General features: G+C 46.4%; 3 protein-coding genes across 11 annotated transcripts; all 3 read left to right on the forward strand.

Moving 5' to 3' along the window:
• Positions 1–4,078: 4,078 nt before the first annotated feature.
• Positions 4,079–86,027, forward strand: LOC102461494 (ABC-type organic anion transporter ABCA8). Of its 5 annotated transcripts, none has more exons than XM_089771867.1 (40): positions 4,427–4,832; positions 12,694–12,850; positions 19,331–19,440; positions 20,312–20,522; positions 23,545–23,703; positions 25,263–25,363; positions 29,336–29,562; positions 32,245–32,383; positions 35,905–36,090; positions 37,504–37,651; positions 41,017–41,188; positions 42,875–42,933; positions 43,611–43,721; positions 43,831–44,006; positions 46,566–46,685; positions 47,716–47,854; positions 48,444–48,534; positions 49,876–50,015; positions 51,294–51,413; positions 53,612–53,813; positions 55,871–56,034; positions 58,653–58,780; positions 58,986–59,123; positions 60,245–60,358; positions 61,811–61,981; positions 64,470–64,583; positions 66,669–66,797; positions 67,530–67,598; positions 71,422–71,513; positions 72,315–72,438; positions 74,164–74,281; positions 74,519–74,610; positions 76,431–76,609; positions 77,905–77,980; positions 81,283–81,377; positions 82,507–82,626; positions 83,199–83,339; positions 84,127–84,206; positions 84,305–84,360; positions 85,814–86,027. In XM_089771867.1, the coding sequence occupies exons 3-40, from the start codon at positions 19,339–19,341 to the stop codon at positions 85,910–85,912; spliced, it is 4,902 nt and encodes a 1,633-aa protein (XP_089627993.1). In that variant the 5' UTR covers positions 4,427–4,832; positions 12,694–12,850; positions 19,331–19,338; the 3' UTR covers positions 85,913–86,027. The 5 variants fall into 5 exon arrangements, with proteins under 5 accessions (XP_089627995.1, XP_089627993.1, XP_089627994.1 ...); XM_089771868.1 differs by lacking the exon at positions 4,427–4,832 and adding an exon at positions 12,264–12,388; XM_089771869.1 differs by lacking the exon at positions 12,694–12,850 and having other exon boundaries at positions 4,079–4,832.
• Positions 86,028–89,012: 2,985 nt separating this feature from the next.
• On the forward strand, positions 89,013–171,482 carry LOC102462448 (ABC-type organic anion transporter ABCA8-like). Of its 4 annotated transcripts, none has more exons than XM_075903994.2 (40): positions 89,024–89,297; positions 91,748–91,887; positions 93,279–93,385; positions 96,402–96,606; positions 99,064–99,231; positions 101,546–101,655; positions 107,583–107,809; positions 112,240–112,381; positions 114,065–114,250; positions 116,017–116,164; positions 117,444–117,618; positions 117,900–117,958; positions 119,470–119,580; positions 120,884–121,059; positions 125,696–125,815; positions 127,203–127,341; positions 128,239–128,329; positions 130,457–130,596; positions 131,979–132,098; positions 134,243–134,444; positions 138,440–138,609; positions 140,184–140,311; positions 140,918–141,055; positions 144,888–144,998; positions 145,467–145,640; positions 146,290–146,403; positions 150,285–150,401; positions 151,753–151,830; positions 153,170–153,261; positions 153,379–153,505; positions 155,457–155,574; positions 156,387–156,478; positions 158,783–158,943; positions 159,971–160,046; positions 161,934–162,028; positions 162,704–162,823; positions 163,934–164,074; positions 165,299–165,378; positions 168,286–168,341; positions 169,526–171,482. In XM_075903994.2, the coding sequence occupies exons 3-40, from the start codon at positions 93,281–93,283 to the stop codon at positions 169,622–169,624; spliced, it is 4,911 nt and encodes a 1,636-aa protein (XP_075760109.2). In that variant the 5' UTR covers positions 89,024–89,297; positions 91,748–91,887; positions 93,279–93,280; the 3' UTR covers positions 169,625–171,482. The 4 variants fall into 4 exon arrangements, with proteins under 4 accessions (XP_075760111.2, XP_075760109.2, XP_075760108.2 ...); XM_075903993.2 differs by having other exon boundaries at positions 91,814–91,887; XM_075903995.2 differs by lacking the exon at positions 91,748–91,887.
• Positions 171,483–198,043: 26,561 nt separating this feature from the next.
• On the forward strand, positions 198,044–282,083 carry LOC102463174 (cilia- and flagella-associated protein 337-like). Of its 2 annotated transcripts, XM_075903989.2 has the most exons (20): positions 198,044–198,699; positions 203,797–204,064; positions 205,794–205,937; positions 206,820–206,942; positions 208,286–208,457; positions 210,175–210,221; positions 211,287–211,424; positions 213,661–213,849; positions 218,382–218,573; positions 221,167–221,427; positions 229,639–229,803; positions 230,908–231,057; positions 231,299–231,483; positions 236,035–236,174; positions 244,028–244,173; positions 249,771–249,988; positions 261,466–261,650; positions 274,796–274,929; positions 278,301–278,453; positions 281,154–282,083. In XM_075903989.2, the coding sequence occupies exons 1-20, from the start codon at positions 198,578–198,580 to the stop codon at positions 281,433–281,435; spliced, it is 3,414 nt and encodes a 1,137-aa protein (XP_075760104.2). In that variant the 5' UTR covers positions 198,044–198,577; the 3' UTR covers positions 281,436–282,083. The 2 variants fall into 2 exon arrangements, with proteins under 2 accessions (XP_075760104.2, XP_075760105.2); XM_075903990.2 differs by lacking the exon at positions 211,287–211,424.
• The last annotated feature ends 6,275 nt before the right edge of the window (positions 282,084–288,358 follow it).

A 288,358-nucleotide genomic window follows, 5' to 3' on the forward strand; every position in this document is an offset into this window, starting at 1 on the left:
GAGCTAAACTCAGTTACTCGACTTGTGCTATGCTAATTGCGTAGCTTATTTCTAGCTTATTTATAACTTATTTCGACTTTTGGCGCTATCTACTCCGCAGTTATTTTGAGATAGGGAAGCCAGAGGAAACGTGCGCTTACTCCTCATACAGTGAGGGTTACAGGCGTTGAAGAAAGAAGCCCATTATCTCAAATTTATTTCGAAATAACAGGCTTGCTGTGTAGACACGCACTACATTATTTCGGAATAACTGACGTTATTAGCTGACGTTATTCCAAAGTAATGCTGCTGTGTAGACATAGCCATACATTAAAGGCAGCAGCAACTCAAGTTGCTCCATATTGTCTGGCTAGTGATCTGAAATGTTAAAGGATCACCTCCGGGAGAGAGACTGCATGACTTGGGCAAGTAGAAAGGCTGTAGGGTATGTACTAGACCAGGAGTTCTTAACCTTTTTACCTTCACACCTCCCCTGAAAGTGAACCTCATGTTCACACACCCCTGGGAGCCATTTTGTGCACAGCCTAGCCCCGCCCCCTCACCTGACAGGAAGCTAAGGGGTGTGGCTAGGGCTATAAGAACTCTGCTAGGAAGCTCAGTCGGGGCCCAGCCTCTGAGGGAGACAGGCCCGCCCAGAGCTCCTGGCTGACAAGGCTGAGACCTGGCCTGGGCCTCCCACAGCTATCAGAGGTTGTTGCCCAAAGTTGTGTGGTGATATGAAACCTGATTCTCCCCTGCCTTGCACTTCATGCAGTTATTACATCTTTTAAGGTGGATGTTTTACACGCCCTGTAAGTCAGGACGTGAGTGGAATTACATCCGTGTAAAACTGGATTAAATGAGAGAAGAATTAGGCTTTTGTTCAATCGCTTTTCCCACAGGAAGAGGATGAGTAAAGGGTTCTGTAGCAGGCTTAAAAATGCAAACCTAAATAAACTGAACTAGCATTATCAGTAAATGCATAGCTACACATGTGTGTCCTGAGTTTTACTTCAGGAGTTAAGAGCCAACCAATAGCAGTTGGATTTTTTCTCCTGAGTGGGAGAAGGAAAACTGAATGCATTAAAATAATCCAAAGTACATTTTCAACTACTAAGGTGGTAATGGTTGTGAATTTTAAAGAAGTCCTTTTAAACCGGTGGTCTCCAACCTTTTTACACACATGGGCTATGTCTACACTGGCCCCTTTTCCGAAAGGGGCATGCTAATTTTGCAGGTCGTAATAGGGAAATCCGCGGGGGATTTAAATATCCCCCGTGGCATTTAAATAAAAATGTCCGCCGCTTTTTTCCGGCTTTTAGAAAAGCCGGAAAAGAGCGTCTACACTGGCCCCGATCCTCTGGGAAAAAAGCCCTTTTCCAGAGGATCTCTTATTCCTACTTCAAAGTAGGCTTTTTTCCGGAGGATCGGGGCCAGTGTAGACGCTCTTTTCCGGCTTTTCTAAAAGCCGGAAAAAAGCGGCGGACATTTTTATTTAAATGCCGCGGGGGATATTTAAATCCCCCGCGGATTTCCCTATTACGACCTGTAAAATTAGCATGCCCCTTTCGGAAAAGGGGCCAGTGTAGACATAGCCACCGTCACTTTTTGGATTTAAGATTAACCCAGAATCTACCAGCACAATTGAGGTAATGGATTTCAGGAAGGCAGATTTTGATAAGCTCAGAGAACTTGTAGGTAAGGTCCCATGGGAAGCAAGACTGAAGGGAAAAACAACTGAGGAGAGTTGGAAGTAGTTCAAAGGGACGTTGTTAAGGGCCCAAAAGCAAACAATTCCGCTGTGTAGGAAAGATAGAAAATATGGCAAAAGACCAGCTTGGCTTAACAAGGAGATCTTGCATGATCTCAAAATAAAAAAGGAGACATATAAAAAATGGAAACTAGGACAAATAACAAAGGATGAATATAGGCAAGCAACACGGGAATGCAGGGGCAAGATTAGAAAGGCAAAGGCACAAAATGAGATCAAACTAGCTACAGGCATAAAGGGAAACAAGAAGACCTTTTATAAATACATTAAAAGGAAGAGGAAGACCAAGGACAGGGTAGGCCCACTGCTTAGTGAGGAGGGAGAAGCAGTAACAGGGAACTTGGAAATGGCGGAGATGCTCAATGACTTCTTTGTTTCGGTCTTCACCGAGAAGTCTGGAGGTGTGCCTAACGTAGTGAATACAAGCAGAGAGAGGGTAAGTTTAGAAGATAGGATACACAAAGAACAAGTTAAAAATCACTTAGGAAAGTTAGATGTCAGCAAGTCACCAGGTCCTGATGAAATGCATCCCAGGATACTCAAGGAGCTGATAGAGGAGGTATCTGAGCCTTTAGCTATGATTTTTGAAAAATCATGGCAGACGGGAGATTCCAGAAGACTGGAAAAGGGCAAATATTGTGCCCATCTATAAAAAGGGGAATAAGAACAACCCAGGAAACTACAGACCGGTCAGTTTAACGTCTGTCCCAGGGAAGATAATGGAGCAGGTAATTAAGGAAATCATATGCAAACACTTGGAAGGTAATAAAGTGATAGGGAATAGCCAGCATGGGTTTGTGAAGAACAAGTCATGCCAACCTAATCTGATAGCTTTCTTTGATAAGATAACGAGCCTTGTGGATAAGGGAGAAGCGGTGGATGTCATATACCTAGACTTTAGTAAGGCATTTGATACGGTCTCACATGATATTCTTATTGATAAACTAGGCAAATATAACTTAGATAGGGCCACGATAAGGTGGGTGCATAATTGGCTGGATAACCGTAGTCAGAGAGTTGTTGTTAACGGTGCTAAATCCTGCTGGAAAGGGATAACAAGTGGAGTTCCGCAAGGGTCTGTTTTGGGACCCGTACTGTTCAATATCTTCATCAATGATGTAGATATTGGGATAGAGAGTATGCTTATTAAGTTTGCAGATGATACCAAACTGGGTGGGGTTGCAACTTCTTTGGAGGATAGGGACATAATTCAAAATGACCTTAGCAAGTTAGAGAAATGGTCAGAGGTAAACAGGATGAGGTTTAATAAAGAGAAATGCAAAGTGCTCCACTTAGGAAGGAACAATCAGTTCCATACATACAAGATGGGAAGCGACTGTCTAGGAAGGAGCATGGCGGAAAGGGATCTAGGGGTCATAGTGGACCACAAGTTGAATATGAGTCAACAGTGTGATGCTGTTGCAAAAAAAGCAAATATGATTCTAGGTTGTATCAACAGGTGTGTTGTAAGCAAAACTCGTGAAGTCATTCTGCCGCTCTACTCTGCACTAGTTAGGCCTCAGCTGGAGTACTGTGTCCAGTTCTGGGCGCCACATTTCAAGAAAGATGTGGAGAAATTGGAAAGGGTACAGAGAAGAGCGACAAGAATGATTAAAGGTCTAGAGAACATGACCTATGAAGCCAGGCTTCATGAACTGGGCTTGTTTAGTTTGGAAAAAAGAAGATTAAGGGGGGACATGATAGCGGTTTTCAAATATCTAAAAGGGTGTCACAAAGAGGAAGGAGAAAATTTGTTCCTCTTGGTTTCTGAGGACAGGACAAGGAGTAATGGGTTTAAAGTGCAGCAGGGGAGGTTTAGATTGGACATTAGGAAAAAATTCCTAACTGTCAGGGTGGTCAAATATTGGAATAAATTGCCAAGGGAGGTGGTGGAATCTCCCTCTCTGGAGATATTTAAGAACAGGTTAGATAGACATCTGTCAGGGATGGTGTAGACGGAGCTTGGTCCTGCCTTGAGGGCGGGGGGCTGGACTCGATGACCTCTTGAGGTCCCTTCCAGTCCTATTATTCTATGATTCTATGATTCTACCCTGCCCCTTCCCTGAGGCCCTGACCTAGTCACTCAATCCCCCCCCCCCTCACACTTCCATCACGCTGGGGCCAAAGGGTCTGGAGTGTGGGAGGGGGGCTACAAGCTGAGACTGGGGCAGAGGGCTGTAGTTCAGGTGGGGGCGAAGGAGTTTAGGTGCAGGAAGGGGTTCTAGGCTGAGGCCGGGGATGACGGTGTGTGGGAGGAGGTGACGGGGCAGGCTCTGGGAGGGAGTCTTGGTGTGAGCTGTGGCTGGGGGTTGCAGTCTAAGGGAGCAGGTGAGGTTCAGGCTCTGGCTGGGAATGGCTTACTACAAGTGATTCCTGGTTGGTGACACAGCTGGGCTAAGGTAGGCTGCCTGCCTGCCCTGGCCCTGTGGGCATATTCCTGCCTCAGGCCATGGGGGCAGGGGGAATGGGTCTCTATGTACTGCCACATGCACTACCCCTAGTGGACCCAACCATCTCTGTGGTCCTCCAGGCTGTGAAAGGAAGGTATTGAGGCCTACCCAGAATATGTCAAATGAGCACCAGTTTAATTGTAAGTGTAAAGGAAAGGCAGCGTTGTGAGATACAGGAGATAAAAATAAAGACAAAATTTGATTGAATGACCAACAATAACCCCGCTTTTAGGGAAGTAAGTAACTCAGACAGCAGTGTGCAACAAAGTGCTGATTACCCCAAATGGAGCAGACGAAAGTTTTTGTAAGGGCAGAATGAGACTACAAAAATCTAACGTCAGCAATTGTCAGGCGAGTGGAGGAGTACCAAAATACCGAAACAGGGTATATAAGGTTGGCTAAAACAGACCAAGAGCGGACGGGTTGCGAATCCAAAAAGCCAGGTCTGATCAACCAGAGCTCCCTCCCCGGCGCTGAATCTCGCTGCCGCACATAAGCTCCAAAAGGGGAACAAATAAACTCTGAAAGGGGAACAACACTGGTCACAAGTGGCAACGAAAAATCCAAAGAAAGGAAAAACATAAAGAAAAGAATATCTCCTGAATCGAAGCAATGCTTCTGTCTTTCTTAACGTGAGTATTATATATTTGTTAACTCCATAAATTGTTTAAAGGTAAATCAGGAGAGTATATCTGTAGGAGAAGTTATTATTTCTTGTTTTTTTTTTAATCTGTACTGTTTTTCTACTTTTTCTTTGACTATTCTATTGTCTTAAAAGAATCAAAAATAGTGAATTGATTTCAATGGAAAATTAATTATAAAGTAAATAGAAAAAATAAAAAATCTTTGTTTGACCCTAAAAAAAAGTATTCCTCTGTTTGTGGTTTCAAATCCTTTAAAGAACCAAATCCTGTTACCGAAACAGGCAAGGGGAGGGAAGGCGCCCAACTCTGCCCTCCTAAAAGGGATGGGGTCATGTGCAGACAGGACCAGACTGAGGGCAGGCAGCCAGTGCAGCGCCCTGCCCCGCCATTCCCCCCCACCCTTAGCACTGCCTAGAAGATGTGGCACGGGGCCCTGACAGAAATTTAAAGAGCCCAAGGCTCTGGCTGCTGCCACTGTTACTTCACCCATGGGAGGTAACCGGACACGTCTGGATCACCAGACCTTGGGGCAATTGCCCTCCTTGGGTGCCCTCACAACTCCCATTGGCTGCCGTTCCCAGCCATTGGGAGCTGCAGAGTCAGCGTTAGGGGCAGTGTGCAAAGCCCTCGCCCTCTTTGGGGCCACACAGACATGCTAGCTGCTTCCGAGAGAGGTGTGGGGCCGGACAGGGAGTCGACCAACCTTAGCCCCGCTGCGCTGCTGGACTTTTAGTGACCGGAGATCACAGTCACCGGCAGAGGTTCCAGGATCCTTTCTTCACCCTCTACCAGTTGGTGACAATCGTTTTAAACCAATGAAAGGCAAATGGCCACAGGATGGCAGTACAGTGCAAAAAATGAAAATTCTACCCCATGGGTTCGGACAACTAAGGACAGCACTCAAGGTGCAAAAACCTTTTGCAGCTGTGACTGAGGTAGCTAGATTTGAAAAATGTCGAGTTCATGTAGACAACAGCAACAGCAACAAAAATCAGTGAAACAAAGACCAAAAATGTCAACATAAATTAGTATCACTTGATATAATTCGCATATGAGTATGTTAGACTAACATTTAAGTATCACAGCGTTCTTCCATAGCTTCATGGGGAGGATTTTGTGCAGAGTTGTTGACTAGAGACCCACGACTTGAACTCGAGTCTGACTTAAGTTGCCTAGGTGGCTCAACTTGAGACTCAACTTGGTTTCATTGTTTGTGACTTGAGACTCAACTTGAGACTTGCTAATTTTGTTAAATCGACTTGGTGAAAAAATTGTCCGAAAATGCCGATATTGATGGCTTGTACAAAAATGACTTGACATTTTTAAAATTAAGACTTGAGACTCGACTTTGACTTGACAATGACGACTCGAAGACAACACTGGTTCTGTGTGTAAGTTTTCCTAAATTTGAACTAAGTTTCCATCATCTGTCTTCAAAAGTTGAAGGATCACACCATGTTGTGCAGAGTCCATTTGAGGTGTAGGGTGTATCCTGTACAATTAGTAACACACTCCTTATGAAAGCATTGTGATGAGATGCCTCACATGTTGATCAACTGAATTATGTCACAATAGCTGTTAATGCATTTGAAAATAAACACTACATGTTGATACATTGTATGTCATCCTGCTGCCATGGAAATCAACATGAAAGGTCCCATTCAGTTAGACGCAAAATCAAGTGGTTTTTTAAATGGGAAAATCTTATAATTTATTTTTAATTAAAGTTTTTTTTAATCTTTAAGGTTTGATCCCTGCTGGTTTTTCAATATGTAATTGTAACAGAGCTGTACGTTTCCACATATGTTGGCTTAAAATGTTGATGCTAGAAGAGGATCCTCATTCTACATAAAATCTTCTAAGGTCGGGAAATTGAAAATAAATGTGAATGCAGGATGTTTTCCCAAACTACTTCGCGTCATTTGCAGTCTGACGTTTAGTTACACATAGGGTGGTTACTGAAAAACTTGGCAGAGAAGTTATAATTGCTGTTATTGATTTGGTACTAAGGGGTTGGAAGGAGAGAATTTCAAAATAATAATCAGATGACAGTGCTGTTATCCCAAGGAGATGTCTTATATCCACAATTGTATGGAAAGTTGTGCAAATTCCAGATACTGTCCTGGGATTGAAATTTTATGAATGATGCAGTCTAATGATGATGGGCTTCATTATTTCTCTGGCTGTGGGGTCCATAATATCTCTTGGTAAAGTAAGAGAAAAACAAGAAAACATTTCTAGGGACAGGTGTTTGTTGCAGGATTACACAAAATCCGAACAACAGACTGTTTGTGCAGGTGCTGATGAAGGGAAAATATGCAGCTGCCTCTAACCCAGAGAACAAAACTGATTTCCTGAGCCACTGACCTCGAGAGAGTCCTCTATCTGGTCAAACCTTACTGTGTGAGAACATCTGGAGATTTGTGCTGCTGGGGAAGGGGTGAGGGAAGAGGAAGCTGCCGCTGCAATGAATCGGTACAAAGACAAAACAACACCAGTTAGAGTTGCGTATTTCAGAAGAGAGAGGGAGCGAGAAAGCAAAACTTCACTGAAAACCAGGTGCTGCCTCTTCACTGAGCTCTCCTGAATGACTCTAAATCCCTCAATGGGGGCCAACTTCCCCCACAAACACTGGGAGGTAAATGGAAACTGCTCCTTCCATTGTCCTGTCTCATGGGACAAGATGTGCCCATTATCAAACCATGAAATGTTCCTTTTATGATTTCTTTCCCCCTCTGCAATCAATTAGGAAAGTGCCAAAGCTTCAGGAGTGTTTTAAAAAAGCAGTTGGCAAATTATTGGCTGGGATAACGCAATACGGGTTCTTCTGTAGAACATTGGGCCAAATTGTGCTCCCGTTCACGCCAGTGCTGTGTCTGAAGTAACTCCCCTCAAACCTGTGGAATTGCTCTGGCATGAAAGGGGAACAGAGTATGGCCTTTCATGCACTAACGTGATTTTTCATTTCAGCCATGGTGAAATCTCTATTTTAGAGCAAAACTTCAAGTTGCATCTTGTGAATTATCTTCAGGAAAGTATTATGACAAGCTTCACAGAATCTGTGAAGGGTTAAGTTAGGCCTTTGTGTATACTTACATGGAGATCCGCACTCCAGTGATCAATCTTCTGGGATTCGATTTAGTGGGTCTAGTAAGGGCCTGCTAAATCAAACACTGATAGCACCCCTGTTGATGCTGGTACTCCATGAGGTCGAGTGGAGTAAGGGAAGTTGATGGGAGAGTTTCTCCCATTGACCTCCTGCAGAGAGGAAGCCAGAGAAATTTGATTTAAGATAGGTTCACAACAGCTACGCAATTCTCGTAGCTGGAGTTGCATATTTTAAATCGAATTTCTCATGTAGTGTAGATTTGGCCTTGGTCAGAACAGAAGACAGAATTTGACGCCCAGTGGTTTTCCTCCAATTTATTTGTGTTTTGTACTGAGTGTGTTGGGTAATCTACTCTACTCTTGGATGAAGCATCAGTGGGAATGGATGCTAAAAGACCAATGCCGTATATGGTGAGTAATGCTTTTAACTGGAGACCTAAATCAATTCAATATCTAAGAAGATTAGAGTTTTAGGCCACCCACAGAACTGGCCATGCTCTTGTTAGTGCAATAATCACTACACAGCCAAACAGCCTACCCCCTAGAGAGCAATACATCAGTATTTTGCCTCCTGCCAGATGGTTGGGTAGGAAGAAAGGATCGTTGTGTCTACTCCTTAAACTTTACTCACCCATGCAAGGACATTACTACTTAACCCTTGGAATTAGAGCTAATGAATCATAGAACTGGAAGGGACCTCAAGAGGTCAAGTCCTGTGCCCTGCCCTAAGCTTCATTGAAAATTCTGAGGAAGACTCTTCTGCAAACCAGTCAGAACCTGCAATAGAGAGTCGGGCTCAGATTTTGCTCTTATTTTTTTTCTGAACTGGTTAACTTGTTGTTCATACGTGGCTCCCATTACTTGACCACTGAAACGATGCTGTTCTGATGCCGGCAAGGCAAATTTAAACTCGTGTCCACTATTGTTGAGGCAAAGGAAACAATTAAAAACTGCCTGGTCTAATGAAGCCAGCCTATAAAATTGTATAGAGAATGGATTTCAGTCATGGATGGAAATGTTCTTGGTTTCATAGAATCATACAGCTGGAAGAGACCTCAGAAGGACATCAGGCCCATCCCCTTGCTCTAGGCAGGACCAATCCCAACTAAATCAACCCAGCCCAGGGCTTTGTGAAGCCGAGACTTAAACACCTCTAGGAATGGAGACTCCACTACTTCCCTAGGTAACCCATTCCAGTGCTTCACCACCCTCCTAGTGAAATAGTTTTTCCTAATATCCAACCTGGACCTCTCCCACCGCAACTTGAGACCATTGCTCCTTGTTCTGCCGTCTGTCACTACTGAGAACAGCCTCTCTCCATCCTCTTTGGAACCTTCCTTCAGGAAGTTGAGGGCTGCTATCAAATCCCCCGTCACTCAATTGGGAATTGAAGTAAAAATTCTCAACTTCCTGTTTGTCTTTTACTTCTCTAGAGGGAAGTGACTACACGCTGGTCCATGCCAACATTTGGAATTCAGCCTTTAAAGTTCATCTATATTTTGTGTCAATTTAATAAAAACAGGAGTCTGCATTCAGATATGGCCATTTAACAGATCCTGTTTGTTTCATTACTGTCTTAATGGATGTCTAGACTGCAGAGCTTTTCAGAATACCAGAAGTGTCCTAGAAAAGCTCTGCCGTGTCCAAGGAATGCGTCTGCTTTTCCAAAGTTTTTTTCAGAAAAGCAGACCTTTTTTTGGCCTCCCTGTAAACTGCGTTCTACAAGGAAGAAGGGATGTTCCAAAAGAGGCTTTCTCCCCCCACCCCCGAAGTTTGGCCCAGTGTAGATGGGCCAATTGTCGGAAAAGCCTCTTTTGGAAGAAAAGCGGGAAAAGATACACAAATTGCCAGTGGAGTCATGAGACTGTGTTTAGCTTCCCTAAGAAACTACTCTGGGGTTTTAACTACATTATCACTGCTAATTAATATGTCTGAGCTAGTTTCAGGTAAACAGAATTGCCTTACTCTGTTCATTTCCTGGTCTAATAGAATAATTAGGGATTTCAGTGCTGATGGAGATGGCATGCACCTTACATATGCAACTCAGTCTGGATTTTGAGCTGACCCTTGTCCTGCAAACTGATTGCTCCTATCTGCAGGTGTCCAGCTGCAGAAACCCTGCCTCAGTTTCCCTAGCATCATCTTTGGCCTACGTCAGGTCATAAGAGTGACCTGCCCCCCGCAGCGACCTTTCACAGAGTCCATCGCAACTTCAGTAGCTACTCCATCCTCAGCAGGTGCATTTCAGCCACTCAAGTCTGTCGTCCTCACCCTAATCTACTGTGCCTCCATCAACCTACCGGCCCTGGGGGTAGCACATTCCGTACTCGGGGGTCAGCCAGGCTGCAGTTTGTCAGAGCCCTCGTCTCTCATCAAACTTGCCACTTGCCCCTGGATGAGCCTGTCTGTTCTCCTTCTCTTCCACCTTTTCAGGTCCTGTGCCTGGCGTAAGAGGCAGGGCAGGTGTATGCTGGGATAGGCTCCCTGGCTGAAAGTTAATATAAGAACGGCCACACTGGGTCAGACCAAAGATCCAGCTAGCCTAGTATCCATCTGCCAGCATTGGCCAGTGCCAGATGCCCCAGAAGGGAGGGATCACAACAGGTAATCCTCACATGATCCCAGCAGCAGATATAGGGCAGGGCGAGTGGGGCAGCTGCCCCGGGCCCCGTGCTGCAATAGGCCCCACGCCGAGCATGTGGCTCAAATGGCCACTGAGTTCTGCGCCGCTCAGCCGGGCTGCTCCCGCGGGAGCAAGCTGCGCAAACAGCCATTTGGGCTCCGCAAGTGAGAGGACTAAGGAAAAGGGAAAGAGAGAGTGAGGCAGAAGGGGGGGGGGGAGAAGAGAGAGAGTGAGGGGGAGGAGAAGAGAAAGAGAGAGTCAGGCAAGAGGGGGAGGAGACTTAAATACAAATGAAAATTTTTAATTAACGCAGAATTTTGTTTAAGACTGACTTACAATATAATTAAAATAAAAATTATCCAACTAAATTAAGTTTCTATCAAATTTACCCAATTCACATGTAATGTGAAAATAGCCTTCAATTTGCACATTTGATGCCTTTTTTCTATTTTTTTCTCCAAAGGGGGGCCCCACAAAATTGTGCTGCCCTGGGCCCCGCAAAACTCTCATCTGCCCCTGAATGATCCCTCTCCTGTCACCCACCTCCAGAGAAACAGGCTAGGGATACAATTCTTACCCATCCTGGCTAATATCCATTGATGAGCCTAACCTCCATGAATCTATCTAGCTCTTTTTTTAACCCTGTTAAAGTTCTAGCCTTCACCACATCCTCTGGCAAGGAGTTCCACAGGTTGACTTTGCGCTGAGTGAAAAAAACTTCCTTTTGTTTGTTTTAAACCTGCTGCCTATTAATTTCAGTTGGTGACCCCCTAGTTCTTATATTGTGGGGATTAAGTAAATAACTTTTCCATGTTCACTTTTTTGACGCCCGTCATGATTTTATAGACTTCTATCATATCCCCGCCCTTAGTCTCCTCTTTTCTAAGCTGAAAAGTCCAAGTCTTTTAATCTCTCTTCCTATGGGACCCATTCCAAGCCCCTAATAATTTTTGTTGCCCTTTTCTGAATCTTTTCCAATGCCAGCTAAGAGACATTTATATACCTTGTTGTAAGCCCCAGTCTTATTTGGCTATTATGCACTTAGATAAGAATACACTTCTATCTATGACCATGGCATTTTTTTCCACCATGAAAAACAGCCAAGACCCTCTCCCTACTGTTGAGTGCCATGCTGCTCACATTACCCAGAGTACAGGATACTGCTGCTTTTCACGAGCGACACAGTGCATAAATCTTGCTGCAGATGGCTGCGACAAACCTCTTCTGTGCATTAGTGCCCCGTAGGCTGACGGCCACTGACCTCGCTGAGTCCACCCTCCAAAACAGCCTTCCTTTCAGAACATTTCTGTTTGTTTTGTCACAGGTCATTCTGAACACTCGGTGTTCCCTGTAAGCTGAATCTCTCTTAGGAGAGATTCAAATGTCCCCCAGCTGATTAGCAGGGCACCCGCAGCCGGCAGCATGTGTGTCTCCTGGTGGTGCACATCCACCCATTCCTCTGTGCACATAAAATTTATTCCACACACAAGTGCGGCACGTTGCTTTTGACAATGGGGTTTCCGCCATTGCTCTCGGGGAACTTACTTAGAAAGCAGTGTACGCATCCCTAGTTTTCTCGATTGAATATGTGCCATAGAAATCTGATCTAGTGCAACTTTATAGCTAAGCCTTTGTGCTATAGACGAAATGAGACGATCCCCTTGTAAAATATAGTTTTGGGGAAATTCATGTTTTTTGATGCCTCTTGTTTCCACTTGATAAGGGGGGAGGGATTTTCCCAGGCAGTGAGACTTACTTCACAGAAGCTCTGCTATATACAGTATTGTTCAAATAAAATTGTTGATCTGCTGAGGTAAGTAACCTTTTGCCCTTCAACCTACATCAAGGCATCATTGCGCCACTGGTAAAAACAGCTCCCACTCTTGCAGGAAGGAAAAGAGTGTACAACACACAGCCTGGTTTTAATTACTGCATTCAGAGTTTCAAGAGTTCCCTAAACCTAACTTTTGAAAGGAGTTTTCCTTCCACAATTGGGCAGCGATATGGTCCGTTAGCTCTCTAGAAAAGAGAGAAGTCTGGAGAGCTGCCAAAGAGGGCAGAAAGGGGGCAGCTAGAGAAATAACCGAAATAGTCGTATAAGCTATGTCTTCTTGGCAGGATTCTTGAAGGGTGGGGGGAGTCACGAAGAAGTACTGAATGTCATTACAGCGATTTAAAAAGTAACTGCAGGGAAAAGACGACAACTGCATTGTGTCCAGATCCATCAGAGGAGCAAATATTCTGAATTCTTCTCAAAACTTTCCCTCCCTGCAAGGTAAGCTTTCTGATTTTTTTAAGATTCTGTTTGACTCGGAATGCATGAAAATATCTGGGTCGTGAAAGACTCGTAACGCAATGCTGCTCCCGGGTGCCCAGCTGTTTTGTTTACTACACGCTTGTTTGAACGGCATAATTAGTAGATTTAGAATGTTTCTAATGTATGAAATTTAAATTCTTTCTCCTGAAGTTTATTACCATTTAAAGATCCAACAACAAAAACTGGCCTTTTTTGTTTGCATGCATCCGGGGTCCAATAACAACTCACACATTTTCAGCCTTTCACTGCACATGTTTTCCTGCAGCGTGTAGTCTGGTTTTAAAAGGAGGCAATCAGATTAGATGTAGCACATTTTAAAATATATATTTAAACTATAATGTGTAAAGAGATGTGTTTCTTTGATGTATTTTTAAACAAGTCCGGGGGTGGGGGTATAATTTTTTGGGGGAAAGCAGTTGAAAATTCCTCCACACTGTCTTCCACCATCTTCTGTAGCATTGTGCTCATGAATGTATGTCTACACTATGCAGACTGTATCAGCATAGATGTATTGGCATAGACCTGTAGTATAGTCGCAGACTACACCGGTATAAGGGGTTCTTTTTTCTGTCACTGTGGGGACCCCAAATCCAACTGACAGCTGGGTCTGCATTTGGAAGTTCTATTGGCATGGTTATGTAGATCAGGGAGTGGAAAAACCCCACCCTACTGACTGAGCCATGCCAACATAACCAGGGTGTAGACAACTACAACAATGGGAAGGTGCATCCGTTGAGTGAGCTAATGTCATTCAGAAAGGTGCTATTCTTACTTGGACAGTTGGGCTATGGTGGCATAGCAATATCGGTATAGTCTGTATAGCATAGACACATCTTACATGGGACTGAAGCACCCTTTTGTTGACTAAACCGCATTGATGCTCGAAAGTGGGTTGACATAGCTCTGTGGGTCAGGTGTGTGGATTTATACAGTGCTGAGCTAGGCATACGCAGGTGAAACAATTATTCAGGGTCCCAGGCAACTCAAGGAATGGAAAGATCTGGGTAGATTCTTCTGGGCAGACCTATACTACTGGTTCACTTCATCCAACGCAGCCCGCCCAGCGGTGTGAAAAAGCTCCCTGCTCTGAGCAAAACAAGTTTTTCACGGTCTACACCAGTGTTATTGTGGCAGGAGAGGGTCTCCCACTGACATAGCTTCTGCATCTCGCCAAGATGGAGCGATTACACCAATGGACAGCCACTTCTTCACCAATACGTGTCATAGGGGAATTTCTAAAAATAGTATTGCTTCATGCCTCCAATGGGCTAGTACCACTTTTGGCATTGACCAATGTAGCTATGTGGATACACATTTTGGCTACGTCTACACTACAAGTTTTCTCTGCAAAATCTGCAAATGAGGGACTCATTTGCATGAGTCGCAATCTCATTTGCATATTTTCTGCCAGTCTGTTATTGTGCTGAGGTTTTTGTGCAAAAACAAGCAGTGTGGACATTTTCTTTTTGCACAAAAAACCCTTTTTCCGCAAGATCCTTGTGCCCCAAAAAAGGAGGTATACCGATTTCGCAGAAAAAGGGTTTTTTGCACAAAAAGAAAATGTCCACACTGCTTGTTTTTGCACAAAAGCCCCAGTGCAAAAATGGATTGGTAGAAAATATGCAAATGAGATCAAAACTCATGCAAATGAGTCCCTCATTTGCATATTTTTTGCCTAGAAAACTCATAGAGTAGATGTAGCCTTTGAGTATAGACCAAGTATTGTCCTTCAGTGAGTTGCTGCTCCTAGACTGGTGGAAAATCTCTTCTACCTCTATACAGTACTAGGAAGCTATACAAGAGTAGGTTCAATAATCTTTGAGGTGTTCTGTGGAGAAAGCCAGTTGAGGTGGTATCAGTACCTGGTGCTGTGTTGTTTTAGCAATTCCCACACACACAGTTTATCATAGGCATGCACCAGTGTTTCAAGTGTATATTATCTTTCAAGAACACTGGACTTTTAAAAATAAAACAAAATTAAAAACCCAGAAAATATGCCATAGACATTTCCTTGTAGGAGTGAAAAAAATAAAATAAATGGGCTCCGGTGAAGTTTAATCTCTGTTAGGATGGGAAAGAACCAGGGAATTGAAAGGTAAAATTGCATGTCAACAGTTACATGCAAATCATCGCTTGTTGACTAACTCTGCCCCAGACAAATTGCTATAATGTGGTACACTCAGACTCGTTTAGAAAGCACTCCATGATGTTTTTGCAGTTTTGTGTTTGGTTAACTCACTTGTTTCTTGTCCAGGCGAGGAATGGTGAAACGGTTGATGTAATTGTGCCGTTCTCCTCGTGACGCTTTAGTTGGGGAGCGAATATGCAATTGTTTCTTGTTGGCACATCTGCTGTGCTTTGGAGATGTGGTTTTCCCTATGTGCAGAGCAATGGAATGCCTGCCTGGAAGTGTGTAAATCAGCTGCTGAATGAATTTTGGAGTGAGTTTATTACAGCTATTCTGCAGGGAGCTCAATTCCAGCTGTACACAGAGACTATTTTTTGTCCTCGCCAAGTACAAATGTTGACTTTTGCTATCTCTTGGAGCTGAGTTTGGAGTGTGGTGGTGATGTTTCTGTGGCTTGCTGTGGAGGTTAACTCTGTATTGCCTGGGTTTCTGAAAGATAATTTTACACACATTCAGAGCCGTGTGCAACCTAAACATTTCCACACCCCAGTGCTTGATGGGGAAACATCTTGAATTGAAAAAAAAATCACTCCCTTCATGAAAAGGACCCTGTCCTTGCAGATGCTGAGATCCCTTACTCACTCATCCTGATGTGCTCCCCAAATCTCCAGCGCTGTGATACACCCCCATCTCTTATGCTCCAAATCCGTCTCGTCCTACCCATTGGGGTCAATGAGCATTTTGCCATTGGCTCAGTAGGATCAGGATCAGAACTTTGCAGTCCATTCTTGAGCAAATCACTTCACTTCTGTGTCTGTTCCTCTGTGTATAAAATGGGGATAGGACACACCCATGTGAGAGAGAGGCTAAAGGTTAGTTCATCTTGGTACCGGACATTTGAGGATGCCAAGTGCTTTATAGTGCATATTTGTTTATGAGACTGGGATCGTGGAGGAGGAGGCTTGAAATGTGGAATTTAAACAAAACAAAACAACTGTCTTGTAACCTTAGTTTCTGAATTTCCCAGGCATAACTCGTGGATTTACCTGGTGTTGCTCGGGTCCTTGACTCAATTCATTTTTCTTTGTACATTTTCGTTTTATGTTCTATACTTTGTTGAACTCGTTGCTCTGGGGTGGGGCAGAGGAGGAGGGATTCAGCAGGCAGGTTGCCCTGGGGAGAGAGGACAACGCCAGCCCTCTCTCATCACAGCTTGGGGCCACGCTTCTGCATGCCCGCTGCAGCTCCACCGGGCACAGCTGGGGGCGGGGAGCATGTCCCCTGCTTGGAGCAGGTCAAAGTTCATCTGCCCCTTACACTCCCCAGCCATAGTGAGGAATGCAGGGAATGTCAGGGAGTAAGGGGAACAGCCAGCAATGTCCCCCTTTGAATTGGGAGTGGAGAATATCAGCCCCTCCCCACCTTCTTTCAAGGGTGCATGGAAAGGGGAAGGGGGGGGAGAGGGGATGTGGCAATCCCAGAAGCAGGGGGGGGGGGCATCCCCAGACAGCCCCTTCCCCATTTTCCTGGTACAACTAAACCCCTTCCCTGCTTAGTTATGATCAGAGGAAGCTGAAACCGAATATGGTGGTTCTAGTTCTTCCCGTTTAGGAAGAGTTCTTGAATAGACAGACACACAGGCAAACTCTCTCAAATATATAGTAGATTAGTAGCAGCAAGTTGTTCTATCAAGTAACTAAGGGGTAGTTTGGGGTCTCAAATGAGAGTTGTGCTCCATAATGTGATGGCTGGTGTAATTTCGCATTTCTCATAGTCCTGCTCTTTCTGTTAGAGTGGCATTTCTTTTGGCTTTAGGAGTAGATAGTGGTTTGTTCGTAGTGGTGGTGATGATGGTAATAATAATAATGTGGTAGATATATTTTGGTTTCTGTCACATTTTTGCTACTCCAGAATAGCACATTGCATCAGCGAGATGCGATGGTGTAGCCATGTGCACATTTATCATTTCTCCTTCTGCTTTTTGTGCTATTTGTCATCCAATTCCAAGTCTGAAGGGAAAAATACTCCACAAGCAACTATGTCATGCCAAGTGATCTCAAATCCCATTGAAATCCATGACAGCGGAGGATGCACAAGTATGTTCCAGGATAGGTCCTTGGTTAGCACTGAAAAAGTAATTAATTAGCTATCGGAACCCACAGCAGCTGGAGCATGTAAGTGTTTTACTCCTCCTCCTCCACAAAAAGAAGACACCATATGCAACAACAACATTAAGGGGAAACTAAGCCATGGAAGTGCATTTGGCATCATTTAGAAATAAACTACAGCTGTCCAGACAGCAACATCTGGATGCAAAGTCCGAAGGGAAAACAATGAAAAATATCCATTTTCAGCTACAGGGATCAGAGGCAAAGCTGTCTTATCCTGAGCTGTGTGTGTGGTGTCACGGCTGTGTTGTTCGCCGGATATTAGAGAGATGAGTTGGGTGAGGTAATAACTTTTATTGGCCCAATTTGTGTTGGGGAGAGTGACTGAAGAAGTGGTCTTTATGGCTCGAAAGCTTGTCTCTCTAGGCAGCAGAAGCTGGTTCAATAAAAAATATTGTCTTACCTTATCTCTGTAACTAAGCTCTTGTTCTTGGAAGGACAGGACATCTGTTTGTATGAGAGCATAGTTTAGCCAGGAATGCATAATAAGTATGCCGGATTTCTGTTTTTCAGATTACAAATATCAGTTAGTTTGAGGTCCTTTTTAGGGAAAAAAAACACTTTCCAAGTAAAAATAGCAGGATGCTTACATGCTTTTTCTGAAGGTGTCAATATAATGAAAAATGAAATAATATTGTCCAATTTCTAGTAAGACTAAAACACCCAACAGAGAAAAAGTTAAGAAAATCCTTCATCTCTAACAGGAAAGTTTTCATTAGCCTTGTAGTTTCTCCCTACCCGTAACCTATTGAGCAAAGGAGAGCATGTAAAGGGAGATATTTAATTTCACGGCCCAGAAGAGACAATTTCTTGCAATGAGGTTTAACAGGTAGTTTGATTTAGGGGCTTTATTTCACTGCCCAGAAGAGACAATTTCCTGCAATGAGGTTTAATAGGTAGTTCAATTTAGGGCCTTTATTTCGAATGCCCATTTCCCTGCCACGTGTAGACGCGGGCAGTTAGTCTGAGCTTGTAAATTTCAAAAAATGGCGACCGGCTGAGAACATGCAAATCAAGTGCGGGATATTTAAATCCCAGGCTTGATTTGCAATTTTGAATGCCTACATTAGCCTCCCCAGTTCGAACTAGGGGGCTAGTGTAGACATACCCTGAGGGAGTTGGGTCTGTTTAGTCTGTTTAGTCTGCAGAAGAGAAGATTGAGGGGGGATTTGACAGCAGCCTTCAACTTCCTGAAGGGAGGTTCCAAAGAGGATGGCGAGAGGCTGTTCTCAGTAGTGAGGGATGGCAGAACAAGGAGCAATGGTCTCAAGTTACAGCGGGAGAGGTCTAGGTTGGATATTAGGAAAAACTATTTCACTAAGAGGGTGGTGAAGCTCTGGGATGGGTTCCCTAGGGAGGTGGTGGAATCTCCATCCCTAGAGGTGTTTAAGTCTCGGCTTGACAAAGCCCTGGCTGGGTTGATTTAGTTGGGTTTGGTCCTGCCTTGGGCAGGGGGCGGAACATGATGACCTCCTGAGGTCTCTTCCAGCCCTAGGATTCTATGATGAAGCAATTCTCTGCCTTAGTATCCAAATCTGTAAAATGGAAATGTTGTTTAGCTTGGCAGAGCAAGACATTGTACGAATACAACCATTTTTTCTTAGATGTGTTTTGCACCCAGAGCCTCATGCTTTGGGGGGCCCCGCGGAGGCTGCCTCAACCGTCCTGTGTATGGGGCTGGCACGGGGCAGCACCAGGGGTTATCTCCTCACCGCTCCTCACCACAGAGGTGGGAACTGGGGCCACCAGCAGCCTCTCCCTCCCCTCCCCCCACACACTGTCCTCTCCTGGCTCACTGTGTGCCGCTTCTCCGCCACAGCAGGAAGCAGAGTACCCTGGCTCCCGGGCCCACCGCTTCCTGCCACCAGAGAAGCAGGACGCAGTGGGGTGGAAGGGTGGGGTGGCAGTGCAGAGCAGGGCAGGCTGCCAGGCTACTCTGTCTTCCGCTGCCACAGGGGCAGGAAGTGGTGTGGTGGGGCCAGAGCAAGGGTGGGGCTTGGAGCAGGATGGAGCAGAGGCAGATGGGACCTGCGTGGGGGGGGGGGGTTACCCCACACCGAGGTGACTGGAGGGTTTTCCCCAAGCCCTATACCCCCCCCCAAGGGACAGCCCTGTTTACATCTTTTTTCTTTCTCTCTCTAGAACCAGAAATGCAGAGGTTTCAGAGAAATACAAGTGTCTGTCAGCAAACCAAAGCCCTCTTATGCAAAAATCTACTTATCAAATGGAGAATGAAAATGCAGACCTTTCAGGCAAGTACGAAAAGACAGTTTGGAAAGAAAACAAAAAAAAGTGGGACATATGAGAGGGTTATTTTAGTCCTCCCTCCCCTCCTAATAAAATTGCTTTGTATTTGAGAGAGCAGTGAAAGTGAGAAGCTACTTGAAAAGACCCATTACGGAAGTTTTTTGCAAGGCTTTTTCATCCACCGTAGTTTTCTTCTTGCTGCAACAGACAATAGCAGAAACTCTTTCTGCTGTAGATTGTTATAGAAATTATCGCACACCCCTCACTTTTAATAGCTCACCGTGGTTTTGTGATGACACAGAGAACAGTGTTCATATTATATGCGCCACTGCAAAATCAGTAAACTTTTTACGAAGAGTGCACATCTGTGTTTCCTGGATTTTTGAGGCTACCGGACTACTCTTCGTATTTTCCCTCCTGCGGCATGGATGTTCAAGCATTAACTGATGTGAAAGCTCAAAAATCTGAATGATGTTACAGTGACGTGTTTTTGGGACCCGGTTTAGATTTTGCTGAAATTGTGTTTTCTGAAGGAAAACTGTTCCATCTAACATGTACTAATGTGCTATATTTAGGGATGTAAAATCCGATTTAATATTTGGTTACACTCGATGTTGAACGGACCAGCCGCATTGCAATGTGGGCAGGGGGCCACTAGGGTAGCCACACACCCGTGGCATCGTGGACTAGGCTGGTCAGGGCTGCTGTAATGTGGGCTGCTGCAGCCAGGTTGGACTCCGGATGATGCTTATCGAGTAACCGGTTAACTGGTTTACATCCATAGCTTTATTGCTTATCTGACCATCAGGAACGGAACATTCACTCTCAAATTGTTGTGTCATTATCTCCGCTCATTTACTCTTTTCCATTACCCAGGAATGGATCCTGTCACTACTATTTATCTTTCTGATCTACTTGATATCAACGACCACCTACTATCCCCCAGATCCTGAAATACCGCATGCTTTCCTGGGACGATTGGATGACCCTGCCTATAATGCAACGGGAATTACAGTTGCGTATACACCCGTGACGAGCCGCACAAGACACATAATGAAAAAAGTGGCTTCAGAGTCTGTAATGATGGGTATGCTATGCCCATTAAATATTTAGATTTGTTGGGAATTACAGCTTTAATTACTGTACCTATACTGGGTCTCAACATGTTTTAAAACATATTCTGTTGTTCTACAGTATTCATTAAAATATCAGAACAGCCACACTGGAGCTGATGAACCATTCATCTAGGCTAGTATCCTGTCTTCTGATAGTGGCCAGTGCCAGATTCTTTGGAGAAATAAACAGGATGAGGAAATACAAAGTCCTGCAATCCCAACTTCTGCAGTTAGAGATTTAGGGTCACCCAATGCAATGTGGTTGCATCTTCTGTGAATAGATTGAATCCTTTTTTTTAATCCACTGGTTACATTTGGCTGTCGTTCATTGCCACAGATAGTTGTATATTCATTATCCAGTACCTCTAATTTTCTCTGAACGCTTATGAACTTTGTATTAAAGCAAATGCTAACAGGAAATTATAGTTACCAAGTTTCCGTTGCTGATGGATCATATTAACAAATGTTCACAATGCAGTACAAGAGCATCAAGAGAAACATATGTTTTATTCCCTGGCAGAATACTCCGTAAATTCACGTTCGTTAAAATAGTTAGCAGTCTGAGCCTCAAACAACGTTCTTGGCTGAATTTTAATGGTTCTTTCATTATGTTAAAAACTTCATTAACTGCACCTTAGAGTCCAGCAGTGATAGAAGGAGCTTCAGAAAGGAAGACAGCAGAGTTAACAGCAATGTATGCTTTCAGATGGAATACCCAATTATAAATTAAATTGATTTGATGCTAGCTGCCATCGCAGGGGACAAAAAATAGAGAACTCAGATCAGACACGTCCCCTAGAATGACAACATGTCCCCGATTGTTGACTGGGAAGCAATGCATGCATCGTCGGAAGTTTTTTCCTTAGCAGTACTCCCGTTGGGTAAGTAGGGGAGCCCCCTGGAGGGGCGCCGCTATATCAGCTAATATATACCCCTGCTGGGCCTCCGCCCCCTCAGTTCCTTCTTGCTACTTGTGAGGGTCGTTGGTGCCTTGCTCTCACCAGTTCTCACCTCATGTTTTGTAGAATAGTGTTTTCTGGTTAGTTCTCTTACCTTCTGTAAATAGTCTTAGTGTGAGTAGGTGGTTTCAGTGCCGAGAGACAGAAGGGGCTTGCTTTGTGTCCCCGGAGCTTGCTGCAGGGCATGCCTACGCTCCAAGACTTTACGTTATGCCCTGTGGGGGCCCTCATGAAGCCTGCCTGAAGTGCCTTGGGCAAGCCCATCTGTACGAGTCCTGCAAGAACTGCAAGGGATTCAAGGCACGTACCAAGTGGGAAAGGGCGTCCCTCCTGAAGAGTCTCCTCATGGAGGTGGCGCTCCGTCCGGCTCCAGTGTCAGACCCAGCGCCGGTGACCTCGAGCACACTGGCTTCGGTGTGTGAGGCACCTAGCCACTTGTGCGCCTCTCCGTTGCCGTGGAGACCTTGGTACCGGTATCAAGACCCAGTACCTCAGAAGAAACGGAGGTCTCCATTGAGGCACATGCTGGCAGTGGACCATCAGGTATAGCACCCCATCCTGGACAGTTGTAGGGCTGCCACACGGTCTTTGGTCCATACCTTTGCCCACCTTTCTGTACTGGATCACCAGGCTATGGAGAATGCAGCTATCGGTGGGGCTGGTCTTTGCTCAGTGAAAGGTTAGAACTCCGACCTTGCCTCCTGGGGTTTGTGCTCTGGAGTCACCTATGTAGAATGGACATGAGCAATCTCTCTCAAAGAAAAAATGGTTACTTACCTCTCATAACTGTTGTTCGTCAAGAAGTGTTGCTTGTGTCCATTCCAAATCCCATCAGCCTCCCCTTCTTCAAAGTAGTCCAGTAAAAAGGAACAAAGGGGGTGGAGGGCCTGCAGGTGTATATATTAGCTAATATAGCGGTGTCGCTCTAGGGGGCTCCCCTGCTGGCCCAACGGTTACTGTTAAGGGAAAAACTTCCAACGATGCGTGCATGCAGCGCATGTGCACCTAAATGGAATGGACACAAGCAACACATCTTGTAGAGCAACCTTTACGAAAAGTAGGTAACCGTTTTTTAACCTCTCTCCCTCATTTTGTACGATGCTCTCCCTGTATTTGAGACTCTTAGACAATGTGAGTCACCCAGTTTCTGAGGAGCATCTCTTTGGCTGATCTTCAGAAGACTCTTTCAGGACTCCAGAAGGTAGCCTTTTTCATCTGCAGAAAACGTCTTTTTCTTTTTCCCACCATGTTGATGAACTCTCACATAAATGGCACCACTTGTTTTTTTAACACAGGGATTATACTTTATGCATCCTATCTGACAAAAAATGTGAGGGATGATTAAATTCAAAACAGTTTTATTGGCTTATTACATGTCATTTCACTTGATTGAGTATCATATTACATGCAATGCCCATGACTAGTCCCGGTGGTTTTCACAACTGTAGGCAAACTGGTACTCAAATCAATAATTCTGATTTGATAAATTCATGGAGGTTAGGTCCATAAAAGGCTATTAGCCAGGGGATAAAATGGTGTCCTTGGCCTCTGTTTGTCAGAGGCTGGAGAGGGATGGCAGGAGACAAATCGCTTGATCATTGTCTTCGGTCCACCCTCTCTGGGATACCTGGTGCTGGCCACTGTCGGTAGACAGGATACTGGGCTAGATGGACCTTTGGTCTGACCCAGTACGGCCGTACTTATGTTCTTATGTTCTTATGATACATACAGTGCACTGTATTAGAACCTAGGCTTCCAGGTAACACATTATTCAGATAAGGACCAGCTCTGAAGTTCAATTGTGTATCTACATATGGATTCCATGGTGTGTCCAGCAGAAATTTGTGGGTGTTGGGATACTAGATTCTTTTCAGTAGTTATCTCTAGATAAGTACTATATAAAATGTCATCTGTGGAGTAAAATTCATAGAGGAAAGCCACAAACCCGGTAAATAGGTGGATATGTAAAATTCCTGTACTCACATTTTTAGTGTTGTGTTGCTAATGATCATAATGTTTTTCATATAAACCACAGGTATAACAATAGAAGAGATGGCAGATGAAAAAGCGCTCGAGGCAGCATGGATTTTGAATGATGAAATGATAGGGGTTGTATTTAAAGATGACTTTACCTATCAACTCAGATTTTCTCCCTCGAATGTGATTGCTCCAAATGAGCATTTTGGACATATAGGTAATTAACAATACATAAATATGGCCTGATCATCAGTTTGTGGAAATTAATATCACTTACTAAAGTGGATTTAGCCCTTAATCTACATGTGATTTTTCTGACCTAGAAAGAACCACAGTGTGTAACTCCTGTGTTTCAGCAAATTCTCTGGTTTGGCATCGATGGAACCCCGCTAGTGTCGGACTAGAGAGGTTCAACCTGTAACAAAATAATAAAACCCAACAATGTCAACTTTCTTTCAGATATATAGACAGTAGAAAAAATTAGAATTTAGGTGTAATTCTCTCTTTTACGTTACATAGTACATTCCATTTCAGTCTAGTCCCAGGTCTCATCAAGTAGACAGATCAGCCTTGTGGGGTACATTAATATGCATTTTATAGTCTATTTTTGTCCTGTCATCTATTTTACACATCCAGATATACAATATGCTCCATATAAATAATGACCAGAAATTAGAAACCAATGGCCGATCCAGTCTAAACTAGTGTTCTCAGTCTTGTGCTCATTGAGAGGCTACAAAGTGAAGTGAAAAATTGGTCCAGCTTGGAGACTCTGTCTTAACTTTTCACCTTGAACAGCATAATTATTGAATAGCAATTATTCAGGCTAGGAACGAAGCACTTTGGTGCAGCCAGGAATATAAAGACCTACCACACTACAGACTGAGTTGATCCTGTGCCAATGAAGTAAATAAGTGATTTGGCATTACACATGCACATATGGCATAGGCACTGATTTTCCGTATAGCTAGAGAGGGGTGTATTCAACGCAGTCCATGTCCCCTTCCACCTCTTTCCCCAAGCTCCTGCCTCTGCCCCACCTCTTCTCTGACTCCCAAGCATGCCCCATCTCAGTTCCTCCCTCTCCCTACTTGAGCTTCCTGAAGGCCACAAATCAGTTGTTTGCGGCATTCCAGAAGTGCAACGAACACAGGGGAGCAGTTGATCATTGGGACCACCAATGATCGAGAGAGGCAGAGGGGGGGTTTTGGCTGCTGGTGGAAGCTCAGCATCCACTCACTTTTCTCCATAGGTGCTCCTGCCCCGGACCCACCATGGAGTCCATGACAGAAGGTGCTAAAATGGGGAGCAGCAAGCAAAGAGAGACACTGTCAGGTGTATCCACTGCAGTGGGGATCCTGACCTCATTAGGGATGTTAATAATCGTGTATTCATGTAAACAGATAACTGCTGAAGTTTTTAGTGGTTACATGTTTACATGCAGGGGGGCAGGTGGGAGCTGGTGCTTATGAGGGTTTGGGCTTGTGTGTGTGTGGGGGGGGGCTTCTACCTCTCCCCCCCCCCCCATCCCCGTGCAACATCAGCTATCAGGGGGCTCCATGGGATCCAGAATGCACAGGGAGCTGGCTTGACAGCCGGCTTCCTGCTGTACCAGCTCCCACTTTGTCCTTCCCTACCCCCCATGCTGCTAGCTCTGTGGAAGCTACTTGCCAAGTTGTTTTGGATTTCTTGATTTCTGTGGGGTTAACCTGGTTAGTGCATTAAAATGATTATTGCCTATAACTAAGTAAAATACTTTCCCTTTTATCTTTGCAGATTCTTGTTATAATTTTTCAGAAGTTTATTGTAATAGTCCAAGGTATTGGTACAAAGGATTTCTGTCTCTGCAATCAAGCATTGATGCTGCCATTATAGAAGTAAGCAGAATTCTTGCATTGAAATTATTTCCTGTTTGTTCCGGCCTGATCAGGAAACGTTACCCAACATCAGTCCTTCTGTACTCCTGGGTTTTCAGTGCATGGAATTGTTAAAACGTAAAAAGAGCGATGGATCCTCTTGAACTGAGAACTCCTACTGAAGCACAACCCGTGAAACAACCCAGAGTCCTGACTGGTTTGTAAAAGCAGATTGCCTTTGTTTCATCTAGCGCATGTGCACTCATCAGAATCTCTATGCAAATACACCATCTCGTTTAAAAGTTGCAAAGTAGAAATGGTAAAACTTACAAAAGTTACCGGCATACAGAGCTTCCCAAATCACAAGCACAATGCAACTCCTGCAAGCCCAGCAGTGTGTGTGGCCCTAATCGAACTGGGATGTCTAGATTGTGGCTGGAAGAGTGTCTTTCAGAAGTATCCAAAAGCATTTTTTATCATTTCCACCTGGCTAGGGAGTGGCAATTGTTCTTTCCAGTATGATCCACTGGATCTCACAACTGTAATTACTTCCTTTGCCGTGTTGAGACTCCAGCTCTACTTGCAGGGCCGGCTCTAGGTTTTTTGTCTCCCCAAGCAAAATTTTTTTGGCATCCCCCCTCCCCCCCCTTGGCCCACTGCTGCAGGATAGGCACTGAGGAGGAAAGCGCCCCTTTCACCTTGCTGCTCTCTGATTCCCACCACACCCTCCGGCCAAATCCAGCCTACATCCTGTCTCCCCCCGCCACTGCTCACCGAACCCAGTTTCCACCTTCTCTCCCCTCCCAGGCAAACCTGACCGGACCCAGTCCACCCTCCTTCTCTCCCCCACCTAATCCACCCTGCACCCTCTCTTCCCTCCCAGCCAAGCCCGATCCCCCCCTCACTGGATCCAGTCCGCTGCCCTCTCCCACCTCCCTGCACTGACCAAACTCCGTGTCCCTTCCCCCTCCCTGCCAAACCCTCATGTCCCCTCCCCACAGCCATGCGTGGAAACATGGGAGCTTCCTGGGGGAGGGGTGAAAGTCCCCCTCCTTCCCTTGCTCTGCAGCTGTAAACACCGTTCCCCAGTGTGAAGGGGGGCACCGCGGGCTCCCCTCCCCTGCAGAAGGAGAGAGGAGCCGCCAGGCCAGGGCTTGCCTGCAGCTGCCATGAGAGATTCCGTGGCCAGCGGCTCCCAGGGGTGCTGCGGAAGTGCTGAAGGGCCGGTGCAATGACAGAAAAACCACGTGTGGCGGAAACTGCAACTAGGAGCAAAAAAGGAGGGGTTCATTTTTTGTCTTTACATCGTTGGGCTATGTCTACACTCGCAGCTTCTTGCGCTAGAAGTCTTGTGCAAGAAAACGTCCACACTGCCATGTGCTTTTGCGCAAGAGCACCCATGGCAGTGAGGACACTTTCTTGCACAAGAAAGCTCTGGGGGCCATTTTAGCCATAGGGGTTTCTTGCGCAAGAAATCCCTGCCGACCATCCACACTGCCCTCTTGCGCAAGAGCTCTTGCACAAGAGAGCTTACACCTGTCAAAAAAGAGCATTGCTTGATTTGCTGCTGCCTAGAGCCGGCCCTGTCTACTTGGGACTTCATTTAAAGTCCACTGAGAAGCAAAAACCAGTGTGGAAAACTTTGGCCCGGTTGGTAATTGGAGTATTTGGTGGCTAGCCATGGTCTGCGTTGGCTAGCTGAATTTTGGGGGCAGAGTTGAAATAGTTGGTATTAACCTCCACAGCCCTAAATGGCTTCAGACCTTTCCAAACTGAGAGACTGCCTCTCTTCCTGTACTATGCAGCTGTACTTAAGATCTGCAAATATACCCGCACCCAGCCCTAGGGAGGGGATTTTGGAAGGGTGTTCTCTGTGCAGGTATTGAAGTGTGCCCCTCATCCTTGGTCAACAGGGACACAGATGAGTTAAACTTCAGCACATGCATGTTTGATAAAGAAACCTGTTGAATAAGCAAATAGTGTTAGGTATGGTGTTGTCCAGACAGTGGAGAGTTGAATTTATTATTGTGTGGGGTGTTGTGGAGTCGCGCTGTGTTTTGATTACATTTTGATCCTGAAATATTTGGCAGGGGAGCCCAAAGTACTCTGAGTGGTGCCTTGAAAAGCTACAAAACATGAGAATTGCTCATCGTACCCACCAAGAGAGTGTAGATCGAGGACCCCCAGTAGCATGTTCTGAGGGCTAAAATACTTAGGCTTTCTCACTTCAGACTAGGGTGTTGATCTCAAATTTAGAATCTCACCTCTGAGGAGTCTCTGCTGCCATCCCCAACAGACCAAGTATGGGAAATGTTGGCAAGAATGCACAACCTGGTCTCCTCTATTCGAATGCTAAAGAAGAGAGGGGGCTAGCCTACTCCACCATGGGCTGTCAATCTAAGTTATACAATTACAGCCATGTGAAGAACGTAGTTGAAGTCGAAATACTTAGATCTAATTACTGCAATGTCTTCACCACAGTAAGTTAACAGCTGATGCTCTTCCATTGACTCCACCTGTGCATTTCATTCTGGTGCAGCACTGGAGTCAACAGGAAAGCACTTAGTGGTTGATTTATCAGGGCTATACTAGACCTGATAAATCAATCCCCGCTAGATCAAACTCTGTCCATTGATGTAGTAGGTAGTAAAGACTATGCCCCAAGGTAACCTGGTCTCAAACCTTAAGTGGGTGATACAAGATAAAAGCAGCAGTTAGGCACCAAACTCCCAATTGTACCTTCAGAAGCCTCCTCTGGATTCAAATTTTGTGAAGGCTCAGGTAAGAGCCAGCGTGCTATGACTGTTTCCATCTCACAAGAATATTTATAGGAAAGTCCCCGACAAACCAGGACTCGAGGCCTGTGTCATTTCCATTTCTCACCACTTGAAGGCTTTGGGGGTGGTTTTTGCTATAATACGTTGTGGAAACCATTGTAATTTCTAGCATCACTGTAGGTTCCAGAGCCAGAAGGGACCACTGTGATTGAGCTTGGGCTCCTGTATAAGACGTGGTGTTCAAAGTGTAGGGTGGTTGTTGGTGGTGTTAGTGTATGCTTTGATTTTGCCTGTTGTTTTTAAATGTTTTGTTCATAAATCTCTGGTTTTTTGCTGCTATGTTCAAGCTCTTGTTTGGCCCTTGTCTCTGTTGTGGGTCTTAGTGTTGGATTTTGTTCTGTGCAATGTTCTAAACACAGCAAGGAATGTTTTCAGCTGAGAAATTTAGTCTTGTCAGTGCCAGTATTATTTCTAATGATTTTATGATGTAGTTGGGTTGAATTGTGGAAGTGCTTGGAGGCCTCTGGAACAAGACCCCATTGTGCTAGGCACTGTCTACGTACATCATAAAAAGACAGTCTCTGCCCCCAAAGAGCTTACAAACTATGAACTTTGCTCTCAAATGAACCAAAACCTACAGTGGGGAGAGAAGAGACCCAGACAACGCTGAAATGATTATTAGCAGCATTCTCAACACATCAGCACCCTCTTGAGTGTTTCATGGTAGCTGTGAGTTTTCAGGAGGGAATGGAAGGAGGACAGGGTCGTAGCTTTGCAGATCTACCATGGAGACATGAGAGAAAGAGTGAAGATACTTGAGAGGGAATTGAGCTAGTGGCTCGTGAAGGCTGCCGTTGCTGGGAGACCTGGTGGTGGTAGGTGACCCTGGCTTGATGTGAGAATGACAGGCTGGGAAAAGGCAAGCTCTGGAATGGCAGGGTAAGAGAGAACAACTGTAGGGAGGCAGAGAAGTGGTGATACAATTACAGCAACATACCAGGAAGACAATTGAAGTGTCAGTATTTTGAATTGTCACCTGCAAAGGGAAATCTACATTTCTCAAGGTCAGAAAGTAGAAGGTTGCTATCATCCGAAATACAGGCTCCATTTCTATTACCACTGTTTATAATATAACTGTTTATAACTCTGTACTCTGACCTTATTTCATTCAACACAACTCAATTCAATGTGAACTTGGCTATTTTTTTTTTTTTAGATGACGACCAATCACTCTGTCTGGGAAGAAATGAAGTCGATTAGTGGTGTCCGTATGGAATCACCAGGCATCATACCCTTGGTTTCTCTGGAATACAGTTTTATCAGTTTTGCCATTGCAATATGTTTCACTCCATTTATGCACTTCCTGTCGAGCAATCTGACAAGAGAAAAAAGGAAGCTCAAGGAGCTGATGAAGATGATGGGGTTACAGGATGCTGCTTTCTGGTGAGTAACACAAGCAGGGGCGGCCCGTGAACATAGACAGACTCAGCAGTTGCCAAGGACACCACCTTCAACGAGGCGCCCGGTGATGACATCACTGGGTGCCCGGGGCACCCGATGATTATGTCACGGCCATTGACGGCCGTGCAGGCGGGGGCGCCAATTGCGCGTTCTGCCTGGGGCGCCAGCTGCCGCAACCCACCACAGGCTGCTCCTGAACAGAAGTAGAGTAGGTTTGCGGCCTTCAGTTATTACATAGCAGAATACATAGACTCTTCGGTATTTGTAAAATGAATGGACAGTTTCTCTCAAGCAGGACAGTTTTTTCATGGGCAGGAGGCACTCACAGCCAGACTCAATTAGATTGGCCAAGGACTTGAGTAGGCATTACCTTGTTACAATTAGAGATTTTCCATTCTGAATATGATCAAAGATGTATTTTTGGGGGGGGGGGCAGTGAATGGAATCTTGCTCTGCATGGAAGCTTCCTTCATGCTGGGGGTATCTGGCATTGGCCACTGTCAGAAGACAAGATACTGGGCTAGATGGACCTTTGGCTGTTCTTATGTTCTTCAAAACAAACAAACAAAACCCCAGAACAACAAGGAATAGTCTAGCAGCACCTTAAAGACTAACATAACATGTAGATGGTATCATGAGCTTTTGTGGGTACAACCCACTACTTCAGATGAGTGGAGTATTAAAAGTCCGGATCCAAGAATAAATAGGGAAAGGGAGGAGAGGCAGGAAGGGGGAATAAAACTGAATTAGAGTGTTCAAGTTACAAGAGGCGGATAAGAACAATTTGCATCTTCTCTAAGTACCCATTGTTTAGTTGGTAAAGTCATTAGGATGTGGAAGGTAGTGTGCTAGACAGGTAACTTTATTCATAGCTTTTTGATGGCTCCCAAACTTGTAAATGACATTAAGTTCCAATGCATCCCTGTGTATTTGGCTTGTGAGATTGGCCTGAAACAACTTGGTGACTTTAAGACCCATTAATGAGTGCCCGGGCAGGTTAAAGTGTTCTCTAACAGGTTTTTGTGTGTTGCTTTTTCAGGTATCTGATCCGTATCCATTAATTCTTTCCCGTACAGACTGTCCAGTTTGGCCAGTATACATGGCAGAGGGGCATTGCTGCCATTTGATGGCATAGATTCTTCAGTTTTGCTAGGATGATATCTTAACATTAGCTCCCCTGGAAAGCTTAATTAATAAATGTAACTATTTGGACTTGTGAACCTCTATTTAACGAAGGAGGGTGACCTAAAAAAGTTACCCAATTTTGTTAGAGTTTGTGTGCCTAGCATACATTTAATTAACATGCCTATTAACAGGGAATAGAAAAGTGGTAAGGGGGATAAAAGTAGAATGAAAAGAAATAAACATTAGGAAACTAAGCAGAAGTTAGAGAGCTGATGGTGTCATTGATTTTTGGGAGCTGAAGAGAAGCAATGTCACGAGACCTGTAACAAGACATTACCTATGGAAGCCAGTGATGACTCTAGTGTGTTTTCTTAAAAACATCCCTGGGACCCAATTGTATTCTGCGTAGAGCTTCCTTTCTCAAAGGAATGAGCCACTCAGCTGCTTCCAAAGCAACTTTCCTTCCTTGTCTCTAGACTCTGTGCGTAAGGACTGAATAGATCAGGGGTTATGAACTTCATCTTTCACTGGGCTTACGGAAATGAGGATGACAATATAATATACAGAGATTCTTGTATCTCTGGCATATACCTGCCAGGTATAGGAGTCCTGGCAGCATGGTCATAGCTGGCATGGAGAGCCCTAGCTGATATGGATGAGTGGTGCTTCCTAGCAGATGGTGTTGCAAATCATTGGTCTCCAGATATCTGCTGGATTTGGGGACAGCCTGTTCTCTGCCAAGGGTTGGGTGGGGTGTGAATAGGACAAAAGCAGGAGCGGCCTGAGGCGGGCTGCGGCAGCTGGCACCCCAGGTGGAACACGCGATCCGTCTGCAGGGCTGTCAGTGGACTGACGTCATCATCGGGTGCCCCAGGCACCCCCGTGATGTCATCATCAGGCACCCTGTTGAAGGCGGCAGCCTAGGCGGTGGCCGAGTCCACCTATAGTCACAGGCCTCCCCTGGACAAATGATGCCTTCATTGGTGGAAAGATTGAAGGTGAAAAAATCTAAGTGATACCTTGCAGAAGTCTCCTCCCCCTTCAGCCTTTTTGCTCATTTCCCATGGAAAGGAGAGATGAGTTTTCAAGTTCACTGTCTGACAAACTCCTTTCCGTAACGCCTTACTAACGTCAGTCACATTGACCACTGTATGTGGAATGTCGCAATAGACTTTTCCAGGCATATCCAGAGTAGGGATGTTAAATATCGGTTAATGGAATAGTTGATTAGCCTCATGAATTCTTATCGGTTAGCCGACTGTTCTGTAGTCCCCACGCAGTCTCTGTCTGAGGACGGAGATTGATCTGGCTGCTGGCCTGCCTGCTAAAAAAATTTACTGGTAAGGGGCGGGTGGGAAATGCGTGTAGTCTATAGTATCAACTTATAAGTTTTTGCTTATCGGTTAATTGGTTAATCAACTATACTATTAAATCCCTAATTCAGAGTATTTGAACTCACAATGGGATTTGCCATAGGGCAGAAATCATGACAACCGTCTTTGATTACCCAGAAATATAACAGTATATTTTCATTTTTAGGTTATCCTGGAGTTTGCTGTATATGGTCTATGTTTTGATTATGTCCAGTGGGCTGGCGGCGATCACCATTTCTGAATTTTTCTACACAAGCAGCTACTTTCTGATATTACTTCTGTTTTTCTTTTATGGCGTAGCATCTGTAAGTTGGGATTTTAAAGTGAAATTTCTCCACTTTCTATATTTAAAGTGTCTGTAAGTCATATTCTCTTAGTCAAAAGGCAGATTGAAGAGTAGCCTAACTCTATAGTTTCTGTGTAGGTGCACTAGTTGAACAAGTCGAAGGGATCACCATGTTAGTCTGTAACTTTAAAAACAATGAGTCGTCCTGTGGCACTTTGTAGACTACCAAAATATATATAGCATCATGAGATTTCAAATGTGGGTTTTGCCCACCAAAGTTCATAATACTTTATATATATTTGTTAGTCTCTAAGGGTATGTCTGCACTTGCTCCCTAGTTCGAGCTAGGGATGCAAATGTAGGTGACCAAAATTGCTAATGAAGCGGAGATTTAAATATCCCATGCTTCATTAGCATTCTCATCCAAGCGTTACTCCACTCAACAGCTGATTTGAACCAGGAAGTGCGCTCCTGGATGTGTTAGTTCGAACCAAACCCCTTGGTTTGAATTAACGTTACTCCTCATTTTTTGAGGGTTTGGTTCAAACTAACACGTCCAGGAACACACTTCCTGGTTCGAATCAGCTGTTGAGCAGAGTAACGTGCGGGCGGATCATGCTAATGAAGCGCAGGATATTTAAATTCCCGCTTCATTAGCAATTTTGGTCGCCTACACTTGCATCCCTAGCTTGAACTACAGAGCAAGTGTAGATGTACTCAGAGGTGCCACAGGACCACTTGTAATTGAACATGCTGAGTGATCTCTCTAAATCTCATTTGAAACTCATACTTGGACATTATTTGAAGTACCAGCTGAAGAATTTACTGACACGAGACTCAGTGGGCTATGGACAAATGTGAATGTAATCTCAAATCCATTCACAAAGTCTGATTTTCTTTACGGAACTTTGAGGGAGGGAACATGCCCATGGAACTCTGTAGTGGCCAGTAAATAATGAAATAATTTCCGGACTGCATGTCCCTTTAATTTTATGAAGTAAAATCATCCAAATATAACTTCTTGAATTTCCTCCCTTCTTCCTCACTTTACTAGGTAGGCTCTTAAACAGCAGTTATCATGCTGTTGATCAAGATTTCTCACATGAACATTTCTTGGGGAATGAGTCAACGTGCCTATTACAGGTGGCCCCTGACTTGCGACACAATTGGTTCTTGGGGAAGCATTGCAAGTTGGGGGCATCGTAACTCCAACCCTCATTTATGATAGGCGCTATGCACCATCGTAAATGTGGCCAAAGATATAAGCTGGGGGGTTTCAGCCCCTTCCACACTTACAGAAATGGTTGTGTGTGTTGGGGGGAGGGGTCATAACCCAAGCAGTTGGAAGTCAGGGGTTTCCTGTATAAGGGGAAATTGTGCTTCGCCAGTCTACTAGAATTCTTTGAAAGGATCAACAAACATGTAGGCAAAGGGATTCCTGTGAATATAGTGTGCTTGGACTTTAAGAAACCTTTGACCAATTTCTTCACCAAACTCTTTTAAGCAAAGTAACCGGTCTTGGGGTAAGAGGGAAAGTCCTTTCATGAGTCAGTAACTGGTTAAGACAGGAAAAAAAGTACAGGAAGGCATAGTCAATTTTCAGAATGGAGAGAGGTGAAAAATGTGCTGTGCATATTCAACATATTCAAAAATGATTGGAAAAAGGGCTAAACAGTGAAGTGGCAACATCTGCAGATGATGCAGTCTGCTTCAGACTTCGCTTCTATCCTGTGTAATTTTGCAAGGTGCTACAAAGGGACCCTGCAGAAAGCTGGATGACTGGGCAACACAATGAAATTCAGCGTTGACAAATGCAAGATAAGGCCCACTGGAAAACATCAGTCCAACTGCACAGACAAAATGATGGATCTAAATTAGCTGTTATCACTCAAGAAAGTGATCTTGTGACTGGTTCTTTGAAAACAAGTGATTACAGGTCTAGAAAACATGACCAGCAAGGGAACACTGAAAGAACTGGGTTTGTTTAGTTTGGAAAAGAGAAGACTAAGAGGGGATATGAGAGCAGTTTTCAAGTATCTAAAAGGGTGTTGCAAGGAGGAGGGAGAAAAATTGTTCTCCTTGGCTTCTGAGGATAGGGCAAGAAACAATGGGCTTAAATTGCAGCAAGAGAGGTTTACATTGGACATTAGGGAAAACTTCCTAACTGTCAGAGTGGTGAAACTCTGGAATAACTTGCCTTGGGGGTTGTGGAATCCCCATCATCTTAAGAGCAGGTTGGAATAGACATCTATCAGGGATGATCTTGATGGTGCTTGGTCCTGCCATGAGGGCAGGGGACTGGTCTTGATGACCTCTTGAGGTCCCTTCCAGTTCTGGTTCTCTGATTCTTTGTGCTGCAGCAATCAGAAAAGGAAGCAATGACAGGAACCATTAGAAAAATTGATAGACAATAAGAGAGTCTATATTATAATGCTGCTACATATAAATCCATGGTACGCTCACGCCTTGAATATGGTCTGCAGGCAAGCTGACCGCCATGCTGCACCCCAGGGCAAGATGTGGGGGAAGGGTGGCTCCACACTCCCAGAAGGGGTGGGGCCCTTAGTGCCATCCGGACTGCACACATCCCTCACAGGAGCATCCAGAGCGTACTATCCCAGGCTCCAGTGGCAATTTTAAACACCTGGGATTCTGGCCACAGTCACAGTGACCGTGGGTATCAGCTGGGATTCCCAGGCCCCTTTGAATCACCAGGGCCTGAGGCAGGTGCACCCTTCGCCCCTCCTCCCCCCTCCTCAGCATCCCTGACTGTCAGACATTCTGCCTCGCCTACTTCAAAAACATGTGTTAGCATTGGAAAAGCTGCAGAGAACAGCAACAAAGAGGGTGGACACAGCTTAAGCTTTAGTCTTAAGTGGTGAGACCCCAGTTTAAGCCCTGCTTGGCAAGACTTTGGCTTTATGCCCTGGGCCTCGTTGAGTCTAGGGGGCTCCTCTTAGTGGCCCCCTAACATCTGCTTGCCACTGCCCAAGGAGCTCCAGACCTCTGGTTGGGCACTGCTGCCCTTGAGATCCAGAATATGGATTTAATGTCAGCTTAAAGTGTTTAAAACCAGGCAAGTCATGAGCTTTTGCTGATGGGCCAAGTCTTATGGTGTTGCACAGGTGCAGCTCCTACCGAGGCCACGTATTCACTATGCTGCAATCGATCTTACGGAGTTCTGTTTAGCGGGTCTTGTAAAGACCCACTAAATTGAACTCAGAGAATGCCCCTGTTAGCACCAGTACTCCTGCTGCTTGTGGGGAGTAAGGGAGGTCAACAGGTGCATTTGCTCCTGTCGACCTCCCACTGCAGGGACCATGTGGAAACACGAATTAGGGCAAGTCAACTCCAACTAGAGTTGCATATCTGAATTTGACCTTCCTCTGTAGTGTAGAGCTGGCCACACTTTAGTCTCTCCAGTTTGTCTTCTAAAGGCCAAACCCTAACTCATGACTCTCTCTAGTGTATCCAACCCAATACTGATGATGCACTCTAATGGAATTGTGTTCTACTAACTAGAAGATTCCTTATCTGCAGATCCACTTCTGTTTCATGCTCAGCGCCCTCTTAAAGAAGCCTAAACTCACCAGCTCCATTGGATTCCTCCTCACTTTTTTCTCTGCGAGTCTGAGCTTAATTACATTGGTGGAAAGACTTCCTGCACCCTTGGAATGGGCATTGGGTCTCCTCTGTCCCTTTGCCTTTACTACTGGAATCTCAAAGGTATGGTGAATTCTTTGGAATGCATATGCAGTAAAACTGTAACATGTTGCTAACTGGCTGTGTATGCTTGTCCATTGACAAGGTAGGATCCTACTTACTGTGTATTGCAGTAGCATTGAGGGACCCCATTGTGCTAGGTGCTGTACAGACACTGCCCCCCGAAATTTGTGGCTCTCACGTTTTCATATGTCCAAACAGCACAGTTTTCATGCATGTCTACAGAATCCCCTGCCCCAGGTAACACCCCCAACCCAGATGCTGTACCCCCTGCTACACCCTTCCTCCAGGTCACAACCCCTTCCCAGACCCTGCACCCCAGTCCCCTATATCCAGTCACAACCCAGATCACAGCTCTCCCTCCTGTACCCAGCCCCCTCCAGATCCAGCTCACTACCCAAATCACTACACACCCTATCTGTTGGCTACAGTTCCCCCATATGAAGAATGTAATCCCGATTAAGGCTATGATTTCGACACGGGTATTTTTAGTAACAGTCATGGACAGGTTATGCAGAATAAACAAAAATTCATGGCCCATGACAGGTCCATGTCTTTTGCTATATAATTATCTCTGACTTCAACTTAGCAACTCCTAAAGCCTTGGGGTGCACTGTTCCAGGGGGAGCCCCAGGACACCGCTGCTTTGGGGGCCTGATGGCAAGTCCCTGTGTGGGGGTGTCAGGGGCTGACTACGCTTTGCTACCTGGGCTGGATCACTGCTGCTCCCCAAGGCCGGTGGAATCAGTCACTGCTTGTGTGGCCCCAGGCACAGCTGTCTGGGGTCCCTCCCCTGCAGTGGCTGCTGTAGCTGGCCCCAGGACTGGCCCCCGGACTGTTGCTTGGCTGCTCCCCAGGGCAAGCTGCACTGGCTGCTGTCCACATGCATCCTGCTCCGACAGCTGCACAGGGCTGTCTGAACAGCAGCCTGTGTGGCTGGCCCTGGGAATACTCAAGCCTCAGCCTGGACGGCTTGGCCAGAAGGGTGGCCCTGGGGTCAGCCGCGGCAGCTGCGGAAGTCAGAGGTGGTGGATTCTGTGAGCTCTGTGACCTATCGCAGCCTTAGCCATGATATGTGAAAGTCACTTTGTTTGTGCTGGGCTGTGCTGCCCCTGATAGGAGAGTCTGGTGGTGTCATGAGGTTGCACGTCACTGGTGGAGTGAAGCGATTTCTCTTTGTAAATTATGTATCTGCTTTTTGGAGCATTTTTGAATGAAGCCATGCACCCGCCCCATCATTAGTAGACGTGTATTCCTTGTGAGGCAAAAAACAGGTGTGCAGGGAGGGGGGGAGGGGATGTAGTGCTAGACTTCCCAAAGCATCTCTGGGTACCAGAGTTGTATGCAATTCTGACCTTCTGGGCCTGGGTTTTTCAGCTGAAGGTTCTTTGTCTTTGTTTTTGTTTTTTCTTTCAGATTTTACATTTAGAAAAATATGGAGTGGGTTTCTATTTTTCTAACCTTATGGATGAATCCTATGCCGTATTTACAGCCTATATCCTACTCATTTTTGACAGTGTTTTATACATGCTATTGGCTCTCTATTTCGATAAAGTTTTGCCTGGTAGGTATATTGACAATTCAAATACTGTATATATTTCTATAGATCCACTTACTCCTACAAATCTCTCTTTCTCCCCGCCCCCAGAGTAGTGTTGCCAGATGGTTTCAACAAAAATACTGAACACCCACCACCCCAACTCCCCCAAAAAACACTGGGGAAAAAATTCTGTTGATGGGAGGAAAGGGAGGGAGAAACCAAAGTTGTTGAGCAAAAAATAAATAAATAAAAACAGCATTAAAACAGTATGGCCCCTTTAATTGCATGCAGAGTCAGAATAGGGATAGGGATAGGAAAAGGAGAGGTTGAGCACTAAGACCCAGGGGGCCATCTGGGTTTTTTTGTTGAACCAGAAGGGAGCTTCCCTGCGGAACCAGGGAAACAGGGGGGCGGAGGTCCGGGGGATGTCTAGGGGCTAGGCCCAGTTGCTGAGTGTGTCGTAGGGTTGCCAGGTGTCCAGTATTTTCACCTCCTGGCCGGGAAAAAAACAGAAAATACCGGACATTTCAGGTGTCTGGTATTTTCTGCATTTTTTTTACCAGACAGGAGGCGAAAATACTGGACTGTCCAGGTCAATACCAGACACCTGGCAACCCTACTCCAGACCCTCCCCCCTGTTTACTTCAAAGGAGTATAAATGATGATAGAATAATGCTGAACAAAGTAAAATATCAAATTAGAATTTACCAGGGGTCACCTAATGTCTTTCAACTGGAATGGGTGTTAAACAGCATTTCAAGACAACAGGCTATCGACTGGGTGTGGATTCCTAAATGACCCCTCTATCTCCTAAGGAGCCAATTGTCCTGTTCAACCCAGAATCAGCTCTCATCTCACACTCTTGGTAGCCTCCGCCTTTAAATGACACTCTAATGAACAGAGACAAGCCATTAGCTTGTTGTTCAGAGCTGACTCATGTTCACAACTGTGGGAATACAAACAATCGTATGAAATTTGGATCCTTGACTATGAAAATATTATCCAAAGCCAGGGGAGCTGACAGCCTTGCCGGGCCCCTTGGCAAGATCTGTGGGGAATTCCACGCTCCCCGCCCAGAAGGGGTGGAGTCTCAGGTAGAAGGGGCAGGGTGGGGCAGCCAGCCATGGCATGCCCCCCCTCACCATTGGTTCTTAGGGTTACCAGGTGTCCGGGATTCAACCGGACAGTCTGTTTTTTGCGCCCTCTGTCCAGTAAAAAAATTCAGAAAAAAAGCAGACATGTGCAATGTCCGGTATTTTCTGCTTTTCTGGCTGGGCACCTGACGGAAGCCTGGCGGGGGGGCGGGGGAGTGGCTGAGGAGGCGGGGCCACAAACGGCGCGGGGAGCCTTCAGCTCAGCTGGTTGCATGCGGAAGCCTGGCGGGGGGAGTGGGTAAGGGAGCGAAGAGGCGTTCGGCGCTGGGAGATTGATGTAGCCAAAATATATGATGCAAACTGTTGATTGCTTATAATGAAGTTCCTATTCAAGTGTTAAGCTTAGTGGGGGGGGGGGGTGTTTTTTTTTTTTTTTGCTTGACAAATTTTTAGCACGTGTGTTTGGTATTTTGGGGGAAATCATTGGACAACCCTATTGGTGCTCACTAGAGAGCACCCTGCCGTGCCCCCACCTCTCCAGGCAGCCCTAAATGTAAAATCTGAAAGAAAACAAAACAAAGACAAAGAACCTTCAGCTGAAAAACCAGCCCAGAAGGTCAGAGCTTCAAAGGGCCTTGGGCTCTTGGTGCCACTACTACCACAGTAGTCGGGGTGACCACTGGGAGTTACAGGCCTTTTCGAATCACCAGGCTCCAGGGTAACGGCTCCTCTTACCTCCATGCATCCATGGGCCTGTCCAAATCTGAATGTCCCACTGCTCTGGGACATGCTCTCTGGCAACATAAACTATATATAGCAAAGTGGAGGCAACCCAGAGTCCCCTGTGCCCCACTTGCAGTGTGAGCTGCGTTCTCCACCCCTTGCTGCCCCCACCAGCAGATGCCCCATTCCCTCGGGGCAGTAGCAAATAAGGGCGCACACAAAACGTATCCCTGCAGCCAGGGTGTTTCTGCTTGCAGGGGGCCCTCTGCATTCTTGCCTCCTGTGCCGCACGTTGGGGGCGGGAGCCCTCAGAGCAGTGGGTCTTGGTGCGAACACCCCAACGCCTCACACCTCTAGGCTCAGGAGACCTTTCTGAGGATGGTTTCCTTCGGGCCACGTTCTCAGCATTTCCTTTGCCATGATGAGAGCTCAGAACAGAGGCTTTTAAATGGGGTTCGGAAGTCATTAAATGATGCCAGAGGCCTACGGAGCCTGTGCCTTAACCCCGCCCTGGGATGAGGGCCGACAAAGCTAGGGGAGCTAGAGAAACACCAACGCCATGTTCTCAGCACTGAGGCCGTTGGTGTCAGCCTGGTAAACTGGCCGAAATTATTCAGCCATTTTGGGAAAACTGATTTTTTCCCCCCTTCCCTGGTCCCACCCCCATTTTGAATGTGTCGTTTTCTTTTCTCAGGGTGAATCCTGACCCTAGCACCTGGCTCTCACAGCCAGGACAGGCGTTTGAGAGTTTAACCAGGGGCCTGACCCTGTGGCTGAAGCTGCAGGGCAGGGACTGCTTTAGCCTAATGACGAAGCAGATCTTTAATCAGTAGGTCTTCATCTGACCCTTCAGTGCTGAGGGAGGGATGGAAATATCTGCGCAGCAGATGGAGTCCAGCCTATCTCTTATGCGCTGTTTTGCCCAGGGCTGGATTCTGTAACAAGTGTGTGATTCACCACACTTAGCCCTCCTAGTGTGCTTAGGGACTCCCCCAGTTCTTCTAACAATGGGTCTTTTGTAGCCAAAGAGGAGTAGGAGGGATTTGCCCAGCACTGAATAAAGTCAATAAAGAGTCGCATGTGTAAAGCTACAGCATTTGGGTGCCTCAAGATGCCAATACTCTGCAATTTTCCTATGGCTCCAAAGGCAATAATTGCAGAATTACCCCTGACCACGCTATGCACCAAACGGGATTTTTAAAGGCGTTAAGGGCCTAAGCAAATTTGAAAATCCCGCAAGGTGCCAATCTGCACCTATAGGCCTCTTGAGGAATGTTGACCTAAAAGTGTTGGTTTTGGTCTATGCCTTGATAAGCTAAAGCAGTGGTTCTGAAAGTGTTCCATTGGCTCGCTCTGGGAAAGCCGCTAGTGGGCCCATGCTGCTTTGTTTACCTAAAGGCCCCATCGCCACGGAGCCTCGCAGCTCCCATTAGCTGGAAACGGTGAACTGGTAGCTACAGACCCTGTAGGTCAACAGAGCAGTGCAGGCCTGCTAGCGGCTCTCCCAAAGCAGGCCCCCGGAACGCTGTGAGAAACAGAGTGCTAAAGATTTGCCTTCTTTGTCCCCATTAGACAAATACGATAGGAAATATCACCCTTTGTTCTGCTTCAAGCCATCATACTGGTGCCAAAGCAGGAGAAGTTCAGTGGGGGAGAGACCTGAAATGGAAGAAAACCATGAATGTATCTTCAATGACAGTATGGAGACAGTGCCCCCTGCATTGGATGGGAAAGAAGCCATCAGGTAAGAAACTACAGCGTATAAGAAGTAATCTGTGGGAAGGGGTAATTTATTGTATTGGAGGATTACCACCGAGACACCTGCAGCTCTTGCTATGCCCGATGCTCCAAGATCAGTTTTGCTTTACTTCAACCTACTTAGCTTCCCCAGACATGGGATGTTGGTAAGAATCCATTCTTCCACAAAGGCTGTGTCTAGACTACATGCCTCTGTCGGCAGAGGCATGTAGATTAGGGTTGTAGGCAAAGGTAAATGAAGCCGCGATTTAAATGATCGCGGCTTCATTTACATTTACATGGCTGCCGCGCTGAGCCGACAAACAGCTGATCAGCTGTTTGTCGGCTCGCCGCTAGTCTGGACGTTCCCCCTGTCGACATCAAAGCCCTTTGTCTGCAGCTCCGTTATTCCTCGTGGGATGAGGTTTACCGGGGCTGCCGACAAAGGGCTTTGATGTCGACAGGGGGAACGTCCAGACTAGCGGCGAGCCGACAAACAGCTGATCAGCTGTTTGTCGGCTCAGCGCGGCAGCCATGTAAATGTAAATGAAGCCGCGATCATTTAAATAGCGGCTTCATTTACCTTTGCTGAATAAACAAATCTACATGCCTCTGCCGACAGAGGCATGTAGTGTAGACGTACCCTTTAAAGAGTGTAGAGTTAGGTCACACGCTGTTACAATGCAGAGGAGATTAGGAACCAAATCAGGCCACTCATACATGAATTGAGCCAACTTGTGGATTGGTTTTGTGATGCTAATTTTGTCCATAAATAACTATGGTAAGGAGAAACTCACCGCAGCCTAGTTCAGATTTGACTTCAAAGGTGAAAGGACAATCTGATGGAACACATTCAACCTCTATACATGAAGGGACTGATCTTCCACACTATGTAGACATGGACACTGCTACCAGACCAGGAATGCGCTACTTTGCATAGGGATAAGTGACCAGAGAGGCAGTATGAGCTAGTGGAGGGAGCACTGGGCTGTGGGACTCCAAAGATCTGACTTCTAATCTCAGTGCTGTTGTTTGTCGACTGAGCTTATGCCTCCCTGTGCCTCCATTTCCCCATCTGTACAATGGGGATAATGTTACTGACCTTGGTAATACACTTTGAGATCTCCTGATGCAAAACATCATATATGAGCAAGGTGGTATTATTTTATTAAGATGCAAGGCAATGGTGAGTCAGTTCCCTAAGGCTGTGTCTAGACTTGCAAGTTTTTCCGGAAAATCAGCCGCTTTTCTGGAAAAACTTGCCAGCTGTCTACACTGGCCTCTTGAATTTCCGGAAAAGCACTAACGATCTCATGTAAGATTGTCAGTGCTTTCCCGGAAATACTATGCTGCTCCCGTTCGGGCAAAAATCTTTTTCCGAAAGACTTTTGCGCAAAAGGGCCAGTGTAGACAGCACAGTACTGTTTTCCACAAAAAAGCCCCGATCGCGAAAATGGCGATTGGGGCTTTTTTGCAGAAAAGCGCGTCTAGCTTGGCCATGGACGCTTTTCCACAAAAAGTGCTTTTGCGGAAAAGCATCCTGCCAATCTAGACGCGCTTTTCCGAAAATGCTTTTAACGGAAAACGTTTCCGTTAAAAGCATTTTCGGAAAATCATGCCAGTCTAGATGTAGCCTAAGTGTTTACCCAATATTTGGAATCCAAGTGCTAACGATAACTTGCTTACTCTTTAGGCTCAACAATATTAAAAAAACATATAAAACAAAGGACAAGGAAATAGAAGCTTTGAAAGGTATGAAAAGTTTCTTTAATCTTTTCGTTTGGATTTTAACTAAAAATGAACCCAATCAAATCTGAAGTTGTAGGCTGCTCTTTTCTTATTCTGAGAAGATATAGTCATTCTGCTCATTCATAGTTTAAATGGCTTATAAAAATGTAAGTCTTAGGGACATTGCAAATGTCTTCGCAACATTTCACCCCTGTTAAATAAGAAACAAAAATAATAGCCGTAAAAAAATTTTGAAATCAAAAGGTGGAAGAAGTAAGGAAGCAAAATTTTATATCCACCATGACTGCTTGAAAGACTATCCAAAAACCTAATTCATGCAACTGCTGATTATCATGTCACTATATTTCTGTCATTACTAAGAATAGAGAGGAATGACCACTGTAGAAGTACAGTAAAGCAATTTAAGACATTTTAAAATGTTATTACATCAGTTCCTCTTTACCCCTTGTAACCTCTCTACTAATGTAATGAAAAACTTTTTGCAAGTCTAAAGATGGTTACTGAAGATATAACACACATTATGGGTTATGTGTTTTTGACTTTGCTTATCTCTGCTTAGATAGAAGCCATATTTCTTTAATTATCATGTTTCACACCTGGATGGGCCCATAGAGAGGAACAGGTCGGATTTAATTCACTCCACTACTTGAATCCTAACATAATTCTTTTTTTTATATTAGGTTTGTTCTTAAATATTTATGAAGGCCAGATCACTGCCTTGCTTGGTCATAGCGGAGCTGGAAAAACAACATTACTGAACATCCTGAGTGGACTTTCCCAGCCTTCTTATGGTACGTCGGTACATTTCTAAACTGAAAGAAAGAACATGTTTGATAGCAAGTGTGCTTGGGTGAAAGAACAAAGAACTCGTTATCAATTTTCCTTTGTTCATGTGCTCAGGTTCTGCAACTATATACAAATACAAGTTATCAGACCTGAGGGATATGGAGGAAGCTAGAGCATTATTAGGGGTCTGTCCACAATTCAACGTTCAGTTTGAAACTTTAACGTTGAAAGAAAACTTGCGCGTTTTTGCTGAAATCAAAGGGATCCGCGCCACTGAGGTAGAGTACGAGGTAAGTGCGGGATCTCTGGAAGAACGTCTACTTTCACCACCTCACGTCATTTTTCTCACGCCGTTTGTGTTGTAGCCAATGTGTTTGAGAAGTTGACCTTGAGCATCCATGGAGGATCCTCTGTAGACGTAAATTCAGTCTCCACTGACAGAGGATCTAGCCCGTTATACACAAGAAAATCTATGAAAATGGGAGGATCTGCAAAACCCCAGGCAGACGAGACCATACTCAATATTGTTTGTTTCACAATCGCTTCTAGCAGCCCTAGTGATGGACAGGGTCCCACTGCACTAGGAGCTGTACAAACAGCAAACCAATGGCCCTGTCCCAAAGAGGCATAGCCAGATTTTTAAAGGGATTTAGGCACCATCAGATGCAGGTAGGTGCTTGGGTGCTTTTGACAATCCCAATGGGGCCTGTTTGCTTTTTCTGAGGCATAGGCAGTGAGTGAAGGCCTAGCTTGGGGAAAGCAAGCCCCAGCCCCTCTGCTTCCATGCCCCCCAAAGCCCAGCCCAGGCCCCATTGTGGTCTCTGGTCCCCCGCCCTGCACTCCAATCCCCTCCATTATGGCTGCTTCCTCCCACTCCCGCCCAAAGCTAGGAGATTCCCCCAGAAGCAGGCAGATGCACAACATTAGCTGCCCCCCGGTGCAACGGAACTCCAGGCAACCCTAGCTTTCCCCTGCCTTGGGAGCAGCTGGGCAGTACCCACAGCCCCAATGCCGGGTGACTGGGCAGCCCAGGCCCAGTTCCAACCCCGGACCCAGGAGCAACTGCGCAGCCATGTAGCCCCAGTCTTCGCATCTGTCCAGAGCATAGTGGATGGGGCTCCCCTGGTCTTCTGTGCAAGGCAATACCTATCCTTGAGTCTATGAGCCATTCCCCATGTCCGGAGGGTACATCGACATGGCAAAAAATACCGGTAGCAGCAAGTCTCGGAGCCCTGGTCAAAAGAGCAGCGCCAACACTCAGGCTCAAGATGGAGCTTGGGTTTCAAGATCCTCCCTTCTCATCGAGCGCCAGCCCCTAGGCACCAGGATAGGCCAAATGCCTCCACGCTTATTTTTAACCCCACAGCACAAGCCTAAGTCAGGGGACCAAGGCACTGCACTGGCTGCACAAGGCTTGTTTTGCATTGCAGATGTTCCCTAAACATCTGTGTACCCTTTATAGCGTTCCCACACCAGCGAGGCAACCTCCCCCCCCCTTTTTTTTTACTGCACTCCATGGTGGCACCCTGGTAGCGATCGAGAGCGTAGAGATTATTTCCAATGACAGCTGAGCTATCCCTCTGCTTCTGGGTGGGTCGACAGCTGTGAAAGAGGCAGGGTTTAATCCCGAGGGCATGTTCTCTTGTATGACATCTGAACCCACCTGGTCTCTGCAGCAGGAGTGGAACTGTAGGCTTCAGGGGTGATCTAGTTGAATGTGACAGCTGGATCTTGTGAATACAAACCTGGCCCGGCTGCTATTAGACAAACACAGGTCTCTCGGCATGTAGTGCTGGCTTGTGTGCTGGCTTCAACAAGAGCTTACTACACGTCTTCTTGCTCCTGCTGCATCACTGTTGTCTAACAGATTACTGAGCAGTGCCGCCTGAGAGGCACACGTGGTTAAATCAGATGAAGTTCAGTAAGGACAAATGCAAAGTACTCCACTTAAAGAGGAACAATCCATTTCACACCTATGGAAAGGTCAGTGACTGTCTAGGAAGGAGTCCTGCAGAAAGGGATCTAGGGGTCATAGTGGCCCACAAGCTACATATAAGTCAACAGTGTGACACTGTTGCAAAAAAAGGCAAACATGATTCTTGGACTCAGAGGGGTAGCCAGTTAGTCTGTAACTGGAAAAACTTAAAAAACAACAAACAGTCTAGTAGCACCTTAAAGACTTTAAGGTGCAGCTACACTATTCGTTGTTTTTTAAGTTTTTCCATGATTTTACTAGGCATTTAACAGAAGTGTTGGGAGCAAGACACGAGAGGTCATTTTTCCACTCTACTCTGCACTGATTAGGCCTCAACTGGAGTATTGTGACCAGTTCTGGGCACCGCGTTTCAAGAAAGATGTGGAAAAATTGGAGAGAGTCCACAGAAGAGCAACAAAAATGATTAAAGATCTAAAAAAACATGACCTCTGAGGGAAGACTGAAAGAACTGGATTTGTTTAGTTTGGAAAAGAGAAGACTGAGAGGGGACATGATAGCAGTTTTTAAATACCTAAAAGGGTATTATGGGGAGGAAGGAGAAAAATTTTTCTCTTTGGTCTCTGATGATAGGACAAGAAGCAATGGGCTTAAATTGCACCAAGGTAAGTTTAGGTTGGACATTAGGAAAACTTCCTAACTGTCAGGATGGTTAAACACTGGAATAAACTGCCTAGGGAAGCTGTAGAATCTCCATCATGGGAGATATTTAAGAGCAGGTTAACTAAACATCTATATAGGACAGTCTAGGTGATGCTTTGTCCTGCTGTGAAGGCAGGGTCTTGATGACCTCTCAAGATCCCTTCTAGTTCTAGTATTCTATGATTCTATGCTTTATTTTTCTATCATTTTCCAGGTGCAGAAAGTTTTGAAACTCTTGGATATTATCAACATTCAAGACACGCAAGCTAATAAACTAAGTGGTGGACAAAAAAGAAAGCTGTCTCTTGGGATAGCCATATTAGGAGATCCACAGGTAAAAAAGAATGGTCATACACATCGCGTGCACGTATTGAATATGTATTTGAAAACTCAGTCACTGAACCTGCAAAAACTTGAACACATACTTTTTAAGAATTTGAAGTGGATTAGTCAAACCATATTCAATCTCTGTGTGGATGCTGTCATTCAAAATTTAATTGGCTTTAATTCAGTTTAGTTTACTTCCGAAGTGATTTAAAGCCACTTTAATTCTGAGTAACATGGACTACACAGGCATTTAACGTAATTTAACAAAGCCACTTCAAATCTGTATGTTTAGTTAATTCATCTTAACTTTCCTTAATGTCCCCATGAAAACAAGACTGTGGCGTTGCATTCTGCTTTTAACATCCTCTGAAAAGAAAACTAAGGGCATTTCTACACTTGCACCCTCTTTCTAGAGAGGGATGCAAATGAAGACATTCAAAATTGCAAATGAAGCCGGGATTTAAATATCCCGCGCTTCACTTGCATATTTGCAGATTGGCGCTATTTCAAACTAACATACGCTGTTAAGACATGGTTATTTCAAGAGAAAACTGTTCTCGAGAAATAACTGGTGAACCTCATTGTATGAGGAATAAGGGTTATTTCGAGAGAAGGGTTTTCTCTCGAAATAATGTGTCTACACAGCGTGATTTATTTTGAAATAGCGCTATTTCAAAATAGCGCCAGTCCACGAATATGCAAATAAAGTGCGGGATATTTAAATCCTGACTTCATTTGCAGTTTCAAATGTCTTCATTTGCTTCCCTCTCTTGAAAAAGGGTGCAAGTTCAGACATACCCTAAGAGGTTAAAACCGCTCATCTGTACATGTACCAAAAAGTATTCCTTATAACTGGGTCTGAATGCAATATTACCAGCTCTCGGGGTTTGGCAATCCTCAGTTAGGTCCCCAAACCCAAGAATTTAATGTAAAAATCATGAGATTAAATAAAATGGAGGGGTTCTGTTTATTTACTTGCTGGTTTGGGGGGCAGTCAGGTGCACTCTGGTCATGTTTTCCTGCATTCCTGTTGACAGGTTTTGTTATTAGATGAGCCAACTGCTGGATTGGATCCCCGTTCCAGACACTATGTGTGGAACCTACTGAAAGAACGTAGAGCTGGTCGAGTGACATTGTTCAGTACTCAGTTCATGGATGAAGCTGATATCCTTGCTGGTGAGACCAGATCATCTCATTAGATAAGAAGACTTGACAAGTAGATGGAATAAGATTTTATTAGCTGAATTTTCTTGTAGAATGGACCTTGCTCTGGCTCACTTCCTAGGATGAACTCGTGATACCGTTAAATCAATGGCAAAATTTCCATTGCCTTTAGTGGTACCAGGATTTCATCCTCATTGTCTTTAATAGAAGTTTTGACTCACTAAGAACTGTAAGACTGGCCCTCCCAGGAGAAGAAAAACTAACTGAACTACATGGAAGCAATTCAGGACTCTGCTTCACTGATAAGTTCCATCATCATATTGCTCCTTCTCTTGCAAGAGTTTCCCCACGTTTTTCATGTACCCTCTCTGCCTTAATTCCTCTTTAAAAAAACCCCTTTCTACTAGTAAATTATTCACTTCATTTCTAACCTCCGCATGCCCATTTTTTTCTTGAATTATCATTCCGTCTTGTAATTAGTTATTAAACCAGCATTCTATTAGAAGTTGCACTTTAGGTTTTTAATGTTATAAATGACTAAAGAAGAATTCATTCTAGCAAGATCCATTATATAAATTATTTTATTTTTCTCTCTCCTTAGACCGGAAAGCATTTATCTCACATGGGAGAATTAAGTGTGTTGGATCGTCTCTGTTTTTGAAGAAAAAATGGGGGATTGGTTATCACTTAAGGTATTTTATTTATAACTGTTCCTCGTATTGCTAAGTTTGTATCCCAGACTTTATTTGATTCCTAGCAAGTAACGACTCTACTTCTTAATATAGATTAAATGAAATGAGTATAAAAGGAGTGCAAATAAGTATAAAAACTTCACATGCATTGAGGAGACTATATCAATCTATTTCCCCAACTTGGCACATGCAATATCTGTGGTTCAAGTGATGAAAATAAATATATTTTTGCAGTTAATTTTATTTTTAAGGGACTACGATCTGAGATCACCTCTCATCTGATGTGATGCCTCAGGTGTTCAGACGCAGTTTACGGCTGATTATTTTCTCTCTCTTTATTGTGCTGAATTTCTCGAACCCTAGTAATGAAAGGTTCCATGAAGCGAATAAGATTCAGTTCTTCAGGTTCAGCAGCTGTTGTCTTAGAAGACGCTCCATCCTAAAAGCCATCTTTCTTTTGGACCTCATCCTCAGATTCTGGGCATCTTTTTTGTAAGGTGCTCAGCACCTTCAACACTTTTCAGTAGACACTGAGTTTACTAAGCACCTTGCAGGATTGGGCCTGATACAGGATTGCTGATGGGAGGGGGCAACTGCCTCGGGGCCCAGCAATTCAAAAGGACCTGGGGCTCATGGCTGCCTTTGCTGTTTATGCAGCAGCAGCTGCTGCCAGACCCTGGACCCTTTAAATCACTGCTAGAGCCCTGTGTGATGCACTTCTGGCTGCCTGGGGTAGGCACAGCACACTCCAGATGGTATGAGGACTACCTGAGTGAGGCTAGCCCCGCCCCTTCCAGTCCAGCTCCGCCCCTTCCACTCCAACACCACCCCTTCCACAACACAGAGCCAGCCCCCTGCCTTGACTTGCCCAATACAGGTAGATGGTATCACGAGCTTTTGTGGGCACAGCCCACTTCTTCAGATGACCGGAGTTTTGAGTTTAGGATGTGCAGACCCAAAATAAATAAGGGGAAGGGGGAAAAAAGGAAGGGAATGGGAAACAAGGAGCAGAGGGTATGAAAATATCGGATCATAGGATAGCAATTAGATAGGAAGGGTACTAACGCAAGAATCTACTCAGAAAAAGAGCCGTTGGCACCTTGTTTTAGTACATTAGCAAATCCATGAGGTTGGTACAAACAAGGAGTTGGTAACAAATTCCTCAGTCCTTACTTAGACAAACTTTCCATTGAAGTTTTGTCCAAATAAGATCTGCTGCAGGGATTGAATGTTGTTCCAGAATAAAGACAATGGGAGCTGGCTTTCTTGGTATGTGACATCATAATGAAAACCACATTGTTCCTGTTAAAATGCAAGTGTTTGCCTTTTTAATATGCACAGGATGCATGTCAATGAGGGTTGTGACTCCGGGAGCATGATATCCCTGATCAGACAATACATTCCTGAGGCCACGTTCACCGGGAAGAGTGAAAATGAACTGAGTTATGCACTGCCCTTAGAAAATGTGGATAAATTTCCAGGTAATTGTATATTTATGTAATCCAGAATCCACCATGCATGCAACTATTTCTCTTTTTTCGATGAATGTTGAGATAAATTGTATCCGATGCTTAAATTCCACCAGGAATGTAACCTACAGATGTGGAACTACTGCATAAGGATTTTTTTCCCCAGGATTTTAGTCGTTGTATTTATTTAAGATCCAAATATGTGGTCGTCTTCCATTCATGATGAAGTACATTCAGATATTGAACTTGGGGTGTTTTTTTTCTGCCAAAAGCAGGGTGGTGATGAAGGAGACTGAAAGGAGACTGAAGGTAAAACACTGGGTTCAAACATAAACTTTAGTTTCAGTTTAGTTGCTTTAATTTAGATTTTTTTCTTAGAGTCTGCAAAGGGTCAAAATTTAGAGTACATGCTTCTTCATAAGAGTTCTACTATTAAAATATGTGTTTCCAACTGGACTGGAAATTCTGTAAATGTAGTCTTACTCATCGCATTTTGTCATGTTCAGATCCAGCTGTACCCAGCGCCTAAACATGCACAAAAGGTTGAAAGTTGAAAAATAATGGTAGGTTGGTTAAACAAACAAATGATGTGAATGTTAGAAAATAATGAAAATTACCAGATAGTGGGCCCATGAATCAGCTGTCTAAATCTTGCTAGGTTGTTTGTAAACATCCAGGTAGCTAAGAGCCCTAAGAAAGAGGACAGTGAGTTGCTTTCACAGATAATTGCCAAGAATTTATCCCATGCAAAAAAAAGGAGCATGGAAGAATGTTCAAAGGTGTTTGAAATTTTTAAAAGTGGACAATCAACATTGGTACCTGCCAACTTTTTGACGGAGCAAAATTTAACTCTAGCCCAGCCCTGCTCGCTCCATCCCCCCTCCCTCCTTCATTGATTATCCCCCACACTTATGGGGCTGGGAAAGTCTAGGGATGGTCCCTTTTTGACAAGGTGCTCTGGTGAAAACTGGCAACCAAAGCACCTGGTATTTTTAGACTCATGAGCATGTGAGTTCCAATACAAATTCCGTTTTAAACTTTAAAAAAATCGGCAGCATTTTATCCCACACCAAAGACTGATTAAAATAGAGACCTGGAGATTTCTGTAAATTCATAGTTGTAATGGTTTCCCTAGGATTGGAAATCAGGGTTATATTCTGCTTTTAGGTGCACAAGCACATGCCAGGAGTTACCTAGGATTTACATTTGTATAGTAAGAGTACAATTTAGCGCAGACAAATTTTAATTTTCTTATGCCTTCAAGATGCGTGTGTTCCTTCTGTCACACAGATCTGTTCTGCGAGCTAGACAATCACTCTCGCCAGGGGATTGTTAATTATGGTGTTAGCATGACAACCCTGGAAGATGTCTTCCTGAAGCTGGAAGGTGAAGAAACAGTTGATCAAGAAGGTAAAACACTGGGTTCTAACATACAGTTTTCAGCCAGGGAAATTGTTCTTAAAATTAATCTTACATTATTTTTCTGCTAAGCATGAATCATTACCTTTTTGGTCATCTTCAGAGATAAATTGACTAGCTAAAATTGCTTTGAATAGTTAACTATATTTTTTTTAAAACAATTGGAAATCCAAACTTGTTAGAACACAGAAAGAGATCTTTATTTTATTTCTGTCTTGCTATCAAATATTAAGTGGATGATGAGTTCTTGGAAAAGGGCAACAAAAATGGTTAGGGGTATGAACAGCTGTCATATGAGGAGAGACTAATCAGACTTGAACTTTTCAGCTTGGAAAAGGAGAGAGAAAAGGGAAGACTAGACTAAGGAGGAATATGATAGAGGTCTATAAAATCATGACTGTTGTGGAGAAAGTAAATAACACAAAGTAAACAACGTAATATTTGCACAAGTAAATAATATAACTAACACAAGAACTAGGGGTCACCAAATGAAATTAATAGGTAGTGGGTTATAAACAAACAAAAGGAAGTCTTTCTTCACACAATGCACAATCAACCTGTGGAACTCCTTGCCAGAGGATGTTGTGAAGGCCAGGACTTTAACAGGGTTCAAAAAAGAGCTAGATAACTTCATGGAGGATAGGTCTATCAATGGCTATTAGCCAGGATGGGCAGGAATGGTGTCCCTAGTCTCTGTTTATCAGACATTGGGAATGGTCAACAGTGGATGGATCTCTTGATGATTACCTGTTCTATTAATTCCCTCTGGGGGCACCTGGCATTAGCCACTATCTGAAGACAGAACACTGGGGTAGATGAATCTTGGGTCTGATCCAGTATTGCCGTTCTTATGGGCTTAGATATGTGCTTATATAATTATTTCACAAGCTACAACAACAAAGAGGCAGGCATTAAAATTTTAGGAACAGCTGTAACAGAGACTTCATTCTGTAACTTATTTTGCAAAGTCCTCCTGAATTGTCCAGGGAAAAATGTGTGCGAGTGTTCCAATTTTTATTTAAGAATGATAGATGGGAGGAGATTTCTTAAAACACAGAACCTTAAAAGCAGAGACAAAGCAAACATTTTCTACGACACAGAGGCACAACTTTTCAGCTTAATTTGCTCTAGTCTGGTTCTTTGCAGACTCCCTGCTGAGACGCCAGAATACACAGTTCTCTGCAGAGCCCTTGGCCAGCAAACTGAACCAAGAAATCCTTAGAATGTGAAGTGGTAACTTTGGATTCTCACAGAGATTTCAATATACATGGGATGGGAGTGGGGGTTCTGTTTTAAAGTGATTTCTGCTAAGGATGAAATCCCAAACCTGGGATTTTGTTTCAGTTCATAGAACAAAGGCCTGCATCACTCACTGTTTCTTTTTAAACTTCAGAAAATGGATTGATTGTTTTCTGCCTTTCACTCAAGAAAAGTTTATTCTTCTTATACTTCAATGTGTCTACATTGGCCCCTATTCCGTAGTAGGGATGCAAATGTAGCACTTTGGAATAGGCAAATCCGCAGGGGATTTAAATATCCCCCACGGCATTTGCATTAACATGGCTGCCGCTTTTTTCCGGCTTGTAGATAAGCCTGAGAAAAGCGCCAGCCTGGATGCGATCCTCCGGAAAATAAGCTCTTTTCTGGAGGATCTCTTATTCCTACTTGAAAGTGAAGGCCAGGACTTGAAAATAGGAATAAGAGATCCTCCAGAAAAGAGCTTATTTCAATCTAATTTCAAAAGAACACGGTTGCAGTCTAGACGCAGGTGAAGTTTTTTCGAAAAAACCCCTGAGTCTGGACACAGCCTGATTGTTCATTCCTAAGTGGAGCACTTTTCATTTGTCCTTATTGAACTTCATCCTGTTTACCTCAGACCATTTCTCCAATTTGTCCAGATCATTTTGAATTATGACCCTGTCCTCCAAAGCAGAATATATCTGAGGTGTGATGTGTGACTGCTGGAAGGGATTTGCTTCAAGTTGGGGGCTGTCTGTAGGCGAGGGTTGGCCTGTCTCCCAAGGCCTGTGAGAGTGAGGGATCGTGTTCCAACATAGGTTGTAGGTTATCAATGGCGTGCTGGCGGGATTTAAGCTAAATGGGTGATACCATAGTCTGCTTTTCTTACATATAAAAAAAACCTTTCCAAGGGGTTACATTGAACTCTGAACTTTGAAAACTCTTTGTAGATTATGGTGTCTTCAGCGAGGAGCAGGCAGAAGAGGAAAGAGACTCCTTTCCCGCTGATGAAATGGAACAGGGTCTCCTGTCTCTCTCAGACATAGGAAAGGCGACTGTAAGTGGCATCGCCCTCTGGAGACAACAAGTCTGTGCCGTGGCAAGAATTCGCTTTTTAAAGCTAAAGCATGAGTATAAAGCCCTTCGGTCCATGTAAGTGCCAGCATTTCTGACTGGTTTAGGTGACTCTATTCCTAGCACAGCTGTCTGTGCCATGGGCTGGGATGGAAATAATTCACTCACAAAGGTGTTGGTTCCTAAATCCCATGATTTCTCTGAAGGATTTGTGACCTCACACACTGACCTGGCAGTGTTGTGGGAAAGTCCTGCCTTGCCAAAGCTACACCAAATTGTGCATCCCCTTCCCATTATTAATTCACCAGAAGATTTATCTAGCATTGCCGGTCCTTAATTCTATTAATTCTTATTTGCCTTCATTGAAATCCTTGCTCTGGGATGTGGCTGGGAAGATGCGGTTCAGGATGCAGGCTGCACTGGGTCGGGGGAGGAGAGTCTCAGCCCTCTCTCACTGTAGCAGCTTGGGGCTAGGTGAGAAGCGCCTGTCCATGCCTGCTGCTGTTACAGCTGAGGGATAGAAAAAACTCTCTGAAATATATAGTCAATAGCTATTCCTTTCTCCACCCCACCCCCTGCTGGCCCAATAAGGTTATAGCTGTCCCAGTCCTCATCTCTGGCCCCTTGCTGCCCCCCTGTGGAGATTCTGCAGTATCATTCCCTTCAGCCAGACCCCTCCCTTTTCATTTTATAAGAAACAATCGAATTCCATGCACATCCCATTATCCTGGCACAACCAAGCCATGACCTCGCTTTGGTGTCCCTAGCTCTTACCATTCAGGAGGAGTTCTTGAACAGGCTCATGGATGGACAGACACATTTCTAAAATATAAGTAAGATTACCAGGAGTTTCTTGTTCTGCATGAGGTACACAATTCAATGATTGATATTATTATTGACACTGTTGGAAGCCCATGTTCTTTCTTTAGAAAATCATTTTGAAATCTCTTGATGGGAGGGACATCACAATGAAAAAAATCAAATTTTTCATTTTATCTTGGTATTTAAAAGAAAGAAAATGTCTAAAAATATTAATGTTTTTGTTTGTTTTTCATATATTTCCCTTTTCTATTAGTCAGTCACTGCAAGAATGAATTATGTCTGTTTGTTCTTTAGATTTTTTTTACTTTTTTCCTTTGTTTCTTCTAATCTCTCCATTTTCAAAATTTTTCCAGTGTTCCACTGTTTTAAGAAAGCTGTGAAAAGTCAGAATTTAAAACAAGAAAAAAGGAGAAAGAAGACCTAGATATTGATTCTATTGCATGTGATACTAAAAATGAGTGGGGGAGGGGGGGACAAGAAAAAAGGAAAAATCAAAATTTAGACTCTTTTGACTTTCAAAAAAGGAAACTAAATAAAATATTATAATTGTGTGTAGCTATGCCCTAGAAAAGTGGAAAAAATAAACAAAATTTCTCTGGAAAGAAAATTCTTTTCTATTAAGTTCTGTTTTCTAGCAGAAAATCTTATTGTAAAAAAAAATCAACTAATTCCTTGGTTATTACAATTAGATCTCATTAGAAGTGTCCATTGGCTCTCTAACCCTTCTTCTCCCGACCAAGCCAGGAGATCATCTTCCATCTGGTGTCTTCTGAGGATGGAATGGACCACTGGGGATATGCTTTTGTGCCTGGGGTTTGGGGGGGTCACAGGAATTTCAGATTTCTTCCCAACACTCCCTATAGGAGATGGCTGCTTCTAAGGTTCCGATTGCGGCGTATGCTGCTGCTGCTTTAGCAGTGGTGTTGACCTGGCAGTAGATTAGTGTGTTTGTGTTTGGCTGTTATTTTTTGCATACCACCATCATTTTCCTGAGCCATATACGCAATAGAATGGAAATTCTGATTTACAAAAGTTTATAACTCAGCCAAACCCGCATGCAATTTGGTGGGGGTCAAAGAAAAGGCACTTATCTACCCCTAGACTAGAGCTTTTTTCCTACCGAATTTTAAAGGCCTGGCATATGCAATGGAGGTGGGACAGCTTTTTAAAATAAAGTGGCAAGAATCCTGATTTCTTAAAACAAGGTATTAGTCAACCTAAATACGTGGGTTACTACCAGTGCCCCCGAGTAATAAGGCAACTAACAAAACATCTTGTTTCCAAACTCATTTGCGATCTGTTCTTCCATCTAGATTATTGCTGTGTGGATTTTTTATGATACCTATAGCTATCCAGTTTATCATGGTTGGCTTATGGGAGCATTTAAATTCTTGGGAGCTGTCATCTGGTCTGTACTTTTCTCCTGGACAGCAATCTCACAAGGAAGTCACGAGCCTCCTAGTCCTCAACAACACAGGTGAGGGGGGCAAAACGGCGCAGCAAGGTTGGGTTTTTTAGCCTTGCAGGGAAATTTGGCAAAGGGGAAAATCCCCCGGCAGAACAGGTGTCCTACAGGTTGGTCATCACACACAGCTACCTGGAGGTGGTGGGAAGAAGCTTCTGTTGGTGCTAAGGCTGAATGAGAAGCTGAGGTAGGATCTGAAGAAAAGAATGGCATTGTCAGCTCGCCTGGAAGGCTTTTGAGGTTTCATATTGTAATGACTGGATGAGGGCAGGATGTGTGTCTGGGTTACCTGAGAGAAAGATGTTGCAAGCAGGCCAACCCTACTGCAACAGAAATGAGCATTCAGAAATTCAGCTTAGAAAAGAGGAGACTAAGGGGAGATATTATAGAGGCCTATGGAATCATGACTGGTATGGAAAAAGTGAACAAGGAAAAGTTATTTACTAATTCCCATAATGAAAGAACTAGAGATCACCAAATGAAATTCATAGGCAGTGGGTTTAAAACAAACCAAAGGAAGTTTGTCTTCATTCAGCACACAGTCAACCTGTGGAACTCCTTGCCAGAGGATGCAGGGAAGGCAAGAACTTTAAAAGGCTTTAAAAAAGAGCTAGATAGATTCATGGAGGTTAGGTCCATCGATGGGTATTAGCCAGGATGGGTAGGAATGGTGTTCCTAGCCTCTGTTTGTCTGGAGGTGGGTGACAGGAGAGGGATTACCTGTTGTGATCCCTCCCTCTGGGGCATCTAGTGTTGGCCACTGTTGGCAGACAGGAATACTGGGTTAGATGGACTTTTGGTCTGACCCACTATGGCCGTTTTTATGAGGAAATCATGAGCCAGATCTCAAAAATTTATAAAACTAACCTAAAAATCATGGGGGTTTTTTTTGCTTAAAATATTATTAAATTATTTGCCTTTCAGGTCCATTGCTTAATCTTTCTAAGTTCTTCATGGCAAATGTGAGGGCTAGATTTTTTTTTTTTTTAAAATTAAAGCTGAGTTGTTTACGCAGCCTGATTCTGGAGGCTGAGGCTAAAATAGCTACCAATATTGTGCAAGTAGCAATACAATTGTGAGAGGCGGCCGCCCATCTATTACAGTGTTTGAAGATATAACGAGCCCCTGAATGAGAGAGGACAGGGCTGGTGACCCACATTGCCGGGCCCTGAGTAGGGGGATCATATTTCCCTTTGTGCAATACAGGACACCAAGGGGGACCAGCACTTGGGGCTCTAGTGGAAAGTGGGGGGAAGCTGCTGATGCTCGGGCTTCAGCCCTGTGAGGGGCAGGGGGGAGAGGCGGGGATGAGCTGCGGGTGCTCAGGGCTTCTGCCCCAGGGATGGGGAGGGGAGCCACCACTGCTCAGGGCTTCATCCCCATAGTTATGGGGGGGGGGAAGAAGGGGGAAGCTGCCAGGATTCAGGGCTTCAGCCATGCAGGGGCGGGGGAGGATCCTCTAGCGCTCAGGGCTTCCATGGCTGAAGCACCGAGTGCCAGCAGCTCTCCGCCCATAGCATGCGGGGGAGGGAGGGGGGGAATGGGAGCCGCTGGTGCTTGGGGCTTTAGCGTCTGAAGCCCTGAACAGCTCCTCCCCCAGCCCTGTGCAGGGGAAATATGGGACAATCTGCCAGGAGGAGGCTTTAAATAGGGGACCGTCCTGGTAAAAATGGGACGGATGGTCACCCTAGCCCTGGGCAATATGCGGGGGAGGACTCAGCCCCGAGTTCCCAGAAGGAGCAGGCCTCAGGCAGAAGAGGTGGGGCGAAGGGCAGCCTGCCCTCAGCGCAGCCCAAACCACACCACCCGAGGCTGTGGTGGGCTCAGGACGTCGGCTGCCTCTGTGGTTTTGAATTGCCGGGACGAGGGCAACAGCCCCCAGTGCCCCTCCCAAACAGGAGCAGAAAAATTGTAATAAAATCAGTCCCGTTGAGTTCATACACCATTTGTGTAACCATTCACGGCCCATTTTTCATAATCGACACCACATTTTGGTGTCCCGAATTGACTCAATACTCCGCTGATTCTTTGCACATTTAATTAGTCGACTGACCTGATTCTCTTTTATTTCCGCTTTTTTTACTACTTGTATTACTTTCTGCTGCCTTGCTATCATGCCTATGATACTTCTCTTTTACTACCTTGTCTATGTGTTCCCCCCCCCCAACACCTTCTCTCCCATCAGTGCTTTATTTCTTCCTTCCCACTTCCTTACTTTCATTGCCACGGTGCTCACAAGCCCCCACTTTGTCTCAAACTCCCGGTGCCCCTTGGCTCCTTCCCCTCACAGCATAAGCACACTTTCCTCAGCCCACAAAACAACTATCTGTCTGTGGATCCTTCCTTTCCAGCTGCCATCCCATTTCATTCCTGCCCTCCATCCAAGGCACAGTCCACAGTTCATGCATTGACTCCTCCTCTAATTTATACCCCTTCCAATCTGTTTCTTCTCCCTCCTGCTCCACTTGGGCGCCTATTCAGCTTTCCCTTGACAAATCTCAGGGTTTCTTTTCCTCTCTCAGGGCTGACAATGGGCAGCAGGTGGGGACTTGGCCAAAGACCCTAGGAGAATTTTTATTGTTCAATAAGCTTCAAGACTTGTGATTTCTCTGCTGTTGCCTCCATACCAGGTTCAAGCATTCAGGACTTCGTCCACTCTCTGGAGACTCAGAACATAATGTTGGAAATAGCAACAGGGAAAAATATCACTAAGAGGCTAATACATAATGGGGCTATACAAGTATCCTGGGAGAACCAGGTAGCGTGTCTCTTTTTTCCTTTAATAATAATAATGTGTGGATTGTGTGTCAATGAATAAGCACCTGATGAATTAAGAACAACAAGTGGCCCATTTGCATATGCTATTTTTTATATTTGCATAAGTCATTTGCGTATGTTCTTGCTCAAGAAAGTGCAATGTAGACGTAGCCTTCGAGTTTTTGTTTTCTCTTGCTTTTGATCAGAGCTACAGATTTACCGTTATGTGCAGCATAGAAACAATCAACTGCTTTCCAGTGCTTGTGAACATCATTAGCAATGCACTGCTGTGCACCCACAATTCCACTGCACACATTCGAATCTGGAATCATCCATTTTTTAATGTAAGTGGCTTCACGTCGTTGGCAGAAATGCATGGGAAAGAGGTTTCAAAGGGCTCGATATATGATCAAGGTTTTCTTTTAGTAGAAAGTGGTTTTGTTTTACCTTTTGATATGTATGGGTATATCTAGACTACATGGCTCTGTCGACGGAGCCATTTAGATGAGTTTACTAGACATAGGAAAATGTCTAGTAAATGTCTTCATTTACATAAAAATGGCCGCCGTACTGTGCCGATCAGCTGTTTGGCGGCACAGTGGGGCAGTCTGGACATGCCACGGTCAACAAAGGAAGCCTTTGTCGACCACTCCGGTACGCCTCGTGAAATGGAGTATTTCACGGTATGCCTCGTCGACGGAGCCATGTAGTCTAGACATACCCTATTGGTCCAAATTCATTACTAGTATAAACACTGGGCCTGTGTGTACCAGTGGCAACTTTGGCTAATAACTTTTTGCTGTAAATAAGCTAACCAACAAATTCTGCACCATAGCCAGTGAATAAGAACCTTTGGAGGCTCATTGGCCCTTCCTTGTCAAGTGTTATGTTCCACTTCCCTTCTGGCAGTCTCCCTTAATCATTGGGCCTCTGGTGTTGGATAAGTTAGGGGCAGGAAGAGGAGTATGGGACAGAAGAGGCTATGGAAGGGGGCATGAGTACATGGAGGACCCCTGGTAGCCTGTTGTTTCAGACATCCACCTGGGAGGTTGGTGAGCCAAGCTTAAATCCCTGTCCAACATCAGGCAGAAGGGGGAAATCAAATCAACTTTCCCATATCTCAAAGGAGTGCCACAATCACTGTACAAAAAGTGACTCCTTCTCATGTTCCTTCTCCAAGATTGTGTGATTCTAGACGTTTAAAAATGCCTGGGTGGGAGGGAAAAAAACCCATGCCAAGTGGAATGAAATGTGTCCTTCAACCTAAAACCAATTTGTTCGAAGTGTTTCCAAATTTTCAGATTTGATTTGAACCGAACCAATTTTATTTCCAAATATTGCTGAACTGCCAGCAAACAAACAAGAAAATCCCAAAGCTGTTTGCTCTGCTTGAGTTGTGATACCTAAACTAATACAATGCAAATGTTTTCTTCAGATTTATTGTTCCTTTTTTTTTCACCCACAGAGTCATCGTCCAGGAATGTGGAATTATTTTATTATGATCTATCTAATGACCGCGGTATTTTTAGTTCCTGGTTTCCCACCTCACTTAGCAATGAACAGCATACAAGATTATAAGGTAAAATAACTGGATTTTGGCAGACATTATGTCAGTGGAGGGAGAGAAACCAAAATACTGAAAGGTTTGGAAATGGACTATGATGAGAAACACCTCAAAGACCAAGACATGTTCAATCTAGAGAAATGAAGCAGAGAGCAGAGGCAGAGTGATAGCTATGCAGGGTTAATAAAAGAGAGATTAGATATGTCAAATTGCAATAAGAAGAAGAATTGGGGCAATGGAGTGAGTTTCAAATAAATGTTTTGGAACTGCCTTCAGAGAGAATAATCAGGGCTAGAAAAGACAGCATCTGATTAGTCAGGGATGATTTGTGGATAGCGAAATCCACCTTGACTCATTGCAGGTGGATGGGCTAGATAACTGGCTTTGGGATTGTCCAGGAAACATGACCTCTGAGAGAAGATTGAAAGAATTGGTTGTGTTTAGTCTCAAAAAGAAAAGATTGAGAGGGGACATGATAACAACTTTCAAGTATCTAAAAGTGTGTTACAAAGAGGAGGGAGATTTAATTATTCTCCTTAACCTCTGATGGTAGGACAAGAAGCAATGGGCTTAAATTACAAGAAGGGGAGTTTAGGTTGGACGTTAGGAAAAAAGCCATCGGGGCGGTTAAGTGTAATGCCAACAGGTAGAACCAAATGTGGGACATCTGGAGCTTAGTGCATGAGCTAGAAGCCAGCTGGCTATTAGCTAAGGTTATAGATCAAACTCATTATTTTCTCTGTAAGTGTTCTTGGTGTCACTAGATGGGATAGTGCACCACACCTAGAAGGTGTGTGGGTTACATAATCAGTGGAATAAATCACCTAGGGAGATTGTGGAATCTCCACTATTACAGATATTTAAGAGCAAGTTAGACAAACACCTGTCAGAGATCGTCTAGATGATGCTTGGTCCTGCCATGAGTGCAGGGGCCTGGACCTGATGACTTCTCAAGATCCCTTCCATTATTCTATTATTCTATTTGCTCCATATGAGAGTCATCCCTGGATTTGCTGGAATGAAGGTCCATGCTCCTATCAAGACTCTTTGTTCGGGATCTACCTTGTTAACATTTTTAGGCACTGGATAATGAAGAATAAAAACCAAAGCCTGGTAATCCAGGGTCCACCACTCAGTCATTTCCACTGCCATCGGGACAAGAAGCAAGGAGACAGTGAAAAGAAGCAGCTAACGAAGGAAAGAAGAAACAAACGGGGTGAGAGTGACAGCAACGGGTAAACTGAAGGTGGACACTGAAGAGAAGAAGAAAAAGAGGGTCAATAGCTAGAGAGAATGAGAAAGAGGAAAGGCCTAAGATAACTGAAAATACAGAGAGAGAAGAAATGGAGATTTGTTTGCACCTTTATTTCCCTAAACCAATTCTGACCATGAAGCTAACTATTTGGAAGGGCTGTCATTGTTCCTAAAAATGATAATAAGGCCTCTCTTTTTCCTTTCCTTTCCTAGCTAAAAGCTCGTTCCCTGTTGCGGATCTCCGGGCTCTTCCCTTCAGCCTACTGGTGTGGGCAGGCTCTGGTGGACATCCCCCTCTACTTGGTTCTCCTCTGCACCATCTTTGGAATTATCTCAACATTGAGTTCCAGAAATTGGATGGCTGCCAGTGGAGTTTTTGCCCTGGTAAATCGGGTTATTTTAGATCACGGAAAAATAATTCACCTGAGAAAGCAAGAGAGGCAGAAGATTTACCTCACTCTGTCCCCCGGGGAGGGGAGCGATCAAACCAGTCAACTCCTGGCTTCTGGGAGATCTTTTTTTGGGGGGGGGGAGGGGCACTAAGCCACTGAAAAATCAGTCAGGGGGCACCTACAAGAGAGAAGCAAAAAAAGCCCCCAAGGAGGCAAAAAATCCCTCATAGTTGTGGGGCCCCCCCAACTGAGGGAAAAGACATGCCCCTTGATCTCCAGCCCCAAGGGGTGGGTGGCTCAGGACTTACCCCTGGGGCCATATTAACTCTTCTGGGGACCTGAGACCAATAGATTTTGAGCCCTCCCTCCCCCCCCCCAGGCTCTGGAGTAGGACAAAAATAAGGAATTCCGTGTGTGGGAGGGAGCTGCTGGAGAGTGGGCAGCTGTGAGGGTCTGGGTAGGAGGGGGCAGGGGATGAGGGCACACATCTGGTGCAGGTCCTGGGGTGGGGACTCAGATGGCTCCACATGGCACCACCCCTGCTGCTCCCATTGGCCACGATTCCCCGCCAATGGGAGCAACAAGGCTGGAGCCTGCAAGTGAGCCCAGGAACAGAGCTTCCCAGCACTGCTGTGCTGAGCCACTTCCTCCCCTGTGCCAGGCAGAGCCATGGACCGCAGAGTTGCCATCCCTCGTTTAAATTGTAATTTGCCCTAGTTGGTTCTTCCAGTGTCTTCCCCCGTAGGTCAGGGCGAGGCACTGGGACTGTGTCTTGCTGGGCATCCCACTGCAAAGTTTAACATCTGAACCATAGCAAACCTTTTGCCATTTCTGCTGGTAAAAATTCTGAATCTGCCCAAGAGGCAAGACACAGATTTCTCACAGTGAAATGAGAGACCCTGTTTGTGAAAAGGTCCTTGTGTGTGTCCCCTTGCTCTCTCTATCACCCTGAGGGTACGTCTAGACTACAGGCTTTTGTCTACAGAAGTTTTGTCTACAGATACTGTCGACAAAGCTTCCGTCAACAAAGAGCATCTAGACTACATCCAGTTCTGTCAACAAAGCAAGCTGCTTTGTCAACATGACCGTGTAGATTCAAAGGACAGTATAGATGCAATAACGCCTTCTGTCGACAGAACTCTGTCGACAAAAGGTGTTATTCCTTGTAGAAGGAGGTTTACCGCTGTCGACAAAACTGCTGAGTTCTGTCGACGTTCTGTCGACAGAACTCAGCAGCAGTGCAGACACAGGTATAGTTTTGTTGACAAAAGTCCACTTTTGTCGACAAAACCCTGTAGTCTAGACACACCCTGAGTGAAAAAGAAAAAAATCAAGATGAGCTTAGAAGGTATTTACCAACAAGTCCCTAAGAGGTACGCGTGTTCCTAGAGCAGATACCTCTGGGAGTTGTAGTTAGCATTTCAATTTTGCTGTCCGGGAAAGGGCGCCTAATTCTGTTTTCGTTACACCAGAGTAAGCGTACTCTGATGTCAAGGATGAAACTCTGAAGACACCCAAGTCTGAGAGCCAGGGCTGCAAATGTAGCAGGGGAGAAGGGAGATACTGCCCCAAGGCCCAGCAATTTAAAGGAGCCCAGGGTGCCGGCCTGCTGCTAGTGCAGCAGCAGCAGTGGCTGGAACCTTGGGCCCTTTTAAAATGCTGGTGGTGGTCCATGCAGTGTGGTCCAAGCAGCACTGAGAACAGGCTACGATCGGCGTGGCGCTGTCCCAGTGGCATAAGGGGCTGGTTGTCCCTAGCCCTGCTCTCTCCACCTGAGGCCCCGCCCCTTCTGGGGATCTGGAACCATGTCTTCCCACCATTGTCTTGCTGAGAGCAGAACTGTATCCAGGACGACAGGTTTTTTCCCTAACAATAACCATCAAAGCAAGAACACCCCCCACATGTAAACAGTCACAGGTTGCTTCTTAAGTTGCCGCACAACCCACTGCTCAGAGGGTGCTATCGCATTCGTAGGCAATAACTCTTTGTGCTGTTTGACAGCAAAGATGGTCTAATGGGTGAGGGCCTTGGACTTGAAGATGAGAAACCTGCCCTGCCATGTATGTCCTTGTGATCTTGGGCAAGTCACTAAAAATTGCTCTGTGCCTCAGTGTCCCATCTGTACTCTGGAGATGAGTGCACTGCCCTGCATCAGCAGGGTGTGGTGAGGTTAAATACATTGCAGATCATGACGTACTTTGAGTTCTGCTGATGAAAAGAGCTATAGAAGAGTTAGGTTTTATTCTTATTTCTTGCTCTATTTTCTCCTCTTCAGCACTTCATGTCAGAGTTTCCCCTTCTGTAAAATAGAGATAATAACTCTTAACCTCCTTATAGAAGTATTTTTCATTTAATTGGAGGGTTTTTATATCCCTTGATTTCAGTATTATTTGTATTTAAAGTGAATTAGAGTGCTGCAGATGGGTTTTATTTGTTCATAAATTTTTACTTATCCCTAATAAGAGTTTTCCTCTTTCTAGTTTGCTGGTATCATTAGCTATGGAGCGTCGATGATCCTGTTCGTTTATGTAATTGCTTTCGTATTTCGGAAGCGATGCAACAGCTGTGATTTTTGGTCTTTTATCCTCATAGTGGTAAGCAAATAGCTAGAATATGTACACTATGCTATAAAGTGTATGAAACTATTCTTCAGATTCTAAATCAACCACTGTCATGGCAACTTTCCCACTCTGGCACGATAAATGCAGAAGTGGGGGCCAGCAAAAATACCCCAAAACTTTATCTTTCCAGGCTTTGGTATAAAACTTCCCCCAAAAATCTTAACAACCTAGATTTTGAGAATAAAATCTCCGCTGCCACCACCCAAATATTGATACAAAAATCAGGGGAAAGATCTCGGGAAATCTCACCCCTAAAGTACAAACCAGGACACAACCATTAACCATTACCAGATTAATAAAAAGGAAAGAGAAAGAACTTTTATCATCACCACAATATTCCTGTTGCAAGCATAATGGCTAGATGGAAAAGTAACAAAATAATATACTTGTGGAGAAGAAATCTACCATGGGCCAGGAACTTAGTTACAAAGGAGAGCAGATCGCATTTCCCAAACCATAAAACAATAAAACGGATTTATCTAAACGTTATCCTACTTACAGACTGTGAAGAGTCTTAGAGGGAGACATGTCCCCTTCAATAGCTGGAGAGAAAACTTCCCAAACAAAGGAGGGAAAAATCCCAAAATTCCTTTGTCCCACTTTGAAATTCTTACCTGCATTCCTATTGGATGAATCCACCTGGTTAAGTAAGGGACATAGTTAACCCCTTAGTCCCCAGGCTGCTGACTAACCCTCATGATCTTGACAACCACTTTCCCCCAATCCATAAAACTTGTTGCCTGTCAAAAGAAAGCTCTCATGTTGGTTTGGCATGATAGAAATCATGCTGTGCTGTTACTTATTGCCTTATTACAGGGCTACTCAACATGCAGCACGCGGGCCACATGCAGCCTGTGGCCCGTTTGTTTGCCGCCCACGGTGCAGTTTAGGTTTATAGTGCGGTTTGGATTGATATGTGTTTTAGTAGTTAAATTCCTGGACTACTGAGAAGCCAAAACTAAAAAGTAGTCAATATAATGGTCTTCTGTTGAGATGCGTTTTAGTAGTTAAATTCCTGGACTGTCATTGCTCATTAAAAGTGCTGTCATATCGGTGGAAATCGGGTAACTGTTGCATTTTATTAATATCAGCTGAACTGACTTAAATGGGGCCTGTGTGTTGTGTTGTCTTGCCTTAATCTTTGTATTCATGCCGGTCAGCGTGAAAGAAGCTATTTGCATATATTTGCATGTATATTTGCACCTGGCATCTTAAATTAGCTAATATACCCGGCACAGTTTGAAAGAAAAGTCTTGTATACCCTGCGGGTTATACTCGTGCGCGGGGTATACAAGAGTTTTTTTACTCAATTCGGAAAAACCACAGGGTATATTCGGGTATGGGGTATACTCAGGTGCAGGGTATATTCGCTAAAATATGGTAGTCCTGCCTTATTATCTTCTACATGTTTACAAATGGATTCCTCCTGATCTGTCTCTAATCCCCCACCAGGTTGTCCTTATTTTCCTTTTTATGGATGGGCACTATATTTGCCCATGTCCAGTCTTCTGGAATCTCTCCCATCTGCCGTGCCTTTTCAAAGAGAATTGCTCATGGCTCAGATATCTCCTCAATGACTTCCTTGAGAATCTTCTTGTAATTAAAAATAAATGTGCAACCTTCATGGTTATGAAGAAAAGATTGAAAAGTGACACCCCCCCAAAAGAAAATCCCTCACATGCCACAAGGCAAATAAGAAGAATTCAACTTTAAAAAATTATTTAAAAAAAAATTTTTTTTGTGGGCCTGACTCACAATTTCGGAACACTTTGGATTGGCAGCCCTGCTTCTGACACTTAATAGGTATTGGAGGTAAAAACCAAGGAAGGCAGGTGAATGACAGAAATATGTCTTTCTTCCAAACACCCACTCCAACCCCTTGGCCTCATTTCCTTCCCATCAAACTTTCTCATATTTGTGTTTTGTGTTCAACATTCACCATCTAATAAGTAAGTTCTGTGGTATTCATCTTATAACCCAAAATGTAGTGTTATCCAATTCTTAGCAATAATGAACAAACATTACTTTTTTACTTAGTACTTTCTTGTTTCTTTTTAGACAGCTCTGGTGAGCACCATTATTAGTTTCATCACCATGGTGGTTATCTCAGAAAGCCTTTCCCATTACATCTTTTCCATTCTGATTCCTATGTATCCATTAATAGGCGTTGTGATCAAGTCTATGAAGGTAAACTCTTGTACTATGTCACGCAGAAACTAGTTGCATAACTGGCTTAAGTTTTTTAGAAAAGCAAACCGAACCTCGTGGCTTCTCTGTGGGAAATTGGCAGTAACACATTGAGGAGGGTCTTTTGGTTCCTCTAAGGAGTTGGATTTTCAAAGTTGCCTTGTGCAGTTCCCCTAGATCTCCCCAGAGGTGCTAAAATCCGTGCATCTGACCGAGCTATTAGAAGGGCCTGATGATACTTGTATTCAGGGGTGTAACTATTTCCTGTGTTGGTCCTTTGCCACTGAGGATTTTCAGTAAAATGACAAACAGGCCTGCTGATGGGGATGAGGGGCAAAAGGGGAGAATTGCCCTGCGCCTAGCCATTCAAAGGGACATGGGGCTCTGGCTGCCACTGTTACAGCACCAGATGACCATAGTTAGCTCCTAGGGCTGCCTGGGGGCATTGCACAATGACCTCCCAGGTGCACTGGGAGACAGCCACAATCCAGGGAGCACTCAGGGCCACCTTTCCTTGGCTCCGCCTCCTCCACCTGAGGCCACACCCCTTCCGGGAACATGGAGCCATCCACCTTGTCAAGGGGGCTGATGTGGCTGTTGTCTCCCCTGACCAGAAATGTTCACGTAGTTCTGAAATATTTGCTGACCTGTATTTCACTCTTCTAAAACTACATTGCATTATATTCAAACTTTGCAGGATTTCTACTGAATGTATTTTTTTCCCTCCCACAGTTTTTTATGGAAGATGAGTATTTTATTGATTTTGGCCACTGGAGCGATATATTCATATCCATCTTTTCAGTAAGAAACCATTTGAATAGCATGCTGTTATTTTGCAGAGGACACATGTTCTGATGCAGTGATTCTGTATTGCATTTGTATTGGTTGCTGGCAGCTAGCAAAATAGAGTATGACATGTTTCACATCTGCTGGCCTGAGATGGAGAGTTTTCCATTGTAGCCTAATACTCATTGGCAGGAGAAGTTAGTCCATAAACCAAGAACTTGTCCGTTGCCTTACTAAAGACTGCTGGCCAGTTTGAGGCCTTCACCTATGAGAAAGTGGGAGAAGAATATCCGACTCATTCTATACAGAGTAGAACTTAGAATGAATTTACAGACTTGAAAGACTTCTGGCCAGCACCTGATTACACAGAAATAATAATGCTGCTTGTCTGAAACGGTAGGCAAAACAAAATTAGCCCTGGATCATGCAGTGAGTTCAGCCTTATCTTTTGCCATTGGGCTTATACATTAAAATAAGATTTTTCTCTCTCTATTAGTGCAATTTGTTGTCATTTATGCATTAGTTAATACAAATATGAACTCTTTATTCAATTTTGCATACTGTAAACTCCAGCAGCATTGATACAATTTATCCCTCAGGTCTTAAAGACTAATTCGCAATGATCAAGAAATAGTACTTCCATTTATTGCACTTTTCTTCATATGTTTTGCCCCATTATTACCACCAGTAGTGACCCAGGTAGAGATGCCAGTGATCACTAACATATTACTTCCATCTTATCTAGGCCTGCTCTGAATTGGGTTTCATGACTTGGAGGCTAAAACACTGGCAATTGACCTCTGCCATTTACCCATAGACTCATAGGCTGTGTCTAGACTGGCAAGTTTTTCCGCAAAATCAAATGATTTTGCGGAAAAACTTGTCAGCTGTCTACACTGGCCGTTTGAATTTCCTCGAGAACACTGATGATCTCATGTAAGATCGTCAGTGTTCTTGCGAAAATACTGTGCTGCTCCCGTTCGAGCAAAAGCCCTCTTGCACAAATCATTTGCACAAGAGGGCCACTGTAAACAGCACAGTACTGTTTTCCGCAAAAAAGCTCCGATTGTGAAAATGGCGATCGGGGCTTTTTTGTCGAAAACCGTATCTAGATTGGCCACGGACGCTTTTCCGCAAAAAGTGCTTTTGCGGAAAAGCGTCCTGCCAATCTAGACGCAATTTTTCCGAAAATGCTTTTAACGGAAAACTTTTCCGTTAAAAGCATTTCCGGAAAATCATGCCAGTGTAGACGTAGCCATGGACTCATAGACTTTAAGGTCAGAAGGGACCATTATGATCATCTAGTCTGACCCCCTGCACAGTGCAGGCCACAGAATCTCACCCACCCCTCTTAGAATAATCCTCTCACCTATACCTCAGATATTGAAGCCTTCAAATACTTTGAAGACCCCAAGATGCAGAGAATCCTCCAGCTGTGATCTGTATCCTATGCTACAGAGGAAGGCGAAAAACCTCCAGGGTTTCTACCACCATTGCTACCAGTAGTGGGACGCATTAGAGGGAAAAACCTAGGATACACACAACCGGATAATAGGGAAATAGCATTACAATATGGACAATTAATGTCAACGGTAGCCTTATAATTGAGGCCACTGCCAGCCCACGAACCAGAGGGTACTATTTTGGCATTTATATATGAAATACATTAAGATTTAGAGATGGTCGAATACTCTGCAAGTGGGGCTAGAGATGATGGGTGGGTGCACAAAGGGGCTAAAGAGGTGAATCAGAGCAGGATGCCGGAGTGATCAGTATGAGATAAATACCCGTCTAGAGGAGATGAGACAGACACAGAGAGAGCTGAGTTAAACTCTTCTTTCATCCCTCATGTTAGAACCCTAATAAAATGATACTCATCCTTAAAGTGAACATCCCATTAAGTTAAATTTATGCCATCAAGAGCCAGCAATGCCCCTCTGCCATGTATATTGGTCAAACCAGACAGTCTCTATGGGTACGTCTAGACTACCGGGTTTTGTCGACAGAAGTTTTGTCGACAGTATCTGTCGACAAAACTTCTGTCGACAAAGAGCGTCCAGACAGATTGAGTTCTGTCGACAAAGCAAGCTGCTTTGTCGACAGAACCCTGTAGTCTAGACGCAACCCTACAGGCAATAACACCTTCTGTCGACAGAACTCTGTCGACAGAAGGTGTTATGCCTCGTAAAATGAGGTATACCAGCGTTGACAAAACTGCTGAGTTCTGTCGACGTTCTGTCGACAGAACTCAACGGTAGTGTAGACGCTGGTATAGTTTTGTCGACAAAAGTCCACTTTTGTCAACAAAACTCAGTAGTCTAGACACACCTTATGACAAAGGACAAGGCCGACTTTAGGAAGTGCAAGACCCAATTCGAACCATTTCGATGGGGTCCTGGCAGCCGGGATTTTTTTGTTGACCCCCAAAAAAAACCACACACAAATTTTGGTTGACCCCCGCCCCCCACCCAAAAAACCCCCCAGCACACCAACAAACAACTCACAGCCTTTAAATTCCCAGCTACAGGGCAGAGTCCCGCCTTCCAGCCAAACCCAGGGGCTGACACTCCCTCACGCAGTGCACCCGGCACGTGAGCACACTTTCGGGTTTAGTGTGCGGGGCCCCTCTGACTTTAGGGCGCGGGGCCCTTTTAGGCATAGGACCCAATTCGGGGGAATCGGGCGAATCAGCCTAAAGCCGGCTCTTTCAAAAGGTACTTCGAAGCAAATCAGACATCAGAAATGGTAACACACATAAACTTGTAGGGGAACATTTTAATCTACCTAAGCGACAAGGAGTCCTGTAGCACCTTATAGACTAACAGATGTATTGGAGCATAAGCTTTCGTGGGCAAAGACCCACTTCGTCAGAAGCATGTAGTGGAAATATCCAGAGGCAGGTATAAATATGCAGGCCAGAATCAGGCTAGAGATAATGAGGTTAATTCAATCAGGGAGGATGAGGCCCACTTCCAGCAGCTGATCTGGAGGTGTGAATACCAAGAGAGAAGCTGCTTTTGTAATTAGGGAGCCATTCACAGTCTTTGTTTAATCCTGAGCTGATGGTGTCAAACTTGCAGAAGAACTGTAGCTCAGCAAGTATCAGACATGCATCTGAAGAGTGGGTGTTTGCCCACGAAAGCTTATGCTCCAATACATCTGTTAGTCTATAAGGTGCTACAGGACTCCTTGTTGCTTTTGCAGATCCAGACTAACACGGCCACCCCTCTGATACTTTTAACCTACCTAGTCACTCAATCATGGATTTAAAAGCCGCCATTCTTTTACAAACCAATTAGAGAGAGTCTGCAGAATTGGAATTTAGCTACAGATTTGACTCCGTTACCCCAGGCCTAAACAAAAACATTACTTGGCTGGCGCATAACAAAGCCTATTTCTCTTGCCATTAACATCTGCATTTCCATATCAAAAGCTGTGTATGGGACTTACATAATTACTTAGTACATAAATGCAGAAATACTTAATTACTTAGTACATAAACACTAAGTACATAAATACTTAATTAGCCACATCATCATGGGCCCTATAATTGACAGGTACTTCTGCTGTTATTTATATCTCTTGGTTTCTTTTAATTCCACTCCAATTCATCTGATGAAGTGGGTTTTGACCACAAAAGCAAAAATATATATTCCATATATTTTGGTTAGTTTCTAAGATGCCACTTGTCATTAAATTGCCAATTAGCAGCTCAGGTAACTAGGAGATGCCAGTTCCCATTTTAAGTAATGACAGGCACTTTACCTAAACTGTAATTAAAATAGAAAAGTTATAGTGTTGCCGTTTCCATTCATGCCCCATTGAATATTTTTTTCAGCCTTACCTCCACTGTGCTGTTTTCATTTTTCTTCTTCGATGGCTGGAGATGAAATACGGAAAAGCGGTTATGAGAGAGGATCCAATCTTTAGGTTTGTGCCAACACATGCCCTTCTTCATGCTCTCACAGAGAACCCACCCCTTGGCCTTTTCTTGGAAATACAGACAAAGTTTGTTTATTTTTAATTTTCCACAAAACATTTGCCAACATGCATTGATTGTGTAGGCTTCCACATGGTACATTCTGCCCTCCTAAGTTTTTTTGTTTAAAAAAAGGGGGGTGGAATTACATCCAAAACACAATGTTATTAATTTGTATTGTCATGCCTACAAGTCACAGTCCTCGAGCATGTCCCCATTGTGCTAGGCACAATGCAAACACAGCACAAAAAGATAGCTTCTGCACCAAGGAAAATGGTGTTAAATTTGCAAAGCTACATGTTCAAAGGCTAGGAAAATCCAGTAAATAGTTTGCAGGTGCACTTTGATACTATCTTTATCTACAAGATCATGTACTGTTTGTTCTTAACAAACCCAGCCTCCTTCAGAGCACAGAGTAGATGAAACAAAGGTCTGTAAGAAGAGATAGGCCAGTCTCTTGTATTTCAGCCATTGCTCTGGGACACCTGAGTTCTATTCCCAGCTCCTCCACAGATATTCAGTGACTGATGTTGGGGAAGGCTACCATAACACATATGCAACAAGAGGAATTAATTAAGTTTATATGGGAAAGCTTAATTCTGGCATTTTTCTGAACTTCTTGGGTACTTGACTTTCCAAATAGCAAAGAATAAAAAAAGTAAAAGGTCTAGCCATTTGGTCTAGCACTAGTCACACCAATTGTGATCTTGGACAAAGGATAAAATGCCTTGTTTGATTCCTTTGGTCGGCAGAATCCCCCTAAGGAATGAGATCAACCATCCAAATCCTGAAGAGCCAGAAGAAGAAGAAGATGAAGATGTGCAAGCTGAACGGGCAAGAGTAAGGGGAACCATAGCTTCTGAAAATCAGCAAGAGGTAAAAAACTTCAAGTTGTCCTTTTCTGTCTCTTTACTCTTCCTATTTGTAAGTTACCCACTGGGGGAAAAATAGTAAACATCCACGTGGAAATCCAATGATGATTTTTCCCTTATATTTCTCCACTGCATGTTGAAATTGGCTTTCCAAGTGGAATTAGCAGATATCAGCAGAACTGAGAAGGCAACTTTTAAATAGAACGTAATTCGCTTTTATTCTAGTGCAATCTGAAGTGAATGATCTTTGGAATAAGATCTCTTTCAATGTCAAGCATGTTTTTATGAAGTTTGATATTTAGCAATGTAGCCTGCATAAGAGCTAAATTATATAGGCAAGAAAGATAGTTCAGTGGACAGAGCATTGACCCAGGACACAGAAATCAGCTTCCTGCTGTGACACAGAATTATTCTGTGACCATAACCAAGTCACTTAATCTCCTTGGCCACAGCTTCATAACTGTAAAATGGAGATGATAGTACTTAGTAAAGAGATGTTGTGTGTAGAATGAGAGGCACAAAGATAATATGTTAATGGGAGCTATATATTCTCTAAATTAGCAAAAAAGCTATAGGCAGTCCCTGAGTTACGCGGATCCGACTTATGTCGGATCCGCACTTACGAACGGGGCTTTCTCGCCCCGGAGCTCGCAGGCAGCAGGACCACCCAGAGCGCAGTGGTCCCGCCACCTCGACCTCCGGGGCGAGAAAAGCTGCCCCGGGTGCCCCTGGTCTGCTGGGGACCGTCTCCAGCAGACCAGGGACACCCGGAGCAAAGCCGGGGAGGCGGAGGGGTCCATCACCTCTGAGGCTTTGCTGTGGCAAAGCCGGGGAGGTGCAGGACTCCGCCGCCGCTGCCGCTTTGCTCCCGGTGCCTCTGGTCTGCTGGGGACCATCTCCAGCAGACCAGGGACACCTGGAGCAAAGCTGGGAGGTGGAGGGGTCCCGCGCCTCTGAGGCTTTGCCAGAGCAAAGCCTCAGAGACGCGGCACCCCGCCGCCGCTGCGGCTTTGCTCACCGTGTCCCTGGTCTGCTGGGGGGGGTGCAGCTAGTGGCGCCCCCCCCCCCCAGCAGACCAGGGAGACATGGAGCAAAGCCCCGGGCCTGTGGTAGAGCAGGTGGGGCGGTTCCAGTTGGTCCCGCAGCACCGCTCCTTAGCGCTACTGGACCAACCCAGCAGCACCCCAGCTGCTCTGCCCCAGGCGTCCCCAAGTCAGCCGCTGCTGAAACTGACCAGTGGCTGACTACAGGAAGCCCCTGCCCCGGGCTTCCTGGAATCAGCCGCTGATCAGTTTCAGCAGCAGCTGACTTGGGGATGCCTGGGGTTCTTAAGTTGAATCTGTATGTAAGTCAGAACTGGCGTCCAGATTCAGCCGCTGTTGAAACTGATCAGTTTCAGCAGCGGCTGAATCTGGACGCCAGTTCCGACTTACATACAGATTCAACTTAAGAACAAACCTACAGTCCCTATCTTGTACGTAACCCGGGGACTGCCTGTATATGGGATTGACATAACTCTCTAGTAGATTTGACCACAGTAGAACATCTATCTCATCCCTTCACTGTGAAAATTCAGGCATTTCAGTGGCAACAAATTATTCACAGAAAGTGTTCTGAATAAAACCTATGTACAGCAACCTCACACACCAGTGAGAATGACTGGACTGCCTAGGGTTGTGGCAGAGATTTCTTCTTAATAAATTCTCTCTCCTTTCCTTCCTTTCCCCAGAAACCCATTATCATTGTCAACAATCTGCGCAAGGAATATAAAGACAAGAAAGCCAGTTCGGTATTTAAAAAAAGGAAGAAAGTGGCCACCAAAAATGTCTCTTTTTGTGTTAAAAAAGGTTAGTACCCAGGAATGTGTAACTACAATGATTTTGAGGATTGTCTGATTGGAAGATGATATATGTAGACCACTCATGTGCTAGAACATCTCCGTTATAGACCATCCTTATTGCATTTTTAATGACTGTTGTTTGAGCAAAGAGTTTCTCTTTTGGTTTTTTTCTTGTTTAGGAAATGTGGCAAACATTCTGTCAGCACAGGCAAGTCTTACTAAAAATGATCCATATTTGTTCTAGGAGAGGTGTTTGGACTATTAGGGCCCAATGGGGCTGGCAAAAGCACAACTATCAATATGATTGCTGGAGAGACAGCACTGACTGCTGGGCAGGTAGGTGAAACAGGATAGACTCTGAAATAAAAGGCTGAGCCCATGTCTTCACAAAATACAAGATCAGCGCTGCCATGATTGATCTTCCGGTGTTTGATTTAGAGGGTCTAGCTAAGACTTACTAAATAAAACCCAGAGGGCACCCATAGTCGGCAGCCGGTACTCCTGCTTCCACAAGGAGTAAAGGAAGCTGGTAGGAGCGTTTGCTCCCATTGGCCTTCTGCTGTGAGGAAAGTGGGGATACGTGAAACAAGCGGGGAAACTCTAGCTTCATAATTAACATAGCGGGAGTTGCATATCTTAATTCAACCTTCCCTTTTAGTGTAGACCTGGCCTGAATGACAAACCCACTGCTAACTGTAAACAGTACATTAAGGAAAACCAAGAACTAGGGGTCATCAAATGAAATTAATAAGTACGAGGTTAGCAACAAACAAAAGGAAACATTTCTTCACACAATGGACTATTAACCTGTGGAACTCCTTGCCAGGACTTTAATAGGACTCAAAAATGAACTAGATAAATTCATAGAGGGCAGATCCATCAATGGCTATTAGCTGGGAATGGGTGACAGGGCATGGATCACTTGATGATTATCTGTTCTGTTCATTCTCTCTGGGGCACCTGGCATTGGCCACTGTCAGAAAACAGGATATTGGGCTAGGGAAAACTTTGGTCTGACCCAGCATGGCTGTTCTTAGGTTCAGTCATCAAGTGGTCCCACCTCTGTTACCCATTCCCAGCCTCCGACAAACAGAGGCTAGGGACACAATTCCAACCTATCCTGGCTAATAGCCACTGATGGACAAAAAGGATGTGGCTGCATTGGAAAGAGTCCAGTGGAAGGCAATAAAAATGTTTAGGGGGCTGGAGCACATGACTTACGAGGAGAGGCTGAGGGCTTATTTAGTCTGCAGAAGAGAAGAGTGAAGGGGGATTTGGTAGCAGCCTTTAACTACCTAAAGGGGGGTTCCAAAGAGAATGGCGCTAGGCTGTTCTCAGTGATGACGGAACGAGAAGCAATGGTCTCAGGTTAAAGTGAGGGAGGTCTAGTTTGGATATGAAGAAAAGCTATTTCACTAGGGGTGCATCTACATTGCACCGTAACTCAAAATAAGATACTCAATTTGAGCTACACAAATTGCGTATCTTATTCCAATGATGTTCTGAAATAGCTTATTTCATCATATGGCGCTGCCTACACAGTGCCAGATTTTGAAATAAAGCACTGTCCCAAAATGTCCCTTATTCCTTGTAGAATTACAGGGACATCAGAATATCAAGCCTGAAATAACGGGCTTGCTGTGAAGACGCGGGATAGCTATTTCAGGATACTCCGATATCCTGAAATAGCATTGCAGTGTAGACATAGCCTAGGAGGATGGTGAAGCACTGGAATGGGTTACCTTGGGAGGTGGTGGAATCTCCATCCCCGGAGGTTTTGAAGTCCTGGCTTGACAAAGCCCTGGCTGGGATGATTTAGTTGGGGTTGGGCCTGCTTTGGTCAGGGAGCTGGACTCGATGACCTTCTAAGGCAGTGTTTCTTAAACTTTTCAAGACCGAGGAACACGAAGGCTTTTTTTTTTTTTTTAAGGAAAACAAAGGATTTTTTGTTGAGGGAAAAAAAGGGGGGAGGGAGGAGTTGAGGGAAAAAAGGTTGACAAAACAAAGTCACCTGCCCCTTTAAGGGCAGCCATTTTGAATTCTGTTCTCCACGGCACACTCTGACTGCCTTTAAGAAACACTGTTCTAAGGGCTCTTCCAACTCTAGGATTCTATGATTATGATTCTATGAGCAGAATAACAGATTGTTTGTTCAGGTGCTGGTGAAAGGGAAAGGTGCCGCTGAAGCTCAACTGGAAGAGAGCACAACTGGCTTTCTAGGCCACTGCCCCCAAGAGAACCCTCTCTGGCCAAACCTGACTGTGCAGCAACATCTGGAGGTGTATGCAGCTGTGAAAGGGATGAGGAAAGAAGATGCGATGCTTACCATCAGGCGGTACATAGTAAAACAAATCAAGTTTTTGGCTTTTATTTCATATTTTGGAACGATAGAACAGAGAGAGAATGAAATTTTACTGAAAGCCAGACACTTCATCTAAAGCAATAAGATTCAGCAGAACTGCCTCAATGTCTTCCTTTGGTTGATGTAGCCAAGCATATAAGCCACACCGAATTTCTCATTTAGAACGAGTTAGATTTGCAGCTGGTGGTGCTAGCTGTATCTGTGTCTAAACTGTAGGTTGTGAAGTCTGGTGCTAAGAAGTGAAATTAGGGGTTATAATCGATCAGTGAAGTACTGTCCACTCTAGACAAGATGGAGAGGATTTATAACAGACTAGCAGATTTCCCCAGCATTGCCTGGGTCTGTAATACAGGAATTTCATCAAATGTACTTTATTTCTTCAGCCCTACACACTCTTATCATTTGCTGGGTTTTAATCAAAAACGGGATAGCCAATTTGGTTTTCCAAAAGCATTTTCTTCTAGTTTTCAAACCATTGATGTAACTCTGCCAAAGCAGAGCCCTTCTCCAAATTTCTCTGTTTGATCTCTTTTCTGTAAGCAGTCCTATAAGAAGGAGTCTTCAGATCATGACAAGACTTCAGACAACATGCACTTTGGAAAGATTTGCACCCCTCCATGGGTCAGCTTCAGGAGGGTGTCCTTGCGTGAAAATATACAGTGAGATTAGTTTATGGGCACCTCAGAAATCTGAAATGCAGTAATGTCTGCGTCCATTTTTTCTCATAATCCACAAGAATTCTGCAAAGAGGAGGAAGTGAGCATTTTCTGGCATTAGACATGCCTTTTCCTTAGGAGAAAAGAATAGATGCCCCCCCCCCCAAAAAGTCATTTTGCAGAAAGAAAGCAACGCTCCTCCAAGCAATCCTCTTTGGTTGGTGCCATCAGAAAAAGAACTAGGAATGTTAAAACAGAGTGGCCAAAGATTCACCACTAGTGATGGAGAAAGGGTACACCTCTTGTACCAGTGGGGGCATGGTGTTGTGTCACCCAGAAGAGCTGACAGGAAAGGGCAGACCTCTTGGGGTTCCACTGCAAAGCCCCAAAAATAGAATTGTGCTGGTTGTGGAGGAGCATGAGTTCCCAAAGCAAAGTCCACCAGGAGCCTCTACTCTCAGAAACCCTCCACTCTCCATAAGACCTTCTACCAGGACCCAGCTGTCCCTACAAGAGGAACTGCGCCCACTCTTTCCATTGTGCTGCCAAGCTGTTGAATGGTGGGGAAAATCAAATGTTCATTTTACTTTCTTTCTTTCTCCTTCTGCACAGGATAGCAAAGGCTCTGGAGCTTCAGGATCATTTAAAGAAAGCGATCAGGAAATTATCTGCTGGAGTAACTAGAAAGGTGGGTTTTTCTTAATTAAGTGTAAACCTATAATAAGAAAAGCCAAAAAGGAGTTTGAAGAACAGCTAGCAAAATGTTTTTAAGTACATCATTAGCAGAAAGCCTGCTAAGCAACCAGAGGGGCCCTTGGATGATCGAAATGCTAAAGGAACACTCAAAGATGATAAATTCATCACAGAGAAACTAAATGGATTCTTTGCTCCAGTCTTCATGGCTGAGGATGTGAGGTTGATTCCCAAACTTGAGCCATTCTTTTTAGGTGACAAATCTGAGGAATTGTCCCAAATTGAGGTGTCATTAGAGGAGGTTTTAAGCAAATGGGTAAACTTAACAGTAACAAGTCACCGGGACCAGGTGGCATTCACCCAAGAGTTCTGAAAGGACTCAAATGTGAAATTGCGGAACTATTAACTGTGGTTTGTAACCTATCCTTTAAATCAGCTTCTGTACCTAATGACTGGAAGATAGTTTACATGATGCCATTATTTAAAAAGGGCTCTAGAAGTGATCCTAGCAATTACAGATCAGTAAGTCTAACGTCAGTACCGGGCAAATTAGTTGAAACTATAGTAAAGAATAAAATTGTCAGACACATAGATGAACATAATACATTGGGGGAAAGTCAACGTGATTTTTGTAAAGGGAAATCCTGCCTTACTAATCTACTAGCGTTCTTTGAGGGGGTCAACAAACAATTGGACAACGGGGATCCAGTAGATATAGCTTTCCAGAAAGCCTTTGACAAAGTTCCTCACTAGAGGTTCTTAAATAAAGTAAGTTGTCATGGGATAAGAGGAAAGGTCCTTTCATGGATTGGTAACTGGTTAAAAGAATGGAAACAAAGAGTAGAATAAATGGCAAGTTTTCATAATGAAGAGAGGTAACTAGTGGTGTCCCCCAAGGGTCTGTCCTGGGATCAGTCCTATTCAACTTATTTATAAATGATCTGGAGAAAAGGGGAAACAGTGAGGTGGCAAAATTTAAGATAGTTAATACCAAAGCAGACTGTGAAGAGCTTCAAAAAGATCTTGCCAAACGAAGTGATTAAGCAAAAAAATTGCAAATTAAATTTAAAGTTGATAAATGTAAAGTAATTCACATTGGAAAAAATAATCCCAACTATACATACAATATGATGGGGATTAATTTAGCTACAACTACTCAAGAGAGAGATCTACAAGGCATTGAGGTTTGTTCTCTGAAAACATCCATGCAGTGTGCAGCAGCAGTCAAAAAAGCAAACACAATGTTAGGAATCATTAAAAAAGGAATAGAAAATAAGACAGAGAATATCTTATTGCCTCTGTATAAAACTTTGGTATGCCCACATCTTGAATACCACATACAGATATGGTCACCTCCTCTCAAAAAAGATATATTGGCATTGGAAAAGGTTCAGAGAAGGGCAACAAAAGTGATTAGGGGTTTGGAATGGGTCCAATATGAAGAGAGATTAAAAAGACTTGGACATTTCCTCTTAGAAAAGAGGAGACTAAGGGGGGATATGATAGAGGTCTATAAAACCATGACTGGTATGGAAAAAGTGTATAAGGAAACGTTATTTACTTGTTCCCACAATGTAAGAACTAGGGGTCACCAAATGAAATTAATTGGTAGCAGGTTTAAAACAAACAAAAGAAAGTTTTTCTTCATGCAGAGCACAGTCAACCTGTGGAACAACTTGCCAAAGGATTTTATGAAGACTAGGACTTCAACAGGATTAAAAAAGAGCTAGATAAATTCATGGAGGTTAGGTCCATCAATGGCTATTAGCCAGGATGGGTAGGAATGTTGTCCTTAGCCTCCGTTTCTCTGGAAATGGATGACAGGAGAAGGATCATGTGATTAGGGGGCTGGAGCACATGACCTTTGAGGAGAGGCTGAGGGAGTTGGGTCTGTTTAGTCTGCAGAAGCGAAGAATGGGGGGGATTTGATAGCAGCCTTCAACTTCCTGAAGGGAGCTTCCAAAAAGGATGGAGAAAGGCTGTTCTCAGTAGTGACAGATGGCAGAACAAGGAGTAGTGGTCTCAAGTTGTGGTGGGAGAGGTCCAGGTTGGATATTAGGAATCACTATTTCACTAGGAGAGTGGTGAAGCACTGGAATGGGTTACCTCGGGAAGTAGTGGAGTCTCCATCGCTAGAGGTGTTTAAGTCTCAGCTTGACAAAGCCCTGGCTGGGTTGATTTAGTTGGGATTGGTCTTGGCTAGAGCAGGGGGCTGGACTTGATGACCTTCTGAGGTCTTTTCCAGCTCTATGATTCTATGATAATTACCTGTTGTGATCCCTCCCTCTGGGACATCTGGCATGGACCACTGTCCGCAGACAGAATACTGACCTAGATGGACCTTTGGTCTGACCCAGTATGGCCATTTTTTTGTTCTAATGTTCTTCGGAGATTCTCAGGGCAGCTAACCCCTCCTGCCGCTTGCACTGCAGCAGCTACATCTCTATTTTGAGCAAACTGCCTTGATCAGAACTAGCATGCATATAACCGCTTGAGCTGCCAGCCCTCTTGCTGCAGTCCAGACATAGCTTGTTAAGTCAGTGCGAGCGATGGGTGCTCAGCACTTTTGGAAATTAGGCCACTGATTAAATGTTGCAAATGTTGCTCCCTGCTCTGCCAGAGTGGAATAACTCCACTAAGCTAGTGCAAAGTCCTTGTGCATTGGCACTGGTGTAAATGAAAGCAGAACCCAACCTTTCCTGTTCTGTTTGTTGCAAGTATACACTAGTAACATCTCTGTTTGGGAATTAACCTATTGCTTTGGGCAGGGGGTTAGACTCCATGACCTCTTGCGGTGTCTTCCAATCCTATGATACTATGATTCTATGTGATGGCTGGTAAATTATCTCCAGGAAATAACTTGCGTGTTTCTGAAACATCCATAATGTGAACGAAAAATTCCATTGATCCAGAGGGAGCCTCCTTCTAATACCAGCTGCATGGATGAGACTTTTCACGAAATGGTGAGGCCCAGGCAGGCATTTTGTGCTGCATCACTTTGAGGGACGTTACATCCATGTAATCTAGTACAGAACATTGCACCGTTTAGATTGTTCAGCTTCCTTACATTGCAAGCATGTATATGGATGTGGAGGAAACGAAGTGCAAGCACTGGTCTCTTGAAGGTTGACATGTTTTTTGCTTGCTCTAAATTAGAAAATTTCCAAGTCCTGCACAGAAATGAATCACAGGCATCATTTTTTCCAAAGAAAATGTGTTAATTGCTCTCACATAAAGGCATCCCCACAGACTTCAGGAAGACAGAACATGGCTCCCAATGTCTATTCCTTGTTTTAGGTGTGTTTTGCACTGAGCATGTTGGGGAAACCCACAGTTCTGCTTCTGGACGAACCATCCACTGGACTGGACCCGAAAGGGCAAAGTCATGTGTGGTGAGTCATGCCCGAATCAATGAGTAAGCATGTTTTTAACATCTGAGCTAAATCACCAGCACATAATGAAAAGTTGAGGGCCGAGACTTTCGGGGCTTGGCGGGGGTCAAGCTTCTAAATCCACAATGGAGCTCTTATCAAATGGCCTGTTTCTGGGCATGTTTACGCTGGCGATGGAAGGTGTAAATTCCAGCTGTAATGGACATGTCCGCGGATTGAGCGAGCGTGCTAAAAATAGAACTGTAGCCAGGGAGGCATAAGCCAGCGGTATGGGCTAACTGCCCGAGAATATGCCTAAAATCTCAGATAGAAGCACACTCAGGGTAGCTAACCCATCCTGACATTTTAGCTCGAGCTGTAGAGAACTTGAGCTTGAAGCTCTGGAAGTCCTCTTTGGTATCCCTGAAGTCAACCAACCAGTCAGTTGTCATCAGGCTTAGAAATGGCACCCTCTACTGGCCAAGGTCCTTCTAGTGCAAGAAGCATTGGACCTCCAGGTAAATTAGTACCCCCCGATGATTCAGATTCCTTCCCAGTGGCATAGGAGAGTGAGGTAGGGAGTTACACACCCTATACTATCTCTTCCATCCAATAGTAGTGCAGGGACAGCTGCAACTTGGATTCTAGAATTAGTAGTACCATGTTTTAGCATCATTGAGAACTCTGGAGGGAGTTCGCATCCCAACCATTCATGATCCGAAGAAAAAAAAATCTGTGAAGACTCTGTTTCAGTTCATGGGAGGGAGCAAAATGTAGTATTTATTTTCCTAAGTCAGTTCCTCCCATCCCTTCTGAGCAGCATTGTCTCGTTGAGAGTTGTTTTCTCTTGAAATGACACAATCCTGATTCTTCGTGGGCACAGCATTTCAGCTACAGTGGGTCCAAAAAAGAAGTACTGAACCGCTCCGTCCCACTAACTCAGCACTGTGGCAAATCTTATTTCAGAGCAATCCCTCAGTGGATTTGGGTCATAGCATTTCCAACATTATTTCAAAGTACTTTGAAGTAGACACCAGTTGAAGTTGTCATTAGGTTTCAAGTACATTCCTGTTGTCATTGGGAGGGGAAAATACAATCGAAACATTTGGTGAGCACATCTTCTGAATTAATGTTGGTTCTTTCTTTTTAGGAAAGCAATTCGGGCTGCCCTGAAGAACAAGCAGCAAGGAGCCATCTTGACCACCCACCACATGGAGGAGGCTGAAGCACTGTGTGATCGAGTGGCCATCATGGTGTGTGGAAAGCTCCGGTAAGATACAACATAGATCAGTGGACTAGCAAGATGAATGCTATGGAAGTTCTCAGAGAACAGGCAGATTTTAGGGAACCAGCCTCATTTGTTACGCCTACCAGGGCTTAAATTCTCATAGAGCATTTCCTGAACCCGCTACACTGTTCCTGTTTTCTCCCCTGCCCCCACAACATGCTATAAAGACAATGAGAGGAATGGAAATATTTACTGGAGCTCTGCTGTGGACAGCTCTGGCTGAATATAAGTCTTGATAGCCACTGCCCTAAGGCCTTGTCTACACTAAAATGAAGATTGCCACTGCCACAATCAATCTTTCAGAGTTTGATTTAGTGAGTCTAGTTAAGACTCGCTAAATCAAACTCAGAGGGCACCCCTGCTGGTGGCTGGTACTCCTTCTTGGCTTAAGGTAAGATGACTTTAGCTACATATTCTACATAACTGGAGTTGTGTACCTTAAGTCGAGCTGCTGGGTCTAGGGTACACCTGGCCTTAAGAGGAGAGGGACATGAAAGTAAGATTTTTGGTCCATTAATAAGTATTGGCCACTGTGTTGCTTTCTTTGTCTCCAGGTGCATTGGGGCTGTTCAATACCTGAAAAGCAAGTTTGGTAAAGGTTACTTACTGGAAATTAAAGTAAAAGATCCAGCACAAGTTGATTGCCTCCATATGGAGATTATGAGGATCTTTCCACATGCAGATCGTCAGGAACGGTAAATGCAATACATATCAGGGTCATGAATAATGTTCCCTCTAATCTTTTTCCTCCATGTGTACATTTTTATCTGTGTGTGGAATAATTTTATGTGCACAAGGCATGTGTAAATGTGCACCACCAATAGAGACAAAAACCTAGCTGTGGATGCTCTGCTAATCAGCAGGGTGACATTTGACTCTCTCCTGAGTGGCTACACAAGCACCCAGCTTACAAGGTACACTGGTCCTGAATGTCTACAGAGTTGCTTAGGCCTTGTCGATACTTCCAGAAAGATTGATGCTCTGGAGGTTGATCTTCTGGGGTTCAACTTAGTGGGTCTTGTAAGGACCCACTAAATCAAATGCTGAGGTCACCCTAATGGACTTTGGTTCTCCTCACAGTCATGAGGAGTAAGGGAAATTGATGGGAGAGTTTCTCCTGTTGATCTCCATGGTGGGCTTAGCCCAGAAATTCGGTTTAAGATACATTGACTCTAACAACGCAGTTCTCGTAGCTGGAGTTGTGTATCATAAGTCGAATTTCTGACATAGTGCAAACCCACCCTTAATGTGTCATTCCTGCTACTGGGCGGCAAACATAACAGCCTGATCCAAGATATCTCCTTGGGAAAGACCAGTGGGTTACAGTTTCTAGCTAGCAAGTTGATTAGAGACTGTGATTGTGCCTGGGCCATGCAATTAGATATGGGAGCTTTTTATACCTTCTCCTTCACCTCTGGACAATGGACAGTTTAATTAGTGGCTTGATTTTCAAAATGGACACCTTTTTCTTTTCTCTCTCAGGGTTTCCTCTTTGCTGGTGTACAAGGTACCAATGCACAATGCATTGCCTTTATCCCAGACTTTCTCCAAGCTAGAGACAGGTAAGAAAGAAACTACCAGGGCAAGGCTAAGGTCCGTTGAAAAGGACTTGGTAAAGGTGAAACGTATTTTTGTAACCTGTATCTTCCTTTCCCCACAGCCAAACGCACCTTCGGCCTCGAGGAGTACAGCTTTTCTTTGAACACTTTGGAACAGGCATGGGATTTCAGCATTCTCCCTACCTATTGGGAAGGACGATGTGGGGACGGTTTGCATGGGCTGCAGACCTGCCGGGGGAGCAAAGCACAAGGATTGAATTTTGGGAGGAGGAAAAACAGATGCTTATGGGAGACAGATTCATGCTCATGATTCTACAGGGAATAGTTACAGCAGGGACTGTCAGAGGGAGGTCCAGCCTGCCCAGTCAGGAAAGGGAGTAACAGGACAGACGTTGCCTGACTATTCCCCTGCGATTCTATCCCAGATTGTGAGGAGCTGCATAGTGAGCCAAGCAGCCTTTTCAAGTCGCTGCTCCCCAAGGCTCCGCTTCTCTTATGAGCTGGGCAGCAGAGCCTTGTTGGTGCACGAAGAGATGTGCATGGGTGATGGGAGAATCTAGGGCTGGGGGAGGCCTCACCCCTTTTCCCCCAAACCCCACCCATGACCCCCAGGGAGCCAGGCCCCGCACTGTACCATGGGCAGCCCGCAGCTTCAGCCTTCCCTCAGCCACCCATGGAGTAGGGTGGTTGCTGCCTTCCCCAGGTTCCCGCAAGCATTGGTGGCCCGTGGTTCCCTTCCACCCTGCATTGGGTTGTCCACAGCCTCCCCGTCTCCCGCACGTGCATCCTGGCCACTCCAGAGTATGGGCAGCCCTTGCATTCCCCACCCTCCCGAAGATGGGAGGGCTCCTGTCTCTCTGGCCCCGAAGGAGAACTGACAGTGTACGGCCCCAGCCTTAGCACGGCTGAAGCCCAGAGAGCCCCAGGAGACCAGGGGGAGCCATGCTGAATGGGGGAAGAGGGTTGGAGGCAGAGGGTGGGTGGGGCCAGCTTGTCAGTTTGGGAAGGCTGTGCCTTCCCCTGCCTCCTATACCCGCCGCCCAGGGAGATGTACATCAGCCTCCTGCAGCAGGGAGAAATGAGCAGACAAACCACGACTGAGTCACAGTCGGTTGTGTGAGTGGCTCGTGGCTGCAATGCCTGGCCTGATGTGCCAGGCATGAGGCTAGGCCATAACTCCCCCACCCCCATCCTGTGTGCATAAATTCTACGGTCAGACACTGCTCTGTGCAATGTTGCCATGCCGTTTCAGTCGGGCATCGTGGTCTGAATAGCCCCCGTAAAGCGCCTTTGCTCCATTCCAGCTTCACTTGAAATCTGTCGGGTGACGCATGCGTAGAAGTGAATGAAAATAAAACTCCAGTTTTAGACAGGACAATGGCTTTGTTCCAGTGTTGCTAGTGACCTTTGGGGACATGGTGAACAGGAAACCAGACTGAACTTGGCTGCTTTGAAGAGAGCTGTATCAGCAGAAAACCTGTCCTCTGTGATGATCCTATTTGGGCAACCGCAAACCTTTATGTTGCCTTCATAAAAATGGTAACAGATGTTTCATGTGTTGGTTTATTAGTCCCAGGAAATAACCAGAGCTTTGTTGCTGTCCATTTCAGGTGTTCTTAGAACTCTCCCGTGAGCAAGAAATGAATAATTTTGACACAGCTTTGGAAGGTACTTTTGAATGGAAAAGACTTCACCAGGAAGACCTTTAAAAATACCAACCTGTTCCATTATATTTTATTCAGCATTCATGTGTATGATTTAATAATGCACATATTTACTATTATTACCACACACTTATCAGCATAATAAACATTGTGGCATGTAGCTTTGAGGCTGCTGTTCTTTGGACTCAGAAGTACTTTTTGCTAAATTAGCCTCCATGGTGAGAAAGGAAGATTTGTAAAGGTGAAGGCAGTGGGGTAACTCAAGGTAAATTGCTCTGCTTACAATAGGTGTTGGAGAAGTTCAGGCCTGGAACTGTGAAACAAGTCCATGAACTTGACAGATGGGTGTGGACTGTTGATATGGATGGGGAAGCATGCTTTGAAGTGAACAATTAACTACATACAGATGTACCTTGTTAGCATCGTCATCAGTCACCACCATCTAATTGAGATTCAGTCCAATCTTCAGCTCATGCACAACCACACAGAATAATCAATGGAGTGAGAACAATGAGATTCTGTTTTCCACTGGTACAGATAATCTACAAACCATGTTGCAAGTGCATAATCCTTGCACATTCATGGTGATCTCAAGCTTCCCCTTTAGTCTGAAGAGAGCAGAGTAAGAATGAGGGTAAAAGCCTCACAAAACCCCTAAGAGATAAATATTAACCGGAGGGAGGTTAATGAAGCAAAGAAGGGCTAAGTGACTTGACCATAGTCACAAGATGAGTGAGTGGCAGAGTAACTGGAACACAAACATTTCCTGTTCCCATTTCTGTGCATTTCCCTCTGTGGGGAAGTGAATAACTGATAAATGCCATCATCTAATGCACAGAAGGAAGTCAGTTTATATACTGCTCATCATTCTTTCTAACTGAAATTTTATAATTAAAGGCATTTTATATGGTCATGTCCTTTATTATGTTTGTCTCAATGGAGGAGTGATCTGCATGAAGCTGACCCTTCAGTTCTTATGCTTATAAGAAGCACTTGGGATCTTTTTTTGGGGAAAAAGAAATACACTACCTTTACTGAAAATACAATACATGCATTGTCTCTCTGTCTTTCTCTCTCACCCACCTATACCCCCCTGCAGATGAGCTAGTCTAATGGACTTTTACACTGAACATGAGTGAAGAGGTAGGCTCTGTCAGTCTTGTACCAATGCTTCAAGGCTCTGCAGGATTGAACCCAGAATTCTGCGGCAAAACCCCCCATCCTCATACCTGTAAATTCCCATTTGAGCCTGAATTTTGCAATGCCACTCAGCAATCCTTGATTCTTACATGGTGTTAATCTCGGAGCTTTCCACGGTTATCCCTGGGTGGTTATTGTCCGGCTCTTCATCATTATGTCTTGTTGGTCATCTCACCTTTCAGGGGTCTCTGCCTGTCTCCAAGGTTGTCAATTTTGCTAACTCCTTTAGCATCGGGCACAATGGATGATTTCATATCATCTCATAAGAACATAAGAATGGCCTTTGGTCAGACCAAAGGTCCATCTAGCCCAGTGTCCTGTCTGCTGATAGTGGCCAATACCAGATGCCCCAGAGGGAGGGATCACAACAGGTAATTATCACATGATCCTTCTCCTGTCACCCATTTCCAGACAAACAGAGGCTAAGGACAACATTCCTACTCATCCTGGCTAATAGCCATTGACGGACCTACCCTCCCTGAACCTATCTAGCTCTTTTTTGTATCCTGTTGAAGTCCTAGTCTTCACAACATCCTCTGGCAAGGAGTTCCACAGGTTGACTGTGGCTAGGGAACAGGGAGTGACTGCTGCCTCTTGCCTTCAGCTCCTTTGCCACAAACTTCTCGGCTTCATAATCACCACCCAACCCCTCCTCAATTGGCCTTCATGCAATGAAGCCTGGCTTTCTCTCCCTGTCAGGCATTGTCAGCAGTGTTTCCTCCTGTAAGCTGAGCATTTAGGTGACCACCCAGGAGAAATTCAAATGCTGCCCAGTGGATTAGAAGAGTGCCCACAAGCTCTGGCTAAAGGTATGGAAGAATAGCTGCAAAAATCCTATGGAACCAGCTCTGCTTGTCCCTGAGGGAACAGCTGTGATGCTGAGGAGATATGGGGCAAGATGGTTGCATTCGTTTTCTGAGTAGAAGCTCATGTTAGTACAGCCACAGACACCATGAGCCGATGTGCCCTGTGGGGGCTACCTTACCTCAGGAGAGAGAGGCGCCAACGCCGAGAATCGGTTGAGTACCACAGAAACCGTTCTCTCTCCCCGCAGGCAGTACCGCAGGAGGTAGAATAAGGATCAGAGCGAGCAGCGGTAGCCTCAGAAAAAGGGAGACGCCCTTGTTGGGGCACACTGGAGGAGGTAGGGGGCATGGCTGGGCCTTCCTATAGCCCAGAATATTTCTAGATGCCACAACAATTTATTGAGGCAGTTGCTAACTCAGTGCCAGCGAGGACGGTTTTCCAGACTGCTCCAGGGATGGGTACAGCTCTCGGTTTGGAGCAGGACCAAAGGTGTCCCCAAGATACTTCTTCACATGCACCCCCTTCTGTTTTTTTTACTGAGCTCTGCTCGGGCCCTGGGATGAATTCAGTGGTCCAGGAACATTTTTAAGGGAGGGGGGTGCTGACATCCTCCGCCTCCCCCACACCTGTCCTCTCCCATCCGAGCTGAGGCCAGGAGCAACACCCTGGCACAGGGCTGGCTACAAAGTCTCCCTCTCTGGTGCACGGGGCTGGCTGCTGGGACCCCTGGCTCGGAGCCAGCAGCAGAATCCTCAGCGCATAGGGCAGCAGGTGGGCACAGAGTTGACAGAGGAAGCAGCTGGCATCCTGGTTGCGGGGCTTCAGCACCCTTGTGCCGATAGGTGAATTCAACCCTCAATATTCCTATCACCCATCCAACAAGGTTTTCCACTTGCATAGGGCCCAATCCTGCAAGCTTCTGACTTCCCTCAAGCACCACTGAATTTGGTGGAAGCTGAGGTCACTAAGTACCCCCAAGGAAGCGCTTAGCATCTCGCAGGATCAAACTCTTATTTACTCGCTGCTTTGTCGCACCAGATTTCTGGGCTGTGACCTTTAGCCATCCTTCCTGTCAGCTCCAGAGTTCAGAGGCGATTTTCTAAGGCACTTTTGGCTGTAACTTTCCTCAGCGTGCTCTCCCTGGCTACGTTTGTTTACAGTATTCAGCGCTCATCCCAGGGCCTTCCACTGCAGCACTGCTAGCTAGGAGAACTGGTAGCCAGGGAAGGGGAGGAGAAATTTGAGAACCATTCACATGCACGGAACCATTTGGCAGCAGGGCAGAGGATAGGACGCTGTTTCCTTTCAGGGACTGTTCTGGTCTCAAAACAACAGTGCAGAGAAACGGAGGGAGCGTGTTCACTGTTTTCTCAGACTTGTCCCAGTGTCTCTGTTTCCTTCCTCAACGCCGGCTGTTGTGAAGGTGAGTTTTTTTCTGCCTCCGTGTTTCTGGACTGTCTGAGCCCTGTCCCCTCTGTTAATGCTTTTCACTCTCTGAAGCTGGGCTGTTAAACCAGTTCTGCTATAGCGAACTAGCCACATTATTCTGAAAGTGCAAATAATTCTGTGAGCCCACTAGCCGCACTCAACCTGACAGATCGGCACATGTGGCTGGTGGCTAGCATGTTGGCCACCATGGCTAAAGTCTTTGGGATTTACTGTTGCCGCAAATGGTTTTGCACTGGTGTGTGGGTGGGTGGGTGGGTGGGAAATTTTTGACCCATTGTTTTTTCCCTCAAAAAATGCCCATTTGTTGCCACTGGAAACTTTTCAGGAGAATGGATCAGTTTTGACGAAAACGTTTGTTGGGAAAAGGGCTGCTCACCAGACCAGCCAATAGCCAGGTGGTTAAGGACTCACAGGGGATGGGGGCAGCTCTAGCCCTGATGAATATTTAAATGAAGTAGAATAAATTCAACAGGACAGTTTAAGCGAGACCCAACTCGGAATGGCCACTGTCCTGAGGGCCAGGATAGTCACTTGGGGTGAGAGGGAGTAATAAAGTAAGTAGCTGAACCTGCATCTCTGCCTTATTGGGGAGGGTCCTACCTATTGGTTACAGTGGGCTAGGTGGTCCCTCTTTTTCCATGAAAATCTTTGGAAAGTCTCTGTTTCTTCCTGAGGCAAAACCAGGAAAAACAAATTAAAATTCTGAAAATTCAGTGGGACGAGCACTGTGAACCCAAGTCTAGCTGGAAATTCTGCTGGAAGCCTGCCATTGGCAGATTCTGCTGCTCTCAGGAGTCATTCTCCAGGCACAGTTTCCCCCATTAGTTGCATGTTCTGCAATGTGCCGAGGGAGGCTGAGGCGAAACGAGAATTTGATGGGAAATTAGACTTCCAACTAAATAATGTTCTCATAAAAACTTCACAGATGGCCATCTGCAGAAAAGGTCAGCTTCGTGTGTAAAAACCCAGTCACTCAAATACCTAAATGATAAATGTTGGCTATGCCACTGCGGTGCCTTGTGGGAGTTGACGTTTAGGTACCTCGTGTCCCCGGTTTCCTCTCCCGAGTGTGTTCGCCAGCAGGGCTAACATCTCCCATGGTGCACTAGGGCCAGGAACTCCCACAGAGCACCATCCTGGCTCATCACAAGGAGGCCCGGGGGACATGAAGCATGACGGAGCCTGGCCCACAGAGGAGACTGAATCCGTGAGGCACCTACATAAAAACTCCCACAAGGCATTGCAGTAGCATTTCCAAATGGAAATGTTCGGTCTTTTGCGGATGTGGATGTTGCATTGCAAACTAGAAGATTTTTTTAGAGGGGGTGGTACTGCAAAATTTCCTGCCGGTTCTAGTGCTGAGTGCCTCCTGGGGTCAGCTGACATCAGAGGAGGTGAAAAGTTCTTCGTGTGCTCCTCGTAATAAATAGAGAGAAGCTAGCCTGTTAATGGGGGCAATTGTCCATGGGCCCAGGTGATTTAAAAGGTCCTGGGGGTGGGGGGGGGGGGGTTGGCGGCTGCTGCTACCAGCATCGCAGTGGGTCTAAAGCATGCTTCCTGCCCGCACTCACTCTGCACTGCTCCTAGAAGTGCACGTACCATCCCTGGGAGGGAATGGGGAAACTTTGCACGCTGGCCCCGCCCTGAGCACTGACTCCACAGCTACCATTGGCTGGGAACTGCAGCCAATCGGAGTCATGAGGGGCGGTGCCTATAGCAGTGGCATATGAAGACTGCTCTAGCCTCCCTACTTAAGAACCGCTGCCTGAGGAGTGTGCCGGTCTCCCTCCAAGGTAAGTACTGCACCCCTCGCCCCTTCCTGCCCCCCAATTCCCAGGCCCTGCCCCAGCCCAGAGCCAGCGTCCAAACTCTCCCCCAAAACCTGTGCCCAAGAGCCCCCCCGTTCCTGCACCCAACCTCCCTCCCAGAGCCAGCACCCTGCACCCCCTCTTATCCCCAGATCCCCTCTCAGAGCCCACACCCCACGTCCTCTCTCGAGCCCCAAACCTCTGCCTCCACCGTGTGAGGGTGGGGGAGCGTATCCAGTATGCCACGGGGGGGGGGGGAAGGGATGGTGCAAGCGGGGGGGGGGTGTCTCAGAGAAGAGGCAGGACGTGGCCTTAGAAGGGGTGAGGCAGGGGCAGGGCGAGGGACTTTGGGTTTGCACGGTTAGATAGTTGTCAGGCCATGTGGAAGTCCTGGCTGTGCTAGGACACAAGCCAGGGCATGTGCAGCACCGCCCAAATGTCATGCAGACTCTGTCTACATGGTCACGGCTTGTGCCTGCCTGCGGGCCCACCGGCTGTTCTGACCTGGGGCCTAGAATTGCAGTCAGCCACATCCCCTGCTCATCTGTAGCTGATCGGTACAAACCTCCTGCTCCCCAAAAACCAGACCCTCTCAGGGAGACGTTTCCTTGGCCAGGTTGCTTTTTCACCGAGAACCCGAGAGGAGAGGCCCTGTTTTCTGAGGATGGTTTCCTCTTTCCAGGACAGTCTACTGAAATTCCTCAGAACCACATTCCAAGACCACACCTGACCTAACTGAAGCGAGATTGGAGTAAGGTGCGTGTACACACGCGAGAAATTCATATTAAAAGCAAACTAAAGTTGTTTATAAGTTGTAGCTAGCCTACAAGTTCACAACACTCCCCTTAGCTAGGTCCACTTCAGCTGCTGTTATAAGGTTAAAAAAAGGAAGATGGTACATTTCACAGCGTTCGTTTTTTTCCTCTGATCTTGACATTTGGTCTCTCTCTCTCTCTGTTTTATGTGTATTGTGTGTATTACAATTATTCATTTTTATGTCCTGGATCCTAATCACTTATATTGTGCAAATGTTTACAGCCACCCATCATAGTAGACTTTCATCTCAATGTGTACATCTTCCATCTGGTCTGGGTGTTTGCCTTAAAGTAGCTGAGGAGAGGGGGAGAAGATGTGGCATCCAACTTGCCTGGGTCCGACCCCCAAGGCTGGGGAGCATGTGCTGGTGTTCCCGCTCCCCTGCAACTCACCCGCAGGGCTGGACCACACAGAATCTGTTAGCCTGGGCACCCCTAAACTCTAGTGTGTGAGGGGAATGTGGGGAGTGTCTTTTTGCTTCTCAGTCCGGGGCTTCTCGCTTGTATGCAGCCCCCTGACTGATTTTTTTCTGTGGGTCAGTGACCCCCGACCCAAAAAAGGTTTCCCACCTCTGCCTTAGAGGAAGATGCTGGGGATTCTATAGCAGTGTTTCTCAACCAGTGGTACAAATACACTTAGAGGTTCTTGAGAGAAGTCTGGAGGGTACATCGACATTACTGAAATTTGGAAACAACTGAAAACTGAATTTTTGTGTTAAGTTTTACAGCACTTTATTATGTTTGTACTTTTTATGATTAAGTTGTTTAAACAAATGTGTTGCAACGGTAGAAAAAAACCTGTGTGTCTGAAAACTGTAGGTACTGGTGGTACTTATAGATTTTTTTAAAGGGGTACTTTATTTAAAAAAAAGGTTGAGAAACACTGTTCTAAAGCATTCATGTCATATAAAAGAGATGAAGGGTGTTTTCCCTTGATTCTTTTATTGTAAATTTTACTCTGTACTAAATATAAATTATGGGCACACTCCCAACAATATGTCTCAAATCCTTGACAGCAAATAGTGGATTAATGTACTGACTTTCCTGTACAGCCATTAAAAAAAAAAAAAAGACAGTCTACTACATAGTCCAGTTTCCTATAAGCATTTGGCCTTGCGGATGGACATAAGAGGAGCTATTTATGTCCCTGTGAGAAAGGGGTTATGAGTTTTGCTTTGAGAGACAGGCAGATGACAGAGCCATGAAATGAACCCAGCTGCTCCAAGAGACCTATCCCAGACCACTTGTACCCTCCCTCACGCCACACAAAGGGATCCATAGTGCTGTAGCAATCGAAAAAACCTTCTCTCTCTCTCTCTCACTCCATTCCAGGAATGCTCCCTGAACATCAGCGAGAGAGCCGCGTGTGTCAACAAACGGGAGCCCTGCTGTTGAAGCACATACTGGTGAAATGGAGGAAGAAAAAGCAGAGTTTACAGGCAAGTCGGAAGAGCTGGGGTTTCCCTAACGCTCCACTGGGGAATTGGTACATCAGGCAGCTGTCACAGAGCCAGACCGCACCTCCTAGAGCAGGGATGGGCAATAACATGGCAGCAGTCGCTGGCAAGCCACCGCTGTATTTACCTGCATGACGGCAGGTACCCGCGATCGCAGCTCCCATTGGCCATGGATCATTATTCCGGCCAAAGGGAGCAGAGGGCAGTAGCACGGAATGGGACACCACTTCCAGCAGCTCCCGTTGGTGGGAAGGGTGATCCACAGCCAGCAGGAGCTGCAATTGCCAGTACCTATGGCTTTGCAGGTAAATATAGTGCTGGGGGCCCATCAGGAGCTAACACTAGCAGATCAGCCCACCCCTGTCCTAGAGAGGGCAGGTCAGAGGCAAAATTAAGTCCTGCCCACTCTTCCGCAGCAAGCCATAAGGGCAGAACATCCTGATGCATGACACAATGGCCAAGGTACAGCTGCATGCTGGGAAGGTCTTAGAAATTTTATGTTCCCATTCCCACACAGAGGCCAAGATGACCAAAGGTATTGATATATCTGGCTTGCACTGTTCTGTGGGACTCAGGTGCCTAAATGCCTTTAGTGACTTAGGTCTGAGATTCTGCATGTGGAACGCCGACAGGTGGGATCGAACCTGCGACCTCTGGGACTTAGTACCGGAGCCTCTACCGCATGAGCTAAAAGGCAGCTGGCTGCAGAGCAGTCTTCTTACAGGTTGGACCTCCCTGGTCCAGCACCCTCAGGACCTGACTGTTCCTGAATGAAGGGATTTTCCAGATCAGGGGAGGTCCCTTCCCTTATGGCCCCTCCTGAACTCTGCCCCCTGGCTAGAGCTCCAGCCCAACTTCACTGCTGCCTGGCCAGCTGTGGCTCCTCAGGCCAGAGATCTCTAGCCGCCACTGGCCCCACTGCTGCTGGGGCCAGAGGTACCTGGCTGTCACCGGGGCTGGAACTCCCCAGCCCCCTATTACTGCCCAGCTGCTGGGGCCAGAACTCGCCACTGTGCCACATCCCCCCCAGACACAGAGCTCCCAGCTGAGTCCCCCACCTCCACCCCTGCCCTACAGCCAGACCTCCCTACACCTGTGGTCCAGGAGCATCTGTGGTCTTGCTGGACCTTGGATGTTGCCAGACCAGAGAGTCTCTGTTAAGGGAAGTACAACCTGTATTCTCTCTGTACGTGATCTCGGTGCCACTGGACGGTACACTCTCCCCAGAAGGTGTGCGGTTCACACGTGGCCTACAAGATGACCCAATGCCATGAAGACAAAGGGCAGCTCTCGCTCTTCAGTTGCTAGTGACCACTCTCAGGGCTCTTTGTCTTTCATTGGCTGTTGTGATTGTCCCGTTACCAGGCTCTCATCGGCTTTAAAAAAAAAAGTCGGTGAACGTGACACTTGTAGGAGACTGAAAGAACCAGAAAGGCGCCCTCAAGCCGAGAGGACGCATTTGACCAAGTCATTTGACCTCCCATCATCTCCTGGTGGAGGCTCGGCTCGGGAGGTCATTTTGACTCTAAGGATAGAAAAATCAGTGGCATTGTGTGGTCAGTGGGGCTCCTGGGGCCCAAGAGGGTTCTGCGTGTGGCCCGTGAGACACGTTGTTTACTGTTCCCCATCCACTGGGTTGCCAGATTCTGCAGGTTTCAGTCCACGTGGGGCGTTCCCCCTCCGGATATTATTAAAGTGACATGCATACGGAGCAAGGGCATAGGAAGCATGGGGGAGGTCTAGGGTGGATATTAGGAAAAACTGTTTCCCTAGGAGGGTGGTGAAGCACTGGGATGGGTTCCCTAGGGAGGGGTTGAATCTCCATCCCTAGAGGTGTTTAAGTCCCGGCTTGACAAAGCCCTGGCTGGGATGATTTCATTGGGGTTGGTCCTGCTCTGGGCAGGGGGCTGGACTCGCTGACTCCTGAAGTCTCTTCCAGCCCTGGGATTCTATGATTCTAAGCCAGGTGCATGCTGAATGCATACAACATTGTGAGAGCCATGCGCTCCCTCTGCAGCCAATCACGGTGCTGCTAAGGGTGAATTCCCCTCCCCCAAATTTTAGGTGCACAAATGCCCAGGAGGCCGTCTGGGTGAGGACAATTTTGCCACCCACCAAGATGGAGGACGGCCACTCCTGCAGCCCGCTCACTAGCCTAGCTTGCCCCTCACTCTATAATATCCTTGGCCTTATGGGAATGGGGGTGGCTAATGGGGGTGGTGACTGTGAGGGAATCCGCTGGGACGGCCTGGTCACTCGTCAACGGTTCCCAAAGTACCTGAGAAGAGTCAGAAATGGCCATTCTAGATGCTGTGACTTTTCGACAGGAGGGAGGCCCCTGAGCCGTGGCGGCAGGCTCCATCACATGGCCACAGTGTGGCGTTTGCCTAGAGAATGGGCATGTAGGGAAGGACAGAGTCAGGGCCTGCTGTGACGCTGAGGGGATTTTATTCACCTTTGTTATGCTGCATGTGATTTCTACTCTCCTCTAGTCACCTCAGTTTCTCGGGGCACTGCACCAGTACCTAGATGGGGGTGGGAATTTCAGATGTGACAACCTCCCACCTTTACACAGTGGCTGATGCCCTTTATAACTGGAGCCCAGAAGGGGGTATGTGACCAGGTGACACCTTTTGCCCAGGAAGCAGGACAAAGGCCGGAGAGGGGGCCTGGAACTGGGTGGGTTTGGGGCGCAAGAGGGGAGCGAGGGTCCTAGCTTGGGGGGCCCTCTCCCCAATATGGATTGTACTGGCTGCTTCTGGTTACTGCGCTGGTAAGTTAGTTCTATGCTGTGTCCCTGTCGACTAATAGACCTGTTCTACCTGCTGGCTGACAGTTGCATCTGGCTGTGGATGGGGGTGCAGTGACGCCCCCACACCTGCTCTCCCAAAGTGCATGGCAAAACTCAGTCATGGAATAAGCCCCTCCTACAGGCTGGTCAGTTGATTTGCACGGGTTCATAATTTGCTTCAATCTTTTTTGTTTGTTTGCTCCCTAGGAATTGGTCCTCTCGTTAGTGATACCCCTCTTATTGTATCTGAATATAACGAGTGGTTGGTACATGCCACAGTTTTCAGTACCTTCCCACGACTTTGGGCGTGTCGATAAGATTCATGCTTCCAGCTATGGACTTCAGTATACTCCAGTGACACACACGACCAGACAAATAATGCAGCATGTGGCTTCGGATTCTTTTATGAAGGGTGCGTTCTTGCTTCACTTTATTATGCTGTTGTGTATTTTACATCTTGTGACGGGGTGAGGTTACAGGAGACCCTTTGGGGTGCCCCCTGGAGGTCTGACAAAGCCACTGCCACTCCCCTTCTTGTTCTCTGGGGCTACTCACCACCTGGGCCTGCTGAGCCAGCTTCCTGGTCTCTCCCAGCCAAGGCACAGAGCTGAGATGAATGCTCCCCTTACAAGCAGTGCAGACACTAAAATACTTCAGGTCCAAGGAAAATGAATTATTTAAGTAAGCCCCCTTTGACAATGAAAGGAGGAATGTACACACCAATTGCTCCCCAGCTAATAATTATTTACATTGGATCGGATAGAAAATAAAAGTGATTTTTATTAAGTACAAGCAGTAGGATTTAAGTGGCAATAAGTGAAAACAGGCTGAGCATAGTAGGTTACAAATTCAAAATAACAGAATGCACTTAGCTAACTCACTGAAACCTCAGCGTACAAACTCATTACAAACTCCCCCCAAAACTGTTTCCTTTCCAGCAAAGCCTTCAAAACTAGGGCTGTCCCTCCCCCTAGGGTCTTGGTTTCCCTCCCTTGGATGTGCCAGCCAAAGACCAAAACACTCCTACTTTCCTATTGTTTTTAAAGATTCCCTTATTGCATGGGGAGTCACCGGGCCTGTCCCTACCAACCAGTACAGCCGGTCCCCAAGTTACGAATGGGTTACGGACCAAACACTTGGCCGTAACTCAAAATGTTCGTAAGTCGGACCCCATTGAGTTACATTGTGACTGTGCTGTTCGTAAGCGTGGGTCGCGTTCGTAACTCAGAGACCGCCTTTACGACCGCTTAATGGGAGGTTTGGTCATAAATGCGAACGGTTGTAAATCGACCGTTCGTAACTCGGGGACCGGCTGTACTAAGTCTTGAGGACAAAAGGCTATTTGCATAGGATTGCCTAGAGCAGTGATTCCCAACCTTTTTCCCCATGGAGGAAGCCCAAAAATAATTTTTCATATTCCGAGGAACCCTTGCCTATGAAAACATTTGCTTGGCCAGAAAAAGAAAGTTGACAACGGGGAGCGCAACTCAATTACTGCTAAATTATTGTCAAGAAAATTTATGTGTAAAGAGCTGTTTTATTTGTGTGTGTGTGTGTGTGTGTGTGTGTGTGTGTGTGTGTGTGTGTGAGCTTATATTATAAGAAAAACAAATTTTATTTATTTAGTCCACGATTTCTAGCAGAACCCCTGGCGATGGTCTGTGGAACCCCAGAGTTCCGCGGAATCCCGGTTGGGAAACACAGGCATAGACACTGCGGCTGCCTTCATTAACATATTTAAAACACATAAAATATTCCCTACTCTACATATCTAGTGTTACACACAAGAATGCTACATACACCGAAATAAGATAAACAGATCCAGCGGATTAAGGCATGAAGATTGATAGGTTACATGAAGTAATTTGCTCAAAGCACCTTTGAGTTATGTATATTTATATCCATAAGTCAATTTCATGAAGCATGGGGGAGGGGTGAACCGTCACACATCTCCTATGTGTCGTGAGACTTTTTTAAATTTGTATTTTTGCTTGCACTCGAATACAGAATGAACCTTTCTAGTCCATCACCCTCAGGACCTGTCCAGTTCCAAACCTGAGAATTTTCTGGACCACGGGAAGTCCATATTGTCTAGCAGCATTACCAACACTTCCCCTGCTTACTGGTCTGTTAGACGACAGTTAGGAGTAAATTAGAACTAAATAGCAGCACAGAACCCTGAAAGCCAGGACTGGTGGCTGTAAACAAACTATGTGGGACTGTAGGAAACTTGGCCACACCCATGAAAAGTGGACATCCAGCTAACTAACATCATTCTGGACGATGGATGTTTCCAGACGTGAAAGTTCTGGACTAGAGAGGTTTGACCTGCATTCGTTAGATATGAATCTCTAATGCTGGAAGATGCCACGGACAGTCCACCTGGGTGGTGCTAATGAATAGCAGGGGCCAGATTCTCGCTTGTGGCCATGCTTCACTCAGTGCAGAAGAGAGTATGTGGGAGTACCAGTTATGGTGCTCCAGTTCTGATGGCCAGTCTGCGTTGCTATTGACCTGGTGTTTTGTTGTGTGTTTTTTTAGAGAGCAGCCTTAGGGTTGCTCTTTCTTACTGCACTGGTGTAAGGCTGTCTATATTCATTTTTCGTAATATGTTGCCCCCCCACCCTGGCTTTCTCTTCTTCTGTTTTTAATCAGTTGCTCTATATTTTTCACTTCTCTCTTGGATGAAATGCTGTCTCAAAGTTCCAAACGCATACTTTTGACATGCACTTGACATTAGAAAAAAGTGTATCTGTGCTTCCCCAGTTTTATTGGTTTATGTTGCTCACCCTAAAAGTGATAAAGTCATGTGATGCTTTGGTAGACGGGAGTGATACACACATGCATTTATTTTTCTTAAAAATAACAGGTATACGTATTTTTGAAAAGACTGAAGAATCATCAGAGCTGGAAATAAATTATACGACATTTTTTAATCTTATAGAAGTTAACTTTAAGGATGATTTCTCTTATGAGTTATCTTCCCCGGATGATTCTACATTCCATTTACAAACGGACAACATGAACCATCATTCAGGTGATTTTTCCCATTTCACAGAAATAGCTGTGGATGTCAATATTTTTAATCTTTCAATCTAATCACAAAGTATATAGGTATAAGTGAAATTAAAATGTGTCTAGGTATAAAATTAGTGTTCAACCAACCAACTATTTTCTGATACTGATTCAAGTGTATGAGTAATCTATCTATTAGGAACAAATGGTTGGGTGACTTTGACCACCAGCATTTACAGAAGTAGACAACTTGGTCAAAGTTCCAACAGCCACTCAGAATACACAGGAATCGGTGGAGTCAACAGCCACTGCAGGTCCCGGGGCAAAATGGTGGGGGAGTCGCTCCACACCAACAAAAGGGGTGAGGCCGAGAGTGGAAGGGGTGGGGCCCCTTAGTGGTGCCCAGAATCACTGTGACCTGGTGCAGCAGGCCTCTTTGGTCCCCATCCCACCTGACCTCACCTCCCACCCCCATCTAGCAGGAACAGAGCTGTCTGGGACTCTGAATTTGGTCCCGTGAGAAATTCTGATATTGAAAGAAAATAAATACATAAATGCTGAAATTCCAACATTTCTCACAAAACAGAATTTGGGGGAGGAATTGTCTTGGCTCATTTGAAATGTTTTGTTTCCATTTAAACTTTCAAGAATTCTTTTCAGTTATTTCTTTTTGCAATGAATTTTTATTTTTAATTTAGAATAGAAAATAATTGGTGTTAAGACTTGATAAGTCCCCTTTTGCCTGGTCGTTGGCTTGCTCATTGATAATTTATGTTCTGACCAGGTTTGCGTCTGGGTTTAGCAATCCTGAATATCGTGACTGGTATAATATCAAATAGAAATAAAGTGACAAAAATATTTAGAGAGAAAGTCACTTCAATATGAAACCTCAAAATGTTCTTTCCACCTTATTGAAGCACTTTTCCACCCCCTCAATGATATTTTCTCAAAAAGGACACGTTTTCCCTGCAATGTTTTAAGTTGAACAAATAGATATTTTCTGCCTGAAAAAAAAATCACTTGGAAATTTTTTGACCAGTTCTACATAGGAACTGCCTCACAAGCCCAGTGTTCTGTAAGCCCTCTGGCAAGGGCAGCTGGTTGCACAATCTCTGCTCCTTTTACTCCTGATTGGCTTGGAGGTAGGTGAGCAGCATGACTTTTGCATGCCAGATCAACCTGCTTGATGGGCCAGATCCGGCCCGCAGAGAACCTTTTATCTGCCCCTGGGTTAGGGATACCATTCCGGCCTGTCTTGGCTAATAGCCATTGATGGATCTCTCCTCCATGAACTTATCTAGCTCTTTTTTGAACCCTGTTAAAGTTCTGAACTTTACAACATCCTCTGGCAAGGAGTTCCACAGGTTGACTGTGCATTGTGTGAAGAAATACTTCCTTCTGTTTGTTTTAAACCTGCTAACTATTAATTTCATTTGATGACACCTAGTTCTTGTGGTATGGGAAGGAGTAAATTACTCTTTTTTATTCGCTTTCTCCATACCACTCATGGTTTTTAGAGACCTCTATCATATCCCATCAGTCCACAACAAGGGAAAAGCTTTTTCACTATATGTACTCCACCTCCCCAACCAAAGGAAGTTCGGTTGCCAGAAGCATTCTTCCACTGACCGAGCGGTTTCTGTATCAAGGGTTAGGTCAGCATAACTACAGTTCTCAGCAGTGTGGGGGTTTTTGGGCTGCCATGCCATAGTGTAGACGTGGTCTGGGACCTGCCAGTGTTGGGTATTGAAAGAGTACGGTGCTATCTTTACAACCTGGTCATACCTGAATGGATAGCTCCTAGCTTCACCCTGTCTTTTCCTGTTGTTACAGTGTTTCTCTGCCCATTGTAAGGGTGCTTTAGTAGGGTGTGTTGGCACCCTGACCTCCTAGCTTCACCCTGTATTTTCCTGTTGTTACAGTGTTTTCCTGCCCATTGTGAGGGTGCTTTGGTAGTGTCTCTTAGTACCCTGTCCTCCTAGCTTCACTCTGTTGTTACAGTGTTTCCCTGCTTGTTGGAAGGGTGCTTTGGTAGAGTGTGTTCACACCAGCTGTTGCACTAGCACTCTTCCCAACCAAGGCATAATGTGCCCTGAAAAATCCATGAGATGGGAATGACACTCAGTCAAGTGGTGAAGTCCACTGAAGTCAATCGGGGTTTTTTGGCATTCGCTTCAGCAGGGTCAGGATTTCAGCCACAGAGTACAGTTTAACTGGGGGGAGGGAGGGACAGCAGGTGAAGGAATCCACATCCCACAGCTAAGCCTCTGTGTCACATATTCCCACGACCACCCCTCAACATGCTATTCTGCTTTCTTTTTTAACCTTTCCTAAAGAAAGCTGCTCTGACGCCATGGAGGAGGATTACGTCACTTGTGCCGTTATGACTGCGTTGGATTCAGGATTTGTTGCCCTGCAAGCAAACATCGACGCGGCCATCATTCAAGTAAGTAGTGCGGGGAGCTTGAAAGGCCGTTCCTGCGAGTGAGATTATCAGCCCCCTCAGCAAAGCAAATCAGTGGTGAAATTCTTGACGTGTAGATTGAGCTCTTAGAGACGTGAGATGTAGTCATGTCTGTAGAACGGGATGAAATTCATTCTAAGGAATAGCTGAGGGGTGGGCAAATACCGGCCGCAGGCCAGAACTGGTCCACCAGGGTTAGCCCCTGGTGAGCCTTGCACCTCCGTAGTTATAGGGACCACAGCTCCCATTGGCTATAGGTTGCCGTTTCCAGCCAATAGGAGCTGCAATTGCACCTGTACCTACGATGGCACAGATAAATATAGTGGCACACCAAGGGCTAATAATAGTGATCCACCACTGTTGTATTGTATTGGCATTGGAAAAGGTTCAGAGGAAGGCAACAAAAAAGATTAGGGGTTTGGAACGGGTCCCATACGAAGAGAGATAAAAAAGGCTTGGACTTTTCAGCTTAGAAAAGAGGACAAAGGAGGAATATGACGGAGGTCTATAAAATCATGACCGATGTGGGAAAAGTGAATAAGGAAAAGTTATCTATTTATTCCCACAATATGGCTATGTCTACACTGCGAGTTTTTGTGGCAGAGAATATGCTAATGAGGGGCTCATTAGCATGAGTTGCGATGTCATTAGCATATTTTCTGCCGTTTCTTTTTGCAGAAGGGGTTTTTGTGCAAAAGGAAACAGTGTAGCCACTTCTGTTTTGTGCAAACCCCCTGTTTTGCATGAGATCCTTACGCCTGTCCTGGAGAGACTTAAGGATCTTGTGGAAAAAGGGAGGTTTGCACAAAACAGAAGTGGCTACACTGCTTCTTTTCATGCAAAACCCCCTTGCTCAAAAAGAAACGGCAGAAAATATGCTAATGACATCGCTACTCATGCTAATGAGTCCCTCATTAGCATATTTTCTGCCGCGAAAACTTGCAGTGTCGACAAAGCCTATAAGAACTAGGGGTTACCAGATGAAATTAATAGGCAGCAGGTTTAAAAAAAACCAAAAGGACGTTTTTCTTCACTCAGTGCATAGTCAACCTGTGGAACTCCTTGCCAGATGATGTTGTGAAGACCAGGACTTGAACAGGGTTCAAAAAAGAGCTAGATAGATTCATGGAGATTAGGTCCATCAGTGGCCATTAGCCATTATCTCTCTTCGTATGGGTAGGAATGGTGTCCCTAGCCTCTGTTTGTCTGGAAATGGATGACAGGAGAGGGATCATGTGATGATTACCTGTTGTGTTCCCTCCCTCTGGGGCATCTGGTATTGGCCACTGTTAGCAGACAGGATACTGGTGTAAATGGATCTTTGGTCTGACCCAGTATGGCCATTTTTATGTTCATCCCTCAACTAGCTGAAGCAATCTCAGAACCGCTAGCAATTATCATTGAGAATTTGAGGAGGGCAGATATGGGTCCAGAGCAGTGGTTCCTCTTATTTTTCCATCTATGCAAATAATAAATGTTGTGATGCACACCACCACCAAATTTTGTGGTGCACCACCCATAGAAACACATGCTGCCAGCTGTGGGTGTTGTACTATTCAGCTGGGCAGCGTTTGAATCGCTGCCCAGGTGGATTGAGAAGGGCAAATATTATAGCTGTCTTTAAAAAGTGGAACAGGGTGGAACCAGGCAATTATAAGACCAGTCAGTCTCATTTGGATGCCTGGAACAAATAATGAAACAGACAGTTTGTAAGCTCCTAGAGGACACTAGGGAAAGAAGTAATAGCCCACATCGATTGTCAGGAACAAATCACATCACACCACCCTGTTTCCGTTCTTTGACGGTATTATAGACTTCATGGATGGGGGAATTGGGGGGAGGCGGGAAGCACTAGATGATATATCTTGATTTTAACAAGATTTTTGACACAGTGTCAATTGACATTTACCTAAAACAACCCTCGTGAAATATGGGCCTAGAGGAAATTACTCTTAGGGGGTGTAAATAACCGGATGAAAAAAATGCAGCAAATTAAGTTTTAAGTTAGATAACAGGAAAACCTTTCTCACTACAAGGATCACCACGCACTGGAAAAGGTTACTGAGAGTGGAGATGAACGCTCCATCACTGGTGTTTTTTAGAAACAGGGTAGATTAAGGGTACGTCTACACTACATGGCTCCGTCGACGGAGCCATGTAGATTTGTTTATTGGGCAAAGGGAAATGAACCCGTGATTTAAATAATCGCCGCTTCATTTAAATTTACATGGCTGCCACGCTGAGCCGACAAACAGCTAATCAGCTGTTTGTCGGCTCAGCGCACTACTCTGGACACTCCCCTGCCGACATCAAAGCCCTTTGTCGGCAGCCCCAGTAAACCTCATCCCACGAGGAATAACAGGGCTGCCGACAAAGGGCTTTGATGTCGGCAGGGGAGCGTCCAGACTAGCGCGCTGAGCCATGTAAATTTAAATGAAGCCGCGATTATTTAAATCGCCGCTTCATTTCCCTTTGCCTACACCCCTCATCTCCATGGCTCTGTCGATGGACCCATGTAGTCTAGACACAGCCTAACACTTGTCGGGGCGATCTAAATATATTGAATCCAGCCTCAACTTAGGAGGGTGGACTGGGTGACCCCCTGAGGTCCCTTTCTCTGTTTCAGAAATACTGAGCACACCAGACAGGGTGCCCATAGACACCACTCCCCCCCCCCCATGATTTGGTTCAAGTGCACAAATGCTGCAAAAGGAAAGGGGGCCCAGTGTGTAAGGTATTAGTTTGGAGTGCTGGAGTCCAGGTGGGATCCCCATGTCTGCCACAAGTTTCCTGTGTAATCTTGGGCAAGTCAGTTAGCCTTTAGGTGACACAGTTTTCCATGTGTAAAATGGAGTGACTAGCACATCCCTACCTCACAGAACATAAGAACATAAGAACGGCCACGCTGGGTCAGACCAAAGGTCCATCTAGCCCAGTCCCCTGTCTGCCAACAGTGACCAATGCCAGGTGCCCCAGAGGGCGTGAACCGAATGGGTAATGATCAAACAATCTCTCTCCTGCCATCCATCTCCACCCTCTGACAAACAGAAACTAAGAACACCATTCCTTACCCATCCTGGCTAATAGTCATTAATGGACTTAACCTCCGTGAATTTATCTAGTTCTCTTTTAAACCCTGTTATAGTTCTAGTCTTCACAACCTCCTCAGGCAAGGAGTTCCACAGATTGGCTATGTGAAGAAGAACTTCCTTTTATTTGTTTTAAACCTGCTGCTCATTAGTTTCATTTGGTGGCCCTTAGTTCTTATATTATGGAAAAAAATAAATAACTTTTCCTTATTCACTTTCTCCACACCACTCATGATTTTATAGATCTCTATCCTGTCCCCCCTTAGTCTCCTCTTTTCCAAGCTGAAAAGTCCCAGTCTCTTTAATCTCTTCTCAGATGGTACCCGTTCCAAACCCCTAATCATTTTTGTCGCCCTTCTCTGAACCTTTTCTAATGCCAGTGTATCTTTTTTGAGATCAGGAGACCACATCTGTACACAGTATTCAAGATGTGGCTGTACCATGGATTTATATAAGGGCAATAAGATATTCGCTGTCATATTCTCTATCCCTTTTTTAATGATTCCTATCATCCTGTTTGCTTTTTTGACTGCTGCTGCACACTGCATGGACGTCTTCAGAGAACTATCCACGATGACTCCAAGATCTCTTTCCTGATTAGTTGTAGCTGAATTAGCCCCCATCATTTGTATGTATAGTTGGGGTTATTTTTTTCAGTGTGCATTACTTTACATTTATCCAGGATGAATGTGTTAAGAGACTTAGGCCAGGTCTACACTGCGCCAGAAATCCAACTTAAGATATGCAATACCAGCCACGAGAATTGCATAGCTGGAGTCAACGTACCTTAAACTGAATTTCCTGGGTAGCCCTCCTATGGGAGGTTGGGAGAAATTTTCCTGCCAAATTCCTACACTCCTTGTGATGCCGTGGATTACCAGGCTCAATGGGGGCCTCATCAGCATTTGATTTAGCAGGTTCTTATTAGACCTGCTAAATCAAACCCTGGAAGATCGATCGTTGGAGTATCTATCTCTGCATAAAAATAAACAAGGCGTTAGAGATGCCTGAACACTGTGATGAAGGCCCTATAAGTACCTACAATAAATAGATCATGTCTGAGTGCACTATGATGATTTGCTGCAACGTGAATGCATTTGCACCCCAGCTATGTTTGTTAAATATTCATTGTATTTATCTAGCACTTAACATTTTAAAACCAGTGTGCAGATATTCAATTCGTATAGCACCCCAGTGAGGCTTGTTACTCCCTTCCTGTTGAGAGATCTCGTGATCAGAATTAAAATTCAGGACTGCCTGTTTTCCAAACCCATGCAGGCCTCACTGCCCATCCGCAGTTACAGTCTGGCTGGAGAAGTTGTCATGTCTCCCATGCTGCATAGTCAACATTGACTGACTCTGGAAAGTTGTCACCTGCTCCTAACTCTGTGTTCCCTTGCCAGTATACAGCATGTGAGGCCATCAATCTGCCTCAGCTTCCCAAAAGCCCACCACAGAGCAAGCCACTGCATGTAGGCACACTTGCATTTGCATGAAGCCCTGGCATCTTTTTGAAATCTAGTATAACTTCCCCATAATTGGACTATCTTGGTGTGTAGCACCATGTTCATAATAATACCTACCTCTTGCATGGCACTTTTCATCAGTAGATCTTAAAGTGGTTTACAGAGAAGCTCACTACCAGTAGGCCCAGTGGTTTTTTTTGTATTTTTTTTAAAAGTGCCAATGCTCCAAGGAAAAAGTTGAGGAAAAAAAAACCCACAGTGGTGGGCCCAGCATTGCCCTTTTAAGAGCCGCATCTCCTTTAAGATGGCCATTTTCATTACAGAGATGCCAGTACTGTCACACACACACACACACACACACACACACACACACACACACACACACACACACACACAAAAAGCACTGAGTAGGCCCATTTTACAGATGGGGAAACTGAGAGGTGAAATGACTTCCCCAAGCTCCCCACGAGGCTGAATTGCCCTCTAATGTTCTGTCTGTCCACCCAGCCACACCATCTCAACATTAAAGCCATTTACCACTGGAAATCATACTGCAAAAGCAGACTTGCCAAGAAAAATATCCCAACGTTACCACCAGCCCTCCCATTATAATGCGTTGCTCCTCCTGTGTCGAAATGAAACAAACTTTTTTTGGGTTAGGGGCTTCTGACCCACAGAAAAATAAGTCAGGGGCCGCACACAAGTGAAAAGCAAAAAAACCCAACAAAAACCTCAAAAATCCTCTCTAACATGACTCCTCATTCCCATCACACACCAGAGCGGTGGGGGGCCCAAGCTAGTAGATTGAGTTTCAGCCCCATGGGGGGAATGACAAGGGGGCAGGCCTTGAGCTCCCAAATGCAGGGGGGGGAACCTCACGCTCAGGAGCCAGATCCAGACAAGCCAGTGGCCACATCCGGCCTCTGGGCCTTAGGTTCCCCACACCTGGTTTAATGCTTGCAAGAAAATGCCGGCCGTTTGCGCATGCATGCAAGCCCACCACCCCTGCCCTATGCCGAGAGGCTAGATTGAAAATATTTGCTGCTTTGGAAAAAAGCAAGAAATGTGGTGGTGGGGGAGGAGTTTTGCTGGGGACTGGAATTATTTCCACTTGGTGCTTCCCATCCTCTCTTACAGCTGCAGCATCAGGGTCTGCAGTGCAGGATGGCAGCTCCAGCCTCAGTGAGTGCTTGTGTCAGGAGTGAATTATGTTGCCCTTTCTTTCCTGCTAACGGAGAAGTTCGCCGTGCATATTGTGAGAGCGCTCTCACCGCCGAGAGACACAGACACGCTGTCCCTAGCAATCGGTGGACTGGCCGAAGGAATCTGACCGGCTCCCTGTTTTGTATTTCAGCTGGCATCCAACCACACGGTGATAGAAGAGCTGCGCTCAGTCACGGCCGTTCAGATGGAGTCTGCCCCGTTCCGTATTAGCCAACGTGTCAGCTATGACTTTTTGGTGGTGTGCGCTGCCATGGCGTTCTCTCCACTCATCTACTTCATGTCCCTCAATGTGGCAAAAGATAGGAAGAAGTTAAAGGAGCTCATGAGGATGATGGGGCTCCAGGATGTAGCGTTCTGGTGTGTGAGATACCTGCTTACATATCTAGGGCAGATAAATCAACTGGGGGATTAATATCTCTAATTAATGCAGCCATGTGTTTAAAGTAAATTGTTAGAAGAGGGGAAATTCTGCTGGGTGAGCAAGATGAGTCCTCTCCATTTGCAAAACCCAAGAATGTAAATTAAGCCCGCGTTACCAGGTTGCCAAAGGAAGGTTGCTAAATATAAGCAGTGCCTCCGTATCACCAGTTAGAGGCACCATGCGTGAGAGTCAGTTGAAGGAATTGAATCAAACTGAGAATCTGTCATGTGTCATGGCCTAGATGACTTGTTGCTTGTTTTTTGTCTACTATCCAGGCATAGCAGGCCATCCACAGCTCATAATGCAGAACTGGGTCTTAATAGAAAGACTTTCAGAGGAACTCCAATAGAACCGGTCTAAAAAAAAAAAAATTCATGGACTCTCTCTGTCACCACCAGCCCACTATTTTCCCAGTTGTTTCCTACTAGCACACTTTTGGGATTCAAACCATTTCAACCTGCTCTAACTTGGTCATTGAAGCCAATGTGGGTCCGTTGTAGCCAATATAGCTCAGGCTGATTTCTTTTTTGCTACGGAATGGTCCATGTCATACTGCTCTATGATGAGGTGTATGAATCTTTCAGTGCCCGCTTGTGCGTGCCCTGAGGCATTCCTGCTCTCAAACCCAATAGTGTCCCATGGAGGACAATGGCCAAACCTTGTCTCCATTTACTGGGAGACCAGTGCTTAGGAGATGGATCTCCCAGGGTTTGATTTAGCAGGTCTAGAAAGGACCTGCTAAATTGACTGCTGATCCTGCCCCTGTTGACTCTGGTACTCCATTGGGTTGCAAGGAGTCAGGAAAATCAACCTGAGCGTTTCTCCCGTCGACCTCCTACGGTGGGGACACTGGAAATTCAACAGAAAGTATGTTGACTCCGGCTACGCTATTCACATGACTGGAGTTGCATATCTTAGGTCAACTTTCTCCCCTATTGTAGACCTGGCCCCAATCAGAGTTTAGTGCCAGTTGAAGCAAACACTTCCAGCTAGGAGCTAATTTTACAGATTCGGCATACTATTTAAAGTTAGCAGTTTACAGTGAGGATGGATTAAAGCCCTGCTTCGTTCATGATAGTGTGGAAATTGCAGATTCTGCAATCTTATGCTTCCACTATATAATTTTTATGTTAATTAGCTGACTTGGCATAGTCCACACAACTTTGCATACATTATGAGTATGCAATTACTACTGTGCTAACATTGAATGCCTGTACAATGCAAAAGTGGCAAGGAGACCTGTGGCTAACCAAAGTGTTGGAGCATAAGCTTTCGTGGGCAAAGATCCACTTTGTCAGATGCATGTAGTGGAAATTTCCAGGGGCAGGTATAAATATGCAGGCCAGAATCAGGCTGGAAATGACAAGGTGGATCCAGTCAGGGAGGAAGAGGCCCTCTTCTAGTAGCTGATCTGGAGGTGTGAATACCAAGAGAGGAGAAGCTGTTTTTGTAGTTAGTGAGCCATTCACAATCTTTGTTTAATCCTGAGTTGATTGTATCAAACTTGCAGATGAACTGTAGCTCAGCAGTTTCTCTTTGAAATCTGGTCCTGAAGTTTTTTTGCTGCAGGATGGCTACCTTTAAATCTGCATTTGTGTGTCCAGGGAAATTGACACACAATTTCCTCCAGGTTTTTGTATGTTGCCATTCCTAATATCTGATTTGTATCCATTGATTCTTTTACGTAGGGACTGTCCAGTTTGGCCGATGTATATAGCAGCGGGGCATTGTTGGCACATGATGGCGTATATTACGTTAGTAGATGTGTAGGAGAATGAACCAGTGACAGTATGGCTGATTTGGTTAGGTCCTGTGATGGTGTTGCTGGTGTATATATGTGGGCAGAGTTGGCACTGAGGTTTGTTGCATGGATTGGTTCCTGAGTTTTCAAGTTTTATCCACAATCCAAGCTGTAATTTTTGAAGACCTTTCCACAATTTAAGTAGGGTCTTACTCATAAGTGAGTGAGCCATAAAGTACACACACTGACCTCACATCAGGAAAAGGTAATGTATAATATAACTACTATATAATATAGTAATTTGGAGCTTACTATTTGAAAAATAGTCTGGGAGGAAGACATAGCTAAGGACTTTTGCCAACTGGTGACAAACTCTGCTCTAAATCCCAACATGAAAACGGTGATTTGTGCTCCAGCCTTGAACCTCCGGCAATTGTTTTCTCTCACCTTTGGGTCTCTCTCCCGTCCACAAGTTCCTAGTTACAATTGTATAACTGTTTGGGAGGAGCCCAAGCAATTTTGTAAATCTTTACTGTACAAAAGCCAGGGATACTATTGTAGCCATTAGGAAAATGAACTTCACAAACTTTGCTTAGAGAAACATTATGCAACAGTTCTTAAATTGATGTCTAAAACAAATATGTTTATGGGAAAGCATCCAGCCTGAAAATAAATTAAGCCAATGGATTTCAGGTTTATTCTCAGTCAAGCCAGTTTTTCCACTCTGTAAGTCCTGGAAGAAATGTAGGAACTCTTGGTAAGGAATAATAACCACAGTGAGAACGGACATTTTGCCCAGGTTATCTTTCCTGCTTTTCAATCTTCCTATAATCATCCCAGATAAGACTCTTGTCAGTAAACAGAGGATGATGGAACCAAATGAAAATAATAGGTCTCAGGTTTCAAACAAACCAAAGGAAGTATTTCTTCACACAAAGCACAGTTAACCTGTGGAACTCCTTGCCAGAGGATGTTGTGAAGGCCAGGACTTTAACAGGGTTCAAAAAAGAACTAGCTACAATGGCAGTAAGCCAAGAAGGGTAGGAATGGTGTCCCTAGTCTCTGTCAGAAGCTCGGAATGGATCAGTTGATGATTCCCTATTCTGTTCACTCCCTCTAGGACACCTGGCATTGGCCACTGTTGGCAGGCAGGATACCGGGCTAGATGGACCTTTGGTCTGATCCAATATGGCCATTCTTATGACGTTGATGGATGCATGCTGATTCGTGTCATTTCAGGATTTGTATTTTACATTCTCCCCTCTGATGGGCAAACTAAAGATTGTACATATCTCACATTCTTAGGGTTGAGTCTGGATTGTCTCCTAACAACATCTAAAAATCAGCCCTTAGTGGTGTGTGTTGTCTATCTGAACTTAGTATATGACCAAGGCCTTTGCTTAGAACTTAGGAAATCTGGGTTCTATTCTCTACTCTTCTACAGACAGTATGACCTTTCTCAAGCCGAGTAAATGCTGGACCTCAGTTCCCCATCTGTGAATTGGGGATAATTGCTCAACTATACCTCCCATAGGTGTTTTGAGGACAAATCTATTGAAGCCAATGTGACAGTTTGAGCACCACTAATGATAATGCCATCTTGAGAGTTAGTTATTATTAATTTGTTGTTTGTCAACAATGTTGCACTTTCTATTTAGATTCTTTTATCTCCTTTATCTTTATAGCATTTGAGCATCTTCCAGTCATGCATTAAGCAACAGGACTAACTTTTGTCATGTGTGATTCATTCTTTTCCACAGTACAGCTTTTATTTAAAAAAAAAATCTCCTTTTTTTCCCCTTGGGATTGTGTGTATATGTGATTTTGCAGTGTCAACTGCGGTTAAAAAAAAAAATCCATGGTGAGATTTTTTTTAAGCCCTTACCTATGTTACTACTATAACAAGGGAGATCATTAAGACTGAAAGCGGTTTTTTTTAATTTCTTTTTTATTCTCTCTTGCTCCTTTTTGCAGGACAGTCAGCTCTCACAATAAAATGAGACAGGTTTCTTTCTGGTGTTTTGTGTTCTGATTCCCATGCACTATCTCAGGCTATGTCTAGAGTGTAGGCTTGATGTGCAAGAAGCTTTTATTGAAGAGATCTTCCACAAAAACTTTTTGTGCAAGAGCGCATCCACACTGCAAAAGGCATACTTCCTCAAAGAATGAGGAATACCTACGCCAGAAAACCCCCTCTGTTCTTTCGATTTTTTTTTTGTGCAAATACGCACTTGAGGAGTGGACGCTCCACAAGTTATTTCGGAAAAATGGTAGTTTTTCCAAAAAACCTCTATAATGTAGATATAGCCTCGGTGTGGTGATTGTTTTGCCAACGCTGCCTGGGAACAGCTCAAGGAAGCCTAATTCATGTTTAGTTGCAAAAAAAAAATGTTTTCTATTCCTATCCTAGCATGAAATTCTGCTTTTTTTATTAAAATGTAAATGATAAGCAAATGATAAATGGGCAGTATCCATATAAAACATTATGGCGAGGTGTTTTGTCAAAGAAATACCAGTTATTATATCATAGTACAGGCTTCTCTTCCCCCTATTTTTAACAGATTATTGCATGTCCTCACATCCATATCTAAACCAGAAAAGTAATGTAATGTATTTTGATTTTAGGTTCTCCTGGGGTTTGCTGTATGCAGGTTATATTTTAATTGTGACCATTCTACTTACACTTATCATGAAATCAGATGAATTTATTTACCAGACCAGCCATTCTGTGATGTTCTTCCTGTTTTATCTCTACGGTCTCTCTTTGGTAAGTTTTAGTTTTCAGAAGAAGCACAGCTGCTTCCATTGGTCTGGATTTAAGAGTCCTTGGTTTGGCTACAAACCAAACTTTCTGAGTAGCAGGGCAGAAAGGTCTGTTATGGGCCTGGAGTGTTTAGACAGCCTCTGTACAGATCCTAAATAGAATCCCATTTACAAGTGCATTCTGGGTCAAAATTTGCTGGGTTCAGTTGATTTTCTCAGTGCATTTTCAGTTGCAAATTACATTCCTCACATAATTCAGGGCAAGCTTAGCCAAGACCAAACCAGACAGGAATTTACTTCCACAGTTCAGAGAATGATCCAACGACCCTCGTCTGGGATCTCTCCACTCAACCAGACTTCATTTACCTTGACTAATTAACGCTAATGAGAATTCTGTACTGCAGTATTAGCTTCTCTGCTGGTGTCTCTTAGAGCTGAGGTTTCTTTTTATGGTCCGGTTAAACAAAAACTGGTTTTAAGACTTTGAGCCAAATTCAGACCTATCCAGAGATGCTATTCCGGCTAAAGTGTCTGGAAGATGCCAGGCCTGGTTTAGCCTTTGCATGTTAGACAGACTCAAGTTATCAAGCCATTGAAGGATACTTTGGGCCTGCTGATGACCACAACCATTAAAGCTTTGCTTCAGTGAAAGCAGCATGCCAGTCACCCTAAAACAAGGGTTGGTTCTGTCATTTCTATATCTGATGGTTTGAACTTAAAAAGTTAATTGATTCTGCAAACTAAAAATACTGGTCAATTCATGAACAAGGCAGGATACTTCCAAAATTGGAAGCATTCATGGTCAGGCCATCCCGTCATAAGATAAGACCTTTAAGACATACCTCAGAGCAGGTTGTTACCTTATGATTATAGCTTCTCCTACACTTGTTCAGTAAAGTTCTCATGGATGGAACACATTGTTAGTTTCAATAACTCGTTTGTCAGACCCATCCTTCTAAGTGCCCTGTCATGAGATGTTAAAGGAGCTATGGAATGCCAACAGTTTTGTGACATGTTGAACCTCTCTAGTCCAGCACTCTCTGGTCAGGCAACTTCCATGGTCCAGCATGATTTTAGTTATCCAGATGTCCACTTCTCATTGACTTGGTCAAGTTTCCCACAATTCAATGAAGTTTGTGTACAGCTCCCAGTCCTGGCTCTCAGTGTTCTGTCTGTTATTTTGTTCTAAGGTTATGTCTACACTACATGGCTCTGTCGACGGAGCCATGTAGATAAGGTTTGTAGACATAGCAAAATGAAGTGGTGATTTAAATAATCGCTGCTTCTTTTACATCAAAATGGCTGCCGTGCTGTGCCAATCAGTTGTTTGTCAGCTCGGCGTGGTAGTCTGGACGCGCCGTAGTCGACATCAAAAGCTTTTGTCGACCGCCCCAGTAAACCTCATTCCACAAGGCGTAAGGGGGCAGTCGACCAAGGCTTTTGATGTTGACTCTGGAGCCATGTAGTGTAGACATACCCTAATTTACCCCTAAATGTCTTCCAAGAACCCAGTTAGCAAGGGAAGTGTTGGTAATGCTGGTAGACTTTTTTGACCTCCTGTGGTTCGGCACATTCTCTGGTTCGGCACCAGTCAGGTCCCGAGGGTGCCGGACAAGCGAGGTTCAACCTAAGACTATATTGTGATTCACTGAGAAATTGATACTAACTTGCCTTTGGTGTCTTTCAGATGTCACTTGCTTTCTTGCTAAGTACATTGTTGAAGAAACCTAAGCTCACTGGCATAGTTGGGTTCCTCTTCACCCTTTCCTTCGGAAGTCTGGGCCTTGCTGTATTGTATGACCAGGTTCCTGAACCTTTGAAATGGGCTTTAGGTCTCTTCTGTCCTTTTGCCTTCACAGCTGGATTTGTGCGGGTATGATACAGAATAACTTCCTTCCTGTGCATCATTCATTGAGGAAAGAATGAAATAATTATCTGTCAAATAGTGATAGAAATGTAGTCGTGTTAGTCTGGGGTAGCTGAAGCAAAATGCAGGACAATGTAGCACTTTAAAGACTAACAAGATGGTTTATTAGATGATGAGCTTTTGTGGGCCAGACCCACTTCCTCAGATCAAATAGTGGAAGAAAATAGTCACAACCATATACAGGCAGTCCCCGACTTATGTCGGATCCGCAGTTACGAACGGGGCTGCCTCAGAGTACACGGACTGCGGGACCTCGCGGTCCTGCCGCCCGTGTACTCTGGGGCTTTGCTCTGCGTCTCCCTGGTCTGTCATTCATGTTAAAATTCGACACTCTCCAGGAAGGAATGAACAAACACTCAAACTATCTTACCCATTACCAAGATAGCTTCCCCAATTATCACCTCTAATACCATTAGCTCACAGACATCCCACTCTCCCCACCTCTAATATCATCAATTCACAGACACTTACCTTCCTTCCTTCCTTCCCCCCCCCCCCCCGCATCCCCCTCCTGTTCTGAAATGTGATTTGTCCTTTTCATATGTGTTCATTTTTTTAAATTGTATCCTTTGGTATATATGGTTGTGACTATTTTCTTCCACTATTTGATCTGAGGAAGTGGGTCTGGCCCACGAAAGCTCATCATCTAATAAACCATCTTGTTAGTCTTTAAAGTGCTACATTGTCCTGCATTATCTGTCAAGGCATTCTGACTCATTGACTCTTCCGAAAAGCAGTCAGTGAAGGATAGTTCATGATAACACCCTTTTCCTAATGAAAGGTTTGGAATCTTTCAAGTCTAGTAATAGACCCTCAAACTCGTTGGTTTCACCTCACCTGCCCCATAAAATTTCATCATCTCCTGGCCTTCATGGCCCTGCATAATGTAATTGCTCCCTACCCTTTGGTTCTCATCCCTTTTTGCCTCAGCCTCTGTATTCCACTGTGACAGGGTGGACTAGGCCCAAAGTCTCCTACTGCACCCCACCCCAGGGAGGAGAGCAGAAAAGAAGTCCTCCAAGTAGACTAGAGTGGCTGCTTCTCCAGCAGCCCATCAGGGCCCAGAAGGCTGATATAAAAGAAGCTCCAGTTTCTTGCTGGAGCTTGACCCAGGCAGACCTAAGGGCTGACTGGCAGGACAGCTGCATTTCAGACAGCTCTGAGTGAGAGCCCGGATCTGGTCAGAACCCAGGTCCAGTGGCTGAAGACTAGCCTGTAACAGACAACACCATCTTGTAGAACCCTGGACTGGGTGCATTGAGAACTTGACCCCAAAGCCCCGAGAAAAAGGGCTGGACAGAGCAGCTTCCCAGGGACGTGGCCCAGGGAATAAGCAATAGGCTGCAGTAATACTCAGCAGGCTACTTCTACTTATAGGGTCCCTGGGCTGGGACCCAGAGGAGTGGGAAGGCCTGGGTTCCCCCCAACACCCAGCAGCCACAACCAGGGGTAAGAAAAAGCCTGGTCCCAGGCCACTGACCAGAAAGCCTTTTACAACACCCCCAGCCTCCCAGAGAACAGCCGGGCAGAGACATTGCAGATATGCCCTCGGACACAAAGGGTTGCTCACGAGAAGTTGAGCCCCTTCACATCTACCCAAGCTGTCCACTTAAACAAGTCCCAGTTGTATCCCCCTTGAGCGTCTTCCACTTCATCGGCTGCACTAACATCTATTCCTGTTCTTTCCCTTGCACATGGCTGCATTATTCCAGATTGTACATTTAGAAGACAATGTGAAAGGGGTGGATTTTTCTGACTTTTTGGAAGACTCCTACCCAATGTTGGCCCTTTATTTCCTGTTGGCTTTTGATGCGCTTCTCTATTTGACACTAGCCATCTACTTTGACAAAGTCTTGCCTGGTAAGGGCGAATCTTATTACAATTTACATGAATGTAAGTGCTTCCGTGCTTTCCTGTTCTCTTAAACTATCTTCTGCAAATAACATGGTTGGACTGGATAGTTGCCAGCCAGGCTCGGGCTAAGGAAATCTCGGTTCTGTTCGGAGGAGCTTGGAAAAATCGCTTTACCAATCTGTGCCTCCCAATTGTAAAATAAGGATAATTGTATTCAGGGCCATCCCGAGGGGCAGGGGACTGGGGCAGCCCCTCTCCTACCTCAGAGCACCAGGTGCAGGCCCTGGGGCAATTTTCCTGCTGCAGGACCTACCTATCCCCCGCTCCACCCCTCCCCCAAACCACGCTCCTGCCCGCACTCCTTTGGCTCCTCCTCAGAGCAACACGGCCCAGGGGATCACAGGGGCCTGGCATGGCAGCAGCCGGGTACGTCCCTCCCCTATGGGCAGCGGGAACCAGAGCAGCCGGGCAGCCTGCTCTGTTCCACCCTGCCATGCTGCCCTCTCTCAGCCCCCTGCGTGCGGCTTTTCAGCAGCGCCAGGAAGCAGAGCGCTCCGGCCCCAGGGGAAGCAGGGTGCAATGGGCCGAGAGGTCGGAGCAGGGTGGAGCAGGCTGCTGGGCTGCTCCGGCTCCTGCCATCTGTGGAGTGAATGGGGGGAGGGGAGACGACCCCTGCTGCTGCCATGCCAGGCTTCTGTAATCCACCCGTTCTTCCCATTCATAGGATGGTTGGAGCTGCCACCACTGGGCCCCCAAAAGCACAGGGCTGCTCTAATTCCTGTAGGCAGTCCATCTCTGGCTGTACTTGCCTCTTTGGTAAATTGCTTAGAGATTTTTGGACAGAAATTGTTATGAAACCATTAGGGGTCGTTACAGCCGGTATTTATTTTTCCCATTCTGTTCAAGCCCAGATGAATTTATTCACTCCTTTCTAAGCACGTATAATGCTCGGGAGAGCGACAAATCTCAGGACATAGTCCTTTCCGTTTCCCCTCCTTTCCTTGCCCAGGTGCCTTTGATAGTATTTCAGAGAGGCTACCGCTAGCGAAAACAGGATTATTCATTCCCTACTCCATCTCTAGGACTGGCCCCCTGACTTCTTGACAGAGCTGAATCGGGTACCCCCTGTGAGGGCGACGGCACCCTAGCAATTTGATGCCGAATTCACTTTAGATTTCCATGGTTTGAAGCTGCCCTTGCTCTCCGGGGAAATGTCCCCCCGACCGCTTTATCGCTCTGTGTCACTGAACAAAAGATTCCGTTTTATTTTTGGTTTCATAATTAGATAAATATGGGACGCGCCATTCCCGTTTGTTCTTCCTGAAGCCAAGTTATTGGTTTAAAGAAAGGCGGAAGGGTGTCCGCAGTGATATCCTAGACCATGAAGAACACAGTGACCAGGGCGTTAGTGATCACATTGAACAAGTGCCTCCAGAATTTCGTGGGAAAGAAGCCATCAGGTATGGACAGGGGAGCATGTTTGTTTGGTTTCCATCCTGCTGAGGCTTATGTGTCTACTGACTAGAGAAATGTAAGTACATGGATTTCTATTTCATCTTCCCCATAAAGCATCCTGGGCTTGATTCTTCAGGTCTGTGCTAAGCTGAGAAATAGAAGACTACTGTGGAAACTCCCCTATGGTGCCTGCCTACCTTTGGCCCATCCTGGAAGCAGAGTTTTAGGAAGAGCCTAGCCCTTTAATTCCAATCTTCATTCAAACCTCTCTGCTTTTTTTCCCCAGCATCAACAATATTAAAAAAACCTATGGCGAGAAGGACAAGACAGTGAAGGCTTTAAAAGGTAAGAAAGGAAACCTCTGAAAGTGAAAACACCTGTGAGTATTTCATCAAAGCACAAAGCTGCCCATGGATCTATGGTTCCCATGCTGTCCAGGGGTATTTTAGTTCCTGGGAAGCACCTAGATACCAAGGTGATGGGCACCATTTATAGAAAGGAGATTCCATAAGGATTTGAATAGGTATTAATGATTATATGAAAAAGGAACATTTTTGGCCCAAGTACCAAGTTTGCTGCTGAGAGTAGGTCGACTGAGCCAAAAGGCCCCCTGTTGGAGACCTCAGGGATCTGCCTTACCCATCCCAGAAAAGGAGCAATGGAGAGGTCCTCCAAGCAGGCTAGAGGGGCTGCATGGGAAGCAACCAATCAGGGTCCAGCAGGGCCATATAAAAAGGAGTGACAGAAGTGAGCAGAGGGGAGAGTTGCTGGGCTGAGCTGCTACAAGGAGCTGGATGCCCAGCTGCCTGAGGGAATTGCAGCACAACCACAGCTAAGTGGGGGACAGGGACTGGGGGAGCGAGAGGCTTCTGGCTATCTGTTTGGACTGGGTAAGGAATGAGCCTGGGGAGGGCTCCAGGAGAATAGGGTCTCCAAGGGGGAAGCCCTGGGGATACAGTCTCATGCCAGGGCTGAGATTATTTAAAGACAGCACCCCAGGTGGGACTAGAAAAACTGCCTGAGAACCACTAAAAGGAGGTCACCAGCAGATACACCCAAACAGGTTGGCCCCGCCACAGCTCCTGTACAGATGTGAGTACTTTTTAGCCCGTTCCATTCGCTGGGCACGTCCCCTACAAATCTGAAAGCACAATGTTTAGGATGCCCATCAACACCCACCACCCCCTCAGCTCTTTACAGAAGAAACGGGTGGGCTTTCCAACCTACTGGGAAAGGTGGACTAATCAGGTGTGCCAAAGTGGGGACGTTTCCAAATCAAGACCCGTCCTGCGGAACTCACTCCTATTCACATTAGATGTGCTCCAGTTGGAGCAACTTCGCCGAGGTCTAGTGTGGTGATATTAGCTAGAACAGTGATCCCCAACAAGGTGCGCCCATGGGGGCATTTGTGTGCACCCGCCAAGTGCTCGGGGCTGGCCTGGCCCCGGGCACGTGGCGCACGGTAAGCGCCGGCCCCAGGAGCGCCGCGGATTGACTGCCCACGCTCTGGGCACGCGGCGCATGGGGGGAGCGCCGGTCCCGGGCTTGCGGCACTTGGAGGGGGGGTGCGCAGCGCTTGGGGGGGCACTGGCCCTGAGCATGTGGCCCATAGAGGGGGCACCGGTCCCGGGCGCGCAGCTACGGGGGGGCCCCGCCCTCTGGCGTCCGGCAGACAAACGGCCACTCCCTCTGGCACCCGGCAACCTTAAATGGTTGGGGACCACTGAGCTAGAGCAATCACCCAGTTACCTGTACTGCATGAAGATGGGGGAATTTTAAATCCTCATCCCTAATCCTATGGTTTAAACTTCCTTTGCTTTACCTTATCATCAATATCTCTTTTTTTTTAATATTAGGTTTGTTCCTTAATGTCTATGAAGGCCAGATCACTGCATTACTTGGTCACAGTGGAGCTGGAAAAAGTACGCTACTCAACATCCTTAGTGGACTTTGCCCACCTTCAGAAGGTAAAATGAAGCTGAAGGGAAGGTGACCAGCGCGTGCTTCTCCCTCCCTCCCCGCCCCTCCGCACCTGCTGGCTCTCTGAAGGAATGAACAGTTGACAGTTACATGCGGGGAGGCACAATAACATTGTGTGATTATGAATAGATGGGAAGGCCTGTGGGTTGTCAGGGAGGTGGAAATGGATGCCACTTTGCTAAGGAGCGCCTTGAACCTCCGTCCGAACAACCCGACACTAGCTCCATTACAGTAGATCGCCCACTGTTCTACTATGGTAGGAAATTCCTGTACGCCTACACAGTCACAACCGAGGAAGAGGTGTGATGAGTTTCCAAACCCTTCACTGCTGTCCCTAAAGGAGTGTGGGGCCTGGGACAACCCCTCCGCTGCCCCAAGTCCTGCCTACAACCCGCCCCTTCCTATTCCTTTCCCCACTCTCTGCTCCTGCTCCACTGCTACCCTGCCTCTTCCTGCCCTGCTTCCCCAGCCTCCTCCCCCCAACACACACACTCAATAATCCCCCTGGCCACTCTGGGCCACCCGGTGCCCCTCCCATAGCACAAAAGCCTTAGCTCCCCTTCACCATGCCCCTAGCTATCTAGCAGAAGAGTTGGCTCTGCACACCTTGCTAATGTGTTCTCTTCTGTTATCTTCTTTTTGTGTTCTTCAAGCACAAAGGTTTCTCTGCCATATACTAAGTCCAATTTGCTCTCCTCCTTCCCAGAGACTCCCCTTATTTCAAGCAAATGAAAGTGAATTGGTTAGAGTAAAATAAGCTGGCCCAAACTTTCTCCTAAATTTGCATCTGTTTCCTAAAGTCTGAAAAAATGTGTTTCGTGTTTCTGTGTATTTTCCTGTTATTTTTGCACAGCCTTATCTTATCAAAAGAAAGCAAAATGTTTGCATGTCTGACTCTGGAACACGGTACAACATATCTGGCAAATGATTTCTTGTGTTGTCAGCATTTTAATCAATTTGATTATTTTCTTAAAACAGGAGCATGTAAGAAAACTTTATCTTTTAATTAGACTAACGTTTTTGTGGGATAAAAAACCAGTGGGTTACGTCTACTGTAGAAAGGACACATTGCAGATATCCAGATCTTTTTCTCTTTTCTTTTCTTTTCTTTTCTTTTCTTTTCTTTTCTTTTCTTTTCTTTTCTTTTCTTTTCTTTTCTTTTCTTTTCTTTTCTTTTCTTTTCTTTTCTTATAAATGCAGATACTTCGCTCCTATTTCAGTATCAACATCTGACCTACCATGCATTTTAAGAGCATGTTTTCCTCTCTGTTGGTCATATTTACTTTGCAGGCTCTGCCATTATATATAAATACAAAGTGTCTGAAATGGAGGACTTGAAAGAAATTAGGAAGATAATTGGAGTTTGCCCACAATTTAACGTTCAGTTTGAAGTTTTAACAGTGAAAGAAAATCTAAGGATATTTGCCAAAATCAAAGGGATTCTGCCAAAAGAGGTTGAACAAGAGGTAGGTGTGCTTCATGTGGAAGATGGCTGGAGAGAAACTTTGCCTTTGACTAGAGTTAAAGGGCCAAATTTTCACACTGGTCTCTAACGTCATAAGCTCAGTTTTGCAAGTGCTGTCACAGAAGTGCCCAAATGGTTGAATGTACCCATACACGTAGCATTAGCACATCAGCATACACAAATTCCACTTGTTCTAGCAAATCACTAGGGCTGTGTCTACACTGGCCCCTTCTTCGGAATAGCCATGCTAATTTAGAACTTTGGAATAGGGAAATGCACGGGGGATTTAAATATCCCCCGTGGGATTAAAATAAACATGGCCGCCGCTTTTTTTCCGGCTTGGGGAAAAGCCAGAAAAGAGCATCCAGACTGGCGCGATCCTCCGGAATAAAGCCCTATTCCGGAGGATCTCTTATTCCTACTTGAAAGTAGAGATCCTCTGGAATAGGGCTTTATTCCGGAGGATCGTGCCAGTCTGGGCGCTCTTTTCTGGCTTTTCCCCAAGCCGGAAAAAAAGCTAAATAGACAAGACAGCGACAATTTGGGAGAGGACACAGAGAGGCCAAGTAACTTTTCTAAGTTTACAGAGTAGGTGGGTGGTAGTGCCCCAGTCTTCTGCCTTCCAGTCCAGTGCCATACCAGCTAGCTCATGTGAAGCAGCCAGGTTTGTACATTTATCCAAAAGGCTCGGAAGGCTCCCATGGTGACCCTGTGCAGGAGTGCTGGAACCATAGTCCTAGGGGCACAAGACCCCGAGCCATAGAGAGGCGTGGTGCTCCCAATAGCAGCTGCGGCTTCCTGGCTGACTTATCACAGCCCATCTCTGGGTTCTGGTCTGGCCAGGGGGTGGGGCCTCGGGGGAAGAGGTGGAGCAAGGGCGGAGCCACAGAGAAAGGCCAGGCCCAGCCTCCACCGACCTCTGGGCAAGGTGGAAGGCCGGCTCTGCACTCCCAGAAGGGGCAGGGCCGGGGCAGTCAGCCCTTTGCATTGCCTGGCGCACACCACACCAGCCCTTCTCCCCCCGCAGGTCTTAGAGCCACCCAGAGTACACAGCATGGCACTCCGGAGACTTTTTCAAGGGCCCGTGGCTCTGGCCACTGCTGCAGTAGTAGTGGGGTGGCTGGGAGTCCCCGGCGCCTTTGAATCTCCAGGTCCTGGGGCAACTGTTCCCTTCCCCTCCCCCCTCAGCGGGCCCGGCCAGGCCTCATGGTGAAAGGGGGCTAAGGTTCTCTTTGTTCCCCCACACTGGAAAGAGGCTGTAGCCCTGGGTGGGGGCTGGGCTTTGCCTCCCAAGCTATATCTAGGTCCACCTCCCTGCCTACCCTGTTGTGGCAGCTCTGACTCTGAGAAGGTATCGATCATCCCGTTACATCCTTCCCGTTGTTAATTAAAGGAATTTCTTAATGTGAACTCTGGTATCTTCTCTTTTATTTCTTTTGCGGAGATAAAATGCCCTTGTTTCTTTTTTGGGCAAGGCGGGAGTGCATTCATTTTTAAATGTAGGCTTATTCTCCGAGACCAAAAGAGACATGGGGTATCGCTACGAAGAAAAGCCCACCGTGACAGCCCTTCTAGTCTGGGTCGATTGCCTCGGACTTGCAGTGCTCTGGCTTCAGAGCTAAAACTAGAGGTGTACATGTTCCCATTGGGGCTGGATCCTAGTCTCTGAAACCCAATGAGGAGGGGAGGATCTTACAGCCCGGACTCCAGCCCGAGCAGAAATGTCTACACTGCTATTTTTATTTGGGCCAGTCCAAGTCAGTTGATCCTCTAAGACTTGATGCAATGGCTTTCCCTTTGCAGTGAAGGACATGCCCTAGAAAGTTCTAGTAGGTTAGTTTGCATGTTGTCTGGATGGCACGGAGGCTTCTGAATGCAATATGCACCTCCATTATGTATTTTCCTGAGACAAGTCGAGTGCTTTGTGGGGATCCCTAGGAAGGACAAGTGTCTGATGCTATTCAGCCATCATGTTTTACATCTTCTAGGAAGGGCCTTTTCCATTCTGCTTTTATGGATCAAAGTCACAGATTATTCTTGCAGGGAAGCTGGTAGGCATTCAGAGCCAATATCTGGACCACCCATACCTTACGGCTTGTCTGCACTACTGTGGAGCAACATAATTTACATTGACTTAAAGCAATGTCTACACCGCACTGTGTTGACAAGAAACACTGTCCTGTCAACATAGCTCCTGCCGCTCGCTGAGGTAAATTGGGCGTGTGCTCTCCCATCAACGTAACGTGTCTTCACCAGACTCACTAAGCTTACGCAATTGTATTGATGCAATGGTAACTGACTTAGTGCCGTGGTGAAGACAAAACCTCAGAGACCATTGCGTGACTGAGAGAGTGGAAATTCAAATTTCTCTCATTAGGCAATTCACATACTTCCAGCTTATGAAACTTAGATAACGCCACTCCCAGATGTTCCCTTTTTCTATTGACTCTGCCACAGTCATTGACTAAGCATGTACAGTCCAAAGATCCAAACATTGTTTGGCCTTCTGCAGTAAATAAACAATAACTGCATGTTTGGTTTAGCTGCAACAGCCAGCAGGAAACTAGTTAGCAAAATCCCTGAACATTTTGTTCATGGGTCCGTGAACTTCCTGCCGCAAACTTAGTCTCTGGATAATTCTGTAGTGAACACTTGAGGCAATTTCTAAGAGAGTTTTCAGTCTCTCCGTCTACCTCTCTGTTTCCAAAAAATAAGCTTTTGTTGTTGCTACGTTTCTGTTTAAGTGAGACCAAATGAAAAACTTTTTTGAGCATTACATGAACATATGTAGTTTTAGAGAATGGGGCCAGTCTCAAATTACACATTTCTCACTAGGAAAACGAGTAGTCCTGTGGCAACATAGAGACTAACCGAAATGCATAGAATCATGAGCTTTCTTGGGCAAAACCCACTTCCTTAGGTAAATTGGAGTGGAAACAACAGATATACACACAGGGCATGTCTACACTAGCCCGCTAGTTCGAACTAGGGAGGCTAATGAGGACGACCGAAGTTGCTAATGAAGCATGGGATTTAAATATCCCGCGCTTGATTAGCATAATCCCGGCCGGTTGCCATTTTGGAAACTGACTAGCCCGAAGTAACTGCCTGCGTCTCTACGCGACAGAGAAGCGGGATTCCGAGATAAACCCCTTAGTTCGAATTATCTGTTACTCCTCGTGGAATGAGGTTTAACAGTTAATTTGAACTAAGGCGTTTATCTCGGAATCCCACTTCTCTGCTGCATGTAGACGCAGGCAGTTACTTCGGGCTAATCAGTTTCCAAAATGGCGACTGGCCGGGATTATGCTAATCAAGCGCTGGATATTTAAATCCCACGCTTCATTAGCAACTTCAGTCGTCCTCATCAGCCTCCCCAGTTCGAATTAGGGGACTAGTGTAGATGTACCCAAAGAGAAGCTTTTATATAGAGATCTCTTTTTCTGTTATTTCCACTCTAATTCATCGGCAGAAGTGTGGGTTTTGCTCATGAAAGCGCATGATTCTAAAAATCCAAACAAACTCTGCAGACAAGGCAACTTTCAGAGTCATGGTTTCCTGTCAGCACATCTCTGATTTGTCCTCCCTGGGGGATATCCCAGTTCCTTTTTTTAACTTTCTTAGCTGAACTGCGCTTCATGGGATTGCTTCAGTGTAGAGAGATACACTTGAGCCTCTTTACTCCGGCAACCCTGGGAAACAGGGTTTGCTGGATTAAAGATTTTGCCAAGCTAGGGAAGGAGGGAGGGTGCTTACCTGGCGCTTTGCGGTCTCTGCCACTTCCAGGCCTTGCCCTCCCCCTTCCGCCACTATAGAAGCAGCAGGGAAAAAGCCTTCAGCTGAGCGCGTTGCTGCCATTCCCCCAGTTTGGGTCCGTACTACGGGTATTCCCCAATTAGGCTCACTGAGGCTATGGAGGTTATTGTATTTTCCCAGCTGGGAATATGAGACCCTTGCTGGGACAGGGGAAAGAAAGACAGACAGACAGACTGCCACGCCACGCCACGCCACGCCACACTGTAGCACAGCAGGGCTCCAATGGCATGCCAGCATCCTCCTCCCTGCAGAATGATTGTGCACTATAGCTGTATCTTTTCACACAGGAATGGCTGTTTTCTTACAAAGTTCCCAACAATATTGCTTCTGGGTGTGCCAATATTTAACAATTATACTCAGTACGGCCAACCCCAAATGTTCAAATACCTATCAGAACCAACTCCCTCCCTCCCCCAAGGAACCCATTAGGATTGCCATCAGAGTTTAAAAAAAGAATAATAAATATTGGGGCCTTTTAATTTTGCTTTACTTTTTGAGAGACCTGAAAGCTGAGAGTCTCACGCAATGATGATTTCGGCCCCTGGGGCTTTATGACAAATGCCTTGTATTGTGGGACTTGCCATAACAATCTCAAGAGTTGGCCACACTGCAGGCTGTACCCCAGTATGACCGCCTGGAGCTTGTCAGGCATTTCGGGGTGTAGCGTTGGTTTCAGATTCAATTCCTGAAGCCCAGTAATTTTTTTTAAGCCCAGTTCGTGTGCTGCTATTGTGGCCCATGTGCTATTTGGGAAACAAGAAACAACTCTGAAGAAAATCTTAACTGACTAGCTTGAAACCAGGAGGTTCTCTGTTCTGTAGGTCCAAAAGGTTTTGACGATGTTGAAAATAACAGATGTCCAGGACTGCCAAGCGAGCAGCTTAAGTGGAGGACAGAAAAGAAAGCTGACACTTGGAATTGCCATTTTAGGAGACCCCCAGGTAAGATTAACATCAGCTTGTTGGGAGGACACCCTGCTGAGAAGGCAGCTGCACTGGTGACAGTAGTCAGGAGCTACTGATTTAGTTTGTGGGGCTTTGCTTTTCATGATGCTATTTATTTTCATTGGATATGTGTATTGCCTCGGGCAAGGCACTGGGAGCTGATCACGGGCCATTCCTGCCTGCACCTCTGTGCTACCGACAGCCTGGGCCACAGCGCCCTATTCGAATTAGGCCCCGCAGATTCTCACACCGGCTCTGCACTCCTAGGCTACATCTACACTGCAGGGTTTTTGCACAAGAAGTCTTTTGCAGAAGAGTTCTCGCACTAAAACTTCCTCCTCAAAAGTGCATCCCCACCTCAAAGCCCATCGCTTTTGCGCAAGAGAGCGTCCACACTGCACGGACGCTCTTGCGCAAGAAAGCTCCGACAGCCATTCACAGAATAGCCATCACAGCACCTGTGCTTTTTCCAATAGGGAACGTCCACACTTGCCTTTTTGCACAAGAGCTGTAGCGCAAAAAGGAGTTATGCCTTATAGAAGGAGGTTTACCTACACCGCAAAAAGCCCTCTGTTCTGACATTTTACTGTCAATTTACTTGCACAAAAGCATGCTTGAAGTGTGGACGTGCTGCGGGTTATTGTGCAAAAATGGCTGGTTTTGTGCAAAAACTTTGCAGTGTAGGCATAGCCTGTCTCTAGCTGTAGCCCTGACCGAAATTCAGTTTCACCACAAGCTGACAGTAAACAGGGCAGGTTGAACCCTACCCCTGCGATCATCGCCACAGCCCAATCCAGGGGACCAGGCGTGGGCATTACGGGCTCATCTAGACTACAGGGAACAGTCGAAAGAAGATATGCAAATTAAAGAAGAGCAGCTTTTTGACGCTGGGGGCGGTTCGCCGAAAAAAGCCACGTCTTCATTACTTTCACTTTCAAAAGCTCCGCTTTCAAAAGTGCGATCGGAAGAAGATATGCAAATTCCCACGGAATTTGCATATGTTCTTTCGACCGTTCCCTGTAATCTAGATGAGCCATTGAGTTGCTTCTTCTGTTCCAGAGATACTAGTGACAATTTCATGCAAAGATCTGCAGAGGGAACCCACAGCTTTGAGGGCCAGGATCTCTTGCGTACCCAGGCAAGAATGCACCCAATGGAAGATAAGAGCTCTTAGCAGCTGTATAAATAGATACAGCTCTATCCATTTAATTCCCTTTCCTTATCTGAGTATAATGTTTTCCACAGGAATGTTGAATTGACATGCTTCAGGCCCATTCAAACTCTAACCATTCTGCTAAATGTGCAGTCCTACACAGCAGAATCTGTCCCGTTCACACTCTTTCATGAGGCTGGGATGAGATGTTTTATTATTTCCTCCTGGCAGGTTTTGCTATTAGATGAGCCAACTGCTGGATTGGATCCCAGTTCCAGATACCATGTATGGAGCCTACTGAAGGAGCATAAAGCTAACCGAGTAACCCTGTTTTGTACCCAGCTAATGGACGAGGCCGATATTCTCGCTGGTAAGTGCTGGATTTCTCGTTACCCGAGAGATGATGATGATAATAGCAACATAAATGTATTTTGCTGGCCAGAAATTTTCCAGTGGGACTTTGTTCTGTCAGCAAACGCCGACTTGTGGAAAGGAAAATGCATGGTGGGCATGTGTCAGTTCGGACAACATTTCATGTAGGAAAAAAGCAAGGAATGAAGTGTTTGGAGAGTAACTTTTTTGGAGTGGAACATTTCCATTTTCCATTTCAAAAGCATTTTTCATTTCAATGTTTAAAATGGTCCATTATGTAACATATAATTTAAAAAAGAAATCTTAGAATGAAACATTTTGATTTTACCCAAATAAAATGTATCAGTTGACATGAACTTGATTTTTTTTTCAGAATTGCATTGCATTTCTGTGTGGTTTTTCTTTTCATTCCATTTTGGAACCGAAAAAAGTTAAAAAAATCTAAGATTTCCCATGAAATGGAAAAGCCATTCCCTCCCCTGCTCTCCCCATCTTCTGTCCAGGGTGTGTTCTGTCTTGACAAGCTAGTCCCGGCTGTCTTTAGTACAGCCATTTATTTATAAGATGGACAGGCTGGGAGAAATAATATCTTTTATTGAACCAATTTCAGCTGGTGGGTGAGACAAGCTTTCAGGCTTCATATAGTTTCTGTCTTTTACAGATCAGAAGAAAAGCCCTATGCAGCTTGAAAACTTCTCCCTTCCACCAACAGACATTGGTCCATTAAAAGACCTTCCCTCGCACGTCTTATCTAGCTCATATCCTGGGACAGTCGCAGCTTCCACAACTTTGCAAGCATCTTTCTAGTCTCCCCTCGCTCATCTTTTCTCTCTAGGGAAGAATAATTTCCCACTTTAGCTTCCTGGAACAAATCATTTTGTTTCTGTTTCTTTAGACCGGAAAGCTTTTATCTCCCATGGGAGGCTGAAGTGTGTTGGCTCTTCTCTCTTTCTGAAGAGAAAATGGGGAATTGGATATCATTTAAGGTGCAGTATACCGAGCTCGTGTTTTGAATAACTTTTGGTTCTATATATATTTGGGGGAATAGGGAAGGGAGTAATTACCCCTATATTGTCAAAATGAATGTACACAGTACTGGTGTGTATTAGTTTTGACATTTGTATATTAAGCATCTTTCTCAGCTGTATATTTTATCTGTCTGACAGGGTGGCCAAGTACCAAACAGCTGTTAATTTCAGTTTTCTGACCAATATAAAAAGAAACAAACATTTACACAGAAGTGGGGGAGGGAAGTCCAAAACAATGTGCAAAACCCTAATTGGTGATTACATTTGGCACTAATTAACAATAAAGTATCTAGGTAACCAAACGACATAACGTGGTGGTGGTGATGGTTGTTTTTTCCCCAGCTTCAGCTCTATTGTTTATTTGGATGTTGCATTTGAAAAATGATACGAAGTTCCTGAAGTAATTGATCTGTTCAGGTCTGAAGTCTCCATTTGGTTTCCTATCCAAATATTTCATTCCATCCTTTAAGAAAATAAAATCCCATGCTGTGGAAAACTATATGCCTGATCCCAGGAGGTGTTTTGCTCTCTCAACACCAACTTAATTAAGGCCAGATCTACACTACAGGAGAAAGTCGACCTAAGATGTGCAACTCCAGCTATGAGAATAGCATAGCTGGAGTTGACATATGTTAGGTCGAATTTCTGCAGCATCTCCACTGCAGGAGGTTGATGGGAGAGTTTTCCTTACTCCTCTCAACACAATGGACTACCAGGATTGATAGGAGCACCATCAGTGGTTGATTTAGCAGGTCCTTACTAGACCCACTAAATCAAACCCTAGGAGATTGATATCTGGATTGTTGATCTCAGGGTAAGTGAAGACAAGCCTTCAGTGATTCTTTTCTTGGACATATAGTGCAAATTTGGAATAATTGTGTTAAGGCTGATGTCTTGTAAATACTCACAGAAACAAGCCCCTTTACACCTGTGAACTCTGTCAAGCTATTCTCAGGGTAAATTTTCTGAACCTGACACTTCTGTGCATTTCATGCAACTTTTTATTTCCTTTAAGGAATCAAATGAAATTCTTAGCTACAGGTGGCAGAAAGGCAAATACTAGAGCTGATAGAGAATAAGACAGAGAATATCTTATTGCTTCTATATAAAACCATAGTACACCCACATCTTCAATACTGCGGACAGATGTAGTCGCCTCATCTCAAAAAAGATATATATTGGCATTGGAAAAGGTTCAGAGAAGGGCAACAAAAATGATTACGGGTTTGGAATGGGTCCCATATGAAGAAAAATTAAAAAGACTTGGACTTTTCAGCTTAAGAAAGAGGAGACTAAAGGAGGATATTATAAAGGTCTATAAAATCATGACTGGTGTGGAAAAAGTGAATAAAGAAAAATTATTTATTTATTCCCACAGTATAAGAATTAGGGGTCACCAAGTGAAATTAATAGGCAGTAGGTTTAAAACAAACAAAAACAAGTTTTTCTTCACTCAGCACACAGTCAACCTGTGGAACACCTTGCCAGAGGATGTTGTGAAGACTAGGACTTGAAAGAGATTCAAAAAAGAGCTAGATAGATTCATGGAGGTTAAGTCCATGTGTTTGTCTAGAAATGGATGACAGGAGAGGGATCACGTGATGATTACCTGTTGTGTTCCCTCCCTCTGGGGCATCTGGAATTGGCAGCAGACAGGATACTGGTCTAGATGGACCTTTGGTCTGACCTAGTATGGCTGTTCTTACGTTCTTATGATTCTGTAATTAGATTCCATTTCTGCTCCCATATCACATCTAGTTTGTCCAGATTTCTCCATTTGTTTGAAAGAAACAGAGCCCTGGACAATTAGTTTTTGAACTTTAAAAAAAAGATTTAACTTTTTTCAACCATCTAAGTGGCGACTACCCATTTCTGCATTGGTTGGATTGTTCCAGGCTGAGCAGAAGATAATCAGTGCTTATCTAGTCTGAGAGGCAGTAGAACTTCCCTGAAATAACTCCTGTCTGGACTAGAACATGTGTTTGTAAAGGACTTGGAAAGCCTATGATAAAACTTTTTTTTTTTGCATGCACAACTTCCTAGTGAGCATCCATTACAATTATTTCCTTTTTCTTTCATTTCCAGCCTGCACATCAATGACTCTTGTGATACTGTGAAAGTGACATCTCTAGTCAAACAATATATCCCCAGTGCTAAGCTATCTGGGCAGAGTCAAGAAGAGCTGATTTACATGCTACCCTTTGAAAATGTGGATAAGTTCCCTGGTAATCTTCACTTTGTAATCTAAGACTGACTCTTTAGGACATTATAGCAGAGAAATTTCAGGAGAACAAGTCTAAAGGACTCCTGGAAGAAAATATCCATACAGAAACTGAACTTTTTTTCTGTTAATGTTTTGCCTTAATTATTGTATGTTAATTGTCTCTTTAAGATGAGCAACCCCATTTTACCATGTCTTTTAAAGGAAAAAGATAATTAGCAGAAAGGGCAGGAGGAGATGGGTGGTGTTATGAGTAAAGTACTGAAGATCTTGGTTTTATGCCCAGTTTCCTCCACCTCTTCGCAAGTCACACTTACATGCTATGTCCCTCCATTGCTACATCAGTAAAATCAAGATATTAACAACTCCCTCATAAGGGAGTTATGAGACTTAATTTACAGAATCAATTCTAAGATAATCAGTGCTTATCTAGTCTGAGAGGCAGTAGAACTTCCCTGAAATAACTCCTGTCTGGACTAGAACATGTGTTTGTAAAGGACTTGGAGAGCCTATGATAAAACTTTTTTTTTTTTTTTTTTGCATGCACAACTTCCTAGTGAGCATCCATGTCAGAGATTTCAAACCCTGGTTGGATGGGTATCTGCTCTCCAGAATACACCCTGGAGAACTGTTTTCTGTCACTTTTCTGTTTAAATGCCCAAATCCAGCCATGGTTATGCCAACTATACATCCTGGATTTTCCAGGACAGTCCCGATTTTAAATCTTCTGTCCCATTGTCCCCATAAAGCACTGAAATATCTGAGAAATTCTAATATTTCGGTGGTGGTGAGGGAGAGAAAAAAGCCCTGAGGTGCCCCTCTAGATCCGGCTTGTGGGGAAGAAGCGCAGCTAGAAGCAGCTGCATGCTGCTGTTCCCTCTCCCTGTCCCCCAAATGCGGGAACAGGAGCATAGGGATGTTTTCTGAAGGCTTTTCCTGCTGCTCCAAAATCCAGCCAATAGGAGCAGCCAGAGGTGGTGCCTGGGGCATGGCGTTAGGAGCTGTACAAAAGCAAGAGCCCCCCCTTTCCCTCATGCCCAGCCCCCGCACTTCCAGCCCACTCACTCACCGCCTCCACTGAGACCCCCCCAGGCGGCTCTTACTACATTTAAAAGACAGAGGTGCAGCTGTCTGGAACACGTGGGCAGACCCAAGGGGTCAGGGCATGGCTAATGAGGTCAGGAGGCATTGCTACCATTTGATTGATGGTAGGGCCTGATCTCATAAGTCCCTCTTTTTGGGTTAGAAAATATGGTCACCGTAGCCATGATGTAGGCCGAGATGAATCCATATTCAGATCAACGTATTTACCAATCGGTGAAGCTTAAAAAATATGCAACTCTAAGAATGCCACTGAGAGCCATTTTGTGTGTGTGTGTGTTCTAGAACTGTTCTGTGATCTAGACGCTTCTGCATGCCCGGGGATTCTGAGTTACGGCATTTCCATGACAACCCTGACTGATGTGTTCCTGACACTGGAAGAAGAAGCCGCAGTTGAGGAAGCAGGTGAAAAAGTTCAGTACTGCCCAAAATGAGAAGAGTGATCAAGTCTCTACAAAGGCAGAATTCTCACGGAAGTGAATTAGGACTTTTGGCTAATAAGCAGGGCTCGACAAGCTATACAATCTACTTGCCCGTGGAGAGTAGATTTCAGCCGTGCGCCCCGTTCATCAACAGCGTGCGCATGTGCAGTGCGGGGCTGGCGAGCGTTTTTTGCCGCCGTTTGTCAAGCCCTGCTAATAAGAATAGTGTGATTTGTCCCAGTACAAAAGATCAGATAAATCCAAATAAGTAACCTTACGATATGTTCTGTTCCACTGAAAGCATGCCAAGGAATCTTTCTTGATTTTTGAAACAGGTCTTTTCACCGTTTCATAGCTGCTTGGAATCCTGATTCTCATTTTGGTCATCTCCAATCCAATGGTAGATCTCAAATTAAACGGAGAGTTGCCACCCCCATAAAAAAAAAATAGACTCACTGATGCCAAACACACATGCTGATGTGACACATCAGTGTTACAATTTGGTAATGTCCCGTAGGGCTAAAAGCTTGAAACTTCATCCTCTGACTTGAGCGGCCATTTCCAAACCTGGTGTCCAAATATCCATTTTAGGCTCCTCCATACTGATTTGAGAACTTGGATCAAGGATATAATTTGACCCCAGTCTGAATTTTCTTAGGTGGATACGCTCCACTTTTTCCTCTTCCCACAACTCCGCAGGATATAATGTAATTAGATATCACATTCCACACATTGACATAACTTGCCCCCACCCCACCAAGAATTTTTCTGAAATTACTCCCCAGGTTCAGGTCCAGGATCCGGTAACTTAACTTAAATGCCTACGTTTTAAAGTTAAGCTTTTTATGGTGAAGTGCTTCCTCTGGACAGGTGCTGTTGCTACCAAAGGGAAAGGTAGCAGCCGCTTGCAGCTCCTATTGGCAGTCGATCATCGTTCACAGCCAATGGGAGCTGTGGGAAATGGTGTGGACATCCCACAGCTCCTGTTGGCCAGGAATGTTGATCCACAACCAATGGGATCTGTAAGCAGCAGTATCTATGGATGCACAGGTAAATAAAGCATCAGTGGCCTGCCAGGGAGGGGCCCGGAGCCGCTACTACAGCACAACGGTGGCCGGAGTGCCGGGACCCTTTTGAATTGCTGCTGGAGCACTGCTCCGTGTCTCTGAGGGCAGGGGTGGGGCTCCCCATGGTCTGGGCAGTGCTAAGAACTGACTGCCCTCAACCCCGCCCCTTCCACCGGAGGCCCCGCCCCTTCCACCGGAGGCCCCGCCCCTTCTGGGGCACAGAGCTTCCCCCACACACACCTTGCCCTGGGGCCTTCAGTGACTGTCGGCCCCACTTGCCATCTCCCTCTCCATCGTCATGTAACTGAAATGCAAACGAGGCCTGGCCCACACTGTCATTTCCCCTTGCTCACCAGCCCAAAGTTTCCTCCCCTGTGGACAGAGGCGTAGCGAAGTTATTATGCACCTGGGGGCAAAGGCAAAATTGTGCCCTTCCCCCGGGCTGCCACTGCCCGGTGGAGCCCCAAAACTGGTGCACAGCTGAGCCTGATGCATTTTATTTTCCAGTTCAGGGCCGGGCCCCAGCACACACTAACCAGCTGGCAGAGATGGAAGAGGGTCGGGCTGGGGGTGGAGAGGCGGGCAGGAGGCTCCAGCTGGTGGCAGCAGGTGGACAAGAAGCAGGCAAGCTGAGGGATGACAGAGAGAGCAGAGGGGGTCTAAATTAGTGCCTCCCTAGAGTGGTGCTCGGGGACAACTGGCCCCCCACCCCTCCCCACTAATTGTGGAGCCTCCATCCGTCCGGCATTCTCAAGCATTCTTCTCCCTTTGCACCCACAAATGTCAGTAGTGAGCCTTTGGGGGTTTCCAGCCACAGCACTTACACCTACATTATTCCAAAGTTCCTCAACAATCCCTCAGTTGGTAGGACATGGTTATGAGATGTGGGTTCCATCAGTCGGTTTGGGAAAATCATTTCTCCCCGCCCTCTGCGTCTTATTTGTAATCCGGGGATCGATTCCCTCGTGCTCTGCAGGGAAGCTAAAAGGAACACACCGCTGTGTTCCAAACACCCCAGGATACGGGATGAGCTTTCACAGGCTGATTTCTTCGCTCCTAGATTACGGTGTTTTCGGTGAGGAGCAGGCAGAAGAGGAAAGAGAGACCTTCTCTGCCGATGAATTGGAACAACGTCTCCTGTCACTTTCCGACACCAGCAGGGCGACTGTCAGTGGTGCTGCCCTCTGGAGACAGCAAGCCTGTGCCGTGGCAAGAATTCGCTTCCTGAAGCTCAAGCATGAGAGTCGTACCATTAGGTCTATGTAAGTGCCAGGGTGCGTCTGACTGTATGTCGGTGGTGGGCAACCTGCAGCCCATTGGGTTTTAGTGTGTGGCCTGTGACACATTTTGTTTTCCCTTTTGCAAGCACAAAGTTGCCAAACTCCACTGCTTTCCAGTCACATCGTTTTGTTCCTACCTGTATTACGAACGTGGCGTGCACGTAGAGCCCGGGCCTGTGACTTGAGGCAGGTGCTGACTGCACACAACACTGGCCATGAGACCTGTGTGCTCCCTCAGCAGCCAATCAAAGCACTGCTACAATTTGATTGGCACCAGGGCCGGATTAAGGCATGGGCTAGCCGGGCAGATGCCCGGGGCGCTAACCTATGAGGGGCGCCTGATGGCAGCTGCAAGGGGCGCTGCGTGGATCAGATTGCAGGCTGCAGCAGCTTCCAGCGGTCACCCTGCAGCGGCCGCCCAGGGCGGGGGCCACGTTAAGCCCCGCAGCGCCGGTCAGCAGCACCCTTCCCCCCGTAGCCATGGGCGGCCCCGAGCTGCACACCAGTGGCAGTAGCTGGGCTGGGCTGGGCCGGGCACGTGCGTCCTGCCACTGCCCCCACGTGCCGGGCGGGGGCGAGGCTGCGCATGCACCCTCCCCCAACCCGGGGCTCAATTCAACTGTCTGCCCAGGGTGCCGAAATGGCTCGGTCCATCCCTGATTGGCACACCCTGCAAATTCTAGGTACGCCAGCACAGTTAGGAAAACTTCTCTATCCCGGGAGACCGTCTGGGTCTAGCTGCTGCTGAGATGGAGGGCCACTTGTGTGGCCCCGTCACAAGCCTGGGTTGCCCATTGTGAGTGTATATGAAAAGCAAAAGAATGTGCCCCAAAAAAGCCATGAAGAAACTATTCTCGCTGTTCATTATTTTGTGCCTCAGCACTCAAAACAATGTGCTGATTAAACATAGTGAATAACGGGCAGCGGAAACCAACCTTTTGGCTCAAGGCGCCTTTGTGAAAAACTCCTAGGAGGTGTAATGTCGTTTCCATCTTCCTATTGTTTCCTGTGGCCTTGCTGTTCTCAATTACACTTGCTTACCGCTTTGCCAAATTAAATGTAATTTTGAGATTTGTTTCTTACAATACCTGAGCACAGGTGAATACATCTCAGAAGGGTAGCTGTGTTAGTACGTAACTTTAAAAATAATGTGTAGTCCTGCGGCACCTTAGGGTGTGTCTACACAGCAACGTGACTTTGGTCGTTATTCCGAAAAAACTATGCGAGCGTCTACGCAGCAATTCAGTTATTTTGAAATAATTTTGAAATAATGCATGGCTTATTCCAACTTCTGTAAATCGCATTCTATGAAGCATAACACCTGTTCCAAAATAGCTATTTCGAAATAAGGCATGTGTGGATGCTCCACTTCTGCTATTTCAAAATAGCCCCTCACCAGAGGCATTCTAAGTTATTCCTCTTGGGACTCTAAATCGAGATAGCACATCTACATTAGAGAAGCCCATCTAGGACTAATTTTGAAGCTTCCCTGCAGTGTAGACATGCTATTTCAAAATAAGCTATTTCGGAATAGCTTATTCCGAAATAACTGTGCAGAGTAGAAGTACCCTTAGGGTACGTCTAGACTACCGCGTTTTGTCGACGGAAGTTTTGTCGACAGATATTGTCGACAAAACTTCCGTCGACAAAGAGCATCCAGACACATTGAGTTCTGTCGACAAAACAAGCTGCTTTGTCGACAGAACTCCGTAGTCTGGACGCAACGTTACAGGCAATAACACCTTCTGTCGACAGAGTTCTGTCGACAGAAGGTGTTATGCCTCGTAAAATGAGGTATACCAGTGTCGACAAAACTGCTGAATTCTGTCGACGTTATGTCGACAGAACTCAGCGGTAGTGTAGACGCTGGTATAGTTTTGTCGACAAAAGTCCACTTTTGTCGACAAAACTAGGTAGTCTAGACACACCCTTAGAGACTAACCAAAATATATAGAATCATGAGCTTTTGTGAGTAAAACCCACTTCATCAAATGAATTGGAGAGGAAATACCAGAAACCAAAAAGATACATATAACAGCAGAAGAAGTACCAGTCAATTGTAGGACCCATTGTTAATGAGGCTAATTACTTGAGCTGGATGTGTCCTATATATAGCTTTTGATGTGGAAATGCAGATGTTAAAGGGAGGAGAAATTGGCTTTGTTATGCTATGCTCAAGCCCAGGGTAATGGATAAATTCCAGTTCTGCAGACTCTCTCTCTCTAATTGGTTTAGTGAAATTCCTTTGTAGAAGAATGGCTACTTTGAAAATGATTCACATGCCTCCTAGCTAAGAAGTGGCAGGTGCCCCTCCCCCCCAATGTTGGACCCTCCTGCTAGCTGAGCAGAGCAGTGGGTAGAGGAGTTCTGAGGTCACAATCGGCGTGTCCCCTGGCCCCTAGCTCATTTCTGTAGCACAGGGGAAGGGGCGGGGGAACAGGGGACACAGGAAACTGGCTGAGGATGACTGGAGTGGGGGGTTTTCTCTGGAAAGTGTGTGAGTACTTTTCTTAACAGGAAGGTTAAAATGTTCCCCTGCAGCAGGGGTGGGGAACCTTTTGGGGGGCAGAGACTGCTGACCCCCAGGCTAGTAGATTTTGTATGCTCCAGCCCCATGGTGGGCTAGTGGGGGATGGGCTGGAGTGCCACCACAGGATCCCCAATGAGGGGGAGCGAGAAGCCCGGCGCCTCCGGGACCGGATCCAGGCAAGTGGGGACTGCAAGTTCCCCACCCCTGCCCTATAGGTTTGTGTGTGTAATGAGGCATCAAGATGTGCCAGCTGTCTGGGGCCCAAGGAAGCAAGAGGGTTACTTATAGAGCGAGGAAGCTATAGCTCTCCAGCTCAGGAATGCAAGAGTTACTCAACATGGTTAGGTAACAGCTTGGGCCTGTTAGCTGTCTGGAAGCAACAAAACAGAAGAATGAGCCAACAGAAAGGGGTGTGATCAATGTGTAAGAGAAACAGAATGTCTGTTCCAGATCATGGAAATCCTGCAAACTTCATTGTCCTCTCACTTTGGCTTGAAGAGTTTGGAGACTATAAAAACCGCGAGTAATCCTGTGGCACTTTAGAGACTAACAGAAACATATAGGATCATGAGCTTTCGTGGGCAAAACCCACTTCCTCAGATGATGAGCTGCGATCCTCTGAGGAAGCGGGTTTGGCCCACGAAAGCTCATGATCCTATAGGCTTCTGTTCGTCTCTAAGGTGCCACAGGACTACTCGCCGTTTTTAAAGTCACAGACTAACACGGCGGCCCCTCTGAGACTTTTTAGAGGCCGTGTTCAACCTGCGAAAAGGTTTTCTTCCCTTTCCCTTTAAGGGAGGGAGGGCTCAAAACAAAGATTTTCTTGCTGGTTTTGGTAGGGCCCAGACCTGACAATGGGGGGAGGCAGAGGGAGCAAGAGGGGCAAGGGCTCAGGGCCCTGGGTGATTTCAAAGAGCCCTGAGGGACCCTGCCATGCAAAAGAGATTCACATGCCTCCTAGCTAAGAAGTGGCAGGTGCCCCTCCCCCCAGTGTTGCACCTTCCTGCTAGCTGTGCAGAGCAGTGGGTAGAGGGGTGCTGAGGTCACAATTAGCATGTCCCCCGGTGTGCCACTAGCTCTTTTCTGCAGCACAGGAGGGGACCAGGGGACAGAGGAAACTGGCTGAGGAGTACTGGGGTGAGGGGTTTTCTCTGGAAAGTGTGTGAGTGCTTCTTTTAAAGAGACAGTTCACTGCTTTTGAAATTTCCTCAGCAGCTAGCTTACACGGTCAGACTCTCTCTCTCTCTCTCTCTGTGCCCAGAGCAGGGGAGGGGAGACAGGGCTACAGAGCAGAGCTAGACTTTTGCTCTAAAGAGCCTGCAGGTTTGTGAACCTCTGATGACAACAATGTGGCAGCTAAGAGAGCATAAGCATCTTATTTTGACTTTCTTGCCAGCTGGGCACTAAATGAATAGGTTTTGACTTATCACTTTTTCCTCCATTTTAGATTACTGCTGTGTGGCTTTCTGATCCTGCCCATCCTTCTCATCAAGATATTAACCGAGAAAAGAACTGTTGCCCATACGTTGAAGGTTTCACCTCAGATGTATTTTCTCCAGCCTGGATGGCAGCACTATCAAACTCGTCACACCAGCTTATTGGTCCTCAATGATACAGGTGAGGAAAAATGGAATTAAGAACACCAATGTTGGAATCTACAACATAACACGTTGTTCGTGTCCTGTGTTTTCCCTCAGACAGTTACTTTTTCTTTGGAAGAAAGAGACAAAACCAGTACAGAGTTGCAAAGTATATTCTTGCACTAAGTTCTAGACCGTCTTAGTGGATTCCCTGAATGATTCATCTAAGATCATTCATTAATTACTTCAGACCAGAAGAAAAACATTTATTGTTTGCAGAATGCTTTGAAATCATGAAGCGTTGTAATTGGAGTCACATGTAATCCACTATTCCATGGTTGTTGCCTTTTCCATGATATCCATACTTTGCTGCATGAATCATGCTCCAGATTCTTTTTAAAAATTGATGTTTCTAACCCTTGTGGTGCTGAAGTAAATCTTGTGTAATGCTGACAGAACCCCACCATCTGCAGGTGGAATCAAACCTGGGACCTCTGGAGCTTAGAGCATGAGCCTCTCCCACATGAACTAGCTAGCTGCTAGTTGTGGCAGTAAAGCAGGCTCATTATTCTTTATGTAAGTGGTCTCGGTGCCAATAAATGGGATAGTATATCACACCCAGCAGGTGTGCAGGTTGCACTTGGAAACATGACCCAAGGCCAGGTCTACGCTACCACGCAATGTCAAACTAAAGTACACAATTCCAGCTATGTGAGTAGCCTAGCTGGAGTTGACATACCTTAGTTTGACTTACCATGCTATCCCCACTGCAAAGGGTCAATGCGAGAAAGTCTTCCTTCAATTCTCCTTACTTTTCTCGATCCAGTGGAGTAGCGGAATTGACAGGAGTGTGATCAGTGGTTGATTTAGCAGGTCTTTACTAGACTGTCTAAATTGACCCCCAGGAGATTGATCCACACAGCAGTGTGTGTAGACAAGGCCCAAGTATAAACACGGCCCAAGTGTAAGCTGATTCTGTACTGGTTTCTTGCATCTGCAGAAAGCCTGAAACAATAGCCTTGAAATGTTTGACTGGCCCCATTCATCTCAATAGTATATTTAGTTGAAAACTGAAATGGTGGGGAGCTATGAAAAGTAGACCGGCTTTAATACCAAAAAGATAGGCAAGGAACTGCTGATTAATTATTCAATCAATGTTTCAGAATATTTCCTTTTATAAGCTATTCAGAGATTTCAACTTTTCTTTGTGATTTGAGATAAAACCAGATTTCAAAATCTCTGAATTTCCATCCTCTCGGAAATCATATTTTTCTTACCATCTTCACATGTCACTTTTTGCTAAGAAACCCCTTGCTGTGTAAAAGATCACACTATGCTCCCTTTCACATACCCATCACTTGAAAAATCTTAGACATGTATGCCTAGTTATAGGAAAGAATTTCCAAGAACTTCTGTCTTAGCCCTTTAGCTTACAATATACCTTACTATAGCGACATTAGAATTGTACTAGGAATGGTCCTAAACCATGTACTTCAGATCTGGACACAGACTATCTTAGAGTGCTTGTTTGGGATCTTCCTTTTGATTTTATCATTCTGTTGCATTTACTATTAAAGAACTGTCTAACTTCAGCTTTCTCTAATTTGTTAGGCTCGGACATTGAGGACTTCATCCATGCTGTAAAGAGTCAGAATATAATGTTGGAAACAGCTAATTGGAAAAACATCTCAGATGCTCGGGAATATAATGGGGCTATTAAAGTATCACTGGAAGATAAGGTAATTGAATCTAAATATGTACGAGGCTCTGTGAAACTGTACAACTCAAAAACCACTAATGGGCAATGTTATGGTTATTTATATTAGAGAGGGATTCAAGCAGCAAACTTTGGGTTTAGCCTTTCCTGTAGTCAGGAGACTTGGTTTTACTTTGACAGTACAGAAAACAATCTCCATCTAGAGTTTATGTCCCAGCTTTGGCAGCATTCACATCAAGAGATTGGTTTATGTTCATATTTAATTTAAATGGCAGCATGAATGCATATGGCATTTTCTATACTAGGTTTTTTTTAAAAAGTTTTAGCCTGAAAAAAATAGACTAAAGAGGGTTTTGTTAAGTAGATCAATGGGAAGAATAATACATTTTTAAAATAGCCTTGTTTGGGTTTTAAGCTAGCAAATGTATCAGGTATAATAAAAGTTGCATGAAGCAAGACCAGCATATGACAATGCTAGAGATGTAGGGTTCCATGCTCATTTATACACATTCTGTGTTCATTTATATTGACGGCATCAATCAAGGCAAAATTTCACTCTGCTTTTTAAATCCAATTTCCTCCACCCTGATCTGTAGGGTGGAGACGGACTAATCTTTCATTTCTTCAGCATTTCAGATTTACAATGATGTGCAATGCTCAGAGAATCAATTGCTTCCCAGTCCTGATGAACATCATTAGCAATGCGTTACTAAGGACCTTGAACTCCACCAGGCATATTCAAATCATGAGTAGGACGCCCCCTCTGGTACGTAGCTGACAGTCTGTCCAAGATTTCCAAAAGTGATTCACCAATTTAGCCATTTTTGGACCGCCAAATTGAAACCCCTTAAAGAAGCCCGATTTTCAGAGATTTCTGAGCACTCGCCCTCTCATATGTAGGGTCTCACTGCGAGCCCCCAAAAATGGAGGCACCTGGAGCCACAAGTCACTTCCGAAAACATTACCACTTTGTCTCCCCACAATCTCTATTTTAAATCATTTGGGGTTCCTTTCACCTGTTCTTTTTTCCAAGCTAAATGATCCTCGCTATTTTGATCTCTAGTCACGCATACAGTACGTCCCTTCCAGACATTCTTGCTTTGTGCTCAATTTGCTATCTGTGCTATACAGTAATTCCTCATTTAACACTATAGATGCGTTTCCGAAAATGTTTGTGCTAAGCAAAAATGTGCTATGTGGGGTCAATTTTCCCATTAAAAATAATGGAAAATATGGGGGTTGCGTTTCAGGTGGTGGTGGCAAAGTCAATTTTTTGTTGGTGCTGGGTCGTCAATGTCAACATTAGCTATCTAGCAACACAAGATAACTAGCAACACAAGTCGCTGCGGTTTGTTAAAACACAACAATAAACACGTGAGTGAGCGGAGAAGCTCTGTGACCACATGTATTCATTTGCTCTTGTGTATTTCCACTGTTTTCACCAACTTATACTGCCGTGTGAAGTAGTCTGCCACTTGATTATTTTCGTGTTATTTCAGGGATGGTTGTGTTATTCGAAAAACGTTCCATAAAAACTATTGTACGATTGCAAAAATGTGTTAAGCGGGCATGTGTTAAATGAGTACTTACTGTATTCCTTGAGATGAGGCCCAAACTGTACACCTCATGCCTTTCAAATGCAGATCTGTGTTTTATATGTGGTAATACCATTATGTTTTCATAGAAAGTGGAGCTAGAAAAGAACTGCTAGATTATGACGTCAAGGCAGTGCAGGACAAGTCTTTAAGTCAAGCCATTCTCATCTCTGTCCCAGCCAGTGCCCAACTATTTCCAGCAGTCCATCTTCTATTGATTTGCCGAGGCTGCTATATGCTTAAACATGGGTAGATGAATGGCTATTCCACCTCTATGCATTTTGGCCTTTGTACTCTGAAATTTCTACTGGAGTGTGTGGACTCCGGAGAGAAAGCAGGGTATGTCTACAGAGCAGGCTAAAGTCAAATTAAGCTAAGCAACGTCAGCTACGTCAATTGTGTACCGTAAGTTGAAATAGCTTAATTAGGCTTTTGGTGCTGTCTACACAGCAGGAAGTCAAAGGAAGAATATTCTTCCTTCAACTTCCCTCATTCCTTGGCTGTGTCTACACTGGGCCACTTATTCTGGAAAATCAGCCGCTTTTCCGGAATAAGCTGCGAGCTGTCTACACTGGCCCTTGAATTTCCAGAAAAGCAACGATGCTCTACTGTACAAAATCAACCGCTATTCTGGAAAAACTATTCTGCTCCCGCTCGGGCATAAGTCCTTATTCCGGAACACTGTTCCGTAAAGGGCCAGTGTAGACAGCCCAGTAGTCTTTTCCGGAAAAAAGCCCCAGGCACGAAAATGGCAATCGGGGCTCTTTTCCGGAAAAGCGTGTCTACATTGGCCACAGACACTTTTCCGGAAAAAGGGCTTTTCTGGAAAAGCAGCCTGCCAATGTAGACGCTCCTTTTTCGGAAAAACTGAAAACGGAATAGTATTCCGTTTTAAGCAGTTCCGGAAATTCATGCCAGTGTAGACACAGCCCTTGTGAAATAATGGTTACAGGAGTCAGAGTAAGATGTCCTCCAGCTCACCATTATTTCAAGATAAAGGCCTGTAGCATAGATGCACTCTGTTATTTCAGAATAACATCAATTATTCTGAAATACTGCTGCTGTGTACCTGAAGGGGGGAATTATTTTCCAAGATCATAGAATCCTAGGGTTGGAAGAGACCTGAGGAGGTCATTGAGTCCAACCTCCTGCCCAAAGCTGGACCAACCCCAACTAAATCATCCCAGTCATAAGCATATAAGTATGGCCATTACTGGGTCAGATCAAAGGTCCATCTAGCCCACTATCCTGTCTGCCGACAGTGGCCAATGCCAGGGGGTGGACCGGAGACAATTATCAAGAGACTTGTCTCCTGCCATCCATCTCCAGCCTTTGACAGAGGCCAGGGACACTATTCCTTATCCCCGGGCTAATAGCTTTTTATGGACCTAACCTCCATGAATTTATCTAGCTCTTTTTAAACTCTGTTATAGTTCTAGCCTTCACAGCCTCCTCTGGCAAGGAGTTCCACAGGTTGACTGTGCGCTGTGTAAAGAAGAACCTTCTTTTATTAGTTTTAAACCTGCTACCTATTAATTTCATTTCGTGTCCTCTAGTTCTTATATTATGGGAACAAGTAAATAACTTTTCTTTATTCACCCTCTCCACACCACTTATGATTTTATATATCTCTATCATATCCCCCCTCAGTCTCCTCTTTTCTAAACTGAAAAGTCCCAGGGTATGTCTACACTGCCACCCTACTTCGAACTAAGGTGGCTAATGTAGGCATTCGAACTTGCAAATGAAGCCCGGGATTTAAATATCCCAGGCTTTATTTGCATGTTCCTGGGCGCTGCCATTTTTAAATGCCCTGTAGTTCGAACTACCTGTAATGAGGAGTAAAGATAGTTCAAATTAGGAGCTTTAATTCGAACTACCTAGTCCAGGCCGCCTATAGCCGCGGGCAGGTAGTTCGAACTATGGGGCATTTAAAAATGGCGGCGCCCAGGAACATGCAAATAAAGCCTGGGATATTTAAATCCCGGGCTTCATTTGCAAGTTCGAATGCCTACATTAGCCACCCTAGTTCGAACTAGGGTGGCAGTGTAGACATACCCCCAGTCTCTTTAGCCTCTCCTCATATGGAACCTGTTCCAAACCCCTAATCATTTTAGTTGCCATTTTCTGAACCTTTTCTAATGCCAAAATATCTTTTCTGAGGTGAGGAGACCACATCTGTACACAGTATTCAAGATATGGGCGTACCATAGTTTTAAATAGGGGCTTTGTCAATCTGGGTCTTAAAAACCTCTGGGGATGGAGATTCTACCACCTCCCGAGGTAACCCATTCCAGGGCTTCACCACCCTCCTAATGAAATAGTTTTTCCTAATGTCCAACCTAAACATCCCCCACTGCAACTTGAGACCATTGCTCCTTGTTCTGTCATCTGCCACCACTGAGAACAGCCTCTCCCCATCTTCTTTGGAACCCCCCCGCCAGGAAGTTGATGGCTGCCATCAAATCCCCTCTGACTCTTCTCTTCTATAGACTAAATAAGCCCAAACCCCTCAGCCTCTCCTCGTAAGTCATGTGCTCCAGCCCCCTCATCATTTTTGTTGCCCTCTGCTGGACTTTCTCCAGTGCGCCCACTTCCTTTCTGTAATAGGGGGCCCACGAGTCCTTCCAGTCCCCTAATCAGTTTTATTTTTCTCTGAATTTGTTTCAGTTTGTCTCCATCCCTCGGTGACATCCAAAACTGAGTGCCACATTGCAGGGTCAGTCTGTAGAGAGTCAGCAGGCCTGTCACCTCCCTGGGAACCTTACAAAAAGGGAGGCTTTGAGAGTGCACAGACATGCAGACAGACTCTGTCAGTGCAACTTCCAGGATGCTTTTGTATCTTCTACTGTATGATGACATTATCTAAAACTGATCCTCCTCTTATTATTTATATGCATGACATAAGCACCCAGAATGAGCAAGGCATGGTCATTATATGAAAGCAGGTTGCCATTTTTGCTTACTGTTTTGTTTTTGTTTTTGTTTTTTTGTCTTTTTAAGATTTCACTTGTGCACATGACAGACTTGCTTTGGGTTTCCATTATTCTCATGTCTATTTTGGCTTCTGGTCTTGCACCTCACTTTGCCATGAGCAGCATAGGGGATTACAAGGTAAGAAGTGATAATTGAGGTAGGTGAAATGAAACATCAGCTCTGTGGTGTTTCCTGTTTTAACAGTCGATCCTTGGAATGATGATAAATCCAGCCAAGGTGATCTTGTTACCCCATAGGAACAAGTCTTTCAGAAAAGAGTGAAAGAGAGAGAGAGAGAGAGAGAGAGTGTGTGTGCGTTGGTCCTAAACTTTCAAACATTTATACATCTATTTCACGTGAGTGTGTGAGTTATAAGATTGATTTCTCTGAGACGGCATGTGCAGCCAAAGCCAGAGAAGTGTTTACAGTATCAAGTCCAGCATGTGGCTTAGCCGCACTCCCCTCCCTTCCCGTCACAGAATTCTAAACAGGTATTTTTATTTTTTAATATCTGAGCTTCTGAAATGTATTCCCCATTTTATCTCATTCAGTATCACTCTTGGCCAACTGAGTGAAAGCCTCTTTCCTGTCCATTTCCCTCCCTAGATAAAAGCTCACTCCCAGCTGTGGACTTCAGGCATGCTCCCATCAGCGTATTGGTGTGGCCTGGCTCTGGTGGACACTACCCTCTGCTGCATTCTTCTCTTTACAATGACTGGGATTATATTTATAATTTTTTATAACATCAGCCTGACTCCTGGATTTTTAGCCTTACCTATGGTAACTCTGCCTTTTTATAAACTGTGTGGGAAAATCATCTTCAAGTATAAAATAAATGGGTAAAAATTTTAGTCCTGACTTTTAAAAAATCTTGTCCAAGTACTCTAGACTCTTTAGTCTGGAAAAGAGAAGACTGAGAAGGGGTCATGATAGCAGCTTTCACATACCTAAAAGGGTGTTACAAGGAGGAGGGAGAAAAATTATTCTCCTTAACCTCTGATGATAGGACAAGAAGCAATGCGCTTAAATTGCAACAAGAGAGGTTTAGGTTGGACAGATGAAATCAGGGGCTGTTTCTAGACTGGCCAGTTTTTCCGGAAAATCAGCCACTTTTCCGGAAAAACTTGCCAGCTGTCTACACTGGCCACTTGAATTTCCGCAAAAGCACTAACTTCCTACTGCAAGAAATCCATGCTTCTTGCAGAAATACTATACTGCTCCCGTTGGCGCAAAACTTTTGCACGAAAGGGCTAGTGTAGACAGCTCAGATTTGTTTTCCTCAAAAAAGCCCTGATTGCGAAAATGGCTACCGTAGTCCATTTGGTGAGGGTGAGGTAGCACAAATATTCCATCACAAATGTCTGTGACACAGTTTGTGTTACTTATTATGTGTTTTGCAATGATGCTCATTCCAGTTCTCTTCCTTCAGATTGCAGCTATTATTGGCTATGCAGCATCCAGTGTCCTCCTCACCTATGTGGTCTCTTTCCTTTTCCGTAAAGGGAAAAGCTACAGTGACTTTTGGGCTTTTATCTTTATATTTGTAAGTACATGCATGGTTCGGGGGGAGGGGACCTGATGCCCTTTAATATCAAATTGTATCATAATAACCATTACAGAGGGATCAAGCAGAAAAATTCAGAGGGCCTAAATGGGGCTTCTGTCACAGTTTTTTGTTCAGCTTCTTATAAAGACAGATGCCCATTTGCAAATTTGGACCAGGATTGTGTTTTGGATTTTAGATTCACAGGTGAGGAGAAACTCTTGCATCCTACTTGTCAAGCCTCTTAGCAAGGCATTGCACAATTGCTAGTGTACCCACTGGAGCAATGTTCTCACACTGGTCTCTTCGGAGAGGCAAAATATATTTATCTATATGATCTAGACCCATGTTTCTCAACCAGTGGTACGAGTACCCTTAGGGGTACTCAAGAGAAGTCTGGGGGTTACATCTACACAACTGAATTTTGGAGAAAATTGAATTTTTGTTTTAAGTTTTACAGCACTTTATTATTTGTGTACTTTTTACACCCAAAAATTGAATTGCCTGCCCAGGTATGATTAAGTTGTTTAAACAAACGTGTTGCAATGGTAGAAAAAAAAATGTGTCTGAAAACTGTAAGTACCAGGGGTACTTTTTTTTTAACGGGGTACTTTATATAAAAAAAGTTGAGAAACACTGTTTTAGAGTGTGTCCCTCTGTGTGTCTGTGAGTCCGTTTCTTCAAGAACTCCTCCTAAACTGTAAGAGCGAGGACCACCAAATTTGGTAGGCAGCTTCCTCTCACCCTAACTTAAACCTAAGTCATGGTTTGGTTGTGCCCGGAAAACACAAAGTTCTGGGAATGCGACTGTTTTCCATAACATGGGAAGGGAGGGGGCAGAGAGAGTATGGACACGATACTGAGAGTGGCAACTGGGGGCAGCTGAAGTACCAAGAGAGTGGCCAGCAGGGCTGAGGGGCTGCCATCTTGCCTGCCTCCAGACCAGGTAAGTAGCCCCCCCCCCCCCGTGAAGAACCTGCAAACCGTGGAAGGGGGCACTGGAGGAGGGGGCGGCCCCTTGAGCCTCAGCCCCCCCAGACAGGCTACAGGGGGGCCACTGGAGAGTAACTGGAGGAGGGGGCAGCCCCCAGAGCTTTGCTCCCCCCCCCCAGACAGGCTTCAGGCCACAGAGTGGTCAGGCATCCCCCTGAGCAGCCTGTAGGCAGCTGGGGAGCTACTGGAGGGTAGAGCCACTGGTGTCTCGCTCCCCCCGCACCTGCCTTCAGGCCAGGAGCAGCCCCAGGAATCTTGCCCCCAGGACAGCCTACAGGCCCTGGAGGGGGGCTGCTGGAAGGGATGGCAGCCTCTGGAGTCCCCTACATCTGCCCATCGTCTGTCCTAAGCCACCCACTGCTTTTCCTCACACCCGAACTCTCGCTCCAGCCTTCATTTTCAAAAAATACAATCAAACGTACATTTTTCATTTGTTTTTCCCCCCAAAATGTACTTCATTTAAAGACCCGAGCTACACCGGGTATATCTGCCAGTAGATACGTATTTTAGAGTGTGCCTGCCTGTCTGCGTGTCTGTGAGTCGATTTGTTCAGGAACTCCTCCTAAAGGATAAGAGCGAGGACCACCACATGTGGTAGGCTGGGGTTCTGCTATCTTGCCTGCCAGCACATTGGGTGCTAGCCCCCTTCACCAAACTCTTCTCCCCTCCCCCGACCTTTGGCTGCAGCACCAGAAGGGGAGGAGAAAAATGCCCCAGCAGCCTGGGGGTGGGGGATTCGGAAGGAGAGAAAATGCCCAACGGTCAGGGTGAACTTGGGGTTGGGGAAAGAAAATACCCCTGGCAGCTGATTGCTGGGAGGAGAGAAAAGGCCCATGCTAGGTAGGACCCCTCCCCGCCCTAAGCCCCCTCTAAACCCTCACTCTCACACTACCCCATCCCCGGCCTCCTGCACTCCTCCCCACATCCCCAAGTTTCTGCCCTTACTCCTGCCCACCCCACCCCATCAGCCCTGCCTTGATGGACCTGGGCAACACCGTGTGTGTGTGTGTGTGTGTGTGTGCGCGCGCGCACCTGCGTGCTGCAGAGGTACTGGAAGACTTACCTGGAGGTGCCTGAGTCCTTCAGGGCAGGGGGCTGGTGGTGTGGGGTGCACAGGAGTCAGGGGGAGGGCCTTGGGGTTGTGGGGGGTGGGGCAGGAAACTGAGAGATGTGGGGTGAGAGAGTGAATTCTCGGGAAATTTCTCTCCCCCAGGTCCCCCCAACCGCCAGGGGCCTTCTGTTCCGCTCCCCCATCACCCTCTGGCCACCAGGGGCCTTATGTCTCCCCTGTCTGGCGCTGTGGCTAAGGTTCGGGGGGAGAAAAGGGTTTGGTCCGGGGGGGGGGGGATATTTACCAGGCAAGCTAGCAGAGTCCCAACCCAGCTGGCTACTCTTTGGTGATCTGGCTGCCCCCTATGGTCTTTCTGCAGAAGAGCTCTCCCTTGCGGGCTCACTGCCCCCAGTGCCCGCTCTCAGTATCACGTCCCTCCAAACAGTCCCTCCCTGTGCATGGTATGGAAAACAGGGCCTTTCCTGGGGCTTCTGGTTGTCGTGGCACCACCACCCCTGGGCCTTGCTTTACCTTAGGAGAGGAGGAAGCCGCCTACCAAATGTGGTGGTCCGAGCTCTTGCTGTTTAGGAGGAGGTCTTGAACAAACAGGCTCACAGATAGACACATAGACAGACAGACTCACAGACAAACAGATGCTGAAATCCCTCAAATACGTATAGAGAAAGATACACTAGCAGACTTACCCAATGTTGCTCGAGGCCATTGGGCGGGGTAGAGGAGAACCGCACAACCCACCCTCCGGCTTCTCTCTGGGGTCAGTCTGGGGCCGGCGAGGGGGGGGGGGGCACACTGCAGCTGGCAGCTACTCCCCAGGGGAGACCAGGGTGGTGGGGACTATGCTGCTGGTTAGTAACTACTCAATGGGGCACTTGCTGTCCCCTGTGGCCACGGGCAAGTACATCCCACTGTCCTAACACAGCCAAAGCCTGACTTTGCTTTAAATTGTGATACAAGGAGGCTGCCTACAAAATGTGGTGGTCCTAGCTTGTACTGTTTTGGAGTTCTTGAACAAACAGATTCACAGATAGACAGAAGCACATATCTGAACTATATAGTGAGATATTATGTGGTACAGCAGGGCCAAGGAGCAGCGGCAGAGAGCTAAAGGGGATACATTTAAGCCCTCGGTGAATTAAGGCATAGATCCCTATGGACTAGACAAGGCACGAAAGGCTAATTGCATTTGTAGCCAGTTAAGGCCTGTCAGGAATCTGGTGTGCTAATTAAGCCATGGTTCCCTGTAGCCTAGGGAAGGTTACTACGGAGGGGGAGGAGGGGCGGGTTTAACCGGGAATGTTTATTTTATTATTAAAAAAAAGCGAGCGAGAGAGAGAGAAGACACGAGAGCGTTAATTGCTCAGGAACCGGGTCAAATCAGAGCCTTCTATAAATGGCCATCACCCGTGGGGCGCTCCAGCAATGCTACTCCCCGTCCTGGTCCCTTCCTGAGGAGATGGGGCTCAGCGCTTTTAAATACAAGTTTTGGGAAAATCAGATACAAAAAACAACGAGGGAGGGGGAACAGTGAGGGGGCAGGACAGAGACTGAAGGGCTGGCGGGTGACTCCGGGTGATTCCTTTTTAACCCTGCACTCAGTGGGTTTTTGGGGGGTTTTTTTTGAACATGACAAAATCTCCTTGCTTCCCTTCCCTACCAGTTTCTTAGTGGAGTCATGAACATGGGCCAGGGGTGATGTCCTAGCTCCCACCAAGAAAAGTATGGGACCCCCTCATCGCAACAGTGGCCATTTTGCCACAATATATTAAACTTCAAGTGGACTAATGAGTGTGCTGCATTTTCAATCCTGGCTTTTTAGGTTTCTTTCGTGCTTAATGGAATTTCTTATATCGTCTTTGTGGACTTCCTCATGACCCTCCTCACTGCACTGATTCCTGTCTATGCATTAGTTGGCTGTATGAAAATAATTGTGCAGGTATGTGAGGCCGAACAACAAACTCCAGCCATAATTAACTTTTTAGTTTTCATTTGAAAAAGTTGAAACAAACCCTTAAAAAAAAAAACCACCCCGGGGTCAAAGGTTTTGTTTGTAACAGACTGCCGGCTGCTGTCGTACCAGATATAAACCATGGCCTGACACATTGAGTTAAAACTTCAAACCCACGTCAGGATGCCTACCAACAATTCCCAACTGTACTGCACTATGACCTGGTACTTTGCATCTGCCGAAAATGACCTGCATGATAAAGTATTGACACAAATAGCATATGGTGACACCGCACTGCCATTATTCACTGGGAAAGTGGAGCCAAATCCGGATCGGCGCTGAGCATCGTTAATTCCCTTTGACTCCAAATTCTCAGGCGTTGAGCCTCTCTTTGGAATCGGCTCTGTGGTAGCGTTTTGTATCTGTGAGCACAAGTGTAACCCCTGTGCCAATGACTAATAGCCACTTCTAGTGGTGTGGGGCAGAAGACACCAGGAGACAAAGGGCAAGCAGGCAGCTGCAAGGGTGGTTTTCCAAAGGGTCCGTATGGATGTGGAGTATGAGCTTGAGGGCGAGGGACTGGAGGAAGAGGAAGAAAGAGAGCCAGAAATCTAGCACAGAGGAGAATGCAGAGGGGGAGGACTTAGAGAGGGGATAGATAACTTTTACCTGGAGGAGAATGAGGCAGGAGGGGAAGTGAGTTTGGGGAAGGGTTGAAAAGAGCAGGAGAGGAAAAATCTAGTGGACTAGTGATGGCCCTTTGGAGATGATGCTGGACGAGGGCTGTGAGAAGAGGGTCACCATCAGAGGGGGCAGCTGGAGATGGAGAGAGGTAAAGGAACAGCGGACAATGACCATTCTGGAGAGCGTGGGAAGGGGGATGGGTTAGAGCGGAAGAGAATGGCAGAGCAATGGAGCTGAGGGCAGTCAATGGTGGGGATGAAGGGCATGGCTTGATGAAGTGTTGCCGGATGCAAGATAAAGAAGGCCAAGTAGAAGGCGGGATGCAGGTCGAGAAGGAGCAAGAAAAGGGAGGAGATGGACGTGGCCAGGAGAACATAAAGTTATTGGGAGGGAAACAAGAAGCAGGGGGGAGGGGGAATGACCTGATAATCTCTCACTGAGTTATAGGAGTGAGCCCAAGCCTGCCAAACCGGACACATGCTGAGTATCTGGGCAGCCCCGTACACACTCTCTAAGCAGTGTGATGAGCTTCCCTGTGTTTAAATCCAGAGGGATACGTTCAATCTAAATTTACATTCCAAGGATCTAGGTTTTGACTTTTATTCGGCACTGGAAAAGTTCCTGTTTCTAATCTGGTTGTCTTCTCCTCACACAGGTGGCATCAGAATATTCACTTCTCTCAGATGAGATCTATCCGATTCTGAGCAGAATCCACTTGCTAACTAGCCTAGCGGTAAGAACATGTTTCCACAATAGGAAGCATTTCTAAGAGGATGTGAAGTTTTCAAACACCCCCGTCCCCTCCCCCCTGGTTTCAACCCCCTTCTCTGGCTGAAGGGAATGTCATTCCACATGGCTCATGCTCCTCCCAGTGGTGAAGTCCAGCCACGTTCTCCCCCTGACACAGCAGGGAGGGGCAAAGCATTCCAGCGACCTGAGGGGGAGCTGCACAAGCATTATCTTCACCGCATTTTTTGTGCATGCGTCTGAGTGCCCTTGTGCATCCGCCACTCACTAAAGGCTCTCCCCACACTCCTCTTCTGCGGCATAACAGTCATTCCCTTCCTTCTTCCCCACATCTCTGTTTCCCCCTTCTTGGTACCCTTTCCAGAACTGATTTCACCTCACGAGTGAGCACCAGCACCACTGAGCTCAAATCCCTCCTTGAATCTTGAATGCTGCCTGCAGAGGTGGTCGCTTCATCTCTAAAAAGATCTCTTCGCATTGGAAAAAGTTTGGAAAAGGGCAATAAACATGATGAGGGGTTTGGAACAGGTGCCATATGAGGAGAGATTAAAAAGACTGGGACTTTTCAGCTTAGAAAAGAGAAGATGGGGAGGGGGATATGATAGAGGTCTATAAAATCATGATGGGGATGGAGAAAGTGACTAAGGAAAAGTGATGTATTTGTTCCCATAACATAAGAACTAGGGGTCACCAAAGGAAATTAATAGGTAGCAGGGTTAATATAAACAAAAGGAAGTACTTCAGGCAATGCACAGTCAACCCGTGGAACTCCTTGCTGGAGGATGTTGTGAAGGCCAGGACTTTAACAGGATTCAAAAAAGAGCTAGATAAATTCATGGAAAATGGGTCAATCAATGGCTATTAGCCAGGATGGGTAGGAATAGTGTTCGTAGCCTTTTTTTTTTGTCAGAAATTGGGAATGGGTGACAAAGGATGGATCAGTTAGTTGGTGATTCCCTGTTCTGTTCATTCCCTCTGTGGACACCTGGCATTGGCCACTGTCAGAAGACAGGATACTGAGCTAAATGGACATTTGGTCTGACCCAGCATGGCTGTTCTTATGTTCTCTCTCTGGCAAGATGGCCGAGTCAGTGTCTGAGCCAATAATACATCTGGGCTGTTCTTACTCTCAGCCTGCTAAGCCATGGGCACGGGCCTCTGTCTTTTTGTGCCCTCCATTTATCTTCACCTGAGATGCTAAAATCAGAAATTATATAACAGTATACGAGTAAATTCCCTGGCTCCACTGACATAAATCAGAATTTTGACATCGATGCCAACAGATCCAGCCTTGTCACCCCTTGTCTTTTTCCCTTGTTTTCCAGCCATACGTGCACTGTCTCATTTTAATTTTCATTCTGAGATGTCTGGAGTGGAAATATGGAAGAAAAACTATGAGAAAAGATCCAGTGTTCAGGTCTGTGCCAAACCGAGTCTAAACACATTGAATTGAGCCTTGGGACTCAAGTGCTACGTATGGGGGAACTGCCTTTGTACCAACAACAACTCTGGGTTTGGTTTCTTTTCTCTGCAGAATTTCTCCAAAGAATGAGATCATCTGCCCAAACCCTGAAGAGTCTGAAGGAATAGACGAAGATGAAGATGTTGAAGCTGAAAGAATGAAAGTCAGGCATGTGTTGACTGGTCAGAACCAGGAAGAGGTAAAAAATGAATTGGGAGAACGTGTATCCAACATGGAATCACAGAAATGTAGGATAGGTAGGGACTCCAATAAGTCTTCTAGTGCAGCCCCCTGGACTCAAGGCAGGACTGTGAGATAACTAGACCATCCCTGACAGGTGTTTGACTAACCTGTTCTTAAAAATCTTCAATGACCGAAATTGCACAACCTCCCTAGGCAATGTATTCCAGTGCTTAACTCTATTACTTAGGACATTTTTCCTAATGTCCAACTGAAATGATGCTATCACAGTATTGAGGTAATGCCATTACATCTGCTTGCATTACCCTGCCAGTTTCTGTCTAGCCAGAGCTTTGATATCAGATAGGTGTCTAATCTCTAGGGTTCCTTCATCTCTCTATTAAGATAGCTAATAGTAACGAGGGCTCAAAAAAGATATACTGGCATTAGAAAAGGCTCAGAGAAGGGCAACTAAAATGATTAGGGGTTTGGAACGGGTACCATCTGAGGAGAGATTAAAGAGACTGGGACTTTTCAGCTTGGAAAAGAGAAGACTAAGGAGGGGATATGATAGAGGTCTATAAAATCATGAATGGTGTGAAGAAAGTGAATAAGGAAAAGTTGTTTACTTGTTCCCATAATATAATAACTAGGGGCCACCTAGTTCTTCTTCACACAGCGCATAGTCAATCTGTGGAACTCCTTGCCTGGGGAGATGGTGAAGGCTAGGACTATAACAGGGTTTAAAAGAGAACTAGATAATTTCATGGAGGTTAAGTCCAGCTATTAGCCAGTATGGGTAAGGAATGGTGTCCCTATCCTCTGTTTGTCAGATGGATGGCAGGAGAGAGATCGCTTGATCATTACCTGTTCGATTCACTCCCTCTGGGACACCTGGCATTGGCCACTATCGGCAGACAGGGTACTGGGCTGGATGGACCTTTGGTCTGACCCAGTACAGCCGTTCTTATGTTCTTATGGCTTTGTGATATGAACACCTGAAGCTTCCTCAGGCTTCACCCTAGAGCCATAGCAGAAGAAGCTGCTTAATCTTACGCAAGACTTTTTTATGCAAAGATACCTCCTGATCATGGAGAAAACACATGCTAAAGAGTTTCTCACCTATTGGCTATTTTTCTTCTGGCTGATGGTAGAAGAGAGTTTGGCTCCATCCTACTGCCAGATTGGAAGAGCAGGCCAGTCTGTGAATTATCAGTCTGGACAGAGCCGCACACAGCTTTGTGCTTATAGCTGGCCCTGGAGGTGGGAACACACGTATCAGGCTCTTGGTGTCACAAGCAGAGCTAGTCAGGCGATGGGATACTTAGCAGGAAAAAAAATCCACTTTTTGTCAAACAATGATTTTCATCCAAAAGCCCCAAATTATGTCCTTTCCCGTTTGGAAAACAGAAACTTTTCAAGGAACTTGGACGCTTTCTGTGAACGTTTCCATTTATTTCAGAGCTCAACTTTGGCACTGAAAAGTTTAGATGCAACTTTCTCAGCCAGCTGTAGCCACCGAGGTGTCTAAAAAAGGGGCTCACTTCCCATGGGTGCGTGGGGGGAGGAGACTGCATTTGGCAGAATCATTTCAGCAGGAAATTCCCAAATGGTTCTAGCTATAAGTGATGTCTATAAGTGGTTCTAGTTATATACGTGATTTTTCCTTTCAGTATCAAGACCACCAACCACAGCAGGCTCAGAAACACCCAACTTTTTCTTTCCTTGTGCATTTTCAGGGCTGTGTGGTGGCTGCTTCTCAGGCAGCGCTTAATAAATCCTTAAATCTATATAGATAACAGTTAATTGTTCATTTTAAAATGTCAGTAGAAGAGACGAGGGTTTGTTGATACCAAATAAATTCTAAAGAATGTGATTTGTATAATCTTTCATTAATTTCTGAGATTGAGCCATATCAACAATGCCCATATTTTTTATCAAAGTGACGGTGATTTGCTTTTATTCCATAGAGACCAATCCTTAGTGTCCACAGACTACGCAAGGAATACAAAGACAAGAAGGCCAGCTCTGTTTTTAAGAAAAGGACAAAAGTGGCCACAAGAAATGTCTCCTTTTGTGTTAAAAAAGGTCAGAACAAACACGCATATAATTAGAGGTTTTAAATACAATGTAATACATTTTTGTTTCATAGAATATTTAGAGCTTCTGAAAATTACTGGATTAACATCACTGGTGGGTGAAATCTTCTATTGATCACCAAGGTACCCAGTAGGCCAAATCAAATAAAGTTGGATAGGGACTTGTTGCAAGTCTCCTCACTTTACCTGGCTAACTTTTCTCAAATCTAACCTATGGAATTAGCTGGGTGGGTTATCTCTGGCAATCCTCCATCTCCCTGTTAAGATTACCAATGTTTAGGTAAATTGGCGTACTTGGTTGTGTGATATAGAGACCTCCATACTGGAGGCCATATTGTGATTTCATTTATGTCAGTAAGTCTTTTAAATGTTGCAGACTTCTCCAGGCAGTGGACGCAAGTGTCACTGTGCCTGAAAAGTGATCATAATGCCAGTCAAATCCCTATCAGCTGAGTTCACGTGAGCCATTGAATATGTAACGCCTGATAGGGAACATCAGTCACTAGCAACCCATCTGGAATATAAATCGGGGAGTATTCCTGGCTCACTCGCTCTCATCTCTGGATCAGATTTGGGTACATATCATGGCTCACCATTTGGACCACCCGCACACATGGCAAGCCATCACATGTCCGTTGCAGGAAACCTGAAAGCATTTGCTTGAAACATTAGTCCTGTAGAGAAAAAGAGCAGCAATTCTTTGCAAAAATGTCAGATTTCCTTGGTTCCTTTCCCTCTTATAGTAATACACAGTTGCTAGCAGTTCCAGTAAATGATACTCTTCTCTCCATTTTATTCTAGGCGAGATTTTAGGGCTACTTGGACCCAATGGGGCGGGGAAAAGCACAACTCTAAGGATGATCGTTGGAGACACGATCCCAACGGCTGGACAGGTAGGAGAAACCTGGAAAAAGGAGCATTGTCTCTTCTGAGTGCTAACTGAAGACGAGAAGCTCCAGCACTTCTATCCTGGTCCTATTGAAAGTAATAGGAGTAAATCTGTTGACTCCAATAGGTTTGTCTGCACTCCATCTGGAAGCAAGCCTCGCAGCCCAGGTCCACAGACTTGTGCTCGCAGAACTCATGCAAGAGTACTAAAAGTAGTTTGGGGGGAGGGGAGGTTGCCAGAGATCCTAATATCCTATCTGAGCTGCAATATTGAAGTAACAGCTACACCAGGGCTACTCAATCCGGAGCCTGTGTGTGGGAGCCAAAACAAAAAAGTAGTTAATATAATGGTCTTCTGTTGAGATGCGTTTTAGTAGTTAAATTCCTGGACTGTCATTGCTCATTAAAAGTGCTGTCATATGGGTGGAAATCAGTAAATATTGCATTTTATTAATATCAGCAGAACTGACTTAAATGGGGCCTGTGTGTTGTGTAGTCTTGCCTTAATCTTTATATTCATGCCCATCAGTGTGAAAAAAGCTATTTGCAAATATTTGGACATTTCTCTCTTAGAATGTGTCTATACAGCAAAGTTATTTCAGAATAACAACCGTTATTCCGAAATAACTATGCGAGCGTCTACACAGCAATTCCGTTATTTCAAAATAATTTTAATGGCTTATTCCAACTTCTGTAAACCTCACCCTACAAAGAATAGCACTTATTCTGAAATAGCTATTTCAAAATAAGGCGTGTGTAGACACTCTACTTCTGCTATTTCGAAATAGCCCCTCACCAGGGCCATTCTAAGTTATTCCTTCTGGCGCTCTAAATCGAGATAGGCAAATCATGTAGATTTGCTGCCTTGGACCAATTTTGAGGCTTCCCTGTAGTGTAGACATGCTATTTCAAAATAGCTATTTCAGAATAACTATTCCGGTATTGCTTCCAAAATAACTGTACAGTGTAGACGTACCCTTAGAGTTCAAAATGTGCAATAAGCTACAATAAGTTTGAAATAACAACATCCATGTCATATAGCTTTTGCACAGAGGGGAAAGCATGACTTGGATTCGGGTGCAGCTCCCTGGTTGAGATGTGTTTGATCATTTTTGTTGGTCTTCTCTGAACTTTTTTTTTTTTTCATTTGTCCACATCCTGTACCTGACAATGTAATATAAGCCAACTGTGTGACACTGTCACCAAAGAAGCAAACATCTTTCTGGATATATTAGCAGGAGTGGTTGAAACCATTTCAGGAAAAATGTGGACAAATTGGAGAAGAGCAACAAAAATGATTAAACATCTCAAAAATATGACCTGTGAGGGAAGATTGAAACATGTGTGTGTGTTTAGTGAGGGGAGAAAAGACTGATCGGGGACATAATTTTCAAGTACAGGCAGTCCCCGGGTTACGTACAAGATAGGGACTGTAGGTTTGTTCTTAAGTTGAATTTGTATGTAAGTCGGAACTGGTACATATTGTAGGGGAAACTCTAGCCAAACGTTTCTCCAGAGCTCAGTTTTATTCTCCCACACCTCACTTCCCTCAGTCCTTTATTCTCAAGCTGAGGTGTCTGCTGAGAAAAGCCGCTCCGCGTTTCCCTGGTCTGCTGGGGGGTGGGGGCTAGCTTCGCGTCTCCCTGGTCTGCTGGGGGGCGGGCGCTAGCTTCGCGTCTCCCTGGTCTGCTGGGGGGAAGCAGCTAGTGCGGGGTTGCCTCACCCCATTTGTAAGTAGGGATCTGATGTAAGTCAGATCCATGTAACCTGGGGACTGCCTGTACATAAAAGGCTGCTACAAGAAGGAAGGAGAAAAATTGTTCTCCCGAACATCTGAGAATAGGACAAGAAGTAATGGGCTTAAATTGCAGGAAGGGAAGTCTAAGCGGGACATCAGGAAAAACTTCCTACTTGTCAGGGTGGTTAAACACTGGAATAAATTGCTTAGGGCAGTTGTATACTCTCCATCACTGGAGATTTTAAGTGCATGTTAGACAAACGCCTGGCAGGGATGATCTAGATAATATTAGCCCTGGCATTAGTGCAGGGGACTGGTCTATATGACCTCTTAAGATCTTTCATGCACATTCTGAATAATTCCTTTCTGTTAGTTCAACTCTCACCTTATAGCCCCATTGTTTTCACTCATTCCCCACAGCGCTACAAAAAGGAGAGGGTGTTTAACTCTTCTGCCTGTCTCCCTTTCCCTGTGGGGAGACCTGAAGGATTCCATGTTGAAGAAGAGAATTTTTAAAAGTCCGAAGAAGCACTTGTACCTTTGAGCCTCCAGTTACTGGTTGTTTGTGCAGGTGCTGATGCAGGGGACAGAGGCAGAAGACACAACTGACTTTTTAGGGTACTGCCCTCAGGAGAACCCCCTCTGGCCAAACCTGACTGTTCAGGAACATCTGGAGGTGTACGCTGCAGTGAAAGGGATGAGGAAAGAAGATGCTGCTGTTACTATCCAACGGTACAGAAATAAAATTATCCCAGCCTCAATGGGGGGAGCGAACTGTGTGTTGAATCTCCATTAGTGACTTCTGCACTCATGTTGTCTAAAGCTATTCCTGGTTCGGCTTCTTTATCACATTTGTGCCTCCATGAAAGGGAAGAAAATGTGGAGCTCTTTGCCCATTTGCTCAGGTTAAAAAAATGAGACATTCCCTCGGGCACAGAGGGCCTGTCTGAGACAGCTGGAGTTTGCCTGGTCACTTGTCTTCTGGTAGTGGGAATGGGAACTACTAGTGTGGAAAACGGCAAAGATATTTTGACTGATTACTTCCCAAAAACGGAGAGGTGTTGTACAGAATATCCAGGAAAAGAGGAAATTCAGAGGTTTTACAATTTTAATGTTTTGAAATTTCGTAGTGGCTAATTGGGAAGGTGGTGGGTGTTTTTTAAAACTAATATCAGCTTAATATAATTACCAAAGTTACTACTCTTGCTATTATCAGTACTATAGAAGGTTCCAGAAACCCCATGACTAGGACTTGTTAGGTCTGTGGGATACACACAGTGCATAGTTTAATTTCCAAGACACCCCAAGCCTCTGTGACAAACAGGACACAGGAGGAAGGATGGATTTTGGTTTGGAGCTAATTACATTTTAATAAATAATCACACTAAAAGTAAATCAGATTCCCTTGGTTATCAGCCAACTTCACGCAGGCATCATGGCAGGGGTCTCAAGCAGGGACTGGAAGGAGGACTAGCTTTTACTGGCTAGTTTGGGGGCAGGAGGTGGAAGTTACACAGGTACAGAACTTCGTAGGAAGACATGTGTAAGAAGTGCTGAGAGATCAGCATTGTTGCTGGAAAAGACTAGGCAGGAAGCAGGAGGATAGAATGATGCTTTGTGACATCATAAGGGTGGCTGTAGAAATGATTATGATGTAACATAAGCAGTGGAAGGCCAGGAAGGAGCAGCTCTCCCCTCAGGTGGCTCTGTCAGGAGATGTCTGACTGACAGGTTCATTTCACTTTTGCTCCCAACCCAGGATCGTGAATGCCCTGAAGCTTCAGGCACATCTTCGAAAACCAGCCAAGAAACTACCAGCAGGAATAAGCCGAAAGGTGAGGATTTCAGTCTCTCCTGTGCTTTCATTCTCTCCACTTCCTAAGTAGAGGCGGTCAGGCGAAGAAGCTGTCTTTTCAGGAAGCTTGGGGGGATCTTTTTTTCCCTACAAATGCTTGTGGCGTTGTAGGCATGAAGCCAATTCTATTCAGGTTAGCCTAGTGCAGGGGTTTTCAAACTTTTTTTCTCATGACCCAGTTGAAGAAAATTGGTGCCTGCAGCCCAACATAATTTGACTAGGGTGTAGGCTCTGGGTGGAGCTGAGGATGAGAGCTTTGGAGCTTGAGCGGCTCTCCGTCAGTAGTGCAACGGGGAGGGCGGGCTAAGGCAGCTTCCTGCCTCCCCTGGCACCGCACAGCATGCTACGCTCTAGCAGCAAACAGCAGCAGGTTCCCAGCCAGTGGAAGGGCGGAGCTAGTGCTCAGGGCACGGGCAGTGTGTGAAGCCCTGTGTGCTCTCCCCCATTCTCACCTAGGAACCTGGCCTGCCTTTGGCTGCTCAGTCTGTGATGCCAGGATGGGCAGGTAGCTACCACTGGTCACCTGATCCCCCTGCAGCAACAAAACCCAGTGCCTGACATTCCACCCCCCAGAACTGGGTTCACAACCCATCGTTTGAAAACCACTGGCTTAGTGCACGCACGAGGCAAATATTTTGCACTCTAAGTACACTTGCCACCACAGATACAAAAAAACGGTGCATCTGGAATGCTCCTAGACTATAAAACTGGACAGCTGGCAGTGGGTACAGATTTCCTGGGACAGCTATCTCAAAAAAGGGATGATCCTGAGAAAATCGGAACAGGTGAAACCCTATCTATAAGGCAGGGCCAAATCAACCCAGTCAAGTATGGCTCAGCAGTGTCAAGAGGAGGGAAGGAACTGTTCCAGGAAGCTCCCTCCCAATCGTTCTTTATTTTGGAAGGGCGAGAGAAAAGGGCAGAGCTGCCCCAAGTCATATTTGTGTGCATTGCTCAATAGTTGCGGCATCTCTGCTCAGGATTTCTAGTTAGAGGGACCTGAGCTTCCGACTCTGGATCTGAACGTCTCAGGAGTGCAGGGGTGTGCACGGAGGAGGTTTGGAATCAGCCTTTCAAGAGAGCTCATTCCTGCAGTTTGGATCTAGCTTTGCAGTTCTCTGAAGATCAGAGGCATGAAAATTTAAGGAGTGAGTTCAGCCCCTGCTCTGGAGCATCTTGGGAAAGGAGAAAGAAATGTTACATGCTGTTTCTTTAGTGGAGAGCTGATTGCATCCTACTGTGGAGTGTCGGGCCAGGTCCATGCTGGCGGAGAAAAACAATGCAAGATTCGTAACTCCAGCTACGTGAATTGCATAGCTGGAGTTGACATACTTTGCATCAAATTTTTTTTCTGGGGCAGCCCCACAGTGGGAGGTCAATGGGAGAAATGCTCCTGTTGACTTCTCTTACTCCTTGCAACAGTGCAGCATACTGCAATCAATAGGGGCAACCTCAGTGTTCGACTTAACGGGTCTTTACTAGACCCGCTAAATCAAACTCTGGAAGATTGATTGCTGGTGCATCAATCCTCTAGTTAGTGGAGACAAGGCCTCAAAATCACTGTTCAGGAGAAACCTGAACAGACGGCAAAGATTTGGTAGCTGAGAGAAACCCCGCTCAGGATGTGTCAATGATGTGCCCATTCCCTGCAGATGTGGTCAAAGCTTGCTCTCTTCAGACAAGTTATACTCACCACATGTTGTCAGTCCTTCACAGGGGCTACCACGTTGTAATAAAGGGGCCGCCTGCACTAAACTACCTGAACCATTCTAGCTAGGATTGTGCTGAGTAAAAGACAGTTACTACCAATGATACCCATGCAAACTGTGAAGGTAAAAGCCCCTGACTTTGTGGTCTCCCCCATCAGGTGTGCTTTGCACTGAGCATGCTGGGTAAGCCAAGGGTGGTGCTTTTGGATGAACTATCGACTGGAATGGACCCCATGGGGCAACATCACGTGTGGTGAGTGGCGCTCACTGTCCGGAAGGGAGCATGCAGACGCGCTGTACAAGTGCTCCCTGTGTGTGTTAGAGAGACAAAGGGGGTAAAGAATACCTGGGATCGAACCAACTGCTGTGGGACAAGTCTTTGAGCCTCAGGGTAGGAGGTGGCCTCCCGGAGGTTCCCAGCACCACGAAAGAGAAGACCCTCTACTACATTCATTAGGGTACAGCCTGCATCACAAGTTTTGGGGGACATGTCTGCTGTGCCCTGGGGGGATGGTAGCAGGAGAGACGATCTGCCTTTCTCCACCTGATTTACCTGTGACCATCTTCTAAGCACAAAGTAAACAACACCAATATCTGTCCCTTTGCTTTCCCAGCTGCCCTCCATCACTATGGTTCTAAATCTCCTTCTCTTCCTTGACTCTGCCCTTCCTTTCCCCAATCCCTTTCCTCTCTGGAAGTCACCCCTCACTCTCCATCCCAATGGTCTGGAACTCTGAAAGTTCAGTGAGCATGCAAGTTAAGCTATTTTGGTTAGCTTACTAGTTTCGCTGCTCATTATATTGTGAAAGGGCAAATGCAGTAGAGGAAAGTTTCAAGTCTTTGCCTTTTCTGGAAGTCAGAGCAGCAGTGCAAGAAAATACTCACAGGAGCGGCACATTGCAAATTCAAACTTACTTTTTGCTTCCAGGACAGCTGTTCGTGCTGCATTTAAAAATAAGAAACAAGGCGCCATCTTGACAACCCATTATATGAAGGAGGCCGAGGCAGTGTGTGACCGAGTGGCCATCATGGTGTCTGGAAAGCTTCGGTAAGCATCAGCAGACACATTAGACTGAGGAATAAAAGTGTCAACCATTAATACAGCTTTGGGTGGGGGGGATAAAATATAGGGACCAGCATTAAATAGATCTCGGCAAAAATCAGTGGTCAAGCTGTTGTTAAATACTTTAACATTACCAGCTGAAAAGCTTCTGAGGGGTAGCTGAGTTAGTCTGTAACAGGAAAAACTTAAAAAACAACAAATAATCTGGTAGCGCCTTAAAGACTAACCAAACATGTCGATAGCGTGTTAGAAGTCCCGGTCATCTGAAGAAGTGGGTTGTGCCCACGAAAGCGCATGATGTCATTACCAGTTTAGATTGCCAAGAGATACTGTGCCTTCCTAGGGAGACTTTAAACACAAAGGCTACGTCTAGACTGGCATGATTTTCCGCAAATGCTTTTAACGGAAAAGCACTTTTTGCGGAAAAGCGTTTGTGGCCAATCTAGACGCGCTTTTGCGCAAAAAAGCCTGGATTGCCATTTTCGCTATCGGGGCTTTTTTGCACAAAACAAATCTGAGGTGTCTACACTGGCCCTCTTGCGCAAAAGGGAGCAGCATAGTATTTCTGCAAGAAGCACTGATTTCTTACATGAGATCGTTGGTGTTCTTGCGGAAATTCAAGCGGCCAGTGTAGACAGCTGGCAAGTTTTTCCGCAAAAGAAAAACTTGCCAGTCTAGACACAGCCAAAGTGAATGTATAGCAAGGAGCCAACAGCCACGCCAGAGCCTTCAGGGGAGGGGGATGGCTCCATGTTCCAGTAAGAGGCCTTGAGTGGAAGAGACGGGGACAGGGCAATCAGCCGTCTGTGCTGCCCAAACTGTGGTATGCTGCCCCCACCCCTAGCCCTTTAGAATCGCTGGGTCCTGCATCAGTTACCCCCTTCCCCTCCCTGCCGCCGTTGGCAGGCCTGATGTACAGTCTTGGAAGACACAGATTTAGGAAGAATCTGAGCTAGTGCCGGTCCTTCCCCTAGAGAACTAACAGAAACACTCATGAATTCAATTGCTGTCTTCACATCCTGTGCTTGCATTTCCTAAAAAAGAGTAGCAGGAGCCCTTGCTTAGTGTTTCACTTGGTGCGTCTCTCCTCGGCAGCTGTATCGGCTCCATCCAGTACCTGAAAAGCAAGTTTGGCAAAGGTTACTTGCTGGAAATGAAAGTGAGGGACCCAGCACAAGCTGATCTCATCCATGCGGAGGTTGTACGCGTCTTCCCTCTTGCAGCACGTCAGGAACGGTAACTTCCAAGGATGCCACGGCCCTTATGATAGCGCAATTGCTCGTCTGCTGCCGAGGATACCCAGTGGGCTTGGATGCTATTGGGATGTGGGTGCAATAGCTGTTGACCCAGCACTGGGCTAATATAGAGATCTGAGTTTGTCCGAGCTGTATGAATCCCAGCGCCCACAAGCCAGGGATAACACGATGGAGAGGGTAGGACACCAGCTGAGCTCACTCTCCCAGAAGGGTGACAACTGATTAAAACAATAGGCCTAGGAAGATCATTAACAAGGATGAGTATTAATTATCATCAGGGCCAGAGGAAACCGTAATGAAGTTAGTATGTCCAGTTCCGTATGCACTCCTTTTAATGTAACCTATGTCTTGGCTCACTGAAGAAGGGAGAGGGGCTACCACCCGCCTAGCAAAATAATTTTTCCTAATTGCCAGCTTAGACCTCCCCCGCTACAGCCTTAGAGTATTTCCTGTGCAAAAATGCCTGGCTTCCTAATATTTCTCTTCTGAACCCATTGATATTATTTTGACTGTGTTCCATTAGCATCCACATGTATTAGATGCTATATCGCGACATACAGTCCTACCTCCAAAGAGCTAGCAATCTGAATGACAAAAACAGGTGCAGGGTTAAGAAATGGGATACACTGTACACACTGAGTAGGAAGGCTGCTATGTGTCTTCAGAAGACAGAAACTCATTTCTCATAGCTGTATACTTTAAATTCAGAAAGAACCATTATGGTCAGCTAGAGTGAAAACCTAGACTCTTTGAAGTCATTGGCAAAACTCCCATTGACTTAGTCTGAGCTCCTGCATAGCACAGGAAATTGAATTCCACCCACTGATTCCTACATCAGTCTTATAACTTCTGGCTGAGCTAGAGCACAGCTTCTTAGAAAAAGATCCAGGCTTCATTTAACGATTTCCAGGGTGGACGAGTCCATGGCCTCATAGGTAAGTGTTTCCAGTGCTTAATTACCCTCTTCGCCACAAATTTGCACCTAATATCTACTTTGAATGTGCCTAGTTCAGCCACTGGGAGTTTTTACTCTATCCGTTTGAGTCAATGACTCTTGGCACTTCCCACTGTACAAATTGTTCTTGTCTGCTATATTGAAGAGCCGTTCGTCAACAGAAATCTTCTCCCTGTGCATGTGCATGTCAACTGTGATCAAAACATGGCTTAAACGTTCTGGTCACCTTCTGCACGTTTCTTCTCTCAGGTATTCCTCTTTGATGGTCTATAAGATACCAATGGAAAATGTACAGTCCCTGTCTCAGGCCTTTCTCAGTTTGGAGGCAGGTAAGAGGGATGTTGTCAAACGCTGGAATATCTGTAGGAAGCTGCATTTTAAGTTGTCTGTGTTGCTGTCAAACCAGTTTGGGCCGAGCCCTCTGTGGATGTAGACAGGCCTGGCTGTATTCAAGTCTACAGAGCTATGGCAGTTTAAACCAAGCTAAGGTTCTGGTCCTGTCAACTCCAACTTTGGGGCCTACTGAGCAGTCCAACGGATGCTCTGAAACAGGAGTGGGGGGCGGCCACACACGGTTCGTCAGGGTTAGCCACTGGCAGGGCGCCAGATGCCTGATTTACCTGTATGTCCACGGGCACAGTCACTCACCCCTCCCCATAGTCATGGTTCACTGGTCCCAGCCAATGGGAAGTAGGAATGGGAAGGTCCGAGCCAATGCAGGAAGTAGGTGGCCCAACCCGCGCCGCTTCCCACAGTTGCCAGGAACGGCGAACCACAGCGACTGGGAACCATGTGCAGTTCTGTCTGTGCATGCTCAGGTAAACAAAACATCTGGCAGCCCGCCAGCAGCTGACCCCTGAAGCTCCGCGTGCGGCCTGTGAGCCAGAGGTTCCTCACCACTGCTCTAGAATCATATAGCTGGAAGACACCTCAGGAACTCATCAAGACCAGCCCCCTGCCCAAGGCAGGACCAATCCCAACTAAATCAACCTGACTGCTCCTGACCGCTCCAGGAGGGGTGCCTGTGGAAGGCAGGCATTATTAGAGGGGTGTCAGAGCAACAAACATCTGCTTTGATCACCCGTCATGATGATGATCTTCCTGAAATACGGATATTCCTCTACACTGAGGGATCATGTGTTAAGGCCAGGGCACCTAGAGTAAATTCTTGAAAGCACCTAAGTCCCATTGATTTTTTCACTAAAGATACATCTACACTGCTGTAGACATAGAATAAGCTATTGTGGAAGAAATACTCCAAAAATAGCTTATTTATAAATAGCACGTCTATGCTACAGGGAAGCCTTTAAATTAGTTTGAGGTAGGCTCCCCTGATGTGGACGTGCTACCTCAATTTAGAGCCCCAAGAAGCATTGGGGAGTAATTACTTTGAATGGCCTGGGGGAGGAGCTATTTCGAAATAGGAGCAGTGGAGCGTCCACACTACTGCTATTCTGCAACAGCTATTTCGGAAGAGACGTTATTCCTCATGGAATGAGGTTTACAGAATCCAGAATAAGCCGCCCGTTATTTTGAAATTATTTTGAAATAATGGGCTTGCTGTGTAGACACACACAAAGTTATTTTGGAATAACGTCCATTATTCCGAAATAATGCTGCTGTGTAGATGTAACCTCATGCTTTCTTTCTCTCTCTCACTCTTTTTAAGAGAACTTAGACTCCTGGAAAATGATACGCTTTACTTCCTTCCTTGCTACCTAAGGGTACGTCTAAACTACATGGCTCCGTCGACGGAGCCATGTAGATTTGTTTTTTTGGCAAAGGGAAATGAAGCCTCAATGTAAATAATCGCGGCTTCATTTAAATTTACATGGCTGCCGCGCTGAGCCGACAAACAGCTGATCAGCTGTTCATCAGCTCAGCGCGCTAGTCTGGACGCTCCCCTGTCGAAATGAAAGCCTTTTATCAACATCCCCGGTAAACCTCATCCTACGAGGCATAACGGGGATGTCGATAAAAGGCTTTCAGGTCGGCGCGGAGCGTCCAGACTAGCGCACTGAGCCGACAAACAGCTGATCACCTGTTTGTCGGCTCAGCGCACTAGTCTGGATGCTCCCCTGTCGAAATGAAAGCCTTTTATCGACACCCCCGGTAAACCTCATCCTACGAGGCATAACAGGGATGTCGATAAAAAGCTTTCAGGTCAGCGCGGAGCGTCCAGACTAGCGCGCTGAGCCGACAAACAGCTGATCACCTGTTTGTCGGCTCAGCACGGCAGCCATGTAAATTTAGATGAAGCCGCGATTATTTAAATCACGGCTTCATTTCCCTTTGCCTATCTGTCTAATCTACATGCCTCCATCGACGGAGGCATGTAGTCTAGACACACCCTAAGGTTTCAGGGTGCCTACTTCCTGCTTAGACCACACATACAGGAGAACCGAGAGGGTGACTCTTTAGGTAGAAAAGTTTGGAGATAAAATCCTTGCACCATGGAAGTCAATGGAAGTTCTGCTGTTGACTTCAAGTGGGACCAGGATTTCCTCCTGTTTTTTCCAGTAGAACTGAGAGAAAATACATTTTTTCCAAGCAAAAACTACGTGCTTTCCTCAATGGTTATGTTTGCCATCAGAATGCCAACCCACCCCGCTACCCAAACAAGGCAATTTTGGCCTCACGTTTTACATTTTGGGGGCTAAAAATAATTTTCAACAAAATGTCGGTATTTTCTGTTGAACACTTTGACCAAGGCGTAAAAAGAAATCATTCTCCTCTCCAATTTCTGCAGTGGGAAAAATATTTCTGGTCAGCTCATGTCCAGTGTAACTTTGCACTGCCTATCAGAGAATCCTAGCACTGTAGGACAGGAAGGGATCTTGAGAAGTCATGGCTCCATACCCCTGCACGGAGGCAGGCCTACATATTATCTAGCCTAGGGGTGGCCAGACTGCAGCTCGTGAGCTGTATGCTGCTCTTTTGCATTTACAGTGCAGCTTCCAGAGCCCCCTCCGACCCCACCTGCCATTCTCCACCTACCAGGCAGGGGATAGAACTCAGGGCTTTTGCCCTCCGGTGGTGTGGCAAGCAGCTTCTGCCAGAGATCACTGCTGCCTATCAGAGCGGGGGAAGGGCACCATTTAAAGGTTTGCGTGAGTCACACAGCGCTTGAAGAAAACTAAACAGACGACTCGCCACATGCATGAAGAATCAGTATTTTAAGTCATAAAAAAATCTGTTTGGGGGAGAATTCTTACATGTCTTTATTTTTTGTCCAGCTAAACGTACCTTTGACCTGGAGGAGTACAGCCTTTCTCAGTCCACTTTGGAACAGGTACAATGTGCTGTTCATACTATTTAAGCGATGGTAGCTGAAAATACAGTGTGTAAAATACAGTGTATAAAAATGACCATGTTTGATGTCACATGAAGAATGTCAGTGTGCAGCTCAATCCACATGATACTGATACCTTGTTCTTACCCGGCAATTCTCATAGGTAGATTTCAAAGTGTTTCACCAAGTCGGCCAGCAGCATTGTTCTCATTTTATAGACAGGGAAACTGAGGCCCAGGGTGGTGAATTGCCCAAGGTCACCCAACAAATCAGAAGCAGGGCTACAAATTGAACCTTCATCTCCTGCATCCCCATCCTGTGCACTAAGAACGCTAGCTCCTAAATGAAAGATCCGAGGGGGAGCTGTGTTAGTTTGTCTCTACAAAAAGGAGGAGTCCCATGGCGCCTTAGACTGACATGTTTATTAGGGCACAAGCTTTTGTGGATAAAACCCACTTCATTATCAGCTAGAGGTATAAAGGTTTTCTCAGCACTGTCGATCCTCTGTACCTGTCAGAAACAGTACAATAATTATTGCAACACTTTGTGATTTGATGTAAATGACACTGATATACCAGTATTCAAAAAGAAGGTCATTGGTGAGTTTGCTCAGTTAGAATTTGGTCCCGTGTGGGTTTTTCTTCCCCACTTGACTGAATTATTTCATCCGCGGATCAGTCGCATCTTATTGGGTTTGGTGTGCAGAAACACTCTCTTGTGTTATGTCTTTCTCTTAGGGTATGGCTAGACTACACAGTTTTTCCACGATATCCCAGAAGAACTGTTCCACGTCCAGAGAACGTGTTTGCTCTTTCACTTTTTTTTTTTTTTGCGGAAGAGTACACGCGCTCTTTCGGAAGCCCTTGTATTCCTTGTTCCACGAGTAATAAGGGAGCTTCCGAAAGAGGGTTTTTTTCCGACATTTGGTCCAGTCTAGACAGGCCAAATGTTGGAAAAGCCTCTTCCGACAAAAGATTCGGAAAAACTATGCAAAATGCGGTGTGCATTTTGCGTAGCTTTTTCCGGAAAAAAGATGTAGCCTAGCCGTACCCTTAGTTGCAAGATCTTCTTTGTGTCAAAGCTGATTGTTGGAGACATAGTTATAAATCTAACCAGAGTAATTTGATCTTTTGTTTCCAGTCCTGGGAACTAATTAGACCCTTCCTTTAACTTTCATGTTTCAGGTGTTCTTAGAGCTTTCAAGAGAACAGGAGGGAGAGGATTTTGCTATGACTCCAGATAATACAGCAGAACAGAAACTCCTTCAACAAGATGATCATTAAAGCTCTGCACCAGTGCCCTGTATCGCTATTACAAATGCTATTAGCATGTCCAATTACATACTACGTTAGAGCCAGTATATCAGTATGGTAATGATAAGGCAGAAAAGTTCAGCTAGTCATCATGACAAATATTTTTTATGCCCACATTTCATTTTTGACCAGAGGATACAGTGTGAGACATGGAGCTGAATTAGAAAGTGGGAGCTGAATTAAAAAATTGGACCAAAAAACGGTTGGCCACCAATAACAAGAAGAGAGAACTCATGGGCAAAATCAGACTGATTCCAATCTATAGATACCACAAGGCAGAATAGAAGCCTAAAAAGCCACCTGTATAGAAATGTAAAAGGGATATCACACTTCTCACACAAATACAGTGGAGTTTTCAATTAAATACTAGTGGTGAAGTGACTGCATGTATAAAACCCATCGGCAGGAATTCGTGTATTGCAGTGATGAGCAATGAACAGATGGTTGGATATACTAGGTCTGATTTTTCTTTGTAGATTGATGATGGTTTTAGTCCTCTCCCCGCAGCTAAATTATTTAGATTTGCACCAGTGTAAGTAAGAGCAAAATCAGACCTATAATCAGTTTCTTTCTGCAAGTGTCCTGGGTTTTTTTCAGCTTCCCTTACCTAATGCATGGAGGGATCTCTCGTTAACTAAGCAACCTTCTTAACAGTCCAACAGAGAGGTCACCTCTGTAGGGAAGCACAAGTGCTTTTATGGGATTAGAATGGTCAGTCCACCAACTGAGCCTGGTGGCTTTTATACTAGTCTCAACAGTCTACTAGAGTGATCTCATTACTGCAGGATTCTTTATATTGTTGGACCTTCAGGTGACTCGCTGCGAGGTATGTTCAATATGCGATACTTAGAAACATGTTCTCATCTCGGATGTTAATGGTAGTTCTGTTTGGCTGTTCCTTGACATGCCACTTGGACATTTGCAGAGGACCAGGACTGATGTCAAAGGGATATTGCTTCTTCAGCTTTATTTGTAGGAGACAATGACAAAAACTTAAGAAGCAGTGCAATACCACTGGTACTAGTAGTAGTACTTGTGTGTGTGTCACTGATAAATTCCTAACTCCAACTTCATACGGATTAAATTGTTTACATGTGTAGTGAATACAATCCTGATAGCTATCATCAGTATCAACTGGAATTGCTGCCTGTTCTGAATTTCCTAGATGTCTCTCTCTTCCTGAGACCTTAAATAGCTACAACTGCTGGCCACACCTTCCTCCATCTCTACCTTATAATCCTTTGAATCATGACTTGGCCTTGCTGAGTCACACATTTGTGGCCTCCAGGTCGACTGTTGCGATGGGTTGTACCTGCCAAGCAACACACAATGGCATCAGCCAAGTGCTTCAAACACCAGCTACCCATTGTGCATGGAGTCCCAGGCAAGGATCAAGGGTTGTTTTTCAACACTGCCAGCAAGCCTCACAAGGTGTTACTTCTTGCGCTACAATGGCAAACTCCCTCAACAGAGAAACAAAATGGGTGAAGGAAGCCTGTGTAAGTGGCCAAAGAGTATTTCTCTCACCAGCAGAAGTGGGTTCTTAAAAGATATTTCCTTCCCCTGCCTTGTCTTGCAAATATTCCGTGGACAACATCACCACAACACCAGTGTATCCCTCAACAGATCAATTGCTTGGGAGTGATGGAATACTCTACACCAGATCTGCTTGTGGCTTAAGAAAACTACAACTCCTGATGGCTTGTATACTGTTGTCAGTCATCAAGTATGCCTATTGTGCGTTATCCAGCAGAAAATGCCTAATACCACCTTGTCTATAGGAGAGAGTCTGAAAAAATATTGCAATAAAGTGTGGTTTGATGTGTTATCTCTCTCTCCTTGTCTAGAAAAGAAAATCTGGTATTGCTCTGTAACCGTGTACGGCTCACTAAGCTGCTAAATGTTCACCTTTGCTCTTTGGATTAGTGATTGCATGATGCTGAAACAACAGCTGAGATGACAAAGGACTTAAAGAAGCCTGCCAAGGCAAATTTGTGAAGATGACTGGGAAGGTGGCTCTCTTGATCACAGAGAGCAGCAGCAATGCATGTTAGAATGTGAGGCAGAATCCTTTATCGCAGTAATAAGGGATACACATACACCTCCCCCTTCAGGTTCCTATGGTTCGTGATTTCTGGAGTTCATTTAAATGGTCTAATTAAAAGGCGCCAGACAAGGTAAGTGAGGTCATAGACTCATAGGGCTGGAAGAGACCTCAGGAGGTCATCGAGTCCAGCCCCTTGCCCAAAGCAGGACCAATCCCAACTAAATAAATCCAGCCAGGGCTTTGTCAAGCCGAGACTTAAAAACCTCTAGGGATGGAGATTCCATCACCTCCCTAGGGAATCCATCCCAGTGCGTCACCACCCTCCTAGGGAAATAGTTTTTCCTAATATCCAACCTAGATCTCCCCCACTGTAACTTGAGACCATTGCTCCTTGTTCTGCCATCTGTCAATACTGAGAACAGCCTCTCTCCATCCTCTTTGGAACCTCCCTTCAGGAAGTTGAAGGCTGCTATCAACTCCCCCCTCATTCTTCTCTTCTGCAGACTAAATAAATCCCTCAGCCTCTCCTCATAGATCATGTGCTCCAGCCCCCTAATCATTTTGGTTGTCCTCTGCTGGACCCTCTTCAATGCATCTGCATCCTTTATATAGTGGGGGGCCCAGAACTGGACACAATACTCCGGATGTGGCCTCACCAGTGCTGAATAAAGGGGAATAATCACTTCTCTAGATCTCCTGGAAATGCTCCTCCTAATGCACCCTAATATGCCATTAGCCTTCTTGGTAATACAGGATGAACTTCTCTACTCTGGCACTCTCTAGTTCAGCAGTATCCATGGTCTAGCATGGTTTTAGTTAGCCAGATGTCCTTTTATCAGGGGTGTGGCCAAGTTTCCCATAGTCCCGTGAAGTTTGTTTACAGCCACCAGTCCTGGCACTCCGTGTTCTGTGCTGTAATTTAGTTCTAATTGACCCCAAATGTCTTCTAAGAGCCCAGTAAGTAGTGGAAGTATTAGTAATCCTGCTAGATAATATTGATGTCCTCTGGGTCAGCAAATTCTCCAGTTTGGTACCGGTCAGGTCCTGAGGGTATCAGACTAGAGAGGTTCAACCTGTTTTGTTTTTTTAATTGGACCAACTTCTGTTGGTGAGAGACACAAGCTTTCAAGCTTACACCAAGCTCTTCTTCACCTTGACCATGCTTCCTGTTGGCACTGGAAACGTGACACAGGAGATGCTCTAGCATTTTCTCATTAAAGTGGCTCTCTGGGAATAAATCCTAGAAATCTGATGGGGAGATTTGTAGGGGTTTAACTATGCCTGACGCTTTGGCATTCTGAACTCTTTGTTTTCATTTCTGATTTTTGTTTCTGTGCTTCCCCTCCCCCGTTTTAAACAGCGTTGCTTTTCTTTTTCTCTCCCCACCCTTATTCTCCAGTCTAATTTTGGTTTACAAAAAGAACAGTCTCTTTTAATTGTTGGAACGGCATATTTATTTATAATTCTGCCAGCTGTAAATGGGCTGTTTACTCATGTTAATAACCTATTGATCTCCAAGTGGTCAACACATTTTTTCTCAGTTCCATACAATAAGTAACTGCCTTTAAATGCCAAAGCAAAGTAACTAGGTATGTCTTATGGTTTAAACCTTCCTCTAGGGTTCTAGTGTTTATTTGGTCTGCACATCCAAGATAACAAATGACTTTCAGACTGCACACAATTGGCTATACTTTCTCCCCAATTCTGAGCTACTGTCTGAGGAAGTTTAGCAGGGACAAAAACTCTGTAAACCTTAATAAGACACCAAACGGAATGTGTTCAGTCAAAGCAGCCGCCTACGCAGACAGCTGCATGTGGCTGGATGATGCAATTCAAGAACAGCTTCACCACTGAGGTGAAAGAGAGAGGAATCGGTTTTCTACCAATGAGAAAGTTCTGCATCTTGGAACTAGAAAATCCAACTGACTGCATAGCTCTTTGACTCCTATATGTAGTATTGCATGTATGTAACTAACATGGAAAGGGACTAGAACTGGCTGTGTTGAAAACTTAAAAAAAAAAAAAAAAAAAAAAAGGAAGCTTGGGCTTTTACTTTAAAAAAGCACCTTTTGGGGGCAGGGAGAAAGAAAAATAAATGTTCTGGAAGACAATGACAGAAAATCAGATATCAGGAATGGTGATGCCCACAAACTTGTAGGGGAACGTTTTAACTTCCCTGGACATTCAGTAATGGATTTAAAAGTAGCTATCCTTCTACAAAAGGACTATATCACCCATTTACGGAGGGGGACAGCAGAACTAGAATTCACTTACAAATTCAACACTATCAATTTAGGCTTGAATAAAGATCTTAACTGGCTAACTCACTACAAAGGCAGTTTTCCCTCTTTTGATATTCACATTGCCACCTCAAATGCTGTGAAGGAGACACATCCACCCTGACTTAATCAGCCTCATTAATGCTGGCTCCATGATTGACAGGTAACTGCTTTTGCTGTTATATATACACCCTGGATTCTTTCATTTCCACTCCAACTCATCTGATAAAGCGGGGTTTACCCACGAAAGCTCATGACTTAATAAACCTGTTAGTCTCAGGTGCAGCAAAATTCCTGGAAGGCAATGAGATATACAGCTGGGAATTGCTCAACTCTAGGTTATCTTCTCAGGAGCTGTCTGTTACAGCCTTTTCCTGACCAGATTTGGGGATTCAATCAGAGCTGCCTCATGTTAGAGGCATGTATCTTTCCCTCCCTCATTGGGAATCATAAATTGAAAAGATGCTCCTGTCCCCAAGTTTGCCAACCACTTTTTGTGCCCGGCAGCGTCTCTCAACTTTGGGGCTGCTGGGGTTAGAGGAGGTCTCTGAAAAGGCAGGTAAGCGAGAGCCAAAGTTTTCTTTTAATTTTGAATGGACTAGCAGGTTTCGTTGATTCTGCCGGTGTACCCTGAGCTGCGTCAAGTGGAGCGGGAGATTTGGCTGTGCTATTTTTGTAAAGGCAATGAGGGAAACAAAGGAATGCCATTAGAAACCATTTTGATTCTATGTAATAGGGGCCATGCATACCAGCTAGGGCAGATCTGTATGAGCCTCCCATTGTTATCTGATGGGTAGAGGGGTGTTTTGCATCCTTAAAGGAAAAAAGAACTGCCAAGACAAATGGAATTCATAAAGAAAAAATCCCACTGAATCATGTATATAAAGGAGGGTGGGCTGCAAAAAGCAGCCAATTGCCTCCGCACACAGTGTCCCAGAAAGGACTCAGGGGAGCGTAGGGAAAATAACAAGAAACCCCAGAAGGGAGCACTCAGCTGGTCTAATCCAGCCAGTTTAAAAGTTTTAGGCAGATCAAAAGGGAAAAGCAAACTTTAAACCCTTGGCTAATGAGGACAGAAACGTCCACCTGCTGGGGAATAGGGGGCTCAGCTGCGTTGCTCTGTACTGAGGTTACAAAGGGTTGTGTGTTTCCTGTCTCCCTTTGCTGGGAGGTGGTCAGATAACCCACTGTCTTGGCTGGCATATTTGGAACAGGGCTGAAATATTCTTAGACGCGCACTATGAAAACCTTCCTCCCAATTTCTAGCCATGAGTCTCTAAGCAAGTGTTCAGTAAATGATAAGTGGACGAATAATGCCATCACAAGTCCTCTGCCTACTGGAGGGAAAAGGTGTACACACAGAAATACATTTTCCTGCTTAATACTGTGAATCTCTCTCTCGTGCTGATCCGTCTCACCATAGGATCTGGGCACCGCACTCTCTTTAATGAATTTATCCTCCCAACACACCCGGGAAGTAGGGAAATATCATTATCCCCACTGGAGAACACAGATAAACTGAGGCCAGGTCTACACTACCAGAAAAAGTCGACTTAAGATGCACAATTCCAGCTACAAAAATAGTGTACCATGCGTCGACTGTCTGTGGAGTCCCCACTGTGAGAGATTGATGGGAGAAACTCTCCTGTTAACTTCTTTTACTCCTTGCAAGCCGGTGGAGTACTAGGATCAACGGGGATGCCATCAGCAGTTGATTTAGCGGGTCTTTACTAGACCTTTTAAATCAAACCCTGGAAAATCAATCTGTGGAGCATTGATCTCTGGGTAAGTATAGGCAAGAAGTAACTTATCCAGGGATACACAGGGACTCTGCAGCAGAGCAGAAAATTCTTTGGACTCCTGATTCCCAGGCTAGCTCTGTAACATGCTCGGTCAGTGTTAGTGAAGCTGCCGTAACAAAGGCTGCAGCTCGGAGAAGTGAAGGGTTCTGCTTGGATTTCACATTACAACAGTGCCATTACACAGAGCACCCTCCACTTTCATTTGATCTTCCATTAGGAAAGATGTCCCCTGACTGCAGTGGAGGTTAGATCAGGTCTGGCTGGAGGCCCTCAGATGCTACAAAGGTGGAATTGAGCCATTCCCAAGCCATGGTGAAGTCCCAATATTCCTGCAGTGCCATGAGAACCAGTACTCTTTCCTTGCGCCTATATTAAATGCATAGGCCCTGATTTCATCTCCACTTTCATTCAAACAAATTGGAGGAAGAGCAGGCAGACATGGCAATGCAGAGCGTCCTGAGAAGGGAGCCATATGAGAAAGCCAGAGGGACAGCTCTCGGCTATTCCTATCTAGCCAATTTAAAAGCTTTGGGCAGAGAAAAGAGGCAAAGCAGGGATCACTGATGTGGATTGTCTGCACATACCAGTGATCAGTTCCCTTGGCGGCGTGGGCAGTTGAACAGAGTGTACATACACACAATCCTTTTGGAGAAATAGGTTCCCACTTGTCTTTTCTTTTAATTACCTGGGTTTGTGACTGATGGATTCTCACCTGTGCACCCCTGTCATTGGTGTTTGGGAGGACACAATCACACCAGGGAGACCCCAGCCCCCTTTGAAAACCAAACCCCACAAATAGCTTCCATTTTGCCTAGAATATAAATGTATGAACCTCTATCATTCAAGCATGATTTATTTACAATGCAATGACTTTCAGGAGCTCCCTTTCCCCTTTTCCTTAAACTTGTGCTCTGCCTCCAGCTGGGAAAACTATCCTCCTTCCCGTGTTGAAAAAAATACGTTGCTGGTTTTGGCTACTGTCTCAGCCTCTAGGACTCTTCTGGCTTCCGTTGAATCTCGTATGTAAAGGGGAAGAGGGGAAAGAGAGACACTTTATTCATCTGCTAATGTTTTCAGAATGCTTTCGGATTGCTAACTAGTCAGGGGGAATGATGCAAAGAAGAAAATAGGCCTTGTGCAGCTTTGCTTTGTAAACTAATTCAGAGCCTGAAAGGACTGACTTTTTCTCATCTGAAATATGATCAAAGGCTCTTGCCAACACACAGCTCTGATATAATGGGCCAGAGTCATCCGATGTAAATCAGTGTAGCAACACCCAGCTGAAGCTCTGATGCTTTGTTTCCAGAACGGAGCTCCTTTGTCTGTCTCAAGTGATTGGAGAAGCAGAATTGAATTATAACAAGTAAATAGCTGCCCGGCATCGGCTTTGCCTTGTTTATCTTGCGCTTAGGGTCTGCCTTCACTCACCCAAAGATTGACGCTCTGAAGATTGATCTCCCAGGGTTTGATTTAGCAGGTCTAGTAAAGACCCACTAAATTGACTGCTGATGGTGCTCCGGTCAACCCCGGTCCTCTACTGGTTCAAGAGAAGTAAGGGAAATTGACAAGACAGTTTCTCCCATTGACCTCCCGCAGTGAGCGTGGGAGGCAGATTTGTATAATTTTTGGTGGTGCCCCATTAGCCACGCCCTCTGCCCACATTAGCCACGCTCCCTGCCCCCATTAGCCACGCCTCTGGAGGTAACATGCTCAGGGCAAGATGGACACATGACCAGAAGTAAAAGGTGTCATGTCACCTCTTTCGAAGGGCTTTTCCCACCATCCTCCTACCAACAGGGATTAGTCTGGCCCCCACCAAACCCCTTGCTTGCAGCTATCCTGCAGTCGCATTAACCCAATGTGTGTGACATTAACTCGGGGGCAGAGAGGCTGGGGGAAGTGTTCCTTATGAGGCTATGTCTACCCTCGTGCAAGTACAGCCATTCTTGTGCAAGAACCCACAGAACATTCACACTGTCCGCCTGCTCTTGTGCAAGGAAATTTTCAGTACGACATGGTAAGAGAGGGCGTCTTGCACAAGAGCTACGCTCTTTTCTAACAGGTGTAAGCTCTCTTGCGCAAGGGGCAGTGTGGATGCTCGGCAGGGATTTCTTGTGCAAGAAACCCCTATGGCTAAAATGGCCATCAGAGCTTTCTTGGGCAAGAGAGCATCCACACTGCCATGGATGCTCTTGTGCAAAAGCACAGCTCACACATGGCAGTGTGGACGTGTTCTTGCGCAAGAAACTGCCAGTGTAGACATAGCCTAAGAGTTCCCTCCCATGAGCAGAATGGATTTTGTGTTGTGCACCTGCACTGAGTTCATGTGGCTTGTCTGGATGTGCCACTGTGGCACCCAAGTTATTAATACATATTTTATAAACCTTTACCTTTTCTCTCTGCTGCCATGTCTCCTCCCCTTGCTCCATCAGCTCCCCTGGTGCCTGCTGCCCCCCAACTCCTCACCTTCCTCTGCTGTCCTGACTCCTTCCCTTCTCACTGCCCTCAGCCCTTCTGCGACCTGCCCCCCTCCACCAGCCCTTCTCTCCCTCCTGTGCCCACTCCTCCAGTAGCCCCACTCTGATCATGTGAGCTACCCCTCCTCATCCCTTCTCCTAACACCTCCCTCCACACACCTGCCCTGCCTCTCTCCTCTGGTGCTGGTCCCTCCCCTGCAGGTGTCTGCCCTTCTGCTTCACCCCCATAATCCCCTGGCACCTGCACCCTCCTGGTGCCTCCCCTTCCCTCACTGCCCCTGCCCCCTTTGTCCTATTTTTCCCTGATGCCCACCCCCTCACCACCCTCTGCCCCCGTTCCCCTCATGCCCCTCTGTGCCCTCACACATGACTTGCTCCATCCCCACCTTCCTCATGCCCATCCCCTCTTTCAAACCTTCTCCCAGCATCTCCCTCTCCCCCCTCTAGCCCCCAATACCCTTCCCCTCTCCTCTCCCAGCATCACCCTGTCCCCTTCCCACTGACACCTCCCCTCCTGCCCTTTTCCTCATTGTCTGCACTTAGAATCATAGAATCATAGAATAATAGGACTGGAAGGGACCTCGAGAGGTCATCGAGTCCAGCCCCCCGCCCTCAAGGCAGGATCAAGCTCCGTCTACACCATCCCTGACAGATGTCTATCTAACCTGTTCTTAAATATCTCCAGAGAGGGAGATTCCACCACCTCCCTTGGCAATTTATTCCAATATTTGACCACCCTGACAGTTAGGAATTTTTTCCTAATGTCCAATCTAAACCTCCCCTGCTGCACTTTAAGCCCATTACTCCTTGTCCTGTCCTCAGAAACCAAGAGGAACAAATTTTCTCCTTCCTCCTTGTGACACCCTTTTAGATATTTGAAAACCGCTATCATGTCCCCCCTTAATCTTCTTTTTTCCAAACTAAACAAGCCCAGTTCATGAAGCCTGGCTTCATAGGTCATGTTCTCTAGACCTTTAATCATTCTTGTCGCTCTTCTCTGTACCCTTTCCAATTTCTCCACATCTTTCTTGAAATGTGGCGCCCAGAACTGGACACAGTACTCCAGCTGAGGCCTAACTAGTGCAGAATAGAGCGGCAGAATGACTTCACGAGTTTTGCTTACAACACACCTGTTGATACAACCTAGAATCATATTTGCTTTTTTTGCAACAGCATCACACTGTTGACTCATATTCAACTTGTGGTCCACTATGACCCCTAGATCCCTTTCCGCCACGCTCCTTCTTAGACAGTCGCTTCCCATCTTGTATGTATGGAACTGATTGTTCCTTCCTAAGTGGAGCACTTTGCATTTCTCTTTATTAAACCTCATCCTGTTTACCTCTGACCATTTCTCTAACTTGCTAAGGTCATTTTGAATTATGTCCCTATCCTCCAAAGAAGTCGCAACCCCACCCAGTTTGGTATCATCTGCAAACTTAATAAGAGTACTCTCTATCCCAATATCTACATCATTGATGAAGATATTGAATAGTACGGGTCCCAAAACAGACCCTTGAGGAACTCCACTTGTTATCCCTTTCCAGCAGGATTTAGAACCGTTAACAACAACTCTCTGACTACGGTTATCCACCCAATTATGCACCCACCTTATCGTGGCCCTATCTAAGTTATATTTGCCTAGTTTATCAATAAGAATATCATGCGAGACCGTATCAAATGCCTTACTAAAGTCTAGGTATATGACATCCACCGCTTCTCCCTTATCCACAAGGCTCGTTATCTTATCAAAGAAAGCTATCAGATTAGTTTGGCATGACTTGTTCTTCACAAACCCATGCTGGCTATTCCCTATCACTTTATTACCTTCCAAGTGTTTGCATATGATTTCCTTAATTACCTGCTCCATTATCTTCCCTGGGACAGACGTTAAACTGACCGGTCTATAATTTCCTGGGTTGTTCTTATTCCCCTTTTTATAGATGGGCACAATATTTGCCCTTCTCCAGTCTTCTGGAATCTCCCCTGTCTGCCATGATTTTTCAAAGATCATAGCTAAAGGCTCAGATACCTCCTCTATCAGCTCCTTGAGTATCCTGGGATGCATTTCATCAGGACCTGGTGACTTGCTGACATCTAACTTTCCTAAGTGATTTTTAACTTGTTCTTTGTGTATCCTATCTTCTAAACTTACCCTCTCTCTGCTTGTATTCACTACGTTAGGCACACCTCCAGACTTATCGGTGAAGACTGAAACAAAGAAGTCATTGAGCATCTCCGCCATTTCCAAGTTCCCTGTTACTGCTTCTCCCTCCTCGCTAAGCAGTGGGCCTACCCTGTCCTTGGTCTTCCTCTTGCTTTTAATGTATTTATAAAAGGTCTTCCTGTTTCCCTTTATGCCTGTAGCTAGTTTGATCTCATTTTGTGCCTTTGCCTTTCTAATCTTGCCCCTGCATTCCCGTGTTGCTTGCCTATATTCATCCTTTGTTAGTTGTCCTAGTTTCCATTTTTTATATGACTCCTTTTTTATTTTGAGATCATGCAAGATCTCCTTGTTAAGCCAAGCTGGTCTTTTGCCATATTTTCTATCTTTCCTACACAGCGGAATTGTTTGCTTTTGGGCCCTTAACAACGTCCCTTTGAAATACTTCCAACTCTCCTCAGTTGTTTTTCCCTTCAGTCTCGCTTCCCATGGGACCTTACCTACAAGTTCTCTGAGCTTATCAAAATCTGCCTTCCTGAAATCCATAATCTCAATTGTGCTGGTCTCCCTTCTACCTTTCCTTAAGATCATGAACTCTATTATTTCGTGATCACTGTCCCCTATACTGTCTTCCACTTTCAAGTTCTCAACTAGTTCCTCCCTATTTGTTAAAACCAAATCCAGAACAGCTTCTCCTCTGGTAGCTTTTTCAACCTTCTGAAACAGAAAGTTGTCTCCAATGCAGTCCAGAAACTTATTGGATAGCCTGTGCCTCGCTGTGTTAGTTTCCCAACATATGTCTGGGAAACTGGCATTTGTCTCTTCTCCACTCTGTCTCTTGGTGACTTCCCCTTTCTTCTCCTGACCTGGCCCCCTCCCCTCAGCACAAGTCCCTTCCTCTCCTATCCCTTTCCCCTATTTTTCCCCTTCCCCTACCTTCTGCCTTCCAGTTTGCGGTGCAGCAGAACTGGAGTCTCTGATCAGGCCCTGCTGCCCTGCTGTCCGTCGAGGGCACATAGGCTGCTCCGGCGCCCGCTGCTCGTTGCTTCTGGGGCTGCAGAGTCTGGGCGTCTGCCCCGTGGGGTTGCCTGCTGGGTTCCGGCTGCCGCAGGAGGGTGGGCACCTCCCTGAGCTCACTCCACAGGCCGGGGTGGACTCTCTCCCCCTGGCCTGCCATGCCACCGGCATTTAAAGTACCCGGCGTGGCGTGAGCATGCGCCGCAAAGGTGCGGGGGCGAGGCTGGCCCGCTGCGCCCGCTCGCTGTAGCATCCGCCCAGGGGTGATGCCTCCGAATCCCGGCACCCCTGTCTGGCACGCAGTGTGTGCATGCACTGCAAGGGCATGGGGGCGGGGCCAGCCTGCCGTGACAGCTTGCCATGGCGTGACCAGTAGCAGAGCCCCTGCGCTCTGTCACATTGGGGCTGCGGGCGCCCCATTACAAGTCCTCTTCTCCTCCAGGGACGCTCTGGGGCCAGAGGGGAGGAGCAATATTCAGAGCCTGGGGAGAGACCCAGCTCCAAATATTGCTGGAGCATGGACACCGCGAGCCCATATAACTCGCCGCACATGACAGTGAGAACATGGCGGTAAGTTGAGTTTAAGGTACATCCACTCCAGCTACTTTATTCACGTACCGTAGACTGAGGCCAGGTCTACACTATCAGAGAAAGTCGACTTAAGACGCACAATTCCAGCTACAAAAATAGTGTACCATGCGCCGACTGTCTGTGGAGTCCCCGCTGTGAGAGGTTGATGGGAGAAACTCTCCTGTTAACTTCCTTTACTCCTTGCAACCCGGTGGAATACCAGGATCGACGGGGATGCCATCAGCAGTTGATTTAGCGTCAACTGCTGACGCTGGAGTTCCATCGCATAGACCTGGCCTGAAAGGCCCTCTTTCTGCTGTGCAGCATCTCCTGCATCCCTGTTGCGTAGCTACCGTGCGTTGGATATGGCAACGTTTGGCTCAGTGGGAGTTTCAACAAGGCTAGTGATCTGTGGCAGCTGTTTTAAGTCTTAACCTTTACAAACCGGCAAGAGAGAAATGCTCCTTATCCGTCCTAATCCTTCCAGCGCTGCTGTTTGGTGGGCTTACATGACTCATGTAGTGGGTGTGTGTGAACAGATTATAGGCTGTTCTTTTTCAGGGCACAAAATGCTACCTGACTCCTGTGCGGCTTTCTATGGGTTCCACTAGTGCTGCCCTAGAGAAAGCAGGTCATAACTTTCCTTTAGCTTTGACCTTTGGCACAGCTTTCCTTGCACAAAGAGACCTTGGCAATTTAGTCCCCAGTGTGGGCTGAGCAATGGTCACCTGGACCTACTTGTGTGTTTTGATAGACTGGATAAAAGAGAGGCCCAGATGGTCTCCAGCTCTGCCACCGACGTCCTGTTGGGCCTTGAGCAAATCACTTAGTCTCCCGGCACCTCATAGATTGTAAGGTCAAAAAGGGCCATCATGATCATCTGGTTTGTATATCACAGGCCACAGAGGCTTACTCATCCACACCTAGAATCTCACCTTCCTTCTTTGCGCCATGCAAAGAAGACGTGGGTCGCTCAGAAGATATTGTGAGGTTAGGGTTATGGACTTGTGATTGAGGTCAGGATTGCAAGGCTGAACTCATTAATGAGTTCATTAATTGCTTAACAGTCACTAATACTGTCCAAATAAGGGTGATTTACTCTTGGGAGATGGTCTAGCCAGGTGTCTTTCGGAGAACATAAGAAAACGAAGAAAGCCACATTGTAGTCATAATGTTCACGTCCCCCTCGCTCACACTCCTTCCGGTCCATTCTTGCCAATCGCCCTCTTGCTGTCTCTCTACATTTGCAACTGGGCAGAGCTTTGTAGAAAAACTAAATTTTGAAAGTTCATAACTGAGCAAGTGGGCGAATATGAACCTCTCACTGTGTCCATATGTGTTATTTCATAAGTCATAGTCTCTTCTGGCCTGAGACTCTGTCAGCAGCTTGGTAATAGCCCATAATTAAGCTCTCCTTTTTCATCTTCAGCCCTACCTAACAGTCCCACAATCTCGGAGTAGTCTGCCTGGAGAGAGTTACATTAATGCAAACTAGAAACCATTACACTTGGCACTTGGAGCATCCACATGGGGCGATTCACAGAGCAGCACCACAATGTGCCTTGCTCTTCAGACCATCATAGTCTCAACCACGGAACAGTGGAAACAAGCTCTAAAGTGCGGAACTGAAATTGCTACTGTCTCCTAACATTGCAAATGTTCTTTTATCAAGTCAGCTGCCCAAACTTCTACCAAGATGTGTCTGGACTCTCTTTTTCAGAGTCCAAAGAGTGATTCTCAATGTTTGAGCTTTACTCCAATGAAGAAAATCTGAAGGAGTACCCGATGGATTCTCCTCTCATTTTATGCCAGGATTATCCTGATGTAACTCTATAGATGGGTCCTGGAGCAGAACAAAGTCTTTTGAAGGTGTGTCGTCTTCTTTTTCAATGGCCTTTACAGGTTGCCATTTCTTTTGAAAGCTGCTTGTTTGATGTAACATTTTTTAATACAATGGAAAATGAATGTTAATAATTTGCAAATGTCTGCAGCTTGTCTTTTTTCAGGGATAAATTTAATGCTAAATAGCTTTATTTATTCACATCATAGGTGCAGTAGTAGTGAAACTTATCCAACACACCTCTACCAATGTACCTCCAGGTAGAGCTGTATTAAGTTTGATGGGAGTCCCCGGGCTGTTATATTTTGGGGACCCCCTATTTGAATATTCAGTTTCTTCCCTTATTTGTTTTACTACCATCCATTCTTAGTGTCAAACATGCTCTTGTTCAATTACCTTAATTTTTCCAGGTCTGTTTTTTCAGTGTGATACATCAGTTGTAAAGCTGAAACAGAAGTTAAGATGAACAAAACCATGAACTACAGAACTGATCATAATGCACACAGTGATACTATGACTTTACTTCCCTATCGCAGTGGTGTACAATTATATTTTCAGTCAGACTAGATAAGGCAATGTACAATATTGGCAAGCAAAGGGCAGCTTTAAGGGCCAAAGGGCACGGAAAGTGTTTGCTCTCAAGTAAGCCAGCCAGTCGCCAAGGATGGCAAACTTTCAAGAGTCGTGTGCCAGGTCAATGAAAAGTTTCTAATTTATTTGAGATTTATTAATCTCAGAAGAAAAGATTGAGTGTGCGGGGAGACAACACTCCAGCAAAGTCTTGCAAATGAATAATTTCATGCACTGCTATTAAAGCTATAGGGTATTCATCTTAATTCAATGAAAACTATGGAATTAAAATTAGAAGCTAAACTCATGAGAAATGACAAGCCATCTCATTTCCCTTTCTTACTGCCAGAAATGCGGACATTTGCCTTGCAGGGGCTTTTCTTTTTTAAAGTGCTGCACTGCGCACAACCCCATTAACTAATGAAAACTGGTCATTTGCTGATTATTTTATGTTGCCTAAGGATCTGATTAAGCGCCTGATTAAAGATGTGCCCCTGGAAGTCGGAATGTGCCAACACAGGACAGTGTGTTTCAATGTCAATGAAAAGTTTCTGAACTAAATACATGGCATGACAATCAACAGGGGAGAAATTAACTGACGTCCCATCTATCCAGCCTCATCAGTTCATCCCCTCACACCTCAACAGTTCTGCCCTATAGCCTCCCATATGCCCAGCCCCCCATTAGTTCTTCTTCTAGCCCCCAATTTGCCAGTCCCCCATCAGCTTTGACTATAGCGCCCGGCTCCCCAGTTGTAGTCTCCCCTCTCTTCCTGGGATTCTTCATCCCTCTCTCTTTTCCTTGGCCAGGTGTTACAGGAAGGGAGGGGGGAACCACCCCTGCTCATAGGATGAGCGTGGAAGTAGAGCTGCCTGGAGCTATGGGGCTTTTCCTGCTCCCCCAGTCCCGCCTGCGAGCAGGGATGGTTCCCCTGCCCCTGGTATGAGGACAGGCCAGAAGTGCTCTGCTGCTCACCAGGAGCCATGAGGAAAGATGAGGTCCATCGGGGGGCCTGATCTGGCCCGCAGTCACCGACTGAGGAACAGGGCAATGCACGATATACAGCGTGGGGCGGATGGCTCAATGTTCAAGGCCCTGGGCTGCACCCCTCAGGCTCCTGCACAAATCCAGTCCTGTGTCACCCTGACCCAAAGGGACCCCTTGCGGGATGGACCTGCTTTTCCTGCAGCCTGTTCGGACGCTCGTATCTCTCCTGCAGTAGCTGCCTGGTTGTTCTTGCGGTGCTGCCACATAGGCATGGGGGGGCGGAGAGAAGAGGTAGGGGAAGGAAACGCCATCCCAAACAGCCAGCCCTGCCCAGAATCTGCCCCCAAGCCGCCTTCAGCGCTTCTCCCCTGGGAGCCAAGGCCGGGCCATACCACCCGTTCTCGGGAGGCTGGCACAGGGCTCTGTGCTCCCATCCTCCCTCTCCACAGTGGTCCAGTCAGGACTGGGGAAGGCTCGGGCAGTGTGTTGCCTGCTGGGGAAAGGAACATAAGAATGGCCGTACTGGGTCAGACCAGTACTGGGTCCTTCTAGCCCAGTATCCTGTCTACTGACAGTGGCCAGCACCAGGTGCCCCAGAGAGGGTGGACCGAAGACAATGATCAAGCGATTTGTCTCCTGCCATCCCTCTCCAACCTCTGACAAACAGAGGCCAAGGACACCATTTTATCCCCTGGCTAATAGCCTTTTATGGACCTAACCTCCATGAAATTATCTAGCTTCTCTTTAAACTCTATTATAGTCCTAGCCTTCACAGCCTCCTCTGGCAAGGAGTTCCACAGGTTGACTACACGCTGTGTGAAGAAGAACTTTCTTTTATTAGTTTTAAACCTGCTACCCATTAATTTCATTTGGTGTCCTCTAGTTCTTCTATTTAGGGAACTAATAAATAACTTTTCTTTATCGGCCCTCTCCACACCACTCGGACTTGCCCCTACGACAGGAAGGGGAGCTTGAGTCCCATGGGGCCCTGAATGGGCGTGGTTGGGGGCTTGCTCTAGGTTCACCCGCTGCCCATGCAAATAGGCATCAGATGGAAACGTTTGTTCATCTGGACTTTAGCTGGAGCTGCAGCGATGACCGTGAGGCCCCCTGTTACCAGCCCTAGAAGTCCTGCCCACTCTTTGCCCCGGCCTTTTGTACTGGAAAAATGACCAGCTGGCAGGTTTTTGTCTTTACTCACTTGAAACACTGTGTTCTGCTCCCTGCCACCCCTCTCCTGACGACTGGCTTGCACGTACTTTGTGCTTGAAGGAGAAATCACATTTCGTCCATGTCGCTCAATGGCCCATTGTATCCATCATGCTCACTCTGCTTTTCACATTTCCTCTGCCTGCAAGGAAGCTGGACAAAATGTGAAACGGCAGAGTAAAATAAAGGAGGCTTTATTAAACCCTAATAAATGGGCGATCTCTTTTTCAGTAAGACTGACTTCTCGCCACAATTGTTCTCACACACACAAGTGGACTAGAACATTCAGAATTCTCTGGGGGCAAACATCCTGTTTGTGGTATGAAGTCCTGGGCTGACTTGCAGGCTGGGTTCTGATTCCAATACAAGATGTAACCGTCGAAATGGTTCTCTTTTTCCCCAGGCAAAAAAGGTTCTGAACTTTTGATCGGCAATCCCCCCACCTCCCCGCTGCGCCTTCTTCCTCTGAAGCTGAATCGAAAGCAAGAAGAAAGAGCAAAACAAAAGTGCTTATGTGTTCTGGTGGGCTTTGAACACAAACAGGCTGTCCCCTTGCTGACCACACAATCCTTAGCGATTTAAAAGTGCCGTATGCAGAACACAAAACGCTAAAAACCTACTGAGAGCTCAGTGATACATACATGAAGGGCAAGTAGCAGCAGATCTTAGATATAGACTGGAAGAAACTTTGGGCCAAATTCAGACTTGATTTTCCCATTTTAGCGGAGTTGCACCAGGTCTGATTTGTGGCCCTTTCTTTTTAATGATCAAGGCACAGATTGCCTCTCTTGTCTTATACATGCGCCCACAAGGAGATGTACAGACTGAATGCTAGGAGATCTCTGACGGGAACTTTCGGGATCTTTGTTAATTGCCAGGAAATCTCTCATTTCTTTTCAGATACAGGGAGCCATGTGAACTCTTAGAGAACTTTGTGTATTCCCTTCAGTGTAATTAGTGTCTCAACTGCAATAGTAACAGACGTGTGATTCTCAGAACTCTGGCTGTTCTCCACTGGCTCAAAGTCAGGACTGTGTCTGAACAATGGGAACCTGAAATGTTGTGGGATGATACAGAACAACTTGCTTCTCAGTGCATTTTTCTTTATACCTGGTGCACATGACGACAAAGCAGTTTCACGTTGCTCATGCCGTTCTCTGCCACCAGGGGCTGTAGAAGGGACCTACCAAGCTATGGAATAAGTATCATGCTTGAGAATTAGACAAAGGTATCTTGGAAGGAAGTTCAGCGTAGATGGGATCGAACTAGAGAACACAGAGAAGTTCACGTATTTGGGGAGCAACATGACATATGATCTAGATCAGTGGTTCTCAGCGTGGGCCATATGGCTCCCTAGAGAGCCACACTTTACTTCTAGAGGGCCACATGGAAAAAAACAGAACATTAGGGGGCCACCCAAACTTAACTGCCAGGCGTATGATGAATGAGGCTCAGAAGGGGGTCACGAGCAAAAAAAAGGTTGAGAAACACTGGTCTAGACTGTAAGAAGGAAATAGCAACTAGAATAGCAAAAGCAAGAGCGAGTTTGAAGGCAATGGATAAGATCTGGAAAAGTAAAGTGATTAGCTTAGGAACGAAGCTGAGCGTCTTGCAAACGTGTGTATTTAGCAGCATGTTGTACAGATGTGAGACATGGGTAATAAGGAAAGATTCGAAGAGAAGGATATTGGCGTTTGAGAGGAGTTGTTATAGAAAGATCGTGAGACGAGGCTGGATGGAGGTCACCAACGAGGAATTATATAGGAAGATACAGCCGAAAGAGAACCTTCTGCAGAAGGTTGTACGATGGAAGTTACAGCTATTCGGGCATCTCTGCAGAATGAACAATGAGTGAAAAGTGAAGACCCTGGCATTTGGCATAATGGAGGGTGGTCCGAATAGGAGAGGCAGACCCCACCGAGAATGAATCGATGATGTACTAGACTGGTGCAGAGCTAGTCTACAGAAACTAAGCCACTCCACACTGGAGAGGGAAAGATGGAAGGAAATAGTGAGGGAGGCATCAGACACCAACGGGCATTGAGCCCATGGTGGTTGTTGATGATGATGATGAGCTTGAATCCCTGCAGTATCTGAGAAGACTCGTCAGCTTTGCCTTTGTTACGCACTTAGAATGAAAGTGATTCCCTCGCTAAGTTCTGGAAAGAATGACTAGAGGCTCAGGGGGCAGTGTCTTTCCTGGAGCAGGAAGGATTCATCCTGCTAGGATCAGGGATATCGATCCCACATGCTTGAATGTCTGCAAAGCCAAAGCAGCGTTGGGCGCTCATGCGGCCTCAGACCTTGGCTCTCGTTTCTTAGCTTTCACGTAGGTCTATAGATCAGTGGTAGGCAACCTGCCTCCCAGCAGGCGCATGCGCCTTCCTTGGGCCCACATGACAGTTTGTTGACCGTTGCCCATGCTCGGGGTTGCCAGATTCTGCTGGTTTCCATCCGCGATGGTTTTTTTCCTATTGTGATGTAGTGGGGGGGGGGGGGGGATGTACACTCTTGTGGCCCTTGGATCCACTATGGTTGGGCATTCACTGGGTTTGTGTTGTGCTGTGGGTGACCCCCACTGGCCTGTGTCTATAAGTGCTGCCCAGCAGGGGGTGGCCCCTGGGGACAGTGCCTGTAGACCATGACTAGTAACTTCACACCTGGCCAGGGGAAGGAGTTTAAACACAGGAAGGGGTGTGGCTACCTGGGAGGATGAGTGTTCGGTGGTGTTGAGAAGGGGCCGTCTGAGGGTAGGGATCATGGAGGAAGCAGACTAAAACCAGTATAGGGGGTTCAGGGGCCTGGGAACCCCTTCCCCCCAAGGGAACTAGGGCTGTCGGCCTATCCTATGCCTACATCGAGCCTAAGCTGTGCTGTATCTTGGAGACTCAATAAACCCGGTTTTTACTCTACTGGCGGCGGAGAGTCACATCTGGCTGCAGACGGGGGTGCAGGGTCAGGGGGTTCCCCAACGCCATCAGAGCCGTCACACCTACTGATGTGACTATAGTGACATGCCCATGAAGTGAGGTGCGTGCACACAGCATTGACTGTCTCTGCACCCAATCCCAGCATATTCTAGGGATGCCAGAGCAGGGAGCAAAACTACCCCATCCCAGGATAGTGATAGAAATGTAGCCGTGTTAGTCTGGGGTAGCTGAAGCAAAATGCAGGACAATGTAGCACTTTAAAGACTAACAAGATGGTTTATTAGATGATGAGCTTTCGTGGGCCAGACCCACTTCCTCAGATCAAATAGTGGAAGAAAGTAGTCACAACCATATATACCAAAGGATACAATTTAAAAAATGAACAAATATGAAAAGGACAAATCACATTTCAGAACAGGAGGGGGATGTGGGGGGGGGGGAGGAAGGAAGGTAAGTGTCTGTGAATTGATGATATTAGAGGTAGGGAGAGTGGGATGTTTGTGAATTAATGGTATTAGAGGTGATAATTGGGGAAACTATCTTGGTAATGGGTGAGATAGTTCAAGTGTTTGTTGAGTCCTTTTTGGAAAGTGTTGAATTTTAACATGAATGACAGTTCAGAGGATTCCCTTTCAAGTGCAGATGTAAAAGGTCTTTGTAGCAGAATGCAGGTGGCTAAGTCATTGAGAGAGTGTCCTTTCTGGTTAAAATGGCAAGAAACTGTTTTCTCTTTGTGATCTTGTCTGATATCTGTTTTGTGGGCATTAATCCTTTGGCGAAGTGTCTGAGATGTTTGTCCAATGTACATAGCAGACGGACACTTTCGGCACACGATAGCATAGATTATATTTCTGGATGTGCAGGAATATGTGTTCTTGATCTTATAACTGAATTGGTTAGGTCCAATAATGGTATCAGCAGAATGAATATGTGGACAAAGCTGACAACGGGGTTTGTTGCAAGGGAAGATACCAGGGTTGGTATTAGTGTGGTATGTCCTGTGGTGGTTGGTAAGAATCATCTTGAGGTTAGGTGGTTGTCTATAGGAGACTATGGGTCTGTCTCCCAGAGCCTCTTTGAGTATGGTATCCTGTTCCAGTATAGGCTGTAGTTTATTGATAATGTGTTGGACAGGTTTAAGTTGGGGGTTGTAGGTGATGACAAGTGGTGTTCTATTGTTGGTTTTCTTGGGTCTGTCTTGAAGTAGATGGTTTCTAGGTATTCGTCTGGCTCTTTCAATTTGCTTTTTTATTTCTCTGGGTGGGTAGTTGAGATTTATAAATGCTTGGTAGAGATCCTGAAGCTTCTGGTCTCTGTCCGTGGGATTAGAGCAGATGCGGTTGTATCAAAGGGCTTGGCTATAGACGATGGATCACGTGGTGTGTTCTGGATGGGAACTGGAGACTGTCTTGGTTATGACAATCTTGTTCTCCCACGGAGAGGGAGGAGGGCCGTTCATGCGGCCCACTCACTAGTCTCAGTTGCCCATTGCTGCTTTCCCTTATTTCATTTAATTCAATGAGAGATTGTTTTCAGCGCTCGATTCTTGGCCTGTTATCTTGGCACAGGCAGGCAAATACTGCCCCACTCCGGCGTCTCATTAGTAGCCAATCATCCTTCCCATTCCGTTACAGCTGTAGGGCTCTTCATTGGTTGGTGTCTGGGAACGTTCACCTCCTTGGTGACATGATGAAATCATGACGGGTCTGGAAAAAGTGAATAAGGAAAAGGTATTTACTTATCCCCACAATATAAGAACTTCGGGTCACCAAATGAAATTAATAGGCAGCAGGTTTAAAACAAACAAATGGAAGTTTTTCTTTACTTGGTCAACCTGTGGAACTCCTTGCCAGAGGATGTGGTGAAGACTAGGACTTGAACAGGGTTAAAAAAGAGCTAAATTGATTCCTGAAGGTTAGGCCCATCAATGGCTATTAGCCAGGATGGGTAGGAATGGTATCCCTAGCCTCTGTTTGTCTGGAAATGGATGACAGGAGAGGGACCATGTGAGGATTACCTGTTCTGTGCCCTCCCTCTGGGGCATCTGGTATTGGCTACTGTCAGCAGACAGGATACTGGGCTAGATGGACCTTTGGTCTGACCCAGTGTGGCCGTTCTTATGTTCATGCTGCAGTTAAAATGCTTGATACTCTCAGGCCACCACAGTCGACCCAGAGATCCACAGAGAGTGATTTCTGCCCATAAGAATTAGCTGAGCTGCTTCTTATTTTGTATTTGTAGCAGCACTTAGGAGTCTTGGTCACACCCTAAAGCCCTATTATTCCAAGCACTGTACACATGCAGAACGATGTCCCCTGCCCCCACAGTGATTACCATACAGTAGCTTGTCTATACGGAGACTCAATGCACTGCAAGCTGGGGTGCCAAGCCATCATGCACTAACTGGCCCTGTGGCTTGTGCCCCAGGTGCTAAAAGTTCTATCATGAACTTCGGCAAAACTGGCATGTTCCTGTTTCAAACAGCAGCTGGGTAGAGAGAGATGGGGGAGCAGAAAGAGACAATGTGGCCTATACAGGCTGAACCCCTCTAGTCCGGCACTCTCTGGTCCAGCAATATCCGTAGTCAGGCATGATTTCAGTTCACCAGATGTCAACTTAGCATGGGTGTGGCCAAGTTTCCTGTGGTCCCATAAAGTTTATTTCCAGACACCAGTCCTGGCTCTCAGTGTCCCTGCTGTTGTTTAGCTCTAATTCACCCCTAAATGACTTTTAAGAGCCCAATAAGCAGCAGAAATGTTGGTAATGCGGCTGGGCAATACTGACCTTCCATGGTCTGGCAAATTCTCTGGTTCAGCACCAGTCAGATCCAGAGAGTGCTGGACTAGAGAGGTTCAGTCTGTACCAGCTATGGAAATCAGCAGGATGCAGAAGCTCTATGAGGCGGGCTGGTGAATGGTTAATTCTAGAGCAGGTAGTGTACACAGCCTCACTGCTATCATAGGAGCCCTGGGCTGGGATGGGCACTTCTCCTGCAGAACAAATTCATGGCGGTGTTTTGGAACAGGAACATGCAACGTTCTGCGGTTTGGGAGGATCTGCTTGCTTTTGGCTCGGGCAGAAGTGAAGCTCCTAATAAATTCACCCAATCCATTGGCCATTCACTCAGCAAATTATACCCGCATATCACAAACTCTTGATGGCACAATGAGGTTGCTTCATGCCCTACAGGCCCTGTTATTGACTGAGGATTTCCTTCCCCACTTTCACAGGCATGTCAGAGAACAAAGAATCTGATGAAAGGAGATGGATGGTTCTTCGGAAGCAAGCCTCAGCTTTGGTGACATGTAGTAGGCATAAGGACATAAGAACGGCCATACTGGGGTCAGACCAAAGGTCCATCTAGCCCAGTAAACTGTCTGCCGACAGTGGCCAATGCCAGATGCTCCAGAGGGAGTGAACAGAACAGGGTAATCATCAGGTGATCCCTCTCCTGCCATCCATTTGCAGCTTTTGACAAACAGAGGCAAGGGACACCATTCCTACCCATCCTGGCTAACATGTATTGATGGTCCTAACCTCCATGAATCTATTTAGCTCTTTTTTGAACCCTGTTTAAGTCCTTGTTTTCACAACATCCTCTGGCAAGGAGTTCCACAAGTTGACTGTGTGCTGCATGAAGAAAAACTTCCTTTTGTTTGTTTTAAACCTGCTACCTATTAATTTCATTTGATGACCAGTAGTTCTAGGATGTCTGGAACATTATGCGTCTACAAAGCTTTTAGAAGGCCTGATTTGCTTCAAAGATATCTGGGTACACAATAGGCTGGAAGTGAAATATTTAGTTCCGAAGCAGCTATGTTAGAGGTTACCACTATCAGACACTGTTGGTTGAAAAACCCTTCTTCTGGTCTCTCAGAAATGTACGTGCCACGACCTACGCACTGTTCCTCCTTTCCAGGAGTCCACATTGCCAGTGAGGGGAAAATGTAGCCCATTGTTTCTTTTCCACTTTAACATTTTCAGATATTAGAGCCCTACATTGCTCCTGCAAAGCTGATGCACATAAGAACATGCATCTGTGGCTACGTCTAGACTACAGGCTTCTTTCGGAAGAACCTTTTTTTGGAAGAGAATGTCCACCCACAAAAGCGCATCGAAAAAGTGATTTGCTTTTTTGAAAGATAGCATCCACACTGAATGGACACTATCATACATTTAAGCTGTGATTAATATAGACGGAGTGGTCACCAGGGCACCTGTGCTTTTTCCTCTTTCCTCTTCTTTCGAAAAAACTCCCTCTTCCCCATCCACACATGCCTTTTTCCAAAAGAGCTCTTTCGGAAAAAGGCTTCTTCCTCATAGAAAAAGGATTACCAACACCGGAAAAACCACTTGGTTCTTTCGATTTACTTTCTGAAGACTGCGATTGCAGTGTGTACGTACCTCAGGTTTTGTTGGAAAAATGGCCATTTTTCTGACAACTCTGTAGCGTAGACATATCGGCTGTGTCTAGTCTGGCAAGTTTTTCTGCAAAATCATCTGATTTTGCGGAGAAACTTGTCAGCTGTCTACACTGGCTGCTTGAATTTCCGGAAAAGCACTGACAATCTCCTGTAAAATCATCAGTGCTTTTCCGGAAATACTATGCTGCTCCCGTTCGGGCAAAAGTCTTTTTCCGAAAGATTTTTGCACGAAAGGGCCAGTGTAGACAGCATAGTACTGTTTTCCGCAAAAAAGCCCCAATTGCGAAAATGGCGATCAGGGCTTTTTTGCGGAAAACCGCGTCTAGATTGGCCACGGACGCTTTTCCGCAAAAAGTGCTTTTGTGGAAAAGCATCCTGCCAATCTAGACACGATTTTTCCGAAAATGCTTTTAATGGAAAACTTTTCCGTTAAAAGCATTTCCGGAAAATCATGCCAGTGTAGACGTAGCCACCCTGTGTGAGCAAAAGTATTAAACCAGCGCTGCATATCAAATAGGCCCACAGAACACAGCTTACCGTCACTCACCATAAAAACATCTCATTACAAATCAAGTTTTACAGTGCAATCCAGTCTTCTTTTATGTTTACAACTAGTCCCTCTGTGAATCTAATATGAACCACGAATTAATTCTTCGGAATGAGATGTAGTCATGGTGAGATGCTGGAGCAGCGAACGATGGCCCCAAAATGAAAGGGGGGATATTTTTAGGAGTATGCACAGGAAGTCATGGGAGGTTTGGCTTACATAGGAAAAGCCATGGAGACAGAAGACAGTTGTATGCTCTTTGATTAAAATGTTCTCAAGCAGAAAAGTCAGGTTACAGGGAGCATGCAAGGTGAGGAAGGGTCGTTTGTCTTCATTGTTTCTGTCCTGACAACAAAAATGGGGGAAAAGGGGTGTTGGTTGATTTGCTTTAAAAGAACATTGCACACGAATTCAGAATTTCTAAGAAAGGATCCGTAAGACTTTTTTCTTTCCTGGAATGTCTTGCACATATTTCCAGCATATGACATGGGTTCCTTTGGAGTCTGGTTGTTTTCCAACTCTGTACTGGCTTTCACCCCAGTGAAAAGTGATTGTATTGTTTGCTCTCCATCTCTTTTCATCATCTACCATCTGCTGGTTAGACTTTAGAATTGCATGGGGCTTGCTCCAGACAGCATCCTTCAGTAGTAGGGTGTTCCGGAGGTGTGAACGTCACCTCCTCTTTGTTTCATCTGAAACAGGAAACCAGAAAACAATCTCTCCACAAGCTATCTGAAATATTTCTCCATATCAAAGGATTTAAGGATCTTCCCTGAAGATTAAGCAAACACTGATTTCTTTTTAACAGAACTAGAATGTTGACAAATGCAGTCGATATTGGGAGATGGACAATATACTGAGCAGTGGGGACAACATTTGGATTGTGTGTCAAGCCAATTGAAGCACACTTGGGATGAAATCCTCAGCAGGGTGTCACTTCTAGCTCCACTCAAAAGTGTTGATTGGTTACAATGAAAGCTGAGATTCTAAAATAACTAAGGGTGTGTCTAAACTACAGGGGGAGGGTTCGAAAAAAGTGGCCTTTTTTCGCAAAAAATTCTCCTGCATCTAGACTGCTGCCGCATTCTTTTGAAAGTAAATCAAAAGAATGCAGCAGTTTTTTCGACCGTGGAAAACCTCGTTTTATGAGGAATAACACCTTTTTTCAAAAGTGCTCTTTTGAAAAAAGGTGCTATGTCATGCAAACGGTGCTTTTTCGAAAGAGAGCTTTCAGACTGCCTGGGTGCCCTCTTTTGAAAAAGCGGCTTGCTTTTTCGAAAGTACTGGTTGTAGTCTAGATGCTCTTTTTCGAAAGAGGCTTGCAGTCTAGACGTTGCCTCAGAGGGCTGTCTCAGAAGGGTCACCGTGTTAGTCTGTATCTGCAAAAAACATGAGGAGTCCTTTGGCACCTTTGGGTGCGTCCACACTGCACCCTTAGCTCGAAATAAGCTATGCAATGTGAGCTACACAAATTGCGTAGCTTATTTCGAGTTAATTTCAAAATATCTTATTTCATAATTTGATGCTGTTTCAAAATAAACTGCTGTTCCGAAATGTCCCTTACTCCTCATGGAATGAGGTTTACAGGGATGTCGGAATAGCGCACCCGTTATTTCTAAAGATATTTCAAAATAGCTGCAGTGTAGACGTACCTTTAGAGACTAGCAGATTTATTAGGGCACAAGCTTTTGTGGGTAAAACCCACTTTATCAGATGAATTGGAGTGAAAGTTAAGGAGCAAGAGTATATATAAGGATGAAGTTGCTTGTGATAATGAAGTTAATCAAGGCAGGGTGCAAGTGGGTCGTTCATAGCATGTGGTGGCAATGTGAATACCCAGGGATAGGAAATTGCCTTTGTACTGTTAACCAGTGGAGCTACTTAATCAATCCTAAATTGATAGTGTTGAATTTGGAAAGGAATTCCAGGTCAGATGTCTCCCTCGGTAACTGTTTTTTGACATTCTTTTGTAGAAGGATGGCTACTTTCATATCCATTACTGATGGTGCGTCTACACAGCAGGGCTCAACTCAGAATAAACTACACAAATTGAGCTATGTCAGTTGAGTAGCTTATTTCAAAACTGGGAGCATCTACATCACCCTTATTTTGAAATAGAGCACTCCTCCTTCAACTTCCCTTGCTCCTTGTACAATGAAGGTTACAGGAGTCGGAGTAAGAAGTCTTCCAGCTTGACAGTATTTCAACATTTCAAAATAACTGCCAGCTGTGTAGACTCAGACTAAGTTATTTCGAAATAACGTTGCTGTGTAGCCGTACTCTGAATGTCCAGTGAGGTGACGGTGTTCCCCTACAGGTTTATATGTTATACCCTTCCTGGTGTCTGATTTGTGCAGGCCCCACACTTATGATGATGCTGGATTATCACACACAGGACCTTTAAAGGGCTCCTCGCTAGATGCCCTTGCTGCCTGTAATGTTCATTCCAAAGAACGTTAAAAAACAACAAATGTTCCAAAGAAGATTTACAGCAAGGACTGGATCGGGAATTTTGAGGCCCTGCTTCCTTACCCAGGTGTGAAAGCCCATATGCGGGGTGGGGGTGCAAAGGGTGCAAAAGCACCTCTATGGTCCCCAAACTAAGCATGCTCAAGCTGGCCAAGGGCAGGCAGGAGTAGCACGCTGCCCGAGCTCCCTCCCCCATGCTCTTCACCCAGCAGGGGAAGGCTGGGGCAAATTTCCCCGCTTACTTGGGAGGACCATGAGGGGTTCATTTACATCATTGTGGTCCACATTTACAAAAAAAGCACACACACCCCACAGAAATTCCTGCATATGGGCCTGTATATCATGGTCTCACACTGATTTCAGGCTGGCAAAGACTAGTGATGGCCTTGAACTCACAATGAAAACAAAGGAGAGATGTGATACTATTGTAAAAAAGCAACAGACTCCCTGGGTTTCTCCCTCTCTCAAAGAATGGACCATTGACTCCCTAGAATTCTTGGCTTTGCACATGACTGGCGGCTTCATGGAGTTGTTACAGTTTAACTACCTAATGGAATAGGGAAAGGCACGTTAGCATCACCTGTAGTTATGGTGATGAGAAAATATTGACAGCACAATAAATGACACATTAATGAAAATAGCAAGGCCAAAATGCACCCTGCTTCACTACGAAATAACCAGTCCACATTTATGAAACAGGTCGGGTCTTCTGCTTCTGCAGTCAGGAGGATGAAGAAGTCTCCCTAGCCACTCACTTCTGTTCCTGTGCAGTGTGTATTACCAACCCGCAAGTGCAGAGCGTGGTCTCAGCGTTGCAGACTTGTGCCACTTGGTATTCCCTAAATTAGCCCCCTTCCAAAGGGTCACCTGCATGGATGGTTGCACATTGGGCTTAGGGTGCTGACCCTGGATGTCTAACCAAGCACAGGAAGAAATCGCTGATTATCTCTTCTCTCTATCCACTGCACATGATCAGGTTAATCATAAACTGACCAAATGCTTTTCTTTGCACAGACCCATCCCCTACATGAAATTCCCTTGCTTTGAAACATTTCTTGGCCTAAATAATTTGTAAGCAGGATGGAGCATGTTGTGCAAGTCCAGGCGAGTCACTATGCTAACAGCCCTTCCCAATATACCTAGTTTTGGCCTTTCAAAAGGAAGTCTCTGGTTTTCTGTCTGTGTAACATACTCAACTGCTTATGGCTTTGGGAGGCGTTAAGCCGTGCAGCTCTCTGAGAATACGCTACCGAATAGGCGTGCATGGTATGGCATATCCGGGCTTGGGAAAACTTGAAACATTGGTTCGCGTGCATCTGAGCAAAAATGTTTGATTCAGCCATAGCGTATAGTGGTTACTACCAAAAGTGTCAGCCGTGGCTTCCGGAAAGCATTCGTATTGGATAGCAAGCAAGTGCTCAAGGATTATTGGACCACAAGGCCTCAGGAGAACGTGGAGAAGAACTTCCAACCTTCCCCCAGCTGTAGTCCACTCAGATCTTGATTCCTTTGATAAGAAGGGGCTACAGAATTGACTCTGGTTCTGCCAGTCTTGCAAGTTAATTAGTCTTGAGTATATTAGGAAAAGGCCATGGAAAACCATCACCGTTTCAGGCGAAAGGGGGGCAAAGTTGATATGTCAGTGATGGAAAAGCAGAAGGAGAATTCATCCTGGAGTGCGTACAGGCAAGAAGTGCCAGCGAGTATAACAAGGTACGTTCTATTCTGACACTGGTACATTTATTAAGAGCTTGTCTACATGGAAAATTAGTGTGCCATAAGCTAGGGTGTGAATTTACAGCACACTAGCTGTTCTGCTCTAACTTCTTGAGTGAGCACTTTTACTGTGCACTAAAAGGGTGCATCTACACCACAAAGTTATTCCAAAATATCTAATCAAGCATCTACACAGCAATTCCATTATTTCAAAATAACGGGTGGCTTATTCCGACTTCTATAAGCCTCATTCATGAGGAATAATACCTATACCAAAATAGCTATTTCGGAATAACAGTTGTGTGTTTCGGAATAACAGTTATTTCGGAATAACTCCACTATTGCTATTTTGAAATAGCTCCTCCACAGGGCCAATCAAAGTAATTATTCCCCAGTGCCTCCTGGGGCTCTAAATCGAGGTAGCGCATCCATATTAAGGAAGTCTGCCTCAGACTAATTTTGAAGCTTCCCTGTAGTGTAGATGTGCTATTTTAAAATAAGGCTATGTCTACACTACAATCCTCTTCTTCAAGAGGAAATGCAAATGGAGCGCTCATTTGCATACATCACACTCTCATTTCCATTCCCCCCTGGATCCCTTTTGCACAAGAGGTTTTTATGCAAAAACTGCTGTGTAAATGGCATCTTTTCATGCAAAAACCCCCTTTTGCACAAGAGCCATTCTTCCTCATTTTTTGGAAGGAATAAGGGGGAATAAGCCGCCCGTTCTTTCGAAATAACGGAATTGCTGTGTTGATGCTTGCATAGTTATTTTGGAATAACTTTGCTGTGTAGATGCTCCCTTTTATTGCACAGTAAAAATTTTCACTCAAGAAGTTAGAGCAGAACAGCTAGTGTGCTTTAAATTCACAACCTAGCTTATTAAATTCACACCCTCGTTTTTTGAGACAGAGCAGCTCTTGCGCAAAAGGGGGTTTTGGCACAAAAAGGTGTCATCTACACAGCAAAAAAGCCCCGATCGCAAAAATGACGATCGGGGCTTTTTGGCGGAAAAGCGCATCTAGATTGGCCACGGACGCTTTTCCACAAAAAGTGCTTTTCCAGAAAAGCATCCTGCCAATGTAGACGCGCTTTTTCCGAAAATGCTTATAACGGAAAAGTTTTCCGTTGTAAGCTATCCAGAAAAGGGTGCCCGTGTAGACGTAGCCCCTGTGTTTTAACCATGAAAGTCCCATGGTTGCCAGTTGAGCTAACATGGCTCATGACTCCATCCCCATAGGCATTCTTGAAAGCCCATCCATTACCTGCTGAGAACAGTCTTCATTTCTTAGACATGGCACACACCCACCAGCAACAGTGTTCTTGCACACCACAGTCGTTGCTGCTGCTGTTCATATTTCTCCATCCCAGCAGCTGTTAAGCATGTGGTAATATTTTTCCTTTGAAAAGACCGTATAAAAGAAACTGAATATAATCAGCTATATATAAATGTATACTGTGTTGTACTCATTTAAATCTTTTCTATAGATAATTACAATTCAACAGGTTGTGCCTCTACATAGCCACGCCTTAAATAGGGGGAAAAAAATCACAACAAATTGTGGCTTGTTAATTGACAGCGAATTCCTCACGGTATTCATGGAATTAATGTGAGTTGGAATCCTTATGATTTCCTCCAATCTGTGCAGCTACCCAGATCGGATGGTCTCATTTGATCCCACGCTTGCCAGAATGTATTGTCGTGGGGTCATGTGCTATTGAGGCCTGAGTGCATTTTGGGTTTGCAATTAGGAAGACACATGAGAGTGGAGCAAGGTATTACGAGATCAAGAGCCTCAAACTCACACCCTGGCGGCCACCCCTGGCAAGCCTGATTGCGCAATCTGCCCGTTACTGGTCCCCAAGCCCCGCCCCTTCCTGCCATCATCCCACCCTCTCCCCCCATGGCCATGTTCCAAAGTTCGCATCTTTGGGAATCATGGGGGGGCGGCTGGTGCATGGCGGCGGCAGTGGTCGGGCCGTCCCCGCAGTAGCATGGGGAAGCAGAAGGCAGCTGGGCGAGTGCACTCACCCGATACACACCACTTCCCCTGCAGCTCCTGCCGCCACATGATGCCAGGCCCCCCTCAGTAATCCCCAATCCCAGGGTGAAGGGGTTTGGGGGCCATTAACAGACAGCCACTCCCCCCCCCAGCCCTCTGGGAGTCCTGAGCCAGATTATGCAATCACTACAGCTGGGGTTGGCCCGCAGGCTGGGAGTTTGAAACCCCTGAGGCCTAATCCTCCCCCGGGGATGAATCTGTGGAGCTGCACTAATTTGCGGTGGCTGATGAGCTGTCTCTGAGTTTTACCTAGGTCCAGCCCCCAGGGACAGGAAGAAGATGCCCCACATAGCTCTGTGCTAGGCCCCTGGCTGGTTCAGAAGCTGGGCAGTGTCGTGTCCAGTCCTGCTCAGCTAGGAGGAAAGTCATGATGACTCTGGGCTTGGAGATGAGCAAGTGGGGGGGGGGCAGCAGCCCTAGGTTTTGCACCCAGCTTTCCTGCTCCTGAGAACCAGCCTTGCTGCCAACCTGCCCCCTGCTTTACCAGCCCCGGGTCCCAACCTCTGGGTGGCCACGCAGGGTTCCCGCTGGGTTCCCGCTGGCTTTGCCACCACCTGGCAGCCTCACAGGCTCCACCGGCCTTCAGGGTCTCATTGCCCACTGGCCCCACCCATGCAGGATACGTGGCCTGCCCGCCCCAGGGTCCAGGCCCCTGGCCTGGAGGCTCTGCTGCCTTCCAGGGTCCTCCCAGCAGCGTGGGGCTAGGTCCTGGCCTTGGCTCGGGGCTCAGCAGTTGCCCTTAAATGTGACTCCCTTGTGGGGGCTCGGGCTGCCAACACTCCTGGTCCAAACGGACTCAACACTGTTGCCACGAACGGCATCCGGTCTGGGAGAGTTGGCACCATCGCAGGCGAATGAAATGTGTGTAAGGAGGGATGTAACCCAGCATCCCCACCCTAAAACTTGTTCCAGCGCCTGTGCAGGGGGGGAGAGGGGATGGGGGCTGTGTCTCTCAGGGACTCTGAGGAACACGAAGGGCTGGGGATGGAAGGCAGAAGCCTCAGCCGCTCTCCTGGGCTGTGTCTACACTGGGCCACTTATTCCGGAAAATCAGCTGCTTTTCCGGAATAAGCTGCGAGCTGTCTACACTGGCCCTTGAATTTCCGGAAAAGCAACGATGCTCTACTGTACAAAATCAGCCGCTATTCCGGAAAAACTATTCTGCTCCCGCTCGGGCATAAGTCCTTATTCCGGAACACTGTTCCGGAAAAGGGCCTGTGTAGACAGCCCAGTAGTCTTTTCTGGAAAAAAGCCCCAATCGCAAAAATGACGATCGGGGCTCTTTTCCGGAAAAGCGCGTCTACATTGGCCATGGATGCTTTTCCGGAAAAAGGGCTTTTCCTGAAAAGCAGCCCGCCAATGTAGACGCTCCTTTTCCGGAAAACTGAAAACAGAATAGTATTCCGTTTTAAGCATTTCCGGAAATTCATGCCAGTGTAGACACAGCCCTGGTGAACTTGTCACCTAAGGGAGAGGGGAAAGCGCTCGCTTCAGCCTCACTTCCTGCTTTCTCTGGTTCCGCTCTTGCCTTTATTGCTGCCCACAGTAATAACAAGAATAAAGAATAAATACTGGTGCCTGCTGTCCACGGGTCCAGAAGCCTCCCAAACACACTGAGATACAGAGCAGTATTATCATTGACAGGTGTGTGAAAGAGAGAGACAGGCTACGTCTACACTATGAGTTGTTTTGGCAGAAAATATGCTAATGAGGCACTCGTTAGCATGAGTCACGACAGGCATAAGGATCTTGCGCAAAATGGGGATTTTGTGCAAAAAGGTAATGTCCACACGGCTTCTTTTTGCACAAAAACCCCTTGCGCAAAAAGAAACAGCAGAAAATATGCTAATGGTGTTGTGACTCATGCTAATGAGTCCCTCATTAGCATATTTTCTGCCATTAAAAACTCATACCGGCTATGTCTACACTACGAGTTTTCTCTACCTGGAGCAGGCCAGCCTTGGCTGTCCAGCTGCAGTGTGGACATACCCTATGGCTATGTCTATATTACATCTACACTACGAGTTTTCTCTGCAAAAAATATGCTAATGAGGGACTCATTTGCATGAGGCACGATCTCATTTGCATATTTTCTGGCGATCTGTTTTTTCGCTAGGGTTTTTGTGCAAAATCAAGCAGTGTGAACATTTTCTTTTTGTGCAAAAACCCCTTTTCCTGCAAGATCAGTAGACCTCCTTTTTGGGGGCATAAGGATCTTGCGGGAAAAAGGGTTTTTGCACAAAAAGAATACGTCCACACGGCTTGTTTTTGCACAAAAACCCTAGCGAAAAACGGATTGGCAGAAAACATGCAAATGAGTTCACAACTCATGCAAATGAGTCCCTCATTAGCATATTTTTTGCAGAGAAAACTCGTAGTGTAGATGTAGCCATAGGGTATGTCCACACTGCAGCTGGACACCCAAGGCTGGCCTGCTCCAGGTGGCTCAGGCTAAGGGCTGTTTAACTGCAGTGTAGACATTCGGGCTCTGGTACCCCCCATGTCCTAGAGCCTGGGATCTAGCTCAAGACAGCCCCTTAACCTGAGGCCCATATGCGCGAATCAGCTGACATGGACCAGACACAAAGGTTTTGAACTGCAGTGTGGACATACCCAGAACTCAATGTCTATATTTTCAAGGGTCCACAGCAATGTTCCCCCTAATTTTTTCCATCTGTGTGTGGAATAAATGTTGCTCGGTGCACCAAGGCATGTGCAGATGTGCACCACTAGTAGAAACATGCTGCCAGCTGGGGGCGCTCTGCTAATCAGCTGGGTGGCACCTGAATCTCTCCTAGGTGGCTGCCCAAGTGCTAAGCTTTCAGGGAACACTGGTCCACAGATGCTGGGTACCCAACACAAGACACGTTGGGCCGGCCCTCCTTGCTGTTCTCTTGTTTTTATTGCTCCATTAGAGAGACCACGTGGCAAATTAACACCTAGGAGCTGAGCAGCATAGACACCCACAACGCTCAGTGTCTGCCCTGTCCACAGTGAGCATTTCCTTTGCTTTGCTTTGCTTTGCCACCAGGTTTGAGCAGCATAAAAGCCCGCAGCTAGAAGAAGAGCTGGAGCTGGGTCACTTGCAGCTCCTGGAAGCACTGTTTGCTAATCACAGCCTTCCCAAAGGGGAAGACCAAGGTAGAGAAGCAGAGAACACAAGCCAGTGCGTGAGACCCCGCAGAAAACAGAAAGTGCAGCCGCCGGGAAGATTGACTCAACAAGAGTTTCATCGAGCTCTGTCCGAGCTGCCTGGCTCTGAGATCTGGAACACTCGATTGACACTGCTTTTCAACAAGGTAACCAGGAGCTGGGGTTAGATTGGTCATGTGTGCAAATAATTCCCAGGCCAGCCCCCACAACAGTTTGCAACACTCTTAGGCTATGTCTACACTCGCGGCTACTTGCGCAAGAAATATGTAAATGAGACTAAACGTGGAATATCGCTGAGCCTCATTTGCATACCGAATGAGCCACCATTTTTGCAGAAGAGGCTCTTGCACCAGAAGGAGCTGTCTACACTGCCCCTTCTTGCGCAAGAGAAACCCTCTTGCGCAATGCTGCGACGCCGATTATTTTCAGGAAGAACGGCATTGCGCAAGCAGGTTTCTCTTGCGCAAGAAGGGGCAGTATAGACAGCTCCTTCTGGTGCAAGAGCCTCTTCTGCAAAAATGGCGGCTCATTCGGTATGCAAATGAGGCTCGGCGATATTCCACGCTTAGCCTCATTTGCATATTTCTCGCCCAAGAAGTGGTGAGTGTAGACATAGCCTTACTGTTATTTCTTCCTTACATGTCACCCTACTCTCCTTCCCATGGGGGGGGGGGCAGTTTTCTCTTCCCTGGGTAAACAGTCTTGAGCCTAGTGCAGCATAATCAAACAGGCACCTGGGGCCAATTAAGGCTTTCTGGAAGCAGCAAGTCGATCGGGACACCTGCAGCCCAAGAAGGCCTGCTGGGTCTTGCTTGTAAGGCCTTCCTGCAGGGAGGGTATTTAGTCCAAGAACTGAGAGTGAGGCGATGTGTGTGAGCGAGCTGAGGCCTGCGAGCAAGGCAGAGTGCCATGGAGGAGCAGGACAGACTCGCTCAGGTACCAGAGGCAAGTCCTGGGAGGGACCATTTGGGGAAGTGGCCCAGGAAGTAGCTGCCAGAATGGGACTAGAACAAGCCCAGTCTGTTGCCACTGCCTTAGGCTGCAACCAAGAATAGTGGGTGGGCCAGTCCTTCCCACACCACTACAGAGTCTGCTCCTGAGAGGGGAGACCAAGGCTACAGAGGGGTTTTCACCCCAAACAGTGGACTAGCCTATGATCAGGATGACTCAGTAGGCTGTGACCCTTGCCTCTGGAAAAAGAAGAGGCCAAGGGGAGAGTCACAGCGAGCCTCTGAGGCAAGCACTGTCCACCAGAAGCGCAGGACCCACCGGGCACGGTCTGAGCTTTGCCACAATATGTACCGTGCTTAGCATGATGCAGACGTGGGTGATAATTTTCCCAGGGGGGTGCAGGTTGACAGGCCGGCTCCACTCCGGGAGGGGGCGGGGCCTGGGGCAGAAGGGGCGGGGCTAGGGAATAGCCTTGCTCCAGAGTTGTTCTGGGGCTGGAGGCTTTGAATTAAAAACACAGAAAAGGGTCCGCAGCCACTACCACGTGGCCAGGCAGCTGCCTGGAGTTGCTGCAGCTCTTGAAAGGGCTTGTGGCTCTGACCCCTGCCAAGGTAGCACCATGAGCCATTTCAATAGGATCCTGATGTCAGAGCCACCACCTGGTAATTCAATGGCTCGGGCATCAGGATGTAAATAGAAAGTGGCCAGAGTCCGGGGGCTGGGTTAAAGTCCTAGGTGGGCCGGATCCATCCCCTGGGCCATATCTTGCCTAGCTCTGGCATAATGGGTTACCGGGAATGTTGCCGGCTGATACGGTAATAGAAGCAGTGAGCGGAATATGATCAGGAGGACTATCCCGCCTGCTCAGGCTACCAGTGAAATCGCATTGGCTTTTCCTCCTCATTTGTTGCTGCGGCTTTCAAGGTGGGCGCCCGCTGCGACGGCCTGATTGACTGGAACGAGTTCTGCGCACACCTGCTGCTCTATTACAGAGACAGGGACTGCACGAAAGCCCAGGAGATCTTCCAGAGCCGGGAGCCCCTCATCCGGCACTGTGTGCAGAACAAGGTGAGCAGAGGGGAGCGCGTTGGGCGAAGGGGTGGAGGAACTGAATTGTAACTGGCCATACCACTGCCCCGCAGCCATCCCCGGTGCTACATTCCTCTCGTCTTCAGCTACATTTTTCCCTTGCAAAGGGAAAACAAAAGGATTTAAAACTTGATCTTTACTCCTTTCCCCCCCATCTTTACTCAGTACCATGGGAATATTTTTAAAAGCCGGAGGGCTGCGCCCCCAGCTGAGGCCAAGAGCAAAGCCCCGGTATGCAGGGCCGGCAGCCAGAACCCCAAGTGCTAGAATATCAGATGCTATACTGCATGCCAGGGGCTCTAACCAAGACCCCAGCACACAGGGCTGGCCACGGAGCCCCAGGTATGTGGAGTGGCAGCCGAGAACCCAGCATGCACGGCCGGCAGCCAAAAACTCAGTGTGTGGGGAGGCAACACGGACCCCAAGCACCAAGCCGGGAGCCCAAGGGTGCTACAGCACCACCAGTTCCCATGTCTCTGTCTTTACGGCAGTTTTCCTAAAGCCCCAGGCAGCAGTTGGCAGAGTTTTGTGTTTCGCTGGAAGTGTCGTGAGGGCAGTTTCTTGTTGAATTTCTAGCAGAAAGTGAAGAAAAACTTCCAGATTTGTTCCGCTGCCGGGCAGTAAAACATTTCTGGCCAGGCACTTAAATCTAGGGAAGGTTAATTCAGTAAATGAGCCGAGTCGTCATTTGCTTATTTCACTATCATGTTGGATGAGCATTTCCTGGTCACTTTGAAGGAGAATGGTCAAATTCTAGCCTCCCATTGAATGTGATGGCTGACTTACAGGCAGGTATGTAATGTGACATGGAGAACAGAAGGAGAACTGATCGTTGGTGCAATATTTGTCTTGGCTTTTCAGCAAGCGCCAACTACCAGGATACTGGCCATCTCTTCCCCACCCCCACTCTGGTATGTAAGTGTCAGCAAGGGAGGAGTTCTTACTACCTGGGACGGCGCTCTGCGTATTCAGAAAACATATGAGGTAAAGAGATTGGTAATCGCATGAGGGTAGAGGGGTTTCATGCAGTGACAACGCAACATGTGGGAGTAATTCAGCATCCAGAGTGCATTCAATCGTTGTCTCTAGGAAAAATTCTTCAGGAAAATTTAACTTTGCCCCCACATTTTGATTTTCTGTAGGGAAAAGGGAAATCAAAGCTTTAGCTCCTTGGGCCCTCGGCTGCCCACCCAAAGGGCTCCTGCAGAGCTGGGGCTGCCAGGGTGAATGGTAGCTACGTGGTTTCATGACTCCCTGGACAGCCAGTTCTCTGACTCTTAGCCTGACTAGGGCACCCAGCTCCTCTGGGATGTAGAAGTCCTGGTGCAACTCCTCAAGAGAACTGCTGTGGAACTAGAGAGCCTAGTAGCACTTTTGGGAAATTCTAAAATTCCTGCTTCATCCCAGACCTCAACAAAAGGTTTTCCAAAATCTCCAGATTTCCCTTAAACTGGAAATTCTGAGTTTAACCCCTCCCTAATGAGAAGCCAGTACCCACATCTATAAACTGCTTCGTGAGTCTCCTAGTAGCCGTTCCATCTGCCATGGGGAAAATAAAGGGTTTGGATTATTGTGTCTCATTAAATGCATTTCATCAGCTATCATTATATGGGATCAGAATACCTGTCTGTCCACCTCTTCCTGTTGTCTCTCAGCTACTGCTTTGATTGTGAACAATTTGGGAATGTGCAGAGCACCTAGCAAAATGAGATCCTGGTCCATGACTCAGGCAACTAGGGCTACTGCAACACAGATAAATACTAATGCAGATGTTCGCGCAACACAGAGTCAACCTGTGGAACTCCTTGCCAGAGGATGTTGTGAAATCCAGGACTTTAACAGGATTCAAAAAAGACCTAGATAAATTCATGGAGGATAGTCCATCAATAGCTATTAGTCAAGATGAGCAGGAAAGATGTCCCTAGCCTCTGCTTATCAGAACCTGGGAAAGGGCAACAGGACGGATCACTTAAAGATTCCCTGTTCTGCTCATTTCCTCCGGAAAAACTGGCCACTGTCATAATACAGTATACTAGGCTGGATGGACCTTTGGTCTGACCCAGTTTGGCCATTCTTATGTTTGGGAAGCTAGGTTAGGAGTGTATCTTCCTTTTACAAGCATTGTGGCCCTCGTGCTACAGAGAAATTCCTGCTGAGGGCCTGCAGTGGGAGATGAAACATTCATAGCTCCTAGCAGAATCAAGGCACATTAACCTCATTTGGGAAAGTCTCTTCGGCTCTTTATTGCTGAAGGTGGCACCGGTGCATTTCTTCTGAGAGAGAGTCCGTCTTTTTAGAGTTCTCCTGTGCGGCTTGTTTCCTAACAGATTACAACAGATTCCAAAGACTCTCCAGCTGAAAAAAGAAGATTGAAATTCTGGACCACGGATGCTGCATACATGGCAAATGTCCACAAAATCGCAATAGCCACCACCTGCTGGGATATCCACTTTTTTGACGTGTCCACAGCAAACCTCTTGGAAGAGTTTCATTTATTTGGTACAAGCTAGGGTGTTACTAATAGGAGGGGCCCCTGTTCGTGCTCCCGGTGTCTATTCTGATGTTTGGCTATGAATCAGGCTTTTGATTTCCAGCATTGCTGTCCAGGGAGAAAACACCAGGCTATTTGAGTTTAAGGCACAGGATCCTGGGTATTTTGGAAAGCAATAAACCAAACAAAAATCCCTAGTTGCTACTCATTGCAGTTGCTGAGGCTCCTATTGTTGCTCTCTCTGGCTATGTCTAGACTGCCGCTTTTTATCGGAAAAAGGTATGCAAATTGCGCTCTGTAATTTGTGTACCTTTTTCCCATAGCTTTGTCAAAGAGGCTTTTCCAAAAAATGTTGGCCCAAATACACTGGGCCAAATTTTGGAAAAACCTCCTCTTTTGGAAAAGCCCTTTTTCCTCATGGCACAAGGAAGACAGGGCTTCCAAAAGAGCATGTCTCTTCTGCAAAAAATGTCAAAAGAGCAGGCGTGTTCCCTGGATGCAGTGGAGTTTTTCCGGGATACCGGAAAATCTCCGTAGTTGAGACATAGCCTAATATTGCTCAGTGGCGTTAGCCAAAACTGGCCAAAGGCAGGTCGCTAAAGCCATGTGGATGGAGCTTAGAAACCAGACCCCAACTTTTGTCACTGTGGAGGGGATGGATTTCTATAGATGTGTGTGGGTATCAGGGTATAAATTAAAGGCTGGAAGTATCACTCTTACTAAAGCCAGCAGACCAAATTCTGTTCACATTGATACTGGTATACATCCAGATGGGCTCCATTGGGCGCAGTGATTTTACTTTTGTGAAATCAGCTTGTGACCCCACGGGATTATCTGAGATCAATGGAGCTATTCCAGTTTTATATCATTTAAGAAGTTGGTTCTTTATGTCTGGTGGATCTGATTCTACATTGTCTTGTAGCTTGTGCACCCAGTGGAAGGGAGGTGCTGGCATTCTTTGGTGGCAGCATTTATTTCCTGCAATGGAGAAAGAGGCCCAATGACCCTTGGGCCATATCTTCACTCCACAAAAACTGCCACTGCCACGATCGATTTTCCGGAGTTCGATTTAGCGAGTCTAGTTAAGACTCGCTAAATCAAATTCAGAGGATGTCCCAGCCAGTGTCCCGTACTTCAGCTTCCTGGCAAGAGCAGAAGAAAGTGTTTGCTTTCATCAGCCTCCTACTGTGGGGATGCCACCAAGCTTGGCTTAAGGCATGCCAATTCCAGCTACATACTCTACGTAGCTGGAGTTGTGTACCTTAAGCTGAGCTGCTGGGTCTAGTGTAGACCAGTTCTGACTACTACAACTGCGGGGGCGCGGCAAATGAATGCAAGAAGTGATTGGGGACAGGCTGAGCTGCCAAATTCAGATCCATTTCTAAATTTCACAACACTTCAGTGAGCATTTGGGACCAGCATGTTAGTTCACATCAATCTCTAGTGATGATTCTGTTCATAACTATAAGAGCGCGTAGGTGATCATGAAAATAGAAAAGGAAACTAGACCTCATTCCAGCCTCTCTCTCTTCATGCATAGCCAAGGAATTTACACTGTTCAGTGCCATTAACAGTGATGAGTTCTATGCATCTCTGTCTTCTCCCACTGCACTGAGAGAATAAGACCCTTTTTTATGTATCCCGGGGAAAATAGATACTGAGGAAGTGAAATAGGAAAAATAATTGAGTAATTCTAATATTCCATTTCATGTTCTCCCCTTCCAGCTCTGAAAAATGTTCCAACTTCATTGCACTACTGCTATAACGCAAAGGTACAGTGACACCACACTTCGAGTTCCAGTGTGTGCTCATAAAATTATCTGCAACCATTAGTGCTTCTCCCCAACACGTAAAAGTGTTTGTGATCATTTGTGCCAAGCTATAACTCTTTGAAGGGAGGTCACAGTCTAGAATTGTCTTAGATTTCAGACTCAAGGCCCCCTCCAGATTTAGGTCACAAAGATTTTTTTTAGAAGAAGCCCGTCACGATTCAGGGTGAGAAGGAAAGTTCATTATTACTTCGAGGAATAAAAAGGGTGCTCTCAGATTTGAAACTCGGAGTTGTTTAGGAAGATTTTCTAGCTATAAGTGACTTAGGAACAGAGGATTTGCACAGCCGAGCCTTCTCTGTCAACTTCAATATCCTGCTTCTAGCAGAGGTGGGCACCTGATGTTTTAGGGAAAGATAAACGTGTCCCCACCCCTATGAAGGACAGGAGTGGGAACCGCTTTTGGGTGAGGGCCACTGGGCCACAGAAAAATCAGTGAGGGGCTGCACACAAGAAGCAAAAAAAAAACTCAAACACTCACTGATGTGCCCCTGACTGAGGAGAAAAACACTCCCCACATTCCCTGTGCACGCCAGAGCCTGGCGGGGGGAGGAGGGGGAGCAGGCTAGTAGATATTGTGTGCTCCAGCTCCACGTGGGGGGCATTGGGGAGGCTGGAGGACCAGTGCAGACTCCCCACACACGGGTGGGCGCACTGAGCTTCAGTGGCCGGATCCAAACCTCAGTTGCTAGATCCAGGCAAACTCACGTGCAGTGAGTTTGGGGCATGGCATGGGTGTGTTTGGACCCGGGGGGAGGGGTATGCTGTGTCAGAACTCATTGCAGGGACATAGGGACCCAAGGTGCACACAGCCCCCCTACTTGAGGCGTGGCTTTGGCCAGCGGGGACATAGCTGGGTTTTCAGCAGTGACTCAAGCGCAACTAAATTCAGTGCATGTTCCATCAGCTATTAACCGGGGGCAGATGGAGCGGACAGAGAACATCCTCCGCTTCTCCAGGCGAATCCCAAGGTCTCCCTCCTCCTTTCTGCTTCTGTTTCCCTGCCAGTCCTCAGGGGGTCGCTCCTTGCTGCTCTGGGGAGATGACCGCGGTGGCGTTCACCTGCTCTGGCTGCTGCGCCCGGATCTGGGCCTCTTTGAAAAGCCCTTCACAGATCAATCCGGGCCACAGAGAGTCTTCATGCAGGTGGGAGCAGAAAGGCGCCTTCCAAGATGGGGCTAAGTTCTCACTGGCCCAGCTCTCCTTTGTCACTGACCTTCTTTCAGATGCCATAGAAAACAGAACCAAGGCCAGGAAAGAGGGCCCAGTTTAGGTCAGCCCCTTCTCTGTCCCACCTGCCTCTCTCCTGCCATTGCACCCTTCCTTCAAGTCCCCTCCCACAAGGGACATGGCCTCCAGGATAGCTGGGGGCGGGGGCTGGCGTGGGTTCGGGTCTCCTGCACTCACCACGGCAACGGGAGCCACGGAGAAATGTTCTGCCGTAACCTACCAGGCCAGCCTGCTTTCTCCGCTTCACCACAGCAGCTTATGGATGAGATAGCTCTGCACACACCTCCCCCGGGGCCACAGGAGCATGCCGGCAGCAGCACGGAGCTGGCAGCCAGAAGCCACTCTAGCCTCACTGCACTGCCAGGAGGCACGTGGTGAGGGAGGACGGAAATTAAATTGCCCTGGGGCAGCAGGTGAGACTAGGAGAAAGGAGCGCACAAGCCTGCAGATGGGCCTGGGAGACACCGGCGGGCGGTGGGGGAACAAACACGTAGGCTTGGTCTACACTGCCGGCTTTTGCCAGCAGACAGTATGCAAATGAAGCGCTGATTAGCATTTTGTTGGGCTTCATTTGCATAATCTATTCGAGCGGTTTTTGTGCAACACCAAGCAGTGTGGACATCGGGTTTTTGCACAAAAATGAAACGTCCACACTGCTTGGTTTTGCGCAAAAACGGCTCGAATAGATTATGCAAATGAAGTGCAATGAAATGCTAATCAGTGCTTCATTTGCATACTCTAGCCAGCAGTGTAGACCTAGCGGTAGAGTCCACCCCTTCAAGCTGCTGTCAGGGGGGTGCCCTACTAGAAGGATTTGAGGACTGACATTGGCCCTGAGGTAAATTAACACTCCTGTGCTAATGAGTACCAAATGCTTCCCACCTCCCTCAGGATTTCTCTGTAGGTCCGTTCTACTGCAGGGCTTGCCTAGCTGCCAAAGCGAGAATAGCACTGACCTATATCCAAGGGATACAGGATTTGGACCCAGCTCACACAGGCAACACAATTCCTCAAGTCTACCAAGGTGCTTTTTTAACGCCTCTGCTCATGATTTTCCCCTACACACCCCGTTGTCTGTGTAGAATGCCTCCACTCTCTTAGCTGACGTGACCTACGAGCCCATGGGTAACTGAAACATCACATCTCCACTGTGCCATGAGCCAAGTCCAGTTGTCCCCAACCAGAGAAGTCCTCTCATAGCAGTATGTTTGTGGGTAGTATGAGGAGGACAAACAGGGAATCTTCTCAAACAAATAGTGCCAAGGGCTCTTTAACCCCCCCCCACACACACACACACACACACCTGTGTGCTATACACTAATCTCAGATCTCAGCATCTGCAAATAGTGGAAGGGTGGGGGAATTCGGTGCTTGTGAAATATTAATTTCTACAGAGCTGGGCAGGTGTAGCAATAACCAAATTCTTTATTTAAAAAAAAGAAAGAAAAGAAAATGGTTCCCTTCAAAATGTGAAAGCTGCCCAAGGTAAATTCACATATATTTAAAGAAAATAGCCTTGGATGCTGCTTGTGGGCTGAGATAAAAGGCCGAGTCTATGAGCATCCACAAATTAGAGGAGCATCTCTCGCTTTCAGACTGTAAAATGCTTTCACTGCCTTAGGTATATGTCAAAGAATTTGAGGCTGCAATAGCTCCCAAGCATGTGAGCAGCATTTCTTGCTGCTGTTCTCGGTTATAAATAGAGACGTTGTGGGTTATTTTTAGCACATAGGGAGTGGGGACAGAGGGAACTAGAGAAATCCTTCCCAACGAACTGTTTTCAAGTTGAGGCAAACATCACGGGTTTGTATCTGGTGGACAAGAATGTAACAACTGTCCCATGCCAACCCTTTCGTGCCCGAAGCCTGGAGACATTTGGTTCTGGATCTGAACTGTGCATCTTGGGCTCATCTTTAATCCCATCATCAAGTCATTAATCACACTGCCCTGGGACAAAATAGTCTGTTGGGTTGGCATGCCATCGTAAATGTCATAGCATTAGGCTCAGGGCTCATTCAAACTTCTCTGCTAACGCCTACATGTCTTTTGATATTGCAACCCGTCTTTGGGCATGCCACCTCCGTTTGCTTTGCAACGGGCAATCGGGGGGTGAATTAGCCTTGTGACATTTAAATCCCTTGTTTTCCCCCAGGAAATTAAAGAGCACAGTAAGTTCCTGCTATATCAAGCCATCCCAGAGGTGCACAAGGAAGCTGTTTCCCAAATCCAGTATGTAGCAGAGGGAGAGCTCATCATCACATCCTCAGGCAGTCCCAAGACCTCTGTGGTGATCATGGATGTTCACAGAAAGAGAAAAGTTTACACCTGGAAAATCAAGAAGGTAGGGTCTGTCTTTCCAAGCTCCACTCCCCAACCTCTGGCCAGTGGTTTTATTCCAGATCTCCTAAGAGTCAGGCAAAAAGGTCACAGTCAGGTATGCTTTATATTACCATGTGGCGGTTTTGATGCTCACCAGAGTTTCTCATCTCTTCTGAACTCTCTTGGGTACTCATCCCCTTCCCCTTACCCCAGTATCTGAGCACCTTCCAATCTTTAGTGTATTCAGCCTCACAACACCTCAGGAGGTAGGCCAGGTCTATTACCTCCAATGCCGGTAGGAACTGAGATACAGCGAGACTAAGGCCTAGAGCCACATGGAGCTGCAAGGAAAGAAGAGACTGGAGCAGAGGGGCTGGGTCTTAGGTTGCCCACAGCCCATGTTGGTGCCTAAAGTACCAGGCTACAGAATCATTCTCGTTGTCTCTGAAAAGGAGACGTGTCAAAAGGTCCCATTGCTCAGTGGTTAGAACACACTCCAAGGGAGGGGGGTAATCCCTAAGAACATGAGAATGGCCATACTGGGGCAGACCAAAGGTCCAACTAGCTCAGTATCCTGTCTGCCAACAGTGGCCGATGCCAGATTCTCCAGAGGGAATGAACACAACAGATAATCCTCAAGTGAACCACCTCCTGTCACACATTCCCAGTGTCTTGACAAATAGAGGGTAGGACACCATTCTTACCCATCCTGACTAACAGCCGTTGATGGACTGATCTTCTGTGAACTTATCTCACTCGTTTTGAGCTCTGTTATTGTCTTGGCCTTGATAGCATCCTCTAGCAAAGACTTCCACCGGTTGACTGTGCGTTGTGTGAAGAAATACAGGTTGAACTTCTCTAGTTCAGCACCTTCTGGAGCTGACTGATATCAAACCAAAGAATTTGCTGAACCACAGAGCCAATGTTGTTTAGTACCACTACCAACACTTCCACTGCTTGCTGGGGTCTTAGAAGACATTTAGGGGTAAATTAGAGCTAAATAACAGCACAGAACACTGAGACAAACAAACAAAAAAAACTTTAGGGGACCGTGGGAAACTCAGCCATACTCATGGTAAGTGGACATACGGCTAACTAAAATTATGCCGGACCACAGATGTTGCCGGACCAGAGAATGCCAGACTAGAGAGGTTCAGCCTGTCCTTTCTTTTGTTTGTTTTAAGGAAGTACTTCTTCACACAATGAATTGAATTCCTGTTCAATTTCTTTCTGCCCCTCCAGCAGAGGGGTGAATTGCCTCCAGGGCTCCCATGTCCTGGGTGGGTGCTTTCACCTCTGGGCTAAAAATTGTAAGATAGACCCCAACACCAGATTTTGAATGGGGTCTGGTCCAGTAGCACACCCAGAGATGGCCTACTGGAGTAGGCCCCAAGAAATGAGTGAGCAAATGCCTGTTTTTCCCTGGTCCATGGGTCACTCAGGGATTTAGATAGGAGACAGGCATTTACACATGGAGAGCGAGGCGGCTACATGCATGCTCAGAGGCAGAAACACAGGCGCCAAGGAAACCTTTACCCCAAAACTGTAGCTGCCCCCCAAGTGACTTTAGACACCTCCAGGGGTCAGCAGGAGTTGTGAGACTCAGACTGGAGACTAGCCACCTAAACCTAAGACCCAGGCACCTTTGTGGATCCCATCCAAGGTAACATAGGTAATCGATGACAGAACAGGGGATTGAATCTGGATCTCTCCAGCTCCTGGCTAGTATCCTCAGGGTCATTCTTCCTTTCCACAGGATTGCAAATTTATCAGTCTTTTCCTGTCCTTTTTCAGTAGACAGGAGACATGTATTTTAGGGGAACCGGGAGGTGAGAACCCCAGGCAGCTTCCCCTGCTTCCCATGGGGAATTGTGAGTGCCGGGGGAGAGGACAAGGACAGGGCTGCTGATAGAATTGCTTAATGAAATTCAGGGAAAATAGAATTTGAAATCAAATCTTTGGAAGCATCTAAATGAGCTCCATTCTGTTCATTGTGGTTTTTGCAGTCGGCTCGTCAAACAAAATGCCGCAACACTGAAATCAAAACAGGCCTACAGTCACAGAAAAATGTAGTCATGGAAAGAAAGACTTGAAGCCCTCCTATCCAGCCAGAAATCCTAATTGCAAAGTGCAAAGGTTTCCTCTGTGTGTCTGAATAGATTATGTGAGACTGGGGGAAAGTGCATTTTTGAATGATAATATTTAAGATCATCTTTGTGACTCTAAATTATTCCCAGAATCCTCTCTGTATTAATCGAGAATACAAAAGTAACAACTGCTGCTATCTGAATTTTAACATCTGTCCCAGGGAAGATAATGGAGCAGGTAATTAAGGAAATCATATGCAAACACTTGGAAGGTACTAAAGTGATAGGGAATAGCCAGCATGGGTTTGTGAAGAACAAGTCATGCCAAACTAATCTGATAGCTTTCTTTGATAGGATAACGAGCCTTGTGGATAAGGGAGAAGCGGTGGATGTCATATACCTAGACTTTAGTAAGGCATTTGATACGGTCTCACATGATATTCTTATTGATAAACTAGGCAAATATAACTTAGATAGGGCCACGATAAGGTGGGTGCATAATTGGCTGGATAACCGTAGTCAGAGAGTTGTTGTTAACGGTTCTAAATCCTGCTGGAAAGGGATAACAAATGGAGTTCCGCAAGGGTCTGTTTTGGGACCCGTACTGTTCAATATCTTCATCAATGATGTAGATATTGGGATAGGGAGTACGCTTATTAAGTTTGCAGATGATACCAAACTGGGTGGGGTTGCAACTTCTTTGGAGGATAGGGACATAATTCAAAATGACCTTAGCAAGTTAGAGAAATGGTCAGAGGTAAACAGGATGAGGTTTAATAAAGAGAAGTGCAAAGTGCTCCACTTAGGAAGGAACAATCAGTTCCATACATGCAAGATGGGAAGCGACTGTCTAGGAAGGAGCATGGCGGAAAGGGATCTAGGGGTCATAGTGGACCACAAGTTGAATATGAGTCAACAGTGTGATGCTGTTGCAAAAAAAGCAAATATGATTCTAGGTTGTGTCAACAGGTGTGTTGTAAGCAAAACTCGTGAAGTCATTCTGCCGCTCTACTCTGCACTAGTTAGGCCTCAGCTGGAGTACTGTGTCCAGTTCTGGGCGCCACATTTCAAGAAAGATGTGGAGAAATTGGAAAGGGTACAGAGAAGAGCGACAAGAATGATTAAAGGTTTAGAGAACATGACCTATGAAGCCAGGCTTCATGAACTGGGCTTGTTTAGTTTGGAAAAAAGAAGATTAAGGGGGGACATGATAGCGGTTTTCAAATATCTAAAAGGGTGTCACAAGGAGGAAGGAGAAAATTTGTTCCTCTTGGTTACTGAGGACAGGACAAGGAGTAATGGGCTTAAAGTGCAGCAGGGGAGGTTTAGATTGGACATTAGGAAAAAATTCCTAACTGTCAGGGTGGTCAAATATTGGAATAAATTGCCAAGGGAGGTGGTGGAATCTCCCTCTCTGGAGATATTTAAGAACAGGTTAGATAGACATCTGTCAGGGATGGTGTAGACGGAGCTTGGTCCTGCCTTGAGGGCGGGGGGCTGGACTCGATGACCTCTCGAGGTCCCTTCCAGTCCTATTATTCTATGATTCTATGATTCTATGAATTGCAAAACTGAAATATGAAAAGGGGAAAAGGCCTCATTCCTGAGGGCTTGTCTACAGGATGGGGTAAGGTGAGTTCTAAAACACACAAAACATTGCTTGCTAATTGGTCCTGGTAGACTCTGCTGATGTGCATTAAGGCTACATCTACACTATGAGTTTTCTTGGCAAAAAATATGCCAATGAGGGACTCATTTGAATGATTCGCAATCTCATTTGCATATTTTCTGCCGATCCAGTTTTTCGCTAGGGTTTTTGTGGAAAAACAAGCAGTATGGACGTTTCCGTTTTGCACAAAAAACCCTTTTCCCACAGAAAAAGGGGTCTTTGCCCAAAAAGGAAACATTCAAACCCTAGCGAAAAACTGGATTGGCAGAAAATATGCAAATGAGATCACGACTCATGCAAACAAGTCCCTCCTTAGCATTTTTTTGCTGAGAAAACTCTTCTCATAGACGTAACCTAGGTTCTTTCATGTGCTTTGACGTTGTCTGAGGCTAGGTCTACAATACAGAATTGTTTCCCTATAGCTATGTAGTTCAGGGGTGTGAAAAATCCACACCCCTGAGCAACATAGTTCTACAGATCTATGTCCCCTGTGTAGACAGCCCTGTGTTGGCAGGAGAAATTCTCCTGCTGACATAGCTACCCACTGCCAGTGAGGTGAATTAATGATGCAAATGGAGACTCTCTCTCCCATTGGCACAGAGCATCTTCACTTAAGCACAACAGTGGAGTCGCTGCCTTGGTGCAGCTATACCGAGGCAGTGCTTTAAGAGTAGACAGGCTCTGAGTCTCTTCCTAGTCAGTCCTCCGTGCGCTGCACAGCCTCATTCCACAGATGCTCTGCACAGACAGTATAAATATTTGCAAAACACGGATTGCTTTTTTCCTGGTTTTTCTTAGGGCGTAAAATGCTTCGACTACTGCAGATCCCTGAATCTGCTGGTGACCGGAGGGGCGGATCATACCGTGCAACTCTGGAACCGATATGTCCCAAGCTGGCCAACGGCGACCTTGCAGGGACATCATGCAGCAATTCTGGCAGTGGCCATCCACGAGCCCCGAGGACACGTATTCAGCTATTCCAAGGACTCGGTTTGTCAGATTTGTGCTAGCCTCTTGTTCGCTTGTTCAATATGCACCATGCCAGACGGATGTTTGAGACAAAGAGCATGGAGGTGCTGCAGCAGGAAGGGTGGGGATTCAATAGGGGGCGCTCTTTTAACTGAGTCATGACTGAATAAATGCCTGAGTCAGCACGTAAGGGGCATTATGAGTCCAAAGAGGCCCGGTTGTGGCTGGATTGTAAAACCCATGCGCTTCCACCAGTGGGGCCCCAGGCAAGGTGTGGGGGGGCGTCTCTGTGCCCCAGAAGGGGTGTGGCCTCAAGTAGAAGGGGCAGGGCCAAGGGGAGTCAGTCCCCCCTGTTCTCGGAGCCGCACTCCAGTGACAATGCAAAGGCGCCCGGGGCTCCAGCCTCTGTCGTTGCCACAGTAACAGTGGCAGTGGCCGGGAACTCCAGGCTCCATTGAATCTCCATCCTCCGCCCCGTCACCGGGCCTTGGCTTCCATCCATTTCTTTCATCTCTTGCCTTTGGAGGTGGTTGCTATTATGGTACTTTGAATTTTTTTTTTCAGGCAATTAAAAGAGGGGGAGAAATTTCTCAGCAATTAATAATTCTAAGCCAAATGAAGTGCTGAAAACAAGAAATGCATGTACCTTTGCCATAGGTGGGCAGTGGGACTAGCGACAGCAGAGATGATTACCATCTGCCATTTTCCTAAAAATCAGGGCTAGTAAGCAAGGGTTTTTCAGTGGTGCATGAGGCTGTGGAACAGAGAACAGACTACTAGTCTGCCCTTCCAGACACATACAAGCACTAGCCGATTTACCTTGGCATTTTGGGGATGAGGCGAGGGATTTGTTCTCCCCTCTCCCAATAGCCCCTCTGCCTGCCTGAGGTCTGTTCTCTCCCCACCCCAGGCAGCCCCCCAGCCCACCAGGGACCTGTTCTCTTCCCACCCACCCCCCGAACCCTTCCACCAGCTGTGAGGAATCTATTCTCTCCTCCCCCTCAGCACTGCAGCCAAGGATGGGGGGGAAAGGTCTGGGGCCAGGTGGCTACTCATCGGTGTGCTGGCAAGCAAGATGGAGATGCCCCAGCCCTACTGGCCATATCTTTGGTGGTACAGCTGCCCCCAGTGATCACTTTTCAGAATAGTTCTGCCCTGCAGACTTGCTGTCCCCCGTGGCTACTCTCATATGACGTTCCCTCCAAACAGCCTCTCCCTGTGCATGTTCTGGAAAACTGTCGCTTTCCTGCAGCTTCCAGTTCTCCCAGCACTGCCATGCCCTGACCTTGCTTTCACTCAGGAGAAAAGGAACCTGCCTACCAAATTTGGTGGCCCTAGCTCTTACTATTTAGGGGGTGTTCTTGAACAAATGGACTTGCAGACAGACAGACAGACAGACAGATAGATCCAGCCTTGAAGCCGTGTGAACTATTTTGGCCAAATTCAGTGACTCCAAAGCACTTTGCGAAATGGTGTTTGTTTAATAGAATTGTTTGGTTTTTTGGAGGCGGGAAGGGGGGAGGACAAATATAAAATACTTCACTTTGACATTTTGAAATGGTCAGAATACAAGCAAAACATCAAAGAGTTTTGTTTGACCCAAAATCTTTTTGCTTTTAATTTTTGGTTTGTTGAAAATGGTAAAACTTTTAGTTTTCATATCAACTCAAAAAAATCTTTTTTTTTAACTTTTGAAATTGCCAACAAACCAAAAACCATTATTTTCCCTGTTCTACTAATGATTATGATGCATTTTGTAAAGCTCAGATGAAAGTCTCAATGTGCATGTAATTTATTAGTCCAGTAGCACCTTCGAAATTAACAAATATACATATATAATATCATGGCTTTCCTGGGCAAAACCCACTTCTTCAGATGATGAAGTGGATTTTGCCCACGAAAGCCGTCTCTAAGGGTACGTCTAGACTACCGCGTTTTGTCGACGGAAGTTTTGTCGACAGATACTGTCGACAAACCTTCCGTCGACAATTTGCGTCCAGACACATGGAGTTCTGTCGACAAAGCAAGCCGCTTTGTCGACAGAACTCCGTAGTCTGGACGCAATGTTACAGGCAATAAAACCTTCTGTCGACAGAGTTCTGTCGACAGAAAGTGCTATGCCTCGTAAAATGAGATATACCAGCGTCGACAAAACCGCGGAGTTCTGTCGACGTTATGTCGACAGAACTCCGCGGTAGTGTAGACACTGGTATTGTTTTGTCGACAAAAGTCCACTTTTGTCGACAAAACTAGGTAGTCTAGACACACCCTAAGGTGCCAGAGGACTACTTACTGTTTTTAAAGTTATAGCCTAGTGCAGCTACCCCTCTGAGACTTTTAAACATGCAATTTATTGCAACTGGACTCACTTTGGCAGTGCCCTTAACTCTGCCAGAAGATGGGGTGTGGAAGGAAGCACATAAGTGACAATAAAAAAAAATCACAAGGCACAATCATGCATCGCTCCATGGTAAATAGAAAAGATCTTCCTGAGTCACAAAGTTCAGTTTTGACCTTTTCCAAAATTCGGGAGTACACAGAGCCCCTGGAAGCCACCACTAGCAAACAGCAACCCTGGCACATACATAAATCCCAGCTTCTCTCCTTTTCTCAGGTCCTGAAAGTCTGGGATATTTCCTCACAGGCTTGTCTGCAGACACTGGCGCTCAAGTTCCCCTATGTCGAACCAGAACAGATCCTAGAGCAGGGGGATTTTCCCTTCTTGCTCATCCAGCAGTCTCCCCACCTCCTCCTAGTCTCCTGTGCTGATTACATTGGATTGTTGAAGCTCGCACATGTCAGTCCGGAGGAAGAAATGCTGGCGACCCATGATGCACCATTATGCGGTGCTCTGTACAACACCACCTTCCACCAGGTCAGCACTTCTGAGAACGTTATTGATCAGTGCTTTCTAGCAGGGTTGGGCTTGAACCACACTTGGATACAAATGCAGAATTTAAACTCCTGTATGTGCTTGCCTATGAGATACTCATTTGGCCCATTATAGATCTGGGGGCATCCAAGAAAATCAGTTCTAGATTTTGAACACTCTAAAGTTTGGGGGGTGTTTGGAGCCGGGAGTGTGGTTCAAACCCCTCTCGAGTTTCTACACTAGATTTATAAGGGAAACCACTTCCAGGAAAGTGATTATAAAAATATTATTATGGACTTTTGGTTTTCTTCTCTCCATGTGACTTTCCCAGTCCAGTTTATGAAATTAAAAGTAAAAAACTGTCTTTTTCCAGTCACTAGAAACACATGCTTCACCAGCAATTTGAGAATCCAGTTGGGATAGATTTTTGGATGTGCTTGTGCACTTTTTCACTCAGGTGACTTGCGCTGCACAAATCCTAATGCGCTCACACACAAACTTGGATGTGCACATCCCTCAGAGAAGCGTGTGTGTGTTGCCCATGCAGATACGTCTCTGTATGGAAGTTAAGAGTCTGCATGTGTTTTTTTTTTTTTTTTTTTTAAAGGGTGCAGGCAGAAGTACACAAGCACTTTTGCAAATCTGATCCACTATCCAAAACATCATCCCCGTGTTCACAGATCTGCAATGACGCATGCAAGCCAGGAAAGAACCCAGCTTCCCCTCTCAAATGCACTAGGCAGAAGGTTTTGGACAGGCCTGGGTCTACAACCATGCTGAGGAGCTGGCAGCTCTGGCTGCTCCACAGACTAATCGGAGGATTTCTTTCCCTTAATCCCCACAGAGATCTCTGACCAACAGCCCACCCTTTCAGCTGCATGCTGCTTCCAGGGTGTTGAAGTGCTTTGCTCCCAAGGGACTGAATGCTGAAATCCTGAATTGATTGCCACTCAGGCAAAGCTCCCATTGCAGCGAATGGGTCTCAGTGTCTAACAGCCCCTCGGTTAATCTCCATAAAATGCTACAGAGCAAAAATGCCTACGGAATTTTATAGTCCAGTGGTTTTCAAACTCCGGGTCGTGGTCCAGGACAGGGCGGTGGAATGTCAGGCACAGGGGTTCGTTGCTGCAGGGGGATCGGGCGAGCAATGGGGGGGCTAAGGCGGCTCCCTGCCTGGCCTGGCATCGCAGACTCCAGAAGTATCTGGCAGCAGGCCCAGCTCCTAGGTGGGGGCGGGGAAAGAGTGTACGCACTGCCCCTGCCCTGAGCACTAGCTCCGCCCTCCCATGGGCTGGGAACATGCTGCCGGCTGCTTCTGGGGCGCAGCACTGTCTGCGGTGCCAGGAGGGGCAGGAAGCTGCCTTAGCACCCCTGCTGCACTGCTAACCGAGAATCACTCAAGGTAAGCCCCTCCCGCCCCAACCCTGCCCCTCCCCCCTCCGCTCCCCCAAAGCCAGAGCCCCCTCCGACAGCCCGAAGCTCCCGTTCTCAGCTCCACCCTGGAGCCCACATTCTGGTCACATGATGTTGGGTCGGGGACATCAACAATTTTCTTCAACTGGGTCATGAGAAAAAAAAGTTTGCAAACGGCTGTTAAAGGACTTTTTCCCAAGGATGGAGACGGTGATGAGCTGACACAGGCATGGGCCCAAAAGTGGAAAGAGCTGGGGACCACACACCAGAGCAAACCCAGGGCACAGCTGGGACTAGGCTGCTCCGTCTTCAAGGGCACATGTAGAGGGCCGCCCCTGCTGAGCTGGTGCAGCCTGCAACTCTTTAAAGCAGATCTGTGCTGCACTGGCACAATTGAGCCCATAGGAATGAGGGGCGGAAGGCACTTTAATATAGGTCAACGGGTATTCCTGTGAGCTGGGCACTTGGGCAGCCTCCCAGGAGAGATTCAAATGCCCAGCTGATTAGCAAAGCGCCCACAGCCGGCAGCATGTGTTTCTACTGGTGGTGCACATCCCCACATGCCTGGGTGCACATTACAAAATTTATTCTGCACAAATATGGACAAAATTAAAGCAAACACTAATTAACACATTCAATCCCTGCACTGGGCAGGTATTCCTCCTCCACCCCGTTCCCCTCTGGAGAGGAATATTTCTGAGGAACAGACTTTTCAGTGCTTGATTGAAAGGTTAGAATGAGAGCACACTGAGGGAGTCATATTCTCCTCCTCCTTGCTCTGAGACCAGAAGAAGAGCAAAACTTCTGGCTTTAGAGATTTCTCCACGGAGTTGCTGTGGAAGGAGAAAAGCCAGAACTTGGGTTGAGTCTTATTCTGTAATAAAATCGCCCTGTTTTAAAGCTGGTAAGCCGGACAATGGGATGAAACAGCTGTACATTGTTCGTTGGTTTCTTTGTGTTTCCATGACCCCGAGCAGGTGTAACACTAACAGGCAGAATTGAACCTGGGGCATCTGGAGCTTAGTGCATGAGCCTCTATTGCATGAGCTAAAAGCCAGCTGGCTCTCAGCTATAGCTGTAGAGCAGACTCATTCTTCTCTCTGTAAGTCAGGGCTACTCAACACGCAACCCGCAGGCGGAAGCCAAAACAAAAAAATAGTCTATATAATGGTCTCCTGTTTGTATGAGTTTTACTAGTTAAATTCCTGGGCTGTCATTGCTCATTAAAAGTTCTGTCCTATGGGTGAAAATCGGTCAATATTGCATTTTATTAATATCAGTAGAACTGACTTAAATGGGGCCTGTGTGTTGTGTAGTCTTGCCTTAACTTTTGTTTTTATGCCTGTCTGTGTGAAATAAGCTATTTGCATATATATTTGCATGTGTATGCAACCACACTTAAGTTGTGGCCCGTGGCATGTGCTGTGAGTATCGTTGTGGCTCCTGGGGCTTCCAAAGTTGAATAGCCCTGCTGTAAGTGGTCTCAGTGCTACTAGATGGGCTAGTGGACCTCACCCATGCAGCAGTGGGTTTATGCACTTGTGTCCCTCCTGTCTGCCCTTCGTTAGGAATCACTGAGTGCAAATAAGGTGAAGCAGAGCTTCTCACCCAGGGCAGCTGGCACGCATTAGTCAGTCACTTGCTTTGACTGCTTCCCAAACCAGCTGGAAAAGCACAGTCAAGGTTTGCATGCCCTGGAACTTGTGCTGAATCACTGTCGGAAGCCACAAGAAGAGAGTTTCTTTGTTTCGGGGCTGGATTCCTTCAGCAGTAAAGAGGGAAGGCGAGGTTAGAACAACAAACTCCATCCATTAACTCACCCAGAAAACAAGTCCATGAGTCTTTTAAATCTCCTCCACCTTCGTGGAAGCCTGAGTTCATGTTGTGGTTTGGCTTGGCCTGCGCCCTGTTTGGCTCCACTATCTGTTTCCATGTCAAAGGAGAGCACTTGCCAGGAAATGCAGGAAAGAGCTGGGAAGCCAAATACATTAACCCTTTTTAGTCAGTGTCTTTGAATATTCAACCAACCCTGACTAAGTATTAATGTCCAGTGTCAGCCAGTAACGATTTGTTGTCACTTTGCCTTTGCTGCGAGGTTTGAAAAAATCCCATTGGCTCAGGAAACATGACTTTGGTGAAATCTCCAACACCTCCCAAGCTGGGCTGTGAAGCACTTGGGTAACTAAGTAGCTTTGACATCGTTACACCCGTGTCAGCCGACGGTCAGGGCAGTGTGTGTGTGTATGTTTCCGAGAAAAGGTTTAACATCTGTGTCTTTACTGCTAGGACCGGGGTCCCGTCGCAGAGGGTGGCCAGCAGGCCAACAGATGCCCCGTTATATAGGAAGAGCTTATTACACCTTAGATTTTAGCTGCTAGAACACAGGGGTTCCTTCACAGAGGGCAGCCTAGGAAAGGCTGAAAAGGTGCCCCAACGGATCTTGTCACCTGGGAGTGACACAGATCCAAACGCCCAAGCTCTCCCTATGTCTGTCCCTTTATGACCGGCTGAAGTTCTTTTAAATTGTGCTTGGTTCTATTACAGCAACTGAAGGAGTCAGGTTAAAGCTTAAACAGTTACAGGTTTATTAAAGAAGCTTATAAATCATATGGTTACAATGGCTATTGCTCTATTTCTTAAATGCTAGCAAATATATATATATAGGTCTTAAAAATGATTACAGGAAAAAGGTAAAGATAGAAAATAGAAATAATGGTACCAAGTGACAGCTTAATCTTTAAAGAGCTCTAACACTATGTATATATATACTTAAACAAAGGACCACATCCAGGTACAATTTTTACCCCTTTCTGTGCCTCTCGACTCCAGCGTGTCAGGCCAGGGCCGGTCTCTCAATTCCTAGGAAAGATGAATACGAGGTCCCCTCTGAAACCTCGGGAGATCAAACACCTAACCCGACCAGCAGATAGATGGTAGATTGACACTCAGAGAAAATATGCTGCTGGACCCATCTTTATACCCCTGAGGGCCCGTATCCTCTTTCTTATCTAAGAGGCCAAATTCTACTGGTCCGTTTTGTGGCGCCAGTTCTTACAAGCAAGTTTCAAGTTAATTTACACTTGTAAGAGAGGAAGATAGCTAAATTAGGAGTGCCGGATGTTCTTGTTGGGCGGGAGATTCCTCTCCCCACGGACGGTTGTGTGTTCGTATCAATATGGGTTAAGTCAAGGGCATGATGTACAGCCTCTTGGTCAACAATTAGTTTGACCACCCTCCTATCTCTGCTTACAATTGGTCATGGTCACACAGCCTGGGCCTTCTGCTCTGTGTGCCCTGTATGCTCCAGGCAAGCAAAAATGGATGTTACAAGGGGGGGGTCCTGTCTGGCTACAGCCCGTCTGTGAAGTTAGAAACTCCTTGCCTTACCATCGTACCACACAGCTAGTTGTGTGGTGCCCAGCTGCCTTGTTCAATAAATTCCATGTCCATCCTCTGCCACAATCCCGTGTATCTTCCTCTTATTTTGCCAGTCAGCCTCACTTCTTTCCATTTGTCTGCAACACATTCGCTTTTTAATATTCCCCAGCCACAAATAAGCCCCTCTTTAGCTCTGCCCTCCTCTCCCTTTGATCTCCAAATTTCAACCCATTCTGTAGCCTATAGAGCTAATGTGCTGGCTTACCCATGAATATATAAATTTGTTATTTCCTTATGGTTTTGATTATATGTTTATTATAATAAAAAAACAGCAAACAAATTGTCTGGTAGCACTTTATAGACTAACAAAACATGTAGATGGTATCATGAGCTTTTGTGGGCACATAAGTTTCAGTAGGTTTATATTGTCAGTTTGGTTGTATCACAAGGGACTTACAGGCCATATCATGTATGTCGCACTAAGGCAAAGCTAGCATGCATCTGTTTGAGAACTTTCACCCAGACAGCAAAGGACAACTTGCTAGGTTCAGGATCTTTCATCTAGATAGGTGATAAGAATGACTTTCTATGGATTAGGGACTTCCGGGAAAACCCTCAAACTGAGCAGGTACATCATCACTTAGAAAACCCCGAAATAACTGGTTGAGACCAGACCAAATAACTGGGTAGGATAGAAATAACAAATGTGATAGAACAGAATAATTAACTATCGGACCTGATCCTGGGACACAGGATCTGTCAACCCTAAAGTTGGTAACTAGAAATTCGTAAATAATCTTAGATCAGTCAACAATTCCAAACAGTGCTAGTGCCAAAAGAGAGCGCATTTCCAGCCTGACACGTCTGCTTTCAGAGATCTTTATAAATTACATGCATTTTGAATGGGCTGACTCCAGTCTTTTCTGAGGGTGTGTCTAGACTACATGCCTCCTTCGACGGAGGCATGTAGATTAGCCAGATCGGAAGAGGGAAATGAAGCCGCGATTAAAATAATCGCGGCTTCATTTAAATTTAAATGGCTGCCCCGATCTGCCGATCAGCTGTTTGTCGGCAGATCGGGGCAGTCTGGACGCGATGCGCCGACAAAGAAGCCTTTCTTCATCGGCACAGGTAAACCTGGTTTCACGAGGCTTACCTGTGCCGATGAAGAAAGGCTTCTTTGTCGGCGCATCGCGTCCAGACTGCCCCGATCTGCCGACAAACAGCTGATCGGCAGATCGGGGCAGCCATTTAAATTTAAATGAAGCCGAGATTATTTTAATCGCGGCTTCATTTCCCTCTTCCGATCTGGCTAATCTACATGCTCCGTCGAAGGAGGCATGTAGTCTAGACACACCCTGAGTGGTTTTGGGATGCTCATCACTTTCACACTCAGCATTGTCCCACATGTGACTTGCTTATTACTGATTTTTGTTCTTCAGTACAAGTTGAACCTCTCTAATCCGGCATCTTCATGACCTAACTGGGTGCTAAACCAAAGAATTTGCGGGCTCATGGGAGGATTTCCTGGACTACAGGAGATCAATATTGTCTAGCAGAATGACCAACGCTTCCACTGCTTACTGGGCTTTTAGAATATGTTTAGGGGCAAATTGGACCTAAATAACAGCTCAGAACACTGAGAGCCAGGACTGGTGGATGTAAACAAACTTTATGAGACCACAGGAAACTTGTCCACATCCATGATGTGACATTTCATGAAAGATGTGGAGAAATTGGAGAAGGTCCAGAGAAGAACAACAAGAATGATGAAAGGTCTAGAGAACATGACCTAAGAAAAAAGACGGAAAGAATTGGGCTTGTTTAGTTTGGAAAAGAGAAGATTGAGATCATGTGCCCATGATAGCAGTTTTCAGGTATCTAAAAGGGATTCACAAAGAGGAGGAGAAAAATTGTTCTTCCTGGCCTCTGAGGATAGAACAAGAAGCAACGGGCTTAAACTGCACAATGGAGGTTTAGGTTGGACATTAGGAAAAAGTTCCTAACTGTCAGGGTGGTTAAACACTGGAATAAATTGCCCAGGGAGGTTGTGGAATCGCCATCTCTGGAGATATTTAAGAGTAGGTTGGATAAATGTCTATCAGGGATGGTCTAGACAGTACTGGGTCCTGCCATGAGGGCAGAGGACTGGACTTGATGACCTCTCGAGGTCCCTTCCAGTCCTAGTATTCTATGATAAGTGGACATCTGGCTAACTAACATCATGTTGGACTATGGATGTTGCCAGATTAGGGAGGTTCAACCTGTAATAGATAATATATGTCCTACGGAGTGCTTATGACCAAAACGCCAGGCACGGAAAATTATTTTGGGTGTTCCATGGCAGTTTAACAAGAAAAATCGAGTGGTAAGCTAAACTGACTAAGCTGCTTAAGTCTTTCACTAAGGCATGTTTTCCAGTCACTCTTATGGCTTGTTTCTGAACCCTCTTCACATTTATCAGCATCCTGCAGCATTAAATATGCCGGCCCATGGAGCAGGGGCAAAAGAGGCAACTGCCCTAGGGCCTGGCGATTCAGAAGGCCCCAGGACTCCTGGCTGCTGCTATCACAATGGTGAAGGCCCTTTAAAATGCCACCAGAGCCCTGTGCAGCACACTCTGAGCCATGCTGAAGTGCAGGTGGAGGCGGGGAGGCTAGCTACAGCCCCACCCTTCTAACCCCGGCCCTACCACTTCTGCCTGAGACTAGCGTTGCCAGGTGTCTGGTATTTGACCCAGACAGTCTAGGATTTGCGGCTTCTGTCCGGTAAAAAAACCATGTAAAATGTCGGGTATTTTCTGTGTTTCTCGGATGGAAGGGACATTCTTCCCCTGCCGCGTCTAGTGGGGGCAGGGAGAGTGTGGGGATTTAAAGGCGCCATGACTTTGCTCAACAATTTTGGTCCCTGTGGTTGGGTTGTTTTTTTTTCTCTACCAATTTTTTCCCTGCCATGTTTGGTATTTTTTGTTAAACTATCTGACAACCCTACCTGAGACTCCTCCCCTTTTGGGAGCACGGAGTTGCCCTCTCTCCCGTCTGGCAATTCTGTCAGCCCTCTCAGGTATTGAATAATTAGTTGGACACTGCACTGGAGAGAGAAGATTGTAGAGAACAATCCTCCACTGGCCCCAATTGACTCAAGTGTTTATTGGGAGTGATTTCAGTGATTCAGTTCAATGGATATACATGGAACAGTCTAGAACTGCCTAGAACCAGTCACTGTCTAGGTTAGAGAGGGACCTGAAGTGGGCAATTTGGCTTTTCTGCATCATCTGGTGGGCTGATGTGCCATCCAAGGAAGAGGAAGCCCTGTTCCAAACGGAGATGCTGTTCCCCACCTTTCCTTGAGGCTTTCCTTCTAAGCAAAATGTAACGCAACACAAAGCCGGAACATTTCAAACCATGCTCTCTCTACTGGCAGGTGGTGACAGGATGTGACGACTCCACTGTCGCTGTGTGGGATGCGGAGACGGGAGCCAAGCACCTCCTCATAAACAATGCCCATGGGAAGGAAGAGATTACCTGCATGGCCCTGGACAGCTCCCAGCACAGCCTCATCACGGCAGCAAGGAACGGGACCATAAAGGTTTGTTCAGTGAAACAAAATACAGCCGCTCTTGCGAAAAAATTCCTTTGCCCCTTTCTTCATTTCCAGACTACAGAGCTGGGAGTGAATAATTCCTTCACCTTGCCAGAAGCCCAGCCTACCCAAGCTGCAGATCAAAAGGTTGCCCCTTTTCTGGGGTCCCGCTGCTTCATTCACAAAAACTACTCAGCACAAAATCTCAGGAGTGTGGCTCTTGCCAGGATTCCTCCCCAAGGTCTGATCATCTCACACCTGAGGTCCTCTCTCTAGTCTAGCCTGATGTCCTCACCTCCCTTACCTCTGGATGGGGCTAATCAGCCAGCTGACCCACCGAGTCAGCAAAAGACCTCCTACGTCTACACTGCCCTCTCTCACGCAAAAAAAATATGCAAATGAGGCAAAGCGGTGAATATCGCTGTGCCTCATTTGCATACTTAATAAGCCGCCATTTTGCGCAAGGGGCTTTTGCGTGTAGACAACTCCTTTTTGCACAAAAACCCCTTCTTGCGCAAAAAAAAGCAGCAGAACAACTCTTGCGCAAGAGGGGGGTTTTGCATAAAAAGGAGCCATGTAGACAGCTCCTTTTTGCGCAAAAGCCCCATGCGCAAAATGGCGGTTCATTAAGTATGCAAATGAGGCACAGCAATATTCACTGCTTTGCCTCATTTGCATATTTTGTTGCACAAGAGAGAGCAGTGTAGACGTAGACTTCGCATTTTCCAGCAGGCCCACCGTATGCTCACAGGGTCAGATTGTCAAAAGCTGTCGGTTCCCTACAATGGCCTTAAATATGGACAAACAGCAAGTCTTGTGTTCCTTGTACTGCATATATTACAACCATTGCAAAGCTCCGATGACGCTACATGGTGTGACAATTATCACATTGACCCAGCTGCAGTATTCTGATCTCGGATCATATATAAGCTTTAACTGAAGTTTTCAGTTGTGACTGGAACCTAGTTTTGGGTTTCATTGATCATCTTTTGAACCTTTCCTTTTCCTTCTGACAATAGGCCCCATTAGTGAGGGGCTGGAAAAGATGAGGCTATTGTGGGTGGATTTTATTGTGGGTGGATAGAACTAAATCCCTTTTCTTTTGAGCAGGTCTGGAATATTCAGACTGGCCATAATTTGCACCAGCTGGAGATAGTGGAAGAAACTGAAGTCACGGGACTTGTAGCTTTGCAGGATCAAACATTGCTCGCAGTGGGATGGAATCAGAAAATCGTCCTTTATGATTTCTGTGAGCCTGGGGTGCGTAAAGGAGAAGGAATGGAATGGGAATAGCAGGGTGCCGGTTGTTCATTGCATTTAAACTAACAAGACCCCTCCTTCTGTCACACTCGTGAAAGTGATGCGGGAGTGAGTGAGTAAAAACCCCAATGAAGTCAGTAGAAACTGCACCTGCTTGTATCAGCACTGAACTTGCCCCCATATATCTTATGAATCAAGTGAGTAAAACCTGAGCTTTATTCAGTCCTCTTCCTGTTTGCAGGCCCTTTACGTTGCTGCGCATCCTTCTTGGAAAGGCGGGCAGCCGCACAAAGACGACATCCTGACAGTGGACTATTGTCCTTCTCTTGGGCTCCTCGCTTCCGCCAGCTTCGATGGCGAAATTCTCGTGTGGGATGTGGAATCGCAGAGTGTGTGTCTCTACCTCCGGCAGGCTCAGCCCGAAAGGTATCGTTTTCTTTTGGAATGATGTGCCATGAGTTATTCATTATACTCTGCACCGGGTGAAGTAATATGCTTTTGGGGGGGGTTACAGAGTCATTTCCCCACATTACTTTTTTTTTTCCTAACAAAAAGGATGCAAAGAAGAGATCTTGCTGCTTACAATGTTGAGGTCTCATTTCCCTCGACCATCCTCCTTGGGTATCTTCCTTAGCGTGATTAACCTGCTAGGTCTGTGCTGTGGCAGTGGCATTGATTTTTATTTATTAAAAACACATTTATGGACCATCTGCTTTACACTAAAGAACCTTCAGTGCTCTCCCTGTCTGTGACCGTCCTGCAAAAAGTAAGCACCACCCTATGCACTGTGAAAGTTTGCAAAGGGCTTGGAGGATGAAAAGTGGCCATATCTGTGCAGAGCTTTCTCATGAGCCTGCAGATGTGAATAGTGAAAGCGGGGTAAGCACCCGGACAGCCCGCATGTTTAAATCCACAGCTGCTCATCAGGTGTAGAAGTGTCATAGCATTGCTGATTTCAATGGAGCTAGGACCATTCACGCCACTGAAGGAGCTCCCTCCATGGAGGGAAAATTGGGCCCAATCCTACAAGACATGGACGCTAACAAGAATTTTAAGAGTAGAGTAATTCCTCATTGAACACGTGCCTGCTTAACACGTTTTTGCGATAGCACGATTTTCTTTTTAGGGGACGTTTTTTGAATTACACGACCATCCCCAGAATAACACAATTTCCCCAGCCAGCCTGTTGCCGGTGACTGCGCGGGACTTCTCCCGCCTCCCTGCAAAGCGGCGGAGGGTTCACCACTCACCGCGCAATTCCCCGGCGACCCACCCTCGCCGGACGCAGTGCGGGGCCTGGCAGACCCGTCACAGGGGCATACTCCCAACCCAATCCCCCTCTCCTCTCCTCCCCTTCCCTTCCCCAGAGCCAAACACCTTCCCCCCTGCTGTAACCCAGTCCCCTTTCTCCCACAACCTTATGTCCCAGTCCCAACAGACACCACCGCTTGAAATGCAACCCCCACTTTTTCCATTATTTTCAATGGGAAAATTGACCCCACATAACACGTTTTCACTTAACACGATCATTTTCTGAAGCATATCTATAGTGTTAAATGAGGAATTACTGTATATGGTTTACAGCAAAGGTGGGAAATAATTTTCACAGGGGGAACCACTTCACGAATTTTGGTACGTGGTAATTCTGACCCCCAAAAGGGGCAGGGCCTGGGATGGAAGGGGCGGGGCCGGGGACTAGCTTCACTCCAGAGTTGTCTGAGGCTGGAGGCTTTGAATTAAAAACACAGCAAAGGGCTTGCAGCTCCCAGCTCCACTGCTACCATGTTGCCTGGCAGCCGCCCATGGTTGCTACCACTATTTAAAGGGCTTGCGGCTTTGGCCATTTACATGGGATCCTGGTTTCTGAGCCACCGCCTAGAGATTTAGTGGCACAGGACACAAGTTGTACGTAACCCGGGGACTGCCTGTATAAGATAGGGACTGTAGGTTTGTTCTTAAGTTGAATCTGTATGTAAGTCAGAACTGGCATCAGCCGCTGCTGAAACTGATCAGTTTTAACCGCGGCTGAATCTGGACGCCAGTTCTGACTTACATACAGATTCAACTTAAGAAACCCAGGCGTCCCCAAGTCAGCTGCTGCTGAAACTGATCAGCAGCTGATTCCAGGAAGCCTGGGGCAGAGCAACTCTGCCTCGGGCTTCCTGTAGTCAGCCGCTGGTCAGTTTCAGCAGCGGCTAACTTGGGGACGCCTGGGGCAGAGCAGCTGGGGTGCTGCTGGGTTGCTCCAGTAGCGCGGCTCCTCCGGGCTACTGGAGCAACCCAGCAGCACCCCAGCTGCTCTGCCCCAGGAGTCCTGATTCAGCCACTGCTGAAACTGACCAGCAGCGGCTGAATCAGGATACCTGGGGCAGAGCAGCTGGGGTGCTGCCCGGTTGGTCCGGAGTGGCTCTGCGGGACCAACCCAGCAGCCCCCAGCTGCTCTACCCCAGGGGTAGGCAAGAAAAGCCTGGTCTTCTGGGGGGGGCACTAGATGCACCCCACCCCAGCAGACCAGGGAGATGGGAGTGGCGGGACCGCCCAAGTCCTCCACGGCTTTGCTCCGTCTCCCTGGTCTGCTGACCTGGGAGACCCGGAGCAAAGACGCGGAGCACGCCCGGAGTGGGACAGCCCAAGCGCGCCTGGGCTGTCCCTCTGCGGGCGTGCTCCAAGGCTTTGCTCCCCGTCTCCCCGTCTCCCTGCAGACCAGGGAGATGGAGAGCAAAGCCGCGGAGCACTCCTGCAGTGGGACAGCCCGGGCACGCTTGGGCTGTCCCGCTGCGGTCATGCTCCGCGTCTTTGCTCCCCTGGTCTGCAGGGAGATGGGGAGCAAAGCCTTGGAGCACGCCCGCAGCGGGACAGCCCAAGCGCGCCCGGGCTGTCCCGCTGCAGGCGTGCTCCGCAGCTTTGCTCCTGTCCCCCTGGTCTGCTGGGGGGGTCCAACAAAGCCGCTGGACCCCCCCAGCAGACCAGGGACACCAGAGCAAAGCCGCCGCCTGGGCGGCTTTGCTCGTTTACCTGGGAGCAAAGCCGCCGCCTGGGCGGCTTTGCTTGGGTGTCCCTGGTCTGCTGGGTGGGTCCAGCGGCTTTGTTGGACCCCCCAGCAGACCAGGGAGACCGGGATAAGCTTTTCTTGCCACAGAGGACACGGGTGGCGACCCGTCACCCGTGAGCTCCGGGGCGAGAAAAGCCCCGTTCGTAAGTGCGGATCCGACATAAGTCGGATCCGCGTAAGTGAGGGACTGCCTGTATATAGAAAGTGGTCAGATGTAGACCCCAGCCCAGATCAAAGTGTTAAGCATGTTGGATCTGGGCCCCAGGCTGCATCATGTCCAGCCCTGGTTTATAGGATTAGGTTCATGCAATGTAGGCCAGCCTCTATGGGTTTGGTCTACACCAGCGTTTCTGAAAGCGCTCCATGAAACCACTTTGAGAAACACATAAACTGGCCGCCTCGGTTTGTTTATTTACTGGCACCGTGGCCATGGGGCCTCGTGGCTCCCATTGGCTCCGTTTCATCCTTTGCAGCCAATGGGAGCCTCAGGAAGCGGCGTGGGCCGGGCCACCGCTTCCCACGGCTCCGCTTGGCTGCAAAAAGCGAAACGGAGTCAATGGGAGCTGCGAGGCTCCGTGGCCTCAGTGCCAGTAAATAAACAAACCAAAGCGGCCAGTTAATGTGTTTCTCAAAGTGGTTTCGCAGAGCACTTTCAGAAACGCTGGTGTACACTATCTAGGGCTAACTGGCTAGAGTTCGACTTGCACCGCACATCCATACATGCAAGGGCGGATATAGGGCAGGGCGAGCGGGGCGGCCGCCCCGGGCCCCGCGCTTCAAAAAACCCCGCGCATGCACCATGGCAAAGGGAGGCCCCGCGAAATTCTGCTGCCCTGGGCCCTGCAAAATGGTCATCTGCCCCTACATACATGGAAGAAAGGAGGAGTAAAAACCTCCCTTGTACCCCTTACCACTTACTGCCCCCTGAGCCAGGGATAAAGAATGGCCAAAGCCTGAGCTCCACCCTCAGAGGACCAGCTGAGCCAGAGGGGCGGGGCAGAGGTGTTGCAATTTGCTGCAGATAGAGACTGACACACTGCTGAGAAGAGCAGGACCCAACTCCAACAAGGCAGGCAGAATCTGACCCTCCATAAACATACTGGGCCGGTCTCCCCACATGGTTACAGCGGCGTGACACCATTTTCCATTCTTGCCCTGGTTCGCTGTAAGAATCTAGCTGCGGGCCTGGTCCAGAGTTCCCTGGTGTCAATGGGAAAACATGTATCTGCTTCAATGGACTTTGGATCAGGGCTGGTGTTTCCAGCAGTGTGTGCAATAATGAAATACGACTGGGCTGATAAGGGACATCGAGAAGCATTACACCCTTTGCAAAGGTTTTGAAAAGGAGCCAAACGCAACGTATCCACCACATGATATGAAACGCCCCACCATGAGCCACCGCAAAACTACTTTGACATTTGTCCCAACTAGACCTCATCCCTGCCATGAGCTCCACATGGGCAGGGCCCCTTGAGATATTACAGAGTCTCACTGACTTCTGTCAGGCTCTTTGTGGGAACAGCCGTTCACCCACATGCTACCCAGTGCAGGCTCGGGGCCTTAGGTCAGATCTACTTTTGACTTCTTGCTTCCAGCACTCTGATGCCCATAGCTCAAGCTTTGTTGGGTGTTTAATGGCAAATGAGTGCAGTTATTTATATGGGGGTTCTCCTATAGAAATTGGCATGAGTTAAATAAAAAATAAATGTGTGGGATTTTTTTAAAATTATGTCTGTGTGAAGGAAGCAACAACAGGAAAAGCTTAGTATTTCCAGTGCAATCTAATTGATAGTTGTAGGCCTTCCTCCTTTCCAATAGAAATAACTAGCCCTTTATAAAAAATTGCTGGGCGTTTTGATGTGCTAGGTGGACTTTCAAGAAAATAAAGAGGTGGGGATGGTCTAATCATCTGCATTGAATTTTAGGCCACATCCTCCGGTGGAAAAACTGCTGTTTCTCCAGCATCGATCCATGGACAGCGTTTCAAAAGCGAGCGGAATCCTTGTGAGCTCTGATGCCGGGAACCTGCGTTGGTGGAGTATCCTTGCAGAAGAACGGGAATTTGGTAAGACGTACCCGTGAAAGTCATCGTAACTTCCGCGAGACGTTTAGATCTTGGAGGCCTCTGGAGAACTCCTGGCTCACCAAAGTCAGTGGGAGTTAACATCAGTGGGGAACCGTTGTTGAGGGCTCATTGCTGCCTCGCTAGAGATGAGGAGGTGTATGTCTCCTTCAGGCCTCGTGGTTCATGGCCAACAGCCCATGAGACTGTTGCAGAAAAACGCTTGCTTTGGTGCTAGCGAAACAAGGGAGAAACCTCCATCTAACCTGAAGTAATTCATCCTGGAGCTCACACTATTCCTCTTCCATCCCCATCTTATGCCCAACCTAGGTTAGAAAAGGGAGGTCACTGTTCTTCTCCTGCACCCCACAGTCAGGAGTCCAGGAGGACAGAGTCTTCCAGCTATCTGGCTGCTTCTGCAGCCTGTTCTCTGTAAATGGATTTTGGGAATGTATGCACCTGGTGGTCTCTCCCTGCTGGAAAATTAGTTTCCAGGTGTCTGGGGTCTTGGTGTTGCCCTGCAATGTGTTGCTTTGGTTAGTCACCTATTCAGCCTTTGCCTAAGCTAATCGTAACTGAGGGCTTGTCTACGCTTACAGGCTACGTCTACATTGCACTTTCTTGTGCAAGAACATAGGCAAATGAGGGGCGGTGATGAATATTGTCGTGCCTCATTTGCATACTGAATGAGCCGTCATTTTTGTTCAAGGGGCTTTGGCACAAGAAGAAGCAGTCTATACTGCTCCTTCTTGTGCAAAAGCCCCCTCTTGCACAAGAGCTGTTCTGCCTCAAAATAAGCGGCGGAACGGCTCTTGCGCAAAAGTGGCGGCTCATGAAGTATGCAAATATTCATTGCCGTGCCTCATTTGCATATGTTCTTGCGCAAGAAAGTGCAATGTAGATGTAGCCACAGTGCCATAGCAGCACAATGACGCCAGTGAAGCTGTACTACTGTAGCACTCAAGCCAGGTCTACACTAGACCTGGAAGCTTGGCTTAAAGTACGCAACTCCAGCTACGTAGAATACACAGGGTTAGCCCCTGGCGGGCCCTCACTGAATGTACCTGCACCTCTCCAGGTATTGGGCGATCACAGCTCTCATTGGCCACAGATTGCCATTTGCAGCTAATTGGAGTGGCAGGAAGGGGCGTCCTGGTCCAAGCTGCTTCCTGCCACTCCCATTGGCCAGGAACAGCAATCTGTGGCCAATGAGAACTGTGATTGCCCAGTACCAGCACAGACGTGCAGGTAAATATAGTGGCAGCGGCCTGCCATGGATTAATCCTGGAGGGCTGCCCTTTTTTTATTGGCCACCCCTGACTTAATGAAACATCCCCAATGAGCGGCAGCGGCTATGTCGGCAGGAGAGAGCTGTTCATACCAGCAGGTCTGTTGGTGTAACTTGTCACTCGGTGGGGGTGTTTTTTCACACCCGTCAGCGACACAAGTTATATTGACAAAAGTGCTAATGTAGCTATAGCTTATTGTTAAAGGGCTTGCTTGCTGCTGGCACCTGACAGCGAAAACTGGATTGGAATTAAACGGATCCGTGTTCACCGGTGTGTTCTGATCTTTAACTGCTCTGTTGTTCTGAGAATTGTCTCTCCAAGGACAGACTTATGAGGTTATTGAACCAAATCCTGGTCCCTTTGGAATTAAAAGCACAACATCCATCTGACGAAGTCGGTCTTTGCCCACGAAAGCTTATGCTCCAATAAATCTGTTAGGGTGTGTCTAGACTGCATCCCTCTGTCGGCAGAGGGATGCAGATTAGGCAGATTGACATTGCAAATGAAGCGGGGATTTAAATATCCTGTGCTTAATTTGCTTAAAAAAATGGCTGCAGTTTTTGCAGACTCAGCACTTTGTCGGCCAAAAAGAGGCAGTCAGAGGGGGATCTGTCGAGAAAGAAAGCCTTTTTTGACAGATTCCTTATGCCTCCTGCAAGGAGATTTACAGGATCTGTCGAAAAAGGCTTTCTTTCTCAACAGATCCCCCTCTAGACTGCCTCTTTTTGCCGACAAAGTGATGTCGGCAAAAACCGTGGCCATTTTTTAATGCAAATTAAGCACAGGATATTTAAATCCCCGCTTCATTTGCAATGTCGACCTGGCTAATCTGCATCCCTCTGCCGACAGAGGGATGCAGTCTAGACATTCCCTCAGGCTATGTCTAGACTGCAGGCTTCTTTCGAAAGAGGCTCTTTCGAAAGCATCTTTCGAAAGAGCCTCTTTCAAAAGATCGCGTCTAGACTGCAGGCGGATCTTTCGAAAGAGAAATCCACTTTTTCGAAAGAGAGCACCCAGCGAGTCTGGATGCTCTCTTTTGAAGACGGCCTCTTTACATTGAAGAACGCCTTCCTTCAAAAGAGGAACTTTTGAAGGAAGGCGTTCTTCCTCGTGAAACGAGGTTTACCGCCATCGAAAGAAAAGCCGCGTTCTTTCGAAATAATTTCGAAAGAACGCGGCTTGAGTCTGGACGCAGGGGAAATTTTTTCGGGAAAAGGCTACTTTTCCCGAAAAAACCCCTGAGTCTGGACACGGCCTTAGTCTATAAGGTGCCACAGGACTCCTCCTCACTTTGGCAACATCCATCAGCCTCACTGGAACAAGGATTTGGCCCAAAGAGCCAACTCTTCCCTGATGTAAGAACAGGGATGTATCTGACCTATCTGATGCATCATATTTATTCTCGCTCCTTCCTATAACACAATGTTACAGTTATTGGAATTGGCACTAAGCAAAATTGGAAAGGTATCTAAGTTATTTACAAAAACCAAAATGCTAACTAAATAGAAAAGCTTCCAAACATTCCATGAGGCCAGCTTTGAAAATGGGATATTTAAACCCTTTCTCTTGGGAAATGTTTTTCACAATGATAGGGGTTACGCTGGGTTGGGCTGAGTTTGGTTTTTTTCAATGCCTCACTTCAGTATCTCTGCGGAGGAAAGAATAAACTACAAAAATGAAAACCAAAGTGCAAGCATTGCGCCAAACTTAGGAAATGTACAAGAAATTCCCATGCACAAAAACCAAAGAAGGATCATTTAGTGCCCAGCCACACTCACTACAAGAGATCGTTTTAGCTCAGCAGAAAAGGGAGCGCGGCGTTCATGGGGTGCAAGTGGGCTGCATTTGTACACGGTGAGCTGTCCCTGAAAATGAAACCCATGGCAACTGAGGAATTTCCATCTGTGTCAACAACCAGTAACAGTGAGTCAAAGGACTTGCAAAAGGGCGAAATCCTGGCCCCATTGAAGATAATGGCAAAACTCCAATTGACTTCAGTAGGATCAGGATTTTGCCCAAAGATACTAAGGGCACATCTACATAGTGTCTGGGAGGTGTGATTCCACAGGCAGACAGCCATAGATAGACATACCCATGCAGCTCTGCTCAATTTATAGAGCCTATCAGTAGTGTGGCTACAGAGACACTCTGGGTAGCTGCCCAAGTATGGGTATGTCTACACTTGCACCCTCTTTCGAGAGAGGGATGCAAATGAAGACATTTGAAATTGCAAATGAAGCCGGGATTTAAATAGCCCTCGCTTCATTTGCATATTTGCGTTATGGCGCTATTTCGAAATAACAGACGCTGTTAAGATGCGGTTATTTCGAGAGAAAACCCTTCTCTTAAAATAACCCTTATTCCTCATACAATGATGTTTACCAGTTATTTCGAGAGAAGGGTTTTCTGTTGAAATAACCGCATCTTAACAGCATCTGTTGTTTCAAAATAGCGCTATTTCGAAATAGCGCCATAACACGAATATGCAAATGAAGCATGGGATATTTAAATCCCGGCTTCATTTGCAATTTTGAATGTCTTCATTTGCATCCCTGTCTTGAAAGAGGATACAAGTGTAGACATACCCATACAGTCCCACCCAATCCACTGGGTACTTCCTTGGGCAACTCCCTGCGACTGAAGTGTGATTTTTGGGCACTATCTCAAGCAGAGCTGGTGCAGGTCATATCCACCTGCATTGGAAATCGCACCTCTGAGCTGTGAAGAGGATGCAAGCTCAGGCCAATATTTTGAAAGTAGGCACTGATTTTGAGGAACCTCCGTAAGATGCCGTACAAGATGCTGAACTTCCTTCCATGAACAATGTTGAGGTTTCTGAATTTATTTTCATTCCATATCCATACAAAAGTGAGGACTTTAGAAATGTTTCACAAAGAGAGAGAGAGAAAATCCCCCAAACAGCCAATAGCTCAGTGATTCGGACATTCACTTGCATCTCCAACAAACTAGCCATGTGTCCCAACCACACCAGAGAGTCCAACTGTCTAAACAGAATTCCTTCTAGAGCTGTTCCACTTAGTATAAGTAATTAAATATTCATTGGGACAAAAAGAGAGAGAGAATCCATAGCCCAAACATTTGGATCTTCACTTGGTGTATTGGTGACCCCGATTTGAGTGCCTGCTCCACATCCATGTCTCTCACATCTCAGGTGAGCGTCCTACCCCGGGGTATCTTGGCCACTTTGGAGAGGGTCTCACACACAGTGCCAAATTCCAACATGAATAACTGCTTCCCAAAAAATTCTAACATTTCAACCGAAGGAAATATTCAACAACAAGAACTATTACCCAGTGTTTTTGGCACAGAATGGCTGACAGATTCCAACCCAGAGGTGACTGTCTTGAATAGAGGGTGACAAATTTCTGTCTGTACAAGCACATAGGAATCCTCTTTATAACAAACTATTGCTGAAGATCTACCTAACAAAGCCACTTTCAAAAGGCAGCTGTCCTTGTAATAGGATAGTCTATGGTAGGACCATGTTATTTCTTCAAGGCCCGTTAGGCTCCAAATTTAGATTTTTTTTTTCCACTAAAAAAATTAAGATCCATACATTTGTAATTAATTTTGGGACGTTGAATGGAGGCTGGTTTTGGGGCGCGCTATATCATGTTCTCCTGCTGTCTTAAATTGCAACCCAAGCATTGTCACATTTTACCTGTGCACGGGCATCAAAAAAGTGAAGCTAACAACAGCAACCAGCAAGGGAGGTGAAACTGACTGGCCCGTTTCATTGTTCATGCTGAAAGGAGCTCAGAAATTAAAAACCAGCATTACTGGTGCTCGTGGAAGCAGATTTCAATATCTCTTGCTGTGTTAAATATTCTAAATGATCCTAATATCACAGATGAGGAATTTTTAAAAAGCAATAGTACATGTTCTTTGAACCGGACTGACTTCCTAGAAGAGTTAGGATACGATTTTCAAAAATGACTAAGTCCCATTTAAATGAGTTACAGAGGATTAGGGCTGGCAACAGACTTCACACAGCCTCCCCACAGCTACTCGGGAACAAATCCTCACAGAATCACCTTCTGACCCCCGACCAGGATTGTTCTATCTACTTCCCAAGATCCATAAACCTGGGCACCCCGGACGTCCCATCATCTCTGGTCTTGGCACGCTCACTACTGGTCTATCCAGCTATGTAGACACTCTTCTCAAACCCTTCGTAACCAATACCCCCAGCTATCTCCGAGACACTACTGACTTCCTAAGGAAACTACAAAACATCGATAACCTCCCCAATAATACCATCCTTGCCACCATGGATGTAGAAGCTCTATATACCAACATCCCACATGAAGACGGATTACAAGCAATTAGAAACACTATCCCAGAGGACACTACTGCCAACCTGATAGCAGACCTATGTAACTTTGTTCTCACCCACAATTATTTCCAGTTTGAGAACAACTTATACCTCCAGATCAGCGGCACAGCCATGGGTACACGCATGGCCCCACAGTATGCTAACATCTTTATGGCTGACCTAGAACAACGTTTCCTCAACTCCCGTCCCCTTTCACCCCTCCTCTACCTACGGTACATCGATGACATCTTTATGATCTGGACACATGGCCAAGAAACACTGGAGATATTCCACAGAGATTTCAACAACCTACACCCCACCATCAACCTCAGCCTGGACCATTCTACACGAGAGATCCACTTCCTGGACACCACCGTACAAATCAACAATGGAAAATTAGACACCACTCTCTACAGAAAACCCACCGACTCATACAGTTACCTACATGCATCCAGCTCCCATCCAGAACACACCACACGATCCATCGTCTATAGCCAAGCCCTTCGATACAACCGCATCTGCTCTAACCCCACTGACAGAGACCAGAAGCTTCAGGATCTCTACCAAGCATTTATAAATCTCAACTACCCACCCAGAGAAACAAAAAAGCAAATTGAAAGAGCCAGACGAATACCTAGAAACCATCTACTTCAAGACAGACCCAAGAAAACCAACAATAGAACACCACTTGTCATCACCTACAACCCCCAACTTAAACCTGTCCAACACATTATCAATAAACTACAGCCTATATTGGAACAGGATACCATACTCAAAGAGGCTCTGGGAGACAGACCCATAGTCTCCTATAGACAACCACCTAACCTCAAGATGATTCTTACCAACCACCACAGGACATACCACACTAATACCAACCCTGGTACCTTCCCTTGCAACAAACCCCGTTGCCAGCTTTGTCCACATATTCATTCTGCTGATACCATTATTGGACCTAACCAAGTGAGTTATAAGATCAAGAACACATATTCCTGCGCATCCAGAAATATAATCTATGCTATCATGTGCCGAAAGTGTCCGTCTGCTATGTACATTGGACAAACATCTCAGACACTTCGCCAAAGGATTAATGCCCACAAAACAGATATCAGACAAGATCACAAAGAGAAAACAGTTTCTTGCCACTTTAACCAGACAGGACACTCTCTAAATGACTTAGCCACCTGCATTCTGCTACAAAGACCTTTTACATCTGCACTTGAAAGGGAATCCTCTGAACTGTCATTCATGTTAAAATTCGACACTTGCCAACAAGGACTTAACAAGTCTTTGAACTTTCTCACCCATTACCAAGACAGTTTCCCCAATTATCACCTGTAATACCATTAACTCACAAACATCCCACTCTCCCTACCTTTAATATCAGCAATTCACAGACACTTACCTTCCTTCCTCCCCCTTCCCACCCCCCCCGCATCCCCCTTCTGTTCTGCAATGTGATTTGTCCTTTTCATATTTGTTCATTTTTTTAATTGTATCCTTTGGTATATATGGTTGTGACTACTTTCTTCCACTATTTGATCTGAGGAAGTGGGTCTGGCCCACGAAAGCTCATCATCTAATAAACCATCTTGTTAGTCTTTAAAGTGCTACATTGTCCTGCATTTTGCTTCAACAGACTTCAGTGGGCCCTGGACAATGTGGGGCGGGGGAGGAGGGAAATGCAGCTCTAGCCCCCGCCACAAGGGGAGGGGCCTATATCAGAAGGGGTGGAGCTAGGGCTAGCTGCCCCCAGCCAGCCCTCAGTAGCATCCATGGCTCCAGTGATGTTTTAATATGGCTGGGGCTTTGGCCACTGCTGTTGCCATGGTATCAACCTGGAGTCCCAAGCCCCAGGGTAACTGTCCCCTTTGCCCCTCCCTCTCCCATTGGCGGCCCTGTGGGAGACTTAGGAAATAAATGGGAGTTAGGTGCCTAAATACCTTTGAGCATATGGGCCTTAGGCACTTATAATTTATTTGTATTACCTCAGAGCCCAGGAGCCCTAGTCATGCCCAGGGTCCCACTGTGCGTGGTGCTATGGAAACACAGAACAAAAAGATGGTGCCCGCCCCAGGGGGTTCCCAATCTCAGGAGATGTCTGAGTCTCCTCGAAATCAACGGTGTTTACATCCCTATGTGCCTCTGCCTCTTTTAAAAAAATGGGACCTAGGCTCCTAACTCACTTAAGCACTTGGGGAAATGTTACCCTTCTGCCTCTTGTGTTGTTTCAGGCTTTTATTATGCCCCAGCTAAAGAGGATGCCTCTGTGACTGGACTGTCAACCAATCTAACCAACAGTGTGCTTGTGTCTGGAGACACATGTGGATTCATCCGGGTTTGGGATATTGCCGATTACGGGCTGTCTCCCAGATCTCAGGTAAATCTTCATTCTCAGTATATGGAAGTAGCCTTGTGATATAAGGGCACAGCAGTTCACCGGGTTGCCATGTTCATTTGTGTTATTTATTGTCTAATTCTCCCTAGTGAGCTCATACCCATGGTGCTGCACTTGTTCAGAGCTTTCTTCTTGGGGCAAGAGAACATCAGGTTTCTTGTACTGTCTCTGTCAGGCATCAGGCAAACTTGAATAGCTACAGGCTGGACCTCCGTAGTCCAGCGCCCTCGGGACCTGACTGGTCCCAGATGAGGAATTTTGGTGGACCAGGGGAGGTCATTTCTGACCCCCTGCAGCTGGCCCCACCCCCTGCCATCCCACCGGGCTTATTGGCTCCCCCAGCGGCCCAGCTGAATTGTGCATGCCTGGCTTCCCACCCTACCTCTGCAGTCCATCTGGGCCATGTTCCGGCCTTCTCTGCTCCCCTCCCCCCCAGCCCAGCTGATCTAAGTGCCAGGCTCCTGCCTTTTCCCCCCACAATGAGCTGAGCTCCTGGCACCCTCCTTCTCCCTTACATAGCACTGGGCTCCCAGCTCTTGCCCCCAACCCCTGCAGTGCGCTGGGACTCTCTGGCCAGACCAGAGAGTCCCAGTTTCTAAAGGTGCAATCCGTACTTCCTGAGTGTCTATTATCCATTTTAATCCATCCATTCCCCCCTTTATTCTTGGAACTGCCATTCTTTGTGAGCTAAATGCCCTAAAAGTCTCTTCAAAACTAGCTATGGGCCTAAAATCGCTGAACGCAATCCCCAGTGCTGGGGCAGAATCCAGATCTAAATGTTATGATTTGGGTCAATCTCTGCTTTTACCTTCTCTGCTCAGGTCGTTCCATGATAACTCAACAAGCACCGATTAGGTTGTTATAAACAGGCGGGTGCATGCATGCCTGGGTGTGTGCACTGTTGGATAGGACCAGACTTGTGCAGCTGTTTGTCATAGGCACAACGCTGCTCACAGATTACAGAGATTCACCTAGGCAGCTGCTGGCAAAGGCCTGAGCTTTTAATTCCAGGAAGACGGATATGCTGTCAACAGTCGCACAGATGCTGAAAAGTTCTGCGTAGCCTTGGTGTGGAGCAGAACAAGTGTTTTTGGTGCTCATGGAATTGTTACACTGGAGCTGTACAAATATCTGCATCGTTGGAAATGTGGCTGCCTGTCTGATGTGTCCTGTGTTATCTGTTTGATGTAGGTGTTCAGATTCTTAGGGAAGGGAACACTTTGTCCTCTGGGTTTGCACAGACTCGCCATCCCAACCGTACCGTGTCAATTCACAATAAATCATCTTTGAAGTAGGGATCCTGCTTACTACTGGGGTGATTCATTGAGTTACCAGCAACTCCCGTTGGCTACTTCTAGACTACACCTCTCTGTCGACAGAGAGATGTAGATTAGGCACATCGAAATTGCTAATGAAGCAGGGATTTAAATATCCCGTGTTTCATTAGCATACACATGGCCGCCGATTTTTTCAAAACGGAGCTTTTTCGAGGAAAAAACGGCAGTCTAGATGCAGATCTATCAAAAATAAACCCTTTTTCGACAGATTCTGGTAAACCTCATTTTTTGAGGAATACAGGATCTGTCAAAAAAGGGTTTATTTTCGACAGATCCGTATCTAGACTGCCTTTAAAAAAAAAAAAAAAGGCTCCATTTAAAAAAAAAAAGCGGAGGTCATGTTCATGCTAATGAGGTGCGGGATATTTAAATCCCTGCTTCGTTAGCAATATTGACGTGCCTGATCTACATCTCTCTGTTGACAGAGAGGTGTAGTCTAGCCGCACCCTTTGTGTTTAAGAACCCTCAGCTTTCTTTCTCCCACTCTCACACACCTGCACACACACTTACACTTGCATGCACACACATGCCCGGCCCATCGGACCACCACCACCCCCATTTCATGTGGTTAGGCCCCTCCCACAGGTCAGGATCCGTTTTTGTGCCATGCTGTCTGAATAAGAGACGTTTGGCAGGGAGTTGGTGACCTCACAGAGGTCTGGAAGGAAAGTTCCAGAAGTTTCAGTGTCGACCAACAGCAGCTTCTGTTACCTGAGAATGATCCATTGGTTTGAAGACACTAGACCAGACTACAAAGTGCAGTCAGCTGTTGCTAGGAGCTTCATGGAAAGGGTTGAGTTATAGTTACCACCTTGTTGTTTATCAATCCGACTGTGCCCAGCGAGGCTGTGGACCATCTAACCATCACCCACAAAACTTGGTAAGAACTATTGCTCCAGCCCTGTTCTGAGAGCAGAGCACTTCAGTAGTGGTGAGAGTAATTCACAATTTACGAAGGGTCGTAGTAGGTGGAGTCTCCTCATTGACCATTTTTAAATTAGGTGTTTTTCCTGAGTGATCACCTTTAGAAGTTACTCTGAGGAAACTCTCTGGAACTGTGTTGTACTGCAGATCAGACTAGATCAGTATTTTTCAAACTTGGGTCATGGGGCCACCAGGATAAGCCAACGGCAGGGCCAGGCCATTTTGTTTATTTAACTAGTCCGAAGCCACAGAGCGGCTCCCCTTGACTGGAAACGGCAAAGCGCCACCAATGGGAGCTGCAAGGCATCCTGGTGATGGACACATTAAGTAAACAAAGCAGCGTGGACAAGCCAGTGGCTTACCCTGGAGGCACCGCAACCCAAGTTTGAAAAACTCGGGACTAGATGATCACATCACTTCCCTCTGGCCTCGGACTCCATGAAAACGTTTCCTCATGTGGTTCCGAGCCATCGTCCTCTCAGTGGACTTCTAGCCCTTTATCAGCTGTGAATCACATTAGAAACTCATTCCTATTCTAGCCCTCACATATCAAGTCATTAGGACTCCGGGGTTGCTGTTCTGCTCCGATTAACTTGACCGTTCTGTTGTCTAGTGATGCAGAATTGTAGATACAGAGGCTTCTTTCTGTTTGCATGTGAACATGGATGAGATCTGTTGCACTGGCCAAAAGGATTGGTGAGGAAAGCTCAGTACATCTATGCCATATGGATCCCATTTTACCAGAGTACCATTTCAAAGAGGAGAAACTAAGGCACAGAAAGACTTGTCCAAAGGCCTTGGTAAAGCAGCACATTGGTCCAGTGTCTCCCAAGCTAATGGTCTAACCCCTGGATCATTCTTCCTGACCAGGAGCTTTTGGGGTTTCCATGATTTTTTATTTTGTAAGCATGAACTTTGGCCATGATCAATTTCAGCTTCGCCATGCTAAATTTGACTTTCAAGCATCTCTCCCAAATATGTCTGCTATGTTCACTCTGTTTATTTCCTTCAATGAACACCATAATTTGAAAAAACCCACCTTGATGGAGAAAATCGGAGAGCCACGAGCCCATATAGCCCGCAAAAAATAAAATTAGTTCAACTCGGCCTTTACTGTGCTCCTTTCTTTCGGACTCCACTAATACCACGAGCTGAGCACTAGAGTTGCTTCCCTTCCAAATCTCCGATGCCGGGACTTATAGACGCCGCGCACGCAAAAAGCAAGTGATACAATTCAACCTGCTAAATCAGTGACGAGCAAGATGCAGCCCGGGGGCCAGATCTGGCCCACCTAACACTTTGATCCGGCCCATGGACTACATCTGGCTGCTTTACATTTATAGCCTGCTGCCCATGCCACCGAATTTCCTGGCGGTGGTTCAGGCAGCAGGATCCTATTTAAATGACTTATGGCTAGCGGTTGTAATGCTGCCCTGGCCAGAGCTGCAAGCCCTTTAAATAGCCACAGTAACCCTGGGCGGCTGCCAGGCAACATGGTAGTGTCGGAACCAGGAGTCACAAGCCCTTTACTGTGTTTTTAATTCAAAGCCTCTGGCCCCAGGCAACACTTTGGGGAGGCTAGTCCCCAGCCCCACCTCTTCCACCCCTTCTGGGGGCTGGAACCAGCCCTTCGGGGAGTGGAACCAGCCCGTGACTACCTACCAAAATTCATTTAGTGGCCTCTCTGTGAAAATTATTGGCCACCTCTGTGCTAAGTAAACAAGTGATTGAGAGTGCTACGTCTACACTGGCAGCTTCTTGCAGAAGAAAAGCCGTTCTTCTGCAAAAACATGCCGGCTGTCTACACTGCACGAGCATTCTTCCAGAAATAAATTTACAGTAGAGCGTTGTAAAACAGGGCTTCTTCTGGAAGAGTTATTCCTCTCCCCATGAGGAATAAGCCCTCTTGCGCAAGAGCTCTTCCAGAAGAGGGCAGTGTAGACAGGCAACATGAATTTCTTGCGCAAGAAGCCCCTATGGTTAAAATGGCCATCAGAGCTTTCTTGAGGAAGAGAGCGTCTACACTGCCATGGATGCTCTTGCACAAAAGCACATGGCAGTGTAGATGCTCTCTTGTGGAAAAGTTTTTGCACAAGAACTCTTCCGCAAAAGAGTTCTTGTGCAAGAAGCTGCCAGTGTAGACGTAGCCTTTGTATCTTACTAACACCGCAGCTAGCGTAGGTCAGGAATTGGTCACATTGTACAATAGGATGATTTGTACAGTACCCACAGTGTATACAGCATGCTGGGTGCTTTACCAAACACATCAGACTCCATTCCTGATCCCATAAGTGAAGTCAAACAGCAGAGAGGAGAAAGGTGGAAAGGGCAGATGGAGGGTTACCATAATGAAATCACAAGTTATTTTAGGTTCACTATGTAAATGTCCCAGTGGGGCTATTATCCATGTGTTCACTTTTTAGTTTCCCCCTTCTCTCCCTCACACATCCCAATTAAGCCCAAGGCTGTCTCGCCTGAGTAAGGACCAGAGATTGGTTTCATTATTCTCCATTATTAAAGATAATGAGGAACTTCATTTCGGATTCAGGGACTGGTGCTCCGTGACAGGCACTGCTCTGGAAATCATATTAGCTACAAGGTGCATTCACTTTTTCCTGACTTCCTTTTATCATTAACTGAGGAGATCAGGGGTGAAATGTTTCACTGATCCATGCCAAGGATATCAGACACAAGGTCACAGCCTAAATCTCTTTGGGGTAATTAGGAATTAATACAGTGGTTTTGCACTGATGGTCTTAGGATGATAAAATACAGAAAAAAAATCTGTTATATAATTTCTCCCCTTTATCTGAGGTTAGCTCCGACCCAGCCAGGCCCACCGACATGGCGGGGGAGGCAAAGGGGAGATTGCCCCGGGGCTCAGCAATTCATAGGGGCTTGGGGCTCCCGTTCACCACCTCCAGTTCTGCAGGAGTGGCAGCAGCTAGAGACCCAGGCCCTTTAAATTGCTACTGGAGCACCATGGAGAGCACTCTGGGAAGCTCTCAAGACTGGCTGGGGGGCTTGAAGAGCATGTGGTGTGCTCTGCGTGATGCTGAAAACTGGCTGCCCAGCCCCGCCCCTTCTATCTGTGGATCTGCCCCTTCTTTTACTTTTGTCTGCCAGCTCCCCTAGACCCAATCAAATGCATCCCTCACAGAAATAACCCCACTTCTTACCTCATGCCTCATTGGACTGGGTCAATCTAGGTTCCATTCATGCAGCATGGAGTCTTCGTTAAATGTTGGGATTTTTTTTAAGGTTTTAATTAGTGGCCAGCCACCTCACGTATTTTCTCTTGTGTCTGCCATTGTCCAGGGCTGCCTGAAGAAGCCTCCGTTACTGTATAGCTGGAGAGGCCATACCAGCAGTGTGGTGAGCGTCGAACACTTCATGTTCGGTTCGGATTCATTCCTCCTCAGCAGCTCCTCAGACAGAAGCGCCAGACTGTGGACGCCTGAGGGGAAATTTGTGGGAACCTTTGGGCAGGAAAAGAGATGGGACTTGAAAACTCCATCCACATTCGCCCACCCCAAGTAAGTTTCCTGCCCAAGAGGGATCACTTCTAAGGCTCCTTCTGTGATAAATTTCTGAGAACATGTTTACCTCTCCTCTGCCCCCAGGGCAACTCGTTGTCATGCTCGCGCTTACCTACAAGAAAGACAAATAGACACTGATGTGGGCAGCTTGAAAACAAGGCTGGCCGGGGATTTGTGTGGAGAACTCAGTTAGTCTGGGCTACCCGGCACAATACCAACTGTCATGGTACTGGGGCTGATTTGTCAGCTGGGCAGATCTGGCTGGCAGGCTTCCCTTTAAGGGATCTGAGGTGAGTTTGGGCAGGTAGGAAAAGACAACAGTGCACGTCACTAGACTTTTTGCTCATCCTCTTTAGGCACATGAGACCTCTCATCTCTGGGGTCTTCTCTCTGGCACCTTTCCCGTATCACCGATGAGAAATGATAAACTCTTCTCCCTTCCTCATCACTGTTGGCCAGTAACCACTGGCCTGGTGCAAGATTCAGTTATACTAGGGGGCTGTGCCCCCTGCTTGCTACGCACGCCAACCCCCCCCCCCCCATGGCCGCCACGCGCACCAACCATCCCTCTCTGTGGCCACTACACGCACCAACCCCCCCCCCCCCCGTGGCTGCTACGTGTGCCAACCCCTCTGTCTGTGGCTGCTGTATGCCAAACCCCTCCCCCCAGCCACTACGTGTGCCAACCTCCCCTGCCCCTGTGGCCAATGGGAAATAACCCCCATCCCCACCCTGCCTTGCTCCCCCACCATCCATAGTAAAAGGCACCCCTCAAGTGCATGCCAACCTCACGTGTGTGACAACCTTCCCTCCTCCCCTTCCCCATGGCCAATGGAAATTTACCCCCACCCTGTCCTGCTCCCCCACCCTGCACTGTAAAAAGCCCCCCTCCCCGAGCCCTGCTTTGGGGAGTGAGCTGGGACTAGGGCACTCCGCTTCCCGTCACCTCAGTGAAGCAGAGCAGAGGGAAGCTCCAGCTCCCTCCACTGTCGGGGGGCAGTCTCCCCCTGCCCCACAGCATGGCCCATCATTAATCCCCTGGCTTGCATCACCTGGGGTGGGGGCTTGAGGGAAGGAGTGCAGTGGGGGCAGGGAGGCAGGAAGAGGTGGGGTGGAATAGGGGCAGGGCTTGGAGGAAGGAGTGGAGTGAGGTAGGGCAGAGCAGAGGCAGGGTGAAGCCTGTGGTGGGGGGGGGTGCCCCTCACCCCAGGATGTCCCTGTCCAGAGTGGTGGTACAGGAAATACTTCTTTCAGGTTGGGATCCCCGCAGGGCATGGATTGTAATTGTTTAATGATACTCCGTGTGGGTTCCAGTGTGGGGTGGGAGGTGACAACTAGGAGTGTCCAGTAGGAGAGGGAGTTACCAATAGTTTTGTAAGTTAGCCTAAGTATCAAAGGCGTTAACATGCCTGCCTAACCTTTAGGGTTCTCAGATTTAGCCATATCCGAGGAGTGGGAAAGCTATGTAAAGATGAATACAGAAAATCGCCTGTTTACACAAGCTCCTTAGGTGCTGATCAGTAAGCGAGAGGCAGCTCTGCAGATGTGATGGGCTGCTGAAGAGAACTCCAGCAGGGTGGGTAAGAAAATCCTCTTTCATCAGCTTGATCCCACAGTGTCAGTTAAACTCAGCTAAGTTCATGTCACCCTCACTAAAATCAGATGTTGTGGTTCTAATTCTCTCCAAGCATTGAAAAGTCATGAAAAGCCCTCCCTCCCCCCCCAAAAAAACCCCCCTCCTAATCATAAGCTTGACACACAACCCCATGCGAGTATTAAAATGATACATGCAGTGTTCTTTCCATTTGTCTTTTTGTACTGGCACCTTTAACGGTTCACTTTTTCAACCTTTTCTCCTAAACCACGAGGACTAGAAAAAGCTGTGATTGTTATTTATCGCGGGACTCCGGCAGCTGGTGCTTTAGAGGGAAACAAAATTTGTGAATTCAGTCATGAGCATTGGCAACACTTGTCCTCTTGAAAGCAGTCTCCCCTGACACCCTTTACTCTTCTACTGCTGATGGTGCTCAAGAGCCGCCTACTCAAAGGCTACGTCTACATTGGCAAGATTTTGCGCAAATACTTTTAACGCAAGCGTTTTTGCGTTAAAGTATTTGCGCAAGAGAGCGTCTACACTGGCATGTGCTTTTGCGCAAGGGATGTGCTTTTGCGCAAAAGCATCCGTGCCAGTGTAGATGCTCTCTTGCGCAAGAAAGCTCCGATGGCCATTTTAGCTATTGGGCTTTCTTCTGCAAGAAATTCATGTTGCCTGTCTACACTGGCATCTTGTGCAAGAACAGTTGCACAAGAGGGCTTATTCCTGAGCTGGAGCATCATAGTTCTTGCACAAGAAGCACTGATTTCACACATTAGAATGTCAGTGTTCTTGCGCAAGAACTTCCCGCCAGTGTAGACAGGCAGCATGTTTTTGCGCAAACGCAACTGCTTTTGCACAAAATCTTGCCAATGTAGACACAGAAAAAGGGTTTGGGGGGGGGGGGGGCAAAAATTTCCAAGTGTTGCTCAAAGCAGTGCTGTTCCAGCAGTTACTAGCAGTAAATGCAGGGGAAGCACTGGCAAGGTGGTATTTTTAGCCATGTGTATGCTAACCTTGCTCTCCGAGTATGTCAAAATGACACTGCATTAAAAACACCAGTGGCTGCGGGCGTTTTCTGCCAAGGGGAATGTTTGCCAAAGAAGCATAGCATAGACACGGTCAAGGGCTACCCACTAGCTGAAAGACACTTGAATCCAGGAAAAAGGTGTCATTCTGAAGCTTTACTGGTTTGTAATTTGATGTAAAGTTTTCTCTGGAATTCCTATATTCCCATAGCTAGCGACTCCAGTAATTTCTGTTTCACCTACATACACACTGCTGGCCTCGCCCTAGAAACTGTGGCGCCCTATAGTATTGCTTTCACTGATTCCTGGAATAATCTACATTCCAAATCTTCTCCAACAATGAGGCAGATGCTGTATAAATCTAGTCCTTCTTCAGGGTACATTCAGTAAAGCAGCTACTGGGGAAAATGCACAAAGAAGTAATAAAAGTAAATATTTTAAGCAACAGACCAGAGAAACCTTTCACATGTGCTCCTAATCCAAGTCACTGAAGATTTGTCAACTGATCACACTGAACTAGAACCAGAGGCAAAGAAAATAAACACTGTCCATTTGAAGCAGATGGAGCTCTGAAAAGGTTATCAGATGCTTTCCAGCTTTTCTTAATAGCCAAAGTTATAAACAGTGTTTTGTAATGTGCTAGATTTTTCCATCTCTCTCCAGTCCATAAAAATAGCAGAGGACTCAAATCAACAATGTTCACTGAAGTCAGGCCTATTCTATGATGTGCTGCCAGTTTCTTTCCACGAATTTAGTGGTTTCACCCAGAAAAAAAGTATTGTGTTCACAAAGGAAAAGTAAATGATACCAACAAAGCTTTGGACAAACCTACCCTGTGAAAAGAATTGGATTAATTCTTTCATAGCCAAACAAAATTAATTCCCACTCATGGCAAGAAAGTAAATAAAGATCTGTGTCTAGTTGTTACCAGGAATGCCAATTATTCTACAGATATTATCATTTTTGGAAGACAGTCATCTTACTTGCATGTCTCTGTTGCCTTCTAGTAGCTGGTCCACATAAGAGGTTAAGGCAAACTGGAAGATTGAGCCAAAAGAAATCTGATGAGGTTTAACAAGGACAAGTGCAGAGTCTTACACTTAAGACAGGAGAATCCCATGTACAGCTACAGGAAGGGGACCAACTGGGTAGTCAGCAATTGTGCAGAAAAGGACCTGGGGCTTACAGTAAATGAGAAGCTGGATAGGAGTCAACACTGTGTCCTTGTAGCCAATGGCACATTAGACTACATCATTAGGAGCAATGCCAGCAGATCTAGGGAAGTGATTATTCCCCTCTATTCAGCACTGGGGAGGCCACATCTGGAGTACTGTATTGTGTCCTGTTTGGGGCCTCCCACTACAGACAGGATGTGGACAAATTAGAGAGAGTCCAGCAGAGGCTGGAGCACATGACTTATGAGGAGGGGCTGAGGGATTTGGGCTTCTTTAGTCTACAGAAGAGAAGAGTGAGGGGGGATTTGATAGTGGCCTTTAACAATGTGAAGGGGGGTTCCAAAGAGGATGGAGAGAGGCTGTTCTCACCGGTGGCAGATGACAGAATGAGGAGCAATGGTCTCAAGTTACAGTGGGGAGGTCTAGGTTGGATATTAGGAAAAACTATTTCCCTAGGAGGGTGGTGAAGCACTGAGATGGGTTCCCTAAGGCAGTGTGGAATCTCCATTCCTAGAGGTTTTTAAGTTCCAGCTTGACAAAGCCCTGGCTGAGATGGTTTAGTTTGGGTCAGTCCTGCTTTGAGCAGGGAGTTGGACGAGATGACCTCCTGAGTTCTCTTCCAACCCTAATTTTCTATTGTAAGAACCTTATAAACATCCACGAGCTTTCCAGGTGACTAATCCAATATGAATTAACCCAAGAGGAAAACTAGCAATATTAAGGTTTTACAGAAGCATTGGCTTAACAAAGATGGTTAATGGGAAATTTAAAAGTCCTTTTTCTTCCATTGAAAGGAGCAATGGATAAAGAGCATATCAAATGGGATGCACTTATTAGAAAAATCAGCATGTACTTCAGGACTAGGAAAAAGGAAATTGTAATGTTTTTGTGTGGTTTTGGAGATTCAGATCGGAGAATACCTGTGAGTCAACAGTCAAGAGGTATTTGAATTTGGCAAGTACAGAATGTGCATCTTTTACAACTGTGTCATGTCTGATCAAGAAAGATTTTCCCAACATCTCAGTTCAAGCCCCAGCAATGATAGAAATCTCTGCCCGAGGAAGCTGTTACACAGCATGGCTAGTGACAGAATGAAGCACAGTTATTTCTCTAACAAAATCAGAGGGAGTGACAGGGTTTAAGTTTATCTATGCCATCAAAACTATGGCCGAAATGCTACTCTTAGTGACACCCGTATACATCCAGAGTGAGCCTACTGAAATTAGCAGAGTCACTCTGGATTTACACATTAGGGTAATTGAGTTCACAACTTGATCCATTCATTGACTGTTGCCATTCAAGAAGTTAGGGTAAGTCTACACTATGGGTCAAAGTCAAATTAAGATGTGCAACTTCAGCCGTATTAACTGCGTAGATGAAGTCGAAGTATCTTAACTCAGCTTTTGGCGCTGTCCACACTGCAGGAAGTCAAAGGGAGAACACTCTCCCTTCGACTTCCCTTACTCCTCGTGGAAACAGGGTTACCGGCATCCACCGGAGCACCCCTCTCAGTTCAAATTAGCTGTCTTAACTAGACCCACTAATTCAAACCCTGGAAGACTGACAGCAGCAGCTTTGAGCTTCCTCTGTAGTGTAGACACACCCTTCGCGTTTAATTGTCCAGTGCTGGAAGGAAGAAAGAAACAGAAAGAAGTGAAATAACTCTTGATTTGCTGGACCGACATTGAATCAATACCTGAATCAGGAAGAATAAGATTCACAGCAATTTAGGACAAATTAGGAGAATGCTGGGCACTAACAGGGACACAGACAGAGACGTCAAAAGCCTCTTATCCCTTGGTGCTAGTGGAAAGGCTTCTTTTCAAACCTGCAGGTTTGAATTATAACTAGACACCAGCAAGGCCAAAAGACTCGCCAGGCCCTTGGGCAAGGTGGGAGGTGGCCCAGCTCTATGTTCCTGGGGGAGGCGGCAATTTAAAGAGCCAAGGTCTCCTGCAGCTGCTGAGGTAGCATTGGTAGCGGCAACCAGAGCCCAAGTCTTTTAGCATCACCGGTCCCTGGGGCAGTTGCCCCCTTTTCTCCCTCTCCCAGGTCAGTAGACCTGCTAGACACCCACAAGAATTGAACCTGGTTCAATAGCTACTGAAACTTACGTGATGACCGAGAGAGCACAGCATACGGGATCAACGCTGTTCTCTCTGAGAGTTTGTGAGTTGAATATGTGGCGAGGAGTCCTGTGGCACCTTATAGACTAACTGAAGTGTTGGAGCATAAGCTTTCGTGGGCAAAGACCCACTTCGTCAGATGCATGTCATGTCATGTCATGCATGTGACGAAGTGGGTCTTTGCCCACGAAAGCTTATGCTCCAACACTTCAGTTAATCTATAAGGTGCCACAGGACTCCTCGCCACTTTTGCAGATTCAGACTAACACAGCTACCCCTCTGATACTTGAGTTGAATATGTTCAGCGGAGAGCAGTGTTTGCATGAACCTTTATCTAAGCCACTTTGAAAAAATCCAAATTGAGTTCACCAGAAGGTTTGGTCGACTCTTGTACAATCCCAAACTCCCAACATTCACACAGTTCTAGACACAAGCTGGCATACATCAGGAAATGCATTGTGAAGTATGAAACATACCATATACTCTGTGTTCTTCAGGATCTTGGCTCCAGAGGATCCTGCTTTTCCTGTATATACTTCATTGTGTTTTGGTATTGCATGTCTACCACATCCTCAAAATCAACAGCAAATTTTAGCTCTTTTTAAAAACAAAACAAAACAAAACAAAACAAGTGGTTGCACATGCAATAAGCACTTTTCTAAACTTGATAACTAGGCCATTTTTAACTTTTGGGGTTTTTTTCTCCCAAATTCCCTCTGCTTTACTACCCACACATACCCACACGGATGAGAAATAGCCTTGCAAAATGTAAGGGTGTCTAAATAATAACAAAAACCCAGAGCCTCATCAGCTCCTACTCAGAAATGCCAAGTGGCTTCAGAAACCACAAGCTTCTATTTTTTAGCCTTTTGCATCTTAGCAATGACATGGATGTATTTTTCCCTCCCCACCCTCTAAAGCATATTCAGAAAACATTTCTCTGTGGTCATGCACGAGTACATTTCAGGCCACAGCAAAAGTTGAGGGAGACCGGAAGGAAGGTATGGGTGACCCTAGAAAAATAGCAAACGTTTTCCCTGATTGTAACCCCCTGACGAAGATCTCCAGAATAATCACAGAAATTCGAGAGCCAAGATTCCTCTAACGGGTCCAGTAAAGCTGTTTCCTAGATTAAAATTGCCTGTCCGCATCAAGTTCTAAGTGACGAGGCTTCTGCCATGTTCAACGAGGCTCTTTCACTAGTTAATAAATCTCGCTGCCGATAGCGTCAGTGTTCCTTTTCTTCCCTTCACCCCTTTGCCATAGTTGTGCCCTTCACTCCTCTCCATGCTTTGCACATCTCTGATGCTACAGGCACTCCGGGAGAGAGAGTCTACAGAACCGAGGGAGGTCAATCGTGAGCCCTGCTGCCAGTCTCCAGGTTCTCCCAGGGAAGCTACCAGCTTCCTGGATGCCGGGCTCCCCTCCCAGCTGCCCTCCTAGCCCTGGCCTGAGTCTCATCGGCTGGGTGCAGTCCCTGACCCTGGCCTAGACCACGACTATGCTCATGGCCCTGCCGCCAGCCCCAGCTCCAGCCCAGTCCTGGCTGCTCTCCTGGCCCTATTGCCCCAGCCCCAGCCACTGTCTGTGCTCCCCTGGCTTGCTTCTGGCTGCGCTTCCAGCCCCTTCTGCCAGCTGTTCTCCCTGGCCCCAGTGCCGCTGTTAGCTCCATCCATAGCTGCTGGCCATGCTGCCCGGCCCTGCCACCTGTCCCAGCTCTGCCAGCAGCCTCAGCCCCTGCCATTAGCTGCCGGATTTCCGGACATCCCTCGCTCCCTCTCTAGTCCGGCAACCTCCGTGCTCCTGCCGGACCAGAGAGGTCCTATCTGTGTAGATGATAATCTCGCCAAGCCGAGCTCTTCCACCCTAAACCAGCCCCTCCCATCCAGCAGTCTGGTGGTTCTTTCTGTTACTGACGTGCCACCGCTGAATGCAGTTTTCCAACGGCAGGTTTGCCCCTGCTGGGAGCCCCTAGAGTGGCAAGCTCGATAGAAGTGTCATTTATTATAGCCATAGAGATTCTCACTGTCCTTTGTCTGTTGGTCTGGTGTGGAAGAGGGGGAGGGGAAGCGAGAGAGCCTCGCCTACTCCAGTTCCCTGCAGATGGTCAAACCACAAAGTACCAAGGAAAAGCCACACGCTTCCTTCCCATTTCACTGCTTTAACCGGAGAGCACGCTAATGGGCTGGGCTCAGGAGCATTATGCCAGCTTGTCTCGCCCAGCTCCAGAGCCAGCTTTAGGCCGATTTGCCCGATTCCCCTGAATCGGGCCCCACACCTAAAAGGGCCCTGCGCCCTAAACCCGGAAGTGTGCCGGGCGTGCTGACATCCCGGGCATGCTGCCAAAGGGGGCGTTGGCCCCAGAGGAGGAGCGTGGTGGCTTCTGTGTGCTGCCGGAGCAGGAGTCGGCCCCAGATTTGTCTGGAAGGCAGGACTGGAGATTTAAAGGGGCTGTGACTTGTTTCTTTGTGTGGGGTTTTTTTCTTTTCTTTTTTGTGAACAAAAAAGTCCCGGCTGCTGGGGCCCCGTCAAAACAGTTCGAATTGGGCCCTGCAATTCCTAAAGCTGGCCCTTACCACCTCACATTGTCAGTTCGTCTGCCGCACACAACTGTTAGACGGAGGATCTGAATTCTTCCAGGGCTGTGGGAATGGATAAAGCGTATGAGCCTGACATGACTTCCGGACTCTCAGGCTGACATCAACTGGCTCCACTCAATGGCCTTCAGTAGAGCTCTGTCTCCGTATGCCACTGTGGTGCATCTGACCCAAGGAATTTCCTTTTCAGAGGAGAAATGAGTAGCCGTCCATCACCGTCATCTATTTTAGTCACAATATATCCTCCCTGCGAATAGCTTTGGACAGACATGAATATTAAATAGAAGGAACAGCCTGGTTTAAGCTTATTTTCTCACAAAGACTTTCTTAGTAGACGTTCAAAACAACGAGTAATCCTGTGACACCTTAGGGTGCGTCTACACCGCCAGGCTTAGCTCGAAATAAGCTGCGCAAATTGAGCTACGTCAATTGCGTAGCTTATTTGGAAATTGGGAGCATCTACACAGCACTTATTTCGAAACAGAGCACCCTTCCTCCCACTTCCCTTACTCCTCGTACAAGGAGGGTTACAGGAGTCAGAGTAAGAAGTCCTCCAGCTTGACAGTATTTTGACATTATTTCGAAATAACTGCTGGCTGTGCAGACATGTACTAAGTTATTTCAAAATAATGTTGCTGTGCAGACTTATCCTAAGAGACTAACAGAAATATATATGGTATCATGAGCTTTTGTGGGCAAATCCCACAAAATGAGACATTTGGTTTACCATTGCCCATGGGTAGGGTTGTCAGATTCCGCTGGTTTCCATCTGTGTAGTTTTTTCCTCCCTGTAAAGCAGGGCACATGAAGTGAAATGTGTGTTGATTGTACACAACATTGACTGTTGGAAAAAAGAAGATTAAGGGGGGACATGATAGTGGTTTTCAAATATCTAAAAGGGTGTCACAAGGAGGAAGGAGAAAATTTGTTCCTCTTAGTTTCTGAGGACAGGACAAGGAGTAATGGGCTTAAAGTGCAGCAGGGGAGGTTTAGATTGGACATTAGGAAAAAATTCCTAACTGTCAGGGTGGTCAAATATTGGAATAAATTGCCAAGGGAGGTGGTGGAATCTCCCTCTCTGGAGATATTTAAGAACAGGTTAGATAGACATCTGTCAGGGATGGTGTAGACGGAGCTTGGTCCTGCCTTGAGGGCGGGGGGCTGGACTCGATGACCTCTCGAGGTCCCTTCCAGTCCTATGATTCTATGACTGTGAGAGCCATGTGCTCCCTGTGCATCCAATCAAAGCGCTGCCACAGTTCCATTGGCGCACCCTGCAAATTCAAGGTACGCAAGCGCAGTTAGCAAAACCGCCCTCTCCCGGGAGACAAACTTGCAGCCCACTGAGATGAAGGAGAACCACTCATGCAGCCCACTCACTAGCTAGGCTGCCCATCACTGTTTTAACCTCTTCTGTAGCTTACATTGTTGAATTTCTACTTCTACAGTGCTCCTACTCCAGCCACTCGGCTCCTTCTGGCCATGGGAAATAGCAGCAGGGGAATTCACAGCATTTGAGGTTTTTCACATTTGGTTTTGATTTCCTGGAACTGTTCCAGATTTGGGGGAGGTGGAATGTCATGGATCTCGGCACAATAGTATCTCTGAGCCAACCCGTTGGTTTTGGTAAAGTTTCAGTCCAGTGAAGACGAATGTTTCTGTCAACGTGTGCTGGGTTTTCAAAGATGCAAGGTGTGAACTTTTCAGGCTGGGAAATGACCTGGGCTGAGATGGCAAAAGAATATCAACACCGTTGGGGTGATTCTTTCACCCTCCGTTATAATTTGCCAATATGGCCAGGTAGCTTATTCCCATGTGGACTAACGCATTAGATAGATTTGTATGTTCTTTATGACAGTGGCCACCAACCAGTAGATCTACTGGTAGATCCTGGAGCTTCTAACAGGTGATCCTGGCTGGTTTGGCCAAGAGTCTATCAAGTGCCTGAACTTCAGCTGCCCCTCCCCACACTGCTGCTCATCTCCTGCCCTTTGCCTTGGAGCTGCCCCTCCCCCTGGGGAGCATCCTGCTTGTTGGGCAGGGCAGGGGAGGGAGAGAAGGGGTGCTGATGTCAATGTGCCCCCTCCCAATCTGTATCCTTTCGCCATAGAGCAGAGAGAGGGCCCAACCGGACTTAGGATGGAGTTTGCTGGCTGCTTTAGGGAGTGTTCCAGGGCTGGGGAGGGGTGAGCCTGCCTTCGCCCCACTGCACCCCCAACCAGGAGCCACCAGCAGTGCCCCACTGGAGCCCACATCCCAAACTCCTACCCCAGTCATGAAGCCCTTCATGCACCCCAAGCACTCCTGCATCCAAATGCCATCCCGGACCCTGCACCTAGAATCCCCTCCTACATCCCTCCTGCCTGCCCCAAGAGAAGCTCAGAGCCCCTCTCACACTCCAGATCCGTTAATCCAAGACCAGAGCCTGCACCCCAACCCTCTGCCCCAGCCTGATGAGAGTGAATGAGGATGGGCAAGAGAGGGAGGATGGAGTGAGCAGGGGTGTGGCCTCGGAGAAGAGGCGGGAAGGAGGCGGGGCCAGGGTATTTATATTTGAGGTAGATCTTGGATTGCACTTAAATTCAAAAAGCGATCTCAATCTTAAAAAGGTCGGAGACCCCTGCTTTATGATATCTAGCACCACTTAAGTCAATCTATTCCTTCTATGAAAACAGGGTTACTAGGACTATCTGTCCCTGTGGCATGAATTATAGAAATCATAGATAGAAATGGCCATCCAGTTAAGTGTTGTAATCCAACCCCCTTCCCAATCCAAGATTCTCAACAGTAGGTCCCTGGTCCCAACATCACCTGTAAAAGCGCTCACCACTTTCTTTGTAGGTAAGGCTCTGATCCATTCGCACTTGGGTTGAATATTTTCTCTTAACAGATATTGAACCCACGTGAGCAGTTGCCTCTTTTTATTTAACTTTTTTTCTTTCTTTTTTAATCAGGGACCCCTGGAGTGAAAGGAAAGAAAACAGAAAGAAACAAACACCCACCAGGCAGCCAGCATATCCTGATGGGCTGCTATTCAGCGCAGGGGAGCTTGTCAGAAATGGGGACGGAGAGGCAGAAGAAAAGGTAAACCAGGAGATGAATGGGCAAAGTACAATGGAGGAGAAAGAGCAATTGCAGGGTAAGTGTTTGCCAGCAAAGGGGCTCACCTTAAGAAACAGAAGCATAGTCAAGAGTTAGCCCTCAACTTCACACCATATTCTGACAGATCAGGAGGGGAAAATGGCTATAATACAATTTCCCCATTCCTGGGAGCAGCCAGGGGCCACCCTTACACATGCTGGTTCGTTAGAAGCCCTATGTGATGCCGACTGTCAGCAGGTGGGGTTCAACCTGCGTCCTTAGGGGGCTAATGCCATGAGACTGCCACATGAGCTAAAAGCCAACTGCCTATTAACTAAGGCTACAGAACAGAACAGCAGTGTTCTCTATAAGTGGAGCACTTGTGTGGCTACTCCGGAGAGATTCCAGTGCTGCCCAACTGATTAGAAAACCGCCCACAGCTAGGTTTGTGTTTCTCCTGGTGGTGCACATTCACACATGCCTCAGTGCACATAACAAAATACATTCTGCACCTAGATGGAAAAAATCTAGATATGGGGAACACTGAGGCTAGGTCTACACAGCAGAGTATTTGCGCAAAAACTCACAGCGCGTCCACACCTCAAGCGCATTTTTGTGCAAGTAAAATGAAAGAACAGAGGGGTTTTTGCAGTGAAGGTATTCCTCTTTCTACGAGGAAGAGTTCCTTTTTGTGCAAGAGCTCTTGAGCAAAAAGGTGTGTGTGGATGGGGAACAGAGGTTTTTTGCGCAAAAAGAGGCAATCGAAAAAAGCTCAGGTGCCCTGGTGACCATTCTGTAAATAGCAATCGGAGTTTCCTTTCGAGAGAGTGTCCATGCAGTCTGGATGCTCTCTTTTGCAAAAGCGCATCACTTTTTCGATGGGCTTTTGCAGTGTGGATGCTCTCTTGCGCAAGACGTTTTTGCGGAAGATCTCTTCTGCAAAAAGCTTCTTGCGCAAGAAGTTTTTGCGGAAGAGATCGTCCACAAAAAGTTCTTGCGCAAGAGCCCGTTCACACAGCCATGTGCTTTTGCACAAGAGATGTGCCTTTGCACAAGAGAGCATCCACACTGCATGGATGGTCTGCGAATGGCCATCAGAGCGCCTGTGCTTTTTCCATAGGGGTTACTTGCGCAAGAAACCCCTGTTGTCTGTCCACACATACCTTTCTGCACAAGAGCTCTTGTGCAAAAAGGCTTATTCCGCATAGGAAGAGGAATAACTCTTGCACAAACAGCTCTGTCTTCTGACAATCTACTGTACTTTTTCTTGCGCAAAAACACGCTTGTAGCGTGGACGCTCTGCGAGTTTTTGTGCAAAAACTCTGCAGTGTAGACGTAGCCTGAGTGTCAGAGCCTCTGAGTTACACATAAGTGAGTATCAGCTAGAACACAGCGCACCCCACTCTTGGCCCTCCTTCCACCATGCCGCTATTCCCGCCACAGCATGTGTTGTTACAACCTAGCCAGATAACTGCAGACACCTTCTATGGCGCTACACTCTTAGCCAGTCCAGCACTCCCTGCACCTCGGGAGCTGCTGCTGTTTACCTTGGGAATCCCCCGCTGCCCCTCTAGGTCAGATCCCTGGCAGTTCTGTGCAGGGCCGGATTAAGGCGGGGGCTAGCTGGGCAGCTGCCCGGGGCACCAACCTATGGGGGGTGCCTGATGGCAGCTATAAGGGGCGCGGCGCCCCTTAGAGCTGTGATCAGGCACCACACACCCAGGGCCGGGGGCCGCACAGCACCCCTTAGAGCTGCAATCAGTCACCGCGCGTCCAGGGCCGGGCGCCGCACAGCACCCCTTAGAGCTGCAATCAGACGCCGCACACCTGGGGCTGGGGGGGGGCGCGCGGCACCCCTTAGAGCTGCAATTAGGCGCTGCGCACCCAGGGCCGGGGGCTGCGCGGCACCCCTTAGAGCTGCAATCAGGCACCGCACACCCAATTGCAGCTGTAAGGTGTGCAGCGCGCTGGGGGGCGGGGCCACGCATGCACTGTGCACCGGGGGGCGGAGCCACGCATGCGTCGCGCGCCCGCTGCCCAGGGCACAGGAATAGCTTGAGCCAGCCCTGGTTCTGTGCCGTCTGTGCAGCCAAAAATGGCCAACTGGAGGATCTGTCTTCTTGTGTGTCTTTTAAAATAAGTTAACACTGATGTAATTACACTATAGAGTGACTCACTGTTTGTCATCAAGCTTCACAAAAGGTGATGGAAGATAGCTATTCAAGTATTTTAATTAGTTTCCAGGGAAAAATATACCTAGTTAGGCCAGGAAGAGTTGAATTCATTACTTCAGCCATATCCCAGACTGCTGCTTATTTGCCTCCTCTTTAAAATGAACTGATTGTTCTGCAGTAGCTGAGTAAAAGAAAATTGCAGTGTTCCAAGTCAGAAGTGCATCTGATCACTCCTAAGGCTCTGATCTTAGAGTCTTCACAGAGTAAAACAGCTAGAGATGCAAATGGTCAAATATTGGAAATATGGGAAGGGAGGATTTTTCTGGAGTCAGGACTTCAGGGCAAGACCCCGAGTAACTTAGTAACAAATGGTTCTAACAGTCAGATCGTTCTACGCAGCTGCCAAGCTGTTCCATAGATTGCACAGATTTGACTTATTCCTAAGAAACAGACGAGAACCAGACTGCCCTTTTCACATAAGGAATGTACAGCTGCATGGTTTCCATTCATTTGCACAATATGGGTTCCAGGAATTTGTGTAAATTATTAGTGGCCATGCAGTAAACAGAGACACATTCATAACTGTGATCCGTACTAATAAAATGTTCCCTGTCAGCACCCCCAAGGTCTTTGGGTACCTACAAAAAAACATACTAAGGAGAAAATCAACACCCCGGCCTGAAAAACTCCTAACCAAGGCATGGAGGGGGGGCACACCAAGTGACCCCTAATACACATTCAACTGAACAAACACCCACAATGGAAACACTTTCAGATCTTCTCAAATGAGCAGAAATATATTCACTGTGAAACATCATGTTTCTGGAGCAGAGTCAAATACTGTGGCTGCCCTTTCAAAAGGCCAGATAATTGGATTACCATTATTGCTATCTGCATGATCAGATTGCCATAGGGCTCAGAAGAGAAATCCCACCTCTCTCGACAGTGTTACATAATGGGCCAGATGCATGATGGGCCCAGCTCAGCCAGTGGTTTAAAACCCACTGAATTCAATGGAATAAAGTCTTCTCTTAAATTTAAGCACGTGTTTGAGTGAAGACGAAAGATGGACTTCAGGACACGTTTAGCATGAAGCAAGTGACCCCCCTCCCATACACACACACACCTTTTGGGTGTGGTTTTCTGTCCCATCTAGTGACAGTTAGGCCACTGAGGCTATGTCTACACCGCAACATTATTTCAAAATCACTAGTGTTATTTCAAAATAACAGTCCACGACTACAGAGCTGGCAGTTATTCTGACATCATGTCAAAATACTGTCAAACTGGAGAACTTCTTTCACCGACTCCTGTAACCTCATTGTATGAGGAGTAAGGGAAATCAGAGGAAGAGTGCTCTATTTTGAAATAAGTGCTGTGTAGACAGCACCAAAACTCAAAATGAGCTATTTCAAAATAAGCTACTTAAGACTCACTAAATCTACTTAAGACTCACTAAATCAAACTCAGGGTATGTCTACACTACCACCCTAGTTCTAACTAGGGAGGTAATGTAGGCAACCGGAGTTGCAAATGAAGCCTGGGATTTGAATTTCCCGGGCTTCATTTGCATCTCGCCGGGCACCGCCATTTTTAAATGTCCGCTAGTGCGGACTCCGTGCCGCGCGGCTACACACGGCACGGACTAGGTAGTTCGGACTAGGCTTCCTATTCCGAACTACCGTTACTCTTCGTGCATGCGTTTGGATTTGTTTAGCCTGGACACAGATCTCCTGTATTTTTCCTTCCAAGTTCAGAGCAGCTTGCATCCAATGATCAGTGAGCTGACCACAAAGCCTGTGTTCAAACACACAGAAGCACTGTGTTCAGCGTGTTGTTTGGAAGCTCGCGTATCAGACTCTTTTCGTCAAATGTAAAATCTATTGCAGCTGACTGGGAAGGCAGTGACCTCCGCCATCTTGTTGCTGTGGAGAGCTCACCGTGCACAGCAATACTTTGTATCTGGAAGCATGTTTTCAGATCTAAATCCACAAGTCGCTTGAACAAGGAGGAATCAGAGACTCTTTCCATTGGCACCAACGTGCTTTAGATCGGTGGGTCTCAAACTTTTTGGCCGGTGGCCCACCCTGCTCAATGCAAGCCTTTCCACAAGCCATCAGCCAACCACCCATGATAACAAAATGGGTGCAGGAAGGGGGAGTCTAGATGGGAGGGAGGCTACAGGAGCAGGACAGGGGTGCAGGGTCTCAGCGGGAGGGGGATGGAGAACACTTACCTGGCTCCACGCCCCTGGTCGCTCCCAGGCATCGTCCCCCCCACTGCTCCCATTGGCCAGAATTCTGGCCAATGGGAGCAGTGGGGAAATGAACAGTTTCCTGCACTGGTGTTCCCCCAATCCGGGGGAGGGTAGCAGCAGCGCACAGAGCCGCTTACTCCTCCCACAAGCCAAATCTGGCCTGTAAGGCTCAGGGCTCCCGCCTTGTCCCCCACCTGCAGCAGGAAGCCAGAACTGGCACTTCAGTCTCACAGGGGGAGGGAAGTGTGGGGCTGGAGCACCCGTGCCACCTCCCCACTGCGGGGGGTTCCGACCCCGTAGCCCACCTGCAGGATGGTTGCGGACCAGTAGTGGTCCCCGGACTACACTTTAAGAACCACTGCGTTAGAGCAAACCCTTCAATAGGCATTAGGGAGGAAATATGAGCCAGGATGCCAGGGTTCTGCTATAGATTTCCTGCGTGACTGACACTCTGTGCCTCAGTGTCCCCATGTGTAAAACCCGCCTTCCAGGGAAACTGAATTAATGAGCTGCTCCAAATGTGGAAGGGAAAATGCAGGAAATCTGTGTCCAGGCTAAACAAATCCAAGCACATGCACCCATTGAGCCCGGAATTGCTGAAGCATGTGACCAGCCAGTAGCTCAAGGGGGGCAGAATTTGTAGTCTTGCTGTTTCAGATCCATAGCTGGAAGGCACTGTGGAGTGGAAGGCAGTAAGATTATTGCCTTTCAGCTTAGCAGGTGCACCTCCTGCACTCTATGTATGGTGAACTCAGTGCCACTTCCGTGTTGGCTGGTCTATCCCCATTTGCTGAATGTTTTAATTACTGTGTAGTGTCCTGCCATGTCTGTCACTGAACGCTGCACCTTAGATGAACACACATTTCATTTTCACTCCTGATATTTGTGGGTGGGAGGTCAAGCTGACACATTATCTATCACACATGATCAAATCATAGAGTCAGAGAAGGGACCTCGAGAGGTCATCGAGTCCAGTCCCCTGCCCTCATGACAGGACCAAGCAAAGAGCCAAGAAATCAGTGGATCCAGCGCAAAGAGCCAGGGCAAAGTTGTCAAGCAAAAAAAAAAAAAAAAAGTTCTGCCCCTTTAAGAAAATGCATTTAGAGGTTTTTTGGCCACATCAGGCTCCCACTGGCCAATGCCATCTTTAATTCTACATCTTTAATGGCCACACCAGAGGAGGGGAGGGGCGTGGAGGCAGCTTACGAGCCATGGGGGTGGGCTTCGCGAGTCGCACCCTGGAGAAGAGAGAGCCGCATGTGGCTTGCAAGCCTCAGGTTGGCCGTGGCTGGTCTAGATCAACCTTGACAGGTGTCTGTCTAACCTGCTCTTAAATATCTCCAGTGATGGAGATTCCACAACCCCCTCTAGGCAACTTATTCCAGTGTTTAACCACCCTAACTATTGGGAAGTTTTTCCTAATGTCCAACCTAAAGCTTCCTTGCTGCAATTTAAGTCCATTGCTTCTTGTCCTATCCTCAGAGGCCAAGGAGAACAATTTTTCTCCCTCCTCCTTTCCACACCTTTAGATACCTGAAAACCGCTATCATGTCCCCTCTCAGTCTTCTCTTTCCTAAACTAAACAAGCCCAATCAACATCAGATGGTCGGATTCTTTTAATGGGGATTCCTGAAGATCTCCATTGATTTACTTTACTTTTCCGGCCTAGAGCTACCAGTTGCCGGATCAGAGTCAAGGGGCTGGAATCAGCTCTATTGTGATCAAATACCCGAGACATTGTTTCTGCTGACGGCATTTTCCAACAGGGAGTGTTGGTGTTAAAGTGACAGGTGATTCTGGTTGCCTCCATTTTGGGCTGCCCTATTTGATATACCTTAAAGGGGTCTGATTTCTAGAAAGTGCTGACCACTTACCTTGAAGACACAGGTTCAATTCCTGGCTCAGCTACAGACTTCCTGTGTTCCCCCGGGGGAAAGTCACTCCACCTACCATAAGCTGCCATTTCTACAACTGAGGCTATGGTTTCCTTGTTTAACAGAATGTAGTGAGAGGACAATCCATTAATAACCATGAAGCCCTACGTGGGTTGTATAAGTACCTAAGATAGTTGGAGAGTGAAATGAGCCGACACTGGAGCATGTCCATCCAGGAGAGAACAGAAATGCTGTAAACCTGTTTGCCAGCATGTTACCCAGGCCAGCAAGAGATGAATGTGTCATGGACCTGAAGCATTCTGCAGGGGTGATGAGAGCCATCACATAGCCATTAGAAAATGTCTCCCACTAGCAACTGGAGGGTGCAGGCTGAGCCACATCATGAAGGATGTGGGGAGCACGTGATGGGGGTGGAAACAGTGTTTCAGAGTTACTTTGGTCCTAGAGGTTAGGCAACCCCATGCCCTTTCATCGTAAGCAATCTTCGCTTAGGGCTTCTCTTCACTTACCCCAAGATTGATGTCCCAGGTATTGATCTCCCGGGGTTTGACTTAGCAGGTCTAGTAAGGACCTGCTAAATTGACAACTGATGGTGCCCGCATCGACCCCAGTACTCCACTGGGTCATGAGAAGTAAGGGAAGTCAATGGGAGAGTTTCTCCCATCAACTTCCTACTGTCGGGATGCCACAGACATTTGACCTAAGTTACATCAACTCCAGCTATCCTCTTTATGGAGCTAGAGTTGCGTATCTTAGGTTGCCTTTCTCATGTAGTGTCGACCTGACTTCAGATTGTACTCAGAGACACAGAGACAACCACGTCCCTTTCTTTGCTATGTAAAATCACATCATTAAAGACTAACTATTCATGGGAGAAACTCTACCCAAAATTTAAAAGACTCCTCAGCACGAGAAATCTAAACTCACTTAAGAGTAACCAAAAGTTTCAGAGGGGTAGCTGTGTTAGTCTGTAACTGGAAAAACTTTTTAAAAAAACAGTCTTGAAGCACTAACAGAGTGCTTCAAGTTAATCTTGAAGCACTAACCTGAAGAGACTAACAAAAAATGTAGATGGTATCATGAACTTTCATGGGCACAACCCACTTCTTCAGATAAATGGAGTTGTAGGGGTTGGTCCAGTTTTCAAATAAATAGCACAAAGAGGGGATGGGAGCAGTAACCAGATTTATAGCATCCTTCCACAGTCAGCAAAGAAGCAGGAAAGAAAAGAAGCAAGAGCGAGCAGGCTATTTAGGACAGTTAAGACCTCAGCTGTCTGGTTTTATATAAAAGAGGATGTGTTTCCAAGCTACAGTAGTTGTCTCCTTTCTGACAGGATGTAGACAGCAATTTGGCCTGCCAGTAACGTGCCAGTAGAAAGCTTACCCCGATGTAATTATTAAGAAACACTTCACCAAGAACATCCTGCTCAAGCTTCTTTTACTCTGTCTGTCTTACCCTGAAGGGAGATGCTATCATTCCATAATGGGACAGGACCGTTTAATTTTTCAAATGGATGTTGGTTTTGGAAATGAACCTTGCTAGCACCTGCTGTAAGTTCACTGGCTTAAGTAGGACCAGTTGCCAGATGTTACAGGAACTAGGGGCTCATTAGCATGATTGAGGCTTTGGCAAAGCGAAGGGCTCTCAGCTTCCATGTACAGGAAATGTTAAGAGAGGCCGTGGCAGGCGTTCAAGGAAGGGTGGCGTGTTTTGAAGTCTAGACAGCGCTGAGCCCCAGCAATGCTGAAAATTGCCTATTCCTGGCCGAGCATATTGTTGGAAACTCCCAGGTCGCAGAGGTGAGGAATGAAATGGGGAAATAGCAAAGTCCTTTGTTCAGACACACGCGGGCTGTGTAATTCTCTCTTTCCAAATCTGACCTTCCAAGCCTTGTCTGGGAGACCAGAAGCTGCCAGTGTTTTACATGCTCCATTGTACAAATGATCTATGACCTCTCTGGGCACCCACTGTGGTCATCTTACTGTGTCTGCCTCTTTGTCGGCTTCCTTAGTGGCCAGGGAGGGAAATGAGCAAAAGCTACCCACGCTGCACAGCATCCCAGGTTTAAAACCTGCTCCCGCAAACCTCCCCGTCCCATCAGTGGGCTCTCTGTCTGCCCTGGAGCTGCTCCCCAGGACTCTGGGCAAACTCCTATTGGCATTTGGGAGCTTTGGATCAGGTGTTGTATTTGGGAGACACCTGCAGCTGAGCCATAGGGCTGGGCTTGCGCCCAACCCGAATCCTGTTACAAACTATGTTCCGCACATGCCGACGCCGCGCTGGGGCTGCAGGCTGCATAGAGGAGAGTTCCTACTCCCGCCAAAGGGTTTAAAGCGAAGATGTGAAGCTGCAGGCCAGGAAGAACTGGAGGAAACAATCCCCATCCCCTGGAAGGGAGAGAACAAACCTGGAACCATCTGCAGAGGTGCTGGAACAATATTTACAGTAGGGATGCTAAGAGCCATTGAACCAAACTGTAAACCCTGTGTAGCCAGGCTGGGCAAGATGCGGCCCGGGGGCTGGATCCAGCCCTTATAACACTTGGATCCGGCTCACAGACTGCATCCGGACACTTTCTATTTATATCCCGCTCCCCGTACCGCCAAATTTCCAAGCGGTGACTCAGGCAGCAGGATCCTATTTAAATGGCTCCCAGTTGCGGCGCTACCCCAGCAGGGGCCTTTAAATAGCTGCAGCAACCCCGGGCGGTTGCCAGGCCACACAGTGGCTGCAGGGCTGGGAGCTGCGAGCCCCTTGACGTGTTTTTAATTCAAAGCTTCCAGCCCCAGACAGCTCTGGGAGGAGGCTAGTCCTCAAGCCCCGCCCCTTTTGCCCCAGACCTCGCCCCTTTCACCCCAGGCCCCGCCCCTTCTGGGCTGGAGCCAGCCTGTGACCACCTATCAAAATTCATTAAGTGGCCCCCCTGCAAAAATGATTGCCCGCCCCATCTGTATGAAATGGAAACCACTTCAGTCGCTGGGGTGCTGCATATCCCCCACACCTCTAGTTCCAACACTATGTCCAGCGGGGACGATGGGGGGAGCCACACCAGAGAACTGGACCCTGAGGTCTCCTGAGGCATGGTGGCGTATCTAGGGGTGGAGAGGCAGTGAGGGCAGGGGAGACGAGAAGGAACCCCTGTCCCAGTCCTCTTCTAGGGACCCCACCTCTGTGGAAGGGGCAGGTGAATGTCTATCCCACAGGGATGGAGTCGGTGTTTGCTGGTCTCTCTCTCCATGTTTGCACTTTAGTGACTGTTCGATACCTCGCTTGGGCCGTGTACAGACTCAGGGGTTTTTTCGGGAAAAGTAGCCTTTTCCCGAAAAAACTTCCCCTGCGTCCAGACTCAAGCCGCGTTCTTTCGAAATTATTTCGAAAGAACGCGGCTTTTCTTTCGATGGCGGTAAACCTCGTTTCACGAGGAAGAACGCCTTCACGAGGAAGAAGGCGTTCTTCAATGTAAAGAGGCCGTCTTCGAAAGAGAGCATCCAGACTCGCTGGGTGCTCTCTTTCGAAAAAGCGGATTTTTCTTTCGAAAGATCCGCCTGCAGTCTAGACATAGCCTTGGTCTCTGCCCATCTGGGGCCTCTCGAAGGGGGTTTGGCAGAGGCTGCAGATGTGTGTCTTTGTATCATCATCTTTAATCAGTCTAATTCATGCCTTGCACTTCTCTGGCATGTTTCAGCCCACAGGATGTCATAAGCTCAAAGAGGCAAAACAGCAGGTGCTTGGGGAAAATAAACGCCCTTCCCTGTGTCATAATAAGCCAGTGATTGTTAAAAGTGAAGGAACGTTAACCATTTCATGCACTTTTCCTGCATAAGCTTTCGTGGGCAAAGACCCACTTCATCAGATGCATGAAATGGGTCTTGCCCCACAAAAGCTTATGCTCCAATCAATCTGTTAGTCTATCAGGTGCCACAGGACTCCTCGTCGCTTTTGCAGATTCAGACGAACATGGCTACTCCTCTGATAATTTTCCTGCATATTATCTTTGGCTTGATTCTTCTCCGGCAGCCCTTTCAAGCCCCGCATGAACTTTAAGTAGTTCAGGTTTATAGCCAAATTCCAATTCACTAGACCAAGGTGGAGAACTTAAGGATGCGGCCTCCCTCCCCCCCCCCCCAGCTTGCCTGGATCTGGCCCCCGAAGCTCAGGGTCCTACCCCAGCACTGGGGAACCTGCACTGGTGCTCCAACCCTCCCCTCCCCACCACACACACATACACTGCCTGCCCATGGGGCTGGAGCACACAAACTCTACTTGCCTGGGCCCCCCCAGCTCTGGTGTGCGAGCGGAATCTGGGGGGGGTGTTGTTCTGCTTCTCAGTTGGGGGCCATGTCAGTGAGGGGTGTTGGGTTTTTTTTGCTTTTGCTTCTCCCTTGTGTGGAGCCCCCGACTGATTTTTCTGTGGGTCAGCGTCCCCCCTGACCCTAAAAAGGTTCCCCACCCCTGCTGTAGGCCTGTAGTGGGCTGAGCGAGGGTCCTGGCTTTGTGAATCTTTAAGCATGGGGGTGGTGTCAAGGTTTGTGGGCTGAGGTGTTGGCAGGAGCGGCCCAAAGCCGGTTGCGGCAGCTGGTACCCTAGGCAGAAGGCGCAATCGGCGCCCCCGCCTGCACGGCCGCCAATGGCCATGACGTAATCATTGGGCGCCCGGGCGCCCTGTGATGTCATCATTGGGCGCCCCGGGCCGGCGGCACCCTAGGCGACCGCCGAGTCTGCCTATGCTCATGGGCCGCCCCTGGGTGTTGGCCTTTTAGACCCTTCTCCTCAGCCCGGGCAACACATACTGACCCCTGCAGCATTGATTTGTGTTTCTAACCAGCTCTCACAAGCAGGCCGGAGGCAGCTTCCATTTCATGACAACTTTTGAGGTTTCAAAATGTGTTTTTGTGCACGTTTGTGAAACACGGTTGTGGATAGGAAAGGCCAGGGGGTTGTTCCTCCTCCCCCACCACCTTAAATTGCTATTTCCCTGTCTTTAGTCAGAAGGACCAGAGAGCCCTGGACCTCTGAAACTGAAATCAATGCGTCTCTATGGAACAATCTGGCTTTGACATTTGTCCCAGCTGTAGTTGGCATGCTCTACTCGTCTGTAAACAGATGGGGGAGGGAGGATGTTTTTAGTGCCTCTGCCCCAAGGGGAACAAAAGTTCAAACTGGAATTTTCATAATTTGTGGACGTCTGTCTTTTGGACTGGACCATTCCGCTCCCCTTCACAAGCTGAGGGACAAATCGCATGGGGATCACTCCACATGTCACCGAAGTGCAGCCGCCTCTGGGTTGAAAGGCAGCGTCCGGTTCCCCGCAAACAGCACGTTTCACGGTGTGGGGCAGGAAGCAGCGGGCGTCCCCATTGGAACGGCTGTCGAAATAGACAGAAAGCAATGATCAGGCAACGGGGGCTCACACCCTTCCTCTGCCACAGACTGAATGGAATTGTTCCTGCCTCCTGCCAGCGCCAGGACCCCGGACCGTGCCAGAGCAGACCACAGATGCTCACTGAATCAGGAACATTGCGGCTGCCCGTGCATTACTTCGGCTCCCATTTGAACACTGGCTCTGCCCCTCCCACCTCAGCCTCTGACCGTGTAAAGGGGCTGGGTGCGGCGCTCCAGCGAGGTCCCGTCACGCAGAAGCAAACCTTCCCGCTTGTAAATGCCCACCCAGGCTTACAAACCATGCAACTGTACAGATACATGACGGGTGCTGGGATGGGACGGGGCAGCTGTTGACAATGGCGCTAAGCTGGCCAGGCATCCAGTTTTCGACCAGAACGCCTGGTCAAAATGGGACCCAGGTGGTGCCAACTGGGCTGCCAAAAATTCCGCCTGCGAGCTCCCTTCCTGCCCTGGCCCTGCACAGCTCCTGGGAAGCAGCCAGCAAGTCCCTGGGGTTCCTCAGTGTACTGGGCTCCAGCGTGGCTCCGCGCACTGCCCCTGCCTCTAGCACCAGCTCCTCGGGTCCCACTGGCCAGGAACCGCAACCAATCAGAGTTGGAAGGGGCGGTGCCTCTGGACATAGGCCAATGTGTGGAGACGCCCTGGAGCTGTCGGGATTTGTTGGCTGCATCCCGGGAGCCACCTTGCAAACGTGCCACCCAGACTGTACTCCCCTTTCCACACCCAATGCCCTGCAGTCCCAAACCTCTTCCCGCACCTTGAACCTCTTGACCTCAGCGTGGAGCCCCTGCTGCACCCCCAAACTCTTGGCCCCAGCCAGGAGTCTTTCCTGCACTCTAAATTCTTTATCTCCTGCCCCATTCCAGAACCTGCACCCCCCGCTGGAGCTCTCATGCCCCCAATGTACTCCAATCCAGAGCCCCCTCCTGCACCACAAACCCCTCATTCCCAGCCCTACCCCAGAGTCTGCACACCCCCACGCCCACTCCCTACTACCTCCCAACCTCCTGCTCCTGCCCAGTGAAAATGAGGGAGCTGGAGTGAGGGGAAAGGGCCTTAGGGGATAAGATAATAAGGAGATATACCATCTCATAGAGCTGTAAGGGACCTTGAGAGGTGCTAGAGGCAGGGGTAGTATAAAGTACCCTTTTTTCAAAAAAAGAAAAAATTATAAGTACCCCCAGTACCTACAGTTTTTAGGCACACACTTTTTTTTTCTACCCTTGCAAGATGTTTGTTTAAACAACTTAATCGTAGCTGGGCGGGTGATGAAATTTTTGGGTGTAAAAAATACAAAAATAATAAAGCGCTGTAAAACTTTAAACAAAAATTCAGTTTTCTTCAAATTTCAGTTGTGTTGACGTACCCTCCCAGACTTTTCTCAGGTACCCCTGAGGGTACTCGTACCACTGGTTGAGAAACACTGTTCTACCATATAGTGCCACCTTCTGACCATATTCCCTCTCAACAGAGTGCCAATTACCAAGAGCAGATGATACCCATCCATCCATATCCCCTCGCCAGGTTTCTTCCGAGGACGCAGAGCAAAGCCATCTGGCTACTCCCCAACCGTTCACCAGCACCTCAAATCAAAGAAAACAGGAGGTGAGTCTGTAAGATCTTTTGTCTGTCTCTGACCTTGACAGTCCCCTGCCATGCCACAGTAGGGTAAAACCCTGCAGCTTAAGATAAGAGAATCTGCCACGAGCGCCAATTAATGAAAAGACGCACAAAATGATGAAGCACGGGAGAATGCTCCCAATAGGGATGCCCAAAAAAAGTCATGCACGGGGAACAGTTTGCAGGTTATGCAAAGCAATCTAATCTATTGCAAATGCAAGAGCAAACGGGTTGTTAAATGGCGCATTTTTTAAAAATAAGAATTAATAACTGATGATTTCTTCAAGTAATTGCTAATGGATTTTATTCCTGTGCAAGGCACAGCACTGAACTACATATAATAAGCAAAGGTAGTTAATGGTAATATCCAAAGGTCTGATAACAAATACTCCACTCTTATGCATTCTTCAGTATCTCAGATGGTAAATGCCATTGTAAAATGTGACTTTTCAGGGTGTTTATGTGGTACAGAGAATTGGTGATCCACAGATTTTTAACATCAGAAGAGACCAGTTGATCATTTAGTCTGATGTCCTGTATCTCCCAGGTCAATAACCAACATTTGACTAGAGCGTATTTTGCAGAAAATTGGCCAAGCTTTATATGAATCACAGCACACTAGAATTGGAAAGGACCTCGAGAGATGATTAAGTCTAGACCTCTGCCCTCATGGCAGGACCAAGCACCATCTAGACCATCTCTGATAGATGTCTATCTAACCTGCTCTTAAATATCTCCTGTGATGGAGATTCTACAACCTCAATGAAGGCTTGAAGCCAGAGCTGGCAACAGACTTCACTGGGCCCTGAGCAATGAGTGTCAGGGAGGGCTTGCTTGGCTGCAAAGGACAAAACAGAGCCATTGGGAGCCGCAAGGCTCCGTAGCCGTAGCGCCGGTAAATAAACAAACCGGGGCATCCAGTTAATGTGTTTCTCAAAGTGATTCCGGGGAGCACTTTCAGAAACACTGGCCTAGACTTCCCTGCCCTTCTCCAGTGTCTACAAAAACCCCACTCCCATAGAAAGTACCTGGAAACCCAGAGTTCAGCCTGTAGGGAATTTCAGCAAGGTTGGCCCAGTGTCAGCCTCCTTACATTCAAGCTCTAAAAGTAACTAAAAAAAATGAATTTAATGAAATCACTTCATAAAATCTTAAGAAGAAACAAATAATAATCTAATGCCAACAAGAGAACACAGCTATTCTATAACCCACGGATATTGTCCACAGTTACACTAAACATAAGTAAAAAGAAAAGTAAAATTTGAACACTTCAGTCCACACAAACACAATAAGAGACTGAAAGATCCCAAAAGCTTCAATTTAGTTCACCAACGTCTCCGTTTGTGTCTCAGATCATCAAATCAGCACCAGATGCTGAGTCTGAACCATCTCTCCACTTGCTTGTAGGAAATCCTCAGGTGGAGTCCAGGCAGACTCTTTCTCTGCTGTGGATCACTGCTAGGCAGCCAGCTCACTGATTAACCAGTCAGTTAACTCACAAGTGAACTGATTTAAAGAAAACCCTGTTACAAGAAAATACAAAAACTGAGAACAAAACAGAAATGACTCTTTCCTCATTGCTACATTTCAAGAGCTGAAGAATTCCGCTGACTGAGAAAGTGAACTAGAACAGTTTGGCTAAAATCAAAACAGCATTTGAAGGAAACAATTAATGCAAAGAAGTTATTTTCTCCTCCTAGTTTCCCCTTGCTATAATTAACATTGCCCATGTGCCCTGGTAGAGGGTTAGCATCATCACTACCTATTGCAAAGTGCTGCAGAGTGAGGAACAGCAGTCTGCTCTCTGCTCCTGGCTCAGCTTCTCCCAGTTCATACAGGGCACAAGGCCCTTAGTAAAGTATCTGGCCGGCCGCCCGGACGGCCTGCTCATGGAGTCTAACCCCAAACTACCACACCCAATTCCAGGAGCTTCTGGGTGTGGAGTGCTAAATCTAACCAGCAACAGTAACACAACTCACTCCTAGCTTCCCGACAGGGGTCTCTTAAAGAGATAGATCCCTATTAGGTGCAATGGCTTATACCAGTGGTCCCCAACACAGTGCCCGCAGGCGCCATGGCATCCGCAGGGGCATTTGTGTGCACCCGCCAAGTGCTCGGGGCTGGTCCCAGCCTGGGTGTGTGGCACATGCGCAGTGCCAGCCCCGGGTGCATGGGGAGCGCCGTCCCCAGGCATGCGGCGAATTGGCTGCCTTGGCCCAGGCACATGGCAAATTGGTCACCCCGCCCCCAGGCGCGCAGCTATGGGGGGTGCCGGCCCCAGGCTTGTGGCGAATGGGCGGCCCCACCTGTGGCCATGTGGCGCATGGGGTTGCTGGCCCCAGGCACGTGGCGAATGGGAGTGTGGCGTATGTATGGCCCCGCCCCCGGGCGCGCGGTGGCGCCCAGCGGACGAACGGCCCTGTCCCCTGGCGCCTGGCAGCTCCAAATGATTGGGGACCACTGGTTTATACAATCAGTCTAGAATAGTAACCATCACAAAAACTCACACCACTAAGAAGAAAGCAAGAACTGTGTAACTTCTCAAAAAAAACAGCAACAACCGCTGCGTGTCTTTTCCTTCTTCAATACTTCCCCTCAACCTTGGAGCACCCTTCCAAAACCAGTTCACTTTGCCACATCCCTCACGGTGTTCGCGTCCCTCCTCAAACTCCACTTCTGCAGGGAATAGGGTTGCCAGATACCTGAACACAAAAAATCCCAAACATGGCAGGGAAAAAAATTGGTTGAGAAAAAAAAAGGGAGGGGGACCAAACTTGTTGAGCAAAAAATAAAAATAAAAAAGGTCACTGCGCCTTTAAATGTCCATGCTCCCCACTCCCCTACACCATCTAGACCAGTGCTCATTTTACATGTCCGGTATTTTCGGGGGGGGGGGGTGTTACCAGACAGAAGATGTGATTACCGGACTGTCCGGGCGAAAACCGGATTCCTGGCAACCCTAGAAGGGACGGATGCAAATTTGAGCCAGGAAAACAACCATAAACAGAACCAAAAGCTTTGAGATGTTCTGTGCCTTAGTGAGCTACTCAGATGGTGTGTGAGATACAGGAGATCAGAATACACGATCACCATGGATATTTCTAACCTTATAGTTTATTACTCCTTAGCCAGTGAGCTGAAATTGGCACTCCTATGGGTCAGGAATTGACTGATGAGTGACAAAGATGCCCTCTGGCCTTTAGGAAGCAGACAGCTCCGGTGGTGGATTTGGTGGTGGATTTAGTTGTTTCTAACAGGAACTAACGCTCCCTCATTCTGAAGAGGGAGAATGTCTTGAAATTAGTGGGATGACATCACTTCCATTGTAAACCAGTTATTTTCTCTTCCATTTTCAGTGCCAGAGCCTTTTCAGACACCATCTAGAAGACGACCTGGTGAAAAGGATCACGGGAAGGAAAGCCCGTCGGCGTGTCTTTGGGGCTATCAACGCTAACAAATTCAACCGGTTTGGGACACTCTGCTCACCTTTTCATGCACTAGCAACCGCAGTAAGTGTCCTTCCTGCTGGGTAGTTTTACGTTAAATACAAATGAGGCTTTTAGTTGCCAAGGTCCAACCTGCCATTAGCCATTCCCACAACATTTTCGGAATCAAGCCAGACTCCTGGTGAACAAGCTGGTTTTTTCATTATATTTTCCTTGTGGCTTTTCCTGTAACGCCGGAATGGGGACTCTAAGGCCTAGAGGCCGAATGAGGCCTCTGTCTTGCCTGGATCCAGCCCATGAATCTCGGGGTTCTCCCCCCCCCTTGTTGTTTGTGTCACACTACCTGCCTTTTTAATAACAGCACAGAAGATTCAAATGGAAAGAATTTTTAAAACCTATTTTCTTGTATGTATTCACTAGCAAATTTACCTGCCATGTTCGGGACATTAAGGAGGGGCTCAATGCAGGGGACGGTAGATGTGGGGGTGCAGGAGTCAGAGTGGTGGCTTGGGCCCTGCAACTGGTCTGGTGGGGCGGGGGGTTGAGGGTCCACTGACAAGCCCCAGCCTCCAGCTGGCCCCCTCCATGCAGCTGGTCACAGGAGAGGGGGGCCGAGGCTTTGGGAACCAGCCCTGGCCTGCAGCTGCTGCCTCCGGCCCTGTAGCTGTTCTGGGGATGGCAAAGCTCTGGGAGCCTGCACCCCCCCACACACAGCCCTGTAGCTGGTCCAGGGGAGTGAGGGTCCACAGGCCAGCGCTGGCCTCCAACTGCCCCCCCTCTCTGCACCTGATTGGGGGGAGGAGCAGGCTCCGGCAGCTGGCCCTAGCCTCCAGCATTCCCTTGCAACCGGCAGGCTCTCTGCAGGGGGTCGAGGCTCTGGGGCCATCCTCAGCCTCCAGCAGCCTTTCCACAGCCTACAGCCCTTCAGCCTGTCTGGGGCCAAGCCATGGTTCCTGGCCCTGGCCTCTCCTCTTGCTGGTGCAGCTGCCCCCATTGGTCACCCTGCAGCAGAGGTGGGCAATAATGTGTATGAAATAATCATGATAGTACTCTGCAAATATGAACAGTATGTACATGCTAAGTGTGGTGTAAATGTCAAGTAATTAATCTGCAAAATAACTCTGTGAGGTAAATAGTGTAGTTCCCAATTTTATGGGCAGGAAAGTTGAAGCACAAAGGTTATCATAGAATCATAGAATATTAGGACTGGAAGAGACCTCTAGAGGTCATCAAGTCCAGTCCCCTGCCCTCATGGCAGGACCAAATACTGTCTAGACCATCCCTGCTAGACATTTATCTAACCTACTCTTAAATATCTCCAGAGATGGGGATTCCACAACCTCCCTGGGCAATTTATTCCAGTTATGACTCTGCGTTTCTCAAACTGTGGGTCCCGACCCCCCGGGGGGGTCGCGAGCAACTTAGAGGGGGGTTGCGGTATCACAAAGTTTGAGAACCCCTGGGTTATGTGATTTCCTCAAGGTCGCATCGTCAGTTACAACAGAGCAAATATTAGAAAACTTTGTTTCCCGCCAGGAGCCATCCACAAATTCATGGCTGTGTATTACAACAGAAACCCTTGTCATTCCAGATATGAAATATGCATTTTTAAAACACGTGTATCGTAGAGTTGTCAGTACGTGTGCAAATCAGACGTAACACCCGGCACTGAGACATGAAATACCCCTTAGCCAGAATATCTAGACTAATTCATTTCTACATAATGAAAGGTCACACATTGTCCTGACAGCATCAACATGGGAGGAAGTGGAGCTGCTAGGTTCTCTGGATCCTGGATTCGATTCACTATCCATGGCCAGGGAGAACTCTACTTCTCACCCCAAATGCCCCTGTGTTTGGTCTATAGAGGTTTAGGGTTTCCAGAAGTGGAGATGGTTGAAGAGAGAAGCCAGCTCACCCAGGGGCGGCTCAAGGCAGGCTGCGGCAGCTGGCGCCCCAGGCGGAACGCGCGATCGGCGCCCCCGCCTGCATGGCCATCAATGGAGTGACGTCATCATCGGGCGCCCAGGTGCCCTGTTGAAGGTGTCGCCCTAGGCGACAGTTGAGTCGGCCTGTAATCACGGGCCATCCCTGAGCTCACCTATTCCCACCCCCCATAAATGCACTAGAGGCAGGGGGCCTACACACTTGCTGCGCCCCTGGGCCAGCGGGGGTGGGGGCAGCTCCACGCGCCCAGAAAGGGCAGGGGCAGGGATGGGGACTAGCCTCCCACAGGCAGCCCTCCCACCACTTGGATCTGCAGTGGTAATTTAAAGGGCTTGGGGCTTCGATTGCCGACATTGCTGCCATGTCAGCAGCGGCAGCCAGAAGCCCTGGGCCCTTTTGAATCGCCAGGTCTCAGGGCAGTTGCCCCTCCCGCCACTCCCCACATCTGTGGGCCTGACTAGAGAAATGTGGTTGCATCAACTTGTGTTGTTTCTCTTCTGTGGAGTCACCAGAAAGGGAGGCAGGGGTGTGTGCGTGTTTCATTGAATGACTTTTAAAAAAACACCCATTACAATGTCTCTCGGTGCTTGTACATAGATTACTGGAACCATGGAAATAATTTCACTGATCTCAAACTAAATCCAGAGAGATTCGACCCTGAAATTGGCTGTAACCACCCCATCATCAGAGCCTCAGACAAAACCCTGACACATACAGGCCGTGCTAAAATGGCAAGTGCTATAGAAACGCATGTGACAGAATGTATTTCTCAAGGTTGGCCTTTGCGTTCATTATGCATTTTTATTTCTGTCTTAGGAGATGCAGAAATTAACTTTACCTCAGGACTTACCCATGACCCCTCGGATGTTGAGCCAGGGTATAATCTGTACCACCGAGTCGGATTTACGGTCTTTACCACTAACCTTCCCAGAACTGGATGGTGAAAAGACCGAAGAGGCCAGTCTGAGTGAGAGAAAGAAGTCATCAGTCCACATGAAAACTCCTTTGCTTCCTCCATTGGTTAAACCTACTAGAGCTAGCCTCTCCCACAGTAAAAAGGCTAAAAGTTTCCAATTTCCTTCCCAGTTCCCACAGTAGCTGTCTCTGTTAGCCTGTACTAGATGTTAAGAACTGGCACCTTCTGAAAGAGAATACCTGAATTCCATTTCTAGAACAATATGCTTTGTCTTTTTAGTATTAGACCCTGAAACATTATTTTAAGCATTCCCTTTGATGCCTAAATTCCTCTTTGATACACACATAAAGTACCTGAAAGAATATTTTTGTACTTTGGTCTGAAAATGGTGTAATTTCTACATTTAATAATGAACATAAAACAACTAACATGGGATTTTGTGAGGGGCAAAAGAGAAACCATCTCTCAACCTTTGACAGCTCACATTTGTATCCCTCCCAATTCTGAAAAATTCAGACTGCTGAGATAAAACCAAACCACTATCATTGTTTGCATTTCAAGTACCCTTTGAGACGTGTTTTAGTTCTTGAAAGGAGGTCTTGAATGTAATGGGGAAAATCAAAGCCAGGCAAAGACAGATTCAGCATCACTTTATTTTCAAGGGATATTTGTATTAGAGGTAATTATCTGGTAGTTACATGTCTCTTAGAAGTTACTTGGTTAATTATGTCTTTCCAATTAAGGCTAAATATTGTCATATGAGTCAAAAACTGCCTGTAGTTTATAAAATGTTGATCCTTAGTTATCGAGTAAAATCATAGTGTCTTCAACTATAATTATCTTATCATCTCTGTCACAAATAACTGTAATTGAGCAAGAGCGGCAATCATTGAAGATAGTTATTTTCTCCTATTAAAAAAAGGTGGGGGAAGCTGGACAGCAGTTGAAAGCTGTTTGCAGACACTCAGTAAATCAGAGGTGTGACCTTAGACACAGCAGTCTAGCAGCACAGTGTGTCTCCATAAGCTTTCTAGAGGCTGAGAGCAAATCTGGCTAATATAAACAAAGCAACATGACTCAAAGTGCTATTAAAAAGAAGAACGTGTCTCTGGATGTTTTGTCCATGGCTTGGTTGAAAGGTGTTCATGATTGCATTCATAGTGAAGGATTCTGAGCCATTAAAGCATCACAACCTAGAGTCAAGTAAAAATCAGAATTTCCATCCTCTAAGAAACGTTGGCATTTCGAGATTTGTTTTCAGCATGAATTGAGACCAAAAAAAAAACCCTCAAAAATATTGAAATTTGTCATGGACTAATCAGTTGTGAAAAGCCCCAGTTTGAAAATGTTGAAAGGGGAAATCATAATGGGAGATATAAGCCCTTAGTTGACTACCGGCATGAATCCCCTGATCTACAACTTCCATGGAGCATTGCAGCCCCATAGATGGGGGGGCAGGTTGATGTGGGAATATTATTTCAATGTCCGTGGTGGAACATTGAAAACATTGGGCAAACTTAAAATGTTTCCACAGAAAATGTTGACTTTGTGGAAACTAAATTTTCCATTGTGAACAAAAATTCATTTAACTAGAAAAAGCCTGTCTACCTCTAATGCTGGGTACGTCCTAACAGCTACCCAGCATGCAATTTGCCATTTTTATTTCAAACTACAACCAGGTGCCCTGGTCTTTTCATTACCAAGTGGGATGGCAAATGCAAATCAAAATTTATTCTCCATCAAAGCACATTGGTTCTGTAGCTCAAAGGAATATAAGTGTTATATTGCCTACAACTCAAATACTCTTCTCAAAAATGTGGTGCCAAGGTATCACCATGACAGGCATCTTAGAAATACCGGAAATGGAGGGATTAGATAGAAATACATATGAGAGCTATCGGAGTTAGTTCTTTGCAGATATGTTTGTATTTGAACAGATCTTGGCATTACAATTCAAGGCAGTGGTGTTTAAGTATGTATAAGGCTGGAGGCAGAACTGGAAAAATTATTTCAGTGAATCAGACTTCTTTAAAATGGTCTAAACACTCCCCCAAAGTCTCTGAAGTTGATGATGTTATGTAGAAAAAAGAAGAATTCAATCCTGCAGAGAGGAGAAATATGAAGACCAAGAGCCTATAAATGAGCCTATAAGAACTTGTTGCAGATGGCAAAGTTCATTTACCCAGCAAGTAATTTTGAGTTTCATAAAACAAGAAGGCTCTATGGACCAGTCTCTGAAGTCCATAGAAGATGGCAATTTCACTGTGGAGCCCTAAAAATATCTCCAAGTCAAGTGGAACTGGGAAGTTCATGAGGGTAGTGAGGTTAGTGATTTCAGCAAAAGCACAGAAATGAAACCAAAAGCCCCGCAATTAGCAATTCTGAAGTATTTTTGTCAGGCAAAAACCTTGAGGCTTGGGGGAAGCTTTGGGTCATATGATCCTCATGTGCAAAGGAGGTTGCTAGGTGAATCTCAGTTTGTAAGTAACCCCAAACAACCTCTCTCATAGCAATGGAGAGCCACCTATGCATTTTACTGCACTGTGCTACACCTTATGAATTGAGCAGGGGGCTAAGCAGACAAAGAGCTGTCCGCTCCAGCCATTGTGCGGGGAATAAAAATAAATGTCCACCAAGAAACTGAAGATACTTTTTTCCTCACACAGACTCCCACACTATAGCCACGCATGGCCAAATCCTGAAAGGTAGATAACCATACAGTCCCACAGAGAAGAGCAAGGGAGTAGATGAGCGGGAGGGGGGTAATTTTTGATGCGGGAGGAGGCCGCTCCAAGATTTTGGTAAGTGGTCAAGGTGCACTATTCTATGGAGGGGGTGTGGCGTCTGGGAGTGAGGTTAGATGCAGAAGGGAGCCGGGGACTGGAGTAGGGAAATGGGGAGCAAGAGAGGATGTGGGGCCTGAGGAGGCACGTGGGTGAAGGAGGGGGTTGTGACTGGGGCAGGGGATTGAGGTGAAGGGTTGGGGAGGGGGTGTGGATGCAGGAAAGGACTCTGACCTGGGGGAGGAGTGTAGGGGGAGTGCAATGTCTGGGAAGAAGTTGTGACCTTGGGGAGGGGGGTTGCAGAGGGTTTGGGTGGTGACATAGGGCAGCAGGGAGTGGTGACCTGGGGCAGGGAATTGGGGTGGGGGTGGGGTACCAGAGGCAGGCTGTCGCTGGGAAGCACTTACCGAGGCAGCTCCCACCCAGTAGCCCAGTGGGCACCTCAGGCCAGCTCCCTGCTTGCTGCAGCCACAGGCCGCTCAGAGCATCTCGCTCCTGGGGCCATGCTCTGTGCCTTGTGCCCCTTGCTGGGGGAGAGACTTCACGCACTGCCCCCGCCCCCCCCCCCCCCCAGCACAGTCCTTGGTTCCAGCCAATGGGAGCTGCAAAGATTGTGCTGGGGATGGGGGGCAGTACACAAAGCCTGTCCTTCCCTTCCCCCGCAAGGCACGTGGCTAAGGTCATCAGGTGGCAAAAAAAAAATACCGCACACACTTGATCTCAGATGGGGGGGACACTGGCTGGGAGGGGAGCGGGGCTGGCTGGGAGGATGTGGGGGGGAAGTGGGGCTGGTGGGAGGGGATCAGGTGCAGTGAGGCTGGCCGGGAAGAGGTTGGGGGGAAGCGGGGCTGGCGGGGGGAGAAAGCGGGGGGAGAAAATCAGCCAGCAGGGAGCGGGACTGACCCAGGTGCATGCAGATCCCGGGGCGCTGCCCATCCCGCGCATGGTCCCGGAGAAGCACAAGCAAGTCCAGCCCCGGGGATTCCCTCCCATCCCGGCCCCATGTAGTTGCGTATTGCCTGGCTGGTAGACTCACGCAGCGGGAGTGTGTCTACCAGCCAGGCAGTTCGCAACTACGTACTGATACTCCTAATAATAATAAAACTTACCTAATTCGAAAATACCAGACGTTTTATTTACTTAATTTTTTTCCTGGCTAGAACCCTCAAATACCGGACTATCCAGTTCAAAACTGGACACCTGGCAACCCTCCACATGGCTCCAGCAACCAGCTGCTTTGAGTGAGGCTGCAGCAGGCAGGGAGCGGGCAGCGAGCCAAATCCAGCAGCTTGGCGGGCAGGATGCGGCCTGCAGGCCATATTTGGCCCTCCCCTAGCATAGATGCATGAGGCCTTCAGAGAAATGAAAAGGGAGCCAGTTGGTGAAGGTGCTCAGGAATTACCTATTGAGATAAACCTTAAAAGAAAATGATCGGCATTCATTTTCCACCAGCCACTTTTTCCCCCGGTGTTCAGAGGGCACCTTGAATATGACTTATGGATTCTGTAAGCCAAACAAGGACTGTTGAATCAGCAAGCAAAGAGGAAAAGTATGGTGTGTTGCTAGAAACAGGCAATTTGCAGACTTTGCAGAAACAGCTGGGGCTTATCTAGATTACAATTAAACGTGTTCCCTGACCAGTTTTCATACAAATATTAGACAGTTTTATGAATAAGATCAGTCTTTACTATGACCCTTGCTGGGGCTCCAATTGCAAAAGTTTTCAAGCCTCATGCTTCAGGGGTCGTGCAGGAGACCACTGTGGTCAGGAAGAAATGTTTGCTGCATGGCAGCATTGCACAGCCTGGGTGAACGAGTCCATTTCGGAGCCACCTGTATGTGTGACATGGAAGTAGAAATGTGAACATGAGTGTTATTGGGGGGAAAGCAGTGCTAGATTTATGCACAAGTTATGTAAGCTACAATTCAGAATCTCAAGTTAAGAGGGGCCTCTATCTACAAAAAATTACTAGTTTTAAGTTGCATCCTCGCCTATGTACCAGTTTATATGCAAATATAAAACTTTATCATTGCTATTTTCATTGTCCTTTCTGTTAATGTACATTTTTTGGTAATGCGATGGGGGTCTATTAAACTTGACATATCTTAGGGCATCAGTATGTCTTAATCCAGCCCTGGGCGAAGGGTTGACGTGAAAGATCACCAGCAAAATCTCACCTAGCATGGGGACAGTGGGTGTTCAGCATTTGCATAGTGTAATATACAATTATATGAGCCCCAGGTGACTTGTGTGCGCTTGTATTCTTAAATGGAAACTTTCTTTGCTCATTGACTTACGCTCCAAGAGCCTGAGATTCAGATTCATGGGTTAAGGCATGCGCCTCTTTTAAAAGTAACAAATTACTGTAATTTTCTACCTATTTCCTATGATGATGTACCTAGCTACACTGAAATTCCCCCAGGGGACTTTAATGAATAGCTTAGCCTGGGATATAATTTACTAAGATGTCAATGACACTCCCTGCATATCAACAAGATCTATTTCTGCTGCAGCTACCTGTGTTTATTGTGGTATTACCTCCCTCCTTACATTACACTAGAAAAGCCTTTTAGGGCTGTATCTCAGTAAAGCAAAGTATTTTACCTGGATGTCTATTTTTGCAATGCTCAGACACACAGATTGCAACTGCCTTAAGGGGATGGCTGCCGGCAGGGTAGAAAAGGGTAGAAAATGCTTTAAAATTCTTGGAAATCGCTGATAGGGACATAAGTGAAATGCCAGCAGTACAGCTCTGTGTCTACAAGCTCTGAACAGACTGCATGCTTAGCCAGAGTGGTGCTGTCTGTGCATCATCAGGAACCTCAAAAGGAAACGTTGCTGTCCTACATGGACTCGGCTGTGTTGGAAATACAGTAAAACTCCGATAGTCCTGCATCCAACTGTTCGGCACTCCCGATACTCCGGCATCAAAATGCCAAGCGCTCCTGACCAACTGATTAAAAAGCCTGCGGCTCAGTGCTGGCTGTAACCAAAGGGAGCATAAGGTTGGGGTAGGGGAGGAGGAGGAGGATCAGGTTACAGCATGGAGGAGATGCGAAAAGGAAAGGGGAGGAGAGAGGGAGGGAGATTGTGTCTTGGCCAGCTGTTAAGCTGGGCTGCTGTACCGGACCTCCTGATTCTCCGGCAAATCTGATAATCCGGCACCACCTAGGTCTAAAAGGTGCTGGATTATCGGAAGTCTACAGTACAATAGAATTCGCCTCCTGAGTGCTATTGCATTTATCCATCCGGTTCCCACTGAAATGTGTGAGATGGAATCAAAACCTCCAAAAGAGTTCAGAGATTTGGGTGAAAGCTCATGTCAGTTATGCCTGGCACCAGACTGATTGACCACAGCCCTGACTCTTCAAATTGCCAGATATAGACACAGCCCAAAACACTTACACATTTCTTGCAGAACATTTTGGCTCATGCTTCTTCATTCTTCATGCACCAGGCCAGCCCAAGGAACCATGCTTTGCAAGAGAGCAAAGAGCGTCTTGAAACTAAAGTGTACAAGGAGGTCTGAGCTGGAACCCCAGGTATGCCATAGACTTTCTCTGCAGCCGAGGGTGGGCTATTTAATTTTTCGGTGTCTCAATTTCACCTCCGGGCTATGAGGATAGTCCTGCTCCTTTGCCTGGTCAAGCTCTTTGGGGAAAAGACTTTCTCTAGCACAGGGAGACTCCACACACGGCCCGCGTGCAACCTGCAGCCTGTTCGTTTGCGGCCCACGGTGCATTTGGGGTTTACATGGGGCTCAGTACGCGGCCCGTGGGTGTGAGCCTTTGAATGTGGTCTCCACTGGGAACACACTCCACAATGGCGAGGCATCTCCCAGGCAGGGTGAGCATTGAAAGACATAAGCGGACAGGCTGGCTGGAACAGACGGGTACAGGATGTCGGCGTTTCTAGCCCCCAGGGAGGCGGTGCCGGGAGCACCAGGACACTGTGGGAAGTGCTGGCTGCTTAGCCTTGTGGGCGGAGCCTGAGAGGTGCTGACTGGCTCACACTGGCCACGTTTGGGTCCAGCGCGTGGCTTATGGCTTAATTTTTGTAGTCATGCCCAGAAGTGTGAAAGATGCTATTTACATATATTTGCATGTCTATGCAACCGCACTTAAGTTGCAGCCCTCGGAATGTGCTGTGAGTATCATTGTGGCTCCTGGGGCTTCTAAAGTTGAGTAGCCCTGCTCTAGCATGTGTTTGTACAGCCCCAAGCACAACGGTGCTTCAGTCTTGACCGGTACCTCTTGGGGCTATTGCAATACAACAAGAAAATCAGCAATTGTTCATCAGGCCAGATCTATACTAGACCCAG

This window comes from Pelodiscus sinensis, chromosome 20 (assembly GCF_052426305.1).
Source record: "Pelodiscus sinensis isolate ZL-2025 chromosome 20, ASM5242630v1, whole genome shotgun sequence".
In the NCBI taxonomy this organism is placed as follows: domain Eukaryota; kingdom Metazoa; phylum Chordata; order Testudines; family Trionychidae; genus Pelodiscus; species Pelodiscus sinensis.

What these genes read in the sequence shown, in the direction of transcription:
- LOC102461494 (XM_089771869.1), top strand. Translation starts at nt 19,339, where the DNA reads ATGCAGAGGTTTCAGAGAAATACAAGTGTCTGTCAGCAAACCAAAGCC. An exon ending in CCACTGAGGTAGAGTACGAG is followed by an intron (nt 44,007 to 46,565) that starts GTAAGTGCGGGA and finishes ATCATTTTCCAG; the next exon opens with GTGCAGAAAGTTTTGAAACT. An exon ending in CCTAGTCCTCAACAACACAG is followed by an intron (nt 56,035 to 58,652) that starts GTGAGGGGGGCA and finishes CCTCCATACCAG; the next exon opens with GTTCAAGCATTCAGGACTTC.
- LOC102463174 (XM_075903989.2), top strand. Translation starts at nt 198,578, where the DNA reads ATGGAAAACCATCACCGTTTCAGGCGAAAGGGGGGCAAAGTTGATATG. An exon ending in ACTACTGCTATAACGCAAAG is followed by an intron (nt 210,222 to 211,286) that starts GTACAGTGACAC and finishes TTTCCCTGCCAG; the next exon opens with TCCTCAGGGGGTCGCTCCTT. An exon ending in TCCACATTCGCCCACCCCAA is followed by an intron (nt 249,989 to 261,465) that starts GTAAGTTTCCTG and finishes TTTTTTAATCAG; the next exon opens with GGACCCCTGGAGTGAAAGGA.
- LOC102462448 (XM_075903994.2), top strand. Translation starts at nt 93,281, where the DNA reads ATGCTCCCTGAACATCAGCGAGAGAGCCGCGTGTGTCAACAAACGGGA. An exon ending in CGTGGGAAAGAAGCCATCAG is followed by an intron (nt 117,619 to 117,899) that starts GTATGGACAGGG and finishes TTTTTTCCCCAG; the next exon opens with CATCAACAATATTAAAAAAA. An exon ending in AGTCGTACCATTAGGTCTAT is followed by an intron (nt 134,445 to 138,439) that starts GTAAGTGCCAGG and finishes CCTCCATTTTAG; the next exon opens with ATTACTGCTGTGTGGCTTTC.